This window comes from Caenorhabditis remanei, chromosome III (assembly GCF_010183535.1).
Source record: "Caenorhabditis remanei strain PX506 chromosome III, whole genome shotgun sequence".
NCBI classification, from domain to species: domain Eukaryota; kingdom Metazoa; phylum Nematoda; class Chromadorea; order Rhabditida; family Rhabditidae; genus Caenorhabditis; species Caenorhabditis remanei.
Window position 1 is genome coordinate 468,586 of NC_071330.1, and position 282,131 is coordinate 750,716.

Sequence of the window (282,131 nt, forward strand, 5' to 3'; positions counted from 1 at the left end):
GAAGGAGTCAATTCAGAGAGTCGGAAAAGTTTTAGAAGTATTTCTGTGTGTTTATTTGAAGGAATCGTGAGCATCTTTAGTTTTCAAGGTTCATCTTTCTAGATTTCTACCTGATTCTGAATAACTGAGTGATAGTTTTCCATACATTTCTTTGACTAACAAGGGAGCTACTTTCAGAAAATGTTTGAGAATTTGCTTGACATTGGTTCATAGGTAGTTTGACCGTTTTGAATACGATAATCACAGAATCTTGTGCCCATTCCTGCTCCGGAGCTCAAAAAATAAGTTTGAAACTTGCTGCGCGCAATTTCGCATTTCAAGTTCTAAGAATTTCCTGTGTATTTCCGAAATTACTAGATGAGAGCTTCTTAGTCTGACTATGCGTCTTGTCAGTTCAAAAGTTCAATTGTGATTTACTGTAAATACTGTAATTGAAGCATAGATGTTTATATTTTTTGATGGGGGTTACTTGAGTGCACCTTGATTACAGGTGTGGTTCTTAAACTCTCAAAAACTAAGACTTTCTGAGACAAAACTGCAATTCTTTAATCATATTTCCGGACAACCGTTTATCCATATGCCTCAATGCTCAAAATTCATCCAGCGCTTTTATTTTCCGGAAAACTTTGTCCCTTCTTCACATCTTCCAACCCTTCTCTTATTCAGTATGTTTTTAAACTTTGTTCTCCTACTCTCCCTTTCCCTTCTTGAGAAAACGAGACTATGAGACCACCTGTCATGAACAAAAAAGAGTGCAACGCAATAGTTGCGATCTTCTTTTTTCTGTATAATATGATGGAATCTGAGAAAACGGATAAGAATAACGGAGGGAGGAGGGATACTGTAGCATACGGTGAAATATGTAATGTTAGGAAAATTTCTCGTAACTAACAAATCTGTTCGGATATCTGTCTGTCCGAATGTCTCTGGAAGCTCCGACTCTCCAAAAACCATTTGAAACCTTTAAAAATGCCATTTATGATATTGTGTGTACATATGTATTCTGTAGTTTTGAAGATGGTCAGAAACTTAGACTAAGAAGTATAATAGCTATTTCGACTGTTTGTCTGTGTGTCGGTTTGTCCGATTGTCCAAGATTTGTTTGTCCAAAATTTGAAAAATGAGGGTTAGTTAGGTGAGGGGCTGTAGTTTTAACGGAAGTTTTCTCATAAATAACAAATCTGTTCAGATGTCTGTCTGTCCGAATGTCTATGGAAGCTTGAGCTATCCAAAAACCATTTGAAATCCTTAAAAATGTCATTTATGCATACCATTTAAATGCATACTGTAGTTTTAATGATGCTAAGAAATTTAAAGCGTATACTCGCTTTTTTTGACTGTCTGTTGGTGTGTCTGAGTATCCTAATACCCAAAAATTTTTGGTGGGTCGTCAATCTGTGTGTCGGTGTGCCCAGTGAGTCCAAAATTCCAGTTCGTCATAAAAACAGCAAGGATCGGTACCTGAGCGCTTTTTCTGGTTGCCCGGATGTCTAGATGTCTGTCTGTGTGTCCAGGTGTCCGAATGTCCAAATGCCCAAAATTCGAGTTTTCTGACAGATTGAATTAGATTTTCTCGAGTTCGAATCATTTATTGGAAGCCGGATGTCTGTCTGTCTGTCTGTCGACGCGTCCGGATGCCCAAGGCAATATTTCTTCGGTCTATGTATCGGCATGTCCAGAATTCCCAAATTCCAATTTCTCTGTCTGTGTGTCTGTCTGTCCGGATGTCTATAGTTCCCCAATCCCTCTTTTCTTAAGAAACAACTTTTCCCTCACATTAGCCCACTATGGCAACTACTACTACAAAAGTGCAATTATTTATATTAGGTAACCATCTCCCCCTCTCTTTCCTTTTCTTGCCTCTCCTCCAGACGGTCATCCAGTTCGTTTTAATTCGTTTCGTCACGCACAACCGATTAAATTGCTGCATACTCCTTCTTTCGCTTTTTTTTCCCCATCGTCCTTTAGTCAATCAAATTATTATTATACCATTGCATAATATGCAACTTTTTCGAGTACTGACCGGCTTTTGTTCAGTTTGAAAACCCAAAATGAGATTTCAGACGTTTTTAGACATAACTTTTCTGAGATTTACATTTTTTCAAGTGTTTATCAGTTTCTAAGTCTAGAACCGTTCATCTCCTGATCCTATCATCACATGTTCCTCACGCCACCTTGTTATTCACTATTCTCATTTCCAATTACCCTCTAGTTGTTGCTCTTCTCAATTCGTCCTTGATCTTCACTCCCTTCATAAAATGTTCAGAGGGGGTGTTTATGAACTATATCTCGTTGAGATGCCGAAATAATGTGCTTGAGAACTATCATGGGATCTACAGTATCCCCTGGCTAGAGTAGTCTCAGGCAAAACAACAGCTACAGTAATTTGAAGCATAAAGAAATCCTGATTTCCGTTATCTGTTATCTTACAGTTGATCTTACAGTACTTCTATCCTCCACTTTACTATATGAGGCCTACAGTAATCTCGAATCAAGTACTTTTTGCAGTTCTTTTGATTTACAGTACCCCTACCGAGACTCTTATAGTACTGATAGGCTACAATGAACCGACAACGTCTTTAACTTACTGTATTTTCCTAACAATAAGTATTCCATCTAAAGTTACAGTGTTTCTAACATATATAACTGACAATCTACAGTACCCCTAACATAACGTATCCTTAACTCACAGTAACAATCCAACACATCTACCTTATCACTCAGTATTCTAAATAATGTCTACCAAAAAATGCGCTACAGTCATCTAACCCGCTACAGTACCCTAACCTGTATCCACAGTACCCACCAACCTACAGGAACCTCAAGCATTCCCAGCCTTGGCTCATATTACAGTAACTTCGAGCATGCTAATCAACAAGGTTAGGCGCAAGGTACACTACCGATTTCTCAAACCTACAGTACCCCCCTAACATAGCTACTGTACTCGTTCCGGAATTCTAGTAATCCTGACCTAAAGTGGCTGTTACTTACAGTATACCTGCTAAACCCTCAAAAATCATGATTTAAGCATAAGCATTTTTGACATACCGTTTTACATAACTACACACCCCCACGGCTCTCCCTTCAGCCATACTTAACCTCTTAGCCGATAGCTACTCACTCTCTTTTTATTCAAAACCATGTCATCCCTCTAATCCCCCGGACCCCCCGCATCCAACTTCAAAAGTATCCCCCCTTTTTTTGCCTCCCGATATCTTCTACCATATACCTACTTGTAACAAAAGGAATGCTCCTTCAAAAAAGCGAGATAATTATGCATTCCGCACAGTATTGTTGCCTCCTTTTTGGTATATAATTACGATTTGTAAGAAGAAGGAGAAGAAGACACAGGTTAGCATCTATGAGATGAGTAACACGCGGGACGGTCAACCGGAAGTTGATTCTTATTGTTTCTTAGCACGGGGAGAGATTTGAAAAGAGAAAAGGAGCCGACATGTGTTGGGACATCCGGACACACAGACAGACAGAAGATACAGTATGAAATCCCTGTTATGAAATATTTGGGCTGTGTGAGAAATGTTTTGGTCCAAACTTTTTGGAAAAACTTTGAAAATTTCAGTAGAAAATAACTAATTGTGAGAAAAATAGTGATTTTTCGATTTTTTTGACAATTTTTTACATAAAACACCCGAACTGACAGACACACAGACAGAACTTTGCTACATGTCATGAAACATTCTTACCAGGGATGTGCTAAAAGTTTTGGGATAGTTTTCGAAAAGAAACCGTTCAGAAATTTAAAAATTTCTGTTGAAACTTTCAAAAATTAAGTAACAAAAATAGTGATTTTTCAATTTTTCCTGGTATTTTTTTCGATTTTTTTTGGTTTTTTTGGTAAAAATTTTCAAAACTTTTTTTCGCTCAGCCCTGATTCCGACTAACAGATACAAAGGTAGGTTGGCGAACTTTCGATTTTTACAGGACATAAGACATCCAGACTGACAGACACACAGACAGAACTTTGGCGCAGTAATCCTGTCATATGGGCATCCGGACTAACTACAGTACCCCATATCCCGAAAAAACCGAAATATTTGAAAAAAATTCAAGAAAACTGTCTGAAAAATGAGTTTTTCGGAGACAAAATTTTGAATTTTGTATGAAAAATGTAGGTATTTTGAGAATAGACGCGCAGAACTTTTAAAGTACAAAATTAGACATTAAATAGATTAATGAACTTTCGATTTCCCTACATAACAGAAATATTTCTTTTATTTTTCGATTGGTCCCCCACTTATAGAATAAGAAAGTGTCAAATGCAGGAGTTCATCATCTTCCTCAAATTCTCCTTCTCAGAAGGCATTCTTAAGATAAATAAGGAGAAGGGGGTAGGGAGCCTTCAAAATCAGAGGAAACCAATTCATTTTCTTTTCACTCTTAGGGAAGAAAGATTTTCGAGTTTACTGGAAGATTTTGAGCCCTCGGACAATTTTTTTAATATTTAAACACAGACACTTTCATTCAAAGCGAAATTCCAAAATACCTTTCTGTCGTTCTGTCGGTTAGTCCGTATGCCCTAGGCAGCCTAACTTTTCCAGTTTCGGTTTTCTAGGCCAACGATGTTTCGTCCTATGGAGGGAAGCTTTAAAAGCACGGGTTAGACAAGATTCCTTCGACATGTGACGATCTGTCTGTCCAGATGTCCACAATTTTTTCAGATAGTATAGTTGCTGAAATCTGTCTTAGCGGCTTAACTTTGTCATACTTTCTCTTTTATTCTAATAGTCTATAGTCCTGTAGGTTAAACCAGTGAGGGCGTCTACAGAAAAGTGGTCAACTACAAAAAATGAAGCTCTTGGTTTGTACCACAACATATTTATATTTCATAACATTTGGGCTATTGATGACTTAGTTACAAAACTTCAAAGTTAGATTTTTCAACAAAAATTAGTCCATTTGCGATAAAATAATTTTCCCGCGAAGTCTAATGAAGCGCGTTTGCACACCACTTGACAGGTTGAGTCGTTTTATTTTTATTTTTTAAAATTTCGTGGTATTTTTCTGGAGCGCACATGCTTCTCATATATTTTTCTGTGCAGCAATTGTTCCAATCGTCCATAACTTCTCAGGAAAATAAAATAAGTAAAATTTGTCAACTAGAAAAATGAAGCTCTATGTTCCGATTTAGTTTTCATTCTCAACAATTTTAGGACTATCTTTCTGAATTTTTCCCCATAACCCCATCATCCATCTTGATCCCCCGTTTTCCTTCCTATCTTCTCCATCTCCTAAAATCAAATAAATGGTTTTGAAAGAGAGAGAGAGTCTTCCTACTATCCATATTTGTCTAATTGTTCCCCTTTCCTTCAGTTAGCACATCTGCTCTTCTCTCTTCTCCCCAAATAAGTCAATACGTGGGAGGAGAAGGACTCTCTTACTTCCATAATGCTCTTCTCCTCAAATTTTTGCTAATCATGAGAAAAAGGAGAAAAAGGAAGTGGTGGGATACTGTAGCTCCCCCTCTTTCCCCATTTCTGAGATAAAAGATGAAAAGGATATGTAGTAAGGATGGATAGAGGGGATAATTACTGAGATGATGGATAACTTATTGAATAAGTTATCAACCTGTTTTTGAGTACGGCTTCCGCCCTTTGGGGGACCCCCTTCTTAGTATTCATATCCCCCCCCCCCCTCAGCTGCTCAGCTATGAGGGTAATATGGTAGAGCACTATCCAGTGTCACTACAGAAATAAATTCACTGGTCCGGGGATTCATTCCATATTTTGAGTATACAGTATTATCACGGCACACGTCTTACATCCACGCTCTACCGAAACAAAGAAAATAGTGTGCGAAACTAAGAGGCTCAGGGGAAAAAATATATTTTTCAAGGGGATTTCCGTGGAGCGCAGTTGTAAGAACGCAAATTTATCGAATTTCGGCCCTCTAGAAAACGTTCCTGCTTTCTCAAGAACTATTATCGAAATAAAAAAGTTCCGACATTTTTTACCGACGCGTGTTTGCGGCCTCAGTGCAAAATTTCATAATTTACCACTAAGTCCGCAAACACGCGTCGGTAAAAAATGTCGGAACTTTTTTGTCGCGACAATATTTTGAACTTTTTTGAAATTTTTAATTAAAATACCAATTTCCTAATGAATCTTTTGATTTAATTCTGAACTATAGTAAAAAATTCGACATTTTCGGAAAATAATTTGAAAAAAATTAAAAAATGTTGTTCAAAAATATTTTGAATTTAAACACCGGGCCGACGGGCGGGGCCTGGCTGAGGCGGGCCGGCTTTTTTGAAATATTATGGTACAGACCAAAAACTTCAGTTTTGTAGTCTACCACTGTTTTGTACTAACCAAATCTGAAAAGTTATTCGGTTTGAAAAATTGCAACTAAACATTTTTCCAGGAATTTATATCCTTGAAACCAGACTTGTCACGGGCCGGGCCAAACTCAGGAAAAATCTCGGCCCGGCCCGGCTCTTTTGAAACATTTTGAGTTTTTGATTTTTTTTTTGGAAATTTTAGGAAAAATGTGAATATGTATGATAATTTAAGCATTTTTACTCTTATTTTCCGAAAAATTTTAAATAAAATTTGGTAAAAACGGGTTCCCATTTTTTGAAATCAAGAAAAATCTCGGCCCGGCCCGGCCCGGCCCGATTTTTGACAAGTCTGCTTGAAACTGATTAGGTTTAACATTTCGTCCTGGTAATGTTATAGTACAACTCTAGATCTTGTATTTTTTCATTACTTTTTAGCTCCTCGTATGCTATTATCAGTCCGAAATGTGCCAAATTGATTTTTTTTTGTTGAAAGTGTGAAAACCAGTTTGCTTTTGAATTTCGTACCGATGTTATAAACCCAAACGTTTTTAATTTTTTATACTTTTGTAGCTTTAACCTAAATCTTCACTTTTGTAGTTGACAACTTTTTAGTACGAATCCTCCTCGCAGAGTTATGAGCGGCCGAAGTGATGACACCCTCAATCACTATCAGTTTTTAGCCTCCTTCACTTATTCGGTCGGACCTTTTTAGCATGACTTCATACCAGAAAGTTGTCAACTACAAAAATAAAATTCTGAGTTTGGACATAGTAATCCAATCAAAAATTCAAAGATTCGATTTACTCTAACACCGTAACCAGGGCTATTATCTCGACAGTCTTTTTCCCCTTACACGGATTTTCGAGGTTTCTACTCTTGTACTGAACATTTTTGTTTCACTAGTTTTGATTCATTTGAAGTCAGTATGTAAATCCAAGTGTCCCGATGTCTGTATAGTACCCCTTATAAGGCACTATCTGTAAGAGTGAGAATGTTTGTGTTGGACCTTGGCACAGTTGCAAAAAGTTGTTTCAATCCGAACTCTTTTTACAGCATATGTACCCCTATGGTAGTGATTTATAAAAAATATGTCACCAGTACCCTATGACGTCATCATAGGAAAATATGCCCAATAATCGACTTTTCACCCAAAAATTCACAAAAATTTCAATGTTCCAGATAACATCGGGAAACTTTTGCAACATGCTAAAAATGATTTTGGCTACCCCTACCCAATTTTACTGCCCTCCAGACACCCCAGAAACCGTTCAGATAAATTTCATTTCCATGTTTTTTCAACTTTTCTCAAAAAATCCCTCTAGAAATCCTCAAATTTTAATTCGTATTCGTATTCCCCGCAAAAAGTTCTACTAGATCCAATAAAAATTATCAAAAAACAGGAGAACCTTTTTGAGATATTTTGATTTTTTCAAAAATCACATAAGGGTCCCCTTAAGAAAGAAAATTTATATCGAAAAAATATTAAAACTCTTTTTTGATGCAAAAACGTTGAAAATATTTAAAAAAGAGTTTTTGGTATTTTATCAATGTTTTCAACGTTTTTGCATCAAAAAAGAATTGAAATATTTTTTCGATAAAAATTTTCTTTCTTAAGGGGGGACCCTTATGTGATTTTCGAAATAAATGGAAAAATCTCAATAAGGTTCTCCTGTTTTTCAATAATTTCAATCGAATCATATGTTAAATTGTGCGCATAATTAGAATATGCTTTGAAATTTGAGGACTCCTGTACAAATTATTGATGAAAACGAAAGAAAACTGGAAAAAATTGGATGAACAAAAAAAACGAAATCCGTTCAGACACATTTCTGAGATCTAATATTTTGTGAGTGACTTATTTCACGGGTTTTATCAATATTCCAATCATTTTCGGAGCTAATTTTTTTTGAGATTTTTTTGTCAAAAAAAAAATTTCATAAGGGGGGACCCTTATGTGATTTTTGAAAAAATCAAAATATCTCAAAAAGGTTCTCCTGTTTTTTGATAATTTTTATTGGATCTAGTAGAACTTTTTGCGGGGAATACGAATACGAATTAAAATTTGAGGATTTCTAGAGGGATTTTTTGAGAAAAGTTGAAAAAACATGGAAATGAAATTTATCTGAACGGTTTCTGGGGTGTCTGGAGCGCAGTAAAATTGGGTAGGGGTAGCCAAAATCATTTTTAACATGTTGCAAAAGTTTCCCGATGTTATCTGGGACATTGAAATTTTTATGAAATTTTGGGTGAAAAGTCAATTATTGGGCATTTTTTCCTATGATGACGTCATAGGGTACTGGTGACATATTTTTTATAAATCACTACCATAGGGGTACATATGCTGTAAAAAGAGTTCGGATTGAAACAACTTTTTGCAACTGTGCCAAGAGGAATCCTCATCTTACAGACAACGCCTCTTATACAGTACTCCTTACCATGCCCCCCTCACCCTACCCCTCCCCTCTCTTACGATTTCCCTCTTTTTTCCACCCCAAAATTGTCCGTTTCCGCTCCATTAAAATACCTTCTTAAGCGGCAAAAAGCGAACATCAATTTGTTTTTGGCGGGAAAAACGCGGCGAACGCATTCTTCTAGAAATAATGCTCTCGACATATGCTTCACACCTTTTCTTGTTGTTGTTTTTGATCTACACGGCTACAGTACCCCTCAAGCTAAGACTGCCCACAAATTCTAAATTCCATCTCTAACTCATTCAGAAATCATTCATGTGTACATGGCGGCTCTCAGAAATTGGCTTCGAAAATGTCGAGGGGACCCATTCAATCTACTAAAGTAACTCGTCTTCTTCTCCTCCCAATTTTTCTTGTCTCTTCTAATCAATTATTTAAAGCCGGTCCCCTCCTCTATCCTTTTAAGTTTTCGAAAAGAAAAACCGAAACTCCCGGTTGAAAACTCAAAAACTCAAAAATGAGTGCATTTTCTCGTAAGGTCTGGTGTTTGGTACGCAATCAGCTAGGTGATAAAGTGCCGCCTTTATATACGCCTCGTGGTGGCGACTTTAAATGCGGTCGCGTGGCGCAGTTGGGTGTGAGGTAGACTATGGGGCAGAGAGACGAGGGTTCGATTTTTAAATATTTTTTTCAAGTGCCAACTTTTTTTTCTTTTCTTTATATTGGTCCCCAATAACTTTAGATATCAGCAGCCTAGCCGGAAACAAAATAAACCGTTAGATTTTACCAAAAACTTATTATAAATCATTCTTATAAATCAACCCACTCGAACAATACCCCAATTTCCTCGCCTAGCGGCGCACCGTACCGCTAATTCCTGCCCGACCCTCTGATTACACCTCTCAATTAACACTGAATAAAAGGGGGAGGAGAGCCTTTCAAGGTGACAGACCGCTGTAGCTAACACATTGAAAAGAAAGAACACACAGAGAGAGGTACTGTTGTTTGTGTTTGGAAAATGGGTAATTAAAGGGCTGGTGAGGGGAGGGGGCGACATTCCGATAATTATGCTGTGGTGCTGCGCGAGATTTGAACATGTTAGCATTAGCGGGTTTATACGGTTACAATTATACGGAAATGAGAAAGAGAGAGAGAGAGAAACAAAAAAGAGATTGATGGAGGTGGTGACTAGTTTATACAGTAACCAATACCCGATTCTGCTGGAAAAACTAGGTAAACAGTCCGAAGACGAAAAAAGTTTTTTTCATGAATTTGAATTTCAAATTTCAAAATTTTTGATTTCCCGCGCTTTCAAATTACCGCTTGCCGCGCGCACCTATACCGCCTCTCCTCCCAAGTTTTCATGTGCGCCTTTGGCGCAGGCGGTAGCGCTTCCATTTTTCGTCCCAGCGAGGGTTATGGGTTCGACCCCCACCTTCTACTCAAACTTTTTTTCTTTTTGAATAAGTACGGTGCCCCATACATACTTCATCCCCCGCTTGTAATCCTTCCCCACCTACTCAATTTTAATATACAACACCCCTCCATATAATAATCCGTCAATGAATAACACTTGAACTCTCAGTTGGAAGTTCGTCTTTCCTGTGGTGAACTCTAAAGGAAAAGGATGGTGTGAATAATATTGAGATTTGTATGAAAAAAGAAGATCGGGAAGTTTTCAATTTCCTTTTCTTCTTTCTCACCCTGATAAAGGACAACAATCTCGACAGGAAATTGGATGAAAGTCTTGTGTCTCCTCGGGCGTGGAGAAAGGTATGACGAAGAAACTTGTGCAAAGTTAATTTTCTTGTTCTGCTTCCTTTATTTGAATATAATATGACCGTGGTTTGACCTATGCATAGCATGTTACTAATTGACCAGATATTATCCTCTTGATCCACCCTTGTGTCCCGGCAAAAAAGGGGTAGCGGACCAACCGGGCCATATGTTGTTAATTAGGGGTGCGTAATACTCAAAATAAGATATTTCAAATGTTAGAGAAAGTTTTATCGATAGAAATGTCTTAAAACGAATATCGACTATATCTTCACAGTGGAAAATTGACAACTTCGAAAGTACGCCAGGGTGTCGAAAATTGTTTCCCACGTCCAATTTTTCTACAAAACGCAGATCAAGTTCAGTACTTTATTTTTGTAGTTGACAACTTTTTTGTGGAAACTTTTCCTGGGGAGATATACTTCATTGAAGTGTAACGCAAAAGAATTTTCGCACCAAACTTCAATTAGCTATAACTTTTTTGGACAGCTATATACAAAAATGTTGTCAACTACAAAAATGAAGCTCAAGGTTTAATTTACTTATTGTATGAAAATTAAGCATATTGAGCCATTTTTCACGTCGTGGTACAGGCTCAAAGTTGTTCATTTTCAAGTGGACATTGCAAATGTCAAAAATGCTCGAAAATGCGATTTTTCAAAATATTTTCCTCAAATTCCGTAGTTTTCAAGTTTCCCAGTAGAAGTACAAAATGCGAAAAAAACTGCTCGTATGCGGACTCGAACTCTGGTCGTTAGATTGGTAGCTCGTCGCCGTCTACTCGGCCAAACTCTGGAAATTTTCAAAATCGAGATTTTTTCGAATTTTTTTCTACTTTTTCCGAAAACCCCCGCATCTTTTTTAATAAAAATTTTCCGAGTAACGGAAAGGGAAGCGGGGATTACCGATTACCTAGATCCTCTAAACCGCCTTTGTTTCCCCCACATCTTTTCCAATAAATCTTTCCCTTTTCTCTTATATCGAGTTAAAAAGAGAGAGAAAGGGGGATAAGTACCCCAGATTTCCCCCCACATGTCTTTTTACCAGTTCGGTAAGTTTTATATATAGAGACGTCGCTCCAAATTGTCATAATAATCGTATTTCCTTTCTCTTTTTACCTATTCGGATGGGGGGAGTACGGTAATCATGATAGAAATTCCGCCGGCGAGACGAAATCCGATTGCTTAGAGAACGAAAACTGGTCTATCCGTGAACTTGGACTTTGAATGGTCTTTTGATGGTGGTGGTGGCCGATCTTGAGCCGTTTATGGTAGATTTGTCAATAGAGCGCATTTGCTCTAGGAAGGAAAAGAAAGTGATAGGAAAATGATGAAAACGATAAGAAAAACTTGAAAAAATCGGAAAATTTGGGATTTTGAGATTTCAGAATTTTGGCCGAGTACCCAGTGGTTAAGGTAGACAGCTACCAATCTGATGACCAGGGTTCGAGTCCGCATGCGAGCAAACTTTTTTTGCATTCTTTGCTTTTATTTGGGAACTTAAGAAAAAAGGCTTCAAAAGTTGTTTTGTGGAAAAATCTTGGTTTTGAGCAGTTTATACCAGTTTTTAGCGCTTTGCAGGGGTATCTTGTAGTTAACCAATCTGGCAACGAGAGTTCGAGTCCGCAAACTTTTTTTGCACACTCTAATCTTACTTAAAAACCCACATTCTTAAACATTTTGTTAAAAAAAGCGAATTCCGAAAAATAACCAATTTTACATAGCAACGGGGGAGCATTTTTCCAATCTGGAAAAACATCATTTCGAAATATCATAAGCTAGAGATACTAGAGATAACAAAACCTATTATGACAGGGTTTCCGGCAGGCTTGCTCTCTGAAATTTTGGATTTGTGCGGTGAGGTTTGTGGCAGGGCAAAGAGATGTCCAGGCTGTGAGTCTTGCTCTGGAAAAAATGAACAAAAAGGAAAACCACTATGAGGACTACACGGAACGATTGCGGGTAAACGGTGCACAGAGCTACGAAGATGGAAGCCAAAAAAATTCTGAACCCCCTGAAGTCAGTCATTTCCAAGTTATTCCAAGTTATCGAGGAAATTTCTCGAAAATACCAAGAAAAAGCTATTAATGAAAGTCACACACACACAAAGTAGACTCATCATCTCAGCTCCTTTTCTTCCTCTTATAATAATTCCCCTCCCCTTGGGTAATTATTATCGTCTTCTTCTTCTTCCATTTTCTTCATCACGTCTTCTTTTATTCTTGACAACTTTCGATTAAAAGTATTTTTAGAACTCTTAATGGGATAAATATGTTTTTCAATAGAAAACGAATAGAAATTTGAATTCCCGCAAAACCCTAATCTCTGTGGAGCGCGTTTACTGATATCATATCTCCAATTTTCCCATCTTGGCTCGATTTCTTATACGCCCTACCACCTATCTTGATAAATGTCTCCTGTGGCTCAGTAGGTTAAGGCGGCGACTCTCACACGGAAGGTTTTTGGGTTTTCGGTTCAATTCCCAACGCCTCCAAATCTTTTTTATTGTCTTTTGTTATCATTGGAGCGCACTCCCCATGTTTCTAAAACGAAGAATAAGAAGAATTTCGCCTTCCCTACAACTCAATCTTTTACCTTTTCCATTCTCCTTACATTCCTCTCAAGGTGACTCTCTCTTCTGGTAACCCAACCTCATCTGATGCTCTCATATTGCCAACCCATCTTCTCGTCACTCTTCTCCTCACCCGGAAGATGATGAAAACTGGAGAGTGAGAGAGCACGTAGAATCGTTAGACGCAGAGGGGAGAGGGGGCGACACGCGCGGCGCCCTCCTCGGTGATTACTGTAGAAAATCCTAAGGGGGGGGGGGGGGGATTTGTCAATCGGATACGGTCCAATTCGACGGATAATTTACTTCTTTTTTATTCTCCCCCTCTACGAGAGGAAACGAAGTAATTTGTGTATGGAGGAGGAGAAAGTGTTTCGTGAGTGACAAGGGAACGGAGTGTTGTTGCAAAAGGGAGGAGGATTTTATGGTTTTTATGACCAGAGAGCCATAAGGGGTCCTAGATTGGATAAAGAGGGATGGGAGGAGAGTGTTTAATTTAGAGAATTCTTATTTGAGCACAACTCTTCTCGATAAAGTTTTTGACACCGATTGTCAATTGAGCGCGTTTGTCTTATTTTTTGTTGTTGAAATTCGTGATTTGATGAAACCAAAACTATTGTTCATGAGAAACTAAAAAATATAATAAAAACTTTAAATTTAAGGTTTAGCACCTTTTTAATTCTTAAAATGAGTTTTCAGGGTTAAAAAAACTGTTTACACAATAGAGCGCATTTGATAAACATTCGTTCAAAACACGAACACATCTGTGCTTTAACCCAATTTTTAATTCACAGTAAAAATTGGGTTGAACCACTGTGAAAATGTGGAAAAATCGAGCAATTTTAGTTTTTGAAAGTTTTTTAAATTTGGCCGACCATTTTTGCCCGATTTTCAGCATTTCCAGCATACCTGAAAGTCACTTTTTTTTTTCATATTCCCTCCCTCCCCTTTCCTCCGAAAACTTTAGAAACCCCCACACCGGAAACTCGATCCCCCATACGTTGTGTCTAAAATACATTTATTTATTTATTCCACAAATCTTCCGTCTCCCAGAGATGCGCAAAGCAAAGTAATTGTAATTGAATAAGGTAAACTTTTAGTTTGGGAGGAGCCCGCGAACCTCTCGATTCGTTCTTGAGCGAAATAAAAAAATCTGACGGTACCCTAAGACACCTTCCCCGAACCGCCAAAGAGCTAATCGGTGCAACATATGGTCTCTTGGCGGGAACCCGTAGATCATTTAATTAGGTTATGAGCGATTTGTAGACGGGCGGTGCAGGAGGGTCCCCAGGTTTAGCCCGACCATTCTTCCGGTTGCTTTTTTCGGTTTTTTATAAGGTTACTGTGGAATTTTTTTGAAAACCGGTCAAATTTAAGACTGAAACCTGTTACTAAGTCATGAGATCAAATTTTGAGACATTTTTACAGGACAAAAAGTCTAGATTGTTATTTTTGTAGTTGATAACTTGTTATAGAAGTTTAGTGAAAAATTGCAACAAAATTTTGGAATGCCTTACTTCAAGGAATTATAACTCCTCAGGGAAAGATTGCACAAAAAAGTGATCAACTAGAAAAATGAGCGCTTGGTTCGATTTACAAATTCATATAAAAATTGGAGCCGCCTGATCATAAAATAAGCCGTGACACTCTTTCAAAGTTCGACGGTTTTCAAATTTCACCCGTTGTTATGAGTATGGCTTAAGCTTTCGGTTAGCACATCAAACTTGATAAAACTGTGATATCTTGAAACTGGAACCTTTTAAAACCGGGATGTTTCACAACTGGTCTAAATTTCTGAAAATCTGATACCCATTCCTTAGAGAAGATGCGCAATTTTAATATTTTTATGGTCCCCCTTTTCAAAAAACCCTTCCACCTCACTACTCCTCTCAAAATTCCTTTATAGCGTCTCCTCCTTCCTTCCTTCATTTTGTTTATGCACCACACCCCCATCCGTTTAGTCTCTTCTTCGTAACTTCTCAGGTGACACCTTCCAATCAAGAGAGCGTCTTCTAGAACTCTCTTCGTTTGTTTATTTTTCCGGGGTTGCTCCCAAGGGGGGACTTGGAGCTTCTCCGACGGCGGAAAATTGAAGGAAAATAGTGGTGATAAGAAGATTTGATTTATTTATTTATTTCAAGGAGATGAGCATTTTGAATTTTTTGGAGCTAGATCGCGGAGCTGACAACCTAGACACCTTAGTTATGCTCCCGGTGCACCAGAGTTGTACGGAATGCCATTTTTCAGTTTCCGGAATCCGGAATGCGGAACCGGAATGAGATTTTACATTTTCCGGGATACGAAATCCGTAACCGGAACCGGTATGCCGAAAAAACCCGGAATTCCGAAATTTCGGAATCCGGAATCCGGATTCCGGACAACTGTGCGGCGCACTATATTCGGGCGATTTCAAGTTTGGAGGATTTGTACTGATAGCTAGAAGCTTCAAGGTTCCGAAGCCTAACGGCATTTCAAGTTTAACTCATTTTTTAGAACCCAAACCCGATAGAGCCGTTATTTTCTAAATCTCAGGTTTAGAGATGGTTTCAATTGGTTCATGCATTTCTTATTTCGATTTCGGCGATCTTCAAAATCTAAGCTATCGTACCACTGTCCCCTTCCCCCCGACCAACACCATCTAAACTGTTTTAATATTGTTTACCACTTCATGCTCATCCTTCCCCCTCTTCCATCTCAGCTTTCGCGAGAAAAAGAGGATTTATTTGAATTCGTCGTATGAACAGGTGTGTTATCAAATTACTCCCTCTTCTCCTAGAGACTCATGGAACCAGCTACCTGTCACCTTTTTCTCGAAGAGAGGAGGGGGATGAGCGATATATGTGTGTGCTTATACTAAGATTGATCGGTTTTGGAGTGAGGAGGTGTCGGGTTACGTGGACAGCACTAGGACGAAATGGAGATTTCTAGTTTATCTGAAATAGCGCTCGAAATGGGGACGTCCCACTTTTTCCGGGAATTTTGGAAAACTGTCAGTTTTTGTCGGAGAATAGTGAAACTTTCACAGAATCTGAAGACATAGCTGGGGACGCGATTCCCAAAGTTTCAAGAATATACGTTTATTTTTAACCGTTTTATGACAATCCGGGACGCGCGGGACGGGGGACGCGGGACGTCCCAACTCGTCCCATTTCTAGTTTATCTGAAAACTTTCAGGGTGCCTTCTAAAGGCACATCGGGTACATAATTGGGACGGAATGGAAATTTCAAGTTTCAAGCTTTGCGAAAGTTGAGATGGAAGAGAGAGGGAAGGATGAGCATGAGAAAAAACTAAAAAATTGATCCAAAAACACATTTTTCTTGATTGCTAAGGTTTAATAGGGCTAGGACCTGTGTTGAAAAACAGTTCTAAATCCTTAAAATCGGAAAAATTGGTCCAAAATTTTTTAAAGTTATTTCTAAGATGTAACAGAGTTAGGACCTGCGAAACCCGAAATTCCTATTCTTTCAACCAAAAAACCGCTTTAAACTAGAAAAAATCTCCTAAATAGTGCTGAAATCTAAGACTCCAGGCTCTTTAGACTCCGCCCATATTCTTAGAATATGAACCCTTAGCTGTCAACAATACAGTACCGATGCTCCGACCTCACCGCCCACCAATTCCACCTCCAATTAGTCACGCTTCTCTTCTTCTTTCCATCTCCTCATCCCATTCCAAATCGTCGAAATCTGCCCCAACAAATAGGTGGGGGACCGACACACAAGGTCACACGCTTTGTTTAGCTGCTCACACATTGAGACACCGTCCCCCCCTCCCCGGCTTCCCTTTTTTCGTCTTCCGACAATCATCCGTAGCTTCTAAAGCATGTCTCTCTTGTAGACCTGTAGATGGGCGGTGCCTTAAGGGGGTGGCTAATCTGTGTCTATTGTACCGAGAGATGGCTAAGAGGGGGTACTGTAGAATGGTGGTATTGTTAGAAGGGGGAGTTGAGGTGAGTAATGCTCCTCAAACTGTTTTCAAAAAGTTTTGCTCAATTTTTTTCGTTCATTTATCCCAAAATGCCATTCCCTTCGAATTTTTTAATGCGATTTTTATAAAATTTTTAAGTTGGCGCCAAAAAATGGAGCTGACAAGTTAGACACCTTTACTCTGTCTCACTAATAAGTCCGGTGTTCCAGATTTGTAGTTTTCAATGTTAAGAAATGGGCGGGGTTTCATCTAAATTTTCAGTTTACTGGATGAAAAAAAACGGTCGAAAATCTCTAAAAACGCTGATAGCCTAGATACCGTTTTCAGGGGCGTAAGTCTATGAATTTTGAGATGAAAAAGATTTTCGTGTTCTTCAGCTCAAGATGCGTTGATTTTGCGCACTTATAGTTCGAAATATATATATTTGCGCTCTGAAAACAGTATCTAGGCTAAAAACAGGGGTTCCATCCGATTTTGACACTTTTCAGCCGATTTTAAGTGATTTTAGAGCCTTTTTTTCACCATAATCCCATTCTGCTTATTTCTCTAGGTTGTGAGACTTTTAGTTCTAAAATGTCCGGTTTTGAAACGTCTTGAAGTTCTATTTCTGAAAAATATTGGATTTGTCTACTACCAAAGTTTCAAAATGCCTAACGTCTCAGTTCTGAAATGCCCTGTTCCCGGTTTTACTATGCTTATTATTTCCTTTTTCTTTCTTTTCATGGAGTTTCGAAACGTCCCAGTTCTAAAACGTCCAGGTTTCTAAAATTTTCTTTGTTTATGTTAAATCTTTGCAACAAAATCTGTGCGTCGTGATTCACACCGACTTCTTCCACTCACGTCACTCTTTTCAACTGTTTTTTTGTTTTTTGCACTGTCTTACAATCTGGTCAATGATCAATTTGTAGCTATGAAGGGGGAGGGGTCTCAGTTTTTGTTTCTGGAAAAGTATATAGCTTAGGGGTCATAAGAAATCTAGGGTCTTAAGAAATATAGTGTCTTAGACTTCTAAAATGGCCGCTTTTAGCCGAAAATATAGAAAAAAACGGGGCTTCAATAGGTCTTACCCTAAAAGAACCTTCGTAACCATGAAAAACCGGTCAAATTAAGAAATTTCCCCAGGAAAAGGATCTAATAATCTAGTAAAAATCAAAATTTTTGTGGAAAAACTGACAGCATTTTGATAGGAGAATTACTTGTCGGGAAGCTGTTCTGCAGTTTTTTTTGGTTAGTAATATGGTCACTGTAATTCTCCCTACGACTCACCTTACAGTAAGATAGTTAGTAATTTCAGTCAGCACACTTTTCCCATTTTTTCCTTTAAAACTCTTTCCTCCTCTCCCATCTAACTCCCAGTACTCCATGTCCAATCGTCGAAAGGTTGTGACTCCGCCCCCTCTCTCTTTCTCTCTCCACACTCTCCCCTCAGTTTAGAGATACTCGTCTAAGAAGGCCACGCCCCCGATCTTCCGCCCTCTTGAAGGAGGAGGAGGGGATAACTCTACATATGAATTGAGTAGTTATTGAGTAGCTACACACCTATATATCGTAAGTTCTCATTTATATTCTTTTCTTTTGGGTTATTGCTTCTTGGGGTCATTGGTGTCAGAGTGTCTGCGTAGAGCATGAGCTCTTAGTCAAGTCTACAGTACCCTTAGAAACCTTTTCAGGTTTTCAAGGACATAACTTTCTGAGGGACTGTAAGATAGTTTTTTGGTAATGAAGCTTTTGAGGATCATAAGTAAGTCATAAACCCCAAAAACACGGGACCGTAAGAAATTCCCTGGATTTAGTACTGGGACCTAAGATTTCTTAAGGCTTACTAGGGAAGGTCAGTGTATGGAAGTATATCATTAGAAAGCTGAAATCACGCTGATTCTAAATATATATTCAGTTTTTGCCCTCGAGGCCAGGCATTCGAGAAAAATTAGGTCAAAGTTTGGGCCGTTTTAGTTTTAAGAAATTTTTAACTATTTTCTTAAGAAGTTTAACCCTAAAAAACTTATTTCTGAACCTGAATTCTTTGATCCTATTTCTACCGTTCCTCAGAATATTTAAATGTCTTCATTTTCTTATTGATAATTTTTTTTTCTGTACGAAGTTTCCCTGAAAAGTTGTGTCATGATAAAGTAAGGAAGCTAATAGTACCCTGATTTCAAAACTTCCTACTGCTGTACTGTTTTGATTTTTACATGACTATATAGATCACAATATAATCTTCATTTTTGTAGTTGACAACTTTTTGATAGCTCCGCCCACTTTTTAGATATGCGTCTTTAAAGATAGCCTCCCGAGAAGGAAGTTCGCGCGCTCTGTTATCTTTAAAGGAGTATATCTCAAAAGTGGGCGGAGCTATCGAAAAGTTGTCAACTACAAAAATGGAGCTGTAGATTTGGGTAAGATACCCAACAAGTTTGGGGACCCCTCGGCTACTTTTGGTAATGGGGTGGGGCTCGCAAACTTCTAAGATTATCAGTTAGAAGCATTGTTTAATATTTTGAAGATTTCAGTCAGACACAATGATTGGAAAAACACAACATGATATATATATACCACCGGAAAGCTAATGTTTACCCGATTCCAAGTCTATTATCAGTTTTGGCAGTGGTCATACCAGTTTTAAGAAATTTAGCTCCAAAGTTTGAGCACTAAAAAATTTGCCAGGCGATATATATGTGTTTCTCCAACGATTGTGTGATTCATTCCCTAGTAAGACGTTTTGAAATTAGGAAATCTAAGAGCTAAGACACTTTGAAAACTAAGATCCCCTCTTCCCCAAAATTCTAAGATTTCCTTCTTCCAACTCATCAAAAATTCCCACCAAAAAGAAATCCGTCTTTGTCTCCCCCTCCCCGTGTTTCAATTCTTCTTCTTTTTTCTTCAAATGCAAATTTATATGATGAAAAATTAATGTTTCCTTCTTCTTCTCCGTTTCACACCTTTCTTATTCCTCTCTTTTTGGCTCTGGTGCTCTTTTTTGGGGCCAAAAAGTTGTTTTCCGTCGTAAAACTGAGATGTCTGGGGTGTCATGGTGACGTGGCAACTAGTAGTGAGCTCTTCACACCTTCTTTTCATTTTTTACGATTTCTCTATTCCATTCCCCCTTTTTTCCCGACGGACGCTTTCTAAGATGACGTGTCTTCAGAAATTCCCCTTACCGTAAGACGACATCGTCTCCTCCTCCTCCTCCAGTGGGACCCATTACCTAAATTGTTTCTTTTCCCGAAAATGGCGACAACCAACGACATCTGTGCCCTCCTTTTCACTGATGAAATACAAATCTCTTTTCTTTTTTCTCGAATTGAGGAAGAAAATAATTGGTTTCTGAGAGGAAGAAGGGAAAATTTCTGCGTTTTCGGAAATCGTTTAAATTTTTTGGTTTCAGAAATTTAGGGGGTGGTTTAGGAGGGCCAAGTATACTGTGGGACTCTGCAAATTTCAAGTTTAAACAAATTTAGAACAATATTACTAAATGTGAAAACGCTCTAACCGTAAGCTTGAGACATACCTAGAATTCGACCTGCCGACTAGTGAGTGAATTTTGAAACAGTGTCACGGCTTGTCTTATACTCCTACCACTCCAATATTTATATAAATTTGTAGATCAAACCAAGATCTTCATTTTTGTAGTTGACAGCTTTTTTGTACGGACACTCCCTAGAAAGTTATGGCGGGTTGAAGTTACCATGGCACACGAATCTTCGTGATTTCTATGCGGCTTTGCTTTCAACAGCTATAACTCCTTAGGAAGGGTTTGTACCAAAAAGATGTAAACTATAAACACGGAGATCTAGATGTGATCTACACATTCATATAAAATTCAGGTAGCTACCGTAAGACCGTGACACCTTCTTAGGCTCCGCGGCTTACTAGATAATGTCATGGAGTCAGTTTGGAGTTATGGGGCGTGACCTATAGCATTGGAAAGCTGAAATCTTGCTGATTCCAAATATATATTCAGTTTTTGCATTCTAGGCCTAGTATTCGAGAAAAGCAAGGTAAAGTTAGAAAAATTAGAAAATTATTACCTTTCTGACACGCGAAAGTTGGAAAAAATGTGTGCCAGACAGGGAATAATTTGTCATTTTTCAAAACTTTGAACTGATTTTTCTTGAATACCAGGCCACCAGGTCAACAACTGATTATATATTTAGAATTAGCACGATTTCAGCTTTCCAATGATATAGGTCAAGTTTCATATCTCCACACTGACTCCGTGACCTTCCTTAGTTAGTCCACTATAACTTTTTAAGGGTTTAATACAAAAATAAATGCTTACTTTTGATAATAAACCACAGATCACCCTAGAAAAACAATACCGGTAAATAACCATCTAATCTTTTTCCCGGGACGAGAAACAATCGAATCAGTATATGGAGTGTTACGAAAGATTATGCAAAACTTGCAGACAAGAAAAGACAAGTGACTTGTAAGAGGCACGCACATTACCATAATCCCGTTTCCCCCTCTTCTGTTTTCCCCTATTCCGTTAGCGTCATCTGAAGTTGTTGAGAAGTAGGAAGAGGAGGAGGAAGATGTACAGTAATCTCTCGGAAGTATGTAATACACACACCCACTTGTGTATGTTGCGACGAGTGAAAGATTTTAATAAAGGGACGGAGGCTTCCCACTGTGCTTTTCTGTGAGAGCATTCTTTAGAAATGGAGCTCAGCTCAATAGGGTGTTTCTAAGGGATCAGGAGAAGATAGATTCCATTTCCACAGGGGATCGATTTTTGCGAAATTTTATAATTTTTCAGGGCTTGCCTTGAAATTTTTTGAAAAACTTTTATTTTCACAATTTTCATAGTCAAAGAGCCAGTCTTTTTGAAAAATGATGAACACTTAGTTTTTCTTTAGATTTTCCCATTTTCCACCTACATATTTTCAGAGCCAAATTTTGAAATGGTATCTCAAAACCCAACAAGACGATGCACGGCTTGGCTTGAAAACTGTGAAAGGTCGATTCACTAGTAGTAAGACACCAATTTAACGTATTTCCCATCGATTTTCGCTTATTTTCAACACCTAAATTTCAGTTTTTGCTATTTTTGAAAAGTCGATGCACCATATGAGGGACTTGGGTTAAAATCTGAAAAGTAGGAAATGGACCATTTGTCTGAACGCATTTTTCAAATTTCTTAATCAATTTTAAAGCCAAAAATCAGTTTTTCAGTTTCTTCAAATTTCGATGCACCATACTTGTCAACCAGGCCGAAACGGACCGACACGGGCCGGCTCGAAACTCGTGTCAAAATGAATATTATGGGCTGAAAAATATACCAAAATGTAGATCTCAACGAGTTTCATGCCCGTGATTTACTACGGGCAGAATGTCTATTCGTTAATATGCCGCGGGCCGGGCTAGAATGGCTTTTTAGGCCATTTTCACGTTTTTTGGCACTTTTTCCCGGCCCGCGACGTATTAACGAATAGCCATCCGGCCCGTAGTAAATCACGGGCATAAAACTCGTCGAGATCTACATTTCGGTATATTTTTAAGCTCATAATATTGAGTTTTAAGCAAGTTACGCGCCGGCCCGGTTGACAAGTATGCGATTCACCATATATGTAATTTTTCATACTTCGGTTGTAACTCGCTTCAAGCTCCATGTTATAAGTTGTAAGGTATACCAAAATGTAGATCTCGCTGAGTTCTATCTCTCTAATCTACTTCGGGACTGGTGATGGCTTCTTAAGGTACCGTGGGTCGGGCTAGAAAGTTTTTGACGTTCTATCCCGGCCTGTGACACGCTAAGACTCCGCGATCCGACTCGGAGCATGTCAGAAACGTAGTACACGTTGAAATCTATATTTTGGTATATTTTTCAGTTTATAAGATTGAGTTTGAAGAGAGTTAGTCACATTTTCCCATCCTCAATTTTTTTAGTTGCAATTTTCGCAATGCTACATTCCGTATCTTTTCGAATGTTCTTCTCTTCCTTCCACTTCTCCACATTTCATATTTCTTCTCTTCCAGACACACCCGCGAAACCTAGGAATTTGACGTCATCACCAATCAATCAATACAGTTTGTCTCCTGTCCTATCACAGTTCGATGTCATCTGGCGTGCCTCCGGTTCTTGCGGCCGCACAACCAGCAGCCAACGGTTTCAATTTCAGTCCTGTCGGATTTCCGAGCTTTGGATATTTGTTCCCGCCGATTGTGAATTCGAACGGAGGGGGATCGTCGTCAAGTAACAGATTCAAAGTGAAAAGACATCGACAGAGAGTGGACGCCGGGGAGCCGAGGAATACTTATCAGGTAAGGAGTGTCTTGGTACCTTAGTAGTGTTAGATTTTAACAGAATCGAATTTTCAGGATTCTTAACCAGTTTTTCATCCATGTTTAGCCCTAAAGCATCTTAAAATTCGAATTTTTCAAAAAGTCGCTGCACCATATGCTAGCTCAATTGTGGTCTGCTCTAGAATTTTTTTCTAGCTCAAAATTGATTTACAGTAAGAAAATTGACATAACTGTTCCGAGTTCAAGTTTCTGGATTGTCGATGCACCATAAAGTGACCAAATTGTTTTAGCTAAAAAAATAGCTGCAAAAACGGTTTTTTTGTGTAAAATTCAAATAAAACCCATAATTTCTGTGTAAAACCGTCTAAGACACTAGTCATATCAGTTTTTAATATGTCAATGCTCAAAAAGTGATAAAATTCTTAAATCCGAAAAAACCTAAAATTGCCCTGCTTAAAATAGTTATTTGTCTTATTTTTGCTTAAAATAAACAATTCCAGCAAACTCCGTCATTGTTAACCCAGAAAATCAGGTGTTAGAAAGTCGATGCACCATGAGATGGTCAAAATGTGCAAAATGCATTACTTGTACCCTCAAAATTGGCACTTCCATCCGTATCCCATCAACAGAATACCCTGAATCATTTTTTAGCACCAATTTTTTGGAATTTTAGAAGAAAAGTTCTAAAATCACCAAACATTTTGATTAAATTTAACATTTACAGTCGAAAACTCGAATTTTGGCTGAAAATGGGCCGAAAATAGTTTTGATTTCAGCCCTGGCTTGCTAAAAACATCGAATTTCTGCAATTACCCTCTTCCCTTTTCCTAATTATCAAATCACTCCTCCACAAAAGCCACGAAACAGTGCTACCTTGTGTCATCTCTTTTCTCTTCTTTTCTTTCCCATCGGCAACTAATTCATATTCATTCGTGGCTGTTTTTCTAATCAGTACATATCTCCCTTCCCCTTCACTTATCATAAATATTTTCTGTGATCTACAGGGTACCAACACCACCGTAATCTCCTCCAACACATCCACCTCATCAGCCACCTCATCCACGTCTTCAACGTCTTCTAAGAAGTTGTCGGAATCGGAAGCCTCCACGACAACGACGACAATGACAACTTCTTTTGAAAGGGTAAGTAGTCCAGGCGGTCTCCTTCCGGCATTATAATAAGATTAACCTCTTTTTGAAGGAGAACAGTTTGAAACTAAATGAGGAGGCCGAAGAAATTGAGGCGATGAAAATGGAGAATGAGAATACGGCACAAGAGGAACAAGACGAGATTGATGCTGATTATGAGGAGATAAATGGAGGAGTTGGTGAAGAAGAAGATGTGGAAGAGGAAGAACGCGAGAGCCCAGAGAGTAATAGTAGCACTTCTTCGGCGTCGAAGAGGAAAAGTTTCCAGCCGCAGAAGATTGGAGAAGAGTTAGGAATTGATATTGGAGAAGGTAAGTTTGGTTGGGGGAAATTAAAAATATTCATAGTTGTCAAAGCCCAGCCCGGGCCTTGACAAAAAGGGTCATTTTTTGAAGCCGGGCCTTGACAACTATGAGCATATTGAACTTGTTACGGTGAAACATCGCTCTGAGCGTTTTCGATACTTCGAAGAGTTTTACAAGGAGATTTCCTGCAATATACATAGTTTTTAATGTCTTTGCGTTAAAAAAACCCGATTTTTGGAAGTCAATGCACCATATAGTGCCCGGAATTGCTTTAGTTTGTAAAAATGCTCATTTCTGCTATGCAAACGGTTTTAAAACGGGATTTCAGTTAGAATCCGATTTCTCTATGTTTTTTTGCTCTGAAAAATGAAAAATCAGGTTTTTGAGTAACTTGTTTCTGGTTTTTTGCTATGAATACGGTTAACCTATTCACTTTTTCAAGTTCAGCACTAAAAAAACTACCGAAAGATCAATTTTAGGGTTATCGATGCACCAGATAAATTGAAAAAATGTTCCAAAATTTTGCTTCTGTTCGAAAAAATCATTTTTCTGTAGTTTTTGTAAAGCAAACCTTATGACTATAGCCAACTACCTCAAAAACTGTAAAAAAGAAAACAAAAAAGATTCGCCCCAAAAAAGTTCGAACCCCAGACCCTCTGATCCAAGAGCAAAAACGTTAGCCACTATACCAGCCCACCACACACCAACACTTGGTGACGAGGTGGTGATAAATGCAGCTCTCTTTGCGTCATCCACCCCTGCTTCATCTTCCAATGAAACCTCATTATATTCCAGAAACCGAACAAATCAACGTCACCGTCGGCGGTGGGAACACCACAGAAGATTCAGATGACGTGCCAGAGGAGCCGGAGACAAAAGAGTTCTCGGCTCTACAGGCTCAGCTACAGAACGGGAATAACACATTTCACGAGCAACAGAGGAGGCTTTACACTGCGTTCATCGAGCAACAGAAGAAACAGTTGGTGGCGGCATCGGTAAGGCGGAAACCGGAAATTCAAAAAAAATCGAAATAATTTCAGATGCTGAGCACGAACAAGGTAAACTACGATCAGTTAATAAACCTGTTGAAAGGAGAAGTGATGGATAATTTATGGAAGAATGTGGAGAAGATAATAAAGGAATGGGCGGCCAATGAAATGTCGAAGCAGGAGCCAGCGACTCCGGCTCCCCAAGCCCCTCCATCATTCCACCCAATCTTCCCTCCCAACCCACTCTTCCACATGCCGCCTCCTCATCGTAAGTTGTCTCTCCCTCCACATGTCTACACCCTCCCTCCCTTTGTTTTCCAGTCGGCCGAATGGTCTAGTGGTATGATTCTCGCTTTGGGTGCGAGAGGTCCCGGGTTCAGTCCCCGGTTCGGCCCATTCTTTTTTTCTTTTTTTTTCTTTTAAGTAAATAAACTTTAAAATTGTTTTCAGACCCAATGAATGGTATGAATGGAGGAGGCATCTTCCCACCAAACTTCAACGCGTTCAACGCCTTCTCAGCTCTCCGTAGAAACTTCCAAGACGCCGATGAGCCGAAAAGGAAGCGTACAAAGCTTGATATCAAAAAAGAGGATATTGTGAGTAGCCGTGCATCCCCATTGAGCGCCTCCGCCAGTCCACCACTCGGCAGATTCTTCCCGGCACCAACTATGGTCGGACACCATTATGGAGGCATGAACTTCGGGGATCGAGAGGACTCGCCAACGAATTCTGATGAGTTGAGCGATTGTGGATATGAGGGGAACGGATCGAGCTCAATGTTGACGCCGATGCATTTGAGAAAGGCTAAATTGATGTTCTTCTACACGAGATATCCGAATTCGAATCTTCTCAAATCGTACTTCCCGGATATTCGATTCAACAAGAATAATACCGCTCAGTTGGTCAAGTGGTTCAGTAATTTTAGGTTGGTTTTGGGTGCCTTGCGTTGCGGTCGCGTCGCCGTTTTTAGGCTTAAAATTATGCCCTTGTGATAGGGGTTGTTGCGCTGATTTCAGAAATATAACGTTCCCTCAATTTAGGTAGAAATTGAGCGGGTTCTTAGTTTGGAGGCGCGCGTTCCGGTCGTATCGCGGTTTTTCTTAAAATTTAGAATATAGACATGATTACACTTTTTAGAAAGGTCTTTTTACGCTGATTCCAAAAATGTAACTATTTTTGAGATTGGATGAAAACTGAGGGAGTTATGACGCTTCCAGTTTTTCGAAGGTTTTTGAAAATTTTCGAAAATCTGTAACTCCTGTCATTTCGTTCGGATTTTAACGGTTTCTGGCTCTAAAAATAGCCTATTGCTCCGGCTAACCGGGAAATTTTTTTTCTTAAAAACCATGCGCATACCTTGTAAATAGTCTTCTTCCATGACGGCCCCGCGTTTTTCGGTCGCGTCGCGGGTTTCCACAAAATTTTGAATATAGGCATGATTATACTTTTTTGAAAGGCCTTGTTACGCTGATTTTGGAAAAATAAATTTCATATAGTGCGGATCGAATTTGAAAAACTTACGGCCTTCTGAAAGTAAATGTTTCCATAAATTTTCGAAAGTCCGTAACTTTTTTGGCTGTTTGAGATTTTTCCCTTTTTACTGAATTTTCCAAATTACCTGAAAACTTTACCATCGCTAACGTTTTTATTTGATGACCATTAGCTTTTCTTTCATAAGCTCCTCTCAATGACCTCTTCCTCTCCAAAATAATGAGATACAAACACAAACAAATCCTCTCTCCTTTTCCCTAACTCGTTTCCGTCTTCTTCTTCTCCATTTCCCAAACACTTCTTCTCCTCCAAACAATAGGTGGATGGGGTCTTAAGGTGTTGATACGCGTCGTTGACGACGAAAAGACGTCGTCGTCTTCATCATAAAAACGAAGAAGATTATTTATATATTTGAATTGGATTCCAATTTCCGAAATAGGTTCGAACGAAAGGGGTTTATTTGAATAAGGAAATATGAAAAAGAAAAAACGAAAAAAGAATTTTACCACCAAAAAGTTCGAACCCCAGACCCTTCGGGTGTCGGCCAAAAGTGTAAGCCACTACACCAAGCGAACGCACATCAGAGTTGGCCGACAGGGTGGTGATAAAAGCGGCTCGTTACTAAATTTGCGTGGCGTAGCTTGTGCAGTGGAGCGGATTTGCTAAACCAAAATTTTCCAAATGTATCATTTCCAGAGAGTTCTACTACATCCAAATGGAGAAATTCGCGCGCCAAGCGATGAGCGAGGGCATCACCGATCGCTCGGAAATCTTCGTCTCCAAGGATAGTGAGCTCTTCAAAGTGCTCAACACACACTACAATAGGAACAATCATATTAAGGTATTTTCTGGATTTTGATCTACAAAACACTCACAAATAAATTATTTTTAGGCACCCGACCGTCTTGTGCTCGTTGTCCAGGAGACACTCCGCGAGTTCTATGATGCTATCAAGTTGGGCAAGGATGCGGAGCCGTCATGGAAGAAGACTATTTACAAGGTATGCGCATGGTGGTTTTAAAGGAAAATGTATTTCTCCCGGTTAGCCTGAGCAATAGGCTATCTTTTGAGCCAAAAACCGTTAGAATCCGAAAGAAATGACAGTAGTTACAGATTTTCGAAAATTTTCGTAAACCTCTAAAAACTGGAATCGTCATAACTCACCCAATTTTCAGCCAATTTCGAAAATAGTTAGAGTTTTGGAATCAGCGTGAAACGGTCTTTCATATGAGTATAATCACGACTATATTCTAGAAAATGTGAAATTTTAGTAAAAACCGTGACGCGACCGCAACGCATTAGGGAACATAGTGAATTAATTTTTTTCTATCAGAATTGTGTAAAATTAAATTCTCTATCTTATGAGCCAGAAAACATGAAGTTTGTACAGAAATTGACTTTTTTGATACAGAAAAACCAATTTTCAGAAAAATGAGTATAAATTTTTTGGCCCCCAAAAAATTTTAAAAAAAAAACCGCTAAATTTAGCTAAGATTTAGCAAAGTTACAGATTTTCGAAAATTTTCGAAAATCTGGAATTGTTGTAACTCCATAAATTTTAAACCAAATTCAGAAATTTTCATAATTTTGAAATCAGTGGGAGTAGACTGTATTCTGAAGTTTTCGAAAAAATTTTGATTTCATCTAAGGCTGGCGCACCTTCTCCGCTTTTCCCCTCCATTCAACATACAAAATTCCAGAAATTTCAGGTCATCAACCGACTCGACGACCAGATCCCCGAATTCTTCAAGGAGCCAAACTTCTTGGAGAGACTCGAATCGTAGATCACAACTTTTTTTCAAAAAAAAATCTGAAATTTACCTTTTCTAGCTTTATCATCCCAGTCCCCCCTCTTCCCCCATTGACATTTTTTTTCTAAATTTTCCAAAAAAAAACTCTTTCTGTGTTAATTCTAAGTCACAATTTTTCAAAAAATGTGCAATTTCTTTTTCCATTATTTATTGATTTTTTCTATATTTACACTTTTCTTCATTCTTTTTATCGGTTGAGTTATGTGAGTTCTTGTAAGTGTCGTGACCGACACGTTGGCATAATTTAAAAAAAAGTATTCTGTATTCCCCATTTATAGTCCCTTGCAACCACCCATTTGTGCCTCATTTTCATTTTTTTTTTTCGTTTTTTGTAATTTTTTGGTATAAAAACTGAATAAATCGGAAAAAAATTAGTTCGACCCATTTTCAGAGGTGTTGCCCTTTTCGGACCTTCAGAATGAGTTCTGTGGAGCGCGACTGCGCCAGAAGTATTTTCCTGAGTAGAACTTCAGTTTCTAAACATTTTGAACTTAAAACCAAAGAAAACTGATGAAAACTCAGAAAGTTACAGATTTTCGAAACATTTCGAAAATATCGAAACTTTTCAAATCGCTGTAACTCAACAAGTTTTAGTCCAAATTCAACAAAAATTATATATTTGGAATCAGTGTGACAAGAGCTTTCATTTGAGTATAATCACGACTAGGTTCTAAAATTTTTTAAAGATCTCGACTTTCTCACCTCCGAGTGTTTCAGATCAAAAAAGTCGGAACCGAGGGAATCGCCCGGATTTTTTATTGCAAATTTCTATACTTCAGAAAATTCTAAAACACTTTTACTATTGACGCATATGCTAAACATCGGTCTAAACGGCACAATTGCCGTTCTTCTGACTCGAAAGGAGCCGTAGGTGGATGAGTTTTCCCGGAGAGGTCGTGTAGTCCTCTCGGACAAGATTTTTGCTCAATCCTTCATTTCCTTACTTTTCCCAACATTTATATTGCAAAAAAGATTATAGATCAAACGTGAAAGTTAATTTTTGTAGTTGATCACGTACGCCATGTCTCTAGAAAGCTAAAAGTTAATAAGTGTAAAATAGTTTGCCACAACTTTTCAAAGAGCGTATTTACTTTTTGTAAAAAAAAATCAAGGCTGATCTACATATTATAAATTCACAACACTGTGCCGCATGGCTTTAAAGGCGCATCAAATTTATCAGAAATTTCGCGGAGTGGTCTCGTAGTTGAAAAAGATCAAATACCGTATTTTCGAGCTTTGCAGGTCTAAAAATAAATGCAAATAATGTTTTTTTGCTTCAAGACCATTTCGAACAAATTAGATGCGACTTTAAAGCCATGCGGCGCAGTGTCGTGAATTTATAATAACTGAAAAGAATTGAATTTATGGGGGTTGATCATAGACACCGTCCGTAACACACTCTTGAAGTTTGTCGTTTTCAACAACACGAAAAGTCAGACGAAAGTTAGTTTATTTTCTATATTATGAATAATCTTTTATTGGTTTTTACTTGTTATCATTGTTTCCTCATTCCTTATTTCATAATTAAAGAGTAACCAACCAACACTACTTTACCATGATTTCGCAACAATGCATAACACTTTGTAACTTCATTTCTTATGTTCAATGCAGTATGTATACATTTATTTTTCAGTTTTCTTATTCTACTAACTGAGTTGACACCAACATCAGTTTCCATTATGCACGTTTCAATTTCTGATTTATCTTTAAACAAGAAAGATGACGAGTGCGGCGTTAATTTATTACTTCTGTTAGAGTCACCAAGATTATTCAGGTTGTAACTGTATTACATATATGCAAGGTGAGTTATTAATCAAAGATACCTTACTTTTCTGGTTGGAACTGTCATTTTTTGTTGGAAACTTAAATTTTTGCGAACTGTGTGTCATTGTAGCACATGCCTTTTCAAAACTCCATGTTTTTGTAGTTGGTCACTATAAAAAAAGCCTTGTATAGCGAAATAAAGTGGTTAATAGAAATAATGGCTATAAAACTAGACGGTTTGATAATTTTATAAAAAATTAGGTTTGTACAGTACGGGAGCAAGTTGATATTATGAAGTTTTGTCGTACTTTTTTTTCCATTTTCAGATAACATAATCTACTCTGGAGCATAATTGGATATGCACCAGAAGAAGATCTCGAATTCTGCCACCACAGTATTTACAATCATGAATCTCCACTGGTGCCATGACATTAACAAAATCCAGGATGAAATTATCCTGGATTTCTCTTCAAACATGCAACTATGTCGCTGTACGGGAAGAATCCGGAGACCATTGGGTCTTCGGAAATTACAGGTTTAAAAGAAAGTGTGAAAGGGATCAGCGTAGATCAATTGATAGAAAAAGAAGCTGGGAGGTGCTGGAGGAGTTTCATGGAAGATGGTGAGTTCTTACTGGACCTAGTGACCGTCGAATTATAACGCGTGTCATAAATTATTAGAAAGTAAAAATTTTAATGGAGGACTTAAGTCTTTTTTTCAGATTTCGATATTTCAGAAAATTCTAAGAAACTTTTATTATCGACACATATGATAAAATCGCTCTAAACGCCACAATTAGCTTTGTTGTCCCGTGTAGTCCTCCCGGACAAAATTTATGTTCAATTCCTCATTTTCTTATTTTTTCCAACAAATTTTCATAGTTTTTCTTTTGTTTTGCAATATAAATTGAGAAAACACAAACGTCTGTGGAAAAAAACCGAAAAACTCTTCCACGAAGATTCCTTTGGCGATTAGAGCGATTTTTAGCATATGCGCCAATAATAAAAGTTTTTTAGAATTTTCTGAATTATTGGAATCTGAAATAAACAAATATGCTCTCCTTTTACCCATTTTTTAAAATACCAAGCTTTAAAAGCAAAAGATAAACGTTTTTCTGAAATCAAGGTTTTTTACCTTTTCAACTGAAATCAAGGTTTTTTACCTTTTCAATGTATATCACACGTCCCATGACTTCATATCTACTCGTAAATCTTTTCTTATCAGTTAACACAACCTTTAAGCGATTTCAATTTCAGACAAAAAGAAACATTTGTTGCAAGCCGACCTAATTCCATTCAAACATGAACAATTTTCTTGGAATGTAGGTTCCGATCGACTTAAATTATAACAGCGTCAAATTTCCAGCCCCGCTTCAAATCTTCTTGCTTCAATTCCAACAAAGGACTGCTCCATGCCATTATCAAACATGGTGCATCTTTTGATTTTCTGAGTTTTGACAAGATATCAGTATGGCTGGAACATCTCAACAAGAATTGTGTGGAGTTGAAAAAGAATAGCTCTGATCAATTAAAAAGAAAGATTGTCACAGCGATAAGGGAGAACTTTGGTATGTTATCAACTGACCTAAATAAGTTCTAATATGGCTCTGAATTTCAGAACAAATTCTCAATCTAGCCAAACAGCTCGGTGAGCACACCAAACAACTTCTGGAGAACCCCACAACTCCAGTGTTTTTGACTTGCAACAATGATGCTCTTCTGGTATTCAGCAAGATCCCAGCCAAGAAACCTTGCGATGTGAGATATTACATGTTCGTGTTGGCAGATGGAAATGGACTCCATGAGAAGTTTACATTGATTACTGCAGTCAAGTTAAGGCCCAATAATTTTACGAGGAGGATTCTGATGAATGGAGCGATTCCGAGTTGTTGGATGAAGTATGACACGGGGCAGATTTATTTCAGCTCAACGGACTTTTTGTGTGAGCCTGGATTGTATGTTTGTGTCGCGGAGGAGATAATTGATAATTCATGTTTTGATGAATTCTTTTGATAATTTAATTCACTGTGTATAAATGTATTGTTTAATAAAGTTCGAATTGGAGAAAAAGAAACGAGCTATTTATTGTCCTGACGTTAGTAATCTGCAGATAAAATGGGGAAATTCGACAGACTGGAAGAGTTAGTCATTAGCTCTTTCATATGTTCACTTCGATTATTGTTTCGTACAGTACCGCTCAAAATGTTATCAGGTTTGGCAGTTTTCAGTGGAAAATGATCAACTTTGACAGTGTATTTCGGTGTCACCTGATTATCCGATAAGCTAGATTTTGTATGGGTTGGAGAAAGCAAAAACACAACATTTTTTATTTGACTATTTTTTTGTAAAGACACTATCTTCTTGAAAGTTACAGGCTGTCAAATTGAAAAGCTCCAAAATTTTGATGATTTGCACTTAAATTGGTCGATTTCAGAGATAAATTACTTTGATTTCCTGTACTTCTCATGGTAGTGTCTGTACAGTAAAGACGTCAACTGCAAAAATGAAGCTCTACTTGTGTATAGTCCACACACAATTCATATAGTGAGACTATCAGGGAGGCAGTGTCACACCCACAAAGTTGCACGTGTCGCATTCTGTATTGTCAGTACTGTATATCAAGCATGTATTTATGGGTAACACTCCTTCAAAATGTTTTAATTTTGAAACGTCTTAGATCCTACTCTTTAAAAAACAGCAAATACTTCCTGTCACAATACATACCATTCTTACTCATCATAGTCTCACTTCCTCCTGTAAATAAAAACACCTTCTCAATGTATGTTTCTCTTGTCTCTTGTCTCAATTTCAATCAAACATGATATCATTACACCTCTCTCCCGTCCAAAATAAACTGTTCGACGCAAAAGATGATATCAGAAAAGCAGCGGGCGGAAGAAAGAGAAAAAAAGGAAAACAGATTTGAACTCTGGATGCTGGAGTAGTCTCTGGACGTCATTTGGATGGGAGAGAGGGCGGAATAATTATTGGAATGATATCGGGAAGGTACTGTATATAAATATTGAAATGGTATAAAAGTACCATCCAGATGTCTGTCCGTGTGTCGTTATGTCTTTTTCCTTCTTATAAAAAACCCCCTTTTCCTCCTAGCCTTCTAAAAATTCAACCTTGAAAGAAAGAAAAAATCGTTTCTTCGTGTTCCGTATCCTTTCATTACATGTGATTACCACCGACGAAGTGTAACCATAGTTCACATTTTCATTTTCGAGAAGACACTAAAGGTACATGGGATAATTAGAGGTCAAATTAAAGGTGGTGTTTTTTTCTCTTGAAAATCATAAAAAGTCAGTTAAAATCATAATTTTCGAAAAATCCGTCGATGATACGTCAGGCACATGCTATAGCAGAAAAAGGTTAAAAAAACCCTGAGCCGAAAAACTACGAAATTTGGTAATAATTTAGAAACTTTCGACATTTCTTAAAAATCGCGTTCCAGGCGCGCCAGACTCCATTTGGAAATCTGATAAAGTCAACAATTTTTGGGCAATAAGCTGATTATTTATGAAAATGCGTCCAAGGCACGCCAGAAAACCCAAAGAAATGAAGCATTTTTTGATCAGAAAGCTTCAAATACGTCGCTTTTTCATTTTTAAAAACACGACAAAGGAGCGCCAGAAGCCGCTCAAACCCACATCCCTCAAGGTGTCTCTTACTTGTAACTTAACATAATTTGTGTCTATGTTTCTTTTTTCCCAAAAAACCATTTCTTACCTTATTAGTACACTTCCTTCCGTTTACTTTACCAAAAAAGTGCGCTGCGCAGTTTTGAAAAGTAAATATGTGTTCTTCCCCGTTTTTTTCTCTCTTTCCCACTGGTCAAGACACACAAAAGAAAAAAAAAGAAGAAGATAAACATTTGACCACTCGAAACGAGAAGATAGTTGAACTTTGACAATTTCGTGTTTTTGCAAATCTCTCCTTCGTTTTTATGGTTCTCCTGTCTTCTTATCAGAGACTCTTATCAGAAATTCTTATCAGAAGACGTTGAGATCAAAATGAAATGAAATCAAACGAAGAAAATCGTTTGAAAGTGAGTGACGCCTTGTGGTAATGACGATGTGTGTTCCGCAGAGATCAGCAGGTCGGTAGTGGACAGGGTCAGGGCTTCCTGTCCGGGTAGAGGATAGGGTGTTAGCTTGAATGATAAGAACTGGCTGCAAGGAATCTAGTTATGTTACATATTTTCGGAACTGTAGGAGTATATTGAAGACTACGGTAAGTATCCGAATGTCCGAAAGTGCGATTTCGAAAACGCGTCACGGGGGGGGGGGGGTTACTTATTGACCCATAATTTTAATTTTTGCTAGAATTCTTTATCAAATATAGGCTTTCACTTTTATATTAGCTTGGCACAGTTCTTATAACTGCGCTCCACCAAAATGCCCTTGAAAAATGTTTCTTATTCTCAGAGTCTCTCAATTTTGCACGCTATTTTGTTCGGTTTCGGTAGAGCGTGGTTGTAAGAAGCGTGCCAGAATGCCTGAAAAGTTACAAATTATCAAAGTAATTTGATAATTACAAATCGGAAGATTTTAATTTTAAAAATATGAAATTCTGGAGAATAATTAATTACTGAACTGCAATTTTTTGGAAGGGACTTCTATAGAAAAGTTGTCAACTACAAAAGTGAAGTTTTGGGTTTTTCATGCACTTCCTACAAAATTAGTATTTTTGAACAATAAGTGACACCAATACACACTCTCAAACGTAGTCACTGATTGAAGTCGGCAACCTTTTGACTGATACTGTAGCTATGAACATTCTGTGATTTGGATACTGTAAGAGTACGGTAGTTATTGTGAGGTTCAAACAATTATTATGAAAATCCAATAATGTGATAAAATTAAAAACTTGATTTGAAATGTTTTAGTTATTATTAGCACGGGACGCCTTACAACTGCGCTCTACCGAAACCGAATAAAATTGTGCGCGAAATTGAGAAACCCAGAGAAAAAGGGACATTTTCAAGAAATTTCGGCGGAGCGCAGTTGTAAGAACTGTATCGAGCTAATTTATATTTTTCGAAAGCTGACGTCATTAGGATACTGAATAGGTTTTTGATATTGTTTTCGAGTGTCAAAATGAACCGAGCTTGAACATTTTTGGGCACAGTTCCAAAAATTTGTGATAATCGATAAAATTTGATAACGAATGAGAAATTTTCACGTATTTAGCTTTCTTACCGTATACCCATCCCAGTTTTATAATCCCCTTTCCCGAATTCACTCTCCACTCCTTAATTATTACTCACGGTCATAAATATTGTACTTTGAAATGTTCCTCCAAGTGGTGTGAGACTAACACTTCTAGAACTTTTGAAATTTCAGCTACGAGACATACTCCAATTCAAAAAAGTCATTCGGTTGTACTCTGACGTTGTTCATTCAAGGTCATTTTCGATTTAGGATCAGCTGTTTCGAGAAACGATAGATAAGAAGTAATTTGATAAGGAAGTGTGGAGGGGGTTAACTGGTTATGGCGGTTTCCATTGGTGGTCTGACATTTAAAGAGAGAGAGAGACTAAACTTTAAGGATTCTCAATACAATTAATCAAATTAAACGCAATAGTTTTTGTTCTTGTTACACAAGGTCAATTGTCTTAAAAAGGGGGGGGGGGTTCCTTGAAACGTTGAACGTGAAAAAAAGAGAAAAACGAAAAAGATAGAGAATTTGATAAGATAAGAGTAATTGAATTAACAGGGAGGGAGACAAAATGAAACGAGTTTTTTATTAAATGCAAGATGTCCAAAGATTATATATTTACAAGGGGGATAAGCTGACTAGAGTGTACAAAAAGCTGAAGACGTGAGGATTCTGAATTTCTTTTCTGTTTTTCTAAAAAATCATAATGAACCGAGTTGCAACGTCTTTAAAACCACTTTCTTACAGAGAGTCAGCTGAGAGTTTAGAGCTGTCTAGAATATGGACAACGCTGGACAAATTTAAAAACGTTTTTCATATATTTGGAAAGCTAACGTCGTGAGAATTCTGAATCTAGTCTCAAATTTTTGGTTGGATGGAAAGGAGCCGAGTTATACCACTTTTTAACCGTACAACTTTATACTCTGAGTCAACATTCGATACCTGCACCGTTACCACAAGCAGTACTAAAATATAGTGAAAAACGCGTCAACGGCGCCCCAGTTGAAAAATACTTTATGGCCGGGATACACAGTTACACTAGCTGAACCTTGTCTCCTAATTTTGTTCAAACGCGTCAAAGGCACGCCAGAAAAGCAGACACTGAGCCTTTGATACCAAATTTCTCTTCTAAGTCGACCTCTACACAGTTACACTTTCTGAACCTTTGATACCAGATTCCCATACGCGTCAACGACGCGCCAGTCAGCGTAATACCGAATCTCCAAAAGCGGTACAAAAAAGGGGGTGGTCTCGTGATTGATTGCAATTCATAATAATAATTTCGGAATTCCTCCCCACCTCCCGAAATGTAAATATTTATTTACAACTGACCCCCATTCCTCCTCCAATAATACACCCAATTATAGTATAGCAATACTACTAAATTCTCGGAATTTTTTGAAATTTTAAAAACCTTTCAAGGTGACTTTTAAAGATTAGAGCTCAATAATCAAATAATACGTATTTCTGGGAAAAAACATTCACGCGTGTTCAAATATTTACAAAAGCTTCAAGATTCGAGAAAATAATAATAAATAGATGACATGAATTGCTCAGGTGAGAATTGGGATTTCTTATTTTTAATTTGTTTTTAATTCAAAGACAGTATCAACCTGTCAAAAAACGCGTCAAAGGCACCCCAGCGTTACTTCAGAATTTAAAGAAGTTTTGTGTTGTGTATAAAGTATTCTAAAATAGGTTGATTTTAAAAAAAACGCGTCGAAGGTGCCCCAGACTTTCAGCATCGAACTGAAACCGTATTAAAGATCTCAAATTTGTAATTAAACGTCTGGTAGGACCGAAGAACGCGTCAATGGCACGACAGTCAGTGTGAAACGAACCTTCGATACTTTTCCACAAACTGTTCAAAATCATAGTGAAAAACGCGTCAACGGCGCGCCAGCTACACTAGCTGCACCTTCGATACCGAAGTCTCTACTCTTTATTGAAGCGCGCCAGAGGCACGCCAGTCTGATATAGATAACGAACATGCGCAAAGCAATATTGCGCCTTTGATACCAATTTTTAATTTAGCAGACCCGCGCCAAAGGCACGACAGATCTACACAGTTACACTTTTTGAACTTTTGATACCAACAGTCAGTGTAATACCGATACAACCGAAACATTGATAAGCGCCTCAAGCGCGCCAGACTGCTATAGATAACAAAAAAACGCTAAGCAGATACAGAAGCCCCGCCAGCTAATTCAAATCCATTTTTTGACGACCACCATCTCGGAAATGCATTTTCTCAAGTAGTGCAAAAGTGACCACACACAAACAGTACAAAATGATAGTGTACACACACACATATAGAAAAAGGGTGAAAAGCCTTCGCTCGTTCAAAAGTGTCGCGTGTTTATTGTGCGTGCTCCTCTCCTCTCCCCGCCTTTTCGGGTGCTCCGTGAGCACATAAACTCATTCATTTGGGGTCTTCGTGTCGAGTCACTTCTCAGTAGTTTCCGGTTGAATGACCCATTCGAGACTCGACCTATCATTGATATTTTTTGATCATCGTTCCTCCATTTTCCTATCTCTCTTGTCACTGTCATCCCCCTCCTTCGACGTCTTCTCCTCCTCCTCCCGTCACGTCTTCTTCAATAAAAAAACGGAAGGTCGTCAAATGTCGGGCTCCGCCCACTCGGCACCGTTTTGGGGTTTCCTATAAAACTAACAGGTGGTAACCGTTATTTTAGACACACTTTTTGTGGGTGTTGGGGTATTGCGGGCGGGGCTTAGGTATAACTTGTCGTTAGGTAGAAATAGTGGGTTTTGGCTTAGTTTTTAAACATTTTTCTGTTTTTTGGAAGAATTTTGTTGCCCCGGTGCACCAAAACATTAAAACCGTGTAACTTGGCTAATTTATGACCAATTTAAGCGGGTTTTGGCTAGAATTATAGGACTTTTTGTATACTTTTAGTTGCTATAATGTGAAATTGGAAAATTTCTTATACGAGCCTGGTGCACCTTGTCTGAAACTTCCAAACCCCACAACTCTCTCTTAAATCTGACCGTTTTACGTGTTTTTAGTTTGAATTTCGAAATTTTTAAATCTATTTTTAAGTATTAATATTCAAATATTAAGACATTATTATTTTTTGAATTTTGTGAAAATTGTGTGAATTTCAAATGGTCAAACATGCCTATTTTTTTTGTTTTTTGGGTTTTTCGGCTTAAACTTCAGAATTTCGTAATTTTAGCATTTTTATCTCTATAAAAGTGCGATACACTGTTTTTTTCAAAATTAAAGACAAAGTTTTTCTTACATAGTCATTTCTTAGTGATTCAATTTTTTAAATCTAAGATAACTTCTATTTATTTCTGGTCTAGGCAATTTTCACACTTTGATTTCCATCTGATTTATCAAATGTCTCACATCACCCATCCACTTCCGTTCAAATTTAGCAAAAACGGATAGTTTCTCCCTACTTTTTTTCTCTGAAGGTCACTATTCCCCTTCTACGTCTTGAATCTCTTTCTGTGCCTCTCTAATTCTCCTCTCATTTTCCAGCTGACATGCTCTCTCTCACTCTTATCATCACACATGTCTTCATTGTGACCACAACCTTCGCAGTCGACATCATTCCCAGAGAGATTCTATTCCAAGACCCCAAATATTCGTCAGTATCGTTGAGTCCTGACGGCAAACAAGTTGGATACGTGGCACCGGATGAGAATGGTGTCAGAAATGTGTACACTCGATGTTCGTCGTGTTCCTACTCGAGACAAGTCACTTTTGAGACAGAACACCCGATTTTGGGTGAGTGGTTTTGAAATTAAATATGCATGGCTGAAAAGCTTGGATTTTAAGGATTCAGAATCTGTACTTGATTTTTTTTAAATCTTCAAATTGAGTTGAGATAACTTGATTTGAAAAAAAAATTGTGAAAAATTTTTTAAAAATTCAAGCTTCTATATCTCTGCAATTTCTAAAGCTAAAAAATATCAAGTTACAGATTCTAGAAACTCTTGTTTTTAGCTTCTAACCAATATGTTTCCCACAAACCAATAAAAAATTTCAGACTACATTTGGACCGCCATCCCAGATGTCATCATCTTCCTTCAGGACAACCATGGAGATGAGAACACCAAGATTTACAAGAAGAACATTTCGGCGGTGAGTTATTGTGAATGTTTTCTAATAATCCTAAAAACTTGACAAATTTCGAATTAAAAACCAAGAAAAACGGTTGAAAACTCACAAAGTTAAAAAAATTGAAATTTTTAATTGTTTTTAAAATTTCAAACTTTTGTAACTTTTTTGATCTTCCTTTAAGTTGGATAAAAATTATTTTTTTGAAATTATCGTGATCTCAGCTTTCAGAAAAGTATAATCATGACTGACTTGTCTAAAATACAGAAAAACCGCGACGCGACCGCAACGCACCTAAACTAAAACCTCTGTATCTCGGCGGGGTGTTTACCAAAATTAATGAAAATTAATTTTCTGGAATCAGCGTAATCTCAGCTTTTAGAAAAGTATAATCACGCCTAGGATACCTAGAAAACAGAAAACCGACACATTTTCAGATATACCAACTATCTCTAAACCATCTCAAACTGTTCCAGACCGCCATCGCCGCCGACAAAACCGCCCGTGTCGTCATCAGCGACAAGCCAATGGTGAAAGGAGTAATCATGGTGAACAACCTTCTCTCGGACACAATTCTCGTCGGAATGAACGATGAGAACCCGGCACTTCACAACATTTACGCCTTCAATTGCCGTACCGATGAGTTGACTCTGGTGCTTAGAAACCGAAGATTCCCCCAGTTCTTCTTCGATAATGATATGAATATCCGGTTGGCCAGTGAGGAGGGTCCAGATGGAGAGATGATCTACTACCGTACCAAGAACAGTGGCCCAGTGAAGACCACCGATCCATCGGATTGGGTAGAGTACCTGAGAATCCAGCATGACGATAAGGCCATCACCTTGCCTCTAACATTCGACAAATCCGATAATTTTATGTATTGGATTATGGGAGAGAACAGTGACTTGGGAAATCTTGTCGTCTTCCCATTCGACGATCCCGCACAGAAGGAAATCCTCTATACCGCCCAGAAAGCACAAATCGGAAATGTGTTGATCCATCCTGTTGATAAGACTCTTTTGGCTGTGACAGAGGTCTACCATAAGCCAGAAATCTTTGTGGCTAATGACACGTTTATGGATGACTTGCAGTATTTGGTCAACTTGAAACCAACTGGATCAATCCGAATTATTAGTATGAGTGTTGGTGAGTTACAGTACCCGGTCTCCCAGTACTTAACTTAAAAATAAATTCCAGACATGTCCACATGGCTAGTGACCTACCAATCTGCTGATGAGCCCAATGACATTTACCTGTACAGAAGATGGAATAAGAAGGCGGAACTCTTCATGAGCACAAGGCCGGAACTCAAGAAGTACACGTTGAACAAGCAAATTGGATTCGACTTCCCAGCTAGAGATGATATGACCATTCAAGCGTACTTGTCTCTTCCACCACAGGTTAGTACCGCCTGAAATTATTATTATTGAGTAGAACTGAACATTTCTAGTATTTTGCGTTGAAAATCGGTAGAAAATGACAAAAACTAAGCGAGTTAGGGATTTTCGAAAACTTTCGAAAATCTTGGAAATTTTTCAAAGAAACATAACTCATCTGGCTTTGACCAGAATTCTACAGAAATTATATTTTTGGAATCAGCGTGAAAACAGCTTTCAAATTGTATAATCATGACTATATTCTAGAAAATTTGAAATTTTAGTAAAAACCGTGACGCAACCGCAACGCATTACGGAACATAGTGAATTAATTTTTTTTAACCGCTATATTTTGCTCGCTGCATCAGAATTGTTTTTCTGGAGTAGACCTTCAGTCATTGAAAATTTTGAACTAAAAACCAAAAAAAAATGTGGAAAACTCAGAAAATTACAGATTTTCGAAACATTTCGAAAATTTCCAAAAAATTCAAATTGCTGTGATTCGGCAAGTTTTAGTCCACATTTTCCAAAAATGATATATTTGAAACTACTAGGTTTTGATAAAAATGAACAACCGCGACGCGACCGCAACGCCTTATACTCGTTTTTTTTCCAGGCTCCACTGCTCAAATCCACCCAAGTCCCAGATGGCGATCGTGTTTACGCAAACCTCGGCATGATCCCAGCAGTCCCTCAGAAAATGGTCGTCCTTGTGCACGGAGGTCCAAAAGCGCGTGACCACTACGGTTTCTCTCCAATGAATGCGTGGTTGACGAACAGAGGATACGCCGTGCTTCAAGTCAACTTCCGTGGCTCCACTGGATTCGGAAAACGTCTTACAAACGCTGGAAACGGAGAATGGGGAAGAAAGATGCACTTTGACATTTTGGACGCCGTCGAGTTCGCCGTCTCCAAGGGAATTGCCAATAGATCGGAGGTCGCAGTGATGGGAGGAAGCTATGGTGGATATGAGACACTTGTCGCGTTGACTTTCACACCACAGACATTCGCTTGTGGAGTTGATATCGTTGGACCGTCGAATTTGATCTCCCTGGTTCAAGCTATCCCACCGTACTGGTTGGGATTCTATAAGGATTTGATCAAGATGGTTGGAGCTGATATTGTGACGTGAGTACTTATTTATCAGGAGTTGAGGAGAAAATTTGGAAAAAAGCCAAAAAGTTAGAGAAAACGGATAAAAACTGACAGAGTTTTAGATTTTCGAAAAATTTCGAAAAATTCTCGAAAGTTGAAAAGACCGCCACTCAACCAGTTGGGCTAAAAACAAAATATGACTCATGATTAGGTTTTAACCAAATTGGAAAACCGCGACGCGACCGCAACGCACGATTGAAAACTTATTGAATCCTTTGTATCTGGGTCAATTCTCAACCAAACTAAGAGATAGTTATATACTTGGAATCAGCGTGACAAGAGCTTTTATATGAGTATAATGATGCCTTTATTCCTCAAATCCTATGAAAGTTACATTTTTGAAATAAGTGACACATGAATTTCAACTTTTCAATTATTTCAGTGAGGAAGGCCGCCAATCCCTTCAATCCCGTTCCCCGCTGTTCTTCGCCGACCGTGTTGTCAAGCCTATCATGATCATCCAAGGTGCCAACGATCCACGTGTCAAACAGTCAGAATCCGATCAATTCGTGTCGGCACTGGAGAAGAAGAACATTCCGGTCACCTACCTACTGTACCCAGATGAGGGACACGGAGTCAGAAAACCACAGAACTCGATGGAACAACACGGACACATTGAGACATTCCTCCAACAGTGTTTGGGAGGAGAATCTCAACCATTCCAACCGGGACAGTATAACTCTACGGCTATTGTGAGTTTGGGTTTGGATATCTAGGGGAAGGGGCTCTCAGTGGAGCGCGACTGCACCAGAAGTGTTTTTCAAAAGTAGAACTTCAGTTTCTGAACATTTCGAACTTAAAACCAAAGAAAACTGATGAAAACTCAGAAAGTTACAGATTTTCGAAACATTTCGAAAATATCGAAACTTTTCAAATCGCTGTAACTCAGCACGTTTTAATCCAAATTCCACAAAACTTATATTTTTAAAATCAGCATAACAAGAGCTTTCATATGAGCATAATTATGCCTTGGTTTTGATAAAAATGAAAACCGCGACGCGACCGCAACGCACCACTCCAACTACTCATTTCTCATCTCTTCGTATTTCAGATCAAAAAAGTCGGAATCGAGGGACCCGCCATTGCCCGGTTGAGTGCTCAACATCCATCCCCACGTGGTCCAGTGGCTCCATCCATTTTCTATAGACCGCCCATCCGTGCCCAACGTGTCATGTACCCACCGAATCAAAACGTGATGAACAGAATCTTCCCAGTTCAAGGCTAAGAAGTTGTATCGAGTGTTGATTTCATCGGTTCCAATTAACCCAGTTGTTTATACATACGTGTCCCACCTAATTTATACATATTTTTGAGATTTTTTTTTGTTTTCTGACTCATATACATATCATTCTCTCTCAAATCCCAATGATTTATTTGTCAGCTTTAGTCATGTTTATTTTTAATTGTTATACATATATTTTCTAATTTGCCAACAGCTTTAAATACAAAATCACACCCCGTAAAAGGACTTTAATAAATATTTCGAAATTTTCAATTTTATGAACTCACTCTTTTGATAGATAGAATGGAGAACTTGGTGTTTTCTGAAATTAGGAAAAAAATGTCGGAAATTTACAAAATTTTGAAAATTAAAAGAAAACAAATTTTCGTAGCATTTTCCAAATACATACCATTTGCTTAGATCACAGCACGGTCCCCCAATCTGCGAAAAAGAACTGGAAGAAAATTTTTGAGAGAAATTGCAGGTCTACTTTCATGTTCTCCCAAAACTTCCCGGTTTTCTTTTTAAAAAACTTTTCTATTGTTAAATTTTCAGAAAAAAGTTCAAAAAGTTCAAAAGTTCAACTCCGGGTCGGAAATTTGCAAGTGTGTTTTTTGAGGACCACAGTGAGATATAAAAATCAAATTTATTGCATCAGACCAATCAAAAAATTATTCGATTTCAGACATTCACCCTCAATTCATCAGCAACTTCCAATCTTCACAATTTTTTTGCATCTACTTTCTTATCACTTTTCTTTCCGGATTTCCCATCTTTTGTCGCATTTTCATTCTTTCCTTGTGGCTGGTCTTTCACATTTTTCTTCTCTGACTTGTTATTCTTTGTACTTTTTTTAGATTTCAATGAAGTGGGCAAAGGGCTAGAGAGCCCCTTTTTCTCTTGGTTTTCAGCAGGCTTCTTTACTTCACTAGCCGTGCTCGGTGTTCTCCCATCAGTTGGCACTGATCCCTTCTCTTCGTATTCCGACAATGATTTCGCTGTGTCGAGAGATTTTTCCAATTCGTTGAGCTTGCAAAACTCCTCTCGTTTCTTCTTTATTGTCTTTTTCATTTCAGCGTGTTCGTTTTGGTATTCTTGGCAAGTCAACTTATTGAAACGACTATCACGACCATCATACGATCCATCGATGACATTTTGACAGTAATACTTCAGTGATTCGAAATCGTTCCAGAACTCTACGCCAATCTTTCGCATTACTCCAGCTGCTATCGAATACATCAGGTAAGCATACTCTTTTTCGTTGGTTATTGCACCACATCGTACTTTTCGGAGAGCTGTCATAACTGAAAATTGGGAATTTCAATTTTCCAAGAGCATCGAAAAACCTACTTTCATCAAAGTTTTCGACTTCTCCTTGCATACACTTTTCTATTCCAAGCTTAACCCCAAATATGGTTGCAGCTGGACCGAGACCTGTGCGACAATGCAATAGGACGTTTCCCTGAAATTCAAAAGCTTAAAACATACTTGCAAACGAGGCCGGCGCAGAAAAGCACACAGTTATGAGCAGAAAAGTATACCAAAATGTAGATCACGGCGAGTTCTATGTCCGTGACTTACTACGAGCTAGATGGCTGTTCGTTAAAGGGGGACTGCGCTATTCGAATTGAAAATATTTTTTTACATGAATCGACGCAGAATTTAGGCTGGACAAAAAATTCTCTTGAAGGTAGGTCCGGAAATTTGATTCAAGAAAGTTATGAGCTGTCAAAGTTGTCAAATTGTGCCTTTATGGTACACTTTTTCGTTGAATTTTTCATTGAATTTTCCCATGGTGCACGTGAAAGTATAATACATTTCTAATAAAAACGTCATTCTTTATTATAAAAATTATTTTATAATAAAGAATGACGTCAAAAAATCTCAATTTATAGTGATAAATCTGGATATGATATGCGATCCGAAATGGCAGTTATACATTGGAATGCTCTTTAATTTGAAGAAGCCGCTGGAGAAAGAAAAGTGATTTCAAGTCTCCTTTCTTTTGTAAAACAAAAAAATTGATTATGAAATCTAGAAAATCGCCATCTAAAAACTTGTGGATAGACCAGGTATTGAATATGACAAAGGAATTGTTTTTGAATCGGAGTGTCCAGGAGGTAATAAGACATTTTGAAAAAAAGTGCTATACTTCCTATGGATATGGATGAGGAAGAGATTGTGACTAGAACAAAAACTGAAAAGGAAATGTACAGGCAACCAGGAACATCTCTGGAGTCTTACAGTAAATCAAACTGGTAACCGTTTTCAGAAGGTGACATTCAGGTCAAATATCGAGTAAACATATTTAGATTTTTCAGTTCCGCCAATAAAATAATTTTTATAATAAAGAATGACGTTTTTATTAGAAATGTATTATACTTTCACGTGCACCATGGGAAAATTCAATGAAAAATTCAACGAAAAAGTGTACCATAAAGGCACAATTTGACAACTTTGACAGCTCATAACTTTCTTGAATCAAATTTCCGGACCTACCTTCAAGAGAATTTTTTTGTCCAGCCTAAATTCTGCGTCGATTCATGTAAAAAAATATTTTCAATTCGAATAGCGCAGTCCCCCTTTAATATAGCGCGGGCCGGGAAAAAGTATCAAAAAACGCAAAAATGGCCAAAATACTAGCTCGGCACAGTTCTTACAACTGCGCTCCCACGAAATCCTTTTGAGGAATGTCTCTTTTTCTCTGCGTCTCTCAATTCCGCATACAATTTTCTTCGGTTTCGGAAGAGCGCGGTTGTAATACATGTGTCTCATATGAGACATAGAACTCGGTGAGATCTACATTTCCGTATATTTTTCAGCTCATAACATTGCAATTTAAGCAAATTACGTGCCGGCGCGTGTCAGCCCGTTTCAGCCCGGTTGTGCGGTTTAAAATTTCGGCCCCAGGGCGTTTCGTTTGATAACTATATCACTTGCTATCTATGTCATTTCGACACTTTTGGTTTTGAAAAGTAAGATTGCGAAACGTTCCGGAGCCGCCGGAATTTAAACTGCAGTGAAACATTCTACCTCGTGAATTGCAAAGTAATCAAGCATTTCCAACGCAGCTGTTTCGTCTGATGGAGCACTACCCGTTGGCCAATTGAACATGAGCACATCGCAGTTTGTGACTTTTTTGGTTGATCTAGAATTGCGATTTTATAAGAAAAGGTTTGTTAAGCTTTATCTAACAACTTACTCATTTGTAATTATCAAAGAATACACAATATGATTATTAGGATTCGAAAACGCTCCTAACGTAGTAGTTCCATCGTTTTTCACTTCGTAAGGACTGAATTTCATTGTCTCACCGACAGTTTCCGAGAAATATCGAGCACATCCTATTCCAGTTTTTTCTAAAAAATCTGCCAGTTAGATAAGAAAAAGACGCAAAATAACAACCTTCCGCATTGATAAACGGGGAAAATTGTCCAATGACTCCAACACCTCGCTGCTCAACGACTGCAAAGAACTTCACCATCGTCGAATTTTTGGATTCTCTGCCTTCCTTTTCGGAACCATCCATTGGATGCTGAAAGAGAAACGTTAATAAAAGAACTTCTTGGTTAAAACACATACACTACTAAGAATATAGGCCTTTTCGAATGTTGCCACGTTTCCATTGAAATAGGGATCTGGAAATCCGTTCGGCTTCGCCATGTTTTCATAATGACAATAAAGTTGATCAACACTGAAAGAAGGACGTCGAACCGTACAAGGAGGACAAAAGTCACTTTTTTTTCTTGCAGATAATTATATTTCAGAAAACTCCAAGAAACATTTGCAATTGGCGGAAATGCTTGAAATTGCCCTAATCGCCACAATTCCCGTTCTCGAGACTCAAAAGGAGCTTTGGTAGAAGAGTTTTTCCGCGCGGCCGTGTAGTCCTCTCGGACAAAAACAATCCCTCGTTTTTTTCACATTTCCAACACATTTTCGTAGTTTTTTTCTATTATTTTAAATATAGATGTTGGAAAAAGTGAGGAAACGAGGAATTGAGCAACAATCTTGTCCGAGAGGACTACACGGCCGCGCGGAAAAACTCTTCCACCAAAACTCCTTTTGAGTCATGGGAATTGTGACGTTTAGAGCGATATGCGTGAATAATAAAAGTTTCTTTGAAGCGTCTGAAGTATCATAATCTGCATTAAACAAAATATGACTTCAGTCATCCTTTAATTGAATCAAAGCTCACATTCTGTCCATTTTATTAGCACCGAGGCGTATCACATCAAAATCTGTTTTCCATATCTTATTCAGAATCTCCAACTTTTCTTTTATGTATTGCTTTGGGAAACAACGCCGTTTATTGGCAAACAACCTTCCGTTAATGTAATCGACCGTTTTACTAACCCAACCCAACACCAGTGGCACTGAAAAATTGAATTATGTTTTGTATGCTATTAGTTTATTCTTACTTTTCTTCTTTTGATCGACCAGATTCAAATCAACTCCACTCGGTTTTTTCATCAGGACCTGATCAATCTGGACAATTTTATTGTTACGAGGCGTTTTCTTTGTTTCCTTCTTAGACACTTTACTATCAGCTGATGCACTCGAGGTAGCAGTCTTGTTCTTCTTTGCAACATCGTCTTTAGCCTTCTCAGTCTCCTGTTTTGACAAGCCCTTCTTTTTCGGCAGTGCTTCATTTTTCTGGTCGCCACCAGATTCATCGGAAGAATTCGAGTCAGCTTTAGACAATTGATTTGGTGGAGGCAGAGGTTTACCCTTTTCTTCTGGAAGACCTTCAGAAACACCTGTCGACGTAGAAGTGAGATTGGTTGAAGAGCTGGATGGAGTTGGTAGGTCTTTATTCTTATTCCGACAATAATAGAAGATGATGCCGCAGACAACAACAAAGAGGAAACCTCCAACAGCACAACAACCAATGAACAACTTCCTGAAAAAGGTGAATTAGGGGGCTAAACTTTGGGGCTGTGAAAAACTAGGCCAACTGAATTTTGGGAAAGTTAGGCCACGCAAAGTATCCTAGGTTATATTTGTTTATAGAAAGCTATGCCATCCTGGAAAAAGCTAGACCGCCCAAGAGAAAGTTAGGCCAGGCTAAGAAAGGCAGACCCTCAAGAGAAAAATTACGTTACATAGGATTAGGGAAAGTTAGGCCGAGTCTTGGAAAGTTAGGCCATGTATATTCTGTAACGCGTTGACGCGCAGGTTACAGGGCACGCTGAAGAAGCTAGTTCTTTTAGATGGAAGTTACATGACATGGAATCACGGCAAGCTAGGCCGCGTCTTAGAAACTTAGGCCACGTGGGTCTGAAACCATTACTCACTGCTTATAATATGGAGTACTTTCCGTTGTAACCATTTCCGATGTTGTCAATTTTACTTGCGGAGCCGGATCCGATACAACTGACGGTTCCGGTGAAGTGGCAGAAAGTGCCGGTGCCAAAGTAACCACGAGTTTCCCTTTGAAATCGACAAAAAATGTGTCAAGAGCCTCCAAAGATAAAGATGCTGACTGGAATCCAAACTTCGAGAACTTCAACTCCATCGACTGCAGAGCTTCCAGAATCTTCTCTTCATTATTGAACTTCTTTTGTTTCAGAATCTGATTCAACTCTCCCATCGCTTCCTTCATACTCTTCACGTCATCTGAGACATCCGGAATCTGTGCAGCCGCCTCCAGAATCTTCTCATTTTCTTTAAAAGTTCGAGTGTTTCGTTTCTTACGAAATCCTTCAAATGCGCTCAACGTCTTCAAAAATGTATCGATCCCGGAAAACGTTGCAGATATAGATTCTTTCAGATTTTTCAGTTTCAGAATGTTTTGAAGATGTTCTTGATTTAATCCACTAGCCTTCGCATCGTTTTCTATCACCGGAATGTTTGTGAATAGTGGATTCAGAGTCTCTCGGAAATCTTGAAGAGCCTTGATCGCCGAAAGTCCTTGAGCAGCCATACCCAACTGACTCGAAACTTGTTGAGAATCAGCCATCGACTCTTTCAACGCCAAAACCTCCAGACTATCCAACTTCTTGAAGTCTTCCGCTAAATTGAGAACATTTTTGAGTTCACTCTGGGACTCTTGAATGACACCGACCACCGATTTGACCTCTTTCAGCTCTTTACTTTCACCAATTTTACGAATCACCGCCAAATTCTCAATCTCTCGTTTCACACCAGCTCCACCAACCTCTTCAACTTTCTTGACACAATCATAGAACGATGTGAAAAAAGTACCATTTACTTGACCTAGATAAACATCCACTTTCTTGAAATTCTGAATAACTGTAGTGACAAGTTGTGGAATGTCAACAGCCAACGTTTCCAAAACAGAAATATCCGTTTGAAATTTATTCAGAGCCTTCTTGACCTCCTGGAACTTCTGGTTTGCTACCATTGCTTTTGAAATCCTCTCAACAAACTGAACATCAGTCTCTCCTTGGTTAGCAGCGGTATTCACAATTGCTTTCAGATTCGACAGATCCTTCAGGTGATCCGTATAATCTAAGCTTCCGAGCTTCTCAATTTTCTCATTGATCTCATCTACCAAATGACTCAATCCTCCTAACTCTTGAGCTATATCTGCGCCAGATTTCTGTCTTGTCGATTCACACTTTTTGAATGATTCAATTGCAGATTCAATCTTTTTCGAATCAAGAACTGAATTGACAATGACAGATTGCTCTTTCAGGATAAATCTGACAGAAGTTTGGGTTGGTTGATCTTTCAACGGTTCCCAAATCTTTTCCACGGTGGTCAATCCATTAATCAATCCGTCGAATAAAGTAAATGCAACTTTCAGACTTTCCAGAACATTCGATTCATCGGAGACACGTTTCAAAATCCAATCGTTTTTAGTATCATCTTTAAGACTTTTCAAATCATTGTTTCCTGCGGGAAAACCAGTTGTGTAGCTTAACAATTGCGTGATTTGAGTGTCCCGGCTATCGATTAGCTTCTGAATAGTCAGAAAAGCATCTTTGGCATCATTTAACTTTGACCGGAAGCTTTCTTCGTAGTTGATATTGGTGGTAAGTCCCTTTTCATCATAACTTACAGAAACAGTGAGATTGCCACGGAACTCGGCCTCAGTGTGAAGAACCTGGAAGAGATAGTTTTGAAATGTCTCCGAAGATCGCGGTAGAGCGAGATTTTAAGAGTAAATTTTGCTGCCACGTTACTAAAAATCAAGATTGTCAAAGCCTCACCTTAAGGAATCTTGAATGATTCCGAAGACTTGTCGCATTATTCCAAATTTGTCTGATTGCATCAAAATTTGTAGACATGTCTTCCGCTTCTTTCATATCATCAGAAATCACACCAAGACGTCTACGAGCAGCGTCGGCCTTTTCCGCGGGACCCGATCTTGACCATAATTCCAGATCAGCAAAATAATCCTTCAAACGACTAACAAGCGGTTTGTTTTTCGTGATGTCATCCTTCTTGCTCTCCAACTTGAGCACCTCATCCAACAGTGCTCTATACTCTATTTTTCCAGGAAGACTCGGAAAATCATTCATCTCCTCCGACTTTCTGATATTCTCCAACAGCACAAGTCGATTCTCAATATCCAATACTTCTTTAGTAGACACTAGACTTGTCGATGACTTTTCAAATTCCGCCAGCACATTGGTAACTCCGGTGAAATCCATGTTAGCCAAGGTATTGCTGCTCAGTGAATTGCATCGGAGTAGTTCAGAGATCACAGAATCAGAAGGGGCGGAGCCATCGAGAAGGCCAGATTCGAGTGAGATACCATTTGAGATACGAGCCAGACGTTTCATATTATCAATGTAGTCGGTGAGACGATCGCCTGCAAGAAAAATGTGAATTTTAGGTTGCGTATCGGTCGCGGCGCGTGTTTTATCTCAATGGAGCACGATCACACATGAGATCGATATGCTTACGTTTGAAGCGTTTTCAGTTTAGATGTTCTAGAGCATCTTACCTGACGAATCACGACGGAGCCTCAAGGTGAAGTTTGACAATTCAGCCGGTTCTCCCGGGAACCCGTCACATAACACTTGCTTGTTGAAAAACCAGATGAATACTATCAGAAGCTTGACGACAGCTTTATACTTCATTATTGAAGTCACTCTGAAAACAGAAAGGAATGTTGGTTAAAAATGGTCGAAAAAAAACTTACATGAATGCCGTTTGTGGTTTTATAATTGTTCTTGCCAGCTACGCAGGGAGTATTCAGACAGGGAAGTAATGATTGAATTTAGTATTGAAAGGAGAGGCGGAAAAATAAAAAAATATAGGAAAGTAGAGTAGGGCAAGGTCAAGATGTCAAACTTTTTGAATTTTATTGTTATCAACTCAAAAATAAGTAAATGCAAACGTGAACTCCAGATTTATGGAGGTTTCGGGTTTCAGCGTGATGCTGGTTTAACAATGGAATGAGAAAGTCTGAAGTACAATATTGACCACTGTTCAGAATTACTCAAAAATCTCGGAGTACTAATCAGAACTGACTAACAAGGGAAGTCTTTGGAGACGCGACTTTCAAACGATCTATGAATTTGGTCATATGTTCTTTTGACTACGGAGTCCGTTTCTGCCATCCAAACCGACTGAACGTCTCGGTCCGTGAGCCGAGTTTTATGAGCTCTCCAACTTTACATACGGTTAAGCTTTTTCACATGGAACTCCAAATCGGCAAATAGTATACGCAAAGATGTTTTCTTTTATTTAACGTACGAGCAGAGATGAGCCATGCCTATTTGTCTTCATCTATTAGATTTTCCAGGAAGATAAGTGACAGGTGTGAGTGTTTGTGGCTGAGAAAAACAATAAGAACGCAGGCGGACTTCTTCACACATGTTCATGATTGACGACACTGTCTGTATGAGAATTCTTTTTTGGTCGATCGATAAAGGGATCTTATTGATTCTAGTTTTTAGTTTTTTACAGCTTTTAGTGTTTTTAGTGTTTTTAGTGTTTCTAGTGTTTCTAGTTTGTTAGTGTGCATGTTTTTAGAAAAAAGAATCTAGAAAGAATTACACTACATACAAATTTTTGATTTGAATTCTCGCTACTCGCGAGACGACATTCTAGTCAGGACTTCCTGGTAAGAAAACAGTTTGACAATTTATTCAATAAACGAAAATTTATGAAATCAAACCGAAAACTTTGAAAATTAATATATGAAAGAATAAGAATTAACATTTACTGATAACACAGGTTTATCAAAAGTATCCTGGATAAAAAAAGCTCATTCAGAATTTCCAACACAATGCGGATACCAGACATACATTGTCAGCAAGCACGAGTCTTCATCTCCATAAATATCAATCGTTGCCTTAGTTCTGTCATTTCTATAAAAATCATAACCTCCTTTGATTGGTAATGTTTCTCCACTGCTGCTTTTGAAATATCTCACTTGGTTGATAGGTACCTCCATATGATTGATTCCTTTAAAAACAACAGCTTTATTTATAATTGGAAAGACCACTTCTTCGTCAGCGGAGAGAACTTGAATTTTCAAACTTTCTATTCGAGGATTGGATCCTCTCAGCCAATGCTTGATGAACCTGTTGATATTTTTCTCTGTCAGATTTATCAGACCGATTTTTATTTCCTTGCTATTCAACAGCAACATCTCATCGATTGTCAAGGAAACCGGTTTCTCCGGACCCGAAAGGAGTTCGAGGCTATCATAGTTTTGAATCAAAACTCGATGAGGATGAAGGAGAATATCGGAAGTTCCCCTTAAACGAAGTGACTTCGTTGGGAAATGCTTCAGTATCAACTCAACATGATCCCTTTCATCGGTGTGAATTGAAATTTGAAGTTCTTTAATCCACCCGATCGAAGTTCCTATTTCATTGATATCTTGTACATGGGAGCCTTCACGAAACTCAATCCAATGAAATCCAGAACAGTCAAAAGTAGTTTTGAAGTAATCCATCCATTCTTTAAAATTATAACCTATTATAGTCCATCCCCTTTTAGGGCGTTCTTCGAAAATTTTCAGTTTCATTTTATCCGGTTTTGATTGGTTTCCCTTCGTGAACTCCCATTCCAAGATATTTTCTCCAACCAACATACAGACAAATATCGAATCGGTTACTTCAACTTTTATACCGACTGTCTCTAGATTCAAAGAGTTCACTAGAACTTGCGCTCTTTTGGAGAGAAGTGTGAAGCCTATGCTGAAAATAAGGTTGTTTGAGTTTCTGGTATCAAAACTAATTATTAAAATTAAAACTCACAATGCAAAGGGGTCCATAGTTTTAATCACTTGAAGAATTGCTTCAAGAGGTAGATTGAAGAGAGGAAAAGAGGATGACATCGCTGCTGCAGGAGACAGAGATGAATGAGTGAGACGGGGGTCTGTTGGGCGTCCTGGAGATGCGCATAGGTTGAGCAAATAACCAAAGCGCGCCTATCAATGGGAAGATAGATGGATTTGGGAAGTATGACAGATGGTGTGTTATTCGCAAAACAGAACAATGGGAGGCAGACCTCTGTTCACTAGTCAGCACCTTTTTGGTGTTAGCAAGTGCGCTCCAATAGACTTGGCGGGAAGCTTGAAATCAATAATGTTCAAAATGAGCTTTCTCGTTCAATTTCAAAAGCAGCGAGCTGTTGTCAAATGGGACGGCGCGGTGACCCTTGGAGCGCTAAGTTTAATTTGCTGCTTTGCCGTGGGCAGTCGATACGTAGCGTAGTCACTCATCATTTTAGTTTCAAAAAATGTCCGGTTTCACAACAATATCAGTGCACTCTACATCTACTAAAGGACATGTTCTCACATACCTCGCAAATAGTGTAGCATTCCTAGGATAGTCCTTGGCTAGACAAACAGGACTTCTCAGGCCTCATCATCATATCTATGATCTATGTACTTGAATACGTAATTCGAATCTCCTTAAACGCGGGAAACTAAGCAGATGGTGTAGTTCGTCAAGCACCTCCGAAAAAGTCGTTGGCTCTGTACGTATCAAGTCAACACGACAACGCAGCGAATTGACCTTGATCAAATTCGAACTTCCCGCCAAATCTAGTGGAGCGCGTACTTAATACTCACCCCAAGAATATGCTGCAGCTGACTAGTCTAACAGAGATGCGGGACGCAAAGTCGCATAAACGCGCTTTGTTGCACAGCGGTTGGCACAGTGCAAAAAAAGGACTTGGCTGAGTGTTAAATTCAATTAGCGTGTGTTTGTCGTATCTTTCAATAAAAAATGCGCGGTAAATTCAAAACTTCTCGCTGCGGACCTTACGTCTCGCACCCCTGTGTAGTCTCTGTCCAACCTCCCACTGTGTGTTGGGAATAACACACCATCTGTCATACTTCCCAAATCCGTCTAATTTCCGATTGCTTGATGCGCTTAAGTTATTTGTTCAACCTACACCAATCTCCACCCAACAGTTCCCCTCAATCTCATTCACCCCCTGTCTCCTACAGCAACGATGTCCTCCTCTTTCCCTCTCTTCAACCTGCCTTCTGAAGTAATTCTCCATGTGATCAAATCTATGGACTGTTTTGAATAGTGAGTTTCTATCTGAATATCAAAAACTGTATCAAACTACCGTTTTCAGCATAACCTTCTCATTCCTCTCCGAGCGAGCGAAGAGTGTTGTGAAGTCGATGAATTTAAAGGTACTTGGCTCGACTGCTACAGTAGCCAAGTCTATAACTTTGAAAATGTCAGTTGGGCACACATACGTGGTCTTGGAGTTCACAAAAGGGAACCAACAATTTCCTGATAAATTTACTATATCTCCTAGAGGATCCATTTACTGAATATATCGTAGAAGAGCACAGCTTTAAGGAATGGATGGAGCACTGCAAATCTATTTTCAACTATGCTGGGTTTCTTGACATTACACTTGCTAAAGGTTTTCAACTATTCGATCTTAATGAGATCAGTACCATTATCGGCTCGATCAGAAACGTTACGATTTCCCCAGGAGTTGGTGATACTGAGGTTGAGGTGATACTGAAGCATTTCCCAACAAAACCACTTTGGTTCAAATTTGGAATTTTCGAAATGGGAGCTTTCGAAGCTCTCCTACACCCACATCGGATTTTGATTCAAAATATTGATAGTCTCTGCATTGAGGAGGTTGATCCACAGATTTCATTGGATGATTGATTGATGGCGAATAGTAAGGAAATAACAACTACAGTAAATATGACAACGAAGGAGGTCAACCGATTTATTAAACATTGGCTGAGAGGATCCAACCCTAGAATGGAATGTTTGAAAATTGGACTGCTCAATAATGAAGTTATTAACAAAGAAAATATTCTAAAAGGAATTAATTATGCAGAGGCGCCTATCAACCAAGTGAGACATTTCAAATCAAACCGTTGGGGACCGATGAAAGTCAATCGAGGTGTTGACTTCTATCGAAAAGATGGAATCATGGCGACAATACAAATTGATGTCTATGGAGATGATACCTGGCTGACAATGTATGTTTGGTATCCCCATTGTGTTGCAGACCTTGAATAATGATTTACAAACTCATTTAACTAACAATTTTACTGTATTCCTTATCCGTCATTTTTTGTATTTGATTTCGTTGTTGAATGAATTTTTGAGCATCTAAGTAGTTTTACATTCAAGTAAGTCAAAAAACAGGTTTTGACACCAAACGTGAAAAAAATGAATTTTAAAATGAGGTATTCTCTGTTCTTGTTACCCGAATTGCCAAACCGACTTATATTTCAAAATACGTATTCTTAAGTTCAGTTACGAATCGTCTGGTTCCGAAATTTCTCGTTTTATAACGTCCCAAAATCGTATTGTGAAAAACAACCAACTATTAAATTTCCGATTCGAAGTATGACAATGACAAGGGCACTTTGCAGCTGGTACGTTTTGTACCTATTAGCTCGGCACAGTTCTTACAACTGCGCTAAACTGAAATAATTTTTTTGGCTCTAGTAGAGCGCGGTTGTAAGACATATGCCGTGCTAATAGCAAATCTAACATCAAATTCTTTTAATTATCCTTCTTCACTAATTGTAATGGTGATTTCAAAACTTCCTTTGGTGCGAAACGTTGCAGAAAGAACAATTCTTACAAAAATCAAAAGTCCAAACAGCATTTCCCCTTTTCAAATTTCCATATTTCTCCTTCCCTCATAAAACTTTTATCACCTTCCCCTTTCCCAATACCAAACCACCATTTCACCATGAGTGGGAGGAGCCTCACTCCCCTATAAATATCCGACTCGCTCCGTAGATTTTCATCATTCGACGGCGGATCGCCATGACTTGTCTCATGGCAATCTTCTTGATCGTCTCGTGCTTCCTTCTGGTTCCAGATGTCTCCTGCTTGACCAAATTCCAATTTTCTGGTCGTTTCTGGTGTTCCCTTCCGTTCTTCCGCCATAATATAACCATCTATGAGGATGATTGGGTGTAAGTATTGATTATGCGTCTGTCGCAGAGTTGCGCGGAATTCCGATTTCTAGAAAATCACTTCCGCGGCTCTGATCGGCTATTACGGTATCAAAACTATGCTCTAGCGAAGAAAATTTCAGCTACGATACCGCGATATCCCATATGGGCGCCAAAAATTCGACTAAGCATATGGTGAGGAGGAAAGCGATTACGGTGTAAGTACGCAGTTTCTAGCTATCCAGCACAAATGAAATTTCCAGAAAAACTTCGAGCTCTACATGGATATTAGACATAGTTGCAACAGTAAAGGGGAACGCGTGCTACCTTATAAGATGTTGAGAGTTCATCTTGGAAACTTTCCGCAAAACAACGCGTGAGTCAAAGACAGAGCTAAGGTCAAACATATATAAAAGGTTTTCAGAGGATACTACAAATTACTTTACATCAACCTGACTGACGCTGGTCTGGCAGTTCCCAGTCTGATCGGAGGTTATTGATCGAACTTCTTCAATGCAAGCATTGAATTGAACTGATAAGTAATACGTTGTGGATTGAATAAACTTTCATTCTCAAATTTTCAGTTATACGCTTGTTCGAGAAGCTCTAAAAGAAGTCAAAAACTATACAGCGCGATTATAAAGGCTTAGAATGAATAAAAACTAATCGAAACTAATTAGAATTGCTCAAAATCCTCATACTTGCAAATTTACGGCCCGGGCCGGGCCGGTAGAGAATTTTCAAGGCCCGGCCCGGCCCGAAGACCCGGCTTCAAAAAAAGGTATCTATTTTTAACCAAATTTTTTGAATTTTTTTGATATTTTACATTAAAAATTTCAATTTTTTGATGCATAACTATCTTTTGATTGAATTCTGAAGTATAGTCAAAAATTTGACATTTTTGGGAAAAAATTCAAAAAAATTCAAATTTTCGTTCAAATTTTTCAGCCGGGCCGTGGAAATTCTTGTCACGGGCCGGCCCGGCCCGTTGTAAGTATGAAAATCCTCAAAAGTTAGTTCTGACTACAGTTGTCTTTAATCTGAAAGTACGTTTCCCTTTTCGGAAGGCTGCGCTCTACTTAGAATCCTGATCTATAAAAGCCAACCTTTCCGGTCATACATGAATGTGGCGCCTATCTCAGTACGGTTGCAGTTCCCAAGGAGTTAGATGTCATTTCAACAGTCATTTTTGATTTATGACAGACCTTAGTGCAGTACTTACTAAATGTGTAACCAGCTACAGTCCTCCATTTTCCCATCCAATTAACAGCCCTATTTTATCGTATTTACCAGACCTTTGTTGTGTTAGAACAGATGGTCGAGATCTCTATCTAAGGTCTTTTTTCCTCCGCAATTACTCCTGTCCTCTTCATTCATCCCTCATCGCCTGTTGCAGGGATGACCCTTCCTCTGTTCAACCTACCAAGCGCTGCTATTCGTCTCGTTACCCAAATGATGACCAGCAGTGAATTGTAAGTTTTAATATTGTCGCGAACTTAAAGGAAATGTAATCTTGATTTCAGATACAACCTTTGGTCTCTCTCTAAAAAGACGAAAGAAACCGTGAAACCATTGTATCCTAGGAACACACATGTTCAGCGCATTTTGAACGAGGAATTAGTTTCGATAAAATGGATATGTCAAATGAGATATGTTATTGAACATCTCCGGATACTCTTAGATCCTGACCTAATCACATTCACAAATTCTCTTGCAATGGTGACGTCGCCGTTCTCTCTTTTCAACCTACCCGATAAGGCTATAAGTCAAGTGATTCAATTCATGAACTATGATGAGCTGTAAGTTCATTTCTTGGTTTTTTTTTTTTTCAAATACTAATAGTAAGAATTTCAGAATTTTCTTGTCTCTTCTTTCTAAAAGAGCAAAACACATTGTGGAGTCGTTGAATGTGAAAAGTACTCTTGTGTCTGTTGTTGTAAACGAAGGGATTGATGTTCATTTATCAATTGGCACAAAAGAATATTTAAAATTCGAGTATTTTAATGATGACAAAACTCATCATGCACCACCGAATGGAATGTGGTTAAAAGTTAACAATGATTGTGAGCTAACAGAGTCCTGGAGAATCAAAGGACTTTGTATCAAGAAGTGGTTGGATCATATCAAGACCATCTTCCATTTTTCGGAAATCGATTATTTCAACTTTGGCGAGGACTCAATCACATTTGATATCGATGTGATCCGTGATATATTCGACAATTACTCAGGATTCCGGAATCCGTTCTTCCCAGATTGGAACAGTACTCCTTATTCAATCATCTCATCTGCACCAGGGATGACAACCCCATTTCCTCTGATCAACCTACCAAGAAATGCTATTCGTCTTGTTACTCAAATGATGACCAGCAATGAGTTGTAAGTTTGAATATTGTCGCGAACTCACTAAGGTCATGGAGTCAGTGTGGAGATATGGCTCGTGACTTATATCATTGGAAAGCTGAAATTACGCTGATTTCAAATATATATATATTCAGGGTTTATCTCTCGATCCCTGGTATTGAGACGGTGTGGCGTATGTGTCATTTTTTTGTTGCATTTTTTGAATGAACTTCCAAGCAGCTCCAATTGATTCCGACTTGTGTTTTTTAAATTAAGTAATAAGGAAATAAATGAATGGTAAGAAAAACGCCAAAAGAAGATTTTAATGACTTTTGGATTATCAAATGATGAACACAACTTTGAGAATAAGTTTTCATTGAATTTTAGTTTTGTCACATAATTAAAAGTCAACTCTTTTTAGAAAATGTTTTTCTCGAAAAGAAGTTATTTCAAAAAAAAACAAAAAAACTGGCTTGCCACTCTTACCCACGCCACACCACCTCACTACCACTTACACAATGCTGCAGGTATTTTTCACGGTCAAAGCATCGAGGATAAAAACTGAATATATATTTGGAATCAGCGTCTTCTCAGCTTTCCAATGGTATTAGTCAGGTCCCACGACTCCATGACCTTTCTTATTCAGTTAACATACAATGGTAATTACAGATTTTTCCTTTGGTCTCTCTCCGAAAAGACAAAGAAAGAAGTGAAGCCATTGTATCTGAAGAACACATATGTTCAGCGTATTTCGAGTAATGATTTAGTTTTGTTCAAAATGCTATTAAAGGGCGAGAAATTTAAAGATGAGTTAGACGAAGAGAAACTCACATTCACGTCTCCTCCTGCGATGGTGACATCTCGGTTCTCTCTTTTCAACCTACCCAATAAGGCTATACGTCAAGTGATTAAATTCATGGACTTTGATGAAATGTGAGTTTTTTGATTTGTCATTTTTATGCATCTCCGTCAAAAATTTCAGAATTCTTCTTTCTTTTCTTTCAAAGAGAGCAAAAGATATCGCAGCGTCGTTGGAAATAAAATGTGATATTGTGATAATCGATATAGGCAGTAGTATTAAAATCGATATCTCAATTGACACAAAATTCACTCTAAACTTGGAGATTTCTAACAGCCAAACTTCCGATTCGCCGAAAGCAGCGTTATTAATCAGTGAAACTAGAGAAGAAGAAGATAAAGTAATCAACTCGTGGATCATCAATGGATTTAGTGTCAAAAAGTGGTTGAATCATATCAAATCTATCTTCCATTTTTCGGGTGAAAATTATCTCATCTTTTGCGAGGGCTCAGTCGCATTTGATATGAACGACTTCCGTGATGTAATCAACAGTCACTCAAAACTCGAACTCGAAGACGATTGCGGTCCTGAGAGTTATGTAATGGATATACTAAAAACCTTCCCAACTACAAAACTTGGGCTGAGCAGCAGCTTATTTGAGAGTGGAAAGCCTCCATACGAGGTGTTGATTCAAAACTATGACCAGCTTTACATTTGTTCCAGACATCAATCCACAATCACATTGGATGATTTATTAACTTTGAATAGTTTATATATTTTTGTATCTGGATTGACTATCACGGAAAAAAATGTCAATAGACTCATCAAACATTGGATGAGAGGGTCGAATCCTCGAATGGAACAAATGTATATCAGTTTCAACGGTGATAGAATCATTGATAAAGATCTAGTTCTAAAGAAACTGAATTACGTGGAATTCTCCGCGGATCAGAAGAGATATTTCAAAGAAAAAGATGAACCGACGTTCACCATTTTGACAATTAAAGGAGGCTTTAACATTTCAAGATCCGATGGAACTAAGGCTACTATTCAATTTGAAGAGTCTTTCAAGTCCTTACATATTTATGTTTGGCATCCTCACTGTATTGCAGAGTTTGATTATTCAGATGAACCACAACCACATCGTGCACCATTCTTTAATTGAAACTGTTTATTACTGGTTTATTACTGAATACAGTTTTGCTTCAAATAAAATTTTTGCAAAACAGGTTTCTCACAGATATACGATATTATCTAATTGTTATTTTGTTGACCGGTTTATACATGTCTGCTCTACAATCTGACTAGGAGTTTCCAACAATACTTTATTTTTGAGAAATGCCCAGTTTGACATTTTAGGGGAGACATTTTTCAAGGGCACTTCGGTGGAGCGCATTTGTAAGAACTGTGGCGAGCTATGATTGTATAACCGTATTTTTACACATCGAAAGCGCTAACAATAAGTTTTATATTTGCCCAATAAATACCTCAAGATTATTCGATAATGTTGCCTCTTTACTTAGTCGTTTTTCTTGGAGGTGACTATGTTGGTTATAATTTGAACCGCACTCTCTACCATGGAACCATTGGTCGCTAACATTTATGTAATTGAATAATTGTATTAAATTCAGTGTTTTGCAAACTTGCAAAATTTTGGGTCGGCTCGGCCCGACTGTTGTGGAATTATTCATTCCACAAGTCGTACTTTTGCATAATAAAAACTAAATACAATAATATAAAAACATCTGATCCAAATCAGTAAAAGGAGCATAGCTCCACCCTTCTAACACCCCTTTTCAGCTTCCCCGTCGTCCTTTTCCCTGGAATCGCCTCCTTCTGTTTTCCTCTTCACTGTCCCGCTGCATCCGCGCTCTGCTGGACACTTCTCTGCGTCGCGACTCACTGGCCATGAGATGGGCTGCCGTCGACGGAGGCAAGTTCGAATCGGTTGGAAGGACGACGGACCGCTGTCACGTCTCTCCCTTTTTTCCCTAATTTAATATGTTTTCTAATATGAAAATAACATTCACAACGCGAATCACCAAGCGTTCTCTCTTTAACCATAATAATAAATCTTTATAATTACCACCAATTCTTCGTTCTCTCTCTCTTTTCAGGTTTCTCACATCTTCATACACTTAGGCCTAAAATCACTATAAACTTAGTCCTTTCTCTATTTTTCTTCTAATCACACACTCTCTTAGTCCTCTCGTCACCGTCTCTCCTTACTATCTCCGTCTTCGTTTCCTTCACTTCCTCTCCGTTATCTATCACTCTTCCTGTCTACCCTGCCTGGCTTGTGCTCCTAAAGGGACTAACCCTTCCTTTATGGGCACAACACCGACGAACTACTTTCTCTTACACACCTGCTTTTTCAAATTCTTGCAAAGAGACAATTAGATAATCTAGATAACAATTAGAATACCGGTGAGAAGATTTTTTTTCAAAAACTTTATTCGAAACAAAACAGCATTCAGTAGTAAACCATGCAAAAGAACAATAAACGCTTCAACGCTTTAATGGTGCACGACGTGGTTAAGATTCATCTGATTAATCAGAATCTGCAATACAGTGTGGATGCCAAACATAAATAAGTAAGGACTTGAAAGACTCTTCAAATTTTAAAGTAGCCTTAGTTCCATCGGATCTCGGAATGTCAAAGCCACCTTCAACTGTCAAAATGGTGAACGTCTGTTCATCATTATTTTTGAAATATCTCTTCTGATTTGCGGGGAATTCTACGTAATTCAATTTCTTTAGAACTAGATCTTTGTCAATGATTCCATCACCGTTGAAACTGATATACATTTGTTCCATTCGAGAATTCGACCCCTTCATCCAATGTTTGATGAGTCTATTGACATCTTTTTCCGTGATAGTCAATCCAGATACAAAAATGTGTAAACTATTCAAAGTTAATAAATCATCCAATGTGATTGTGGATTGAGGTCTGGACCAAATGTAAAGCTGGTCATAATTTTGAATCAAAACCTCGTATGGAGGCTTTCCACTCTCAAATAAGCTGCTTTCCAGCGATAGTTTTGCAGTTGGGAAGGTTTTCAGTATTTCCATTACATATGCCTCCGGGCCGCAATTGTTTCCAAGTTCGAGTCTCGAATGGCTGTTAAATACATCACGAAAGTCGTTCATATCAAAAGTTACAGAGCCTTCACCGAAGTCTAGCCGATTTACTTCCGAAAAATGAAAGATAGATTTGAGATGATCCAACCATTTTTTTACACTAAGTCCATTGATTAGCCACGAGTTGACTACTTTTTCAGGTCTCAATATTACTTCTTCTTCTTCTCCTTCATCATCTACATCGTCTTCTGCTGCATGTTCTTCTCTTTTTTCATATTCGGTGATCAATAACCACATTCCTTTCGGCGAAAGAAAAGTACTACTCTTAGAAAATTCCAGTTTCACATCGAATTTCGTGCCAATTGAAATTTTGATAGTAACCGTACTGGTGATATTAATTGACACAAAAGTGCTTTTTATTTCCAACGATTCCGCGATACTCTTCGATCTTTTAGAAAGAAAAGAAAAAATAATTCTGAAAATTTTGATAGATATGCATAAAAATGACAAATATCAAAACTCACATTTCATCATAGTTCATGGATTGAATCACGTGGCGTATAGCCTTATTGGGTAGTTTGAAAAGAGAGAACCGAGATGTCACCATCGCAGGAGGAGACGTGAATGTGAGTGGCTCGGGTTGTCCGTATATGAAGTGCTCGTCGAAAAACTGTTTCTTTGGTAGCATTTTAAATAAAACTAAATCATTATTCAAAATCCGTTGTACATAGGTGTTCTTTGGATACAATGGTTTCACGGCTTTCTTTGTCTTTTTGGAAAGACACCATAAGAAAAATCTGGAATTTACATTGTATGTTAACAGAGTTGGCAACAATATTAAAACTTACAATTCATTGCTGGTCATCATTTGGGTAACGAGACAAATAACATTGCTTGGTAGGTTGATCAGAGGAAATGGGGTTGTTATCCCTGCTGCAGAAGAGATGATTGAATAAGGAGCACGGTAGCTATCTGGAAAGAACGGATGCCGGAGTTTAGAGTAACTGTTGAATATATCACGGATCACATTGATATCAAATGAGATTGAGTCTTCGCCAAAGTTGAAATAATCAATTTCCGAAAAATGGAAGATGATCTTGATATGATCCAACCACTTCTTGATACAAAGTCCTACAATTCTCCAGGACACTGTTAGCTCATTATAATGATTAACCCTTATCCACATTCCATTCGGCAAATGCCGACTTTTGTCATCATTAAAAAACTCCAATTTCACATAGTCTTTTGTGCCAAGTGAAATATTGACAGTAATCCCACTGGTTATAACAACAGATACGAGAGTACTTTTCACATTCAACGACTCCACAATGTCCGTTGCTCTTTTAGAAAGAAGAGACAAGAAAATTCTGAAATGCTTACTTTTTGTAACTGAAACGGGCCAAAACGGGCCGGTGCGTAATTGAAACGCAATGTTATGTGGTGAAAAATGCACCAAAATATAGATGTCGGCGAGTTCTAAAATGGCTTTTTTGACCGGACTTGTCGAGATCAACATTTTGATATATTTTCACTCATACTATTGCGTTTCAAGCGAGTTACGCTCCTTCCCGTGTCTGCCCGGTCTGCAAGACTGAAATCCACTTACAGCTCTTCATAGTTCATAAATTGAATCACATGGCGTATAGCCTTATCGGGTAGGTTGAAAAGAGAGAACGGCGACGTCACCATTGCAAGAGAATTTGTGAATGTGATTAGGTCAGGTTTTAAGAGTACCCGGAGCTGCTCAAAATCATATCTCAATTGAGATATCCATTTCATCGAAACTAAATCATCGTTCAGAATGCGCTGAACATGTGTGTTCTTCGAATACAATGGTTTCACGACTTCTTTCGTTTTTTTGGAGAGAGACCAAATGTTGTATCTGGAATCAAGGTTAAACATCACATTATTTGAGTTTGCAACAATATTAAAACTTACAATTCATTGCTGGTCATCATTTGAGTAACAAGACAAATAACATTGCTTGGTAGGTTGATCAGAGGAAGGGTCATCCTTGCAATAGGCAATAGGGGATGAATGAAGAGGATAGGAGTAGTGGGGGAAGAGAAGAGAGATTAGATAGAGATCTCGACCATCTGTCCTAACACAACAAAGGTCTGGTAAATACGATAAAATAGGGCTGTTAATTGGATGGGAAAATGGGGGACTGTAGCTGGTTACACAGCGTTTTAATAAGTAATGCACTCTAACATCTATTATAAACTCAAATATGACTGTGAGAAGATAAGCATAAGATCGCATTTAACTCCTTGGGACAACAAAAAGTATGGAGTTCTAAAAAAGCATTCAAAATTTCCAATGTAAAATGACAATTCCAAAACCATAAAAGTAAGGTATTAATTGTTAATTAATTTGTTAATTGTTTATTACGACTTTGCGAGTCGTGAGAATAGATCAGAAACAGTACATACATAACACATAATTAACACGTAGGCAATGAGGATGACATAATATTGTGAGAGAGGGCTAAAAATATTGGAGAATATACAGTTAAAAGAGGTTTCGTTGGGATGCGCTGTTTAGTTGTGTCAAATAAGTTAGAGTACGGTTGACAAAGAATTTCCTTCGCAGTTTGTTTTTTGGACGCTTCCAAACGAATCTAGTCTTTGCGCGCGTGCGATTGTTTGGTGATAATATTTTTGTGATAATTATTGTGAATAAATCGGCTGTATTGAGGTCTATATTGCCACTCATTATTTTGTCAATGAGTCTTTTATCTATCTGCAGGCGCCTGTCTTTCAAAGAAGAGAGCCCGTAGAGTTGGTTGCGCTCATTTGAGGTTTTGTATATTTAATTAATACATGAACAGAACTCACCTTGCATATATGGAATGCAATTACAAGCTGAATAAGCTTGGTAATTCTAACAGTAGTAATAAATTAACAGGATTTTTCTTGAAAAAATCAGAAATTGAGACGTGCATAATGGAAAAAGATGTTGTTGTATGCATACTGCAGGTGGGGGTTTTTTCATTTATGAAATAGAAAAAGAATGTATAGGCCGGTGCCAGTCAACAACACAATTAGATAATGATGTATTTTATTGGAAATTATATTGGAAACAAAACATTATTCAGTAGTAAACCATGCAAATTAACAATAACAGTCTTAATTAGAAAATGGTGCACGATGTGCTCGGAATCGATCTGTGTCTTTATCTGCAATACAGTGTGGATGCCAAACAATAATATGTAAGGACTCAAAAGACTCTTCAAACAGAATAGTAGCCTTAGTTCCATCGAATCTTGAAATGTCAGAACCACCTTTAACAGTCAAAACGATAAACGTCTGTTCATCGTTTTCTTTAAAATATCTCTTCTGATCCGCGGGGAGTTCGACGTAATTCAATTTTTTTAGAACTAGATCTTTGTCAACCCTTCTATCATTCTTGAAACTGATATACATTTGTTCTATTCGAGGATTCGATCCCCTCATCCAATGTTTGATGAATCCGTTGACATCTTTCTCGGTTATACTCAATTCTGATACTTCAATATACACACTATTCAACGTTAATAAATCATCCAATGTGATTGTGGATTGATGTCTGGACCAAATGCTCAGATAGTCATAATTTTGAATCAACACCTCGTATGGAGGCTTTCCAATTTCAAACAAGTTGCTTGCCAGCGATAATTTTGCAGTAGGGAAGGTTTTCAGTATTTCCATTACATATGCCTCCGGGCCGCAGTTGTTTCCAAGTCCGAGTCTTGATTGACAGTTGAATACACCACGGAAATCGTTCATATCAAAAGTGGATGAGCCCTCACCGAAGTCGAGCCAATTGACTTCCGAAAAATGAAAGATGGTTTTAGTAAGATCCAACCATTTTTTGATACTAAATCCATTGAGTATCCAGGAGTTGACTACTTTTTTAGGACTCAATATTACTTCTTCTCCTTCTCCTTCATCTTCTTCATCGTCATCTTCATCTGCTGCATCTTCTTCTCCTTTTTCATATTCGGTGACCAATAACCACGTTCCTTTCGGCGAAAGAAAAGTACTGCTGTTCGAAAATTCCAGCTTCACATCGAATTTTTCGTCAATTGAAATACTGATAGTAACCTTACTCCGTATATCAATTGACACAAATGTGCTTTTTATTTCCAACGATTCGGCGATACTCTTCGATCTCTCAGAAAGAAAAGAGAGAAGAATTCTGAAATTTTTGATAAGTATGCAATGAAATGACAAATGACAAAACTCACATTTCATCACAATTCATGAATTGAATCACATGACGGATAGCCTGATCGGGTAATTTGAAAAGAGAGAAATGAGATGTCACCATTGGAGGAGGAGACGTGAATGTGAGTGTCTCAGGTAGTCCGTTTAAGTCCTCTTCAATGTACACTTGCCTTGGTAGCATTTTGAATAAAACTAAATCATTATTCAAAATCCGTTGCACATAGGTGTTCCTCGAATACAATGGTTTCACGACTTTCTTTGTCTTTTTAGAGAGAGACCAGAGTGAAAATCTGGAATTAACTTTGTATTTTAACTGACTACTAGGTAAAATCATGGAGTCAGTGTAGAGATATGGGCGTGGTGTATGTCATTGGAAAGCTTACTATAGTTTTTGCCCTCGAGGCTTGGTATTTGAGAAAAATGAGGGTAAAGTTTGGACCGCTGGCAGCAAGTCATCCTGAAAAATACCGACAGCGTAGTGTAAGTGGTAGTGAGGCGGTGTGGTGTGGATTCGACTTGAATTTTAATTGCACTCATCAGAGTTGCGCGGAAGTGATTTTTTCTAAAACGGAAGTCGGACGTCGGAAGTCGGAAGTGGAAAAAATCCCGGAAGTCGAAAGTGGGAAGTAGATTTTTTCGCAACGATTCAAAAACTCCAAGAGAAAAGGTTATAAATTTCGCGAAAATCAGTTGAAAATTAGTTTTTGACTGAAGAAAAGCCTATTTTCTGACCTTTTAGACCAGTTTTCCTTGTATTTCTGCAAAATTTACTGTTCCTAATTTCCACAGTTATGGAATGACGGAAGTCGGAAGTAAAACTCCTTATCCGGAAGTCGGAAGTCGGGAGTCGAAAGTGAAAATCCGAAAACGGAAGTCGGAAGCCGGAAGTCGGAAGTGAAAAAAAGCCCGGAAGTTGGGAAGTCGGAAGTCGGAATTCCGCGCAACTCTTGCACTCATATGACAACACAGTTCTTAAAGTTGTGTATCACCTAGTAATTAAAAAGTCATTACCCAAATTAAAAAAAACAAGTCAAAACAAATTAGAAATTAATTAAAGCTGCTTGGAAGTTCATTCAAAAAATGCAGCGAAAAAATGGCTTGGTCAGAAGTCGAACCGACACACTTTCCCGCGCACCACCACCTCAAAACTAGACCTTGAGGGCAAAAACTGAATATGTATTCGAAATCAGCGTGTTCTCAGCTTTCCAATAATATAGGTCACATCCCAGAACTTCATGACCTTAGAGAGTTTGCAACAATATAAAAACTTACAATTCATTGCTGGTCATCATTTGAGTAACAAGACGAATAGCATTGCTTGGTAGGTTGATCAGAGGAAACGGGGTAGAGATCTCTGCTGCAGACGAGATAATTGAATACGGAACACTGTAGCAATCGGGGTGGAAAGGAGGCCGGAATCCTGAGTAATTAATGAATATATCACGGATCACATTGATATCAAATGTGATTGAGTCTTCGCCAAAGTTGAAATAATCAATTTCCGAAAAATGGAAGATGGTCTTGATATGATCCAACCACTTTTTGATACAAAGTCCTTTTATTCTCCAGGATTCTACTGCATCACTATAACTGTTAACCATTAACCACATTCCGTTCGGTACATGAGTTTTGTCATTAAAAAACTCCAATTTCATATAGTCTTCTGTGCCAAGTGATATATAACCTATTCTCCGTAAGACTCGAGCATCACCTCTGTATGTAGGGGCGTAGAGCCCACAGGTATGATAGTGTTTACCCAGTTTGTGTGCATATACTATGGGTCTTTGGTAACCCATATGCAAAATTTTGGTGCCCACCTACCGGTCCCTGGGTTACTGTAGGTGCTCAAAGGTGCAAAACTTAAATTTTTTCTTTTAAGTCGTAGAAGCCCAATTTTTTTAGTGTAGTTCATAGACGTTTATAATAATTTTTTCACAAAGTTTCAAAACATTTCAAAAAAATTTTGTCGAGTTATTCGCAAAAAACCAATTTTTTGGAGCATTTTTTCTGTATTTTTAAAAATTTCGGTTCTTAAAACAAAAATCCCCCTCGGCAAACTCTATTTAAAACAAAAGTCATTCGATGAGTTTACAAATAAAATATATTTGAATAAATTTTAAGTCTTCGCAGAAGTCGAAAAGAGCCCATGTAAAGTACTGAAATTTTCAAAACAAAATATAAGTTAATTTTCTTTATGAAAATGAATAGAGCACAATTATCTGAACATTTTTTGTGTTGCACTTCTTTCAATAACTCTATTACATCCTGCTAAAATTTTGAGTTTTTGTCAAAAAAATTTTTTTTTTTCAAATTTTTTAAATGTCAAGCTTCAATGATGATGATAGTTTTATTGAGTCAAAATCTAGGAAATTGCTTTAAATATGTGTTTTTGTTCACTCTGAGACTAATGTGTTAGCTGGGAGTCGTTTTTCCTTTTTTGTTAAGAAGAGGGACCTCCTTTTTTGTATCAAGGTAATGACCCAGAGTGAAACGCAAGATCGTCGACGATATTTTATCATAAGATAAATCCTAAAAAGACTAAAACTTAACAACATGTTTTAGGAGTAACAACACTGTTTCCAGAAAGTTGCATACACTTTTCACGTTTGGAGCGATTTTTTGGTGAAGTCACTTTGAGACATTGTAACTTTGTTTATTTTATAGGATTTCATTAAATTTTGATTGTGGTGAAATAGTGATAAAGTTGGCTACAAAAAAGCTAATTGGACCAATCTATCAAAACTGAAACCGGGAGAGATACGGCTCATAACATGAAAATTGACAGTACTCGTGAAATCAGAAAATGGCAACTTTCGAAAAAAGGTATCTCGTTGAATGAAATGCACTTATATCTTTCAAAACGTCCCATTATGCATTTTAGGGACTTATGGGTCTATTCACAAGATAGCAGTAAAGCAAAAAACTGCTTTTCAAAAAATGTTGAAAATTATCATTTTTTTGACAAAGACTCAAAATTTTAGCAGGATGTAATAGAGTTATTGAAAGAAGTGCAACACAAAAAATGTTCAGATAATTGTGCTCTATTCATTTTCATAACGAAAATTAACTTATATTTTGTTTTGAAAATTTCAGTACTTTACATGGGCTCTTTTCGACTTCTGCGAAGACTTAAAATTTATTCAAATATGTTTTATTTGTAAACTCATCGGATGACTTTTGTTTTAAATAGAGTTTGCCGAGGGGGATTTTTGTTTTAAGAACCGAAATTTTTAAAAATACAGAAAAAATGCTCCAGAAAATTGGTTTTTTGCGAATAACTCGACAAAATTTTTTTGAAATGTTTTGAAACTTTGTGAAAAAATTATTATAAACGTCTATGAACTACACTAAAAAAATTGGGCTTCTACGACTTAAAAGAAAAAATTTAAGTTTTGCACCTTTGAGCACCTACAGTAACCCAGGGACCGGTAGGTGGGCACCAAAATTTTGCATATGGGTTACCAAAGACCCATAGCACATCATTATATGAGAACCTGTACCTATGGCACGCGTTGCTCGAGTCTTACAGAGAACACGTTATATAAACAGAAATCCCACTGGTTATGACAACAGATACGAGAGTACTTTTCACATTCAACGACTCTACAATGTCCGTTGCTCTCTTAGAAAGAAGAGAAAGAAAAATTCTGAAATCTTTACTATTTGAAAACAATGACTAAGAAATGCACTTACAGCTCATCATAGTCCATGAGTTGAATCACATGACGTAGAGCCTTATCGGGTAGCTTGAAAAGAAAGAAACGAGATGTCACTATTGCAGGAGGGGTCGTGAATGTGATTCGTTCTGGATCTAAGCGTATCCAGAGCGTCTCAAGGGTGTATCCCATTTGAGATATCATTTGCATCAAAACTAGTTCATCATTCAAAATGCGCTGAACATGTGTGTCCTTCGGATACAATGGCTTCACGACTTCTTTCGTTTTTTTGGAGAGAGACGAGAGGGTATATCTAAAATCAGGATTAAAAATTAAGTTCATTAATTGATCTGAAAATATGATTTAAACTTACAATTCATTGCTGGTCATCATTTTGGTAACAAGACGAATAACATTGCTTGGTAGGTTGATCAGAGGAAGGGTCATCCCTGCCACAAGAGATGGGGATGAATGAAGAGGACAGGAGTAATTGGGAAGAACGGGAGGCCGTAGATAGAAATCTCAACCATCTGTCCTACATCAATAAAGGTCAAGCAAATAAGATAGGCATGGGAAAATTGGATGGGAAAATGGACTGTCGCTGGTTACACAGCGGTTTAGTAAGTACTAAGCACTAACAAGGGAAGCCCTCGAAGTGTCAGAAGTGTCACTCAAGAATTTGGCCCCTGATAATTTTCAGCGAATCTGAAATAACATTTTGCTAAACTCTTCTGTGAACCTAGTTAGAGCTGTCAAACATTCTCTAGGATTCAGCTTTTTCACAACCTCCTGACCAGTGTGTGCTTTCGAAATTTTTTTTCGAAAAACGTTGTAATCGAAAGATTTTTCGAAAGATTTTTCGAAAAAATTTTCGAAGATTTTTCGAAAACTCTTCGAAAAATATTTGGATCTTTCGAAGATTTTTCGAAAATTTTTCGAAAATTTTCGAGATTTTTCGAAAATTTTTCGAAGAATTTTTCGAAAATTTTTCGAAGAATTTTCGAAAAATCTTTGGAAATTTCTGGAAGTTTCTAGAAGATTCTGAAAATTTCGGAAAACATCTGGAAACAAGAATTTCGCTCATGGATAGGCATTTTAGAGTTCCGGAGTACATTTGTGTCCGCCCTCGCATAAGTTCCTTGCCAGTTGACTTGTTTATTCACTAAAAATGACTCAAATTAAAATTTTATTGGTGCAAAACGTGTCCGATAATACAAATGTGCTCCGGAACTGAAAACTGTTCATCCATAACCGAAATCCCTGTTTCCAGATTTTTCCCAAAATTTCCGATCACCCCTCAATTTTTCGAAAATTCTTCGAAAATTTTTCGAAAAATTTTCGAAAAATCTTCGAAAAATTTCTTTCGAAAATTCTTCGAAAAATTTTTCGAAAAATTTTTCGAAAGATTTTTCGAAGGGTTTTTCGAAAATTTTTCGAAATAAATTTTTCGAAGAATTTTCGAAGATTCTTCGAAAAATTTTCCGAAAAATCTTACGGAAAATTTTTCGAAAATCTTTCGAAGACACACACTGCTCCTGACTACCATGCCGGACTACTATGCCGATGGTTGGAAAACTGGGGGATATGTGTGAGTAGACATTTCAGCAGACCGCGTGTCACTCAAAAAAGTTTAACCATAGGAAAAGCTTGACGGCTCATCGGCTCACAGAAGGAACTAGCAGAATTTTATTTCAGATTCGGAATCTACAGACTCGAAAGTGTCAGGTGCCATATTCTTAAGTCGTTTAAAAGAGGACACTTCGAGAACTTCCCTTGTAAGATCTATTATAAACTCTAATACGATGAGAAGATGAAAATGAGATGGCATCTAACTCCTTGGGAACTACATATGACCAGGAATATTCGTTTTCATTTATCAGGATTCCAAAAATAGTGATTCTGCAGCCTTCAGAGCTATATTTATGATTCATCTTAAGATGAGACATTCTATGTCAGCGAAGAGTCTGTTCAAAAATAATAGCTTACAAAAAGTGCAAAATTTATTAAAATTTATTGAAATGCCAAGCATTATAACAAACAATAAAAGTTTTGATGAAAAAGCTCGGTTAAAAGTTATCTTAATTCCGATCAGTCACACAATGTGGATGCCATACAAACATACTGAACACATCTGAAACCTCTCCAAATGTGATAGTAGCTAAGGTCCCATCACGTCTCCAAATGTCGACTCCTCCATAAACGGTTTCAACTCTATACCAGCATTTGTTATGTTTGAAATATCTCTTCTGGTCAGCGGGGAATTTCACGTAACTCAAGTCCCTTAGAACGAGATCTTTATCAGTGGGTCTATAATCCTTGAAACTGATGCAAATTCGTTCCATTCTAGGATTCGATCCTTTTGTCCAATGCTTAATGAATCGGTTGACATCTTTTTCGGTTATAACCAATTCTGATACTTCGATATATCGACTATTCATCATTAGCAAGTCGTCCAATGTGATTGTAGACGGAAGGCTTGGCTCAATTGCCAGTTCGTCGTAGTTCTGAATCAATACCTCGTTTGGGGGCTTCCCGCTTTCAAATAAATCATTACTCAGCGACAGAATTTCGGTTGAAAAGTTTTTCAGTATAGACATCACATGAGCCTCTGAACTACTATCGTCACTAATCCAAATTTCATAGCAATTGTTGAATGTATCACGGATCTCATTAATATCAAATGTTGTTGAGTCCTCGCCAAACCGTATATCAATTTTCGAGAAATGAAATACTGTCTTAGTGTGATCTAACCATTTTTTGATACTCAGTCCTTTACTTATCCAGTAGTTGGCTAATTCGCTAAATTCTTTTCCAAACAATAACCACAATTCTTTCCGTGAAGAGAGACTTCTACTGCTAGAAAATTGCAAATCCGCCGAAAATTGTCTGCCAATTGAGATAAAAATTCTAACTCTTCGCGTTATAGAAACTGACACTTGAGTGCTCTCTATATTCAGCGACGTCACAGTTTCCTTTAATCTCTTTGAGAGAAATGAGAGGAACAATCTGAAATTTTCGATTGGAGAATTCAGAAAAAAGACAAATTAGAAAACTCACATTTCATCATAGTTCATTGATTTAATCACATGACGTATAACCTTATCGGGTAGGTTGAAAAGAGGGAACCGAGATATCATCATTGCAGGAGGATACGTGAATGTGAGTGTCTCAGTTCGTCTGTTCAAATTCCTTTTGAAGTACGCTTCCTTTGATGACATTTTGAATAAAACTAGTTCATTATTCAAAATGCGCTGAACATGTGTGTGCCTCGGATACAATGGTTTCACCGTTTTCTTTGTCTTTTTGGAAAGGGACCACAGGTTGTATCTGAAATAAGGTTACATTTTATTTGAGTTCGCTACAATATAAAAACTTACAATTCATTGCTGGTCATCATTTGGGTAACAAGACGAATAACATTTCTTGGTAGGTTGATCAGAGGAAGGGTCATCACTGCAACAGACGATGAGGGATGAATGAAGAGGACAAGAGCAATTGGGGAGGTATGGAGGCCTTAGACAGAGATCTCGACCATCTGTCATTCCACAATAAAGGCCAAGCAAATAAGATAGACGTGTTAATTGGATTCGAAAATGGATTGTAGCTGGTTACACAGTGTATTAGTATGTACTGCACTAAGATCTACTATAAACTCAAATATGACTCCTGAAAAACTGCAACCGTGAGGTGAAAGGCTATACAGTCAGGAATGTTCATTGATCAGGATCCCTAGCAAAGCTGTGCGGAATTCCTTCCTTCAACATTCGACTTCCGTGTAAAATGTTCAGGAAATGTATGAATTCTTCAGAGCTATATTTACGATTCTTCTCAAGATGAGATGACATCTAACTCCTTGGGAAGTGCAACCCTGCTGCGATTTACGTGACATTCATGTATGACCAGAAAGTGGATTAATGGTATGTTATAATCAGGGTTGACGTACTTATTGTGTAAATATAAAACCATCACAAAAAAAGTGTTAACAATAGAGAAATGGGCTCTGGGGTATTCGAAGAGGCAACCTTACCGTTATACAATGTTAATTCAAAACTACAAGCACAAAATACGCATAATTGTTAAACAGAACAGAAGCAGTCGTCCCATCAGCCCTACGCACATCGTATCCACCATTAATGTACGCATAATCGGGATTGTTGATAAACGGAGGGTTCTCCAAATATCTTCGATGAGTAGAAGGCATCTTTTGATAGTTGATTCCTTTTAGAACGGCCTCCTCGCTGATTCTTCGGTCATCATCCGAAGAAAGTTCCAAGTATTCCAATCTAGGATTCGACCCAGCCATCCAGTGTTTGATGAAGCGATTCAAAACTTTTTCACTGAGTTTCTCACTGCTTATCGTTATAACCTTACTATTCATTATCAATAGATTATCGATAGCTAATGGAGTCCTCCAGTTTAAGTCAAGATGATTGAAATTTTGAATGAAAACTTCCTGCAGAAGCTTGTTATTTTCATCTTTGTTTGTAAACGGATTACAGTCCAAGTATAGTTTTTTCACTGGTATGAAAAGTTTCAGAAGATCACGAGCTTCCTCATCAGTGTATTCTCGCATTATTTTTAATATTGTGAACGATTCGAATGTTTTCCGGAAAGATTTGAAATGGGGGATCAGTCGTTCAAAAAAGACAGTTGTCACTTTCGATTGATGGAAGACTTCAAGGCAGTGACTCAACCAATCCTCGAATCGATAACCTTTTCGGCTCCGTGTGAAACTATGTCGTCCCCTGGTCGAGGTGACCGTTGGTTTGACCATTTCAGACGGCAAGTTATTAATGGCAACTTGATCGTCTGCAAACGAGCAACGGATGTTTTCGGTGATGCGTTTGTGAATTCTAATTGAGACTTCCTCTTCGTCAACTTTGATAGTGATTCGAGAAGAGAGGCCAATCGATTTCACCACTTCCTTGCTTTGTTTCGAGACCAATGATAGAGCGAATCTGAAAAAAAAAACCAGTTTGGAAATTCGTCTACCGCCTTAGACGCGCTCGAATCTTATTTGCTCACTTTTAGGATTGGCGCTCTTTTTACGTGTTTCAATGAGTTTCATGCTCTAAAAAGCCGTCAATGAGTCGGAGCATCTAGAGTACCTTTGGCGGACCTTAAAAATGTGAAAGTTAAGCGAAAACGTCGAACTGAAGCTAAATCAGGCGCATCTTTGACGATTAGGTATAACGCTAACCACGGTTTAGTTGGTTCTAATTATTCGTAAGGCGGAAGGTCCGCTTCGCCGAGTCACGATGCGTGCGCTTCCCGGTTTATATTGCGAACCGGGCCGACCCGGGCCGGCTCGTAACTCGCTTCAAACGCAATATAATGAGCTCAAAAGTATACCAAAATGTAGATTTCGACGAGTTCTATGTCACTGATCTCATACGGGCTGGATGGCTATTCGTTAATGTGCCGCGGGACGGGAAAAAGTGCCAAAAAACGCCAAAATGGCCAAAAAAGCCATTCTAGCCCGGTCCGCGGCACATTAACGAATAGACATCCGCCCCAAATAAAGTCAGTGACATAGAACTCGTCGAGATCTACATTTTGGTATATTTTGGAGCTCATAATGTTGCGTTTGAAGCGAGTTACGAGCCGGCCCGGGTCGGCCCGGTTTGCAAGTATGGTAAAAATCCTTGCCACTGTGTCAGTATTCGGGCGGTTCTATTTCAGATAGTTTTTAATAAGGGCTACAATACAATTAGAAAAAAACTCACTGATCAAATCTTCTCATTAGTAGGACAACAAGTTGGAGAGGGTCGTCGGGGAGACGAAGGAGAGGGAAGGGGGGACGGTCACCGTCCTCCATGACTGCAGAAGACGTGAATTACGGGTAGTCGGGGGAGAGTAGGTCCAACAATTAGTAGAGCAAATAGAGACAAATCTTGCAGATGTATTGCTAGCCGAATCGATGACGTTTGGATAAGGCAAGAACGACGTTCCGATACGCCGCCACATTTGAACGTGTTCTGTTTCTTCCTCACTCCTTATTCACGTCTTCTGCCATCATGACCAATAGAATCCCTCTTCTCCGTCTCCCCGACAATGCTATCGAACGTGTTCTTCGACATATAGGAGAACTCGAAACGTGAGTTGGTTTTTGCAGAATTCCGGGATGATTTACATCGTTTTTCTCAAGTACATTGTCGATAATTCTTCGAAAATTGCCAGGAATTGGTTTTCTATGTCGCTCAGCGGTTGGCACGGTGCCAAAAACAGACTTGGCTGAGTGCCAAGTTCAAGTTTAGCGTGTGTTTGTCGTATCTTTCAATGAAAAACGCGACGCACACGCAACGCGACTGGCGCGGTAAATTCAAAACTTTTCGTTGCGGACCTTACGTCTCGCACCCCTGTGTCTGTTGTAAGACGAGTTTCTTTCGTGAAAAATTGAAGTTCCGCCAACGGTTTCAGAAAAACAAATTTTGCGGGCTGAAGCGCGTCAGGGAGTTGTGGGCGGAGCTCAAACTGCATGCGGCACAGATGAAATACCACCTAATTCTTTAAAGCAACATTGAATTTAAATTTTAATAGATTTTTCAGCGTTTTTTGCTGTATATTTGCATATTTTTTAAAGTTTAATCAATTAAAACATGAATTTATCTCGAAATTCAATGTTTTTCGTAGTGAGCGGTATCCGCGCCGCTTGCAGTTTAAGCTCCGCCCACAGCTCCCTGCAATACTTGTCGGAACTTGATTTTTTCACCACAGTATGCGTAACTGTGACCAAATTTTAAAATGTTTATTTACAACCACGCTCTTCCAAAACTAAATAGTTTTGTGGAAACGTGAAAAACACTGAGAAAAAAAAAAGATTTCGATACAGCGCAATTGTGAAAACTGTTTATATCAAACAAAAACAAAATCGATCCATTTTTCAGAGTGGCCTTTTCCTTACTCTCCAATCGAACCAAACAGCTGGTCAAGTCTATGAACCTGGAATGTTCGATCATCGCAATCGACGCACAGGATGATTTTAAAGTGCGGGTTGTCCCTACCGTTCGTGGGATAACCTTCAAATTCAAAGGTTATCAAGTGTCAATCGATAATCCATCCCCTGAAAACATCGAAACAGAGGTGAGTATGGATGGTTATGAATTCACCTATCGCAGACCTGGCTATCGATTCGAGGAGTGGATGAGCCATATCATGGAAATATTCCAGTCCAGGAGTATACTTCATTTTAAGAAAAAGCTACCAGATCTGAAGTCTTTCCGGAAATGTCTCGATTCCTATCGGGTAATGTCAATATCTGAGGACCTGAATACTATCGACATTCGAGAGATTCTGAAATTGTTCAGTGTCCAAAAGGAACTAGTCCTCGGATCGAACCCATTCTCCAATAAAATCGAAAGTAATCCTTTTCTTCACGAAGTTTACATTCAAAATTACGATATGCTCTATCTGGTGGAATGGACTAAGATTGAATTGGACGATTTATTGGCGATGAATGCGAAATATCTCCAAATCGAATGTCCAATAATCTCGGAGAGAGACCTGAACCGCTTTATCAAACACTGGATGGCAGGGAGTAATCCGAGACTCGAACACCTCGACATATCTTTCGACGGAAGGGTGTGGGACAAGAGTGCTCTATTGAGAGGAATTGAACATCAAGTAATACCTGATGGTTATGTAAGACGACTTCCGGATTATATCACGGCTTCAGGTGAATACGAATATATTCGTGGTGGATACGATTTTCATAGAAAGGATGGAACAAGAGCTACAGTTCTGCCTAGAATCTACGGAGATTATGATTTCCATATTTTTGTCTGGTATTAAGAATCTGGAAACTGGCGTTGTTATACAATGAATTGGTTCTGAATCCTCACACCGTCAGCTTTCCATCATTTATTAACTCTGGCATTTCTAACTTTACTTCTCTCTCGTTAATCACTATAATATATTCCTGCTATCCAATAAATTTTTAAAATTTTGAACGTTTTAGATGTTTGAAAGCGCATTCTATCAATCAGGCTAATTATCGCCAACAACGAAACGCGCTCCACTAGAATTGGAGGCAATTTGAAAATTTAATTTTTTCAATTCGGCCTTTTACTCTGGAATTTTGATACGCAGCTTAATCTACCACTTTTTCAGCCAATTTATGCCCGTTTTCCAGCATTTTTAGTAACTTTTCCGACTGTTTTGTGTCTTATCAAGATCAATCCTACTGAAAACTGTTTAAAATTTTAAAATTATACAATTATTTTGAATTTCGCGCTACAATTTTGCTGTTTTCAGTGGAGCGCAGTTGATTTCAGTACTCACGTACAGACCCCGTGTTAAAGATACTGCGGATTTGAAAAGTCTCAATTTCAGACATTTTTTGATAAAATTAACCAAAAAACCACGGGTTTTTCAGACTTTTTACATTAAAAATGAATAATTTTACTGATTTTCTGCTTTTAATACTCGAATTCCTTGAATTTCTACCCGAAAATCTGGAAAAATCTTGAAAATTGAGCCGGAACCCTGTGGAAAACATTAAATTTGCCGAGTCCCGCCGATAGTTTTGCAAGCGTGCTCCATTGAACACATGTCTGCGTCTCCTCGGTCCTCAGACTCTCTTCTTTTTTCAAAGGGAATTCTGCATATTTTCTCTGGAAAATTGAATAGAAAACTGCATGTAATAAAGAATAAAATTTATTTTGAAACAATTTTTATTCAAAAAATAATTAAAATTCACACAGAAATCAATTTTTAATATTTATACTACAGTAAAAAGATTGTTCGTGTCGAAACCCACCCACCCATCTAGTTGCATGCGCCTTTAAATTCTCACCGTACCCCTCAATTGTCATTCAAAAAATCCATAATTTCCGTCCGTCTTCCCCTCGTCTCGCACCGAATAAATCGAATAAATCGCCGTTGAAAAATGTCGCTTTTTGACAGAATGACGACCACAAAAGAGGCCGCATTGAAATATAGGTATAGTTTCAGTCGACAAGATGGCTGAAAATTCGAAATTTTTCGATTTTCAGAACATTTTGCGTGGCGAAAAAGAAAGAAGTGTGGGAGGCGTTGATTCATCACGCGAATTATGCGAAACACATTGAGAAAGTGTACGATATGACGACGGTTTTGCAGAGAGTACAACAAGAGTGTCTTGTGGTGGGTTTTGAGTGAAAAATAATAAAAAATCGATTAGAAAAAGTTGAAAATCGCTAATATAAGCAGATTTTTCATTAAAAATACTTGGAAAATTCTGAAAAAAACGTTAAAATTAGTTTTTAACTGTGAAAAACTGCAGATTCGCAAAAAAAATTCATAGAAATCCGATAATAATTCAATTTTACAGATTTTAAGTCAAAAGCAATAAAAATCTATCCGAGAGGCATTATAAATAGCTCAAGAACGATTAAAACACACGATTTTTGCTAAAAACTTGTAAAAAATTATGATTTTTGCATGAAATTCGCGAAATTTATTGAATATCTCTGAAAAAAGCTTGAAATTACCGATTTTCGTTTTAAAAAATGCTGAAAATTTCAGCAAAACCATTTTTAACATTCAAAACTTCAAGTTTTTACTCAAAAATCATCAAATTCGATTTTTTCAACATTCGAATAAAAATCTATACAGATCAGTCCAATAACAGCTATAAATAGCTTGAAAATGACAGATTTTTGCTATAAATGCGGTAAAATTGATTAAAAATCATCCGAACGCATAAAAATGCGGTAAAATCCTTTAATATCGCATTTTTTCAAAAAATTCAGAGATTTCTACCAAAAACCCGTAAAATCAGGACAAAAAACCTCAAAAACACTGAAAAAATCGATTTTTACCCTCAATTCCCCCATAATTTTTAAATTTCAGTTCGCTCTGGAGAATGGAATCGGGAATCCGGATGTCCATGACGCCGCCGAGCTCATCTTCCCGTTGGCAATGCAAAAAGTGGTCATTAAAGTGTTGAAACCGTATTTTCTCTCGCATTGGGCTAATTTCAGATGTTAGTTGTGGTGAAAAACTGGTTTTCGGCTTGAAAATTGATTTTTTCAGTCATTTCTCATATTTTAAAGCCGAAAAACTGGGAAAAGTTTGAATTTTTAACTTAAAAACTTGATTTTAGGCGAAAGTTAGTCAAAAAATGCAAATCTTTGAGCTAAAAACCGATTTTTTCAGATAAAAATTGAGTTTCAGCTCAAAAAATTTCATTTTCCCCCTAAAGTCCAGTTTTTAGGTTAGAAATTTGAATTTTTGACTGATTTCTCATTTAAAATCGATTTTTTCTGCTGAAAATTTCAATTTAGACTCGAAATTAGCTTACACTTGAGTTTTTAGACAAGAAATTATCTAATATTCAATTTTTTGTCTAAAAGAATCAGTTTTAGCTAATTTTCGGTCTAAATAAAAATTTTAACATAAAAACTTGGCTTGTTATTCAAAAAAATGCAACTTTTCGAGCTAAAAACCGTTTTTTTCAGACAAAAATTAAGTTTTAGCTCAAAAAATTGCATTTTTGAACAACAAGTCAAGTTTTGAGGTTAAAAATTTGACTTTTTGACTCATTTTCCAGTTTTTCCTCATTAAAACTTGATTTCGACCCGAAATTTTAATTTTTCCAGTAGCCGGCTTCAATCCGATCCGAAAAATCGACCATGGCATCGATTTGAACGAATCTCTGTACACGGATGAGAAGAAATTGCAGAATCAGCAATATGTGGCAGATTTCAACGCGTTTGTCAATGAATTGTACGATTTTCGGGCTGTTTTTAGTCGATTTTGGTCATTTTCAGTAATTTTCAGTCAATTTTGGACATTTTTAATAGATTTTAGGCTATTTTCGGTCGATTTCGGGCTATTTTTGGCCCATTTTTGGCTATTTTTAGTTTATTTTAGTCATTTTTAGGCCATTTTAGTCATTTTTAGTCGATTTTAGGCTGTTTCGATCCATTTTTGGCTACTTTTAGTTGATTTTGGGCTATTTTTGGTCGATTTTGCTAATTTTACGCTATTTTTAGTCAATTTTGGGCTATCTTCAGTCGATTTTGGGCTATTTTTAGTCGATTTTGGTTATTTTTGGTCTATTTTGGTCATTACTGGTCCATTTTAGTCATTTTTGGGCTGTTTTCAGTCGATTTTGGGCTATTTTTAGTTGATTTAAGGCTATTTTTGGTTGACTTTAGGCTATTTTTGCTCGATTTTGGTAATTTTTGGTCCAATTTGGGCTAATTTTAGTCGATTTCGGGCTATTTTTAGTCGATTTTCAGCTATTTTTAGTCCATTTTCGGCTATTTTAGTCGATTTAGGGCTATTTTTGATCGATTTTTGTCATTTTTGGTCGATTTTGGTCATTTTTGTTCGATTTTTACCCAAAATCTCCCAATTTTTCCAGAAAAACAGGAATTCTCAATGCAAATCGTCACCTAAACGCCACCGTCTCTCTCATCATCCGAGAATTGGCCGCCTCGATGGTCGTTCACGAGAAACGGGCGTTTGACGATGAGTTGAGATGCTCAATGCTCCAAGAATATATGGAAAGTCTCCGGATTTGGGCGGAGTCAATGACGATGGAGGAGGCGTATCATTTGGTGGCAGACACTATTTATAAAGACGTTTTTCAGTTGTTGTCGAGAAATGTAAGAGCGATTGGAGGTCTTTACTGCTGAAAATTTCAGATTTTTTGATATAAATAACCTCAAAATGTTAGAAATATGAAGAAAATACCCAAACAGACACAATTTCTCATACTAAACATAGCAATTTCAGTCTTTTCATAATGTTTATGCTGAGAACTTCTTGTAATCTTCAAATTTTTTTCATGACTTTATTGCCAAAAATGATAATTTTTTGATATTTGCCCGCAATTTTGAGGTTATAATTATAGATTGCGGTAAAATGCCAAAAATGATTATTTTTGGCACTAGTATCATGCAAATCGGGTTTTTGCATTGATTTTAAAGCTCAAACTCGTATATTTGAAGATTACAGAGAGTTCTCAGCATAAACATTATGAAGAGACTGAAATTGCTATGTTTAGTATGAGAAATTGTTTCTGTTTGGGTATTTTCTTCATATTTCTAACATTTTGAGGTTATTTATACTGAAAAATTCGACATTTTCAGCTCAAAATTGAGTAAAAATGTAGACATTTTTAAAAATTTGGCACTAAAATCGTGAAAATCGTCGAGCTCTTCGGATAAGGAAATTTCGACATTTTCGCACTGATTTTAAAGACTGAAAATGGGTTTTTGTCATAGTTTTTTGTCATAGCAATTTTTTTTTCGAAATTTTTTCTATTTTTCACTATTTTTCAGAAATTCTTCTAATTCTGAATGATAGGCGAAAATTTGACTTTTTCGCGAAAAAATTCAAAAAATTTTTGAAATTTTGAGTTTCGCGCCAATTTGCCCGAGCCGGGCCTTGACAACTATGATTTTTTTTAAAGTTTCCTGAAATTCCAGACCTTCCTATATTTAATTATGTACCTAATTATTATTCCAGGCCTACGAAATGGTCGCTGTCAACTTCCCCGAGAAATTCCGTGAGATCATAACAATGAAATATTGCCTCCTGAAAACCAACAATTACGGGCGGGACGATTTGACGCAACGACTGATTCGAAATGTCGAGACGAATTTGATTATAGCTTGTCAGTTTTCTTCTTTTTCAGTCGTTTTTCTCTGAAAATGTGGGCGGAGTCTGATACCAAAATCTATAAATCTCTTCCAGCCGTCGACACAAAAACCATTCTCCAAGCGTACGCGTCGTGTGTCGAAGCACTCCGTGAAATGGATAATAGTTGTGTTGTGATGCACAAAGTTTGTGGAGTCATCAGAGAGTATTTAAAGTGAGTTATGACGTAAAAACGCGTCAAAGACACCCCAGATTGCAAAAATGCCCAATTCTCACGGTTTACACCTGAAAACGCGTCAAAGGCGCGCCAGTTCCCCAGTGTTCGTTGAAAAGCCGCTTCAAAAGAGTCCCAATTAGTTAAATTTCGGCATTTTTTAAATGTCTCTTGCACAAAAAACGCGTCAAAGGTGCCCCAGACAGTAAAAACGAGCGTTTCAGCGTTTTTTTTAGCTGGAAAACGCGTCAAAGGTGCCCCAAATAGTAAAAACTAAAATTTCAGCATTGTTTGAGCTTAAAAAAACGCGTCAAAAGTACCCCAGTTAGCGAAATATCTGCATTTTTTCTTTTTTTTTTGTACAAAAACGTGTAAAGGTGTCCCAGATAGAAAAAAAACAAGCATTTCGGAGTTTTTTAAACTGAAAAACGCATCAAAGGTGCGCCAGACCGTAAATATAGGGGTTTTCACAGCACCAAAGCTGAAAACGCAGTGGTTTTCAATGATTTATCTTAGAAGAACGCGTCAGAGGTACCCCAGTTAGCAACGTTTCCGCATTTTTTCGATTTTTCATGCACAAAAGCGTCACAGGTGTCCCAGATAGCAAAAACGAGCATTTCGGCGTTTTGAGCTGAAAACCGCGTCAAAGATGCCCCAGCCTGTGAAAATAGGTATTTTCACTGCACCAATTCGGTGATTTTTCATGTTTTATAGGTCAAAAACGCGCTAGAAGTGCCCCAGTCATACATTTTTAATTTCTGTAACTAAAAATGACCAAAAATCCCCCATTGCCACTCCCTACTTCTAAATTTCAGACGACGTCCCGACACAGTTCAACAAATCATCAGTTATATCACGTCGAACAAGAAAAACGAGTTGGAAAGAGATATGGTAACTATTAGTACGTCATGCTTCTTACAACCGCGCTCTACTGCTAAACCGAAGAAAATTGTGTGCGAAATTGAGAGACGCAGAGAAAATAAGACATTTTTAAAGGGAGTTTCAGTGGAGCGCAGTTGTAAGAACTGTGACGAGATAATATCAAAAACTGCCTCTTTTCTCATTCCGCCCCTAAATAAGTTACAGTCAAAAACAGTCCGATCGGCAATGATGGACGAGGACGAATTGAGAGGTGTCAACGACGATTTCCTACCGGAGAACATGGAAACGATGGGATGGGAGAGATGGCTGCCGAATCCGTGTGATGCCACTGTTGGTGCGTGTGGAGAAATGCAAAGTTTAAGCGTAGAACTCTAAAAATCGATAGAAAATGCTCGAAATTTAATGTGAAAATCTCAATTTCCTAGTCGAAAAGCGAAAATTTGAGATTTTTTCAGTCAGAGATCTGGAAAAGTGCACAATTTTTGGTAAAAAACTGAAAATTCATGTCTTTCCATAGAAAAATTGTAATTTTTACCCAAATCATCAATTTTTTCGATTTCAGACTTTAAAAGTGCCAATTTTTTGAAAATCTAAAAGATTCTCAATTTCTCAGCAATAAAACAATTCCTGCAGTCTGGCGCGCCTTAGACGCGATTTTTAGATTGAGATCAGCGAAAACGATGCCACTGTTGGTGCGTGTGGAGAAATGCGAAGTTTAAGTTTAGAACTCTAAACATCGATAGAAAATGCTCGAAATTTAATGTGAAAATCTCAATTTTAAGTCGAAAAAGCGAAAATTTGAGATTTTTTCAGTCAGAGATCTGGAAAGATGCGCAATGGGTTAAAAACTTTGAAAATTTGAGTCTAAAATTGTAGTTTTACATCCAAATTATCGAATTTTTGATATTTTCCAGCAATAAAACAATTCCCGCAGTCTGGCGTGCCTTAGACGCGATTATAGAATCTAGAGCAGCGAAAACGATTTTAGTACAAAAAAAGAGAAAAAAACCATCTGGCGCGCCTTTGACGCGTTTTTAAGGGTTCAATGTTCAGAAATGCTCGCGTTTTTAGAATACTGGCGTACCTTTGTCGCGTTTGAAATGAAAATTTCTCGATTTCAATGAATATCCGAATTATTTTTGACTGGCGCGCCTTTGACGCGTCTTAGATCGAATTTAACAAGTTTTGATACTTAAAACCTGAGGAACTCCAATTTTCTGAAACAAAAACTAGAAAACTCGCAACTGGCGCGCCTTCGACGTGTTTCATAAGTGCAATTTGCCGAAATTCAGTCAAAAATCGCAAATTCAGTATTTGAAAAACCATTATTTGCGATTTATTTCTGACTGGGGCGCCTCTGACGCGTCTCAGGATCAATTTTAGATACGAAACCCCTGAAAAACTCAAAATTTCCAAAATAAAAACTAAAAAATTTGCCACTGGCGCGCCTTCGACGCGTTCCAGTCTCAAAATGAGCCAATTTTCTAGGCGACGGAGCCCCGGGACGTCAAGGAGTCGACGTCTTCAACATGCTTGTTTCGGTCTACGGATCGAAGGAATTGTTCGTCAAAGAGTACCGTAATCTTCTAGCTGAACGATTGTCGAGTTCGGTGGATAAGGATGTAAGTGGGGATTTTGAAGGAAAATTATCGTTTTTAGTTGGAAAATATTTTTTAAAAAAGTGGCAAAAATTACGAAAAATGCCGTTTTTTTCAGCCGAAACTTGTCAAAAATGACGGTTTTCACACGAAAATCTAAAAAATTCCATCCAGAATCATGATTTTTGCAGCCAAAAGTATCGTTTTTAGTTGGAAAATGTGGCAAAAATAGGGAAAAATACCATTTTTTGATTTTTAAAAAGTTCCAAAAATGACGTTTTTTTCATGATTTTTGCAGCCATTCTTCGAGAAACGCTATCTGGATCTGCTGAAACTCCGATTCCAATACAGTGAACTGCAACACTGTGAAGTGATGCTTCGAGATGTGATGCATAGTCAAGAAGTTGATGAATTAGTAGAGGAGAGACGGGCGAATCATATTGTTCCAATCTCTGCGTGTGTCACTTCTTCACATTATTGGCCAAAATTGGAGACCGAGCCGACGGAGAGACTTTTGAATGAGGTTGGCGGCTAAAATTCGATATTAGAACCTTTTTTACTTGAAAATTTCACTTTTTCACATAGAAATCAGAGTTGCATGGAAGTAAACACGGAAGTTAGACGGAAGTGAGTTTTATTTCGACAATATGAAACGAACTGCAAAAATATGAAGTTAATACGTTGTATTGATGGTATTACTACCTTTCGAGCATAGAAAATTCCAACATTTTACTTATCCCCGACCAATAGACTTGAAAAAGTCTTCACTTCCGACTTCCGACTTCCGGGATATTCCGGGTTTCAAAATCAGCTCTTTTTTCAAGTCTATTGGTAGGGAATAGGTAAAATGTTGGAATTTTCTATGCTCGAAAGGTAGTGATACCATCAATACAACGTATTCACTTCATATTTTTGCAGTTCGCTTTATATTGTCAAAATAAAACTCACTTCCGTCTGACTTCCGAGTTTACTTCCATGCAATTCTGATAGAAATGTATGAAAAATATGAAAATCGGGCACGAAAAGTCTGAAAATGAAGAAAATTTAGACGGGGCCGAGGAAGAGACTCTTGGCTTGAATTTTGAGATTTTCGCACCGAAAATCATAATCTGAGGCTAAAAATTGCTATCAGAACGTTTTTAAGTGAAAATTTCACATTTTTCACATAGAAATAGTTTGAAAATGGAGATGAGGCTGAAAACTCTAAAATTTCAGCACAAAAATCATAATCTTATGCTATTTCAACTTTGTTTAACTAAAAATTTTACATTTTCACATGAAAAAGCTAACAATTGTGAAAATCAGGCACCAATAGTCTGAAAATTAAGATAATTCAGGATTTCAGCTCAAAAATCATTATCTTATGTTGTTTCAACCATTTTTGTTCGAAAATTTCACATTTTTACATAGAAATAGTTGAAAAATGTGAAAATCAATCGGCAAAAGTCTGATAATGAAGAAATTTCAGAATTTCAGAACAAAAATCATAATTTTATTCACGAAAACTCTGAAAATCGATTCTAAACTGGCGTGCCTTAGACGCGCAAATCGCACATTCAGTATCTGAAAATCCAGTACTACTCCCGATTTGCTTCTGGCTGGCGCTCCTCTGACGCATTTTTTTGTTTTTTAAGTTCAAAATCTCTCCATTTTCCTCAAAAAAACATCTGAAACGCCGAAATTTTGCAGCTGATGCCCGAATCGTTGACCGAAGCAATGGAAAACTACGAACGAATGTATTTGGAGGCGAAACGCAACCGGAAATTGGTGTTTTATAAGAGTGTTGGGTGAGTCTATGTCTGAAAATTGCTTTTTTTTGTACATAATCGGAATTATGATAATTTTTGGCATCCACACACCCGCAGACACACAGACAGACTCGAAAATTTCATGAAATTTCACTAAATTTGCCATTTTCACCTATTTTATCACAGAATTTTGAGGATTTTTCGTTATAATCGCAATTGTTAGACATCCGGACACCTCAGAAACCTTACAGACACGCAGACAGACAAATGTTAGAAATTAGACTCGGAAAATGAGAAAATTGCCATTTTTCGATATTTTCTGGCATCGGGTCATCCGGAAATTCCACAAGCGCACAGACAGTCTCGAAAATTTCAAGAAATTTGACAAAGATTTTCTTTTTTTTCGCATATTTTACCCAGAATTTTTCCGATTTCTGGTTAAAATCTCAATTTTGGACATCTGGACATCAGGGTACCCCACCCACACACTGACAAACACAAAAATTTCACGAAATTTCACTAAAAATTGCCATTTTTCGCGTATTTTACCCAGAATTTTCCCGATTTTTCGTTAAAATCGCAATTTTGGACACTTGGACACTACGGATACCCTACAGACACACAGACAGACCTTTCGAATAACTTTTCCATTTTTCAGATGCATGGAAGTGTCGATTGAGTTGGACGGTGTCCAAGTGGACCGAACGATTCCCATCGTCTACGCTCAAACTCTGTTTCTTTTCCTTCAAAAAGAGGTTTGGACGACGGCCGAAGTGATGGCTCATCTCAAAGTGTCCGTTGTTCTCACGAAGAAACGATTGGAGTGGCTTGTCAAACAGGGATTCATTAGCATGGTATGCACAGCTGGCGCGCCTTTGACGCGTTTTCGGAAAATTGGGATTTCCAGTGGTTTTAGATTTAAAAACTTAACGTTTTCTGATAGAAATCGTCAATTTGACTATTAAATTCATTTTCAGCATTAAAATTATAAAGAAGAGGGCCTGTCTGGGGCGCCTCTGACGCCTTTCCGAAAATCACTAATTTTCAATCGAAAACTGTTCAAAAATTACTGTTTCCACTCATTTTAGCTAATATATTTGCATTTCTCCATTGTAAATGTTGATTTCTTCCCGAATTTCATGTATTCATCGTTAAAAAATGTGTCAAACATCCATCTGGAGCGCCTTTGACGCGTTATTGAAATTTTTCCGAAAATGTAGGTTATGGTGGTTTTCGCTGAAAATTTTGACAATTTTCTGATTGAAATGGTCAATTTGACCATAAAATTCATCTTTTTTTTCTTCAGAATCCTCTCGTGAGTAGTGACACTTGGTCCCTGACTCGAACTCCGAATGCAATCCTTCCAAATCGTCCGGGAACACCAGAAATCGCAGACGATGAAGACGTGGAGCCAGAAGACAATTCGGATATGGTCGATGCGTTGGAACAGTATTGGGGATACACTCGCAATTATATTGTAAGTTGAATTTAAAAAAAATTATATTTTTCTAGAAGCTCCGCCCATTTTTTAGCAGTTTAGGGGCGGAGACAGCTATAACTTCCGCCAATTTTTTGGAAAATATGGCTGGAAAATAGGATAATACATTTTGATGATAATCCTCAAAAAAAACCTTGAAAAACTATTTTCCAGCCCGAAAATGCTCAAAATTCCAAAATGGGTAGTGCTGGCTGAACGTTTGTTTTTGGGTTTGTAGGCCATGGTATGTTCTTCCACGTCCATTTTAGCTAAACGGAGTGGAAGAACTTGCCGTGGCCTAGAAGCCCAAAAACAAAAAGTTCGGCCAGCACTACCCATTTCGGAACGTAGAGCATTTTGGGGCTGAAAAATCGTTTTGTTTTTTTTTTGGAGATTTTTAAAACATTTTTGCCATTTTGAGCAGTTTTTTTTCGGAATTATTCGGGGTTTGTGAGTATTATGATGGAAATTTTCCCATTTTTCTAAACATTTTAACTCCAAATATATTTACAGATAACCCTAATGATTTTCCAGTCAATAAGTGTCTGAAAATGATTATTTTTCACGATTTTCAGTCATGGAGTGGAAAATCGAGTTTTTTGATTGAAAATGCCTGAAAAACGAGGATTTTTCAAGATTTTTCACCTATAAATTCACATTCCTATTCTTTTTTTTTCGTTGAAAAATCAAATTTTTGGTTAAAATTGACAGAAAAAAGATGATTTTTCACTATTCAGATCTACTCCATGTCCGAAATAAAAGCGTGAAATCCGTATTTTTTGAAGTCCCCTTTAAATATGTTTCAGATTGCTTCCTTTTTCTGTTTTTCCACATTCATTTTTCCAGGCGAACCACGCGCCGAACGGAGAAGTAAAAGCGGAGAGAATGCATCGTGTCTACCGAATGTTCGGTTCGCCAACATCAGCTGGACCCAATTTGGATCATGTCACCGCATTCCTTCAGAGAAAAGTGGCTCTCGGACTGCTGACGTGTGTCAATGGATCGTATCGAGTGGTGGAGGATAAGAAGAAGAAACCGACTGAAACCGGGGGAACTGCCTAGACGATTTCCTTCATTTTTGAATAATTTTTCATTGATTTTCTCATTTTTCTGATCTTAATCATTGTGATTGCAGGTTTTGTTTTATATTCTTATTCCATTTTTTCTAAATCTTCTGAAATTTTGTATTTATTATTTTATTTGAAATCTATATAACAACTGCGCCCACCGCAAACTGTCGGCATCGATTTTCGCGATTTTTATCGATTTTTGCAATTTTTCAAAGATTTTTTCTTGCAAAACTTAGAATTTGATTGTTTTCATTGAGAAATGATTATAGTTGTTCGCCAAAATCTTCCGAATCGTGTTTTTCGAGTTTTTTTAGGTGAATTCTTCAATGAAAACAATCAAATTTTAAGTTTTACCAGAAAAACTCTTTGAAAAATTGCAAAAATTGACGAAAAACGGGGAAAATCTCGCCGCCACTCTCTCGTTTTCGGTGGGGCGCATAAAAAAACAAAACAAATTCATAACTCGTAAAAACTAGAAAAGCGCCTATTCCTTGAGATCAAAAATGTGTGCAAAAATGAGGCATCGCTTCTTCGACTCCACTCCAGAATTCTCGATTTTGCGTCGAACGACATGACCGTGATGGAGATGAAGCGATTTCGAGTGGACAGTGTTCTGAAACTCAATTCTCTATAGATTATCAATAGAGCACACTTACCTTAACAAACTGCTTGCACTTGTCAAACCACTCTTTGTACTCCCCAATCGTCCGCCTCTCCGCCATCATTTTTCGATACAAATCGAACATTTTTCGACATTTCGTTTTGGAGAAATCCACCGATTTCTCCAAAAGTTCCAACGATTCCAATCCGGATTGTTCGAGAAGTTTCTCGGCGAGAAATGACACGTGGATTTGTGTGTTTTCGAATGATGGAATCGGAATTTCAGACAAATCGAGAGGAATTGTGAGACGAGCGGTGGTGGTGAGATTGGAACTGCCGCAATTGGTGCATGTCTGGAACACAGAAATGGTGGAAACGCGCTCTATTGAGAAAGTCTGGCGCGCGTTTGACGCTTTTTTTCAACTCGGAAAATCGTCGAAAAATAGTTGAGACATCCGGACATCCGGACAGACAGATAGATAGACATACACCGTCTGGCGCACCGTTAGCGCGTTCTATTGGCCGAGCATTTATATTGCAACTGCGCCCCACCGCAAACGAGAGAGTATCGGCGGCGAGAGACGCAGAGTTTTTTGATCTATTTTGGCTATTTTTCAAAAGTTTTTTGTAAATTGTGATGAAAAATACCGAAAATAGGTCAAAATCTGTGTCGGCGTGAGAAAAAACTCTGCGTCTCTCGCCTATACTCTCTCGTTTGCGGTAGAGCGCAGTTGCAATATAAATACTTGGCTAATAGAACGCGCCAGACGGTGTATGTCTATCTGTCTGTCCGGATTTCCAGATGTCTCAACTATTTTTCAGGTTGGGAAAAAGCGTCAAACGCGCGCCAGACACAGAAAATTTGAGAAAAACTGCATTTTCCGGTTCAAAGTTAGGAATTTTTCACTTTCACGAGACTAAAATTTTTAAAAAATGTCGGAATTTCCGGTTTCCGTTGAACGGTGGAAATGCGCTCTATTGAGAGGAATTTAAATATCTTCAAATATAGCAAGACTTCTGTTGAAAATGCGCTCCATTGCAAATTTTCCAATTACTGATGGAAATCGCAGAAATGCGACATTGAAATGTCAGTGATGCCAATAGAGCGAATTTGCATTTTTTTTTCTAAATTTGTTCGAAATAATTGCATTTAGAGCGTTCCAAGCTCTAAAACAACCACAATTTGGAAAATAATCCAGTGAAAACGCGCTCTATTGAGAAAATAGACTTTCCGTTGATGTTAATACGCTCTATTAACAAGTTTTCCGAAATTTTTTAATTTTTGGAAAAATTGGGTTTTCAAGCGCGCTCTACTGAACTTTCATTTCGAAATTTCGTATTTTTTTGTGTCGATAGAGCGAGTTTGGATTTCAAACTTTTTAAAAGGATTTTGAATCTGAAAATCTTTATTTTTAATGAAATTTTCGAATTCTTCTCAATAGAGCGTACTTTCCCCAACCTACCCTATCCTCCTTCTTCATTTCCACAAACAATCCATCCGAGTGATTTTGACAGATTTTTGTGAAAACCACGTATTGAAAAGCGTCTTGCGAATAGAGCGCCCAGTCGAATTTGTATGTGCTGAAAATGAGAGAGGGACTAGCTTTTTCTAGGCCACCGAGACGACTTACTGCTCGAATTCCATAGAATTGTAAATATTCGGGTTGTTGGCGGCGAATAGTGATTCCACCTCGTCGTATTTGGATTTTGGTGCTGAAAAAACGGAAATTTTTTAATTAAAATCTCAAAATTTTGAAAATCTGAGGGATGCAAGCGCGCTCTGTTGAGAAAAACTTTAAAACTATGAATTTTACGGCATTTCCAGTCAATTTACACGTAAAAGTCACAATTTTTCATCATTTTCTCAATAGAGCGCACTTGTATCTCCCTGAAATTCAAATTCGAAAATTTACCACTACTTTCCACCGATTCCAGCTCATTTTTCGCCTCCAAATACGACTTTTCCACCCAAATTCCGTGAATTTTCACCCAATTTGAGGGGTTTTCGCGGCGAGACAGTTTTTGGGATTCCAAGATTTCGAAGAATGATGGATCGCTGTCTTTTTCGGGGGATTCTGAAAAAAAATTGAATTTTTTTTCAAAAAAAAATTGAAAAATCATTTTTAGGCCACAACTTTCAGTGTTTTGCATAATTCCGTGTTCCGTACCAGTTCTTCTCCGCTTTTTCTCTTTCTCCTTCCCAGAATCCTTCGATTTTTCAGATTTTTCCGGTTTTTTCGTTGATTTTATGGATTTTTTGAAGTTTTCGGATTTTTTTCGATTTGTCTACAGTTTCCACTCTGAAAATATTGATTTTTCTATCATTTTTCAATTTAAAAAGTTCAAAATGTTACTCTTGTATCACAAAACTCCGATCGTTAACCCAACTGCTACCAGAATTTGATTTTTGAGGTTCTGGTTGTGGGATTTCGGGCGGTTTCTCCGTATCATCGAAGAAATTATTGATCGCTTCAATGTGGCCTAAAAATTTGACATTTTTCATGACTTTTTCTCGTGAAAAAACCCACTTTCCGCAGTAGAAACTGACATTTCGCTCCAAAAATCCGATTTAAAAATTATTTTGTTTTGGGGTACGGTTGACAATTGTCTGCAAACACTCCGCTGTCTCAAGTGCACACAATGCATCACATCTTACGACTTTTAAGAAAACGGGAAAGGAATAAAATCAATGAGTGATTTTTATTGGTTTTCAGCGGTTTTTCTTACTTTTTTCACTAAAATCGTTCTAAAAATCGATGAAAATTGATATTTCAGCATCAAAAAGACGTGGGAAGCAGTAGAAGTGTCGATAAATGTCGTCACGGTATTCAGGTTTGAGAAATTTTTGGTTCTAGGCTGATTAATGATGGTTTTGAGTAGTTTCAGAACGGAATGGACTGTCGGAAACCGAGAAAATGACACTGCCAAAAGTACGGAAGAGGAAGGCACAATTGGTTGATGAAATTGAGGCTTTGAAGAATGAGGTAGGGAAAAAATATATGGAAAAAACGAATAAAAAATGGAAAAATAGTGATTTTCAAGTAGAAAAATAGAAAAATCAATAAAAAATGGTTCTGAAAATGGGAAAAATTGACGAAATTGATTTTAAAAAAAAATCGGTAAAACCACAATTTTTCATTAAATTCCAACTTTTGAGTGTCTGTCTGTGTGTCTGTAGGACAGGATGTCCAAATTTTTTAACTCCCAAAAAGAAACATTGAAAAATGTTGAATTCCTTATTAAAAAAGTGTGAAAATCTCAATTTTTCCAATGAAAAATGTCGAAAAATCGATCAAAATATCCATCTGTGTGTCCTAAAATCCGGATTTCCTCATTTTCCGAATCAAAATGACGAATTTTCTATTAAAAAAGACCAAAAAATCTCATTTTTTGTTGTGAAAACGTCACTTTTGGCCAAAAACCACAATTTATTCTTTAAAAAATCGAAAAATTTAATTTTCAACTTGAAACCATCTGTATGCGTGTCCGAAATTTCGAATTTCCGCTTTTTCCATCATTAAATTTATCAAAATCTTATTGAAAAGGTCTGAAAACCGTCACTCACCCACGAAGACCATGATATATCCATCTGTGTGTCCATATATCCGGATTTCCTCGTTTTTTCCCGAAAGATGACGAATTTTCTATTAAAAAAGTCCAAAAATCACACTTTTCCCTCAAAAAACGCTCAAAAACTCTCAAAAGCCATGTTTTGCATAAATTAGACACATTTTGCTCCAAAAAACACCTTTTTTTCACTGAAAAAATCGAAAAATTTAATTTTAAACTTGAAACCATCTGTATGTGTGTCCGAAAATCCGAATTTCCGCACTTTCCAGTATTAAATTTCTCGAAAACGGTTCAAAAATCATCAAAAATACCATGAAATGTCCATCTGTGTGTCCCAATATCCGGATTTCCTCTTTTACCTATCAAAATTCACTAAAAATGTCGAATTTCCTATTCAAAACGTCCAAAAATCATTATAAAAACGTCACTTTTCCTCCCAATGATTGCGAAATCAAGCACAACATTGTAGGTACGAGAAGTGGACGAAGAACTTGATCAAGTGTATTACACGCATCCGAAATCGAAAGATTATCAGAAAATAGTTGTGAATGGACGAAAGAAATTCAATCAGGATCCATGGAAGGCGTTGGATTGGTTAGCTTCACGGAATATCGTTGCAAAGGATCCCAATGCATTGGCACTTTGGATGAAGGCGGTGAGTTTTTCTGAGAGATTTGAAGCTGTGCGAAAAAAACTTTTTTGAAAATTTTTGACCGAAAAAATCGAAAAATTCGAAAAAAAAATTGTCTGAAAAAATGAGTTTTTGGGAGACAAGAATCTTGAATTTGTATGAAAACTGCTGTGATTTTTTTGGTTTAAAAAACCAATTTTCTCATTAAAAATGAGTTTTTCATCATTTTTTTACCGAAAAAAGGGCGTTTCTATGTTGAAAATTATCAGAAATATGGATTTTTTAGAGTTTTTGAATGGAAAATGAGATTTTTATACTAGAAATGTTGCTTTATTTGCACTTTTTTTAAAAAGAAAAGCAATATTTGGTCAAAAACTGGACGGTTAACTGAAATTCCGATTTTCGAATCAATTTTTGGCTCGCTGTAGGATTAGAAAATCGCTAGTTTTGAAAAAAATCAGATTTCAAGCGTTTTTGATGGAAAAAACAACAAGAAATGGTGATTTTAGCGTTTAAAGATCAATTTTCTCATTAAAAAATAGTTTTGAGAGAAAAAATCAGTTTTTCATCATTTTTATACTGAAAAAAAGGTGTTTCTTTGTTGAAAATTGTCATAAATCTGGATTTTGATGAGTTTTTGGACGGGAAATAACATTTTTTTGTCAATTTTTAAAAAGAAAAGCAATATTTGATCAAAAACTGGACGGTTAACTAAAATTCCGATTTTTGAATTATTTTTCGGCTCACCGAAGGATTTCCATTAGAAAAACGTTCTTTTTTAGAAAAAATCGGTTTTAAGAGTTTTTTGAATGGAAAAATGATAAAAATGGTGATTTTAGCGTTTTAAAGATCAATTTTCTCATCAAAAAATCAGTTTTGACAGGAAAAATAGGTTTTTCATCTTTCTTTTCCTGAAAAAGCGAGTTTCTATGTTGAAAATTATCGAAAATGTGGATTTTTACGAGTTTTTGGACGGGAAATAAGATTTTTAAACTAGAAATATCGCTTTGTTTGCATTTTTTAAAAGGAGAAACAATATTTGGTCAAAAACTGTCTCACTGAAGGATTTTCATTAGAAAAACGGTAGTTTTTTGAGAAAATAATAAATTTAAGACGTTTATGGTTAGAAAATCGGGTTTTAAGCGCTTTTTGATAGAAAAATTACAAAAAGTGATGGTTTTAGCTTTTAAAAACCGTTTTCCTCAACTAAAAATGAGTTTTGGCTAATCTAAATCTTAAAAAAATCAGTTATTTGCGATTTTGAAAAACAATTTGATAACAAAGAGTATTTTGAGAGAAAAGTATGGTTTTTCGTAGAAAAAAAATATAATTTTTATAACTTTTAACAGTGAAAAGTGAAGTTTCACAAGTTTCATCGCAGAAAGTCGGTATTTCCATCCAAAAAGGTACTTTTTTGAGCCAAAATGCTCGAAATCGTCCACTTTTTAATAAATACAATATAATCGAAAAAAAATTCAGTTTAGACTGATTTTTAGATGAGAAAGATGGGTTTTTGAAGCAAAAATACTATTTTTCGTCATTTTTTTCATTTAAAAAACACCTGCAACACGATTTTATCACAAAACTACCGTTTTTCTAATGGAAATCCTTCAGTGAGATAAAAAATTGTTCAAAAATCGGAATTTCGATTTAAATTCCAGTTTTAACCAAAAATTGCTGATTTTATAGCTTCAAAATCTCATTTTCTGTCCAAAAACTCATGAAAATCTATATTTTTGACGCATTTCAACATAGAAACACTTTTTGTTGAAAAATGATGAAAAACTCATGTTTCCTAGCGTTCCTAGCTAAATTCCACTATTTTCCAATGAAAACCCCGATTTCAGACTCGAAATTTCTTGTTTTCCCATCAAAATCTTATCATTTCTGGGTGAAGATCCATCAAAACTACCATTTTCCCATGAAAAATTCAAATTTTTACTTTAAATTCCCGTTTTTCCTCTCAAAAACCTCAAAATTCCCTTAAATCTTTCTTATTTCTTATCGTTTCAGGGTGAAGGTCTATCAAAAAGTGCAATCGGTGAGATTCTTGGAGACAATCGTCCATTTGCTCTCGAGACTCTCGATAAATTCACTCGAGAACATCGTCTACACGAAGTTCCGATTGTTCCCGCCCTCCGACAGTATCTTTTTTCATTCCGACTACCCGGAGAATCTCAAAAAATCAATCGAATTCTCGAGAAATTCGCTGAAATCTATACGGAACAGAATCCATCTTATGGGACAGCGGATCAAGCACATACAGTAGCCTATTCGTGTATTATGGTCAATACGTTGTTGCATAATCCGAATGTTAAGGATAAACCATCGTTGGAGAAGTATATCACTATGAATGAGGTTCGTTTAGAGAGTTTTGGAGCAAAAATGAGAAAAATTGGTTTAAAAAACTGTCTAAATCATGAAAAATTGCTCAAAAATAAGTAAAAATTGACAAAAAAACTGTCTAAATAATGGAAAAAGCTCAATAATGGCAAAAACCTGCCTAAATCATGAAAAATAGCCTAAAAATAGGCAAAAATTAGCAAAAAATTGTCCAAAACACGCGCGAATTGCTGTAGGGTGGACATCGGGACGCGCGGACACACAGACAGACACAGACATCAAATAATCGTCTAAAGTTGCGCAATTGTGGACATCCGAACACACAGAGAGACGGATTCGGGCTGAAAAACTGTCAAAAACCATTTAAAAGACGACATCCGGATTCACAGACATACAGATTTGTCTGTCAGTATTTCCAAATGTCCCGATTTCTTTATTTTCTATCAAAGTGTGAAAAAAAAGGAAAAATCCGAGTTTTTGATAGAAATTGATAGAAAAGAATCCTACTGGCGCGCCTAAGACGCGTTTTTGGAAAAAACACTCATTTTCAGTCGAAAACTGCTCAAAATTTCCGTTTTCTGTAATTCTGGCGTGCCTCTGACGCGTTTTCGAAGGAACACGATTTTCGAGTCGAAAGATTGTTTCTTGCGAAGAAGAAAGGGGAGCTTTCTGGTGCGCCTTTGACGCGTTTTTAACTGATTTCAATGTGGTTTTTGACCAAAACCCTCAAAAAATCCCTTATTTTCAAATTCCAGCAACTCCTGTCAAGCGGTGCTATAACTGTCGAACAACTGACAGAAGTATACGAATCAGTGAGTCTGACACAATTCAAGATACCCGATGAGGTGACACCGACTGGAAAAGGATCAGTGAATGATATACTGTTACATGCTGAAAGAGAGGGATGGCTATTCAAACAGAGCAGTAATCCACTATTCTCTGGTGCTCTTTCATGGAAAAAGAGATGGTAAGACATCGGAAAAATTTGACCTAGAAATCATTAATTTTCTGCAATTTTTCGTTTAATCCCAGTGAAAATCGATCAATTTTAAGCTGAAAATCAATTATTTTTGCAATTTTTCGTCTGGAAAATGTCTAGTGGCTTCAAAACCTATGTGATAGTATAGCTAATCACGTCATGCAACAAAATTGCAATTGTGGGCGTGGCTTAAATTTGGATTACGGTAGTTTGGAAATATGATTCAAAATGTGAAGATGAATATAGATGATGATGATACTCAAAATTCCCCCAAAAAACCCGAATTTTCAGTTCAAAAAAGTGCTTTTTGCGAGTGGTGGCCGAACTTTTTCTATTGTTGGATTTCTAGGCCAGTGTCTGTTTTTTCGAGTGGAACTTGTTTTCTGTCAGTGGCCTAGAAATCCAACAATAGAAAAAGTTCGGCCACCACTCGCAAAAAGCACTTTTTTGAACTGAAAATTCGGGTTTTTGGAGGAATTTTTAGTATCATCATCTATATTCATCTTCACATTTTGAATCATATTTCCAAACTACCGTAATCCAAATTTAAGCCACGCCCACAATTGCAACTTTGATGTAATTAGCTATACTATCAGAAGCCACTAGACATTTTCCAGACAAAAAATTGCAAAAATAATTGATTTTCAGCATAAAAATTGCTCGATTTTCACAAGGATTACCGTAATCCCCGTTTCGACTATAAAGATACATTTTTCAGATAAAAAATTGCAGAAAATCAATGATTTCTAGCTCAAATTTTCCAAATTTTCACATTTTCTCTAATAGAACTCCCCGAATTACCGTAATCCCCAATATCAATGTTTTCCAGGTTCGTACTATCCGAGAACTGTCTGTATTATTTCGATCAGATGACAGATAAGGAACCGAAAGGGATCATCACATTGGCAAATGTGGGAATACGCAAAGTGGAGACACCCGCAAGACCCTATATGTTTGAGGTGAGCGGGATGGAGGACATCTGGACAGACAGACAGATACTCAAAAAATGGAATTTTCAGCTCAAAAACTGCTGAAAAGGTGTATGTGGCCGAATTTTCTTAGTTTGAGTTTCTAGGCCATGGAAAGTTAGTCCCCGATTTCAGAGTGAATTGCGGTTTGAAAACGCGTCGCAGTCACGCCAGCGACAGTTTTTTTGGGATTTTTCCGGGGTTTTCCGAGATTTTTTAAAGGATTTTCTGTTGAAAAGTGGTCACTGTTGGTGGTGGCCGAACTTTTCTAGCTTGGATTTTTAGGCCATGGAAAGTTAGTCCCCGACTTCCGAAGAGTCCAAATTCATACATTTTGAGATTAAATTGCGATTTGAAAACGCGTTGCAGGCACGCCAGATGGAGAAATTGCTAATCTCAGAACAGTCTGGCGTGCCTGCGACGCTATAGCGAAAGAAGAACTTTCCATGGCCTAGAAACCCGAACAGCAAAATTTAGGCCACGCCCACTTTTCAGCAGTTTTTGGGCTTAAAATTCGTTTTCAGGCGTTTTTTTAAAGGTTTTTTTTTTCGCACTTTTGAGCAGTTTTTTTCGGAATTTTTGGAGATTTTAAATGATTTTTTGAACTATTAAGCGGTTTTAAGTATCCTGGGAGTTTCTTTTTCTAAACATTTCATGTCCGAACATATTTTCAGATCCTCTTTTCTTTAAATTTGGGAATTTCTAAGTTTTTGAGAGGAAAAACGGAAATTTAAAGTAAAAATTTGGACTTTTCATAGGAAAATGGCAGTTTTGAACGACCTTCGCCCTGAAAATTTGGGATTTTGATGGGAAAACGGAAAGTTTTGAGTCAGAAATTGGGGTTTTTCATGGGAAAATAGTGGAAATTTAGCTTCAGCCTAATCGATGAATTTTCAGATCTACTCCCTATCGGATGGTCAAATAAAAGCGTGTAAAACGGAACAAGACGGTCGACTCGTCGAGGGAAGACACTCAATTTATAGAATTTGTGCAGTGAATGATGAAGATATGAGATCATGGATCAATGCGATATCGAGAATGATGGCACCTCAACAACATTTGTTGACACGTCCCAAAAGTACTCATTAGACTGATTGAATGCCATTTTATGTGTGTGTGTGTAATTAACTGAAAGTTATCATTTAGAAGTTTGAGAGCGGGAAATTTGAATTTTTGAGATTCAAGGATGAAAAATTGCGATTTTTCAAGTTAAAATTGGGTTTTTATACTCGAAAAATGGGGTTTTCAGATGAAAATTTGCTTGAAAGTGCCAATTTTTGAACTTCGATAACAGATTTTAGCATGAAAATGCGATTTTTTGAGGTTTTTAAGTCGGAAATTGGCGATTTTGGATTCCGTAATGCGATTTTTCGCAGTTCAAAAATGGTTCTTTTGAGTATGCAATTGTGATTTTCAGCGATTTTAAGTAAGAAAATAGCTGGAAATTGATATTTTTGCATTAATAATCGGAATTTTCGAGTTTTCTTCATCAGAAATCGGCAATTTTCATTTTAAAAAAATTTGCATAAAAATGCCAATTTTTGAACTTTAAAAACAGATTTTAGGACAAAAATTCGATTTTAGTTTAAAATTCAGACTTTTAGCTACAAACGGCTGATTTCTTTTCGAAAACTCGATTTTAAGAGGTTTTTACAGTATGAATCTGCAGTTTTTTTTAGAGAAAAAGAAAAATGGACAATTCTAAACAATTTTTGAGCTGAAAATGCAATTTCTAGACCAAAAATGACGGTGTTCCAGACAAAAAGCTGAAAATCTGAGATTCCAGGGTGAAAATTGACATTTTAGGATCGATTTTTAACTGAAAAAGTGTTAAAAATCAAATTTTTATATATTTTATGCGTTAAAAACCTTTTAAAATTGAGTTTGGAATGGAAATCAGCTGTTTGAAGCTAAAAATCTGACTTTTAAACTAATTTTTTGACTAAAAACAGTATTTTCCTGCTAAAATCTGTGTTTAACATTCAAAAATTGTCATTTTTAAGCAAATTTTGATATGAAAATTGCTGAAAAATCCTATTTTTGTTGCTAAAATTCCAATTTTTTGTTATTTTCTTATTAAAAATCACAGTTTTTGGAAATAAATGCAAAAAAATCGCTTTTCGGAACTCAAAATCGCTAATTTCCAGTGTAAAAACTCCAATTTTAACCTAAAAAATCGAATTTTCAAGCAATTTTTCATCAAAAAATCCCATAATGTTTGTATTTTTCCCCTCTCAAATTCCCTTTTTTCCTCTTTATTTTTCTCTGAAAATCTCATTTTATTCCCCCATTTATTACCCCTCTGAAACGAGTCATTTTAGGCCTTTCTGCACTTATTTCCATCTGGTTTCTATTCGTTTTTTCGCTTCTTTTTCGGATCTTTTCGATTGTTTTCTTCTCTCTTTTATACATAATAATTTCATAATTTTCGCATATTAATTTAATAATTTTTCTGGAATTTTCGTTTTTTCTGTACAATTTACCCTCTTGAAAATGCAATTTTAGCCATTTTTGTTCCCAAATTTTTGTTTTTTTATTGGTTTTTACCATTTTTTGTCTATTTTACCATCTTTTTCTTGAAATTTTCAATCATAATATCGATTCCAGATGGTGTATACACTGAAAAGTCTAGAATTTATGCAAGGAGTCGAACCGTTTCGAGTCGAGGAGCAGGGGGCGGAGCTTAAAGAAGAGGAGGAGACGCAGATGATCTCAGCGGAGACAGATGCGGGAATGTCGTTGATGTTAGGTATGGAGAGTTTTTAAGTGGAAAATCGTGTATTTTTACTTAAAAATCACAAAAATTTAGTAATTTTTATATAAAAATGGTAGAAAATGAGAGATTTTGGCTTAAAAACTTGATTTTTTGAGAAAAAAAGCCGAAAAAAGCAACATTTTTTGACAAAATTTTTTAAAAAACTCCCCAAACATTGTTTTTCAGAATGGAAAATGCGACTATCGGAAGATTCAGACATGTGTACCACGTGTAATTGTCCGGTGGATTTCGGTGATCGAGCTGTGATTCTGGAGCACTATCAATCACTTTTTCATCGGTTCGTCTTTTATAATTATACCAAAAAGAGACCCGAATCGGGTTCAGAAATTTTCAAATTGAAAGTGTATTAGCACGACACGCTTCATACAACCGCGCTCTACCGAAACCAAAGAAAATAGTGTGCGAAACTGTGAGAAACAGAGAAAAGGAGACATTTTTCAAGGGCATTTCGGTGGAGCGCAGTTGTAAGAACTGTGCAGAGCTGATAATAATTCCCTCTAATTTTCAGAACAAACACGCTTCGGAAAGCGAAAAATCAGCCAGTCTACACGGAAGAGGACTTCGAAGGAACGGAGAAAGATGAGCATGGTAAGGACATATTCGGACGGACATATCAACGTCTGGGTCACCTTTGGCGCGTTTTCAGAATCAAAAAACACTCATTACCGCCAGAAAATGAACTACTGGGGCGCCTTAGGCGCGTTTCTGGAAGCACTCGGAAACGTTTGGCGTGCCTTTGACGTGACATCGGACTTTCACTTTCACTTATTTTTCATAATTTTAAATGAAAATTCATGTCTGGGGCGCCTTTGGCGCGTTATTAGGACATCTGGAGACAGAGACTGTCCAATTCAATTTGAATTGTGGTGCTGGGGCGCCTTTGACGCGTTTTTAAGCGTCTGTAAGCGAGGAAACACTGATTTTTTCCAAAATTTTACAATTCTAAATGAAAATTCATGTCTGGGGCGCCTTCAGCGCGTTTTTAGCAGTCTGCAGCGAATTTTAAACTTGTGGACATTTGGAAACACAGAAAATTCTAGATTTTTGCAGAATTTCAGATCTGGGGCGCCTTTGACGCGTTTTTTAACATCTGAAACCGAGAAAACACTCATTTCTTCTATATTTTCACGGTTTTTAATGAAAATTCATATCTGGGGTGCCTTCAGCGCGTTTTTAGCATTTATCAGCGGATTTCAGACATGCGGACAATTGGACACAGAAAATTCTCAATTTTTTTTTCCAAAATTTATGACATTTTTGAATTTCAGATCTATCCACAACGCATGCAATCATCGGTTTGGAATCAGATGACGAGGAGTTCGACGCCCTCCTCCTCCCAGCAAATCGATCGTTTTTTGTGAAGGATGAACACGTTTTTTCGGTTCCCAGGTAGCGAAAAGTCCAAATTTTTAGATTTTTTAAATCAAAAAAATTCCAGAAATATTCTGCATATCGATGAGTCGGAAGTCTCGTCGACCACATTTCTCCGCCCATTCGACTGCGCGATTTTCCTTTGGAACGGTGGCCATTTCGCTGCTGCCATGTTTGAAAAGTAAGTGGACATCTGGACATCCGGACACACAGACAGACAACTTTCAGTGACCGAATGACTGTCCAAAAATCGTTTCATCGATACGTGGCACGTGCAAAACAAGGAGGAGTTCAGTCTCAACACGATTCCGGTGGAAAAGGGGCGGCGAAAAGTGCGGGAGCACAATTGAGAAGGTATGGGGACATCTGGACATATGGAGAGATAGACAGACGGATTTTTGGCGAAAATCCGGTTCAAAACGGCCACTTTTTCGATAGAAATCTTCAAATTTTGTATTTTTCGAAATTTCAACAAAAAGCGCCAACGGCGCGCCAGACCTAGCTGAAACTGGCTCTTTTTGACCGGAAAAACACTTTCCAATCATCAAAAAGTTTTGAGAAACGCGTCAAAGGTGCGCCAGACTTCCTTTACAGTTGAAATTTGAAGATATGGACATCCGGACGTACAGAAAAACACTTAAATTGAAAACTCGTCGAAGGCGCGCCAGACAAACTTTCTACTTACCTCAAAATCCAGTCAAAGCGATCATTTTTTGACTAGATATGTTCAATTTTTTCAAAATTTCAACAAAAAAGGCGCCGACGACGCGCCAGACGGAATTTTTAGCTCTTTTTTGACACTCCAAACATCAAGAAGTTTTTAGAAACGCGTCAAAAGTGCGCCAGCTCGATAAAATTGCAAATTTAATCGGTTTTTAGTGCGATTTTAGTCAATTTTTCAAAGTTTTCGAACATTCGGGCATCTGGACACACAAACAGACACCCAGACGTCTGCAAAATAATCGGACTGACAGATAAACAGATTTTTTCGGAAATTCAGACATCCGGACACCCGCAGACACAAACAGACTCGAAAATTTCACTGAATTTGACTGAAAATTGTGATTTTTTGCCTTTTTTCTCAGAAAATCCGGAAAATTTTTTGTGAGTTTTTCTGATGCAAAAATGTTTAAATTGTTTAAAATTTGTATGAAAAGTGTCAGTATTTTAAGGACAGACCCCCAGAAACCTGTTTTTGAGTACAAAATTAGCAAAAAGTCAGGAAAAATCAAAAAACCACTATAATTGTTTCTTAATTGTTGAAAATTTCAGCAAAAATTTCCAAATGTTTCAATTTTCCAGATACAACGAACAAAAAATGAAGGAAGAAATCCAACAAATCATGTCGAGTTGGAAGCCCCGCCTCCAAAAAACGCCGCTTCTCTTCATCCGCTGCGCCGCCTATCATCGTAACGTCTTCTTCGACGCAGACGCCGGAATTGAGTCACGCGATACGCGAATTCGAACGATTCCATTCGAAACGAAACGACCGAATATCGAAGAGATCGAGGAGACGTGGCGACGTCTTCAACACGTTTCAGAGCATGGAACGTCATCTGAATTCAAGGAAGAAATGAGAGAAGTTAGAGAGAAAAGGAAGAGATTGGCGAGAAAAGTGGCTGGAAAGAAGAGAAAAGACGGGGGAATGCAGATGATTTGTGAGTGGAGTGAAGACGAGGATGGAGAGAATCAGGGAAAGAGAGAGAAACGTATGCATCACATCAAAGTGAGAACGATCCGAAAGTCAGAGGACATCCCCGTTCAGTGGCCACAGCTGGATGATGAGTGGAGGCAGAAGGTGAGCAAAAAAATTTGACATTTACAGCACCTTCAAGGCACGCCAGCTTCCACAGAAAACGTCAGAAAGTTCCCAAATTTCGAAACGCGTCAAAGGCGCGCCAGACTCGACATTTTGAAATGCATGCGGATATCGAGACTTACTGACACACTGACAGACACTGAAATCCAGAAATCCTATAAGAAACGCGTCAAAGGTGCACCAGACACGAAAATTTTTTGAAAATTCTGAAACGCGTCCAAGGTGCGCCAGACTGAAGAAATTTCAAGTTAAGATTATGACAGAAAATGCGTCAGAGGCGCGCCAGATCATGTGTTAGCAGGATAGTAGACATCCGGATAGACAGACAGACCATCAAAAAGCGGTAAAAACGCGTCCAAGACACGCCAGACTCCGCAAAAATTAGGAGAAATTGGCAGAAAGAGTAGCTTTACAAAAGTCTGAGAACGCGTCAAAGGCGCGCCAGATGTCAAAGCGGACATTCAGACATCCGGAATCACAGACACACAGGAGGATATGAAAAATCCAGAAAAAACGTCAATGGCGCGCCAGATATCAGAAAATACTAAGATTCTGGCAACGACCTTCGACTCGAATTCACCTTTTTCCCGCTTTTGAAACGCGTCAAAAGTGCCCCAGATATTTTTCGAGACTTACAGGACACAGACAGACATAGAAATACAGAAATCCATGAAATTACGCGTCAAAGGCACGGCAGACTTCACATTGGGAACTTTTGAAGATCAACAGAGAATTCTGACAGTTTTGATTTTGAAACGCGTCCAAGGTGCGCCTGACTGTAGAAATGACGGAAGGAAAGTCCAAATCTTGGGGAAAATGCGTCAAAGGCGCGCCAGCGCTCGCTTGTTAGCAAGATAGTAGACATCCGGATATATAGACAGACAGACAGACAAAAGATCCAAAAAAAAACATAATTCCTCATGAAACTTTTTTGAAAATCACTAAAAACCTTCAAATTTTCCATTTTCAGACGCCCCAAATCTGAAATTCTGGAAAAATATAGTATTTTCAACTGATAAGAACGCGCTGAAAGCGCCCCAGCCACGAATTTTCATTAAAAATTGTGAATATATTTAAAAAAGGAGTAACAGATAATTTTTTTTAAATTCCGTCCTGACCTCTGTCTGTCTGTCTATCTGCACTTCCAGATATCCACTTCTTTTTGAAATTTTCATTCTAAACGCGCCAAAGTTGCCCCAGACTCATATTTTCCATTTTCCCACTGAAAAACCTACAAAAATCACGAATATTTCCCATTTTCAGACGTACAATCTGGTGCGCCAAGACGATGTGGACTCTCTGAAACAACACATTCAGAATCTCAATGAAGACGTCATTCCCGACGCCATCGACTATCTGAAAACAGCGAAAATCCCACCGAATCGATCGACTTTTTTGCATGTTTCAGCGGCGAGTGGGTCGAAGAAGTGTTTGAAGGTGATTTTTCGAGTTTTTGAGCTCAAATAGATAATTTTTTCATTAAAAAATGCATATTTTGACTGAAAAGCAGCATTTTTTGTCAAAAAATCCGATTTTTGATGATTTTTTCATTGAAAAATGCATAATTTGACTTAAAAATTCCAATTTTTGTTTAAAAAAATTAGATTTTTGGTGATTTTTACATTAAAAAATCCATATTTTGACTGAAAATCATTATTTTTGTGAAAAAAATCCGATTTTTTATGATTTTTCCATCAGAAAATGCTTATTTTGACTGAAAAACAGCGATTTTTGCCTAAAAATTCCGATTTTTGTTGATTTTTCCCATTTCCAGTACCTCCTCGACGACATCCGATGCGATTCTGGAGCCAAAGACGGCGCTGGTCTCCCACCGTACTCCTCTTGTTCAAACTCTGAGATTAAATCGATTTTTATCGATTATCGTGTCGAGAATGAGTCCGTCGGCAACTGGGGACGAACTCATATTCCGGAGCCGAAGAAGAAAGTGGAATTGACGGAAGAACAGGAAAAAGAGCAGGCGGAGAGGAAGAAGGAGAAGAAAATGAGACAGAAGGTGAGAAGAAGCGTCAAAGGTGCGCCAGTCAGTGAAAAAACCGAACATTTTCTGATGATTCTGGAGTCAATCCCGTCGTTTCGATGATTAGAGCACGTCCAAGGCACGCCAGACTCTGCAGAAATTGACAAAACATGTAGCTTTACAAAAGTCTGAAAAGGCGTCAAAAGTGCGCCAGCCATCTGAAAATACTAGGATTCTGACAAGGACTTTTGACTCAAAATCATATTTTCCCGAATTTCAAAACGCGCCAAAAGTACGCCAGTCATTTAGAAATTAAATCTATCTATATGACATTTAAAGCGCGTCCAAGGCGCTCCAGACTACACAGAATGCGTCAAAAGTGCGCCAGAAGACAATCAGACATCCGGAATTACAGACAAACGGGCGGACATGAAAATCCAGAAATAAGCGCCAAACGCGCGCCAGACTTCGGAAAATACTACGATTCTGATTCACCTTTTCACAAATTTCGAAACGCGTCAAAGGCGCGCCAGAAACGATAGCTTTTTAAAAGTTCTGAAACGCGGCGAAGGCACGCCAGACTTCATATTGGGAACTGATCAACAGAGAATTCGGAAAATTCAAGACACAAATGCACAGTACAGATAGACATTTCCTGACTTCGAAACGCGTCAAAGGTGCGCCAGACTGAAGAAATTTCAAGTTAAGATTATGGCAGAAAATGCGTCAAAGGCGCGCCAGTTCTTGTGTTAGCAAGATAGTAGACACCCGGATATACAGACAGGCATGCAGAAGATCCAACAACAAAAAAGCGCGTCCAAGGCACGCCAGACTCTGCAGAAATTGGCAGAAAATGTAGCTTTACAAAACGCTGGGAACGCGTCAAAGGCGCGCCAGATATCCAAGAGGACATTCAGACATCCGCAATCACAGACACACAGATGTACATGAAAATCCAGAAAAAACGTCAAAGGCGCGCCAGATATCTGAAAATACTAGTATTCTGACAACGACCTTCGACACGAATTCACCTTTTTCTGAATTTCAAAACGCGCCAAAGGCGCGCCCGACATATTATAGGTATTCAGAAATTCAAGAAAAACGCGTCTAAGGCACGCCAGGTCGTGTGTTTAGATAGTAGACATCCGGATATACAGACAGACAGAATATCAAAAAAAAAAACAAATGTTGAGTAAAAATCGACGGTTAAAGCGCGTCCAAGGCACGCCAACCTCCTCAGAAAGTGGCAGAAATCGTGGCTTTACTAAAGTCTGAGAACGCGTTAAAGGCGCGCCAGATATCTGAAAATACACTAGTATTCTGACAACGACCTTCGACTCGAATTAGCCTTTTACAAATTTCGAAACGCGTCAAAGGCGCGCCAGACTCGGAGCATTTCTCCGCTCCTAAATCATCAAAATACTGAAAAATACCAATAAATAAGTGATGATCTCCATGTCGACCCCCTCTCCTTATCAAATATCCCCATTTTTTTTTAGGAAAAAGAGAAAACGAAGAAAGAGGAGGTCCGAAAAGAGGCAGAAGAAGCGGCGGAACGAGAGAAATATGTGAAAATGAGTGAAAGAGAGAAACGGGCGATGGCAGTGGACAGACGGCTTGCTGGACTTCCGCCAGTCATGAGATGTCATCAGGTATCTATTGGGATTTTTATGGATTTCGAGTCGAAAAATTGCAGTTTTAGTGCAGAAAAAACCGATTTCTGATGATTTTTTCATAGCAAGTTTCATATTTTGACGGAAAAACAGCGATTTTTCTTTATAAAATTCCGATTTTTGATGATTTTTCCATTAGAAAATTCAAATTTCGGCTGAAAATCGTCGATTTTTGTTTTTGAAATTCTGATTTTTAGTACTTTTTCCATCAGAAAATGCATATTTTCGCTGAAAAACAGCGATTTTTGTTTGAAAAATACCGATTTTTGATAAGTTTTCATTAAAAAAATGCATATTTTGACTGAAAAACAGTTTTTCTTGTTTAAAAAATGCTGATTTTTGATGATTTTTCCATTAAAAATCACTGGTCCCTACACCTCCACAATCCCGGGGAGCTTTGTGACGTCGATCTGTCAACAAGGCGTACTATGCGTGCATTGGCGCTTTAGCGGTGTCTCTGTGTCTCTCGTTTTACTCAGTGTTTCTCGTATTTCACCATTTGATTTTTTTGAATTTTTGCCTTTATAATGAAATTTATTGCGTTTTTTCTATTTTATTAACTTAAAATTTAAAAAAAAGCTCTTCAATAGTTTTAAAAATATTTAATTTTTCAGATATTTCCCGTCAGAGATATCGAAAAAAGCGGTTAGTCGGAAAATTTCAGAAAATACTTCGCCGCCGAATACTTTTTCAGGTTATTTCCACTACGAACGGCATGCAGGAAGTAACAACGACGTTAATTTTTAACAATTGGAAAAAAGAAGACGGGATTCACTCGGATTGATCTCTTTCTGTTTATTTATTGTACTTTCTCCCGAAATTCAGTGTTTTCACATTTCCCTTGAACGTCTATTTCGATAAATTTATCAATTTTTCCGAATATAATCATTTTTACCGAAATTTTAGACGAAAATATGATTTTCGAATAATGAAAATGTCAAATTTACGGTATGCACGCCTCGCGCGCCAACGGCTTTTCTGACGCACGAAAAGCAGCTACTCTCTGGCGCATTGGAGGCGTAGGGTGCTGTGAAAATTCATATTTTGACCGAAAACAGCGATTTTTGATGATTTTTTCATTAGAAAATCGAAATTTCGGCTGAAAATCGTCGATTTTTGTTTTTGAAATTCTGATTTTTAGTACTTTTTCCATCAGAAAATGCATATTTTGACTGAAAATCATCGTTTTTTGTGCTAAAAATTCCGATTTTTATTATTTTTTCATTAGAAAATTCATATTTTCGCTGAAAAACAGCGATTTTTGATAATTTTCACATTAAAAAATACATTTTTTGACTGGAAAACAGCGATTTTTGTTTAAAAATACCTATTTCTGATTATTTTTTCATTAGAAATGCATTTCTTGACTGTAAATCATCGTTTTTGTGCTAAAAATTCAGATTTTTTCATTAAAAATTTATATTTTGTCTTGAAAACATCAATTTTTCTGCTAAAATTCCGATTTTTATTTTATTTTTCAGTGCGGAACGCTCCTCCCACCCACTCCATTCCAGTATTCCCATTTCAACTTCTGTACGACTTCGTGTGTCGCCGAACATCGAAAAGCCAACCCATAAATTATAATCATGTTTTTTTTTGCAATTTTTTTGTTGTTTTCGTTTTCGTGATATCAATTTTCTACGGTTTTTCTGTTTTTTTTTTGTGAAAAATATAAGATTTATTGCTTTTTATCTATTTCTGTTTGATTTTATCGTTATTTTGACGATTTTTATATCTGAAAACCCTTTTTTAAGCTGAAAAATTGCTTTTTTTTAAGAAAAAAAATTGATTTTTTGAAAATAGTGCAAACGCGCCCCAGTAGACTGGTTCGTGTAATTCTCTCGGACAAGCACGAAATTGAAATTTTTGCGATTTTTACTCATTTTCAGCTGAAATTTTCGGTTTTCGATCAGTTTTTTAGCTTAAAACAAGTTTTTTTTTGCAGAAAATCCTCTTTCCACTCCCGATGAAACCCTCATTACGAGCGCTCTCCCAACTGGCACCGCGCCGCGTCGAACTCGCCAACTACGACGCGCAACAAGTCGAATATATGCGAGAAAAATGTATAAGTGTCGACGAGAATGATCGAATTATTGGGGCGATAAGCAAACGGGCGGCTCATTGCTCAGAGCAGTGTGAGTTTTTTTTTTTAGGTTTTCGGCGGTTTTTTGGGTGTTTTGATGGGAAAATTGACGATTTCCAACCGAAAATTCACGAAAAACCGGTTTTTTTCGCTGAAAATCGAGTTTTGGACATCCGGACACCACGGAAACCCATACAGACATCTTTTTCGGGAAAACGCGTCAACGGCGCGCCAGACATAGAAACAATTTTCAATTTTTCAGTAATACTTCATCGCGCCTTCTCCGTCTTCTCGTTCACCGCCGACAACAAGTTATTGATGCAGAAACGAAGTGCTGAAAAGGTATAGGCTCCGCCCACTTCCAGGCCACGCCCACTTTTGCAAAATTGCCGCAGAAATCTAGTTTTTCCATGTTTTTTTTTTGTGTAAAAATAGCTGCGGCGCAGTTTCTAACCCACTCATGCACTCTATGTGCGATAGTGAATTTGCCAGGCTCCGCCTTTCTTTAGGCCGCGCCCACTTTTGCAAAATTGCCGCACGATTCGAGTTTGGAGTCATTTTTTTGCTTTAAAAAAGCTGCCGCGCAGTTTCTAATTTACAAATCTAGCATAAACGACTCCGCCTACTTTTAGGCCACGCCCACTTTTGCAAAATTGCCACACAAAGCGGTTTTTGAGTTTTGCTTTGCGATTCTCTGCCAAAATAAGCTGCGGCACAGTTTTTAATCTAAAAATTTAACATCAATAGCTCCGCCCATTTTTAGGCCACGCCCACTTTTGCAATTTTGCCGCAAGAATCAAGTTTGAGTAAATTTTCCAACAAAAAAAGCTGCGTTGCGGTTTCTAGACCACTTATGCACAATAGCTCCGACCACTTCTAGGCCACGCCCACTTTTGCAATATTGCCGCACGATTAAATTTTTTAGTCAAAAATGTTAGTGAAGCACGAATTTTCCAGAAAATTCTGCCAGTTTTTTGCAGATAACGTTCCCAAACCTGTGGACGAACACATGCTGCAGTCATCCCCTCCACACACGACAAGAAATGGACGGTGTCATCGGAGCGAAGAGAGCGGCGATCCGAAAATTGGAGCACGAATTGGGAATCACCGGAATCGCGACGTCACAATTCCAGATGTCCGGACGATACATCTATCAGGCGGAGATGGAAAATGCTCCGTGGGGAGAGCACGAACTGGATTATGCTCTGATTTTGAGAGGTGTTGGAAGAGATCGGTGTCAGATAAATGAGAATGAGGTGGCAGAGGTACGAGAGATCGGATTGGATGAGCTGAAATTGTGGATGAAAAGAGGTGGGTGGAAGAGGAAAATCCTAGTCCAAAGGTCATGCAAATTTTCTTTCGAATTTCAGAACCCGAATCGTTCACCCCTTGGCTCAAACTGTTCTCCCTGACGAAGACGTTCGAGAAGTGGTGGTCAAAGAATGCGGATAAGACGACAGAAGATAATAATATCTATAAATTACACTAATTGCTTATCTAGGGTGCTAACCAGTGTCTATTCTTGTGTGTCTTCTAGGTACGGATAGGAAAGAAATTTGAGAGAAATTCATGTACTTACACTCATTAAATCCTGTGAGCTCAATTGTAAAACAATATTGTAAAGGGAAAAATTTCAGATATTAATCAATTAGTGGTAGTAAATGAGACTTTGAAAGTTGAAAATAAGATCGTTGGACGAGAATGGAAGATAGAAGAATATTAAGGAGTTATTAAAGTATTAAGAATGAAGAGAATTCAAGAAGCTTCGGGACGCGACGTGGATCATCAGATGACGAACATCTCGAAGCGAGTTCCCTCTTCAATGGCCGTGAAGATGATGATCGCCTGTTCTCTGTCTCTTATGTCACTTTTTTTGATGATGCATCCTCCATTAATCACAATTTCCTCAGCAAATGCCGAATGGGGGAATCTGGTGATCGACTCCATTGGCATCATCTGATGTGGAAGCTTCCAAAGCACGGCGTCGGCATCGTGCTGAACTCCATTCCCAATCGTGATTGATAGATGATGGAGGTTGAGAATGTTTCCTGCTCTCCATTGCTTCAAGTATCGATTGATGGCCTTGCTATCAAAATTGACGCACCGAGCATCAAGAGATCCAACTTGCGATTCGGCGATTAGATCTCGTCTGATCGTCATTCCAGGCATCGAAGGACCTCCAACGATGATTGACGTGAAATTGTTCATCATTATCATCGCCATGGTGTCACTTTCCATGACGAGAGCTGAGTCGACGTTGATGTGTGGTGTGACGATCTTTGGGATGACCTCTTTTGCGTGTTTTCCGGTGCAAGTTGCGGTGAGAGTCATGGTTTTGATGGCGAGATCTTTGACCGATTTGCGTAGTCTCTCCACACCAAAGTCCTCTGATTCCCCTGTTAACTTCAATTCGTCGATTCCACCATGATTCAAAATGAAGGTCATGTGCTGGATCCAGTCTCTAATTGACATTTTGAAATTGGCGACCGTCGCCGTGGCTGCTTCGCCCCAATCCGCCGATCCCATCGTGACTCGTGAGACTTCATCTTCTTCGGTGTGGTGGAGCCCGATGACGATGGGCTCTTGATTCGATTCTTCTGGTGCGACCAACTCGAACTGGAAGGCCCGCTCAAGGAGAACATTGAGGGAACTTGTCGTCATCCCCACCGAACGAACGGCACTTCTCGCTCTTGTCGACAGCAGCGATAGCCATACTCTGCAATTTTTTGATCGTTTTGATGGTTTTTAGAGCATTTTTTGTTAGCTCTCAGCCAGTGTGTGTTCTCGAGAAAAAGTTTCTCGAGAATTTCTCGAGAAATTCTGCTAAACAAACTTTTGAAAACATTTTGAGTTTTTGAATTTTTTTTGGAAATTTTTGGAAATTTTTTGAAATTTTTTGAAAAAAGTATAGTTTTCGAATAAACATTTAAAATTGAATCGAAATGTGAATATGTATGAAAATTTAAGCATTTTTACTCTATTTTTTCGAAAAATTTCAAAAAAAATGGTGAAAATGGGTACCCGTTTTTGAATCCGGGGCGGGCCGGTCGGCCCGGACCCGGCCCGATTTTTGACAAGTATGAAAAATTGAAATCACACTCTAATTGGAACCTTCAAACAAATTATTTATATTTTTATGCTATAAACACTCAATTTCTCGAGAAATTCTCGAGAATTTCTCGAAAGTTTCTCGAGAATTTCTCGAGAACTTCTCGAGAAATTCCTCGAGAAATTTCTCGTTAATTTCTCGAGGATTTCTCGAGAAATTTCTCGAGAAATTTCTCGATTAATTTCTCGAAAAATTTCTCGAGGAATTTCTCGAGAAATTTCTCGATTAATTTCTCGAAAAATTTCTCGAGAATTTCTCGAGAAATTCCTCGAGAAATTTTTCGAGAAATTAATCGAGAAATTTCTCGAGAAATTTCTCGAGAAATCCTCGAGAAATTAACGAGAAATTTCTCGAGGAATTTCTCGAGAAGTTGAAGTATTTTTTCAGCGAAAAATGCATATTTCGACTAAAAAACAGCGATTTTTGTCTAAAAATTCCGATTTTTGATGATTTTTCCCATTTCCAGTACCTCCTCGACGACATCCGATGCGATTCTGGAGCCAAAGACGGCGCTGGTCTCCCACCGTACTCCTCTTGTCCAAACTCTGAGATCAAATCGATTTTTATCGATTATCGTGTCGAGAATGAGTCCGCCGGCAACTGGGGACGAACTCATATTCCGGAGCCGAAGAAGAAAGTGGAATTGACGGAAGAACAGGAGAAAGAGCAGGCGGAGAGGAAGAAGGAGAAGAAAATGAGACAGAAGGTGAGAAGACGCGTCAAAGGTGCGCCAGTCATAGAAAAAACGAACATTTTCTGATGATTCTGGAGTCAATCTCGTCGTTTCGATGATTAGAGGGCGTCCACGGCACGCCAGACTCCACAGAAATAGGCAAAAAGTGTCGATTAGAAAAGTCTGAGAAAGCGTCAAAGGCGCGCCAGGTATTCAAGCGTCACATTCAGACATACGGAATTACAAATAGAAAAATCCAGAAATAAGCGCCAAACGCGCGCCAGACTTCTGAAAATACTAGGATTCTGATTCACCTTTTCCAAAATTCCGAAACGCGTCAAAGGCGCGCCAGACTCGACATTTTGAAATGCATGCGGATATGGAGACTTACTAACACACAGACAGACATTGAAATCCAGAAAGCCTAGAAGAAACGCGTCAAAGGCGCACCAGACACGAAATTTTTTGAAAATTCTGAAACGCGTCAAAGGTGCGCCAGACTGAAGACATTTCAAGTTAAGATCATTGGCGAAAATGCGTCAAAGGCGCGCCAGTTCTTGTGTTAGCAAGATAGTAGACACCCGGATATACAGACAGGCATGCAGAAGATCCAACAACAAAAAAGCGCGTCCAAGGCACGCCAGACTCCGTAGAAATAGGCAGAAAGTGTAACTTTACAACAGTCTGAGAAAGCGTCAAAGGTGCGCCAGATATCCAAGCGGACATTTCAGACATCCAATCACAGACACAAACGGAAATGAAAATCCAGAAAAAAGCGTTAGAGGCGCGCCAGACAACTGAAAATACTAGTAATCTGACAACGACCTTCGACTCGAATTAACCTTTTTCATAATTTCGAAACGCGTCAAAGGCGCGCCAGACTCGGAGCAGTTCTGCCCTCCTAAATCATCAAAATACTGAAAAATACCAATAAATAAGTGATGATCTCCATGGTGATCCCCCTCTCCTTATCAAATATACCCATTTTTTCCAGGAAAAAGAGAAAACGAAAAAGGAAGAGGCCCGAAAAGAGGCAGAAGAAGCGGCGGAACGAGAGAAATATGTGAAAATAAGTGAAAGAGAGAAACGGGCGATGGCAGTCGACAGACGGCTTGCTGGACTTCCGCCAGTCATGAGGTGTCATCAGGTATCTATTGGGATTTTTATGGATTTCGAGTCGAAAAATTGCAGTTTTAGTGTAGAAAAGCTGATTTTTCCATTAAAAATGCATATTTTGGCTGAAAATCGTCGATTTTTGTTTTTGAAATTCAGATTTTTAGTAATTTTTCCATTAGAAAATGCATATTTTCGCTGAAAAACAGCGATTTTTGTTTGAGAAATACCGATTTTTGATAAGTTTTTATTTAAAAAATGCATATTTTGACGGAAAAACGGCGATTTTTCTTTAAAAAATTCCGATTTTTGATGATTTTTCCATTAGAAAATCCAAATTTCGGCTGAAAATCGTCGATTTTTGTTTTTTAAATTCTGATTTTAAGTAATTTTTCCGTTAAAAATGCATGTTTTGACTGAAAAACAGCGATTTTTGATGATTTTTTCATTAGAAATCGCATATTTTCACTGAAAAACAGCGATTTTTTTGTAAAATTTTTAAAAGAGATTTTTAATATTTTTTCAGTGCGGAACGCTCCTCCCACCCACTCCATTCCAATACTCCCATTTCAACTTCTGTACGACTTCGTGTGTCGCTGAACATCGAAAAGCCAATCCATAATTTATAATCATGTTTTTTTTTGCAATTTTTTGTTGTTTTCGTTTTCGTGATATCAATTTTATACGGTTTTTCTGTTTTTTTTGTGAAAAATATAAGATTTATCGTTTTTTATTACTTTTTTGTTTGATTTTATCGTTATTTTGACGATTTTTATATCTGAAAACCCATTTTTCAGCAGAAAAATTGCTTTTTTTAAGAAAAAAAATAGATTTTTGGAAAATAGTGCAAACGCGCCCCAGTAGACTGCTCTGTGTAGTCCACTCGGACAAGCAGGAAATTGAATTTTTTGCGATTTTTCAATCGTTTTCAGCTGAAATTTTCGGTTTTCCATCAGTTTTTAGCTTAAAACAACGTTTTAAAAGGTTTTTTTTTGCAGAAAATCCTCTTTCCACTCCCGATGAAACCCTCATTACGAGCGCTCTCCCAATTGGCACCGCGCCGCGTCGAACTCGCCAACTACGACGCGCAACAAGTCGAATATATGCGAGAAAAATGTATAAGTGTCGACGAGAATGATCGAATCATTGGGGCGATAAGCAAACGGGCGGCTCATTGCTCAGAGCAGTGTGAGTGTTTTTTTTAGGTTTTCGGCGGTTTTTTGGGTGTTCTGATGGGAAAATTGACAAATTCCGACCGGAAATTTACGGAAAACCGGTCACAATGTATTTTTTTCGCTGAAAATCGAATTTTTGGACATCCGGACACCACGGACACCCATACAGACATCTTTTTCGGGAAAACGCGTCAACGGCGCGCCAGACATAGAAACAATTTTCAATTTTTCAGTAATACTTCATCGCGCCTTCTCCGTCTTCTCGTTCACCGCCGACAACAAGTTATTGATGCAGAAACGAAGTGCTGAAAAGGTATAGGCTCCGCCCACTTCCAGGCCACGCCCACTTTTGCAAAATTGCCGCAGAAATCTAGTTTTTCCATGTTTTTTTTTTGTGTAAAAATAGCTGCGGCGCAGTTTCTAACCCACTCATGCACTCTATGTGCGATAGTGAATTTGCCAGGCTCCGCCTTTCTTTAGGCCGCGCCCACTTTTGCAAAATTGCCGCACGATTCGAGTTTGGAGTCATTTTTTTGCTTTAAAAAAGCTGCCGCGCAGTTTCTAATTTACAAATCTAGCATAAACGACTCCGCCTACTTTTAGGCCACGCCCACTTTTGCAAAATTGCCACACAAAGCGGTTTTTGAGTTTTGCTTTGCGATTCTCTGCCAAAATAAGCTGCGGCACAGTTTTTAATCTAAAAATTTAACATCAATAGCTCCGCCCATTTTTAGGCCACGCCCACTTTTGCAATTTTGCCGCAAGAATCAAGTTTGAGTAAATTTTCCAACAAAAAAAGCTGCGTTGCGGTTTCTAGACCACTTATGCACAATAGCTCCGACCACTTCTAGGCCACGCCCACTTTTGCAATATTGCCGCACGATTAAATTTTTTAGTCAAAAATGTTAGTGAAGCACGAATTTTCCAGAAAATTCTGCCAGTTTTTTGCAGATAACGTTCCCAAACCTGTGGACGAACACATGCTGCAGTCATCCCCTCCACACACGACAAGAAATGGACGGTGTCATCGGAGCGAAGAGAGCGGCGATCCGAAAATTGGAGCACGAATTGGGAATCACCGGAATCGCGACGTCACAATTCCAGATGTCCGGACGATACATCTATCAGGCGGAGATGGAAAATGCTCCGTGGGGAGAGCACGAACTGGATTATGCTCTGATTTTGAGAGGTGTTGGAAGAGATCGGTGTCAGATAAATGAGAATGAGGTGGCAGAGGTACGAGAGATCGGATTGGATGAGCTGAAATTGTGGATGAAAAGAGGTGGGTGGAAGAGGAAAATCCTAGTCCAAAGGTCATGCAAATTTTCTTTCGAATTTCAGAACCCGAATCGTTCACCCCTTGGCTCAAACTGTTCTCCCTGACGAAGACGTTCGAGAAGTGGTGGTCAAAGAATGCGGATAAGACGACAGAAGATAATAATATCTATAAATTACACTAATTGCTTATCTAGGGTGCTAACCAGTGTCTATTCTTGTGTGTCTTCTAGGTACGGATAGGAAAGAAATTTGAGAGAAATTCATGTACTTACACTCATTAAATCCTGTGAGCTCAATTGTAAAACAATATTGTAAAGGGAAAAATTTCAGATATTAATCAATTAGTGGTAGTAAATGAGACTTTGAAAGTTGAAAATAAGATCGTTGGACGAGAATGGAAGATAGAAGAATATTAAGGAGTTATTAAAGTATTAAGAATGAAGAGAATTCAAGAAGCTTCGGGACGCGACGTGGATCATCAGATGACGAACATCTCGAAGCGAGTTCCCTCTTCAATGGCCGTGAAGATGATGATCGCCTGTTCTCTGTCTCTTATGTCACTTTTTTTGATGATGCATCCTCCATTAATCACAATTTCCTCAGCAAATGCCGAATGGGGGAATCTGGTGATCGACTCCATTGGCATCATCTGATGTGGAAGCTTCCAAAGCACGGCGTCGGCATCGTGCTGAACTCCATTCCCAATCGTGATTGATAGATGATGGAGGTTGAGAATGTTTCCTGCTCTCCATTGCTTCAAGTATCGATTGATGGCCTTGCTATCAAAATTGACGCACCGAGCATCAAGAGATCCAACTTGCGATTCGGCGATTAGATCTCGTCTGATCGTCATTCCAGGCATCGAAGGACCTCCAACGATGATTGACGTGAAATTGTTCATCATTATCATCGCCATGGTGTCACTTTCCATGACGAGAGCTGAGTCGACGTTGATGTGTGGTGTGACGATCTTTGGGATGACCTCTTTTGCGTGTTTTCCGGTGCAAGTTGCGGTGAGAGTCATGGTTTTGATGGCGAGATCTTTGACCGATTTGCGTAGTCTCTCCACACCAAAGTCCTCTGATTCCCCTGTTAACTTCAATTCGTCGATTCCACCATGATTCAAAATGAAGGTCATGTGCTGGATCCAGTCTCTAATTGACATTTTGAAATTGGCGACCGTCGCCGTGGCTGCTTCGCCCCAATCCGCCAATTCCATCGTGACTCGAGAGACTTCATCTTCTTCGGTGTGGTGGAGCCCGATGACGATGGGCTCTTGATTCGATTCTTCTGGTGCGACCAACTCGAACTGGAAGGCCCGCTCAAGGAGAACATTGAGGGAACTTGTCGTCATCCCCACCGAACGAACGGCACTTCTCGCTCTTGTCGACAGCAGCGATAGCCATACTCTGCAATTTTTTGATCGTTTTGATGGTTTTTAGAGCATTTTTTGTTAGCTCTCAGCCAGTGTGTGTTCTCGAGAAAAAGTTTCTCGAGAATTTCTCGAGAAATTCTGCTAAACAAACTTTTTGAAAACATTTTGAGTTTTTGAATTTTTTTTGGAAATTTTTGGAAATTTTTTGAAATTTTTTGAAAAAAGTATAGTTTTCGAATAAACATTTAAAATTGAATCGAAATGTGAATATGTATGAAAATTTAAGCATTTTTACTCTATTTTTTCGAAAAATTTCAAAAAAAATGGTGAAAATGGGTACCCGTTTTTGAATCCGGGGCGGGCCGGTCGGCCCGGACCCGGCCCGATTTTTGACAAGTATGAAAAATTGAAATCACACTCTAATTGGAACCTTCAAACAAATTATTTATATTTTTATGCTATAAACACTCAATTTCTCGAGAAATTCTCGAGAATTTCTCGAAAGTTTCTCGAGAATTTCTCGAGAACTTCTCGAGAAATTCCTCGAGAAATTTCTCGTTAATTTCTCGAGGATTTCTCGAGAAATTTCTCGAGAAATTTCTCGATTAATTTCTCGAAAAATTTCTCGAGGAATTTCTCGAGAAATTCTCGAGAAATTTTTCGAGAAATTAATCGAGAAATTTCTCGAGATCGCCTCGAGAAAACACACTGCTCTCAGCACAGTTCTTCCAACTGCGCTCCACCGAAATCCCCTCGAAAAATGTCTCTTTTTCTCTGCGTCTCTCAATTTCGCACACAATTTTCTTCGGTTTCGTTAGAGCGCGGTTGTAAGGATTGTGTCGTGATAATAAACTAATAGTTATCCGAGTGGCCTAGTGAAGTCTAGTGTATAGAGAGTTGGGCGAGTACCCGGATATCGAAGCTTCCCTTTCTGTGCATTGTTTTTGGTGTTATTCTGGACCGAAATGTTATCTCTATTCGCATTCAAATATTATTTTCAAGGAGGTGCGCCGCGCTCATGAGAGGGGGAGCGACACTATTGTGACTGTCATGCGGCCTCTCCCTTTCCATCTGTCTCCATGGCTAAGTGGTTAGTGGGGAGGACTAGCGATCTATAGACGAAAGTTCGATTCCATGCAAAGCACACCTTTTTTTTCATAACTTTTATTTGATTTCAAATCGATTTTTTTCAAACTGAATCAGAAAACTCACTGAGAAGCCGGTTCCATTTGTCCGATGATTGAGGTGATGACGGTATCCGGGAGGGAGAGAAGAGGGAGAGCTGCGTTTCCTAGCTCCATTATTTTAGTAGAGTTTAGTAGAAATTAGTGAGGAATATGGAGAAGGAGTGAGAATTTTTGAGCGAACTCTAATCAAACTATTGATTTTCAATATCCCGCGCCGCTCCCATTGGGATCCCGCTTCTTGAAAAAAAGACATTTAAGATGTTACTGTAAAAGAATCTAGCACATTTTTCGAACTTTATTTTTTTGGAAAAAATCTGTCAGAATAATTTTGATAGTGTCCTCGAGGGTTTATTGGAGTACTGTATAGCTGAAGTGTTGTATTGAAAATGCGAGGGCACGGTAGCGGTATATTTATTAAAACAACAAGATTGAAAAAAATGCAGAAAAATGATAAATTAAATCCAAACAAAAAAATCAAAGTTCTCCTGATCATAGCTCCAAACGGTGGCAACTGTTCCGTCTTTCCTGCGAATGTCATATCCACCATCCACGTGTATAGTACAATCGAGACCCTTGAAAGACCTTCGATAAGTTTCTGGTATCTCCTGATGTCGTATCCCCTTCAATACCACACTCAAATTTATTTCGCTGAGAGACTTTGGACACCATAGTTCCAGGTGTTTCAGTCTTGGATTGGATCCATTAATCCAATGTTTAATGAATCGATTCAACACTTTCTCATTAATTTTTGGGGTAATGATTTTAATAAATTCACTGTTTGTGATCAGAAGGCAATCCAATGGTATATTGTTCCATCTCAATTCAATTGCTTCCAAACTTTGAATCAGAAACTCATGAAACATTCCCTTGTCGTTTCCAAACGGGATATGATCAAGAAAGAGTCCCTTCTCTGGTTTAAACGTTTTCAGAATGTTCCATGTCTCAATATCAGTCAAGTCACGAGAAATGTATAAACCCGAAAAACTCTTGATGCATCTTCGGAATCCTTCCATATCTGGTAGTAGCCTTCTGATAGAAACTGTCACAATGTTCGGTTGATGATATATTTCAAAGATATGACTCAAGGAATCTTCTAATCGATATTCTGGTTTGTGAAATGTAAAACCTTCCCTAGTGTCCCTCAAACGATGAACTTTTGATTCACCATTTTCTGGACAGTCTTCAAAAGTACAAATCAAATTATCATATGACGGAAAATCGATACGTACGAATATCGTTTCTTCTATTTGAATCATAACTTCAGTACATTTCAGATCAATCGATATCACCAGGCTTTTAGTGCGATTCGAGACATAGGATAGAGCAAGTCTGAAAATAAAAGTTAAAATCAGCTTACTGACTTTTAGAAACTTACCTATCGATGTTTTCCATATATCGAGCGACATGTCGAAAAAGGAGGCTGGGTAGACGGAGGAGAGGAAACGGAGAGTCACCAACCGTCATTACGGCTGAAGGGGTGAATGAAGAGGAGGTCTCGTAGAAAGGGGGACGGATACCCGATGTTTCCCAGAAGCCACTGCAGAGCTGCGTCAAATGCGCTCTGTCGCACTACGGTCGTTGATCACCTAGCCAGCAGAGTTGTTCGGAATGCGATTTTTCAGTTTCCGGAATCCGGAACCGGAATGAGATTTTAGATTTTCCGGAATACGGAATCCGGAACCGGAATGACGAAAAAACCCGGAATTCCGGAATCCGGAATGATTTGATAAATTTGCAAGGCCAAGTCATTTTTCCGAGAGTTTTTAATGATATATAAAGTTTAAAACTACTTTTGAGGTTCAAAACCGAAAAAGAAGTAATGCAGTTGTTTTTAAAACTCAAAAGTTTTTTAAAATTTCAACTTCAGGATTCCGGAATTTTTTTTTTACCGGAATCCGGAACTGGAATGAAAGTGTTAATTTTCCGGAACCGGAATGTCAAAAAACCCGGGATTCCGGAATCCGGAGTTTCCGGAATCCGGATTCCGGACAACTCTGCTAGCCAGGAATGCCATTGATTTGAATTTGGACTTCGCGGGGGTTTGACGGCGCGCTGCGGTCGCGTCGCGTGTAATCTGCATTCTTTCGAAACCTGTGCATTTGCACATTATATTCAAGAAAGATACACTTGATCTGCATTATATTTGCACTGCACCTAATACCTACTGTAACCCTTTCAGTGGAGCGCGTTATTTACCGCTATCTTTTTAGTCAGAGTTGTACGGAATGCCATTTTTCAGTTTCCGGAATCCGGAACCGGAATGAGATTTTACATTTTCCGGAATACGGAATCCGGAATGACATTTTTCGATTTCTGGAATCCGGAATCCGGAACCGGAATGAGATTTTACATTTTCTGGAATTCGGAATCCGTAACCGGAATCAAATTTTTGAAATCCGGAATCCGGAACCGGAATGTCAAAAAAACCCGGAATTCCGGAATCCGGATTCCGGACAACTCTGCTGTTTAACCAGAGCGGAACTTTGGAGCGTCGTACTGACCTTATCCAAACCTCATCGATTCGGCTAACAATACATCTGCAAGATTTGTTCTACTAATTGTTGGACCTACTCTCCGCCGACTACCCGTCATTCACGTCTTTTGCAGTCATGGAGGACGGTGACCGTCCCCCCTTCCCTCTTCTTCGTCTCCCGACGACCCTCTCCAACTTGTTGTCATACTAATGAGAAGATTTGATCAGTGAGTTTTTCCCTATCTGCCCTTCAGTTACAAGTTGAGATCGAACGGCTGTTGACTTTCGTTCTTGGCGTTATAACGGAGCATCGTTGCGAAACGCTTATATACTTAAAACAGCAGAGACTTTGCTCCGTTTTCCCGGCAAGAACAGTTAACCGCCGCTCGATCTCAACTTGAAACTGAGTATCCCTACGCACCCAAATGACCCAAGGGATTGCTGACGCTTTAGCTGTGCAAATTCTTACTGTAGCTGTAAAAGCGCTTAGCAAAAACGTTTTCATACAGTATACAAAAATTACTAAATCAGCCGTTTTTTTTTCGGAAGACGAAAAAAAAAACCGAAAATTTTCTTTGACATGGTACCAATTGTTGGAGAAGAACGGATTGAAATTGATCATCAGAGCAACTGCAATTACTCCAGGGGTGAACATATTTATTCAGGGATACAAGAAAAACCATGATGGACATGTTTTGACACACAAGTAAAATTGACGGAGATACCGAACTGCATCAAAAAAAAAATAGTAGAAATGGCAAAAAAAGTATTGAAGAACAATGAAATCAACGACAACCAATTTCGATTTCAGATAACAACTTCAAAGCGCTACATAAAATTGCAGCAGATGCAACACAAAGCCATGTGGAATAATTCAACTGAAAATATATTTGAAATGAACTGAAAGCAATATTCAATACTTACTGTATATGTTTGTATAATGTTATTGAATGTGGATGCATTGACACCAATTAAAATAACAGCAGTAATTGTATTACCAATTATAAATACTGCAGTCAATGCAAGACTGTAAATGTATTTTCGAATTCTACGTGAATAGCCTGATTGATGAACTCTATAGCTGAAAATGTATTTGTAAAGGAGACATGCAAAACGGAGGATCACTTACCAAACCATTGAAAAATTGAGAGCCATGAGAATGTAAAGAGCAAATGAAGTGAACATTAGGATACTTGCTGCATTGAACCATCCTGGGTTTTCCTGAAATTTCAAAAAACATAAAGAAGATATGTTGACTCTCTAATAAAACTTCAAACTTTATTTGATTAATGAAAAAAAAAACCTACAGTGTAATAGGGAACAATCCCTATGGAAACCCTATACGTATCATTTCCATAGGAGGCTGAAGCGACAATCCAAGCCGGTGTAAATACACCGGCACCATTTAAAACCAAACCGAAAACAATAACAATGCCAGTTGGTAGAAGTGAAATTTTTGAATCAACCATTTCACCTGAATTGAAGGAGAGTGGTCTTTTAAATGATCTTTTATTAAATTGACTTATCAGTTCAAGTATTCTACTGACTCCGGGTAAATTTTAAGTGACAACGATAATTTTGCATGAAACGATGTTATCTGAAAACAATAAAATAATTAGTCATTTGATACACTTCCACATATGATGACGTACGCAATTTAGATTATTAATTTTGGAAGATGATTACAAATATTAAAGGATATCTTTACTGTTGTGTGTTTACCAGGCTTTTTTTTCAAATTAAAATTCAAGCCAATTTGAAACCTGAATTGGCCCAAATTAGGACCTGATTTGATGTCTTTTAGATTTCATTTTCACTCCGAATGTTCATCCGATCTTATACCAAATTTGATGCTGAGCAGTTTGCATGTGCAAATGACGATGTGAAGACTCCAATTGCATTGAATACGGAAGCAGAAACTATCAGGATTCTAAGAACTTCTGATGAGTCATAACACTTTTTGTGCATTTTCTTATCAGAAACAAGTTTCTCGTCTTTAGTTTGTCGTCTTTAACGTCATTTCTGTTAATAATAATCCAAATGTGTGTCAGCTAGAATCAACTGATAAGAATTAGTATCAAAAGTTCAGTTAGGAGATTCAACAGTTTACATTTTCGATTCTTAAGTAAGACATTCGAATACTGTAGCCACACGAAACCGACAGTAATCTAGTGGCTGAGAAGTAAGCACTTGTTTTTAACGTTTCTTTATCAAAAATAACAATAGAAATGACAAATAAAGAACATTGGAGATCAATGACAATCCTTGGTTGCACTGTGAAATGATAATTCCAACGTGGCAACGAAAATTGCAGCAGATGCAACACAAAACCATGCGGAGTAACCCAACTGAAAATATATTTGAACTGAAAGCAATTTACAATACTTACTGTAAATTGTATGTGGTTTCATTGACACCAATTAGAATAACAGCAGTAATTGTAAGACCAATTATAAATACTGCAGTCAATAAAAGATTGTAAAAGTGTTTAGTCACATTCACAGTGAAATGAAATTACCTACAATTACTTTGAACATTTATTTCGAAATGTGTTTGTTCGAAGGTTAGAACATTCAGTGCTATCATGTTATCAGTGTTTCAGGCTCAGAAGACAGAGAGAGATTAGGGAATTTTGAAAAAAGAAAAAGACGGGCAACATGAATAGAACAATTTCTGATCTTTTGGTTCAACTTTAAACTAAATCGGTTCAGTAGGGAGGGCGGTAGGATTGACGAAATACAAACAAACACACAAAACCTGGCGTTTGTTAATAGTAAAGATACCCTTCACCATTGATAATCATCTTCCAAAATAAAAAATTACAATTGTGTACGTCATGATATGTAGAAATGCATAAATGACTAATAATATTGCAAAATTATTGGTTTCAGATTAAAATTAACACGAGAAGTGACATCACATTCGAAAAACGCGATACTCAGTTGAACTGATAAGTCAAATGAATAAAAGCCCATATTCCACTCGTATTCTCACTCACTTCAGGTGAAATGGCTGATCAAAAGATTTCAATTCTTGGTGTTACCATTGCGATCAGTTTTATTTTAAATGGAGTTGGAGTATTTACACCGGCTTGGATTGTCGATACAGCCTCCGTTAGAGGTTATTCGATAAGTGCTTCCATAGGAATTGTTCCCTATTACACTGTAGGTTTTTTTTTCATTAATTAAAAATAGTGTCTTAATTTTTGAAATTTCAGGAAAACCCAGGGTGGTTCCAAGCAGCAAGTATCCTAATGTTCACTTCATTTGCTCTTTTCATTATCATGGCTCTCAATTTTTTAATTATTTTGTAAGTAGTATTTCCGTTTAGCATGTCTCCTTTACAAATGCATTTTCAGCCATAGAGTTCATCAATCAGGCTATTCATGTGGAATGCGAAAACGGTTTCACAGTCTTGCATTGGCTGCAGTATTTATAATTGGTAATACAATTACTGCTGTTATTCTAATTGGTGTCAATGAAACCACATTCAATGATGGTCTACAGAAATTTACAGTAAGTATTAAATATTGATTTGAGTTAATTTCAAATATATTTCTAGTTGGGTTATTCCGCATGGCTTTGTGTTGCATCTGCTGCAATTTCAGTTGGCACTTTGGGATTATCACTTCACATTGCAACCAAGGATTGTCACTGATTTCCATTGTTCTTTACTTGCCATTTCTGTCATTTTTACTGTTATTGTTGATATGAAACACTTATTTCATGAACAAGTTCTTACTTCTCAACCACTAGATTACTGTAGGTTTACTGTGGCATCAGTATCTAAACATTGAGTGAAGTCTTCTTTTTCTTCCTGGCCACAAAACTACGAGCGAGTTGGGTGTGAATACACCCAACTCAAAAATACTCAAAAATAGTGACAAATTAAATTAAAGCTGTAATCGTGGCGAAACCCACTGACAAAATTGAGCCATGCGCCTTTAATGTAGATTTACGAGAGGGGTACTGTAATTAATTCTTGAGTTATCGGTGTTTTCCACTGAAAACTCATTTTTCGGTCTCAATTTTACATCTTATCCAGTGTGTGCTTTCGAAATTTATTTTCGAAAAATTCAGAGTTCGAAAATCTTTCAAAAGGAACCGAAAGGTGCCTAAAAACCTCTTTTTATAAAAAAAAACAATTTTAAAATTCTTCTGTCTCCCGCCAATTTGAAGAGACGCTGACAGATGTCCAATAGAGCGCGCTTGCATTACCGAGGGCGGGACTCGAAAATTGCTCACTTTAACTTGTATTTGGCTCGAGTTTTCAGTTTCTTGGCTGAATTTTTTGGTTTTTCAGGGTTTCTGGACATGAAAATATAAAATTCCTTATTTTTTAGCCCTAAAAGTCGTGGAAAATTGTGATTTTGGGGGTTGAAAATATATGTTTTTAATTATTTTTATTTTTTAAATAAAATGAATTTTTTTAGTTTAATCTGTTTTTGTTAATAAAAAATAGGATTTAGAGCTCAAAATATATGGTTTCATTAGGAAATTATGAATTTTCTTTTTAAAAAAGTTTGTTTGAAAAAAATTCTTTTTTCGGCATTTTTTCTTATTGAAATGTTTTTTTCCTATATTTCTTATTAAAATCATTGATTTCCAACAGCTTTGCAGGTTGTCACACTCTTTTTTTGGTCATTTTTTGGGCATTTTTCACGAATTTTCCCCATATTTCTCCAATTTCAGACCAAAAAATGGTCCGGATGCGGCCGGATCTGCAATGTTTCAATCCGAGAGACTATCAGGTCGAACTATTGGATAAAGCGTCGAAAAAGAATACGATTGTCCAGTTGGGAACCGGTTCCGGAAAGACTTTCATCGCAGTTCTTCTCCTCAAAGAGTATGGTGTTCAAATGTTCGCTCCGTATGGTCAAGGAGGCAAACGAGCCTTTTTTATTGTTGAAAAAGGTAGAAATTATGAAAATCAGTTTAAAAATCTGGAAATTTGAGTCAAAATTACAAAAAACTGAGTTTTTCTGTCAAAAGATAAGGAAAATCGAAGAAAAAACACCAAAAAAAATGAAAGAATTGGCTAAAATTTTAAGAAAAGTGAATCAGAATCTGGAATTCTTGTTCAAAATAGTGAAAAATGGAGAGTTTTTCATTAAAAAGATTTAAAACTTAAAATATCAGTTTCTAAACCCGAAAATGCGTTTTTCAGCTCAAAAATGTTGTGAAAATGTGAAAAATCGCATTTCTGGACCAAAAATCTATAAAATTTCAGTTTTTCCCTGTAGAAATGCTGATAAATTACCGATTTTGAGTCAAAACTGACAAAAGTCTCATTGTTTTGACCATTCTGCGTCTTTTTTGAAACTTTTTCGTCAATATTAACATATTTTCTTCAAAAATCCAGTTTTCCCACTTTTGAGACTCAAAAAACCTCATTTTTTGAACACAAAATCATAAAATTAGATTTTCCTTTTGAAAATGATTGGAAATCGTTCTGAAATTATTGGAGAAAAGCGAAAACGTTGAAAAAGGCAGAAAAATTGAGGTTGAGGACGAAAAATCACTTTTTCAAGTTGAAAATGACCGATTTTTCTGACGAAAAGTGTCTAAATTTGCTCCAAAAGTGCCAAAAATAGATTTCCTAAATAGTTATCTCTACAGTTTTTGTCGATTTTCACGATTTTTTCCAACTAAAAACTTCAGATGGGTTTTGCAGACGAAAATGTGTTAACTTTGAGTAAAAAAACTCCGGTTTTGAACCAATTTTAATGATTTTTTCGGCCTAAAATCCAATTTTTCCAGTAAATCTCGTGGAACAACAAGCGAAACACATCGAAGTGCACACAAGTTTCAAAGTTGGTCAAGTTCACGGAATGACGAGTACAGAGTTATGGAAGAGTCCAGAGAGTTGTGATGAGTTCATGCGACAGAATCATGTGCGTTTGGGGGAAAAATAGAGATTTTCAGGCATTTTTTTATCGATTTTGTTGCAAAAATCCGGCTGAAAATGATGAAAAATGACGTTTTTAAGCCATCTGAGAGCCATTTGACTTTTCAAAACTTAATTTTTTCCAGGTTGTCGTAATCACAGCTCAATGTCTTTTGGATCTGATAAATCACGCGTATGTGAAACTACAGGATACTTGTGTTCTCATTTTCGACGAATGTCATCATGCACTCGGATCGAAACATCCATATCGATTGATTATGATAAAATATAAAGAATTGAAGAAGGCAGGCCATCCAGTTCCACGAGTTCTTGGTCTCACTGCGAGTCTTATCAAAGAGAAAGTGGCACCGGAAAAGTTGACAGAACAGTTGAATAAGTTGGAATCAGTTCTGGATAGTGTCATTGAGACAGCCAGTGATTTGGTCACGGTAAGTACGAGAAATTGACTGAAATTGGGCTGAAATTCTGGCTTGAGAATTGAGAATCCTGAATTCAGAATCCCTGAATCCTAAAATTTGGACTCCGGATTCAGAAGCTTCCGTCTTCAATTCTTACTTTCAGAATTCAGAATCACTATTCCTGAATCCGATTTGGCGATGTCTGAAGCCTGAAGATGAGATTCTAAGCGTCAAATCCAGAATCCTGAAATTCACAATCTCGATTTCTGAATCTTGACGTCAGGATTCTGAATCCCTGATTCTTGAATCCAGAATCTCGATTTCTGAATCTTGACGTCAGGATTCTGAATTCCAACATTACAATCCTGAAAGCGGAACTCTTTGAAATCTGGATACGTTGTCCTGAATCTTTAACTCTAAATTCTGAATCCGTGATCTTGGAATCTGAATTTTGAGCTACGTATCCAGAACGTTTAGTTCCTGAATTCAGAATCCTTCATTCTCCAATTCTGAATTCCGAATCTTGAATTCTGAATCTTGAAATCTGAACTTTGAGTTACATATCCAGAAGTTCGATTCTTGAATTCAGGATTCTGAATCTCTGATTCTCCAATTCTAAATTTCTAAATCCAGAATCTCATTTTTCTTCATTTCCAGCTCTCCAAATACGGCGCAAAACCATTCGAAGCGCTCGTCCTCTGCCGTGATTTCGAAACCGAGAACCTCCCTCTCCCCCACTATGAAACCATCATGGCGCTGCTGCTCGACACGGAGAAATTCGTCAATCACACTACCGTATTCCATCCGGATCTCGATTTGGATCCACGTCGATCGATCCGTGATTCACTGAAAACGACGAAAGCCGTGTTGAGACAACTCGGTCCGTGGGCCGCCTGGAAAATCGCTGCAATGTGGGAAAAGGAATTGTCGAAACTGACGAAATCACAGATTCTACCCGATAAAGCACTACTTTTTCTCAATTTGGCGAAGACCTCGATGACGACGGTCAAGAGATTATTGGAGCCGGAGGTAAGGGCGAAATTTTCTAGAATTTCAGCCGAGAATATTGATTTTTACACTGAAAAATTGAGAATTTCACTCAATTTTCGCACAACATTTGAAGAATAAGGAGTTCGGATTGGCAAATTGGCTTAAAATCGTGGATTTTTCAGTGAAAAATGGGAGTTTTTAGCCATTTCTTCCTTAAAAAAACAGTTTTTCCCCATTTTCAGTGAAAATAGTGGAAATCGTGAAATTTTGTAGCTTTTCGACGGAAAATGGCTGAAATTCCACTGTTTTCAGTGGGAAATTGCAGAAAATGACAGATTTAACGATTTTAAGTATGGAGTACATGAAAATTACTGTTTTAAACGTGAAAAATGACTGAAAATCCTGAAAATTAGCAGAATTCTAGCCAAATTATGAAAAATGTAGAAAAATTTCACTTTATTTAAAAGAGAAAATGGGGAAGAACTGTTTTTAAGCAAAAAATCGCTGAAAAATTCTCGATTTTCAGTCGATTTGCCATTCCGAACCGCTAATTTTTGGGAAAGTGAGAAAATTCCTGGGTTTTTGGGGCAGAAATGAGTGAAATTCTCATTTTTCAGTGCTGAAAATCCAGTAAAATCTAAGCATTTCCCCTCCAAAACTCTAAATTTCTCTATTTTCCATTCAGACTTCGTTTTTGATCAATTTTCCGATAAAAACAAGATTTTTGCTGGCACCTAGACATTTGGACACACAGACAGACATTCAGACCTCTAAAGGTCTTAAAATCTGGAATTCGAATTCACAGAAAGATAATCGGACATCCTAACAGACATATTAGTTTGGCACAGTTCTTACAACTGCGCTCCACCGAAATCGCCTTGAAAATTGTCTCTTTTTCTCTGAGTCTCTCAATTTCGCACACTCTTTTCTTCGGTTTTGGTAGAGCGCGGTTGTAAGAAGCGTGCCGTGCTGATATCACTGTCAAATATCTATCATTTTGATATTCTGGCCGTTAGATGCTGAAAATCATCTGAAAATGTGATTTTGTAAAAATCAAATCGGACATCCGGATTCCGGATGTACAGACAGACATTTGAACGTTTTCACTTGTGAAAACATGAGCAAAGTTAAAGGAGGACTGAAGTCATATTTTTTTATTTCAGATTCTGATACTTCAAAAAATTCTGAACAACTTTCACCATTGGAGCATATGCTAAAAATCGCTCTAAACACCCTAAATTCACGTTTTCCCGGCTCAAAAGGAGCCTAGATGGAAGAGTTTTCCCATGCGAATTTTTGCCCCTGTGTAGTCCTCTCGGACAAAATTATTTCTTTTTATTTCTCGATTTTTTGTTTTCTTGATTTTTTCAACAAAATTTCGTGTTTTATTCAATTTATATCGTAAAAAAATAAGAAAAAACACGAAAATTTGTTTAAAAAAGCAAGAAAATGAGAAATCGAGAGATAAAGAGAAATAGTTTTGTCCGAGAGGACTACACGGGGGCGAAAATTCGCGTGGGAAAACTCTTCCACGTAGGCTCCTTTTGAGCCGGGAAAACGTGAATTTAGGGTGTTTAGAACGATTTTTAGCACATGCTCCAATGATGAAAGTTGCTCAGAATTTTTTGAAGTATCAGAATCTGAAATAAAAAATATGACTTCAGTCCTCCTTTAAGTTTGTACTGATATTTGAGAAACAAACAGATATCCAGGCACACAGAGACACAGATAGACAATCGGACATCTGGATTTACAGATCTTCACAGATATCAGTGTAAAAATCAGTTTTTTAAGCAAATCCAGTTTTCTAGCTGTGAAATAGCTCTAAATCCGGAAAATGCTCAAAAAGAGCTGAATATTTATATTTTTGAGTCATGTCAAATATAATTTGTTATACTATCAGAAAACAGATTATTTCAGAATGAAACTTGCAATTTTCGGTTAGAAATCACTCAACTAGTCTCAAGTTGCTCTGAAAAACCAGATGTAGTCAGATTTTCCATCCCAAAATCCATTTATAAGAAAATAGGAAAAATCTGAGTTTCTCAAGCGGACAAATACTGAAACACCCGCTTTTTCCTTAGAAAAATAACTTTTTTCAGTCAGAAATCACAGAATTTCCACTCCAAACCCTTGCATTCTTCAATTTTTGAGCTCTGAAAATGAGAAATTTCCTATTTTAAGTGTAAAAATCAATTTTCTCGACTGAAAACCCAGTAAAATCATAGAATTTACACTTCAAAACTGCAATTTTCCTCTCTTTTTTTAGATGAGAAAAGTGAAATCACTCGCAGACCTCGAGAAATTTGTCCCACAACGTTTCGTTCGTCTCTTCGAATCGCTGGAAATGTTTGAACCAGAATTCCAAATGAAAAGAATGAATCGAGAAGTTCCCGAGAAGCTTTCGGCCATTGTGTTCGTTGATCAGAGATATATTGCCTACGCTCTCTACGTAATGATACGAAATGTCAGACAGTGGGAGACAAAATTCAAATTTGTCCAATCGGATTATGTCGTCGGAGCGAGTGGACAAAATCTCGCCAATTCTGATAATCAGGGATTGCATAAGAGACAGACGGAGGTATATAAGAAAATGGGAGAGGAAATTGAAAATCATTTAAAAAATTCTTGAATTTCAGAAATTCTGCAATAATTACTAGCTGAAATTCCTGATTTAAGAATCATAAAATTTCGATTTTTCTCCAATTTTCGAGGAATTTCGTCAAAAAGTTACGCTTTTCATACGTATTTCAATGAATTTCAACTCAAAAACACTCATTTTCAATTTAGAATCTCAATTTCAGATCCTATATCATAGAATTCCAGACTTTTGACCAGCGGCTGAAAAACTATAAATTCTATCTGAACTTGTTCATTTAATTATCAAGAAAGCTCGATTTTTGCAATTTTTCGAAAAACTTTATGGAAAATCTTGTTTTTAACCCTTTTTATAAAGATTTCAACCGAAAAAATGCAAATTTTTGTCAAAATTAATCGAGAAATAGTCAAAATTGAACATTTTTCGATAGGAAAACGAGGAAGTTCTGATAAAAATCCTAATTTTTCAGCGTCAGATCAAAAATCTGAACATTTCGCCAGTTTTTTACCCTTTTCAATCAGTTTTTCAACCAAAAATCACGATTTCTAAAATTTTATTGGTGAAAAACTGGATTTTTGGCAAATCTCAGAATTTGGAGACACATTTTCAGCCTATTTTCTCGAAAAATAGTTTGAAAAAAGTCAAAAAACAAAAAAATCACGTTTTTCTAGCATTTTTTGGTGAAAAATTGAAATAACCAGAATTTGAAGAGATCTCAAACTCATTTTCTGCCTTTTTTTCTCTAAAAATAGTCAAAAATCTCATTTTTTTAGGCGCTCCGCCGTTTCCACAAAAACGAGATCAACGTGCTGATTGCGACGTCTGTTCTGGAGGAAGGTGTCGACGTGAAACAGTGTAATCTCGTCATTAAATTCGATCGTCCACTCGACATGCGTTCATATGTTCAATCAAAGGGAAGAGCTCGGAAAATGGGATCGAGATATGTGGTTATGGTGGATCATAAGGATGTACCCTCGTGTGATAGTGATTTGAAGGATTTTCAGCAGATTGAGAAGGTGTGGGAAGAGATTCTGGAGATTCTGGAGATTCTCTGACTTCTGAATCCCTAAATTTTGACCAGAATTCTGGATTCTCAGTTCTAAAGTCGGATTTCTCCGTTTCAAAAATTCCAGATACAGTATGCTGGATTCCTAATACTGAAATTGAAGAGATTCTGGAGATTTTATGAATTCCGAATCCCTAAATTTTGATAAAAATTCTGGAATTCTGATTCTCCGTTTCAGAATTCCAGATAAAGTATCCTGAATTCCTAATACTGGAATTGAATTCTGGAGTCGGAATTCCGATTTCTGAATCATAAAAACCAGAATCCTATATTCTGAATATTTGGCGTCTAAACCAGAAATCCAGAATTTTACGTCACAGTGATTTGAAGGATTTTCAGCAGATTGAGAAGGTGTTTTTTAAAAGATTTTATGAATTCTGAATCCTAAATTTTGACCAGAATTCTGACTCTTCGTTTCAGAATTCCAGATACAGAATTCTGGATTCTTAATATTGTATTCAGGAGCGTTGAGCGCGGGAATTCCGAATCATAAAAACCAGAATCCTATATTCTGATTCCTGAATCTTGAATTACTAAACTGAATTCTAGAATCTTAGTCCAGACTTTTGGATTCTGGAGTTCTGAACTCTGACTTCTGAATCCCTAAATTTTGACCAGAATTCCGGATTCTCAGTACTGTATTCAGATTCTCCGTTTTAGAATTCCAGATACAGTATCCTGGATTCCTAATACTGGATTCTGGAGCGTTGGTCGCGGAATTCTGATTTCTGAATCATAAAAACCAGAAACCTGTATTCTGATTCTTTCGCTTCTGGATTCTGGAATTCTGAATTCTATATCTGGTTTTTCAGTTCTGACACTCAACGACTGGATTCTGGAGCCGGAATTCTGAATCATAAAAACCAGAATTTCTATACTGAATTCTAGAATTTCAGTCCTAGAATACAGAATCCCGTCCCTTTTCCAGATTGAGAAGGTGTGTGATTCTGGAGATTCTGTGACTTCTGAATCCTAAATTTTGGCCGGAAATCTGGATTCTCAATTCTGTATTCTCGATTTGCCGTTTCAGAGTTCCAGATTCTGGTTTTTCAGTTTTGAAACTCAAGGAATGGATTCTGGAGCCGGAACTTTGTTTTCTGAATCATAAAAACCTGGATTCCATTTTGTGATCCCTAAATCTTGAATTACTATACTCAGTTCTAGAATCTTGAATCTGGGATACAGAATTTTCAATCGTGATTCTGACTTCTGAATCCCCTCTCTTTTCCAGATTCTCCTTAGCCGCCACCGTACCGTCAACAATCCAACCGAAGACGACTCCATCGACTTCAATCTGGACGATGTCGACCATCTGATGCCACCATATGTCGTCGAGTCGACTGGAGCCGAGTTGAAATTGTCAAATGCTATTGCGTTGGTTAATCGGTAAGGGATTTTCAGTTGAAGGATCCGGAATTAAATCAAATACTAAAAACCCTGAAAAAGCCGTCGAAAATCAAGATATTCTAGTTTTTAGCCGTTTTTTTAAAGAGAATTTGCCGGCACCGAGACATCTGGACAAACAGACAGACATTTAGATTTCTAAAGATCAGAAATTCTGGATTTCGGACATTTTTTTTCTAAAAAGGAGTTTTTGGGGTCAAAAACCTTGAATTTGAATGAAAACTGTAAGTATTTCGAGTAAAGACCCACAAAAACCTGTTTTTAACCGCAAAATCAGAAAAATTTTAGGAAAAATCACAGAAATTTTTTGAATTCCGCCTAGAGCACTTTTACCAACAAAAAAAACCCAAATTTAAAAAAAAAACCAAAAATTTTTTTTAGTAGTTTTTACAACAAGATAAGGCCAAAACTACACTATTTCAAAACCGTATTCCACTCAACTCTGAGATGGATAAAATTGCTCCAAAAAACCTTTCGAGACCCAAAATCTTTTCATTTCCAGGTACTGCTCAAAACTCCCATCCGACATTTTCACCCGCCTCGTCCCCCACTCGAGAATTATTCCAGTCGAAGATCGAGGTGTGACGAAATACTGTGCTGAGCTCCTACTCCCTATCAACTCTCCCATCAAACACGCCATCATTCTGAAGGATCCAATGCCGAATAAGAAGGCCGCTCAGATGGCCGTCGCTCTTGAAGCGTGTCGTCAGTTGCATTTGAAAGGAGAACTCGATGATAATCTACTTCCAAAGGGACGTGAATCGATCGCGAAACTTCTGGAGCATATCGACGATGAGCCGGATGAATACGCGCCTGGAATGGCGCTGAAAGTTGGATCATCGAAGCGAAAGCAGTTGTATGATAAGAAAATCGCCAGAGCACTCAACGAATCACGTGTGGAACCGGAGAAGGAGTGTTATATCTATGCACTTGAGTTGGAACGATTCAGAGAACCCGATTCGATTCTGAATCCAAAGGGACGCGTTTTCCAGGATCCGGTTGAATACGATTATTGTTTTGGTTTCTTGAGTACCAAGGATATTCCCAAGGTGATCAGAACTGAAAATGAGAGGAAAAATTGCATTAAATCGTGAAATCGGATACCAAAAGTTTGGTCCAAAACACTGAAAAAACCGTCGAAAATTAATGGTTGAGCGATTTTGGAGAGATTTTCCTTGCAAAAACCAGGTTTTTTGCTTTCATCCGGACATCTGGACAGATAGACATTTTTGAATATCAAATCCCTGAAATTTCGGAAGAATCCGGACATCGGGGCATCTGGATAGCACATCGAGACTCTTTCGCCTTCAAAAACGCTGAAAATCCTATAAACCTCGGATTCCTGGACGGACTGACACACATTTAGACATCTAGATCTCAAATCTGAGTCCCAGCGGTTAGAACGTTCGAAAAACATACATTTAACCAGAGACCCGCCAAACTACTAGAGACATCTGGACACACAGACGGAGCGGAACGGAAATCGGAACTTTTTTCCGTCGCAAATGTTCCGAAAACCTTTTCGAAATACGTTTTTTCGGAAATTTTTGAAAAGTTCCGAATTCCGAACTTTCCGAATTCTTGTTGTGAGATGATGGAGATTTTGGAGCTCTCTGACTTCTGAATCCCTAACTTTAGACCAAAACGGGCTTCTAAATCCTCGATTCTCAGTTCTGGCTTCTGATTATCCGTCTCTGAATCCACGATGGTGGTTTCTGAGTTCTGATGCCCAAAGACTGGATTCTGGAACCGGAAACTTGATTTACTGGATTCTGGAGCGTTGGGCGCAGAAATCTGATTTCTGAATCAGAAAAACCAGAATCCTGTATTCTGATTCTTTCGCTTCTGGATTCTGGAGTCCTCAATTCTATATTCTGAATCCGGAATCTTGAATCTTGGATACAGAATCACAGATTTAGTATTTGTATTTTGTATTCTGAATCCCATATTCGGCGTCGAAACCTGAAATTCAGAATTTCCAATTTCGATTCTGTATTCTGAATCCCCCCTTCACAGTGATTTGAAGGATTTTCAGCAGATTGAGAAGTTGTGGAGATTCTAGAGATTCTGGAGACTCTGACTTCTGAATCCTTAAATTTTTGTCAGAATCCTTGATTCTCAGTTCTGAATCTATGAAGCTAGTTTCTGAGTTCTGATACTCAAAGACTGGATTCTGAAGCTGGAATTCTGATATCTGAATCAAAAAAACCAGAATCCTGAATTCTGATTCTTAAATCTTGAATGACTATACTGAACTCAATAAAGTTCCAAAAAATCTAGCATCCAGACACTCCATCTTTCAGATCCCTCCATTCCCAATCTTCCTCCGACAAGGCAACATGACAGTCCGCCTAACGACTGCACCCAAAAAGACGAGTGTAACCGAGCGTCAACTGGAAGACATTCAACACTTCCACAACTACATCTTCACTCAAGTCCTCCAAATGTGTAAAAACGGTCTGGAATTCGATGTGAGCGCCACGGCACCCCTCAACACTCTAATCGTCCCTCTGAATAAGTGTAAAGACGACGAGGGAACCTATTCGATCAATATGAAATATGTGACTGAAGTCGTCGCGAATATGGAGAATATGCCACGTGTGCCGACGGATGACGTCAGAAGGAAATATAAATTCGATGCGGAGAACTATAAGGATGCTATCGTCATGCCGTGGTATCGAAACGTCGAGCAACCCGCATTCTATTATGTCGCTGAAGTTCTCACTCAATTCAATCCGTCCTCCCAGTTTCCTGATACGAATTTTGAGACTTTTAATGAATATTTCATTAAAAAGTATAATTTGGAGATTTATGATCAGAATCAAGCACTGTTGGATGTGGATTTCACATCGAAGTAGGTTTTGGAGATGGAAATTTGATGAAAATTGGGTTTTTTCGTTAAAAAAAATGAAAAAAACCTGGTTTTCCTGTCAAAAATATAGAGTTTTAATCAATTTAATTTTCATGCTAGAAACCTTGATTTCTGTCAAAAATTCATCAAAAAATGGTAATTTTCGTCCAAAAATGTTGTTTTCTGAACTTTTTCGCTGCTGAAAATTGGGTTTTAGAAAAAAAAAACGATAGAAAACGCAGTATTTTTGAACGAAACTTGCGGAAAACTTTTGGTCGAAAAATGGATTTCAAACGATTTTTTAACGAAAAACCATCATTTTCTAGAACAAAATTGAGGAAATTATGATTTGCTGAAAATTTGGGTTTTTCTTTTGAAAAAAAATCTCTAAAAATGGTGTTTTCGTCAAAATCTTGATCTTTTTCTTCACTTTTTTTTTACCAAACACCAGATTTTTGTCAAAAATTCGTGAAATATGGTAATTTTCGTCCGATAATGTTGTTTTCTGACTTTTCCTTGGAGATTAAAGTCAATTTTTGACTAATTTTTAATCTAAAATCTTGAAATTTCAGCCAATTTTCACAAAAAGTAGTTATCAATGTCTGAAATTGTGATTTAGCTTGAAAATTCTAAAAATCTTTTAAAAAGCTACAAATATTGACGATTTCCAGTCAAAAATTGCTTTAGTTTTGAAAAAATCCATTTTTCAACTGTTTTGAATGCGAAAAAGCCCATTTTCTACAAAATTCACAGAGTTTTGACATGAAGATTCGACAAGTTTCGAAAAAAAAATCAGATTCAGCGGTTTTCAAAACAAAATTCTGATTTTTGACACATTTTTCGGTAATAAAATTGAAAATATCCAAAAAAAATTGATTTTTGACTTAGAAAATCGAAAATTTTTCAATTTTCCACAAAAAAGTTGCTAATCTCCCCCAGTTCCAGTCGTCTGAATCTTCTCCTGCCACGTCTTCAACCCCATCAACGTCGTCAACGACGTGACTCCACCTCCTCGGTCACCTCCGTCACAGACAGAGCATCAGAATCCAAGTCATCAGAATCCGTGACGTCATCATCAGGAGCTCACTCGACTCAACGACAGATTCTTGTTCCAGAACTGATGGATATCCATCCGATATCTGCCACATTGTGGAACGTGATCGCCGCGTTGCCATCGATTTTCTATCGTCTGAATCAATTGTTGTTGAGTGACGAGCTCCGTGAGATTATCCTTCAGAAGGCGTTCTCCCGAGAGGATACGAAATTGAAGGCGTCACTCGAATGGAGTCCATTGACATATCCGAATGCATATGAGGAGAAACAATCGATAATTGTGAAGAAGATTCAACAGCTGAGAGAGCTCAATCAGAAAGCGCTCGAAGCGACGCAGGAGAAGGAGAAAAAAGAGCAAATTCTTGATGAAGGGAAGGACACTTTTGCTATTGGAGTGTGGGATCCACAAGACGCCGCTGCTATCGGGGTGGATATATCGGCTAGGGATGTGATGGGAACCGATGGAGAGGATATGGATACCGTTGGACTGACTCAGGGTTGGTTTTTGATGGGTTTTGGCGTGAAAAACCGCAAAAAAACCTCAGAAAAGTGGAGAAAAAGTGGAGAAAAACACACAAATTTTGATATCCAGGACATCCGGATGAACAGATTTATTGAGAGACAGACCGAGATATTTGTGATCTGGCGCACCTTTGACGCTTGGTTTTTGATGGGTTTTGAGGTGAAAACTGCAAAAAAAACCTCAAAAAACAGATTCATCGACAGACTTATGAAAGAGACACTGAAATTGAGATCTGGTGCACTTTTGACGCGCGTCCCTCACCCTCGTTCGAACTGTAGAAACAAATTTGCAGAGCTAAGAAACTGGCGAGACGTTGGCGCGTTTTCTATCAAAAACTACTTACTTTTTGATGAATTGTGAAGGAAATTACTAGCTGGCGTGCCTTTGACGCGGTTTCTAGCAAAAGCTCATAAAAATTACTCTATTTAATGAATGGTGCTGTAAAAAATGCGTTACTGGCGCACCTTTGACGCGTTTCTCAACATTAAATTGTAGAAAAACTTCGCGGAAATGGGATTTTTAGGCGCTGAATTGTTTGGACATCCGGACGCACCTACAGACAGACTGTCTGGCGTGCCTTTGACGCGGAAAAGATTGGGTTTTTCTCTTCAGGTCTCCACGACGGCAACATTTCCGATGAGGAGGACGATCTTCCGATCGTAATGCACGACTACACGGCTCGTCTCACCGCTGCCAACCCGATATTCGGCATTCCACCTCAACAACCGTGGGAACAAGAGATTGAAATTGTACCGAGTGGTTGGGGAGATCTGGAGGGTGTGAATCCGAGTCCGATGCCATTCGTAAGTGGAAATTTGGGATTTTGTGGCATTTTTCAATCTAAAAATCTCAAAAAACACAAATTTTTCGAGATTCCTGGCTCAAAAACGTTGAATTTTTGTCATTTTTCAACCTATAAATTTCGAAAGTAGTGAATTTATGGCATTTTCAGCCTGAAAATCCTGAAAAAATCATTATTTGATATGATTTTTCATTTAAAAAAATGTCGAAAAATAACCATTTTACGGCATTTTTCAAACTGAAAAACTCGAAAAATCATGATTTTTGACATCTTTAACCACCAAAAATCTCGAAAAATCAAGATTTTATAACATCTTTCATCCAAAAAATCACGAAAAATTACGATTTTATGGCCTTTTTCAATCTGAAAATATCAAAAAATCATGATTTTTACCAATTTTTCGCTCAAAAATTTCGAAAAATCACGATTTTATTGCATTGCTCAACTTAAAAATCTTGACAAATCATAATTTTCTTGCATTTTTTAACCTGAAAATCTCAAAATTCACGATTTTCATCAATGTTTGGCCCAAAAATCATGATTTTCAACAATTTTCAGCTCAAAAACTCAAAATTTTCAGCAAATCTTTGGTGGGACGAATGAAGTGAACATCCAAGGTCTGATGGCTGACGTCAGTCGAGTTTTCGATCCGATGGCTCCGATTCCTGGAGCACCAAGACCACCGCCACCAACGTCGATTTCCACGTCTTCTGGAGCTCCGCCCACTTCCACAACGTCTTCTAACTCTGCAACTTCTCAAACTGACGTCCCCAAAAAATTGACGAAAGAAGAGGAGAAATTGAAGAAAATCCAAGAGGAACTACTTGCGAAGACGAAGGAACGATTAGAAGCGTTGGAGACGTCAGATGAGAGAGAAATGCCACGACGAGTTGAGGAGACGATCGATTTGGAGGAATATGGAGATGATTTGATTGAAGACGAGGAGGAGGAGGTGATTTTATAGGAGAAAAATGGAAAAAATCTGGAAAAATAACGCTTTTTAGTCGAAATTTTACGATTTTAAAGCGAATTTTCACACAATTTAGGTCTTTTAGAACTTTTGAGGGCGTTTTTAGTGAATTTGGCGGTAGTTTTTTGATTATTTTCAAAGGTTTTTCCATGAATTTCTTCTGTTTCGACCGCTTTTTCGTACGTTCTCATAGATTTAGAAACAAAATCCGTCCCAAAAAAAAACAATTTGATTGAAGACGAGGAGGAGGTGATTTTAAGAGAGAAAATGGAAGAAAATGTGAAAAATAGCACTTAGAAAAGTGAGATTTAGTCGAAATTTAGGTTAAAACGAGCAAAAATTTAAAATTTTCAACGATTTTAAGTCTGAAAATTGCTTTTTTCTGAGAAAATCTGAATAAATAGCACTAGAAACGCGGGATTTAGTCGAAATTTAACGATTTTGAAGCGAATTTTCAGACAATTTAGGCGTTTCCAGAAGCCGTTTTTAGTGAATTTCGCTGTAGTTTTTGATTATTTTCGGTTATTTTCAAAAGTTTTTGAGCATTTTTAGTGCTGTTTTCCCTTATTTTTTCAATGTTTCGGCGGATTTTCCGTCAATTTCCGATTTAGAAGCAAAAATCATCCAAAGGCATTTTTAGTAAATTTGACTGTAGTTTTCCATCATTTTTCGCTCATTTCAAACCGGGCCGAAACGGGCCGGCGCGTAACTCGCTTCAAACTCACTATTATGAGCTGAAAAATATACCAAAATGTAGATCTCAGCGAGTTCTATGTCCATGACCCACTAAGGGCCGGAAGGCTATTCGTTATTGTGCCGCGGGCCGGGAAAAGGGCCAAAAAACGCGGAACTGGCCAAAAAATCCATTCTAGCCCGGCCCGCGGCACATTAACGAATAGCCATCCGGCCCTTAGTAGGTCAAAAACATAGAACTCGCCGAGATCTACATTTTCGTATATTTTTCAGCTCATAATAGTGAGTTTGAAGCGAGTTACGCGCCGGTCCGTTTCGGCCCGGTTTGCAAGTATGATTTTCAACACTAAAACTCATCATTCCAGTACCCCCAACATCGTCTGAAAACAATGGACGAAGAGATCGAAGAGCTCAATTCGGGAGCTCAAAAGAAACAGAACATTGACGATATAACAGTCAAAACGGACGTCACCGATCGCCAAACATGTCAAGTTCTGGAAGTGGCCGCCCGTGATCTACCGTCCCGCCCATTCTCATTCGAGAAGGAGAGTCAGACGATGCACGGACGTCTTCTCAAGGAACGAGTGAACGAGACGGTGTCTCATATCGATGAAGACGTCGGAATGGGCGTCTCGCCGTGTCTTCTGTTGACTGCGTTGACGACGTCGAATGCTGCCGATGGTAAGAGGCGAGAAACCGCAGAAATTTGAAGGCTGGGGCACCTTTGGCGCGTTTTTAAGCATAAAATTGTGGAAATTTGTGGATCTCCAGGCATACAGACTGAAATCATCATACATCAGGCGCACCTTTGGCGCGATTTTGAATCTGAAATTGCTAAAATTGGAAATTTATGACATCTGGCGCACGTTTGACGCGTTTTTAGTTTTAAAAATTTTTCGAAAAGGAGTAGAATAACTCTAGAATTAGTTATAATTTAGTCAGCGGACATCTGGATTTCCAGACACAAAAAATTGAAACTGGGTCCTCTTTTGACGCGTTTTTAGAGGGAAAAACTGATGGAATGATGTCTGGCGCGCCTTCAACGCTTTTTTTTTGTGAAAATTTCGCATTTTCGGGCATCTGGGAGCAAAAACAGACATTACCAAGTACAGCTGGCGCACCTTTGACGCTTTTTCTGCACCTTGAGGACAACTGGATTCACGGATACACATCCAGAGGGAATATGGCGCGCCTTCGACGCGTTTTTTTCTTTTTGAAACATCTTCACATCTAGAATCGACCACAAATAAACTAGTAGACAGACTTCATCTGGCGCGCCTTTGACGCGTTCTCCAATCTATTTTCGATCAATTTTTCCCATTCCAGGAATGTCGTTGGAACGTTTCGAAACAATTGGAGACTCATTTCTGAAATTCGCCACCACCGACTACCTCTACCATACACTTCAAGATCAACACGAGGGAAAACTGTCGTTTGCACGAAGCAAAGAGGTGTCAAACTGTAATTTGTATCGACTCGGAAAAAAGTTGGGAATTCCACAACTGATTGTGGCCAACAAGTTTGATGCGCATGATTCGTGGCTTCCGCCTTGGTGAGGACGATTTTTGAGCGAATTTTCAGACAATTTAGGTCATTTAAAGCCGTTTTTAGCGAATTTGGCTGTAATTTTTGATCATTTAGGCTATTTTCAGAGGTTTTTTGAGCATTTTTAGTGCTGTTTTTCCATAATTTCTAATTTTTCGGCGGAGTTTCCGGCAAAAAATTGTTCAAAGGGGCTCCAAAGGCTTTAAATAGAGGTTTTTAAGGAGTTTTCACCATTTTTTCTCCGATTTTCTCAGATTTATAAACAAAATCCGTCGCGAAAATCAATTTTTAGTACGTTTCCGATGATTTTATTCAATTTTTTCGATTGATCTCGAGTTTATTTTACTAAATTTAGCAGGTCTTGCCTCTGTCGTAATTTAAAATGAAACTCTGTAATATCCAGCGATTCCACACAAATTATTTTTTTTAGTATCACCAAGATATCTGAAATTCCGGAAATTTCGAAAAAGTTCGGTATTTTCAAAGATTTTTTGAGAATTTCAGGCATATTTTTCGTAAAGTTTCAATTTTTTGAGAGATTTTACAGATGGTTCCACTGTTTTTCATCGATTTCTGTGGTTTTAGAAGGAAAATCCGTCTGACTTTCAGAAAATGAAAAAAAAGAAGATATTTTTAGCACTTTTCCAGTCAATTTCAGCTAGATTCACGAGATTTTCCTCAAATCTTGATTATAAGCCTTTTTTGAAGGAAAGAGACACTGAAATGGAGTGACTGGCGCACCTTTGACGCGCGTCCCTCAACCGGAGACTGGTGTGACGTTGACGCGCAGAAGTCACGCCAGACAGTTGGGTAATTTTGATACATTTCTTGAGGAACGCGCGTCAACGTCACACCAGTTTCAGGTTGAGGAACGCGCGTCAAAGGTGCGCCAGTCACTCAATTTCAGAGAATTTTTAGAGGGTTTTCCATGAATTTGCCTATTCGTCGATCATTTTTTTCGATCTGCATTTCATATTGTAACGAATTCCTTCCAATTTTCAGCTACGTGCCCACTTGCGATTTCAAAGCGCCCAATAACAGTGATGCCGAGGAGAAAGACAAAGAAATTGAGAGAATTCTGAATGGACAAACTATTGAAGAGAAGCCAGAGGATAAAACCGGATGGGATATTGGTGGAGACACGGCGAAGAGTACCGCCGATGGAATTGAGACAATCAATTTCCCGAAGGTAACGCAGCAGCGCGTCAGAGGCGCGCCAGAGACAGAAAATTCGAAAATTCCGTGTAGAAAATGCGAAAATTGAGCATTTTTGAACAAAAACAAAAACGCGTCCGAGGTGCGCCAGACAGAAAATATTGAAATTTGAACCTCTCTGAAAATGAAAAACGGCCCTTAAATCGGAAAACGCGTCTAAGGTACCCCAGACTCCATTTTTAAATTCCTGAAGTTGAAACCGAGGAAAACGCGTCGGAGGTGCGCCAGCCAGAAAATATCGAAATTTGAGCATTTTTGGACATGAAAAACCCATTTTGAATCAGAAAACGCGGCTAAGGCACACCAGACTCCATTTCCAAATTCCCAACAAAAACGCGTCAGAGGCGCGCCAGACAGAAAATGCGAACAATGAGCATTTTTGAACAAAAACGCGTCACAGGCGCGCCAGACGATCATTTTTGCTGTCCGGAGGAAAAAAAAATGATCTGAACAAAAAAATGCGCCCACAGTACGCCAGCCCTATTTCTATTTTTTGATCCTTAAATTATTTTTAAAACGCGTCAGAGTTGCGCCAGACATGTAACATTCGAGAAAATTTCGTATAGAAAATATCGAAATTTGAGAATATTTGAACATAAAAACGAAATTTATAATCGGAAAACGCGTCCCAGGCGCGCCAGACTCCATTTCCAACTTCCCTTAGCTGAAACCAACAAAAAACGCGTCTGGAGTGCGCCAGACAGAAAGTTTGAAAATTTCGTATAAAAAATATCGCGAAATTTGAACATAGAAACAAAATTTTAACCAGAGAACGCGTCTACGGTACGCCAGACTCAATTTCCAATTTTAATTCCCAACAAAACCGCGTCGCAGGCGCACCAGACGATTATTTTTGCTTTCCGGAAGAATAAATGAAAGATTGATGTGAAATACGCGCCCACAGAACGCCAGCCTCTTCCATTTTTTGATTTTGCTTAAAAACGCGTCAAAGGTGCGCCAGACCCACCCTCATTACCCTCAATATCACTTGGATAAGGCGGTTATTTAGCTGTAAAATTTTAATTATTGACTAAAAAAACGCGTCCGCGTCACCCCAGCGCCATACCAACTCGTTCCCAGCTTCAGCAATCACGCCTTCTCAACGAAGACATCTCTCCACTACCGTACAATCTGCTCACTCAACAAAATATCTCTGATAAATCGATTGCCGACGCGATGGAAGCGCTCATTGGAGTGCATTTGCTCACATTGGGACCGAATCCCACGTTGAAGGTGAGAAAATCAAAAATTGGGTGAAAATCGGAGGTTTCAGACTTATTTTTTTCGAAATTTTCAGCCCAAAAATAGTTTTTTCTGCAAATTTTTGAGTTTTTCAAGCCAATTTTCAGTCATTTTCTTCCATATTCTAGCCGGACCTCCTACTCAAAAAATGACTGAGAATCGGAGTTTCAGACATATTTTTCAAGATTTCCAGTCCAAAATTCGGTTTTTCTGCAATTTTTGAGTTTTCCAAGCCAATTTTCTATAATTTTCTCCCATTTTTCACTCGAAATTTGTCTTCCAGATACAGAAAATCTGAGTTTTTGGTGGGAAAATACTCAAAAAATGACTGAAAATCGGTTCAAAATAAGGATTTTTTCAAATTTTTTGAGATTTTTATGCCAAATTTCAGTCATTTTCTTCCATATTTCACCACAAATCTCCCCTGAAAATCTGTGATTTTGGTAGAAAAACACGAAAAATGGCTGAAAATCGAAGTTTCAGTTCAAAAATTGAGATTTCTGCAATTTTTGAGTTTTTCAAGCCAATTTTCAGTCATTTTCTTTCATATTTCACCCCTAATCTCCCCTGAAAATCAAGGTTTTTGATAGGAAAACACCAAAAAATGGCTGAAAATCGGATTTTCAGTTTAAAAATTCAAAAATTTTGTTTTTTCAAGCAAATTTCCGGTCATTTTCTCCCAATTTTCACCCTAAATCTCGCCTATTTCCAGGTAATGAGCTGGATGGGACTGAAAGTGATCCAAAAAGACGCGAAAACTGAAGTCGCCCACCCTCTGCTCCGTTTCATCGACACACCCGCCAATCCGGACGCTTCGATGAAGGCGTTGAACAACTTGTGGCAACAATATCAATTCGCTAATTTGGAGGAGAGAATTGGGTTGGTTTCAGTTGTCAAAATTGAATTTCTGGCAGTTTTTAAGCCAAAAATCATAAAATTCAATGCCAAAAACATCGGGAAATGTGGAAAAGCAGATTGAAAGTGATTAAAACCCCGGAAAATCGATTTTTGACAGGTTTTTGAACCCAAAATCGATAAATTTGACGCTACAGACATCGCGTCAAAAGCGCGCCAGATGGGTGTGTTCGATAGCTGATCCGACGCGCCAAAAGCGCACCAGATACCGTTTTTGGGTCAAAAGTGGGTTTTCGAACCAAAAATCTAGAAATTCGAAAATTAGGAATCGCTGTAAAACAGACGGAAGGCGGACAAGGCGCGCCAGACGAGAAAACGCGTGTAAGGCGCGCCAGATCAATCTAACTCTGGACATCCGGACACACAGACAGAACGTTTGAGTTGAAGTCTGAGAAGAAAGATATACAAAACGCGTACAAGGTGCGCCGGATTATCAGAAAAGTCGAAAATCTAGAAATAAGAGGTTCGCTTTATCTGGAAAAGCAGGAAAACGCGTCAAAGGAACGCCAGATTTTAGTACAGACATCCGGACATCTCGGCACACAGTCAGACCATTTCTATTTTCAAAAAGCACCTCAAAACGCGCCTAAGGCACGCCAGGCCCTACGGACAGAAAGACAGACAGACACATAAACAGATCGATAGCTGAAAACGAATTTATTCAGTTTACCAAAATCAATGAAATTAATGAGAAAATGTTCTCAAAAGTGCGTCAAAGGCGCGCCAGAAAGAAAAACGTAGAAATTTTCGTTAAAAGTTTCATATTTTGAACAATTATTCGGACATCTGGACCCACAAACAGAAGTTTCGGGATCTTTAAGAAACAGTACAGTAATAAATTATTGCGTGGACATCCGGAAATACAGACGTACAGACAGAAGTTGGACAGAAGTTGAAAAGTTTGGACATCGGGGCATTCGGATTTTTGAGTACAGTAACCCAAGATTGTGTGGACATCTGGACATACAGACATGCAGACATGCAGACGGAAAAAAATGTAGGGAATTGTGCTCAAAAGTGCGTCAAAAGCGCGCCAGATTGAAAAATCTTGCATCTGAAAATCCGGACATCAGACAACATTGTCTATCCGGCCACTTCCATATTTTGAATAATTGTTTGGACATCCCGACACACAGACAGACATTTTCCCAATCCCCAAATAACCATACTTGTCAACCGGGCCGAAACGGGCCGGCGCGTAACTCGCGTCAAAATGAATACTACGAGCTGAAAAATATACCAAAATGTAGATCTCGACGAGTTCTATGGCCGTGACACACTACGGGCCGGATGGCTATTTGTTCATGTGCCGCGGGTCGGCAAAAAGTGACAAAAAACGCGAAAATGGCCAAAAAAACCCATTCTAGTCCTGCCCGCGGCATATTAACAAATAGACATTTGGCCTGTAGTAGATCACGGACATAGAACTCGTCGAGATCTACATTTCGGTATATTTTTCAGCTCATAATATTCATTTTGACGCGAGTTACGCGCCGGCCCGTGTCGGCCCAGTTGACAAGTATGCAAATAACTCATTTTTTAGATATCGCTTCAAAGAACGCGCGTATCTCGTCCAAGCGTTCACCCACGCCTCCTACATCAACAATCGTGTCACCGGATGCTATCAACGATTGGAATTCCTTGGAGACGCCGTTCTCGACTACATGATTACTCGATATCTATTCGAAGACGTCCGTCAGTACAGTCCCGGAGTCCTAACCGACCTCCGATCCGCTCTCGTCAATAACACCATTTTTGCGTCGTTAGCCGTGAAATTTGAGTTCCAAAAGGTATGATTTTGCGGGGTTTCCCGCTGAAAATCACCTTTTCCAGAAGATTTTTGTATGAAATTCGAATTTTTTGCTCAAAAACCCTGAAAATTCCCATTTTTCTGCGGTTTTTAGCCAAAAATTGCCATTTTTATCAGTTTTTTGTAGAAAAAAATCTTTAAAAGTTCCAAAAACCTTGAAAATTGCAGCACTTCATCGCCATGTGTCCGGGACTTCATCATATGATTGAGAAGTTTGTCAAATTGTGCGCCGACCGTAATTTCGACACGAATTTCAATGCGGAGGTGAGTTTTCAGTCTGAAAATTCAAATTTTCGTCTGAAAAATAGGCGAAAATACTCGAAAATTCACGATTTTTTTCAAATCTGAAGCGATTAGTAAGGCTGGCGCACCTTTGCCGCGTTTTTAAGAACAAACACTATGTTATCGTTAAACGCTGAGTATCTGGGGTGCCTTTTGACGCCTTTTCTGTGAATATTTTGCTCTGAAAATTGAGAAAAATACTCAAATTTCATATCTGGCGTACCTTTGACGCGTTTTGTACGTTTTTATGTGGAAAACGCGGCAAAGGTGCCCCCAGACATGTCAAAACTTGGAGTTTTGTTAAAAACAGAGAATCTGGCGCACCTTACTGTAGAGAAATTAGAATTTTTAGCATCTGGCGCGCCTCAGACGCGTTTTCTTGACACATATCTAGTGCGCCTGCGACGCGTTTTTGTCGGGCTTCTGGATAATGGAAAACGCGTCGGTGGCACGCCAGAAGTAAAGACAGTAGACATCTGAACATCCGGACAGACATTATTCCCTGATGGAAAACGCGCCAAAGGTGGGCCAGACGAAAATTTTGGACAGATGGAGATCCGGACAGACATACAGGCGGCGGAGGCGCGCCAGACATGATAAAAAAGCATTTTCTCTGCCTATTTCCGGCCAAAGTATAGATTTTAAACGAGCTTCTGGACATCTGGACATCAGGACACACAGATATATCTTGAATTCACACATTTCCAGATGTACATGGTGACGACGGAAGAAGAAATAGACGAAGGACACGAAGAAGACGTCGAAGTGCCGAAAGCACTGGGCGACGTGTTCGAATCGGTTGCCGGAGCGATTTATCTCGATTCGGGCCGAAATTTAGACACGACGTGGCAAGTGTTATTCCACATGATGCGCAGTACAATCGACTCGTGTTGTGCGAATCCGCCACGCTCTCCGATCCGTGAGCTCATGGAGTTGGAGGCAAGCAAAGCGCGTTTCAGTAAGATGGAGCGCATTTTGGAGAGTGGAAAAGTGAGGGTTACGGTAGATGTTGGGAATAATATGCGATTCACTGGAATGGGAAGAAATTATCGAATTGCGAAGGCGACGGCGGCGAAGAGAGCATTGAAGTGAGTTGGATTTTTGGGGGGATTTCCAGAAAAATTGGAAAGTTGTGATTTTCAAAATTTTCAGCCAATATTTTCAAGCATTTTACAACCAAAATCCCTCGAAATTTCAGATATCTCCACCAAATGGAAGAGCAACGACGTGCCGCACTCGCCGCCACATCTGTCTAATAACTTTTTGTATTTTTCTTTTATTTTTCCTTATTATTCGTCCATATCATTCTAGATTTTTCCAATTATGTGCCTTTATCATCTCTCCTCATTTTTGATTTATTATCGATCTATTTGATATTTCTCAGTCTAAGTATTTCTCTTCGTTTCCCCGTCCGTTTTACGTGTCTCTTCTCTTTTATAACCGATTTTATGTGATTTGGCTGAAAATTTGGCTGCGGCACGGTTTCTTGAAGCTCCGCCCCTCAAGAAGTGGGCGGAGCTGAGAGGAGCTGTTATATATGAAATGAATTTAAATTGACGTGACCCCACTTTCTAGAAAAATTAAATTTACCAACGAGAAAAAACCGAAAATTTCCAACTTCCATTTATTTCTCAAAACTCTTTATTATTATAACGAAAAAAAGAGTCTCCGAATCTTCTTTCTTCCGATTGAACTTTTATCGCGAACGGGAAGGAAATAATATAAAATGAGTTTAACAATATCAGAAGGCGACGACACAATTGAGTGTGTTAGACACGATGTGAGTTGAGAATTTCGGGCGGGAAATTTGAATTTTTCAAAAAAAAATTTGGGAGAAAACGCGCTCCATTGAAAAACAAGATTTGGCGCGAAATTTGAAATACTGAGCGCGCTTAGTAAGTGCGCTCTATTGAGAAAATTGAAAAATATTCGATTTGGCGGGAAATTGGAAATTTTGAGATTGCTGAGAAAGTGCGCTCTGTTGATAACAATGTAAAAATCAAAAATATAGCAGAATTTCACAATAGAGCGCACATGCCCCTCAACTTGAAATTCTGTGTGAAAGTGCGCTCCATTGAGAATTTAGGCGGGAAATTTGAATTTTTCAACAAAAAAATTGGGAGAAAACGCGCTCTAATGAGAAAATCCAAAAAATCATAAGATTTGGCGCGAAATACTGACTCAGTAAGTGCGCTCTATTGAGAAAATGGAAAATTTGAGATTGTTGAGAAAGTGCGCTGTATTGATAACAATGCAAAACTCATGAAAATAGCAGAGTTTCACAATAGAGCGCACATGTCTCAAATTGAAATGCTGTATGAAAGTGCGCTCCATTGAGAATTTAGACGGGTAATTTGAAAATTTGAGATTGTTATCAATAGAGCGCATTTTCAATTATCATATTTAGTTATTTAAATTCCTTGAGATTTGGCGCCAAATATGAAAACCCCGAATTTTTTATCGATAGAGCGCGTTTGCATTGCACAAGTCCGCTCTATAGGACAAAATGAGATTTTTGGCGAGAAATTTAAAAGTTTGAGATTGCGTGAGTCTGTAAATGCGCTCTACTGAGAATTGGCGCGAAATTTGAAAAAATATGTAGAAAACGCAAAAATTGAATATTTTAGTAAATTTTCGTAGGTAGATCAAAAAAAAAAAGTTTGCAGCCAGGCGACGAATCGATCGACGGAACGAATGGTGGTGATGGTGGTTGTGGTGATAGTGAGCACGGTGGACAGAGCACTCAATTATCAGAAGGAGGAGGGAATAGTAGTGGATCAACGAACAGTGTCACCAGCAGTGGAAAAGAGAATCCCGAGGAGGTACGTTTCGAAAACCGGACGTTTTGAAACCACGAGACATTTCGAAACTGAGACTTTTGAGGCAATTTTGACGTTTTAAAACCGGACGTTTTGAAATCATTGAGGCAATTTTGACATTTCAGAGCCATAACATGGTTACAAAATGTCACGGTTGCGAAACGTCCTTGTTTTTCGAAAAATGAAGCTTGAGACCTCAGGGACGTTTTAAAACCAGTGGCAACCGAGACATTTGGCAACCATGACATTTCGAAACGTCCTGGAATCAAATTCTGTGGATTTCGAGTAATTTTCAAAATTTAAAAAAATTCCGAAAATTTTAAGCTTTTCTGGAAAGTCGATAGCCCCCGACTCCTATTTTGAGGGCGGAGCCAAAAATGGGCGTGGTCTGAAAGGGGGCGGAGTGTAAGAAAAGAGTTTGTTAAGCTTTTCCGAGCACGCCAAGTATTATTAATGATTACCACTGTGAAAAAATTACAATTTTTTTTCCAAAATTTCAAAAAAAAAAATTTCTCAGGAGTACATCCGTAACCACCTGAAACACTACACATGGTATCACGGAATGATGTTTGGCAACATTGCGGCCTCATTGCTGAGATACGATAATTCGTATCTGGTGAGGCGAGCGTGCACCCGGGACGAGAAGTTTCTGTGCATTTCGCTGAGGACGGGCGGCAAGAAGGCTCCGAAAATTTATCATTACACATTGAGTTGGACGACAGACGACGGATGGACGTGTCCGAAGGTACGGTAGCTGGAGAGGGGGGGGGGGGACATCTGGATAATGGAAAACGCGTCTCGGAGGCACGCCAGCAGTGAAGACAGTAGACATCTGAACATCCGGACAGACAGACAGCATTCCCTGATGGAATACGCGCCAAAGGTGCTCCAGACGAAGGACAGACATACAGGCATCAAAAAAGAAGCGCCGGAGGCGCGCCAGACATGACAAAAAAAAAGCATTTTCTCACCCAATTTTCGACCAAAGTATAGATTTTAAACGAGCTTCTGGACATGTGGACATCGGGATACACAGACAGACAGACAGAAAAACTTATACAGGAACCCTAGACGTCAAGTCTGGACATCCTGGCACCTAGACATCTAGAAATTAAGGGAATTTCCGACAGGAATTTCCAAAAACAGGAACTTCCTAGTTCTGAAATTTTCGAAATACCCGGAATTCCAAAATGTCTAGTTCCGCACATCACGGCACCTCGCCGCCGCCGCCGCCTTCAAAACCAAAATATACAGTACCGAACAAAAAGGTATCAACTTTGGCTGTTTTCAGTGGAAAATGACCAACTTTGACAGTGTATTTCGGTATCACCTGATTGTCCAATAAACTCAATTTTGTATGGGTTGGACAGAGCAAAAATAGTGCATCATTTTTGTAGTTGATCATTTTTTGTATGGACATTACCATGAAAGTTATAGGTCGTCAAAGTGAAAAACTCCAAAATTTCGCTAATTTGCATTGAAATTAGTCGATTTCAGGGAGTAATGGGTTTCTTTATCTGTAACTTGCTAGGGAGTGTCCCTACCAAAAAATGGTGGTCAACTACAAAAATGATGTACTATTTTTGCTCTGTCCAACCCATATAAACTTGAGTTTATCGGACAATCAGGTGACACCGAAATACACTGTCAAAGTTGGTCATCAGTTTCCACTGAAAACAGCCAAAGTTGATACCTTTTTGAGCGGTACTGTATATGTCCACATTTGCAGCTGTTCGATAAGTTCCCCCAAATTCCGCGTCAACGATATGAGCACATCGTCGAAATCATCAACAACTGGTCCCATCGATTTCCCAACATCGTGCCGATCGCCCGTCGTTCGATGGTCGTCCTCCACGAGTCGATCAATCTCGAGAGGTTTTTGGGTCGTGGAGCATTTGGCGAGGTGTTTAAAGCGAAATTCACTGCGGCGGGAGCCACACAACCAATCGAGGTGGCCGTCAAACGGACTGCCGGAGACGCGAAACGTTCGGCGATTCAGGAATTCTGTCATGAGGCGAGCATTCAGGCGGTGCTGCAACACGAGAATGTGGTGGCGTTTCATGGAATCGCATCGTTGGAGGAACCGATTATGGTTGTGATGGAGTTGGTGACTGGCGGCGATTTGGAGGTGAGGAGAGTCTGTTTGTGTGTCGGTGCGTTCAGATGTCCAGAATCTTCCCGAGATTAGTTTTGGTCTGAGATGGGCGGGGTCTGTCTGCGCGTAGGGACATCCGGATGTCCAGAATCCTCCCGAGGTTACTGTATTTCTGAGGGTCCAGTATATGTCTGGGGGTTACTGCCACAGTTCTTAAGCTCTCTAGTAGATAAGAAGGTCTGTCTGTGTGTCGGGGGATGTCCGGATGTCCACACAATCCTGGGTTACTGTAGTACTGTTCTTAATCGTGATGTCCCGATGTCCCGTTTCAACTTCTGCGCAGCGTCTGTCTGTGTGTTGAGGATGTCCGGAAGTCCACACAATCCTGGGTTACTGTACTGTTCTTAAGCTCCCATAATGTCCGGATGTCTAAACGTCCGAGCAATAATTAAAAATATCGAAACTTTTACAAAAAATTTAGAGATTTGTCAATCTGGCGCGCTTTTGACGCACTTTTAATCACATTTCCCTGCATGCTGGCTCACTGCATGAGTTCATTTTTGACTATCTGTCTGTCCGGATGTCCAAATGTCGAGACACTATATAAACTTTTTTGTGACTGAAAAACTCTTTAAAACCGCTTTAAAGGTTTCATGAGTCTGGGGTTTCTTGCCGCGTTTTTTCGAGTGTGTCCAGTGCAATTTTCTGCTGAAAACTTTATAAAAGGATGTTTGTCTGTCTCTCTCCTCCCAACTTTATCCATTTTTTTCAGAAATACCTCCAAAAGACACCGAATGTCTCAAAAGAGCAACTTATCTACTTTGCTCTGAATATCGCGTGTGGAATGCGCCATTTGGCAAGGAAAAACGTGATTCATCGAGATCTGGCGGCAAGAAATTGTCTGATAACGAAGGATTTAAAAGTGAAAATCTCGGATTTCGGAATGTCGAGAAGGCTGAGTAAGGTGAGTACTATAAGCGTTGTCTGTCAGTGTGTCTGGGATGTCCGGATGTCCAAAACCCCCCGGGGGATTACTGTACTGCTGCTAACATCTGTCATGTGTGTTGGAGATGTACGGATTTTCTTAATCTTCGTTCTGATTCCAGGGGGTCCCAGACTTTATCGAGAAGAAAATAAAACAAGCTCCAATCCGATGGATGGCTCCAGAATCCCTACTGAAAGGCGTCTTCAACGAGAAGACCGACGTTTGGTCGTATGGAGTTGTAGTCGCCGAGATGATGACTCGTTGTGCTCACAAACCATTGTATGGATTCAATAAGAAAGAAGCACAAGACCATATCAAGAACAACCCGTTCCCGCATCGAGTGACCGCCGAGAAGGGCGATCCGAAAGAGTTGGCGCCGATTGTGGATGCGTGTTGTTGTCAGGTGAGCTATGGAACCTCTGTTGGCATTTCTAGAATTGTCAAGATCGCAAAAGGAGAACTGAAGTGTCATATTGGAAATTCCGAAGTATTTCTCCGGAGTAGAACTTTAGATTCTGAACATTTTAAGACTAAAACCAACAAAAACCGATGAAAATTCAGGAAGTTACAGATTTTCGAAACATTTCGAGATATCCAAAAATTTCAAATTAACTGGAACACAGCAAGTTTTTGTCCAAACTCAACAAGAATTACATATTTGGAATCAGCATGAGAAGAGCTTTCATATGAGTACAATCATGCCAGCATTCTTTCGAAAATTTTGAAGCATCGCGACGCGACCGCAACGAACCCCTAAATTTTTTGGAATTGAGGAACCCGTACTCGCCCGGATTCTGTTCAAACTGCTGATTCTGATACCTCATGAAATTCTAAGCAACTTTTGTTATTGTCTTTATTCTATGACAAAACCGTCTTCTGACTCAAAATGAGCTTTGGATGGAAGGGTTTTCCCACGCGGCCGTGTAGTTCTCTCGGACAATATTTTTGCTCAATTCCTAGTTTCCTCACCAATTTTTCAAGCTGATATCCTCTAGGCAAAAGGCAGAAAAACTTACACTCGCGGAAGACGGAGTTTCCCTCAACCCACAAGAAAAGAAATCCACACTGTAATTTTCCAGAACATTGAAGAGCGCCTCGACTTCCAAAAAGTCAAACAACGTGTTCACGCAATTTATATGCAATGTTTGAATCCAGGGACAACAATCACAACTACGACGACACTTCCCACGATGTCACCGGGTCCGGCGCCGTTGGAAATGGTAAGTAATGGGGGAGTATCACACGGTGATTTCAATAACTGAAATTACCGATCAAATGGAACATCTAAAAACGCTAAAAGTCACTGAGACCGCAGAACTATAAATAAACTTTGCTGTTATACCCGTTACAATCATTGTGATTGTTGGCAACGCTAATAGGTTAGATCAGCTACAGTACTGGCCATAAAAAAAGCGAACCTTGCAGTTTTTAGTTGAAAATGGTAAACTTTGTAAATGTAACGCGGCGGTGTCACTGATAGTCTCACAATATCGATTGTTAATGAAGTGTATAGATCACAAGTAGATCTTCATTTTTTTAGTTGACGATTTTTTTGTACGGACACTCCCTAAAGAGTTATGGTCATTTTAAGACCACAGCTCAAAAATCGCACTATTTCACACTGAAAATGGGACGATTTGAGGGAGAAATTACTTTGACAATAAGTAACTTCTTAGGATGTGCTCTTACAAAAAAGTAGTCAACTACAAAAATGAAGCTCTATTTGTGATCTATACACTTTATTAACAATCGATATTGTGATACTATCAGGGAGGCCGTTTCACACTCCCAATGTTGACCATTCTTTATGGTCAGTACTGTAGCTCAGCTAATATAGTCTAGATCTCAAATTGCTCACAGAATCACTGTCAAATCGATAGGCTATAAATCTCAAATATCGCCTAGCTATAAACTCGGCCTACTTAAAATTGATTATCGTGTCGGAAAAGTCGGAAATTCAAGCTACAAACTCCTCCTATAAGCTATAGAGCGCTCTTATACAATCTCAGCTTTCTAGAATCGTTTTCATTGCTGTAAGCTCAATCAACACAGTTCTTACAACTGCGCGTCACCGAAATGCCCTTGAAAAATGTCTCTTTTTCTCTGAGTCTCTCGATTTCGCACACAGTTTTCTTGGTATTACGGTAGAGCGCGGTTGTAAGAATTGTGCCGTGTTAATAGCTTTACTAGAATCCATCCTAATAATTTCATTCCAGAAAAAATCCGAGGACCGTCAACGAAACACCACCTTAGGGCGAAAAAAATCGCGGGATGGTCGCTCGAAAACTCGTTCGTCGAAACGGAAATTCCTCTCGTTCCGTCGCCGTCAGAAAGAGCTTCAACTGCCGACAGGAATGACGGCAACAACACCAGGCAAACCATCACCATCACCACAAGAATCACCTGCTGCTGCACCTACAGTACTCCCCACCACCACGGGGTCATCTGCCCTCCCCACGACGACAACGACTACAACCGATATCCCGATGCCACCCCCGGAGACTCCGCCCACTCCATCCGTTACAGTGCCATCGACTCAATTACAGTCTCCAACGTCAAAGTAGATAGAAAAGTATCGACGATTTTTTGAATAGTAAATAAAGTACTGAGTCTGTCTGTGTGTCTATTGGTCCGGATGTCCATATTTCATCAAGTCTGGGGCGTCTTGGACGCGTTTTTCAGAGGCAGTGATGTTTTGGAAGCTTTCAGGAATATTTGATGTTCTCAAATTGGGTTTTTCCTGGTTAAATTGTCTGGCGCGCTTTCGACGCGTTTCTGAAAAAAAACTACTGGTGTGTCTTGAGCGCGCCTTCAGAAATTTCTGACTCATTCGTATACCGCACCTTCTAGAACCTAAATATTGACTGGCGCTCCTTAGGCGCGTTTTCTGAATAATTTAAAAAATTAAAAGTCAATTTTTTCAGAATATCTGGGCCGCCATTGGTGCATCTTACGTGTTAACTAGAATATGATAAAGCAGAGATGTTTTGAGCTGGCGTGCCTTTGACGTGTTTTCAGATAAGCTGAAAATATTTTAAACGCTATTTGAAGTCATAGATCACTGGGGAGAAACAAGGGTTTGAGTTTAAGGTTTTTGAAGTTTCAGTAAAGATTTAAAAAAAAAATTCCCGCGTTTATAGTAAAAATATGATATCTCAGTTAATTCGTTATCAATTTTTCTGAAATTTGGCAAAAAATACTTCAAATATGCTGAATTTGATACACTTTACCGTTTGTCGATATCTCTTCTAGAAAAAAATATTGACCCTTTTGGCTCCACTATCTTTAAACAGTTCAAACTGAAGTTTTTCAGTTAATTTACTTTCATTTTTTCTGAAATTTGTCACAAAGGTACTATTAATTATGCTGAATCTTATGCACTTTATTGTTTACTGTTTGTCAATATCTTCTCCAACTTATATAATTTTTCCTAAGGTAACTATTAGTGTTTGTTCCATCTCCTCTCTCCAAGCTTCTTGCATGCCTTCATGCCTTGTTGACCGTCCTCCCCCCTTTCCTTCATCTTACCTCAACTTCGTCCAACTCTCCTCTCTGATAACAGTGTCTAGTCGTGACTCAGCTTACACTTGTCCTTGGCCACTGTTTCCCAGCCTCCTTCTTTTATTTATCTAGGCTTCAGCAACATTTCCATCAATTTTTTGCTGCAAAAAAAGCAAAAATGATACATTTTTTCACATGACACTTTTTCATATCCAGTGTCTTGGTTTTCTGAAATTGTTGTTTGAATCTATTGTAATGTCATTCTTCATGGATTTTTATTTGTTCTCTAGGAATTTTAAAACTCAGTCATTCGAGTAGTCTTTAAGCGCTTTTTTTGACACAACAACCTTCTCATTAAAAAGGGACTGCGGTATTTCAAAAATGAGATTTTTTTATATGGATCGACTCAGAATTTTGTGGAAAAAAGTAAGTCTCTTGGAGCCAGGTCCGGAAATTCGTCTGAAACGAGTTATGAGGCCTCAAAGTGTCAAAAAAAGGCCTTTTGCCGAGAAGATTTGCCTTATTTTCAAGGTAAAATTGTCTGGCCGTGCACTTGAAAAATTGTTGAAAATAAGGCAAATCTTTACGTCGTCGAGAGGCCCTTTTTTCACACGTTGAGGCCTCATAACTCGTTTTAGACGAATTTTCGGACCTGGCTCCAAGAGACTTTTCTCTTTTCCACAAAATTCTGAGTCGATTCATAAAAAATCTCGATTTTTGGAAAACCGCAGTCCCCCTATAATTCCGTTTCCCTCAGTTTTATTTTAATTTAACCAAATCTCTAATTTTTTAAACCGTCTTCATCAAAATTTCCGTCTTATTCATATTTCCAGATCAAAACCATCTTACAACATCTACTACCATCGAAACCATGAGTCTTACCGACCCTTCACCTGACAAGCCTCCAACCGATGGTTCTGTTTCACCACTATCGTCTTGTAGCGGCTCGATTGACGCCACCTCTGGAGATACAACAGGTAACTTTATCGAAATAAATTTAAAACAAGTTAAAATAATTATTTTCAGAACCTCGATCCAAAGTTAATGTTCCATACAAACCTGACCGTATTTTGCCAGCCGTGCCGAGACCTGTCTGGAGACATCGCGAGGAAGCAGGAGGTATGGATGACTGTAGACCTATCATAGTTCTTGGAGTTTATAGTAGAAATTGAAAAACTTTGAGAGCATAGATACTTTTCTAGTGTATGTAGATCACCGTAGGCCCTGACTAGTGTTGATAGAAACTTTTTGTACAGTAGTCACTCGATGTGGTACTGAAAGTGTTCTTGTGTGAAAATACCGATATTTTATCAGCATAAATCGTAGAAAATGGTGAAACAATCAGAACCTCCAACAAAAACTATGAAGATCGTATTTTTTAAACTGAGCAACTAAACATCTGTAATTTCTGGGCGGTGTCATGTTGGAGACATTGTAATACTACTTAAAAACAGTTTTGGGCAGGTTTTAGGATTTTGTTTTCATTTTTTATCTGAAAATAAGACAAAACTAAATTTTTGAAACAAGAATATGTCTTGAAACCAGTTCTCCAAGTTTAAACCTTTTTTCACAGTTTCGAAGGAGTTACATATAAGCTCAGCACAGTTCTTACAACTGCGCTCCACCGAAATCCCCTTGAAAAATGTCTCTTTTTCTCTGAGTCTTTGAATTTCGCACACAATTCTCTTCGGATTCGGAAGAGCGCGGTTGTAAGAAGCGAGCCGTGCTACTATGAGTGTTTAAAATTCCATCATATTGAAAGTAAAAGTTATTCGAATAAATTTTGTGACTTTTAAATCTATTAAGTCTCATTAGATAGTTTTAGGGAATAAAACATTTTGAATGATTTAAAATTTTTGAAATGTTTAATTGTAGTCAGGAATTTAAAAGTTTCACTTTCAAAAAGTACACTTTTTCTCATTTTTATGTTATTTTTTTCTGAAAACCTTTTGAAATTTACTACGCTTATGTAACAGTATCTTTTTCTTAATGGGACAGCTGGATAATTCAAAATTAGGTAAATAAACTTCAATAAAAGTACATAACATGTCAGTGTTGTCGGGAATTCCGACTTCCGACTTCCGGACTTTTTTCACTTCCGACTTCCGGCTTCCGGATAAGGAAAGTTACTTCGGACTTACGTCATTTCATAACTATAGAATTTACGAAGAGTACATGTCGCAGAAATACTTGGAAAAATGGTCTAAAAGGACTGAAAATAGGCTTTTCTTTCGCCAAAAACGAATTTTTCACCGATTTTCCCGAATTTTATGATCTTTTCTTTTGGAGTTTTTGAACTTTTGCGAAAAAATCTACTTCCGACTTCCGACTTCCGACTTCCTGATAAGAAAAATCACTTCCGACTTCCGACTTCCGGATAAGGAATTTTTTACTTCCCGACATCTCTGGAGACATTATGTATGCATATGTATGCTAGCTGGAATATACCAAAACCAGTAAATATGAATCATACTATTTAATTTCCAGACCGACACTACGAACCACACCCAAACTATGAACTGTACCCCAGGAGGAGCGATGACAACAATCGATACGTGGATCCCATTTCTTTGGAACCTAGTTTCCCTTTGGATCCTTGTACTAATGGTAAGTCTATAATAAGATGTATAAGTTTTCAATTTCTCAATTTTCAGACCCCCAAGAACTTTCTCGCGACGTTGTTCTCTCGGGCATGCAAGATTTCCGAAGATTGTCCCTCCTGGAATGGAAAAATGTTGTTCCTTCCTTTTTTACCACATCTCCGCCCACCACCGGAGTTTTTGGTGCCCACCAAGAAAACATGAAAGCCATCCCGAGCCTTCCATCATCCGGACCATTTGCTATCTACATCGTATGGGACCTATGGAATGACCACCTGACCCTAATCCCTCATCACCGGAAGCTCGTCGCTTCTAATCGCCAGGATCTCTTTATGGTTACTCTTACATCGCATTCCAAGGATCTTCTCAATCCAGGACCTGTTCAAATGAAGAATTACTTAAAAGGAGACGCGATTTGTGTCAGAACTCTCAACCGGAGACGTTATGCGTGGGATCACGACTTTCTGGTTTCCACTGATGAGATCTTGAACCCAGAAAGCCATAAATTTTGGGCAGTCGGTGAATTTTATCTGATCCAGCGGAAGTTAAAAGAGAACTGTCTTGTGACAAGTGTCGGACGTGAAGGATTCATCGCGGATGGCTTCAATACTCTATGTGATGCCCCTGATGACTTTTCGGACCTACCTGGACAAGTTTACCACGCGAAAATCTTTGTGCCATACCTACAACCGGAGAGTTTTCTGCCTGGCACGGACGAAAAAGAACAGAAAATTCAAATCTCAGAAACCAAACATTACTGCCCTGGCTATCATGTCTACCCGTCGATCGTAGCGTTAAGCGGGATTGGGGCGGAGCTTGAGCAAGAACTACAGTATGCGAAGAACCCATTCCAGCTCATGGACCGAGTCCCACCACGTATCTTTTTCACTTCTGGACATTTCGGGCTATCTGGAAAGCTTGCCATGGAGAACAGTGATAAGGATCTCGGATTTTACCCCACAAAGATTACAAATGTGACAAAAAAACGAGGCGCCAAGGTGGTAGAATTCACTCTGAAAAATGGTTACGGTGCACCGCGCGACTCGCAATGGGTGAAGCTCACCAAGTTCCTGATGAACTTCAAGGGGACCGTATTTGAGATGGAGGTGGAGTCTTGTACCAATAAAAATAACAAGTTATACCTGACTGGTCGCTCTGTATCCAAGAATCGGAAGGACTTGGATGTAATCAAGGAAATACGCGGCAAAATTGTGGTGATCTACCAGGAGATTCAGAATAACTTGCATCATTTGAAAAACTTTCCGACGCTGGAGGAGTTTGAGGAGTTTCAATGGGATACCAACTTCGGGAAGTGTCTGAAAGCGTTGTTAGGTGGGGAGAGGATTCTGGGTGCCTCTAGGAATTTGGATTCAAAAGTCTCAGAGTCCCCGCTAAGAAAGATGCTGACCGATGAGCAAGGAGAGTATGCTGACGCAATGACTCACGGGGACTTGCCGGGAGGTGCTGTGGATTCCTGCTTTCGAGGTGGCAAGACTTTCGCGGTTGCGGTGACTGCTAACCTGTTGGCTATGGAGTCAAGAATCAAGTCCGCTGACGATCACCTGATTCACCTAGCTTGCAGCAACACTAACATTGCAGTGAAAGCTCTCACCGAAACTCACCTAACACTCCCTTATCCCGCTCGAGCAGTCCGTCTGATCAATTTCAATCGATTTCGACAAGCTGACAAAAATAACCATACTCCTATCGATTACCCCTTGTTATGGCCCAATGTTCTTAGGCGTCATGTGATGGCGATGGATGCCAAGGTTTACAGTGAGGAAGAAGAGGATGAGTATGACATTGACGACGTTACTCAAAGTGCTTTTCACTATCTGAAGAAGAAAGATCTGAAAAGGGGTGATTTTAAGAGTTCGACGTTCTTAGATAGACTGGAACAAAAAGGAGAGCCCCAGATGAGTCGACTCGACACATTTGTAGCTATCTACAAGCCTCAAATTATCTTCGCCACCCACTCCGCTGTCACTGCATCCCTACATACTGGAAAATTCGAGAAGTTCAAGGCCAAAATTGCCACTATCCAATTCGACGAAGCCCACCGCCTGCCAATGTTCTCCTTGATCTCCCTTGGCCTACGGATCCCCGATGCTTGCTTCGGTTTCATAGGGGATTCTAGATCGTTGCCAGCGTTTTCCGAGCCATTACTCCCATCGGATCTTTGGAACTACACCATTCGGAAAGTGCTGGAAGATTCATGGAAAAAACTTCCGAGCTTCAAATTCACCAAGTGCTTTGATACACAAATGGATCTTGTTAAGAACTGCAATGATCACTTTTATGGCAATACGTTGTGCTCTATGGGGAGAGTTGATTTGAAGGGTTTGAGGGATTTTGTTGGGAATATCTTCCCTATTCAAATTCTGAATAATCCGGAGCTTTTGGAGAGAGAGCAACATTCTGGGAACTCACTGTATTGTAGTCAAGAAGCACATCTTGCTGTGCAGCTTGTCAAGAAGATCCAGAAGCAATTCCCACAGTTGGAAATTGGAATCCTCACATTCTACAGAGCACAATGCTCCCAAGTCTCCAGAATCCATGGAATCGAAAATGTCTTTATTGGAACAGTGGATTGTAGTCAAGACTACAATTTCGACGTCACTATCATCCTCACCACGCGGCCGGATTCCTTCCACGAATCCAAGTTCCTCGAGGACCCCAAAAGACTTAATGTAGCGTTCTCAAGAGCCAAGGATGCTTGTTTTGTGATTGTTAATGAAGAGGCAGCAAGGAGTTCGGAGATTTGGAAGGGGATTTTGGAGGGGGTGCCGAAGGAAGCTCGTCGCGATGCAAGAACATTTATTGGTATTGGAGAAGGAGGTGAAGAAGAAGAAGATGATGGAGTTAGGCAGAGGAAGAGACGCTACACAGGACCACGTCCTGAATTTCGTTGAAGTGAGTTGAAGTTGAGGCACAAACCTATTCAGATAGAGAGAGCATTACAAAATGGAATAGGTTCATTTTTACCGTTTTATAACTATTCGGGACGCGCGTGACGCATCAAATTGTCCCATTTCGAGCGCTAGATTTAGTAGAACGTGTAGATAAAACACAAAACTTCAATTTGACAGTTGACGGGGTTCCTTGGGGCTACGTTCACTAAATACCGTAAAAACTGTTGGGCACCCAGAGATGCCAGTTCTAGACGGTATATCTCGCTTTCCAAAAAATATATCAAAAAGTTGTCAACTAACAAATAATTATTCAATATCCATTGAATATTTCAATAGTTGGTAAAATTTTCATAGCTGTGAAACCCGCCGAGCTATAATGCTCTAAACTTCTCCAAGTGGGTGCTCTTATATTACAGGTTTTACGGTAGTTATAGGTCAACAACCAGGACCTGAATCTGCTACATATGTACCTTTTTTTCAGATTTATACTTCAACGGATACACCCAAATTCACGAAAGTTGGTGGTGCACACCCAAATCTTCATGAATCATACATCATTATTATCACTTGTCAAAAAAAACGTAAGTTATCTTTGTCTGTAATAGAACTGTTACTGATCAGAACCGACAAGAATTGCATGGAAGGGGAAATTTCTTATCCGAAAGTTGGAAAACTGGAAAATTAGACTTTGGTCAAAACATTTTCAGTCATTTTATACCATTTTTCCATGTATTTCTGCGATATTTACTATTCCTAAATTCCACAGTTATGGAATGACAAAAGTCGGATGTAACTTTCTTTATCCGGAGGTTGGAATTCCAAGCAACTCTAGAACGGACCAAAATATTGCTAAACGGTATAGGAAAACCTAACTAGGGAATGGTCAGGACTGACTTTGGAGTTCAGCAACGAGACCTAGCCCAATCGAAAGACAATCGAATTTTGATGGGAAATCAGTTTTCAAAAATTGCTGACGACCCTCCAGAATCCAGATATTCTGGTCTGAAAATCCAAATTTAATACATGTGATTTACTCGATTTTTCACCCAAATTTCGCTGTATTTCCCCCCAAATATGACGCCACCTGAACATGCATCTCGGCCAGCGATCGGTGGTCGAGGGGTGAGCGCGTCTGTCTTTGAAGCACGCTATGCAGGTTCGACCCCCGCTTGACCAATTTTGTTTTTGTTTTATTTTATTTCGGCGTTTTTTTCTATTTGAGCCGTTTTTCAATTAAATCGACCAGAAACTGTGAACGATTTTGAATAAAACTAATTACTTTGATAGTTAAGCTAACTAGAAGTGACGGCTGGGGAGATCAACTTTCAGAATGCTCTCTATGGAAAGGAGGCTATAAAACATGGGCGATATGTAGTTTCTGGTCGATTTAATTGAAAAACGGCTCAAATAGAAAAAAACGCCGAAATAAAAAAAAACAAAAACAAAATTGGTCAAGCGGGGGTCGAACCTGCATAGCGTGCTTCAAAGACAGACGCGCTCACCCCTCGACCACCGATCGCTGGCCGAGATGCATGTTCAGGTGGCGTCATATTTGGGGGGAAATACAGCGAAATTTGGGTGAAAAATCGAGTAAATCACATGTATTAAATGTGGATTTTCAGACCAGAATATCTGGATTCTGGAGGGTCGTCAGCAATTTTTGAAAACTGATTTCCCATCAAAATTCGATTGTCTTTCGATTGGGCTAGGTCTCGTTGCTGAACTCCAAAGTCAGTCCTGACCATTCCCTAGTAAGTAACAAGATGAATGGACGGTTTCTAACTTGTAACAGTTCTAGACCGGATGATTCTGCAGAATTGTACAGTTCTAATCAGATAAATTTTCAGATAACATCAAAAACACCACCACCCATCCAATCGACACCATTCATACAATTTCTTGACTACTTCCAGTGCGGCCATTGTTGGCTCATTTCAATGTATAAATGGTGAATATTGGTAAGAGCTCCAAGAATCTGATGAGTACATTCAAACTGTTTTCAGGATTTCTTGATATGAAATGAACAACTACATAGCCATGACATTCTGATAAAGCCACCAGTCCTGTTTTTATCAGGGAGGTTGGTGCGGTACTCCGGAGGAAGATCCACAACATTGATATTTCCAGTATCTCCGAAGGTTAGTGAGATTCATCTAGGTACTTCCAGGAGGCTCAACATCATCAATTCCAGATTCTTCAAAAAACAATTTCTCCAGCAACCACATGGCTAGACTTCACTAGGCTTAACAACAAAATTTGGAAGCTTCTATGGTCTAAAAAGAGGTAGTTTTGAATAAATTTTAGTTAAATCTTCTAATTTTCTCAATTTCAGATAACGGCCCCCTTCCTGTGCTCCTGACTCTGTATCTTTGCTTACACACCCATTGCAGACAAACTGACAGGTAACTGGAGAGTTCCAAACCTACTGAAACTTATTCCATTATTTCAGGATGACGGAGAATATGGGATCATCGGGACAAGAACACACTCTCTACTGATCACTGCTGCACAGATTTATCATCCACCAGATCTAAGAATGTTATCAGTGAAATATTAGTGATAAAATTGCGCTCCAACGCTGATTTTTAGAAAAGAAATCTGAGAGAACAGATTCAAAGGTACAGTACTGGCCATAAAGAATGCGACACTTGCAGTTTTCAGTTGGAAATGACAAACTTTATGAGTGTGAGACGGCTTCCCTGCTAGTCTGACAATATTGATTGTTTATGGACTATACAGATCACAAGTAGAGCTCCATTTTTGTAGTTGACAACTTTTTTGTACGGGCACATCCTAAAAAGTTACAGGCAATCTATGTAAAAAGCTCAAAAATTTCGCCTTTTAGCACGGAAAAACGACAAAAATTGCGAGAAATTACTTTCACGATTGATAACTTCTCAGGATGTGCCCGTACAAAAAAGTTGACAACTATAAAAATGGAGCTCTACTTGTGATCTGTATAGTCCATAAACAATCTATATTGTGAGACTATCAGGGAGGCCGTGTCACACTCACAAAGTTTGTCATTTAAACTGAAAACTGTTAGTGTCGCATTCTTTATGGCCAATAATGTAGATACATTAACCCAAAAAGGTTCCAAACCAAATGTACTCGATGTACTTTGTAAATCTCATAATTTCTTTCCCTCCGCTCCCATCGGTTATGATTTATAGGCGTTTAGTCTTTAATCATTCTTTCTATCTGTTTTAATTGAATTCTTTCACCCACACATTTTCTGTCTGACTCCGCCTCTGCTCAGTATTAAAACAAAGGCGAGAGCTTATCTTTTATCATTTAATAAAGTTTTAATTATCCAAGTTTGAGGCTTTTCTTTTTTTTTCTTTTTTTTTGGTTTCCCGACAAACGCGACTCTCCAGAGTGCGAGCAGAACCCCCTCTGTTTATGGCGCATCGACCGGGAAGTCTCTCTCCTGTCTCTAATTAATTTTAAAAGAATTTTGAGAAATTTCAATAATTTTATGGAGAAGGCATGCGTGGAGGACCGCGAGTGCAGTCCGTCCCATGTTCCTCCAAACTAGTTTCTAATTAGCAATTTAATTTTGTGAATTCACGATGATAGCCATTTAACATCGGGTTATTGTAGGTCCCGAAAGACCCGACCCACCGCCTTTAGCGAAATTGACTATCATCAGAAAAGTTTATTAGAAAACTAGTTTCTCGCTTTCCGCCTTCCTCCAAACAATTTTCGCTTCCGCCTTCCGCTCTCCGCTTTCCGCCGATATTTTTTCAATTCCGCCTTCCGCTTTCTGCCCAAAAAATGTTCATTCCGCTTTCCGCCTTCCGCCTTCCGCCTTCCGCCATTTCAAAAGCCGCATTCCGCTCAACTCTGACTCTGACGCGAATGCATCTATCGATGTTTGGTTGCTTCATCTATTTTTCTCTGTTACTGTGATTCATAAATATTTTTTATAGTGTTGAAGCACAACTCATAAAATCCCTCTTTATGTGTGCAAGAGGAGTTATTTAAACAGAGGAAAGGTACTGCAGATAATAAAATATTATACCATTCACCCTTCCTGCCATGAAAAAATTGGTGAGTTTCAATTCTTGCATCCGCGCTCTACCGAAATTGTGGCACGAGGATTTCAGTGGAGCGTAGTTGTAAACACTGTGCTAATAAGAAACCTTCCAGATTTTTCTCAACTTTCTTATTCTCGTCTCCTCCTTGCCTTCTGTTTCAGCTGGCTCAACCTGCAGAGACAAATGCCACCTGGATGAAATCTGCTGGAACAACGCATGTGTCCGTAAAGATCCATATGCAGATGAGAGACACCGTCAGAATTCTCTCAGACATTTTTACCGGAGAAAAGTTGGTCCGACATGTAGAAATGATAACGATTGTCGTGTGTTTGGAGAGCATTTGGTGTGCTTTCGTAATTTTTGTAAGCCTGAATGAGTTCTGAATAAAAATAAATTGTTGGAATTGTTATTGTAAAAATAGAAATGTTAAGATGCGCTGCTCAGGTCTAAAATCAGACAGTTCACAACTAGGTCGCTTAAACGCGCTCCGTCGCTCAGCGGCTGGCACGGTGCCAAAAACAGACTTGGCTGAGTGCCAAGTTCGAGTTTAGCGTGTGTTTGTCGTATCTTTCAATGAAAAACGCGACGCACACGCAACGCGACTGGCGCGGTAAATTCAAAACTTTTCGTCGCACCCCTGTGAACTCACTTAAAACGCAATACTATGAGCTCTAAAGTATACCAAAATGTAATTCTCAAAGTTTTCTATCTCTCTGACGGGCCGGATGACTACGCGTTAATGTACCGGGTAAAAAAGTGCCAAAAATCGCGATAATGACCAAAAGCTCTTTTAGCCCGGCCCGCCGTCAATTCGGCCATCGCGATATTTCCGCACGAAAATGACGTCACTCGGACTCAGGTGAAACGAGTGCTACAGTAGTTTTTTGCGGCAAATTAAAAAATTAATCTTTTTTCTCTAATTTTTATGCAATTTTTATCGAATTTCAACTTTTTTAAATTGTTTTTTCGAATTTATTCGAAGCAGAAGTGCCAAGAGATCATTGTTAAGAAAATTTCCATCAAATAATTGAGATCAGATTAGAATTATTACAGTTTCCCTTACTATTAGATTATTATTATTAATATATTATTATTGATTGATTTCCTCGGCCACTTGACTCCGGGATCCTCGGAAGTATCGAGTTGTTCTCTGGCATCCGGCGCATCGTGTCAGCCGCATGTTCTCCCAAGACTCCACGAATTGTTTGTCGTTTTTCAGAGTGTGCCATGCCAAGATTTCAAATTTCTCACGGTCGGAGGTCTGGAATTAAGATTTCTGTGCGCCTGTATATCCAGATGTCCTATCCCTACCGCCTCATCCACCATATACAAATAGGGCAGCGATTTCTTCTCGACACCAACATCACCAGCCAGGAGACCACTGATGAACACGTCTTCCACCTGAAAATCAATTGAATCTCAATGGAGCGCATATGCCAACTTGTCAACTTACAGATATAAACTTCCGATGCTTAGTGGATACCGTAATTCTTTCGGCGGCTTTCCGGGTGACAAGATAGAACGGCCCGGAGAGGTATGATGGGAACACACGGCATTTGTATGAGGTTTTTGGGATGTACCTAAATGCGCTCTACTGATAAAAGTTCGGTAGGGCGCACTTGCCGCCATTTATGACCTACCATTTACTTCGCTCGTCCTTGTGATGTACCGGCACGCCGGCCTCCCATTTTTCGCCGTAAATCGAGGAGCTCGTCATATTTATAGTTCCATCTTTGATAAAGTTGCTCAGCTGATCCGGGTAGAAAATCACGTCCTCATCGATTTTTCCGATCAGTTTCACTGATGGAGGCGTCTTAGTGTGACCGTAGAGAAGGAGGGATATCGACTGAAAATTTTTGTGTTTTTTGAAAAGAACATCTTGACAGACAAAGATTCAAACAGAACTGCGGAAATCTGGACACCAAGATGCACCGACAGACAGATAAAGTAGTCACTGTATTTAGGTGTCAACAGATGTGGACATCCGGACATTCGGACAGAACAATAGACAGGCATATATGCGAACAGAATGAAAAGTGATAGATATCCGGATACTAAACCGCACAAATGGATTAACCTAGCTTACGGACAGACCGATAGACTGACAGACATCAAACTATTGGAAAATCAAAAGAAAGAAAATTTGGACATCCGGGCATGTGTGACAGACAGAAAAATCACCACCATTACAAGACAAGCGGTAACTACAGCTATGATTTTAACCTTGAGACATCTGGACATCCGGATACTAAGACACACAGATAGACATTTTTCAGTTTCCGGAATCCGGAACCGGAATGAGATTTTACATTTTCCGGAACACGGAATTCGGAAACGGAATCAAATTTTTGAAATCTGGAATCCGGAACCGGAATGCCGAAAAAACCCGAAATCCGGATTCCGGACAACAGTGCTGGACACACTAACAGACATCCGAACAAACGATAATATCAAAAATGAACTTTTTTCCTTATTCGGAAGTCGGAATTCCATGCAAAGCTCTTTGCACATCAGGACATCAGGACATACAGACTAACAGAACGGACATCTGGACATCCGGACCACCACAGACAGACACCCCGACCTACCTTCCATGTCAAATTGACATAAGTGTCCTCCAAATCGACGACAATCATATCTCCAAAAACCTCTGCCTCTCTCAGAATTACCGAGTTCTTCGCCTCGTTCTTCGCATCCACTCCAACCAAAAACATCACTTTCATCTGTTGTTTCTCCCCAATAATCTTATTCTTCTCCGAGTTCATCCACGTCTTTCTTATCACATTTCGTCTCGCGAAGTTGTCAGAATTCGAGGAGACAATTATCAGAATTTCCGGGTTTCCATAGTCTTGTGGCACCTGAATCCAGTGGAATGTTTTCTGAATGTCAGAGAAAACGATACGGTAGGTGTCATCACTGAACGCATTGGTCCCGTTGAGAGATTGTTCTGGAATAATTTGGGAGATGCAAATGCGCTCTATTGACAACTCACTCTCCTGCCACTCGTCTTGAATACATGCCCGATCGACTTGCGTGAATTGTTGACTGTTTTTGTAGTCTGGAATAGATAGGGGGTTGAATAATGTTAATAGCAACAGCGCTCTGTTGTATTCAATCAAAATTTTGGCGGGAAATTTAAAAAACACGATTTCGTTATCGGCATTCTTACAAATAGGGCGGCGCGTAACTCGCTTGGAACGCAATATTATGAACTGAAAAATATACCAAAATATAGATCTTGGCGAGTTTAATGTCCGTGGCATACTACTGTTATGATTAAACTGAAAACTTTTCCAATACGCAAGTTTGAGTATCTATAAAAAGCTGAAATATAAAAACAAGATTTTAAGACAAATTTATATTACTGCTGTAGGCATTTTCCTGGAAAAATGCAATTTTCAATTTTTTTTTTGAGTGTTTTGGACAAATTCAAGAATTTTCTACTTTATGATAATAGTTTCAATCAATTTCTAGGGTCAACATTTTTTAACGGTTTTCATGTACTGAAGGTTAAACGTTATTTCGATTCTAATTTCATAATATCCAAGTTTGTAACGTTTTTATGTTTATATTTTCTAAAACTGCAGGTAATTAGCTATCTTTCGTTTTTTAGATCTCCCATTTTGAGTTACTTGGGAAGGCCTCCGAGTGACCATGGAGTTATGGAACGTGGCCTACATCATTGGAAAGCTGAAATCACGCTGATTCCAAATATATATTCTGTTTTTGCCTTCAAGGCCTGGTATAAATAAATTTATTTGTGATTTTCGCGTGTTAAAAAGGCAATAATTTGCCATTTTTTCTAACTTTGACCTTGTTTTTCTTGAATACCAGGCCTTGAAGGCAAAAACAGAATATATATTTGGAATCAGCGTGATTTCAGCTTTCAAATGATATAGGACATGTCCCATATATCCATGGTCACTTGGAAGGCTTCCCCAGTTAGATTGAAGCGACTTATGAAGGTTTAAAGTTCAAGAAGCTTAATTTTTTTTTCAAATATTCAGTTTCCTAAACTATCAAAAACTATCATAGTACAGAACATGATATTTTCAGGAATATTTTATTTTCGTAAAGGTGTTAATTTAAAGGAGGACTGAAGTCATATTTTTTTATTTCAGATTCTGATACTTCAGAAAATTCTGAGCAACTTTCATCATTGGAGCATAGGCTAAAAATCGCTCTAAACACCCAAAATTCACGTTTTCCCGGCTCAAATTGAGCTTTCGTGGAAGAGTTTTCCCAAGCGAATTTTCGCCCCCGTGTAGTCCTCTCGGATAAAATTATTTCTTTTAATTTCTCGATTTCTCGTTTTCTTGCTTTTTTCAACGAAATTTCGTGTTTTTTCTTCTTTTTTACGATATAAATTTTAAAAAACACGAAAATTTGTTGAAAAAAGCAAGAAAACGAGAAATCGAGAAATTAAAAGAAATAATTTTATCCGAGAGGACTACACGGGAGCAAAAATTCGCGTGGAAAAACTCTTCCACGAAAGCTCAATTTGAGCCGGGAAAACGTGAATTTTGGGTGTTTAGAGCGATTTTTAGCACATGCTCCAATGATGAAAGTTGCTCAGAATTTTCTGAAGTATCAGAATCTGAAATAAAAAAATATGACTTCAGTCCTCCTTTAAAACTAAAATTAGCCAAATTACCGTAAAACCTGTAATAGAGGCGCACCCGCTAGCAAGAGTTTGGAGCCTCCTATCTCGGCTGTCTCTGAAGATATGAAAATGTTTTAAACTGAAGAAATATTTTATGATTATTAAGCTATATTTTATCATTTACTTGCTTTTTGATATTTCCATTGAGAACCGAGATATACCGCTGCGAATAGGTACCGCTAGGTGCGCCTCCTTTAGAGCTTTTACGGTAGCCGATGAATTCGCGAGCATTCCATGTTAGAAACAAAGCCAACTCACACAACAAGAATCCGGAAGCGACAATTATCAAAATGACGAGTACCCGGTTGACAATGGAAGACGTGCGACGGTTTTGTCGCATTGGGGGTCTGAAAGTCTGTCTGTCTCAGTGTCGAGAAGTCCGGATGTCTTTGGAGGAAAAGAAAAAAACTCCTTTTTTTGTTTCAGAAAAAAGTTCCAACACGACTCGTTTTTTTCTTTTTTCGAAAAAAGTTCAACTCACGTGGCAACAAAATGTTCGTAATAGGCGAAGCGCAGAGGTTGTTCTGCAATTTGATATACATATAATTTGGAGTCGGAGACATACAGAAAAGAAAAAGATAGTGGAGAAGAAGAAGTATAGTTTATGGCTTGTTTGCTTTTGGTTGGTCAGTTGGAGAGAGAGAGCATCTTCATGATTCACTTTTTTGTCCGTTTTCATATGTACCTTGTTTCTTTTTGTAGAAAATTGTTTATATTCTAATGTATGTTTATTTATATTTGTTTATGAGATGGTCTGAGAACAGTTTATGAAAGAAAAACTGGAATTTGGAGGAAATCGCGACTAACTATATTGGTTAACTGTTGTTTATAGCTTATTAGGACTATATTATTCAAAACAATGGGCGAGAATGACTAGAAACAGAATCAGAACGCCCTACGTGTGGTACTGGACTACAACATCCTTCTGATAGCCATAGTTGTCAAAGCTCGGGCCTTGCAAAAACGAACCAACAGTTTTTTTTCAGTATTTGTTGAACGAAAAACTCTGAAAATTGGTATAAAGTCATAGTTTTCGAGTAAATATACAGTACCGCTCAAAAGTATATTAAGTTTTTCCTTTTCAGTTGAAAACGCCAAACTTTGAGATTGTGTCATGGTAATATTGATTGTCCCATCAAGTTGGTTTTTAATCGTTCATACATATCAAAAGCAGAGCTCCATTTTTGTAGTTGACAACTTTTTTGTACGGATACTCCCTAACAAGTTACATATCGTCGAAGTAATTTCTGCCTCAAATCGACTCTTTTCAGTGCAAAATAGTGCGATTTTTGAGATGTCCACTTAAAATTACCATAACTCTCTAGGGAGTGTCCGTACAAAAAAGTTATCAACTACAATAACGGAGTTCTATTTTTGTTCTGTTTGATCCATTAAAAATCTAACTGATGGGACAATAAGTATTACCATGACAAACTCTCAAAGTTGGACCTTTACAACTGAAAAAACCAAAACTTAATGTACTGTACATTGACTTTATTTGAAGGTTTGGTCAGTGCAACCAATAAAAGGCAACTTTTTCCAACAAATTTTCGTGTTTTTTTTCTTTCTATGTCCTCGATATAAATGTCGCCAAAACTGAGGAAACAAGGAATTGAGCAGATATCTCGTCCGAGAGGACTACACGGTCACTATGAAATACTCTTCCACCAAAGCTTCTTTTGAGTCAGGAGAACTGGAATTGTGGCATTTACTAGGAAAGGCCTCCAGGTGACCGTGGAGTTATGGAACGTGGCCTATATCATTGGAAAGCTGAGAAAAAGCTGATTCCAAATATATATTCAGTTTTTGCCCTCGAGGCCTGGTATTCGAGAAAAACAAGGTCAAAATTTGGAAAAATGACAAAATATTGCCTTTTTAACACGCAAAAGTTGCAAAAAAAACCAACACTATATTTCGCGTGTCAGAAAGGCAATAATTTGTCATTTTTCCGAACTTTGACCTCGTTTTTCTCGAATACCAGGCCTCGAGGGCAAAAACTGAATATATATTTGGAATCAGCTTTTTCTCAGCTTTCCAATTATATAGGCCACGTTCCATAACTCCACGGTCACTCGGAGGCCTTCCCTAGTTAGAGCGATTTTTAGCGTATGCCTCAATGCAAGGCTGTCGTACGGCCGGTCGCGGAAAATTTTCTTGAAAATTTCAAATAGCCGCGGCCGGTCAAAAAAGCACCATTGAAAGCACCATTTTTGGCACCATTGATGGTCGAACCCTGGTGGTCAGATTGGTACCAAAAAGTCAAAAGTATATCAAGTCATGTTTTCAATTGAAACTCTAGAAAACCGCGGTTGTTTGAGATTTTCAAGAAAAAGTCACGGCTGGCCGCGATTTCTGACAGTCTTGCTTCAATGGAGAAAGTTTATTAGAATTTTCTGAAGCATCGGAATATGCAATCAACAAAATAAGACTCCAGTCTTCTCATTTTAGGAAATTGAGTTCAAGAAACCAAAAAAAGGAGCCAATTTGTATGTGTGTGCATCATCCAGTAACCACCTCCTTTAATTTGTCATGTCCTCTCTCTAATTTTCTTTTTATTTTCTTATTTCAATCAATCTCCCAATCCCTTTTCTCACTTCTTTTCAAATGAGTCATCTTCCCAACCCCCTTTATTTGAAAAATTGCCCTTTTCTCACTCTTTTTTGTATTCGTATAGTGAGAGAGAGGGGGTACAAAAGATTTGGAGGAAGAGAGCAAAAAATGTTATTAAGGACAGGAGGAATACAACAAAAAATTGTGGTTTGTTTGTAAGAGCACAAGAGATTCTTGGACTAAAGAGCTTCAAAAAATGCTCCATTGATAAGGAGAATTTTCAGAAGTATATGGCACTTCAGCCCTCCTTTAGGGAATGTATAAAAGCCAATTTAAATTGAGAAAAAGAAGAAACGCAAGAATTAAGAAACAAAAGACAAAGTGAGGGTATGCATACATGAAAACTGATAAGAAGAAAGTGCACCGGTCCTCCTTCTTCCCTTTTATTACCCTATTCCATCATTTTCTTTATTCCACTATTAGCACGAAACGCATCTTACAACCTCGCTCTACCGAAAACCCTTTGAAAAATGTCTCTTTTTCTCTGAGTCTCTCAATTTCTCACGCAATTTTCTTTGGTTTCGGTAGAGCGCGGTTGTGACACGTGTCGTGCTAATACATATAGGGCGGTGAATAAGTATAGGATGCTCTTTTTTCGAGCTCCAGATAATTCTAGTACTGAAAACCCAGTAAAATTTTCGTCCTGACCTGTTCTTCGGGTAAATAGGATTACATTCTCAAATTTTCTATCATGAAAATGAATAACTCCGCCCACGTTCATTGCAGTTCCTATTGATAATCACTAAATTTTTTAAGACTATTGTTTTATTTAAATAATTATCCCTCTATTTTCGAAAATTTTTCAAAAATTATTACCCAATCTCCGGTGGCTGACCACTCGCTCAAAGTTCGGCCCGGGGATGCGGTGTGGGTCTCGTTGCGCAATTTTGATTTACGGCGGCTCTCTATCGTACTTTACCCATAAACAAGTATTAATACTACGGTAATCGCGTCGAGGAAGAAGGAAGAAGGAAGTGAGAAAAGACCCGGAAGAAGGAAGAAGGAAGTTGGGTTCCGAACCGGTCAATCGGAAGTTAATTTTGAAAATGACAAATTTGAGGAAACTATTTTCTAGTCATCTTTGAAAACGAATTTTGATGTTGTTTCATACAAAATTCCGTCATAAACCACAAAAATTCCGTCGAAAATTACAAAATTTTAGTAAACTTTTCAACGGAAGAAGGAAGAAGGAAGTGAAAAAAGGCCCGGAAGAAGGAAGAAGGAAGTCGAGCCTTACTCACCGGTATACTTGCTAACCAAGTCGTGAGACGTCCTCTCCACCGAGGAGTTGATCGACGCGTTTCGACCGGTAGCGCCCATCGGCGGTGGCATTGGGACAAGGGAGTACTGTAGTTGGTGGGAGTACTGTAATACTGAAGAGGTTACTGTATAGAAGAAAACTGGAAAAAAAGAGGAGAAAACCGGGGGGACTTTGGAGAAGCTCGCTCTTTCTGCGAGCTGCCACTACCGGCAAAAAGGGGGCGGAGCCTAGGGGATCCAATTTTTGAGAACTTTGTTCTGAGAACAGTTTGCTCTGTTTTAAGGACCAAATGTAGATCAAAAACTCAAATAATTTGTCCAATAGTGCTTCTAGACTAGAATTCTATCCGGAAATGGACTTTTTCAGCCAAAAATTGTATTTTCCCCTATTTTTTTGGTCAGAATAGTGAAAAGTGCACTTGCACTATTCGATGTATGTCTGTCTGTGTGTCCGGATGTCCACCAGCTGGAGCCCATGACGAAAAGGGGGCGGAGCTAAGTTCAATGGAGCAAATTTGCATTTCCAAAGACTTTGTTTTCCAAAAACAAAATGGCAACAAAAAATGAATGATTTATATTATTCAACGTTTCAAACGAATGGTGTAGATCATAAACAAACCGGTTTTGATTTATCCTTTTGGTTGTCAAAAGAAATCCAAAAAATAATAAAATAAAACTAAAAAACGAAAAAAAAAACTGAAAAAGAACAAAACATCGAAATGAAAAGTCATGCGACGGAGCCTCGAGCCGCCGGTTGCTCAGAGCGATCACCCCTAGCAACATGGTCCCCAGGGGGGCTCCGGGAGACGCGCGATGCCAAAAAGCATAGCAAAAAAGGTATTATTATATGTATTAAAAGAAAGGAGAGAGATCAAGACATTAGAAAAAAGTGGGATATTCAAATTTTTGTGTGTTTCCTGAAAATTTCGGTGCGAAGGGGGGCGTGTCATGAGATTCTTATACAAAGTGTGGGCGGGGCGTGGTGCGGAATGGTTGGGATATATCAAAAATGTCTAAAAAGTGTAAAAATATGTGTAAAATTCGATGGAAAAAAGGTTAACTGTAATTATGGGTTACTGTAGTCATCGTCGTCGGAGTCATTTGACACGTGGCAAGACGTCAAATATCTTGAATAGATGACTGAGTTCGTGTTGTTCCGGATCGGTGAATCGAGGAAGGAATTCCTTTGCCTCCTGGAGTGATTTGATGCTGTACCAGTCGACACGGCCACGGAGATCCATTATGCAACATTTGCACTGCAAAAAACATTTTTTTTTCTGTTTTTTTCGGTTTTTGTAAAAATCAAATCTCAAAATTTCAAAATTTCTCGAATTTTTCCGTTCAAAATCACATAAAAATGTCAATTTCTAGTTTCTGAATCGAAATTTCCCAGAAATGAGAGGACTGAAGTCAAATTCTTCATTTCAGATTCCGATACTTCTAAAAATCGGTTTTTCCCCGTTCTCCTGACTCAAAAGAAGGTTTGGTGGAAGAGTTTTTCCACACGGCCGTGTAGTCCTCTCGGACAAGATTTTTTTTTCAATTACCCATTTTCTCACTTTTTCTAACAAATTTTCGTAGTTTTTTCTATTTTTTTGTGATATAAATCGAAAAAAACGACGAACATTTGTAGGGAAATTAAGAAAACGACGAGGAATTGAACAGAAATCTTGTCCGAGAGGAGTACACGGCCACGATGAAAAACTCTTCCACCAAAGCTTCTTTTGAGTAAGGAGAACGGGAATTGTGTTCTGAAATATTGAAATCTCCAATTTTTGGGAAGCTTTGATTCAGAAATTCGGGAAAATTTGACTTTTTGATGAGTTTTTGAACGGGAAAATTCGAAAATTTTGAATTTTTGATAGAATTTTTCAAAAAAAAAAAGAGGGAATCTGTCTGTCCGGATGTCCACGGTATCGGTATATTCAGTTGTCCTAATAACTGTATTTTCCGTGGTCTGTGTGTCTGTTCGTCCGGATATCCGGAAATGAAAAATTTGGATATCAGACCAGATATCTGTCTGTATGTATGTCCGGATGTCCAAAAACTTTCATTCCTGGCTCAAAAATGATTACTTATATCAAAAATCTGTAATATTTTCCAATAAAATTTGTTAGAAGTCTGTTCGTCTGTCAGTCCAGATGTCCTTCTAGCTCAAAAAGTTCCATTTTTGTTGAATTTTCACAGATTTGAATCAATTTTTTCGAGGTTTTCTTTAATTATTTCCCCCTCAAACTCACATCAATGACACGTCCCTTCCATCCATCATAATCCTCTGAGATTCTCACTTTATCCAAATACTTCATAATGAAAACGGGAACTCTATCATTCAACAATTCGAATTCCGACAATCTCTCCAACATATCAGCAAAGAGTTGTCCAATTTCTCCGCGTAAATCCGGTTCGGTGACCTCGTCGAGAATCGAAAACGCCGTATCGATCATCACGGGTCCGAAGTTCTTTCTCACTTTCTCCTCGGCAATTGTGAGCTCTTCGTGGCAGAAAAGGAAGATGGCAAAGTGGAATATTGAAATTGAGAGTTGGACGGGGAGAGCAATCTTCTGGAGATACGTCTCCACCCAGAATGTCATTATGTACCGTGTCGAGTCACCAACCTGTATATTATAGATGAAAATAGCTGGAAAATTACTCTGAAAATCGCTAAAACATGATTTTCATCGATTCCTGTGTTGATTTTTAAGTGAAAATTTTGGTTTTTTAGTGGAAAAATGGGTATTTTTAGACGAAAAAGGCGGGTTTTCGGTGAAAATTCGAAATTTTTTGGTGAAAAATGTGTTTCTTTTGGGAAACAATGAGCATTTTCAAGTTAAAAATAGGCACTTTTTGGTGAAAATTCTAGGTTTTTTAGCGAAAAATGGGTATTTTCGGTGAAAAATGAACATTTTCAAGTGAAAAATTGAGCTTTTTGGTGAAAAATGGGTTTTTTTTGGCAAAAAATGAGCATTTTCAGGCGAAAAATAGGCTTTTTTTTGTGAAAATTCGTTGTTTTTAAGCGAAAATGGGTACTTTCAGAGAAAAATGAGTATTTTCAGTGGAAAAGAGTGTTTTTTAAAGAAAAATAGGGTAATTTCAGACGAAAAATGGGTATTTTTATAGGAAAAATGCGGATTTTCGGTGAAAAATTGAGATTTTTTAGTGAAAATTTTGGTTTTTTAGAGGAAAAAAGGTGAACACGATTTTGATGTAAAAAACGAGAAAATCCGAAAAAATCCGTCAAAAATCCACGCCATTGACAGCTATTAGCAGCCCGCCATTCTTACAAATGTGCCCTACTGCAAACGAGAGAGGCGAGAGACGCAGAGTTTTTTCTCGCGCTGACACAGATTTTCACCGGTTTTGACCTATTTTCGCTATTTTTTTAAACAATTTTTTTTTAAAAACCCATTTTTAGCACATTTTTGGCTAATTTTCATGAAAATCGCGCCAGAAATTGAAATTTTTCAGCTCAAAATGTCCAATTTAAGCTCAAAAATCTGAAAACCTACCGTATGCGGGATTATCTCCATTCCCTCCTCTCCGAACATCTCGCTATCGCAGATCGCGTTGGTGTATAGCTGGAAATAGTGAATTTCAGCTTTTCAAGGCATTTTCAGCCGTTTTTTTGTCTAAAAATCGAAATTTTATCAAAAATTGCCGTTTTTGGGCTAAAAATGATTCATTTTCCTTAATTTAGACCAATTTTTGTCAATTTAAAAAAAAAACGTTTTTAATCGAAATTTCAGCTTTTAAAGCTATTTTTAGCCGATTTTCGTTGAAAAAATTTAAAATTTTCAGCAAAATTGCAATTTTTGGACCAAAAATGCCTCATTTTCCTCAATTTTACTAAAAATTTCAGCTTTTAAAAGCATTTTCAGCCGTTTTTTGTCTAAAAATCAAAATTTTTCAGCTGAAATTGCAGTTTTTGGGCTAAAAATGATTCATTTTCCTTAATTTAGACCAATTTTTGTTGATTTTTAAAAAAACGTTTTTAATGGAAATTTCAGCTTTTAAAGGTAATTTTAGCCGTTTTTTGCCTAAAAATCAAAATTTTTCAGCTGAAATTACAGTTTTTGGACTAAAAATGCTTCATTTTCCTTAATTTAGACCAATTTTTGTCAATTTTCAAAAAAACGTTTTTAATCGAAATTTCTGCTTTTAAAGGTATTTTCAGCCGGTTTTTTGTCTAAAAATCAAAATTTTTCAGCTGAAATTACAGTTTTTGGACTAAAAAATGTCTCATTTTCCTCAATTTTTTACCTCCAAAACCCTCAAATGCCGTATAAACCCAACAACATCGAGACTGTCGACATCGTGAAGTGACATTTGCAATTCGACGTGATTCATCTGAATCACCAATTTGGCGAACGTTTTATCATAGTTAAACCAGGTGATTCCACCGATTCTCGTCATCGAACTGATCACTTCCCACATTAAATGACGGAGTTCTTTCGTGAATTTCTCCACTTTCTCCTGAAGAAGACGACGGACGATTGAGAGAATTCCGATGGGCCAGCAGCGGTTGTCGAATGAGTCTGCTGCAAAGGATTTACACATTTTAAGATGGAAATTTTTAATTTTTCTGTTTTTTTCATCGAATAATTGAGCTCCGAACTGAAAACTTGACATTTGACCATAGTTGTCAAGGCCCGAAGACCCGGGCAAATTGGCGCGAAAGTCAAATTTTTTTCAAATTTTTGGAATTTTTTTGCGAAAAAGTCAAATTTTAGACTATCATTCAGAATTAGAAGAAATTTTGGTGAAAAATTGAAAAAATTTCGAAAAAAATTGAAAAAAAGGTCATTTTTTGAAGCCGGGCCTTCGGGCCTTGAAATTTTTCTATCGGGCCTCGCCGGGGCGGCCCGGGCCTCAAAAACTATGGATTTACACATTTTAAGATGGAAATTTTTAATTTTTCTGTTTTTTTCATCAAAAAATTGAGCTCCGAACTGAAAACATGACATTTGACCATAGTTGTCAAGGCCCGAAGACTCGGGCAAATTAGCGCGAAAGTCAAATTTTTTCAAATTTTTTGAATTTTTTCGCGAAAAAGTCAAATTTTCGACTATCATTCAGATTATTAGAAGAAATTCTGAAAAATAGTCAAAAATGGTCACATTTTCGATGAAAAATTGAAAAAATTTCGAAAAAAAATTGGAAAAAAGGGTCATTTTTTGAAGGCGGGCCTTGACAACTATGGATTAACAGATTTTAGGAGGGAAATTTATGAACCAAAAAATAAAGTTTCGACAAGGATTTTCAAAAAAAATTTCGCGCGCTGAAACGCGCAAGCGCATAAAGTTCTGGGCGGAGCTTAAACTGCAAGCGGCGCGGTTCTTAATTTGGAAAAAAAACAACTGGAATTAGAACCGCGCCGCTTAATTAAGCTTGCAGTTTAAGCTCCGCCCACAACTTCATGCGCTTTTTTTTTGTTGCTTTTTTCATCGAAAAATTGAGCTCCGAACTGAAAACTTGACATTTGACAAGTCAAAACAGTGATTTTAATCTCAAAAAATGAGTTTTTTCTCGAATTTTTTGAATAAAAATGACTTTAAAACAACGAAATAGGGATCTTCAAGGAGGATTTTCCAACTCACGATTCTCCAAGGGTGCAAGGAAGAAGACTCTGAGAATCAGAATATTAGTAGCCATCAAGAATTGTCCGACGTCGAGCATCTGTTTCTGACCATTGAAATGGGCGGTCGTGTGGCGGAGCAAGTCGTAAACTGCCTTTCCGTCGCCTCTCTGCAAGGAATCGAGGACTTTTTAGGAGGTTTATTTTCAATGAAATTTGGGATTTTTAGATGAAAAATACGGTTTTTAGGTAAAAAACGAGGATTTTTTGGGGAAAATTTGGGTTTTATAGAGGAAAAAAGGGATTTTTAGTCAAGAAATGTGGGTTTTTAGGTGAAAATGGGGATTTTCGGTGAAAAATGGATATTTCTAGGCGAAAAATGGGGATTTTTAGGTGAAAATTTGGGATTTTTAGGTGAAAAAAGTGTGATTTTAGGTAAAAATTTTGGTTTTTAGATGAAAAATGAGCATTTTTAGGTGGAAAAAGGGTATTTTCAGGCGAAAAATGAGTATTTTTAGGTGAAATATGGAGATTTTTAGGAAAAAAAAGTGGATTTTTAGGCGAAACATGGGGATTTTTAAGGGAAAATAGAGATTTTTCGGTGTAAAATGGAGAATTTCGGTGAAAAATGGATATTTCTAGGCGAAAATAGGGATTTTTATGTGAAATATGAGGACTTTTCGGTGAAAAAAGGGTAATTTTAGGTGAAAATTTTGGGTTTTCAGGCGAAAAATGAGTATTTCTTAGGTGAAATATGGAGATTTTTAGCTGTACAATAGAGATTTTTAGGTAAAAAATGTTTTTTTAGGCGAAACAAGGGGATTTTTAGGGGAAAAATAGGCATTTTTCGGTATAAAATGGGCATTTTTAGGTGAAAAATAGAGATTTTTAGGTGAAATATGAGGAGTTTTCGGTGGAAAATGAGTATTTTTAGGTATAAAATGGACATTTTTAGGTGAAAAATAGAGATTTGTGGTGAAAAATGAGGTTTTATGGAGCAAAGTGGGCAATTTTAGGTGAAAATGTTGGTTTTTTAGATGAAAAAATAGGATTTTTAGGTGTAAAATGGATATTTTTAGGCAAAAAAGGTGATTTTTAGGTGAAATATGGGGAATTTTCGGTGGAAAAAGGGTATTTTTAGGTCAAAATTTTGGTTTTTTGATAAAAAATGAGCATTTTTAGGTGGAAAAAAAGGTATTTTCAGGCGAAAAATGAGTATTTTTAGGTGAAATATGGAGATTTTTAGCTGTACAATAGAGATTTTTAGGTAAAAAATGTTTTTTTAGGTGGAAAAATGAACAAAATTTGATGATTTTCAGTTGATAATCCTGAATTTCTTTCAAAAACCCTCCGTAATTTGCGTACCGAATCAGCCCAAGTGCACACAACAGTCGCCGCATCCGTATGCATGAGAGACGTCTGCTGAATTTTACAGATACGTGGAGAGAGTGAGTCGACGAGCGACTGCATGACTGGTTTGAATTTTCGATGCACTTCTGGAGACGTGCATTGGACGACGTAGGCGAGAATGTGGATGACAATGGGACGGGCACTGGAAATTAATTGGGTAATTAAATGGGTAATTAATTGGGTAATTAGTGGGCATACATGTGTGAAAAGTCTGCAATTTCAGGGAAACACTTTTTTCGACCTAGAATACCATTGAAATATCAATTTTATGACTTAAATTCCTTGAAAATTGACGTAAATTACTTTAAAATGAGGTAAATTCCCTAAAAATGGCCAAAATGCTTTTAAAAACAACCTATATTCTTTTAAAAATGACCTAATTATTTTTATTTTTGACCTAAAAAGTCTTTTCAGCTAGAAACCCAATTTTTTCCACCAGTTTCGGTGTGTCTGTCTGTCCGGATGTCCGCATTTTTGTCTGTCGCATTATCTGTGTGTCTGGATGTCTGAATCTCCGGAAAAATGGCTTTTTTGAGTTTTTTTTAAAGTTCCAGAGCGTCTGTGGGTCCAGATGTCGCTGTGTATAGAAATTCCTAAATGTCTGTCTGTCTGTCTGTCCGGATGTCTTCGAAAATTACGAAAAATCGTCCAAAATGCAGCTAGGAACCCGATTTTTCTGAGCTACAGTCTGTCTGTGTGTCCGAATGTCCGTATTTCTGTCTGTCACGTTGTCTGGGTGTCCGAATGTTCGTTGGCTGTCCATCTGTGTATCCAGATGTCCGGATGAGCAACTTTTCAGGGTTTTAGTCAACAAAAAGCTGATTTTTCCAATTTTTGCGTTATAAAACTTCGTTTGTTGAGCAATTTTTGTGAAAAATCCGAATTTAGTTTTCCATCTGTGTGTCCAGATGTCCATGTGATTACGGTCAGTTTTAATAGATTTGGAGCGGATAAACGAGATTTTTGAGTTCGAAATTAGTTTTTATTGATTTTTCACGGTTTTTAGACAATTTTAAGCTCAAATTTCAGGTTTTTAGCAGTTTTTAGACCTAAAAACGGCAATTTTTCGGCATTTTTTCCCATTTTTTTCTAATTTTTCACCATTTCACTGTGCTTACTACTCATATTCGACATGTTTCTGATCGAAAACCCGCATATACATCTCCGGTGGAATACACCCGAATAGACGATCGGCTCGCTCCTTGTTGAGTAGATTATGCTGAAACTTTTTCAAAAAATTAATTCGAAAAATCCTAAATTTGGCCTAAAAATACCTGAATTTCCTTCGGAATCCCCACCAAAAATCGCATTTTTTCCTCGAACGTCGCCGCTGGATCCTCGAATATTTTGATGTGTTCATCGATCTGTTCGTTAACTTTTCGAATCTTTTCCGCCTCATTTTCTTCCGTTTTTTCGGTTTTTTCACTAAAATTTAACTTTTTTTTTTCGATTTTTAACCAGATTTTCCAATTTCTTACCTCATTTTTCAAATTTTTCAATATCAAAAGTGTGAAAAAGTAATAAAAATCGAATAAAAACGGAGCAGGTGTTCGAGATGACCAATGGAGCACGAGACGACGAGAGAGTGTGTTAAACGAGGAGACGCAGACAGGAAAGTGTGCAAACGCGCTCCGTTGGACTTCTCTTTTTTTCCCGCCACTTGGAGTTTTTCGCCTATTTTTGGAGTTTTCTTGGTGATTTTTGATGGTTTTTTATATTTTTTCGATGAAAATCAATAGAAAAATGTGTTTTGAATCGAAAAATTAAGTCCTGGACGTTTTTCTCCGTCGAAAAATGTTCTTTTTTGACTCAGAAATCTTCAAAATAAGTTTTAACTCGAATTCTTTAGGGTATCTCTGTTTTTTAGTAAAATTATGATAGAAAAGTTGGTTTTGTTTCGAACATTTGAGCTCAGGCGGCCTTTTTCCTCTGAAAAATACTTATTTTTGGCCCAGAGCTCTCAGAATTTATTTTCTCAATATTTTTCAGGTTTTTGTGTGTTTTTTGTTCAATTGGCAATCATTGACACGTGTGATTCGATAGGATAATCAAAATAAAGCTTGAGAAGAGAGAAAAACCGAAAAAAAACCGAAAAAGTCTGTATTTTTTGTTGAAAAACTCAAAAATCTCAGAAAAAACTTGAAAAATTGCTGATTTTTGTTCCATTTTCTGTGGAATTCAGGGAAAAGGCTCTCCAGATGTCTTCCTCAGCGAAAACCCGAACTCAGACTTCACTTTGAACAAAAAATTTGTCATTTTTTCATTTTACTTGGTAAAAAATAAGCTTCTCCCTTTCCTTTCATCAAAATATGCGTAAAAAGCTTCAATTTTCTACCCAAAACTCAATTTTCTAGCTTTTTCCATACAAAAATTCGAATTTCCCGCCTAAATTTCCATTTATTGCACAACATTGTGTCATTTTTCATTCTAAAACCCCCTCTTTTATACTCAATTTCTACCTCAATCCGATCATTTTTATCTCCAATTTTCTCCCATTTTCAGGTAAAACCACTACCGAAAAAATGAGTCGGAAAGGTCCATTAGTGAAGAACAACGAGACGGATCAGCCGTTGCGTATCGCCATCGTCGAGAAGGATCGCTGTAAACCAAAGAATTGCGGTTTGGCTTGCAAGAAGGCGTGTCCAGTTAATCGACAAGGTAGGAGTGGTGAAATTGATGGAAAATCTGGATTTGTGGTGAAAATTTGAAGGATTTGTCGCTTTTTTTAATAAAAAATAGTGCTAAAATGAGATTTCTTGGCTCAAAATAGTATTTTTTGCCCATTTAAACGATTTTTTAGGGAAAAAATTCCGTCAAAACTGAAATATCGTCTAAAAATCCCTATTTTTCAGATTTTTATCGGAAAAATTACACCTGAAATTGTCTAAAAACCATAATCTGGCTCCTAATAGTTGTTTCCATTCATTTTTTTTTTGGAATTTCCGCCCTGATTTATCGAATTTTCCCTGCGATTTCTCGAAAAAATCTATTTTTCAAGCGGAAATTCTTGTTAAAAGTCGAGGAAATCCTTCTTTTTAGCGTTTGAGCCCCAAAAACCGCTTCAAAACTCCCAATTTTACTTTTTTCTTTGAAAAACTGTGATTTTTCGACCTAATTAGTCCAAATTTTTCGAAAAACTCATTTTCTTACTAAAACTAAACTTTTTTGCTCTCTTTGCTTCTAAAGAGTTGATAAATCCCGCTTTTGTTCTTAAAAATTGCACATTTCGGTTCAAAACAACTGAAAACCGCTTCAAAACTCGCAATTTCGCTCATTTTGTAGGCTTTTGTCGGTTTTTTCATGAAAAATCGCGCTAAATCGCTAGATTTCCCGCCCCAAAGAAGTATTTTTTGCATATTCAACCGATTTCCTCTGGTTTTCAGAGAAAAAACTTCGGCACAACGAAAAATTCATTTTTCAAGCGGAAATTCCCATTAAAAGTCCAGAAAATCCGTTTAAAATAGCTTTTGAGCTCCCAAAAACCGCTTCAAAACTCTCAATTTCCCTAATTTTCTGGGAAGAATCTGGTTGAACCCGAACTCTCGACCGAATAATTACTATTTTCCTATCCTCCTTCTGTTTTTTTCCAGAAGAAAATGCGAAAATGCATTAATTGGCTCCAAATAGCCGTTTTCACTTATTTCGTTCGAAAAATTTTGACGAAAGATCCATTTTCTTGCTGAAATTCGCTAATTTTTCTCTTTAAAAGTCGAAAAAATCCAGGTTTTCATGTTAAAATAGCTTTTGAGCTCCCAAAAACCGCTTCAGAACTCCCAATTTCGCTCCTTTTCACTGAAAATTTTTCCAGGAAAGCTGTGCATCGTCGTCGAGGCCACCTCTACCATCTCGTCAATCTCCGAAATTCTGTGTATTGGATGTGGTATTTGCGTGAAAAAGTGTCCATACGACGCCATCAAAATCATCAATCTCCCCGCCAATTTGGCCAATGAGACGACTCATCGTTACTCGCAAAACTCGTTCAAACTCCATCGTCTGCCGACGCCACGTTGCGGTGAGGTGCTCGGACTCGTCGGCACGAATGGAATCGGAAAATCGACGGCGTTGAAGATTCTCGCCGGAAAACAGAAGCCAAATCTCGGAAATTTCCAGAAGGAGCAGGAGTGGACGACGATCATCAATCACTTCAGAGGATCCGAACTTCAGAATTATTTCACGCGGATTCTGGAGGACACGTTGAAGTGTGTCATCAAGCCACAGTATGTCGATCAGATTCCGAGAGCCGCCAAGGGAACGGTTGAGATGAATTTGAAGAGACGACATGATAATGAGAATTTGGATCAGGTCATCGATCAAATGGGTACGGGTTTTGAAGGAAAAAAAATGGAGTTTTTAAAGGAATTTTAACGCTTGAAACCGTTTTCAGACTGAAAATTGTAGTTTCAAGCCATCAGACATGCTGAAAATGGCATAATTTCGCCATTTTTCTGCTGAAAACTTTGATTTTTATTGCTTTTGCGAAATTCTGTGACTCTAGACTGATTTTGAGCTGGAAATGTTGATTTTCAATACTTTTTGGCAGTTTCGAATAGTTTTTCAATCCAAAAATCAGGTTTTCTAGCTTTTCCTCCTGAAAATCTCGTTTTTCAACTAGATAAACTCTGAAAACTCCTAAAACACAATTTTTTTTCTATGAAAACTTCTTGAAAATGGATTTCAATTTGAAAAAAGTGAAAATGTTCATTGTTGCACCGAAAGCACCAATTTCATACTGAAAATCAGAGTTTTTGAGCAATTTTCATCAGATTTCAACTTCTTTTGAGCTGAAAACTTTGATTTTTATCATCAATGAGGCTTCAGACTGATTTTGATCGGGAAATGTTGATTTCCAACACTTTTTGACAGTTTCGAATAGTTTTTCTATCCAAAAATCAGGTTTTCTAGCTTTTCCTCTAGAAAATCTTGTTTTTTCAGGATTTTTTCGATGAAAAACCCACGAAAAATGGATGAAAATAGGATTTTTAGCCCACTTTCTCGTTATGAATTCAAAATTTCCATACTTCCAACGGGCCGGGCCGGGCCTTGTCATGTGAAATTAAGGCCCGGAAAATTGGCGCCAAAGTTCAAAATTCAGTTTTTTTTCGAATATTTAATTTTTTCGCGAAAAAGTCAAATTTTTGCCTATTTTTCAGATTTTCTTCTATTTCTGAATGATAGTCGAAAATTTGAGTTTTTCGCAAAAAAAATCAAAAATTTTGAAATTTTGACTTTCGCGCCAATTTGCCCGAGCCATCGAAAATTTCAATTTTGCACCCGAATCAGCAATTTCCTTTTTTCAGAACTCCGTGGTCTTCTCGCGCGTAACATCGACCAACTTTCTGGAGGAGAGCTCCAACGTTTCGCCATCGCAATGTGTTGTGTTCAGAAGGCCGACGTCTACATGTTCGACGAACCGTCATCGTATCTCGACGTGAAACAACGTCTCAAAGCGGCGGCCATCGTCCGCGAACGCATCAGTGACACGAATTACGTCGTCGTCGTCGAACACGACTTGGCCGTCTTGGATTATCTGTCCGATTTCATTTGTTGCCTGTACGGTGTGCCCGGAGTGTATGGAGTCGTCACACTGCCTTCTGGAGTTCGTGAAGGAATCAACATGTTCTTGGATGGTTTCATTCGTACTGAGAATATGAGATTCAGAGAGTCCAAATTGTCATTCAAAACGTCCGAACAGCAAGAGGATATCAAGAGAACTGGAAATATTAAAGTATAGGGAGAGGAAATTTGAATTTTGAAGAGAAAATCTGGAAAATTCAAGATATTTGACCCTAGAAATCAGTTTTTAGACAATTTAGAATCATTACAGTAATTTCCAGCTACTTAATCTCAATTTTCAGCTGTAAAATCTGAATTTTGAGCCTTGGGACACTTGAAAAATAGCAAAAACTCTCGAAAAACGTCAGAAATCTAGGAAGAATACGATTTTCTAGATGAGTTTTTGGTAAAATTAATGGAAAAAATCACTTTTCACTCGCATGTTCTTAACCTTTTTTATTCTGTTTTTTTAGCATGAAATTCAAGTTTTTTTGAAGTTTGAAGACTAAAGAGAGGAAATAGGTTGAAAAAGCTAGAAAATCTGCAAAAATTCGAGAGATTTGACGCAACTCACTTTTCAGACACCTCAAATCTCAATTTTCAGCTGTAAAACCTGAATTTTGAGCATAATTCAGAATGAGTCTGGAAATCTGAAATTACAGGTTTTTTTTCCTGAAAACTCACTTATTTTCATTTTTTTCGGTCAGAAAAGCTTCAGTTTTTAGCAGACTTGTCAAAATTCGGGTCGGCCCGGCCCGGATTCAAAAATGGGTAGCCTTTTCACCAAATTTTTTTTGAAATTTTTCGAAAAATAGAGTAAAAATGCTTCGAAAACTACATTTTTCAAAAAATTTCCAAAAAAAATTCAAAAACACAAAATGTTTCAAAACGGGCGGAGATTTTTCTTGATTTCGGCCCGGCCCGGCCGGTGACAAGTCTGGTTTTTAGTATTTTCAGCGATTTCTAACGATCTGATTGAAAATCCATTTTTCAGTATCCAGCAATGTCAAAAACGCTCGGTGACTTCCATCTGAACGTCGAAGCGGGAGACTTCTCGGATTCTGAGATCATCGTGATGCTCGGAGAGAACGGAACCGGCAAAACGACAATGATCCGAATGATGGCCGGATCGTTGAAACCGGAGGATGAGGGCACCGAATTGCCACATGTCACCATCTCGTACAAACCGCAAAAAATCTCGCCGAAAACTGAGACAACCGTCAGATATATGCTTCACGACAAGATTCAGAATATGTACGAGCATCCACAATTCAAGACGGACGTTATGAATCCGTTGATGATGGATCAGTTGTTGGATCGAAATGTAAGGGGGGAGAAAGTCGAGAAACGAGAGAAAAAAGCTGAAATTGCTTTTTAAAACTAGAAAATGGACATTATTAACATTAAATTTGTCTGAAAACATTGGATTTTTGAGGTTCGTTGCCCAGAAGCCGTTGATACCATTCCAGTCAATTTAGAAACGGAAAATCAATAATTTTCGATGACAATGTCGAAGAAAATTACCATTTTGGAGTCATTTATCAAATTTTCCATTGGAAAAACTGAAAAAAACGTAAATTTCGACTAGAATGGACTTATCTTCAGCTAAAATTCTAGATTTTCAATCGATTTCAAGTTGTCTACATCACTGATATCGTACCATACATAACTGAATAGTCTGCAATTTCAGAGCATTTTTTTAACCTAAATTCCTCAAAAAATAATTTTTCGACCTCAAAAAGTCGTAATTTTAGACAAAGAAACACGTATGTATACTACAGATTTTAAATCACAGAAAACTTCAGGACTTCATGGTTTTTGGCTAGCCGAACAGATTTATTGCTGAAAATTCGAAAAAATCGGTCAGAAAATCCAGATCTTGCCGATTTTTTCAATTTTCGAATTTATTCTATTCAGTATTCACCATAATTGTCAGGACCCGGGCCGGCCCGGGAAGGCCCGATAGAACATTTTCAAAGCCCGGCCCGGCTTCAAAAGATGACCCTTTTTTTCGAAATGTTTTCAATTTTTCATCGAAAATGTGACAATTTTTGACTATTTTTCTGAATGATAATCGAAAATTTGACTTTTTCGCGAAAAAATTCAAAAAATTTAGAAAATTTTGAAATTTGAACTTTCGCGCCAATTTACCGGGCCTTGATTTCGCTGACAAGGTCCGAGTTTGTTGGGAAATCCAGATCTTGCCGATTTTTTTTTCAATTTTCGAACTTATTCTATTCAGTATTCACGAAAAATAGAAATTTGCTCACAATTTTCACTAAAAAATCGCCCAAAATCTAATTATTTCATTTCCAGGTAAGCGAGCTGTCCGGAGGAGAATTGCAACGTACCGCCCTTGCACTCTGCCTCGGAAAAACCGCCAGTCTCTATTTGATCGATGAGCCATCTGCATATCTGGATTCGGAGCAACGTCTTCACGCCGCCAAAGTCATCAAACGTTTCATTATGCACGCGAAGAAGACGGCGTTCGTCGTCGAGCACGACTTCATTATGGCCACTTATCTCGCTGATAGAGTCATCGTTTTTGAAGGACAACCGTCTGTTGATACTACTGCTTGCAAGTGAGTTTTGGGAGATTTTCACAGGAAAATTACGGGAAAATAGCGAACATGCTCGAAAACATCAGTCGAAATACGATTTTTCTACATGAATTTTTCACAAAATCAATGGGAAAATCACTTTCCAGTTGCATTTTGACGATTTTTTTAAAACCTAATTTTTCGCTAGAAATTCAATTTATTTCGTAAAAATAGATCTAAGACCTCAAATTAGAGCCAAAATCCTGCTTAACAACATGAAAAATGTCGAAAATTGTAGCTTTTTGGTCTTAAACGGCTCAAATTATGCGGAAAACTTGGAAATTTGTCGTTTTTACAGTCGAAAAACCCTGATTATTTAATTTTTCCGTTTAGAGTTATTCACATTTTGATAAAACTCCAGTTTACAAGTAGAAGAATCTAAAAAAACCACTCAAAAACCTAAAAATTTCGTTATTTCTAATCAAAAATATGTAAAATCCATCTAAAATTATGGTGGCCTATCTGTTCATGGCCTAGAAATTTACCATCTAAAACTAGTCCCCCATTCCCTTCCCCTATTCTGATTCTGTTGATTTTGCTGGAAAATTTTGAAAATTCTATCAAAAAATGGCGTTAAAACCTCGTGGCCTAGAAATCCTTATCTCTAAAAACTAGTCCCCGCATCACAATTGATTCCAGACCCCAATCCCTACTGGAAGGAATGAATCGTTTCCTGAAAATGCTCGACATCACATTCCGTCGTGATCAGGAGACGTATCGTCCACGTATCAACAAATTCGAGTCGGTGAAGGATGTGGAGCAGAAGAAGAGTGGACAATTCTTCTTCCTCGATGATAATTAAAATATTGATATTCCCCACTCGTTTTCAGTCCAATTTCCCCTTTTTTTTTGGTTTTTTTCTAGAATTTTCGCTTTCTGATGTTGTTTCCCCTTTAAATATATCTGTCTCTTTTTTCCTGTTGCTCTCGGTTAATTAATTATATTATTTAATTAATTCCATATTTCCCCCTTTCCTATCATGGTTTTTTTTCGCTAATTTTTCTGTTGGTTCTGTCTTTTTTTGAATTCTTTTTTCCTAATGGTCTATTGGTGTTATCGTAAATCTATTATTGTTCCTATTTATTTATTGTTTACTCGAGGGGTATAGAGGTGTGAGGACCATGGAACAGCTGACTAGGATGAGCCATTGGGTGGTAGGAATTGTACTATTTTTGTGATTTTTGCTCCGATTTTCCCTTTTTTTCAAGTTTAATTCTGTAATTGATGAAAAAAAAACTATCAGATTTTCTCAGTTTTTTATCTACTCTCGCTATTTTTCGTTTTTTTTTTGTTGTAAATTATTACGAAAAATAGCGGGGGTAGATCAAAAACTGTGAACATCTGTGAGGGCGCGAGAAAAAATTCTGCGTCTCTCGTCGATACTCTCTCGCTTACGATGGGGCGCAGTTGTAAGATGAGGTGGCTACGTCTTCAAGGAACGAAAGTGTGAACGAGACCACAGGGTTTCGGGATGAGTAGTGAAAATAAACGAAAAACAAAACATTCTATTTGAAGCCAATTTATTTTTTGTTACTTTTGATAAACAGCTGGCAGACAGTAAAGCGAAATGAATAAAAACGTTTCGTAGAAAGGCGGGGCACAACAAAATAAGAGATAAAAGATACTTTATACTTGTTCACGCTCCTATGAAATTTCCAGCAACAATATCTCCTACGAATCCTCCGCCAACTCCACCGAATACACCTCCAATCACTCCACCAAGCAATGTTCCAACACCCGGAAAGATCATCGATCCGTATGCAGCTCCTGGAATGGTTTAATTAAGGCATAACTTCTTGTTGAGACGTGGTTCAAGAAAAATATGATCTAAAGTTTAATTCTTACCAGCGGCTGCTCCTTGGGCTCCTCCAACATATGATGATGTTTTAGATATGACCTTCCTTTGTGCTTCCTTAGTTCTTCCCTTATTAAAATCGTCCATTATGTCGGCAGCATCATAAATAACAGACGCAGCCAGTGCAATTGGCGCAACTTTGTTAACGACATTTAATGCTCTTCCAGCAACACCAGCAGCATGTGCAGTCGTTCCAGAAATTCGAATATGGGGATCCTTGAGTCCAGTGATGGCTTTGTTCACATTAATATGATGGTATGGCACGTTGGCGTGTGGCATATCAACTCTAGCGTACCACTTTGGATTTCCAAGAGAGCTCACGGCTGTCTTGTCGAATACATTGACAATATTTGAAGCTCTTCCACCGTTTTCAATCGCATAGCGTGCAGCGTTCATGCTTCCACCGACGAATGCTCCAGATGCCATATTACGATGAGGAGAGGAAAACTGGATGTTTTGATGTTTTGTTGTCCCGCTGTTGTCTGAATTTTAAAAGTTTAAACAAACACTGAGCTCTCGATTTTCAAGAACATCAAGATGTCTTCCATTGATTATTAAAAACTTGAATAAACGAGAAGAAATTTACCTTTCTCCTGATCAGCAGCCGCACTGTGATAACCGATCACCAGGACAAGAACCAGGAAGGCCAGTATGTTCCGCACAGTCTGAAATTTATAAATATGAGATCCTAAAAAAAAAAATATGAGATCCTAAAAAAAAAAATGCATACATGTCTTCGCGAAAAAAATTTCAAAAATTCGAAAAAAAATTTGAAATTTGAACGTTGGCGACAATTTTCCGGGCCTTGACAAGTATGTAAAAGTAAAGGCTAATCGGGTGTGGAAAATAGAAAAACTGATTGAGAGAAGGGAATTTTTTTTGTAAGAGTTGACTCCTGCATGAAAAGAAAGACGAGCTCAAACTATTATTTGAATCCTGGCTTAAGAATAACTTTGAAAACAAAGAAATCGAAGAAATCAAGGTTCACGAATCAAGAAATAAATCAAAGAGCTTTGTTGTCTCTGTGTCTCACGTTGAACTAGGAAAAACCAGACTTGCAAATTTCCGGGCCGGGCCGAGAAAGCTCCGGCCCGACCCGGCCCGGTCGGCCCGGATTTGAATTTTTGAACTTTTTTCACTACAATTTTTTTCCAAACATTTCATTTTCTGAAAAAATTTCCAAATTTTTCCTCAAGTGTATTTCTCAAAAACCTTCGAAACCTACAAAAAATCGTTTTTTAAATATTTTTAAATATTTTTTGGAAAAAAATATTTTCATAAGGGGGGACCCTTATGTGATTTTTGAAAAAATCAAAAAATCTCAAAAAAGTTCTACTGTTTTTTTTGATGTTTTCAGTTGGTCCTAACTGGAATATTTCGCGGGGAATACGAAAACTATTTGAAATTTTATGGCTTCTAGGCGGATTTTTTGAGAAAAGTGAAAAAACACTAAAACACTCCTAACATGTACCAAAAGTTTCACAATGTTATCTGGGAAATTTGAATTTTTGTGAACTTTTGAGTGAAAAGGCACAACACAAACATTTTCACTCTTACAGATAGTGCTTCTTAAGAAATATTTTTCAAAAAAAAATCGGGAAATTTTCGAAAAAAAATTTTGAATTTTTTTCAGTACTGAACTTCCGGGCCGACCAGGCCGGAGAAATTTTTATTTCGGCCCGGCCCGGCCCGTTGCAAGTCTGGGAAAAACAGAAAGAGAGAGAGAGAGGTGGCCTTCAAAAGAGTCACTGGTGAAGAGACTTAGAGTGGACGAGATATTTTCTGTTGTTAGAGTAAGAAGGACGGGGGAAATGTATCAAAGATATATATGTGCGGTTTCACTATGATCCTATTTTGGACAAATGTTTTAGTCTTCTAGAATGATTGAAACCATCTTTACAAAATGAAGATAAAACGAATTTTGATGATCGCTATCCCTTTCCACAAGATAGGTTATGCGACGTGTTCAACACTTATGGATACGAGACAAAAATAAGGAGTCAAGAGGTACATACAGTACCGTCCAAAATGATCATACTTGTCAACGGGCCGGCGCGTAACTCGCGTCAAAATGAATATTATGAGCTGAAAAATATACCAAAATGTAGATCTCAACGAGTTCTATCTCTGTGACCCACTACGGGCCGGATGGCTATTTGTTATTGTGCCACGGGCCGGGCTAGAATAGCTTTTTTGGCCATTTTCGCGTTTTTTGGCACTTTTTCCCGGCCCGCGGCACATTAACGAATAGCCATCCGGCCCGTAGTAGGTCACGGACATAGAACTCTTCGAGATCTACATTTTGGTATATTTTTCAGTTCATAATATTCGATTTGACGCGAGTTACGAGCCGGCCCGTGTCAGCCCGTTTCGGCCCGTTGACAAGTATGTCAAGGACAGCCTTTTTCAGTTGAAAAAGTCAAACTTTGAGTGTGTGTCATCATAGTAAAACAATTTTCCCCACGAAGTATTTTTTATGGATGATACTGATCACAAATAGATCTCGTTGTTGAAATCTTTGGGTTGCGTAGCAAAAAAACCAATTCTCAACAAATATGGAAAATTAAAATTACGGTTTTGTTCTCAAAACTAATAGTAATAATTTTCAATCAGGTTTTGGTCATTATGCAGGAAAAATCAAGAATAGCAAAAGGTTTTGTTCTGATTCAATGAGCAGTCCTCAAAAAAGTGTAGAAAAGAATGACAACCTTCGGAGACGAATACACTCTCCAATGCAACGTTGCCTAATGAGACTGTGCGAGAGCAGATGCGCATTCTTACATCATCTACCTGTTTGCTTCCCTGCACTCTCTCTTTTCGTCACGGTCTTTCTCTGACTGCTGCTCGTCTGCCAACGGCTATAAGGTCAGATGGTCCATTATTTGGATTAGATAGGAGGCGGAGATAGGGAAAGGAAAAAAAAAGAAAAAAGAGACATAGAAGACATGATACATTTTTTCGTTAGCGTAAGAAGGACGGGGGAAATGTACCAAAGATATGTTTCAGTGTGCGGTTTCACTAAAAATTGAAAATTCTATCAAAAAATGTGTCTAGGCATGACCTAGAAACCCACATATCTGCAAAAACTAGTCCCCTCCCCATCTAACACCATCACAATTGTTTCAGACCACAATCCCTACTGGAAGGAATGAATCGTTTCCTGAAAATGCTCGACATCACATTCCGTCGTGATCAGGAGACATATCGTCCACGTATCAACAAATTCGAGTCGGTGAAGGATGTGGAGCAGAAGAAGAGTGGACAATTCTTCTTCCTCGATGATAATTAAACTATTTATATTCCCTTCTCATTTTCAGTCCAATTTCCCCCATTTTTTTGGTTTTTTTTCTAGAATTTTCGCTCTCTCTGATGTTGTTTCCCCTTTAAATATATCTGTCTCCTTTTTTTCCTGTTGCTCTCCGTTTATTAATTATATTATTTAATTAATTTCAAATTTCCCCCTTTCCTATCATGGTTTTTTCGCTAATTTTTCTGTTGGTTCTGTCTTTTTTTGAATTCTTTTTTTCCTAATGGTCTATTGGTGTTATCGTAAATCTATTATTGTTCCTATTTATTTATTGTTTACTCGAGGGGTGTGAGGACCACTGAACAGCTGACTAGGAGGAGCCATTGGGTGGTAGGAATTGTACTATTTTTTTTGTGATTTTTTGCCCCTTTTTTTCTTGTTTTTCCCTTTCTAAAATTGTAATTGTATAATTCATTGAGAAAACTATCAAAATTCAAGTATTAGATCAATTTCAATACTTGAACTTTGACAGTTTAATAATCTGAGGTCTGAGTTGGACTTCCCTATCACTCAACTTCTATATCCTCGGTTCCGTGATAACAAGGAGTCGCTACTCAGCGAAATATAGGTAATTCCGTTAGATGAACCTCTCCAAAAGTAGATTTCTGTAGATTTTCAGTTTTTCCAGCGTACCGTAACCCGCGCAAGCCTGCACATCTTAAATTGTGACTTTGATGAAAAAGCAAAGTTCAAACTAAGATGTGCAGGTTAGCGGTGGTTACGATACGCTGCAGGAGCTGCGAACAACCGCGCCCCACCGCAAACGAGAGAGTATCGAGGAGAGAGACGCAGAGTTTTTTCTTTTTTTCTCGCGCCGACACCGATTTTCACAGTTTTTGATCTACCTTCGCTATTTTTCGTAATAATTTACAAAACAATAGTGAGGGTAGATCAAAATCGGTGAAAATATCTGTCGACGCGAAATATTTTTGCGCCTAAATTCGATTTCATACTATAAGCCCCGCCCCCCAAAAATCTTTTCGTTTTTTTTCGGGAGCCATGTTTTGGGGGGCGGAGCCTAATATTTTGATAAGAATTTTTGAAATAGGGCCGCGAACACCGGGTATCACTTTTTCAGTTTTGACGAAACTTTTTTTAATTGAAAAAAAAAATTTTAAAAAAAAAAAATTAAAATTTTCAAAAAAAAAACGTTCCACTATTTATTTATTCAAAACTCGATTTGTTCCCCCCTTTAAATCTCTTCTCTTTTTTCGCCTAATTTGACCTTCACGCCCATGTGTCTTCTCTATTCCCTTCTCCTACCACCACCATCATTTTATTTCCTTATTTTCTCGATTTTTTTGCAATTTCTCAAGTTTTTTCACTCAAATCCGAAATTTCAAAGAGTTATTCTTTTAGCCAATTCGTTTAGTCTCATTTTGATATCTCATACGAGATAAGAGCGGCCGCGTCGGTTTTGACAGAAAAAGCGTTGAATCAAGATAAAACACTATTTTTCCCTTCAAAGGGGTTAATGAGGTACCAGTTGTCTCTCTCTCTCTCTCTCTCTTAGTCATTTCCCCTCCCACCGGATTTTTTGAGGTCATTCACACGCACACCGTAACGAAATACTGTTTTTAGCAATTGTTCGCTGTTTTTTGAGGTTTTCTGGGTGAAAATGAGGTTTTCAGAATTCAAAAACATGAGAAATGAGTTTAGCATCCCCGGAAACCCCTAAAATCTTTCAAAATCGCAGTTTTTGACCACTCTTGAAAATTCAGTGGTGGCCGAGTGGTTAAGGTAGACACCACCAATCTGACAACCAGGGTTCGGACCCCGCCGTGGTCAATTTTTGACCTTTTACGTTTTTTATTTTTTGTAAGTGTTATCGATCATACCAAATAAGTTTCTGGGTTGTTTTATGTTTTTTCTTAACAATTTGGTATTTTATGCTTTTTATGATTTAGAAAAAAACTGTTTCTTCTGTGAAAATGAGATTTTTTTGGTTTCAAAAACATGAAAAATGAGCTTAGCACCTACGGAAACCCCTAAAAACATTTAATATTCCGGTTTTGAGCATTTTTGAAAATTCAGTGGTGGCCGAGTAGTAAAGGTAGACACCGTCAATCTGACAACCAGGGTTCGAACCCTGTCTACCCCAAATAGTTGTTTTCTTTTTTGTAAGTGTGATCCATAATGTTGAATCCGTTTTTGGATAGTTTTTGATGTTTTCGTTCAAAATTTAGAAGTTTGATTTTTTAGGTTTTTGAGAATGTATGTTTTTATGTGAAAATGAGATTTTTTTGGTTTCAAAAACATGAAAAATGAGCTTAGCACATACGGAAACCTCTAAAAACTTTTTGAATTCTAGTTTTTAGCGTTCTTGGAAAATCAGTGGTGGCCGAGTGATTAAGGTAGAAATTACCAATCTACCAACCAGGGTTCGAATCCCACCGGCTACGCCAATTATCTATTTTTTGTATTTTTTCTTTTTTTTAAAGTGTTATTCACAATGTTGAATCCGTTTTTGAATGGTTTCTTTAAAAACGTTTTCGTTCATAATTTAGAAGTTTGATTTTCCGTGTTTCGGAGAAAGTCTGTTTTTCTATGTGAAAATGAGGATTTTAGGCTTCCAAAACATGAAAAATGAACTTAGCGCCTCTGGAAACCCATAAAAACTCTTCGAAAAACCTGTTTTGAGCGTTTTTGAAAATTCCGTGGTGGCCGAGTAGTAAAGGTAGACACCGTCAATCTGACAACCAGGGTTCGAACCCCGCCGTGGTCGATTTTTGGCCTTTTACGTTTTTATTTTTTGTATTTATTAACAGTGCTACTGATAGGGTTTCTGGCATTTGTTTTTAAAGTTTTCTCAGGAAATTGAAGATTTTGATTTTTCGGAATTGAAAAATATTCAAATTTCAACAGTAATACATCCATTTTTGTCAGAATGCTATCCTTTTGTGTTATTTTTATTCCAGATTGACGCAAAAAAAAAACAAGAATATATAATTCAATGGGCCATGTGCGTGTATCCCTCCACCCACTCACTGCAAAAATAGAAAAAGGATAGAAAAAAATAGAAAAAAATAGAAAAAAAAAGAAAAGAATAGGCTTCTTTTATAAACAAGACTCGACGATTCTGTTCATTTTCGATATTATGTCTATTCTTTTTATGTCCCTGTCTATTGAGATCCTCACACTATTTCGCACGTGATTTTTAGTTCCTTGTTTAGGTTAGGTGGCATTAAGAAGAGTATCAGGTTCTGGAAGGAAGATTTTTGCAGAAATCGTTAAGAATAGAGCCAGTGGGGGTCAAGAATAGAGGATTAAAAGAAACAAAAAAAAGTTTGGAGCCCGTGGGGGTCGAACCCTGGTTGTTAGATTGGTGGTGTCTACCGTAACCACTCGGCCATCACTGAATTCTCGAAAATGCTCGAAAACTGGGATTTTAAAATGTTAGTAGGGGTTCCTCAGCTTGTTTTTCATGTTCTGAAACTCTAAAAACCTCATTTTCACATAAAACACATACTTTCTCGAAAACTTGACAATTAAACTTCTAAATTTTGAACGATAACATAAAAACCATCCAAAAACGGATTCCACATTATGGATAACACTTACAAAAAAGTGAAAACTCAAAAAAAAACTAATTGGAGTAGGCGGGGTTCGAACCCTGGTTGTCAGATTGGTGGTGTCTACCTTAACCACTCGGCCACCACTGAATTTTCAAAAATGCTCAAAACTGGGATTTTGAAATATTAATAGGGGTTCCTCAGCTAGTTTTTCATGTTTTGGAACCCTAAAAACCTCATTTTCACACCAAATTAACCACATTTTTCTAAATTTCAAAAAGTCTAAAATTTCAAATTATTAATAAAAAACTTGAAAACCACCCAGAAACTTATTTGGTATGATGGATAACACTTACAAAAAATAAAAAAACGTAAAATGCAAAAAAAATGACCTCGGTGGGGTTCGAACCCTGGTTGTCAGATTGGTGGTGTCTACCTAAATCACTCGGCCACCACTTTTCCTAAAAAATTTCAGAACACAATTTTTAAGGGTTTCCGAGCATTTTGAGTTCATTTTTTACGGTTTTAAGTTCTAAAAACATAGTCTTCCCCCTATGCTACATAAATTTTCCGTGACAACTCGCACTACCCCTCCCCGTATATTCCACGCGACGTGCCCGTTTCCATTTGTTTATAATTTGGTGTGTCCATCCATTCTTTCTCCTTTCTCCTCCTTCTTTTCTCTCTGCTTTGACTCTCATTTCACATTTCCGGGGCCAGTTTCCGTGGAAATCGAGATTGAAAACGAGAAAAGAGCAGTTTTATTAGTTTCTATGTTGTCAGTCAGGGCGGTCACGTCATTTTACTTTTTGGGAATATTTATGGGTTCTGGGAAGGGAAAAAATGAACTTAGAACACTCAAAAACCCAGAAAACTCGGGTAAAATGGATTTGTGGTGAATTCTTTCCTAAATATCAATTTTCCACAGCGAATTTTTGATTTTTCTAACTTTAAATCATTAAAAATAGATTTGGAATCATTCAAAACCTCTAATAACATTCTAAAATCGCGGTTTTGAGCATTTTTGAAAATTGAGTGGTGGCCAGTGGTTAAGGTAGACACCACCAATCTACCAACCAGGGTTCGGCCCCCACCGAGGTCTATTTTTTGCATTTTACGTTTTTTTATTTTTTGTAAGAGTTATTTATCATGCCAAACTAGTTTATGAGTAGTTTTCAAGTTTTCAAGTTTTTTATTAATAATTTGAAATTTTAAACTTTTTGAAATTTAGAAAAATGTGGTTTCCTTGGTGAAAATGAGGTTTTTAAGGTTCCAAAACATGAAAAATGAGCTAATCGTTCTTTGAAACCCCTATTAACATTTTAAAATTCAGTTTTTGAACATTTTTGAAAATTCAGTGGTGGCCGAGTGGATAAGGTAGACACCACCAATCAGACGACCAGGGTTCGAACCCCACCGGCTCCAAACTTTTTTTGTTTTTTGTTTTTGGGATTCTGAAGACTTTCTTAACGTTCTGAGCTCTCAATCTCCGGTTTTATTCTATTTTGAATTTTTCCCATTTCCCAAAAACAAAAAAAACGCGGAAGACAACAATATAAGGGGAATAGGTCAGTCTAGTTGACTAAAAGAAAAGAACTTGACAAATATTTGATCTACTGACTTGCAGTTTGTTTTTTCAACGGAAAGGGCGACTCACACCTTTTCCCTCTTTTCTTTCTTAACTACCGAGTGACCGTTTTGTCATTTTTCTTCTTTTATTTTTTAAAAGGACTGGCTTTTTAGTAGTTCTGACACTTTTTAATAGATTTAAAACGTGGAACATCGAAATCAGAATGTCTAAAAACCTATAAGTTCGGTGAAAAACTATTTTTTAGTAGATCTAAGTCAACTTTTGTGATTTTCTTGATGAAAATGAGATTTTCTTTCTTTAAATCTATGAGGAATGAGTTGAGCGCCCTTGAAAACCCCTTAAAACTCTTCGAAAATCCCGGTTTTGAGCATTTTGGAAAATTCAGTGGTGGCCGAGTGGTTGAGGTAGACACCATCAGTATGACAACCAGGGTTCGAATCCCGCCTAGACCAATTTTTCTGCATTTTACGTTTTTTATTTTTTGTAAGTGTTATCCATCATACAAAATGAGCTTTTGAGTTGTTTTCAAGTTTTTTCTTAATAATTTGAAATTTTAGACTTTTTGAAATTTCGAAAAATGTGGTTTCCTCGGTGAAAATAAGGTTTTTAGGGTTCCAAAACATGAAAAACAAGCTGAGAAACACCTTTTAACATTTCAAAATCCCAGTTTTGAACATTTTCGAAAATTGAGTTGTGACCGAGTGGTTAAAGTAGACACCATCAGTATGACAACCAGGGTTCGAACCCCAGCTAGGTCAAATTTTGTATTTGTCACGTTTTTTATATTTTTTGATTAATGTGGTAGTTCTGCTGAACATCAATCAAATCAATTTTCTAATTTCCGAGCTGAGACATCCGCCCTCTATTGAATCCGTTAAAAATTTTAACAATAGAGCGCAATTGCATTTTTCTCTAGCTAAATTTTTTATTTCAGTTTTGTCGATCACATAGTTTCATAAAACACCAAAACAGTATGAAAAATAAAGTGAAAGGGATTAACGACGGGAGGTGGAGGGATGGAAAATCGAAAAAAAAATCGGTTCACTTTTTGTCGTAGTTTTTTTAGCTGACGGCATCCCTCTGGTGTTTCGGCGTCTTTCTCTCTGAAGACGTGATTTTCCGACATTATTTGGGCTCAAAACGTTGAAAAATGGAGTTCAGCACCCTTGAAACCTATTTTCACTTGGTCTTATTCTCGAGATATACTTTTTTTTCTTATGATAACAATGTTTTCAAAGCTTCAAACTGTTAAAATCTGACTCAGCACCCCTGAAAACCCTAAAACACTTGAAAATCCCGATTTTGAAAAAATTCAGTGGTGGCCGAGTGGTCAAGGTAGACACCACCAGTCTAACGACCAGGGTTCGAACCCCGGCTACGCCAATTAGCTTTTTTTGTATTTTTTATTTTTTTGTAAGTGTTATCCATAATGTTGAATCCGTTTTTGGATAGTTTTCAATGTTTTCGTTCAGAATTTAGAAGTTTTATTTTTTCAGGGTTTAAAGAATGCGTGGTTTTCTATGTGAAAAAGAGGTTTTTAGGGTCCCAAACCATGAAAAATGAGCTCAGCACCCTTGAAAACCGCTAAAAACTCTTCGAAACACTGATTTTAAGCATTTTCGAAAAATTCAGTGGTGGCCGAGTGGTTAAGGTAGACACCATCAATCAGACGACCACGGTTCGAACCCGACTGCCTCCAAACTTTTTTTGTTTTTTGTTTTTGTGGTTCTGAAGGCTTTCTTAACACTCTGAAAACTTTTCTGCTGAGTTTGATACATTTTCTTGCAAGTCAGAAAGTTATACGTCACCTCGCTCCCCCTTACCTCATTATTCAAACGTCAAACACCTACAACTACAACATTCCTCCCTTTTCGTCTCATTTTGTACTTCTCTCCACTAGATCCTCATCAAAATTGTCCTCCTATTCGGAACCTGTCACTTTTCAAATGAGTCGTCGAGACTAGCCTCGGGAGAGAGGGGGGGGGGGGGGGGCGACTAGCTTATTCCCTTTCTTGAAGAATTAATTGTTTCTTTTTTGGAATATATGAGGATCATAGTTTGAAACTAGAATTATTATCCTCTCTGTGTCTCTTTCTCTCTATTTGTGTACACAAATCTTGTGTCTTCAAATTTACGTAGCTTAAGGCCCACTACTGCGGAAAATCGACCTTCTTAACAGTTTTAAATAAGAATTTGAACTCCAGGACCCTTCCAAACTCCTAAAACCGTTTTGAATTTTCGAAAAATCATGTTTTTGACGTTTTTCGAAAAAAAAACAAAAAAGTGGTGGCCGAGTAGATAAGGTAGACACCACCAATCTGACGACCAGGGTTCGAAACCCGGCTAGGGTCAAATTTTTTTGTTTTGTCATTTACAATCTGTTTTAGTGCAAAACTTCTCAAAATGCATCAAAAAATTGGAAAACAGCAGATTATTTGTAGTCTGTCAACTATGCATTGAAGTTCTTGTTTTGAGAGTCTAAAAATAGTAGAAGAGATGTAAAATGTATTAAATAGAGTCTTAAAATGCTTGAATTACACGAAAAATGTTTAAAAAACTTGAAAACCTGTGACTTTTAGAAATTTCGAAAAAAAAAGTGGTTGCCGAATGGTGTCAGAACTTTATAATATGTTTTCTATGAGAAAATAAGGTTTTTAGGGTTTCAAAACATGAAAAATGAGTTCAACACCTCTGAAAACCCCTAAAAACTTTAAAAAATTCAGTTTTGAACATTTTCGAAAATTCAGTGGTGGCCGAGTGGTTAAGGTAGACACCACCAATCTACCAACCAGGGTTCGAACCCCACTGGTGCCAAACGTTTTTTGCTTTTTAAAAATTTGATTTATGTCACGTTAAACATTTATAAAACTTTTGAAAATTACAGAAAATTGAAAATTTTGACATCAATTTTGAAAATTTTCCCCCCGTTAAGGATTCGACCGTAAATTACCGTAATTTAAAAAAATACCAATTTGTTGTTGTTTTTAACAAAACCCTTCCATTTTTCCATTCCTTTCACTCTAGTTTCAAACCGTTTTTCATGTCTTCTGTTTGTTAGCTACCCCAACTAATTTTCCGTCATTTTCTTTTTTCCCTCTTTTTTCGGAAACCATAATTACGGTAGAGGAGAGAATGGCACGTCTTCTCCAACACCTGTTTTGACCGCTTCAATGATTTTGTAAGGGCTAATTGGTTTTAGTTTAGTCAGGGTTTGTTTAGGCTAATTGTGTTTGAAAATTTTGTTTTGAAAATTTTTTTTCGACTTACTTATCTACATGAAACCGTAGTATCCAACTTTTGAAAATGCAAAAAATGAACTCGCCACCCCGAATAACCACGAAGAAGTTTAAGAAACTTGCAAAAATAAGGTGTTTCGTGGTTTGCAGTGGTGGCCGATTGGTTAAGGTAGACACCACCAATCAGACGACCAGGGTTCGACCCCCACCGGCTCTAAACCGTTTTTTTTTGTTATTAAGCTCTCAGACATTTTCAAGCGAACGGAGTGCTTCTGCCAGCTCAAAAACTATTGATTTTTGGTAAAAATTGCGGGATCAAAAGTTTCTGACACACACCTGGTGGTCAGTTATTATATCACTTATTCAAATTTATGCTTAGTGTCTAGCCCCTCATACCCCACTCATATTTTGTGATTTTCTGACTAATTTTCGAATTCTGAAATCATTGACGTCAGGTGTTCCATAGTTCAGTGATGCTTTAAAAATGACTTGAACCCTGTTTGAAACATTTTATGTGCAAAAGGGAGGTTTTTAGGTTTTTTAAACATGAAAAACGAGCTAAGCGTCCTTAGAAACCCCTATTAAACTTTTAAAATCCAGTTTTTGAGCATTTTTGAAAATTCAGTGGTGGCCGAGTGATTTAGGTAGACACCACCAATCTGACAACCAGGGTTCGAACCCCGCCTAGACCAATTGTTTTGCATTTTACGTTTTTTATTTTTTGTAATGGTTATCCTACATACCAAATAAGTTTCTGGGTTGTTTTCAAGTTTTTTATTAATAATTTGAAATTTTAGACTTTTTGAAATTTAGAAAAATGTGGTTTCCTCGGTGAAAATGAGGTTTTTAGTGTTCCAAAACATGAAAAATGAGCTTAGCATCCTTTGAAACACCTATTAACATTTCAAAATCCAGGTTTTGAAAATGTTTGAAAATTCAGTGGTGGCCGAGTGGTGAAGGTAGACACCACCAATCTAACAATCAGGGTTCGACCCCCACCGGCTCCAAACTTTTTTGTTTTTGTTTTTTAGATTCTGAAGATTTTCTCAACATTCTGAGCTGACCATCACCGGTGTTTTTTCCATTTTGAATATTATCGGAATAAAAAAGTTCCGACATTTTTTACCGACGCGCAAGGTTCGCGCCACTGATCTCCGGGAACGCCCACTCATCATAAACATTTCTTCTGCAAGATCAGGGCACAATTTCATTGATTTCGCGGGTTAAGTTTTGTTTAAAAATACAACCTTTAAAATAAAATTTGACCTATTTCCTTTAAAATTGCATTTCCACCATGAAGTTTGAAGAAAAAAGATCAAATTTTAAAGGAAATAGGTCAAATTTTATTTTAAAGGTTGTATTTTTAAACAAAACTTAACCCGCGAAATCAATGAAATTGTGCCCTGATCTTGCAGAAGAAATGTTTATGATGAGTGGGCGTTCCCGGAGATCAGTGGCTCGAACCTTGCGCGTCGGTAAAAAATGTCGGAACTTTTTTATTCCGATAATAGGTCTAGAGATAGGTCCCAGGTTCTCTTATTTTAAATTATCACCAGCAAAAATCTTGGTAGATCAACATTTTTCATTTGTGTGTTATGACGCAAATTCCACCTGCCTTCCATATCCCCCCTTGTTTTCATTTTGACCAGTTTTATTGCATATTTTTATTAACATTTCCTTATTTATATAATTTTAATCCAATTTATGACGACGTGCTCAAGAATTGTATAATTAAATCAGCACACCTATTTCCGGTGTTTAAAAATAAGGGGAAAGAGATAAGAGCACGTTTTTGAGATTAGTGAAATGTTAATTTTGTTTATGGTTACAAAAGATCAAGAGAGAGAGAAACCTTGTGATTTTTTATTCTGGAAGAGTGGATTCATGATTTTATGAAAATTTCTGGACTTTTTGGAAAAATTTATAACCATTGTCAAGGGGGTATAAAAGTTGAAGCCCGAGATTTAATAATTTTCGGAACTTTTTAGAGTGTCACACGTTTTTACCATCACATTGGTAACTGATGAGGATTTCAAAAAACGTCAAAAATGTTTTTGTGAAAAAGTTGTGCACATTTTTTGAGTTCGGGCCGGCTTTTTCGTAATTTTCGCGTTTTTGGCACTGTTTCCTTGTGAATTTGTAAATTTACTAGACTGGTAGTTTAAGATGTCTCGAAAACTCCTTTTCCAAGAATTACTGTAAAAAAAAGTATGTTGTTACTGTCGAAAAAATAAAGTTTCGACAAGGATTTTCAAAAAAAAATTCGCGCGCTGAAACGCGCAAGCGCATAAAGTTCTGGGCGGAGCTTAAACTGCAAGCTTAAATAAGCGGCGCGGTTCTAATTCCAGTTGTTTTTTTCCAAATTAAGAACCGCGCCACTTGCAGTTTAAGCTCCGCCCAGAACTTTATGCGCTTGCGCGATTCAGCGCGCGAATTTTTTTTTGAAAATCCTTGTCGAAACTTTATTTTTTCGACAGTATATACAGTACCGGACAGAACGGTATCAATTTTGGCTATTTTCAGTGGACCAACTTTGAGAGTTTGTCATGGTAATTCTGATTGTCACATCAAGTAGATTTTTAATGGATCGTACAGATCAAAAGTTGAGCTTCATTTTTGTAGTTGACAACTTTTTTTTGTACGGACACTCCCTAGAGAGTTATGGTCACTTTAAGAAGACAGCTCAAAAATCACTATTTTGCACTGAAATGGGTTGATTTGAGAGAGAAATTACTTTATCGATATGTAACCTGCCGGGGAGTGTCCCTACAAAAAAATGGTCAACTACAAAAATTATGTGCTATTTTTGCTCTGTTCAGCACGTGCAAAATTGAGTTTATCGGACAATCAGGTAACACCGAATTACACTGTCAAAGTTGGTCATTTTCCACAGAAAACAGCCAAAATTGATACTTTTTTGTCCGGTACTGTAATTGTACGGCATACAATTTTGTGTCACTTTACGGTGTGTTGTAAGTTCAGATTCTGAAAAAAACTTTCTCACACTCATATTCACTTACTTAATTTCTTTTGCCTTCATCCCTCCCTCCCCCCATTCCACTAAAACAAGTGAAAACAGAAAAAGCGAACGGTTTTGATCCAATCGTCAAATAGTTTTCATTTCACTTTTTTCCCCTCTAAAACGAAAATGTGGTGGCGTGAGAAAGAATGGATTTGACCGCAATCGAGTGCCGAGAATCTTTGAATTGGAATCATGGAAAACGAGGGGGATGTCTCCAAGGAATTCCGATGGATTTAATTTTGTTTTGTTCTTTTAAAATCTTGCTCTTTGCTCTTTTATTGTTCACGTGGTTTAAAAGAGTGTAGGAGGGAATTTGATAGATTTTTCTTAGATTTTCATTATGTGAAACACGTTGAGCAGCGTTTTTTCTCGTTTTTACCTTTACTGAAATATACGCCAAACAAACGCAATATATAAATTTGGCACTCAGCCAAGTCTTTTTTGGCACCATGCCAACCGTTGTGCAAGGACCCAGCGAATCACTTTGGTGATCTGTAACTTTCCAGGGAGCTCTCGTTCCAAAAAGTTTTCAACTACAAAAATAAAGATCTACGTTTAATTTACACTTTCTACAAAAAAAAGGGGAAAATAAGATTAGTTTTTCGCCAAAATCAGCTGGTTTAAAAATCCGCTTATGCCTGTTTTCCGGGGTCTACCAGTTTTAGAAGCTCGAGCTAACTGAAACTTTACCTATTGAAGGTTCAAATGTTTGATCATTGTCTGAATAAGAGACATGAGGTTCTCCCTGCAAAAACTATACTCAATACCCTTTTTTCAGCATCCAAAATTTCTCAAAAACTCGAAAACTCGTATTTTCTGAAAATCCCAGCACGATTTTTGTTCCATTCCCTCCTAACTTCTAAATCAGCTTATTTCATAAGAATCATTTCTCTTCTCTCGGGTGTCCCCCCGTTCCGCGGTTCTCTCGTTGTCTGCGTCTCTCTCTCTCTCTCTCGATGAGACTGTCGAGGGAAAAGCTTTGCGGCTATCCGATTTAGTTGGTGGTGTGCGGGAGAAAATATATAGATAGAGAAGAGAGAGACTGTTCCTCTCTCTATTCCGATACAACAATATACACATAGAAATAGAGAAAAAAGGGAGAGGGCTGATTGACCAGACGAATCGAGGAAACGAATCGAGAAGAAGAAGAAGAAGCATTGAATTTCAATCCGATTTATGTCTTTTCCACCATTTATTGACTGGTCAGGTGGGCGCATCTTTTTGGTTTTGAAGGGCGTTCTTTTTTCGGGAATTTTTGGAATTTAAAGAATTTCCTTATCACTGTTTTTCTACTTTTTCTGTTTTTTGGTTTTTAGCAGAAAACTGAAACAATCTCATTGAAAACTAGGTTTCAGATAACATTAAATGTGAAAATTACTCTCAACATTCCTAGAAACCCCTATAAGTTTGGTGGCGAACGTATTTTTTGTAGATCTGAATCAATTTTTGTGATTTTCTAAGTAAAAATGAAGTCCTCCTAATTTAAAACTATTAGAAATGAGTTCAGCCCCCTTGAAAACCTCTAAAAACTCTTTTTGAGCATTTTTGAAAATTCAGTGGTGGCCGAGTGGTTAAGGTAGACACCACCAATCTGGCAACCAGGGTTCGAACCCCACCTAAGCTAAATAGCATCTGTTTTCCAGTTTTAATTTTTTGTAAGTGTTATCCTACATACCAAATAAGTTTCTGGGTTGTTTTCATGTTTTTTCTTAACGATTTGAAATTCTAGACTTTTTGAGATTTAGAAAAATGTTGATTTCTCTGTGAAAATAAGGTTTTTGGTGCTTAAAAATGTGAAAAATAATTTGAAACTATGAAATGAGTTCAGCACCCTCGAAACCCCCTAAAAATCTTCTGAAATTTAGTTTTTGAGCGTTTTTCGGAAAAAAAAGTGGTGGCCGAGTGGTTAAGGTAGACACCACCAATCTGACAACCAGGGTTCGACCCCCGACTAAGCTAAATATCATCTGTTTTTCTGTTTTAATTTTTTTGCGACTTTTCTGATGATTAAAAATGCGTTTCAGTCTGGTTTTAAGGAGTTCAAACCTATTTTGAAAATTTGGAACTTTTTTCTCTGAAAGAATTTTCTCTCATTGAAAGTTTGCACCTGTAAAGAACTAACCAAAAATCCTACAGTGACTAATTATTTCATATTTTTCAATGTGATTAAAGAATTGTGTGCTTAGCTGCCCACCATCAACCGCTGTCCTGTCCCATCACCTCCCTGACTCATAACATTTCAACTGTCCATTCAATTTTCAATTTCACTGACGTACGATACGCAGCATAATGAAAAATTAGCTGAGTATCGACTTTCAGTTTTTCACCGACGTGACATCCACGCTAGTCATATTTCGTTTATTTCAGATTCCAATACTTCTGAAAATTTTAAGAGACATTTATCGTTGAAGCATATGCTAAAAATTGCTCTAAACGCCACAATTCCCGTTCTCCTGACCCAAAATGAGAGCCTTCGTGGAAGAGTTTTTCTGCGCAGCCGTGTAGTCCTCTCGGACAAGATCCCATGAATCTTTCTCTCACAAATGAAATCCCCAACATGTGGTTCTAAGTATTTTCCTGAGGAGTCCCTGTTCTTGTCATCATGTTTCTCTTTATCTCTTTTTCTTCCCAATTCTCCCATACATTTGTATTCCAATAATATGTACAATATGTATGTGTGTCGTGGAATATTTGTATGTATATACATACATGATGTGGAAGGCATCATCAATATCCCTATCCGAAAAGTACTGTTGGTTTTTGGCTCCGGTAATCTTTATATTTTCACGTTTTTTGAAAAATAATAGTCCGGTGGCTCAGTAGGATTTAAGACCAGCACAATATGTACATCTGGAGACGCGAATCCGAACGGGTTTTTTGATAGTTTTCTTTCATTTCTCAATCTAATTTTCTCATCTTTTACCCCGGTACAGTCCTATTTTTCTTCTAATAATGAAAATCACAGTACCATTGTAAAGGTCTGTGACAGTGACACATTCATTCAATTCATACCGCCCATTCAACTTTTTCTTCCCCACACAATTCTCATTTTTACCACCGCCTCAGGTTCTTTTGATATCGTGTTTTTCTTCGAAAGTTTTCTTCATCGTTCAAACTTTTCTTCTTATTTTCATACTTCCCGGTACATAACTCACTTCAAACTGACTTTTATGAGCTGAAAATATACCAAAATGTAGATCTCGGCGAGTTCTATATTTATGACTTACTACGGGTCGGATGGTTAGTTATTACAGTACCGCAGGTCGGAATAAAATGTCAAAAAACGTGAAATCACCATAAAAACCATTTGGCTCATTTTCTAACCGATTCCTATCCATTTCTTTTCTTAGATATTAGAATTTTACAGTTTTTCAAAGTTTTGACATACCATACTTTTACAATGTTTTCCTCAGTTTTAGTGTCAGTTCACCCTAATTTCGGCCAGACCCCTGAAGTGATATCATTTTTTTAAATCCATCTTATAGAACTCGCCGAGATCTACATTTTGGTGTAAATTTCATCTCATAATATTGAGTTTCAAGCTAGTTACGGGCCAGCCCGGTTGTCATAACTCCAATTATTGCAAAAAATGAAAAGTACAGTATTCCATCTTCTCCGACGTCCGACGTACATACCCCGTGTTTTGTTGAATAATTTTCCAAATACTTATACCTACTCTAGTCACTGAAACCCTGCCACCGTCTCATCCGTCCCCCCTGCTAAACCTAACCTCCGACTATAACTGTACAACTGTTTCTTCTGATGTGGCGGTGTCTTCTCCGCTCATAAATTGCAATGTTTGCAACAAAAAAGGGTGATCGTCGGGGGGTAACCCGGTAAGAGAGAGATCAGTAGAGAAACAAAAAGAGTGACACGTTTTATTTATTTTTTTCTGCATAAGCGGACGGAGAAGCAGAGATAGGTAAAGAGATGGGGTGTTCTGTTCTTTCCCTATTGTATTGTGTGAATGTTATGGACGCGTGGCAATATGTGGAGTCGGTTGGTAGGAAAAATAAAAATCTTGTTATGATAGAATGTTTTGATGCTTCCGAACACCTATATTTTGACGCGACTTACCAGCGTCTATTCTCCTAGCTCAAAGATCTACCGTAATACTTTGTCGAAATTGTCTTAAATTTCGCCCGAACCCCTCAAAAACCCTGGGAACCTTCCAAACACCAAAAACTAGCCTAGTGAAGTTTTTGCCTAACTTGCAATTAACAATCTTGGTCTTTCATTCTCCTTACAGTAACTAGAGGACCGAACGGGCCTTACGTCCTAAGCACGACCACCAAATCAAGTACCTAGCTTGAAACCTCATCAAAACTGTCTGAAGTTGCGTTTAGTCATTTTGAAACCCTCGAAATCCTATATTTACTCTAAAAAACCTTCTTAGAGGAGGACAGAAGTCATATTTTTATTTCAGACTTTTCTCATAGAAACTTTTATAATAGACTTCTATTATGCTAAAAATTGCTCTAAACGCCACTATTCCCGTTCTCCTGACTCAAAATGAGCTTTGGTGGAAGAGTTTTTACACGCGGTCGTGTAGTCCACTCGGACAAGATTATTTCTCAATTCTTCGCTTCCTCACTTTTCCATATCGGAAAAAATGGAAAAAGTACAAAAATTTGTTTGGAAAAAGATGCCTTAATTGGTTACACTGACCAAGCCTTAAAATATAGTCAGAGTACCTTGGTCATTGTATAATTTTTGTCAGTGTAACATTAGAACGGAACTGTATTTGCTCAAAAACTATGATTTCAGATTTGGAATTTCTATTTTTTCGAGATATAAATGGAAATGAAACCTATGAGAGTTTATTGAAAAAAAAGGAGGAAACGAAGAATTGAGCAAAAATCTTGTCCAAGAGGACTACACGGCCGCGCGGAAAAAAACTCTTCCACCTAGGCGTCAGCAGAACGGGAATGGTGGCGTTTTGGAGCGATTTCAAGCATACGCGTCAATAATATTTTCGGAAATGTAATATTGGGATATTCGACATATGAATCCAGCCAAATAATTTTTTTCCCGTTTTCTTGTTAAAGTCATTTCCAGAAGTTACATGTGTACACCACCACCTCGTGTCTAGTCTCCTTCTCTTTTCGTTACCTATTAGTCACGCTCAATTGAGCACATCGGTGTGCTCAATTCTCTTTTCTCTCCTTTTTTTTCGAGCCTTTCGAAAAAAAAGGTCAGGTTTTTCCTTTTTTGTATTATCATTCATTTATAAAATTAAATGAATAGATAGAAAAGATTGTATTATATAATACATTTGACGAGTTTTGTTTGAGTAGAAGGTGTGTTATTTGCAGAAGAAGGAAGAAGCGATAAGAAGAGTAGAAACACCCCCAAATACTATCAGAATAGGCGACGCGTAGTTTTTGATCTACGTTATTGATTTTTTTCGATTTAGTAAAAATGGGAAAACCCCAGTGGGCTAAGTCTTGGTTTTCTAGGCTGCTAATCGGAAAATGTGGAATTTTGAAAATTTTCGGAAAATGGCAGTGACCGAGTTTTCAGTTCATTTGGGTTTCTAGGCCACCAGTTTTCCTTAAAACTTTTTTTGTCAATTTTTTGAAATTTCAGTGGTACCCTAAAAATTTTGGAATTTTTTCAATTGAAAGTAGTTTTTCTCGAATTTTTTCGAGTTTTTTAGGTTTATAGGACCGTGGCCTAGGTCATAAGGATTTCTAGGCCATGATTTTTAAATTTTTAAGATTTTGAGGTTTTCCTATGCCACCCAAGCTTTTAACCTTGAAAACTCGCTTTACCGCAATTTTCTCGAAAATTTCAACATTTTTCCAGTTTTGTACTTCAAGGCCTAACTTTCGATTTTTTCGGGTTTCTAGGCCACACGCGTTTATTTTGTGGTATACAGATGTCTGGTTACACTATTTTTACCTAAATTTTTAAAGTTTTTAAAAATTTCGAGGCTAAGGGTATCGGTGGCCTAGAGAAACCTCAAAACATTAAAAATTAAAAAAATTGATAGCCTAGAAACCCCCAGTCTCGAAAGTAAGACCACCACTTAAAATTCCAAAAATTGAATTTTTAAAAATTGGAAAACATTGGTGGCCTAGACACTTCAAAGTGTCAAAAGTTAGGCCACGGCTGAAATTTCGAAAAATAGAAAAAAAGGTGGCCTAGAAAACCCTAAAATTAGGCCACCACCTAAACGCCGAAATTTTGAATTCCCGCCTCCCCCATTTCCAATAGAGCGCACTTGCTCATTTGATCCCAACCCCTCCTCCGGTGCTCTTGAAAGTGCGAAACTTGAAACATTACAGTTCTCGAGCACAATTTATTCGAAACCTCGTCACCGTCTCCCGAAAGAGAGAGTGAGAGAGCAAATAATGAAGAGACGCAGAGAGAATTTATGTGGTTCTGTTCTCTGTGCTCCTTTTCCCTTTCTTTTCCAAATTATTCCAACTGTTCAAATATTATCGTTAACGTATACTCCGCCACCCCCCGGAGAGCATATCGTCAATTATGGATTAGAATTTTGATGTTTCTGGGAGGGGTGAACCCAGAAAAAGTTTGCATTATAAATGTATTCTTCCCGCTTTTCTCGAAATTTTCATTCTACGCTATACTCTATTTTTCTATTCTATTATTATGGCCTAGAATATCTTAATGCATACTTGCGGAATCTCGGCCAGGACTTTTTTGTTGCAAAAATTCGAAAAATTTCAAAAAATTCAAAATTTTCCGTCGCAATTATCTCAAAATGTGATTTTAACATGTTTTTTTCCGTGTCAAACCGCATTTTCCCCCTCCCAGACTCCCTAAACCCCATTTTAATTTTCAGACGCCAAACTTAAAATCACACAGAATACTACTGGACGGCGGCGACGGATAAACGGAACACTGGCGGTGAGTTTTTTTTTCTAAAACGTTTGGATTTTCAGACGTACAATGTGAAAATGGTTATTAGAAAGGAATTTCCGGAATTTGAAACTATATTTCAAAATGTATAGGAAAATATGGGACATTCCTATGATAATAATAAAAAAACCTCCTCAAGCCGCGAATTTTCAGCCAGAAAATGGTCGAAATTGGTCACTTCTGGCCTAACTTTTTTGATTTTGTGTTTCTAGGCCGGGGATTTACTTTCCGTGGCCTAGAAACACAAAAACAAAAAAGTTAGGCCAGAAGTGACCAATTTCGACCATTTTCCGGCTGAAAATTGGCTTTTCAAGAGGTTTTTTGAGTATTATCATTAGAATGTCTATATTTTTCTACACATTTTGAATTTTCCGAAATCCCCCTTTAAATAGTATTTTAAACATTTCTCGCTGCAGAAACAACCACCTGTTTCTATTAAATTTTTGGAATTTCTGACTCAAAATTTCTCGTATTTCGGAAAGTTTGCGAATAAAACTCTGGAAATCTGTATTTTCGGCTTGAAAAACTAGATTTTACAAATCTTAAAACAAAAGACGCAATTTCAAGAAAAATTAATAAATTACCCAGTGACACGTGCCGATTTCGTTTTTTACGTGGAATTTTCGGCCGCTTAACTTAAATTTTCTCGCTTTTCAGTAAATTTTTGTGGTTTTTCTCGAAGAATACTGAGTTTTTCGCTGTTAAAATTGTTGAAAATTCACTTTAACTAGAACATTTTGATTTTTCAGTCCGAAAAATATTTGAATTTTTACTTTTTGCGGGTTTCTTTTCAGAAAACTGAATTTTTTGATGAAACTATGAGAAAATCAGTACATTTTCGGCATTTTTTTAACTCTTGAAATCACTATTTTCATCCCAAAATCACCTATTTGTCAATCTAAAACTTACAAAAAATTTCTCAAGCACAGAAAGCTCAATTTTCTTTTAAAATTGGTGCGTTTTTCGTGTTAAATTTGCTAAAAATCGATATAAATCCCAATTTTTAAATCAATTTTAACCAGAAAACCTCTTTTTTCAACCGAAAATTCATATTCCGCTGCAAAAATCGCATTCCACGTGTCACCCCCTACTTGTCCTCGGGGACTACACGGCTCTTGGTCTCCTAGGCCACACGGCCGTGTACTCCACGTGGACAACGTGTCCATATTTGGCAATTTATTGTTTTTCCAAAAAACCATGCTAATTCTTCATATTTTTCAAAATTTCTTTCGGAATATTAAATGAAAAAATATTTGTTTTCAGATACGGGTCAATTTTGCCGCACAAAAATGCTAATATTCAAGAAAAAGGCGATATTAAAAGTGCTCCTCTTGGTGCCAGTCATTTGGATTTGTTCGCTGATATTCTTTGCGGCAACGAGTACTAATAGTAATCAGGTAACGAGAAACTCGATTTTGCCAATAATTTTTAGCGAAAAAGTCCCTAAAACCGAATTTCCAGATCGGATCCAATAATGAGCTGGCGGATCGGATAAATCAAGCGAATTTCCATCCGAAAGAGGTTCCAAAACATCAAAAACCGGATGTAATTCAAGGATTCGGTCCTCCGATCGAACCGGAACCCGTTGTCGCCGAGAATAAGATTGAAGACGAGCCGGCGGGTGGGAATTTGAAGAAACCCGTGTTCATGGTCGATCCGAATGATCCGATTTATAAAAAAGGGGATGCGAATCAGGCGGGAGAGTTGGGAAAAGCTGTGGTTGTAGATAAGACGGTGAGTTTTTGAAAATAAATGGGAAAAATCGAGAAATTTTTGGGAAAACTGAATAATTGGACATCCGGAAACCCGTTTGTTCGGACATCTGGACATCTTGACACACAGACATACTCAAAATCTCAAAATACACAAGAAATAGACGAAAATCACGAAGATTTTCGCTTTTTTTTGCGAAAAACTCGAACCTGGACATCCGGACATCTGGAAACACAGACAGATAAACCAAAAAATTTATTCAAATTCGTTTTTCCGGACATCTGGACATCTGGACACACAGACATACTCTAAATCTCGAAATACACAAAAATTAGGCGAAAGTTACGAAAATTTTCGCTTTTTTTTGCGAAAAACTCGAACCTGGACATCTGGACATCTGGAAACACAGACAGATAGACCAAAACTTTTATTCAAATCCGTTTTTCCGGACATTTGGACATCTGGACACACAGACATACTCAAGTTCTCGAAAACAATGAAAATTAGCCGAAAATCATGAAGATTTTCGTTTTTTTTTGCCGGAAAAACTGAAATCTGGACATCTGGATGCACAGATAAACAGACAGAATAAAATTTTTCTGAAAATTGGAATTAGGCAGAAATCTAACTGAAAAATACGATTTTTTCGAAAATTCCAGTAAAAATTATCCGTTTTTCCAGATTTCCATATGAATACAGACATCCGGACATCCGGACATCTGGATACACAGATAGACACAGAAATTGTTTTTAACACTGAAAAATTGAAAAATGACTATTTTTCATCAAAATTTCGTATTGAAAGTTGCTATTTTCAGTTTTCCCGGACATCTGGACACACAGATAGACAGACTGACGGAATGAAGCTAAAAATTCCAATTTTTAACTTAAAATTCACAATTTTACGAGTTTTTGTCAATTTTTACCAAAAAAATTGAATTTTTCGCTCAAAAATCTTCAAAAATGCTCATGTTTTCTCATTTTCCAGAAGCTCACCTCCGAACAAAAGGCGATCTACGACAAAGGAATGTTGAATAACGCATTCAATCAATACGCGTCGGATATGATCTCAGTACATCGCACACTTCCAACCAATATCGATGCTGAGTGAGTTTTCATGAATTTTTAGAGAAAAAGAAACTTTTTTTGAACTAAAAACTCATTTTTTGAGCTAAAATTCTCATTTTTTAGGCTAAAAACCTATTTTTTTTATCTAAAAATCTCATTTTTGAGCTAAAAATCTCTTTTTTTTTTGGGCTAAAACACCTTTTTTGAGCAAAAATTCTCATTTTTTTTAGGCTAAAATACCCATTTTTGGGCTAAAAATCTCATTTTTTGAGATAAAAATCTCATTTTTGAGCTGAAAATCCCATTTTTTGATCTAAAAATCTCATTTTTTGAGCTAAAAATCTCATTTTTGAGCTGAAAATCCCATTTTTTGGGCTAAAAACCCCCATTTTGTGGGCTAAAAACTCATTTTTGAGGTAAAAATCTTATTTTTGAGCTAAAAACCTATTTTTTGAGTTAAAAGTCTCATTTTTGAGCTAAGATCTCATTTTTTGAGCTGAAAATCTCATTTTTGAGTTGGAAATCTTATTTCTTGAGCTAAATATCTTATTTTTGAGCTAAAAATCTAACTTTTTGAGCTAAAAATCACCATTTTTTCGGTTAAAAATTTCAGTTTTTTGAGTTAAAAATCTCATTTTAAGGTGATTTTTGCAGATGCAAAGTGGAGAAATACAACGAGAATCTTCCCCGAACCTCTGTGATCGTCTGTTTCCACAACGAAGCGTGGTCCGTTCTCCTCCGTACCGTCCACTCGGTTCTCGAACGGACTCCCGAGCATTTGCTCGAAGAAATTGTGCTCGTCGACGACTTTTCGGATATGGATCACACGAAACGGCCACTCGAGGAGTATATGTCACAATTTGGTGGAAAAGTGAAAATATTGAGAATGGAGAAGAGAGAGGGATTGATTCGGGCGAGGTTACGAGGTGCCGCCATCGCTACCGGCGAGGTTCTCACGTATTTAGATTCACATTGTGAATGTATGGAAGGTAAGGAGGCTGAAAATCGAGTCAGAATTAGAAATAAAAAAATGCAAAAAAAAGTTTGGCGTAGCTGGGGTTCGAACCCTGGTCGTCAGATTGATGGTGTCTACCTTAACCACTCGGCCACCACTGAATTTTCAAAAATGTTTCAAATCGGTTTTTCAGAGAGTTTTAGAGGTTTCCAAGGGTGCTGAACTCATTTATTCGCACTTTCAAACATCAAAAACCTCATTTTCATTGAGGAAATCACATTTTTCGAGATTTCAAAAAGTCTAAATTTTCAAATTTTTAAGAAAAAAGTTGAAAACAACTCAGAAACATATTTGATATGATGGATAACACTTGCAAAAAATAAAAAACGTAAAATGCAAAAATTGACCTCGGTGGGGGTCGAACCCCGGTCTTCAGATTGACGGTGTCTACCTTAACCACTCGGCTATCACTGATTTTTCAAAAATGTTTCAAACCGGTTTTTCAGAGAGTTTTTAGGGGTTTCCGTATGTGCTAACTAGGGAAGGGCCTCGACTCGGTCTGGAGTTATGGGACGTGACCTATATCATTGGAAAGCTGAGAGAACGCTGATTCCAAATGTATATTCAGTTTTTGCCCTCGAAATCTGGTATTCGAGAAAAACAAGGTCAAAGTTAGAAAAAATGACAAATCATTGCCTTTTTAACACGCGAAAATCGCAAAATAAATTTCAAAGCAATTTTAGCGTGTTGAAAAGGCAATAGTTTGCCTTTTTTCTCACTTTGACCCCATTTTTCTCGAATACCAGGCTTCGAGGGCAAAAACTGAATATATATCTGAAATCAGCGTTCTCTCAGCTTTCTAATGATATAGGTCACGTCCCATAACTCCAGACCGAGTCCATGACCTTCCCTAGTAAGCTCCTTTTTTGCGTTTTGGAACCCTAAAAAACTGGGGTCACCCCGAATTTTCGATTTTTGGGTTTTCCGGACATTCACGTACATTTTAAGTCAGTTTCAAAGGTTTATGAACCTTTTTTAAAACATTATATTTTACAATATATAAACTTTAAAATAAAATTTGACAACGTTTTTGAAAATTTTCGCTAGTTTTAAAGATTTAAGGGCTCATTCAGCATTTTTGAAGCTTTGAAAAGGCAGAAAATTTGAAAATCGAGTATAAATAGTCTTCAGAATGAGAAATAAAGAATGCAAAAAAAGTTAAGCCTAGCCGAGGATCGAACCATGGTCGTTAGATTGGTGGTGTCTACCTTAACCACTGGGTCCCAAGAATTTTCAAATTTTGCAATTTATTGGGCATTTTTACTTATTTTTAAGAGCTCTAATAAGATTTTCCAAATTTTTAGTGCAAATTAACAAGATTTTTGTTTTGAAAGTTTTCGCCTTTTTTTTGTTGAAATTTTGAGTTCACTCTCCACAACTTTTAACGATTTCGAATCGATTTTTCGATTAAATTCATAATAAAAATTTCATTACAGGATGGATCGAGCCACTTCTCGACCGTATCAAACGTGACCCAACTACAGTAGTCTGCCCAGTCATTGACGTCATCGATGACAACACGTTCGAATATCACCACTCGAAAGCCTACTTCACAAGTGTCGGTGGATTCGATTGGGGTCTTCAATTCAACTGGCACTCGATCCCCGAAAGAGACCGAAAGAATCGAACACGAGCTATCGATCCGGTGAGATCACCGACGATGGCCGGTGGTCTGTTCTCGATTGATAAGAAGTATTTCGAGAAATTGGGAACCTATGATCCAGGATTCGATATTTGGGGTGGAGAGAACTTGGAATTGTCGTTTAAGGTGAGAAAATGCGTTAAAAATGATGCAAAAAAAAAAAAAGATTCTGCTCGATTTTACCACGGCGGGGATCAAACCCTGGTTGTTAGATTGATGAAGTCTACCTTAACCACTCGGTCACCACTGAATTTTTCAAAATGCTCAAAAACATGGTTTCAAGAGGTTTTTAGAGGTTTCCGGAGGGTTTAAACTCATTTTTCGTGTTTTAGAACCCTAAAAACCTCATTTACACATAGAAAAGATACATTCTCAAAAAGCTGAAAAATCAAACATCTAAATTTTGAACGAAATAATCAAATACTATTAAAAAACGAATTCAACATTATGGATAACACTTATAAAAAGAGAAAAATACAAAAAATAGCTAATTGGCGTAGCTGGGGATCGAACCCTGGTTGTCAGATTGGTGGTGTCTACCTTAGCCACTCGGCCACCACTGAATTTTCGAAAATGCTCAAAAACGTGGTTTCAAAAGGGTTTAGAGGTTTCCGGAGGGGTGAAATTCATTTTTCATGTTTTAGAACTCTTAAAACCTAATTTTCACATAGAAAACCGTCGAAAATGGTATTTTTGAAATTCATTTTCCTCATTTTTCCAGATCTGGATGTGCGGTGGCACGCTTGAAATCGTACCGTGCTCTCACGTCGGTCACGTCTTCCGCAAACGATCACCGTACAAATGGAGGACCGGAGTCAATGTTCTCAAGAGAAATTCGATTCGATTGGCAGAAGTTTGGCTGGATGACTATAAGACATATTATTATGAGAGGATTAACAATCAGTTGGTGCGTTTTTTCGACGGAAATGCTGAAATTTTAGAGAAAATCGAGGAAAAAAATGGGCGTGGTCGTCAGCTCTAGCCACGCCCACTTTTGCAGTTTTGCCGCATAGCTTGAAATTCGTTGTCTCTCTGGTGGTAAAGCTCATGCGGCAAACTTGCAAAAAGGGGCGTGGCGTAAAATTTTTGGTTTTTTTATTGCGAAAAATCGCACTTTTTCACCTTTTTCCAAAAATATTAATCGAGATATCGAAACCACGCCCACTTTTGCTGTCTCAATTTTCAAACACGTTTTTTCACACAATCCCGTAAATTTTTCTGTAATTTTTGACCAGAAATGCAGTTTTGACGCTAGATTTTCGCATAAACCGTGCGCCAAACCTGCAATAAAATGAGCTCATCTATTTGCAGGGTGACTTCGGAGACGTGTCGGCCCGTAAAAAACTGCGTTCTGACCTTGGCTGTAAATCATTCAAATGGTACTTGGACAACATCTATCCGGAACTCTTTGTTCCTGGAGAGTCGGTGGCTAAAGGAGAGGTACGTCTAGTTGTTTTTTTTTTGTTTAAAAAATATCTAGAGAAATCCTTATCTTATTTTACTTAAAAACGTTTCTGAGAATCTAATTAGTTTAATTAATTAATACAAAGGCTTATCTAATTACCCTAATTACTATGCTTTCAAATTGACAATTATACTTCTGGGAATAATTTACCCCCTTTTCCGTCCACCCCACCGCCTCCTAATTTCAATGTCAACTGGTTTTGTTGGTTAACTTGGGATATCCCTCTTGGTTTTTTTTTTACTTTAAGTTCTTATTAATTCCTTGTCTACGTCATGCAACAATAGTTTAAAGGCGCATAGTGATTGGCTCCTACAGTAACCCAGGAGTTACTGTAAGAAAAAGAGATAAACTATGCGCCTTTAAACGAACCTATAAAATTTCAAAAATTTTTCCAAAAAAAAATCTGATTACCGTACCCTTCTCCTGACCGTGAAATGGTACCTCATCTGATATCGTGCCGGGGATTACTGTACCGCTTTCGTTTTTGTGTGTCTCTGTCGTCTGTGTCTTGAAGTATTGTATTGCACACTGTCCTACTGCTTGCATGAGTACACAATCACCACCCCCCCCCCCAATTTTTGCATGTTTTTCCCTTTAAAATATTAATTTTGATAATTAGGAGTGAAATGAAAAGAAGGAATGCGTTTAGGGAAGCTCTGCTCAATGATTTGAGGCTCTTGCAAGCGCGCTCTAACGAAAACTACTAGGGAAGGTCATCTAGTGACCGTGGAGTTATGGAACCTATATCGATGGAAAGCTGAGAAAACGCTGATCCCAAATATATATTTAATTTTTGCCCTCGAAACTTGGTGTTTGAGGAAAACGAGGCCGAACTTCGAAAAAGTGACAAATTATCACGCTTTTTTCTTTTTACATGTTGTAAAGGTGTCAATTTGTCATTTTTTTCCGAACTTTAACCTCGTTTTTCTTGGTTACCAGGTCTCGACAGCAAAAACTAAATATATATTTGGAATCAGCGTTTTCTCAGCTTTTCAATGATATAGGTCACGTCCCGTAACTCCACGGTAATTTGGTGGCCTTCCCTAGTGAGAAGTATTTCGATGGAGCGTAGTTGTAAGAACCGCGTCTACACAATACACTGTGAAGAAAATAGCGATTTTCAGTTCAAAATGAAAAAAGTGTCACAATTTTCAATTTAAAGGCGGAGCTCCCTTACACATCCCTTCTTCTGCTCATAAATTAGTCCCCGCCTACTTCTTTTCCGCTCTAACTCCAATCTAGTCATATAAGAGTACTGTAACGCCACGTGTGCTGTAGAGAGGTACTGTAGTAACCTGCTTACTAGGGAATGTTCCAGACGTATTTCGTATTGCTTCCTATTCTATTAAGTACTTCTCAACACGCTGATTTCGAATATGTAATCAAATTTTGCAGAACGGTTCACGGAACCGAGATACATGAATTTTAAGTCATTTTCAGCGCGAAAATTGCATTTAGATTCAATTTTTCCGGTTTTTTCTGTGTAATACGTGTAAATATGGATTGAAAATGCGTATTGACATTACGCCTTTTCAGTCATTATTTACACGTTTTATTCAGAAAAAAGGAATACATTCTCTTGAAAAATGCAATGTTTGCCCTGAAAATGACTTTGAATGTATATATTTCGGTTCAGTGAAGCGTTCTGCAGGATTGGATCACATATTCGGAATCAGCGCGTTTAGAAGTACTTGATAGAATATGAGGCAATTTGAAAGCTCTGGAACATTCCCTAGTTAGAAAAATTGCACCGCCTAACTGTTTCTAGTCAAGTAGCCACGACGTCTGAAAATTGTTCTTTTCGCATTTTCTTTTATATCTATCTACACAGGTAGTTGGCGTGCGGACCGCATGCGGATTCAGTCCCATTTTCCGTCCACATAGAGTCCGCAGCGGAAATGTGGTCCGCTGCGGACTGTATATGGACGCAGCGTGGACTTCGGGAAAAGAGGTGGAAGTGGGCGGCAGGCGTCCGCGCGCGGACCGTATATGGGCGCGCTGGCCGCGGCCGCGGCATGCAGCAGCTCTTCCGAACCTCTCGGACTTCTCTCGGATAAAGATAATTTTTTAATCATTAATGGAGCGTTTACGTTTCTTTCCCTATTTTTTCGGAAGTTTCGCTTTACTTTATGTTTTTCTCTATTGAAATTTCTCTTAATTAAATTGTTCGTGAAAAATTCTCTCATTTTACTGTGAATGATCAGAAAATAATGTGTTTTCAGTCAGTCCGATGGTCCCAAAAAGAGAAGCAGCAGCGACAGCTAATATGGAATCAATTCATCGCTTTTCTCAAAGGTTTGTAATAGTATTCAGCATTTTCTATTAAAAATAAACTTCTTTCAGTGAGGTAATTCGATAAAATCGGCCACTTCCCAAGCACAACACTGTATTTTTCCGGAGGGAGGAACCCATTTTCGAAAGTAAGTTAACTGAACAATTATATTTTATTCCGCAATTAATTGATTTTCTTTTCAGAAATACGAAGGGAAAACAGAAGTCAACGACTGAAAACTGCTTCTACGACAATTGATTTTCGATGGATTTCAAGGGCAAGACTGCCAGACAAACTTCGGTTTTCTAAGTCTAATTTGCTGTGTTTTCTTCTTATTTTTATCATTTTTAATGTTCCTTCTATCTTTCTTTTAATAAAATAGTAATTTTATCTCAATTCTTCTTTGTTAAATGACAATCTCAACCGGAAAAAAGTAGGGAGAGGGCTGGCAGTGCGAGCGACTACGTCCGCGCGCGGACTCAAAACGGACCGTATACGGACCACATACAATCCTCTGCGAATTCGTGCTGAGTCCACGCGCGGCCCATATATCGCCCATATTGCGTCCGTGGCGGACTACCTGTGTATCTATCTTTCTTTGTCTTGATGTGGTTGTTTGGTGTTTGAAGGTGCGCAACAGTGCGGTGCAACCCGCACGATGTCTCGATTGCATGGTGGGCCGACACGAAAAGAATCGGCCCGTCGGTACGTATCAGTGTCACGGTCAGGGCGGCAATCAGGTTAGTTGATGACCCCCCATGGAGCCCCCCGTCGATTTCAGCTGCGAAACGCGCAAACCTCACAATGTTTGGATAGTGCCGTCGGCGATGAAGTGGAGAACAAGGCGATCACACCGTATCCGTGTCATGAGCAAGGAGGCAATCAGGTTGGGCTTAAAGTTTCGAGCGGATTCTCCTGGAGCTGATTGGAGGAATATTGGAGGAGGAGGATTCTGAAGGAGAACGAAGAAGATGAAGAGGCGGAGCATCGGAGCTAGAAATTTTGAAAATTTTAAAAATTTTAAAGGGTTCGATGGTACACACACCTTTGTAGCTTTTTACGGGCATTTTTCGACTCGATTACTTGCTTTTTTCGGGTTTTTCTGGAGAATTTGGACATCTGGATTTGATGACAGACAGACAGAAGGAGAGACTAGCAGACAGACATTTGGAAATCCAGACATCCGAACAGACTAACAGATTAACTAGAGAAAAGGAGATCTGAGTTTTAGCTGAAATGTATCGGAAATTGTATTTTTGACGCTGTTTTTTTTTGGCTGAAAATCAAAATTTTTGTAAAATTTGCAGGAGGAAGCTCAAATTTTGACGGAAAATTGATGTTTTGAGTCAAAAATTAGCCTTTTTTGATAGTAAACGGGGTTTTAAAGGCAAAATTCTCCGCTATTTTCCAATTTCCGCATTATTAGTAAATTTTTAGATTTTAGTAGACATCTAGACACACAGACACACAAATAGATAACCGATAGATAGCGGAGAGAGATTAACAGGCGCCTGGACATCCGGACAAACCGACAGACAGACAAAAATTTTCTGCAATTTTGACTTTTTTTACTCCCGGACGCTTTGAAAATGAGGTTTCAAAACGTTCCGAAGTCAAAAGTTAAGATATTGAGACATCCGGACATTAAGACACACAGACAGGCAAAAATATAAAAAATTCCAAAAAAAAATTCAAAAACTTACTACATTTATGTCTCGGGAAAACGTGTTTGGTGACATGACCACTATTTTTTGTCTCTAATTTCCTTCTTACTGCAATGTCCGATTTATTTCTGTTTTCAGTTTTTTCAATGTCTCAATATATCTAAAACCTCACTTTTTTACACCAAGAGCAGCAGACTGTTGTCATGTTCACCAAATCACCTCTCTCCCAACTTTTCATAGTTTCTCAGCCAATTTTCTGAATACTAGGATTACTGTAGTTGTTTTTTAGCTGAAATTTCTAGCAAAATTAGTTACAAAAACCAACAAAAAATGCAGATTCGAAGCGCCGGTGGCGGCAATCGTCAATGCATCGACTACAATACGAGCAACAAAAAGTCGTTTGGCATGTATCAATGTCATAGTCAGGGTGGAAATCAGGTTTGGAAAAAAAAGTAGTCAAAAATGGGAGAAAAAAGCGAAAAATTGGCTGAAAATTGAACAAAATTCACTAAGCCATACCCCTAAATAGGTCACGCCCAGTTTTTAAGCAATAAAAACACAAAAATTGCATAAAGGGAGCGGAGTCTCGAAGCTCCGCCCACATTTAGGCCACTCCCACTTTTGCAAAATTGCCGCATGATCCTGCTGGGATAAACCGTGCGACAATATTGCAAAAAGAAGTGTGACCTATATGTGGGCGGAGTCTCGACATTCGAAAATCTGTAAGATTTTTGAATATAGATTTGGCCACGCCCCCTTTTGCAAAAATGTCGCATAGTTTCGCCGTTTAACAGCAGAAAGTATTGTTTTCGAGTATTTCGAAAAGGGCGTGACACTAAACTGTGGATTTTTTTTTTTCGAAAAAAAAGTGAAAATCTTGCTCCGATGCTCGCCGTCTTCTTCTTGCTCGGTAAGTTTTAATCCGCACGATTTCAGAGTTTCAAGAATCGACGCGACAAATCAATCAAGTCCCAGCGCGATTTCAGATCCCCTCTCCTGGGCGTCACACCCACCTAATCCGTCCCTCTTTTCAGTACTGGATGTTATCGAAAGACGGCGAAATTCGACGAGACGAATCGTGTGTCGACTATGCTGGAACTGATGTGATGGTATTCCCGTGTCACGGAATGAAGGGAAATCAAGAGTGGAGATATAATCATGATGTGAGTTGAGCTACAAAGCGCTGCGTTGTGAGGAGGCTCTCGCTGTGAGCATACTTCCGGGTTTCAGTACAAAAATGGGATTTTTTGCAAAAAAGTCGAATTTGCGACAACGTTTTCGAATTTCCATTAAAAGTTGAATGTGTTTTTGATGAAAATGTCAAAAAATGCACATTTTTTAAATCGAGATTTCGCAAGTATGAATGTGAGGACTATGAATCTCACATTCAGATATGAATGCCGCTAAAAATTGAAACTATGGAATTGCTGGAATATACTTCGCCAGAACCGCTAACTCTTCAGGAATTCGGGGATTTGGGAAAATGTTCCAAATTTTTAGAATGCGAAATATGTAGAAAAATGAGGATACTCCAATGAGAATACTCAAAAAACCCCCTAAAGGTGAATTTTCAAAAATGCTCAAAATTCCAAAGTATTCAGTGCAGGCCGAACTTTTTCATGTGTTTTTATTCCATTAGAAGTTCTTCCCCGTCCGGAACGGAAGGGGAACTTTCCGTGGCCTAGAAACCATACTTGCAATCCGGGCCGATCCGGGCCGACAGTTTTTATTAAATAACTTTCTTTAAACAAATCGTATCGGGTTGAATAATAGCCCAAATGATAGATATTTGGACCTGTCATCAGACGAAATCAAAACAAACTTCGCAAAAAACCCACAGAGGCCCCGGGCCGGCTAAAACTACTGTCGGCCCGGCCCGGACACTTTTGCCCGGCCCGGGGCTCATGTGGGTTTTCTGCAAAGTTTGTTTTGATTTCGTCTGATGACAGGTCTAAATATCTATCATTTGAGCTATTATTCAACCCGATACGATTTGTTTAAAGAAAGTTATTTAATAAAAACTGTCGGCCCGGATCGGCCCGGATTGCAAGTATGCTAGAAACCCAAAAACAAAAAATTCGGCCAGCACTGAATACTTTGGAATTTTGAGCATTTTCGGGCTGAATCCCATATTTATCTACACATTTTGAAACATTTTCTCGAAATCCCTCTTTAAACTATAACTCTCTTTCTCCCTATTCCAGACGGGTCGCCTCCAACACGCCGTCTCGCAAAAGTGTCTCGGAATGACAAAAGACGGAGCGAAGCTGGAAATGGTGGCATGTCAATACGATGATCCTTATCAACACTGGAAATTCAAAGAGTTCAATGAAGCGAAGGCGATCGAGCATGGCGTGAAGCCGCCTAGTTAATTAATTAATTAATTAAAACATTTTTTCTTTCTGTTCGCATTCTTCCCCATCCATTGCTCCTCTAGTATTGTGTTCTCAATATGGGTATTTTATTTTCCATTTTTTTTTTGCAGATTTCTATTTATTTATTTGCCCTCGCCCCCACTCCCGTTTAAAATCAATCAATTCAGTTTCCCACCCCTCAAAAGAAGTCAATGGCTTTAACTTTTTTCCGTTTTCCTTATCAAAAAATGACCGATTTGCTCCTTCACCCCCAACTCTCTCTCTTAATATGTGATACTTGACAATTCCTATGCATTTCTCTTCTTTGAAATTTCACTTGTTTCTTTCTTTTTTGCTGTAACTCCTTCTTGTTTCATTTCACTGGGTATCTTTTTTTCGTCCCCCCTTTCCAACACAGACACACACACACCGACTCAACTCCAAACACCTTGTGATATTTATGAATGATTTCTGGTTTTTTTCAATTGTAGAATGTAGCAAATTTTCAGTCTTGGTGGTATTTGAGATATCCGGATACATAGCTGAACAGGCAGGTATAACACAATAAACCGCTTTCAGGAACGCGAAGGAGGCGCGCCAGTCTAGAAATGACGGACATCCGGCTGCTGGAACTTGAGGATACAGTAATCCTGGATTCTGGACAACCGGAAATACGAACAGACAGACAGACAATAATCTATAGTTTTTCTGACTAGGGAAGGATCCTGAGTCGAGATGGAGTTACGGGTCGAGACCTATATGGTTGGAAAGCTTAAGTCAGTGTTCCTTCTTTGATCAGTGGTGTCGGATCAGTGATGTTGTCTTTTTCTAACAGGGATCTTTGTACACCATCCATTTTTTGTTAAGTGGGTACATACTAGAAGGGGATAGTAATGTTTGTAGCTATAGCCTTGTAGGAGTTAAAGGAATTTTTTAAAAGCAGCGAAATGCTGTTCCACGTGTCTACCCGTTTTGAGATTTTGGCGGGAGGATTATTATCGAAATAAAAAAGTTCCGACATTTTTTCCTCGTTGGTGTTTGCGGACTCAAGCCAAAATTATCAAATTTTGGCTTGAGTCCGCAAACACCGAGGGGGAAAAAATGTCGGAACTTTTTTGTTGCGACAATATCTGGATTCTTTTTTTTAATTTAGAAATAATATTTCCCTGGATTCCGCTAGGTGCTGCCCCTCATTCTGATTTGCAAACTTGCAATTGGGCCGAAACGGACCAAGGCCTGATAAGAAAGTTTTATGAGCTATAAAATATACTAAAATGTATATCTCGTCGAGTTCTATGCATGTGATCTAATACGGAACAGGTGGCCAATTGTTAATGTGTCGCGGACCGGGAAAAAAGACGAAAAACGCGTAAAAGGCTTTTTTTTTAGCTATTTTTTCGTTTTAAGGACATACATCGAGATATACATTTTGGTGTATTTTTCAGCTCATAACATTGCATTTTAAGTGAGAAGTCCGTTTTGGCCCTATTGACTAGTATGGTTTAATCTGAATAATAAAGTTTATCTGGAAAATCACTGTTTTTTATTCTTCGAAAGTATTCATAGACAGTACACAAAATATGACCACAAAATACGAGTTCAATTAGCATCATCAGTCGGTTTCAGGATCTGCTTGCAGATTTTTGTGCAGCTAGAATTTAAGGAAACCTGTAAGACATTCATTGGTCTCACGCAGCAATAAACCGTCTTCCGAGCGTAGGTCACAATTATAGAACTCACCGAGATCTACATTTTGGTATATTTTTCAGCTCATAACTTCGAGTTGAAAGAAGTTTTCAGAGCTATGTCAGTTTCACTACAAGATCTTTTACTCTCCCTATCTCTTTATTTTATGTCTGCAGAAACAAATAGATAAAAATGAATCAAGTTTGATCTTCTGACCAGAAACACGAAAATAATTATGAGATTTATTTCTGATTTCTCCATACACGTGTGTGTGTATGAACAATGATAACAATAATAGTCCTTTGATTTTTAGAAGACCATTCATTCATTCGATAGTCTAGTAGAAAAGAATAGGTCAAGTGACCTTTGAAATACTATTTTTTGAAAAGTAAGATTACAAAATCAAAGAGTCACATGGTTATGTCTTGTAATATCAAGAAATCAAAGATTATCAATTAGAGAATAGTAATCTAGATTTTGGGTTCTGTCTAGTTTGCTGGTCTTTTTTCAAATCTTAGATGATTGAAGGACAGCTTGTCGCTGACGGTACAAATATTACGACTACAAAATACCTGTGAACATTGACTTTCTGTATCTTTATAAGTTTAAATATCTTTTTTTCTCAGAATAGACTACAAAATATGAGTACAAAATACGGGTGCCCTTATCAAAATGCAAAAAATTGAATAAGCTGTCATCTCCAAACCATTAAAACTGCAGCAACGACGACTGTCCATTTTCCGATTCAAATAAGCAATCTATCCTGTGATAATACTTTCTAAACCGTTTTTCAGTATTACAGTTATGAACTATTTCGAAATCAATTTCCATATATCCGTCGCCAAAAGCAGACACGTTGAATTGGTGAGACGCCGTTGAATGAACTATTCCAGTCGTCTCAATTATGTCATCGAAAATGTTAGTTGGTGCTGAATGCATATCAGCTTGCCTTCGAACAAAAACAAGCTCTATTGACTGGAAATAGATTGAGAGCAACAAGAAGAATGATGAACATCATTTTTTGGGAGCGCAGATTCACGTTTGTGTGGTAACTGGAAAGAGAGAGCCCTGCTTGGGTCACAGTCTTTATATATATGTTGAAACATACCTCTATCAACATGCAAGAATTCAATAAAAATCAAAATTACAGAGACCAGCCGTTTCCGTGAGGCGGTCAAATGATGATAGGAAAAAAAAGAAATATTAGCATTTTATAAAAATATTACATATGTATATACATAGAGATATAGATAGAAAAGTCAAGTAGAATAGATATACCAATAGACGATAGAGAACATGATAACTAAACTAGAACAAGTAAAGAATAACTGTTACATCGATGGCATAGTAGTCCGGAATCAGGATTCCGAAATTCCGGGTTTTTTCGGCATGTCGGTTCCGGATTTGGAAAATTTGATTCCGGTTCCAGATTCCGTATTCCCAAAAATGTAAAATCTTATTCCGGTTCCGGATTCCGGATTCCGGAAATCGAAATATGTCATTCCGTACAACTATGATCGCTGGTTTAAATATTAATTAATTAACATATAAACCAACGAAGCATTAAATATATTATCATTAATTACCATCATATAGAATTTATAATATTACCATACACACTACAAAATTTAGTTCTACACTAAGAAATTTAGTTCGTTTCATGATCGAGAAGCTTCTTTTCGGCATTGTTCCTGGTCTTTTCCCTACTTTTTATTACCGGCAGTTGAATGGAAGTGTTAAGATTTTTAATATCAATCTAGCCAACTTTAAAATTAGATTATGGTATCAAAATTAATTGTGACAGGTCGGATATCACGGATTTTGTAGCTATACTTTATAGTTCATTCCAGAACTGTGCGGAAGTAAAGGCGGAAGTAAGACAGAAGGGAAATTTGTTTTGACAGTATGAAACTGACGACAATAATATACAGTTAATTAGTTGTATGGAAGGTATAATTAGGCTCCGAGACATTTCGCCACTAGACGTTTCGCCACCGGACGTTTCGCCACCAAAAAATGGAGAATTTCCAAAGCTTTATAGGGAAAAAACATACCACAAGTACGCTTTGATGATGTTAATTAAAGTGGTGTACTTTTTTCCTTATAAAGCCTTGGAAATTCTTCATTTTTTGGTGGCGAAACGCCCGGTGGCGAAACGTCTAGTGGCGAAATGTCCCGGAGCCCTTAATCCCAACATTTTACTTATCTGGTACAAGTGGACCTGAAAAAGTCTCCACTTCCGACTTCTGACTTCTGTGTCTCAAATTCAGCTGCATTTTCAGATCCACTGGTACAAGAAAAGCAAAATGTTGGAAAATCTCAAAGTGGGTCAGTTTTAGAAGTTTTCAAAAAAATCGTCATTTCAGTTCAATCTGCTCATTACTGTACTAATGACGAAAAATACTATATTCTTGACACTAGATCTTTCATCCGGGGGACAATTTACCCCTCATTATTGAAGGGCGCCTCCCTGGCTGGCAGCGGGTCCCCGAATTTCACTCGGCCTGGTTTGAAAGCCCTACTTGACACATCTCGCTGTGTTTTGCCCTCCACTTCCTCTAAAAATCATAATAAATCTTCCACCCCCTCTCCCGTTCACATGCTTCTCTCATGTCGGATCACAGAACAAATCGAGAAGCTATGTGTACGCATTATGTACGTGTCGGAAGTCACTTTCTGACCGACCCGGTCTCTGAGAAGACAACAATGAACATTTCTCACCAAATTATATATTGGTAGCTGCAGAAGATCCCTAGGAAGATGATGAAATCTGTGAATGTGAAAAGTCGCGTTTCCCCCCGTTGATTTGTCAGCAATTGTCAGCAAATGTCATCATCATCATCGTTTGATATTTTGTTCATAAGTTCAATACGTCTTCTTTTTCTTCTTGTCGATTCATTTCCTACAAGATACGCGGCTAGAGGGGACAATGTTCAGAATACACTATCTTAGGCGCGTACATCAGTGATATTTCATGGGCTGTCTGTGTGTCTGGATGTCTGGATGTCCGGATACTTATCAGTTTAAAAGAGCGCACCTCAGACGTCGTTAGCAGCCTTGTTATAAGCTTTGACGAACAACTAAAACGCAAAAAAGGCACGCCAGATTCCTGAGTCAGGGTGCATAACAGAGTTGCATGGAAGTGAAAATTTCTTATCCGGAAATCGCAAGTCGGAAGTCGCAAGTGATTTTCCTTATCCGGAAGTCGGAAGTCGGAAGTCGGAATGGAAAAATGCCCAGAAGTCGGAAGTCAGAATTCCATGCAACTCTGGTTTATAAGCTTTTGAAATGCTGTAGTGTCAAACTTGACTCTCACTGAAAACGTGTGTGAGTCTGCAACCGCGCTCTAGCGCACTACCGTCCCTACATTGAGTTTCCGAATGAAACCGTCCCCATATTATCTCTTGAGGTTATCCCTTGAGTCGCTACTCAGTCAAACATAAACTTAAATTCCTACAGTACCATCTATCGTAACGTCACAATTTTGCATTAGTTCCTACTATACTCTAACATCAATCCATCCCCTAATAGATCACAGACCACCCCCGTCTTCTCATGAATTCCAAACTTATCAATATGTGTCTTTTTGAACCGTTTCATAGACATCGCCTTCACTTTCTTATCTCTGTTGGTAAGGACAAAAAAATGGTGTTGATCTATCTACATTGAAAAAAGCAAGAAACTATAAAAACTGGACATCTGGGGCACCTCCGGCGCGTTTTCCAACAGCTGTCTTATCGGAAATTTTATCCCTACAAAGTATGAAGAACTCGGATCAATAGAAACACAAACAGAACAAGGTTAGCAGACAAAATATAGCAAAAACCACTTCTTTTCAGTTTTTTAGAGTTGTTTCGTCTCTCCGGACAGCCGGACTCACAGACAGGCAGTCATGATCAGAAAAAATGTTTTTGTCCAGGTATCCCGGACATCCCGACGCACAGACACACATGCATGACCATGAGAATCACTGATCTATGCGCCTTAGACAATGTATTCTGAACATTGTCCCCTCTAGGAAGGACGAGAAGAAGAAGATATCAAAGTTGTGAACAGAATATCAAACGATGATGAAGACGAGAAACAGAACGGAAATGGAAAAGAGGAGAGCAAACATCACTTCTTGAGAATCTGGCGTGTCTTTGGAGCGTTTTAGTGTATTTTATACAGTTGTTCAAAGTCAAAGCTTATAACAAGGTCCTCTACTATTTGGACATCCGGACTCACAGACACACAGACATGCCCAGAAATAAGAAGGATGCGTTCCACGGACGGCTTTTTCAGCAAGGCCTCAATAAAGGCTTCCATTTGGTCTAATTTTTGCCCAACCTATGCAATTTTTTACTGTCTGCATGCGTCATATTCGACGACAATTTTTGACCTCGGTCAGCTTGGACGGTCCGGTTGGCGGATCCCGATCGGACCGAGTGGAAGATTCAGCCAGATAATCTGTTATGCCTTAAGATTGCTTCGAAACCCTCCGAATCTGTAAAAGTCGTCCCTCCAAACCTTTTTCAGCCCAGTTGCCTCTTTCCCTCTCCCCCATTTATTAAATGATGACAATTCCCTTCATCATCTCACCCATATCCATTCCCCACTTACATCAGCACTAATTCATAGATCTTCAATTTTCGACCTTTACACTACTTTTCCGCTTAGAGGTGACAAAAAAAGCGCCGAATCATCTTTCTATCTCTCAACACGTTTTCTTATTTTTCTTTCAAAAAAAATCGTAGAAAGCGGAAGAGACGAAGAACATAGACTAACAACAGGAAGGGACAGACTGTTTGTGTTCTACAAAACTTTCAGATTTTCGACCATTGGTACCCCCTTATAGTTAAGAAAATTGATGATCTCAAAATAATGTGACGTGTTGTTATGATTACAGCCGGCGTAGGTCAAGTAGTAGTAATCGGTTTTTTTACCCAGATTAAAACTATCCGTTTTAGAAATGGTACCGAAAGAGCTAGCTGGTAAACTGACTCCGGTACAAAGAATATCGTTCTAAACACCACATTCTGTATGTAAGATTCAGATGACGTTGATAGTCTGATCTAGATCATTATTTGATTGTGAACACCGAGAAGAAAGACGGAGATCACGCCCGGGTAAACTAATATTTTGATAGGTACAGGTTAGAGTTGCATGGTAGTGAAAATCTCTTGTCCGGAAGTCGTAAATGGGAATTCCATGCAAATCTGGTACATTTCACGGTTAAGCGGAATTCCGCCTTCCGCCTTTCTCTTTCTGCCGAAAATTCCTTTATTCCGCCTTCCGCGTTCCCTTTATCCCTGGTACAAAAATTGCCAATAGTTATACGAACACGTTTAGATTTTTATGAAACTACTGTAATTCCTCTGTTTTTAACCTGTTTGTCTTGGGGGTTCAGTTTTTGTCCTTACCAACGGAGATAAGAAAGTGAAAACGATGTCTGTATGCAATGAAACAGTTCAAAAAGAGATATATTGATAAACATGGAATTTTTGAGAAGACGGGGGTGGTCTGTGATCTATTGGGATGATACATACATAGGTGCTAGAGTATAGTAAGAACTACTGAAATCGGGGATGGAGATTGACTGAGTAGCGACTCAAGAGGCAATCTAAAGATATGGTACAGGTTTCTAACGGAAGCTCGACAATGTAAGAACGGAAGTGCGATAGAGCGCGGTTGCAACTTGTAAATCCGTTATTTTGTAAGCCGATTTTGGTACAAAGGTGATGCTTTAGAAATCTAGGATTGAGGTTGACTGAGTAGCGACTCAAAAGACAACCTGTGAATATGGTGTAGGTTTCAGGTTGCTATGGTTTCTGGGCTTTTAAGAAAACCGTTTGGTCAAGATAATTCTAATAAGGGAAGTCTTTGGAGACGTCACTCTCAAACGACCTACAAATTTCGGTATAGGTGCTTTCGACGACGGGGAGTCCATTTCTGCAGTTAAAACCTGCTAAATGTCTCTGCGAACCGAGTTATGAGCTCTCAAACTTTTTCATATGGTTAAGCGGTTCCATTTGTGTTCCCCAGCGATTTACCCGTGATTGTACGTCTCAAAAATGAGAATATCTTGCGTATGCTACTTTTCGATTTGGAATTCCACGTGAAAAAGCTTATCCATATGAAAAGTTTCAGAGCTCATAACTCGGCTCTCATACACATTTAGCAGATTTTGACTGCAGAAATGGGACTCCTCGTGGTCGAAAATACCTATAACCAAGTCTATAGGTCGTTTGAAAGTCGCGCCTCCAAAGACTTCCCTTGTAAGGATTCTCAGTTCCCCAGAATGTTTAGAAATTGTTTGAAAAATCTAAAATATCAAAATTTCGCGTTCCCTTCACTTCCCCCTTTCATCCTAGTTCCTGATCACCTACATATGTTTACATCTATTTTTAAAGATGACGATATAATTATCATGATGACAAAGACAAAGTATACTAGATTCACATCATTTTACACCTACATAGTATTTCAGAAACAACAACATCCTTCTTTTCTATAATTACCCCTACCCTACTGACCAACCACCTCCCCGACGACGATTTCTGATTTTGCGTCTATCACTATATGTTGATGGATGATTCTTTCTCTCCTATCATTTTATTCTTTTCATTTTTTCTTTTCTCTATCCGATGTCTTATCAATATATGATAAGTTCGAAAGTTCCGCCGCCGATCGACCACGTGTTGTGGGAAAGGAGATGTATACATTGCATAGTGAGATCAAACATCGAAATGATATATTTTTCGAGGGGAAAGAAAAGAAAACGCAGGAAATTGGATAGATGTGATAATAATTTTAATAGAAATATGACTGGAGAAGAATGTGAAACAGAGGCAGACATGCGATTCAAAAATGGCGCGTAACTCTCTCTAAATTCTATGTGATGAGCTGAAAAATATACTAAAATGTAGATATCGGCGAGTTTTATTTCACTAAACTACTTGTTAATAAATTGCAAACTGACCACACTGGGTCATAGAAAGTGCATATGAAGCATCTGCGCTAAAGTAAAATTAAAATTTGTATTGTTCCCTTTTTTGATGAATTCGATATATTGTAAGAAGTTTGATCGAAAATAGCAAGATGAATGGAAGAAAAGAGAGCTTTATTCGTAAACTCCCTATTGTATGTCCACGCGATTTGGCTGAGCGGCGACTCAATTGACAACCAGCCAGTTAGTGTGCAAACGCGCTTCACTAGATTTCTGGTTTTGCGGGGAAATAATTTGAATCCGTATGGACTAACTACATATTGTTGCATTTTTTCAAAATAGTCGAAATTTCAATGTTTACAAATGATAAAAAGTTGATTGCACAGGATTTTTGACGACTTTTGATAAAAATTTCAACGTTTTTTGGCAAAAAATGATGCACTTATTTTTGAACACCTAAAAATTTACGGTGTCTCGAAATGTTGTTTACAAAAAACAAACAAATGACAGCGTAAGTAAAAGTGTTAAAGACTATTCAAGAAAAACGTTGCTACCAGGCCCATAACCATAACAAATCTTACTAAATATCTTACCCTCAATGCCCATACCATCTAATTCTGTGCCCCCCGGTAGTGATGGAGCTATTCACAGGGTAGCTGAAATTGCAGACCACTATTTTTATGTTCACAAAGTAGTTTTTTGCTTTCTTTTCCGCTACCTGGTCAATAGGCCCATAACTATAACTATCTTACTATATATCTTACTCTCAATATCTTACTAAATATCTTACTCCCATACCATCTAATTCTGTGACCCGGTCGAATTAAAATCTCACTTAACTTCTCTTCTGAATGTAACGTGTCAGTGACTTGTTTCTTCGTTTCAAATAAATGAAATACCATAACCCTCATCTTTTTCTTCACCATTCCCTCTTGTGACGATCAACTATCAATCTTCCCTGTCTTCGTGTATTTTGTGTTCTAGTCTAGTCCAGTGTGAAACCCCCTTTTCATTGAAAACCCACTCCTACTAAACGTTTTCAATTGAAGATTCATAAATATCAACCTACAAGATACGTGTACTGACCATTGTGTAGAGTATTCATATTGTTTATCACGTTTTCTTCTGAAACAATGGGTAAATGTTGCTGTAAATACTATTTTAGAGAAAGTGCGTGCTATTTTTGTATAATAGTTATATTAAGTTTAGGACAGATTACAGAGGCGCAAGTGAAAAACAATTTGCGGAAGTTGAAAGTCCTGAAATTTGAAACCATGAGAAGCCTAACACCCGAGAAACCCAAATATGAAGGAAATGAAAAGAAAGATAATCAAAAAATGAGAAAAACTTGAAAAACTTCCAAAGAAGTGATAGAGAAACATTCTGGAAGCACAAAACTAGGGAAGACAGATTCGAAATTAGTTTCAGTTTAGGAGAACATGGTTGTCTGAATCCAAAAAGCTGAACAATGTGTGCAGGGAAAATCAAGTGCAGATTAATTCTGTGGAAGATAAGAGTTTGCAAACTATTCAGACTAGGTCAAGAACTCGAAAACTCACAATGACAGAAACTATATTATTCTGGGGAAACGGATAATTCCAGAAAACTGGGTTTTCATGAAAATATAAATAATGCAATTTCTAAAATTGAATATAAATTTCCGGTTGAAAACTAATACCTATATAGATCAGAGATGTCGGGAAGTGAAAATTTTCTTATCCGGAACTCGGAAGTCGGAAGTCGGAAGCAGTTCAAAAACTCCAAGAGAAAAGTTCAAAAAATCGCAAAAATCGGTGAAAAATTAGTTTTTGGCAGAAGAAAATTCTATTTTATGTCCTTTTAGATCATTTTTCCAAGTATTTCTGTGTCATGTACTCTTCGTAAATTCCACAGTTATGAAATGACGTTAGTTCGAAGTAACTTTCCTTAACCGGAAGTCGGAAGTCTGAAATTAGAAGTGAAAAAAGCCCGGAAGTCGGAAGTCGGAATTCCCGACAACTCTGATATGGATGAAGAAACATGCTGAAATACATCAATTACATAGAGCTGAAACCCAAAGACGACAGAAGTTTAAAGGAAAAGTTACGGTACGTCAAATCATAAGGTATCCGATTCAGAAAGGTCTAAATTTGAAAAAAAGACAGTTTATTGATTCAAAGTATCATTTCAATATACATACAAGCATCGGAGATCATCACAAGAAAATTCAAGTATTCGAAGTACACGTCCACCCTCTGCACAACGCGAAGAACCCCTCCGAATCCTTGACTCCATAACCATTCGAATATTGGTACCCAGTGGCTGATACAGGCCGTTGATAAGCTCGTCCCATAGCGAATGGAAAGAAGAATTGAGCATAGGAAAATGAGAAGAAAATAGTGAGAAGTAAGAGGATAGTGGTGAAGATGGTAGACATAACTGAATAATGACATTTTCAGAAATTCAGTCTCCCTTTTATAGGGGGATTTTGATAGGGGGTACTGTAGGCCTTCTTCATGCATGACTCGTAGTAAACATAACAAGAAAAGGGGCGGAGCCTCCAATCTAAGTGTTTGATATTTTGATCATCCGATTCTCCCCTGCTAGAGTAGAGTACAGTACCTCTTAGACAATGAAAGAAATGTTCAGTGATGCCAAGCAAAAAAGCAAGTTGGGTGTCCTCTGATGTCATGAGTATTGCATGTGAAGATTTGAAGGATCGGAAGAGGAGGAGTGCTACAAAATATGGGTCAATATAACTGGCGGATAGTTTGAGATGGCACAGTGAACCTCCGGGTGGGTCTATAGGTCTGAAACTTTGTCAGGCGTATAAAATTGACCTTGAGCTCTATTTTTGTAGTTGATCACTTTTTTGTGCAAGCTCATTCTAAGGAGATATAAGCTAATATCTTTCAACCGGCAACAACTGTTCAGGGAACGCTCGCACAAGAAAGTTGTCGACTACAAAAATGAAGCTACAGGTAACCTACTTATATGCAAAATTTGGGTGTCATAGCGCATTATTAAGTCCCCCTTATTCCAAACCTACCAGCTGCATCTGCAAATTCTGACCGTGTGGTCTGTGATGTTAGAAGTAGACACACACACACACAGATACACAGCCAAAAAGGGTATCAGAGTACAAATTTTGCTACATGAGACAAATGAAACAACCTCAGTCTCAGGTTTCGGAAAGAATGGAAGAGTACTTTGGAGTTACCAGAGGATTACTGTACCTTGGAAATGTTGAGAGTGGAGTATATTTCAGAGTCGACACGGGCCGTCTCGTAACTCGCTATAAACTCAATATTATGAGCTGAAAAATATACTAAAATGTAGATATCGGCGAGTTCTATGTCTTTGACCTACTACGGGCCGGATGGCTAGTCACGGGGTCTCTGTGTAAGCACAAAAATGAAACGCGCTCCACTAGACTTTGAAGCAAATTCAAATTTCAATGTTTTCAATTCGCTGTTTCGTTGTGGCATTTTGATACGCAGCTTAATCGACCACTTTTTCAGCCGTTTTATGTCAGTTTTCCCGCATTTTTAGTCAGTTTTTCGACAGTTTTTTTGTTCACTGGTCAGTTTACACATAAATAAGTGGCTAGCATAGTTAACCCCTCGAAGGAAAGTCGCTTAAATCGCAGAGCTGAAAAATATACCAAAATGTAGATCTGGGTGAGTTCTATGTCTTTGAGCTGGTACGGGCCGGGAAAAATGCCAAAAAACGCAAAAATGCTAGGTTTTGCTATTACGGTATATTCTAGAACCTGCAACTCTCCATAATATTTCATATTTGAACTTTGAAACCTCAATCTCATCCTCAATTATCTGAACAAACCCATATGATGCTTACACTGGTCAGTTTACACATAAATAGCCTCTAGCATAGTTAACCTCCCCCAACAAGGAAGGTCAAACCAGCGCCACTGTTTCAAGGGCTTCAAATCATAAAGAAATATTGAAAGTGAAACGGGTATAGTGGAAACTCGGAGGTCAAGAAAAGATTTGCCCATTACTATAGAGTTATGATGGATAAAATCTTCAAAGAAAATATTCAAATCTCAAAAATGAACACTGATTAAAGTTCTAATTTCACTTATTTAAAATCAGACTGTACCGGACCAAAGATATCAGCAAAGTTTATAAACAGAGTTTGAAGAATTTTTTGAGAATTCCGGTTAGTAGTGGACATCCGGACACACCAACACACAGCAAATCAAGTAGACATCCTGGAAAAACGGACGCTTCAGACATCCGGACACACAGCTTGAAACCTATATCAACAACCATCAGCAATCTCGTAATCCGTTTTTTGGACATCTGGAAACCCGGAAAAACCGGACACATGTTTGAAAGTTCCCAATCTGGACATCCGGACTTTTGGAAATCCGGACAGACTCCTTTCCTTCACTTTCTCCTTTTCCCCTCTTCCCCTATTTCTTTCTTATCTTCCCACGCCGTCATATTGTCTCGTCGATATCAACATCATCTTATCAAGACTCCGCCCACTAAGCCCCGCCCCCAAAGCGTCATCAAACCAACAAAGACCGCCCCAGACGATGTGTATAAAAGAGTGATAGTTAAATGGAGGAGTCAACAGCATCTGAATCTTCTCAGCTTCTCAGCTTCTGAATTCTCCTAAAAAAAGATGAGTTTCCTCTCTCTATTCTCCCTTCTCTTTCTTACCATAACCCTGACAAGTGCCCAATTCTTCTTCCCATTCGGAATGGGCGCCAACAGTAACGGCTACAATTACAACAACTACAATGGAGGCGGAGCCACGTATGGTAACGGATACGGTGTCAAGGATTCGGAGGGTTACTTCGCAATGTGCAAAGGATGGACGTGTCAGAATTAGAGAGAATTTGTGATCTACTCTTCAATACGATTTGACCTACTTATCGGGTATCTGCCATTACCATTACATTCTTCTTGTTATAACCTTTGATTTAAAAAATTATATATTTCTTCTTTTGGATCTCAAATCGAATAAATCCATTTTATGGTTTTTTTAAATCGAAAAAAGCAAAAGCGTACATACGGACAAAACAAGCAGACAGACAGACAGAAAATTCGAAGAACTCATTTCAACTTGTCCACGAGGAGTACACGGAGCTTTTTCGATTTTTGGACAGTTTTGATTAAAATTGCGTACTCCTTCAGTTTCAAAATACGAAAAACTCAAAAAATTGGCAAATATCGACTTAAATTGAGTAAGATTCGAGAAATTCGTCCGAATTCATCTTGTCCACAAGGAGTACACGGTGTTTTTTGGCAAATTTCTCGAATTTTCGGATATTTTTGATGAAAAATCGTCTAAATTCAAACGCTTTTTTTCCTTTTGAGATTTTCGTTCACCATGGTTCCAGGGCAGTGCTAAATTTTGCTAGTGGACATCCGGACAGACAGAGTGACAGAAAAAAAAACAGAGTATATTTATGGAAGAAGCTGTTGAGGGTTTTGTAGCATCAGGTTCTCTTGCTTTGGAGACGCCTTGGGGACATCTGGATACATAGACTGACAGACAGATAATATATTTTTTGTGGAGATGTTCAAGCATGGTTTTAGAACAAAAATTGTGCTATTTTTCTAATAAAATCATTAAAAATAAGAAAAAAACATAGTTTTCAAGCTAAAATTTAGAAAAAAAAGTCCCGGAAATCTGAATAAAACGGAACGCATTTAGGAACACGGACATCCGGACACACCAACAACACATACAGACAGACAGACAGACAGACGGGTAGCTGAATTCACAAGGTTATAGTATTTGCTTACCTTTGGCATATTTGAGGAACACGTCTTTAAAACTGGGACGTTTCAAAACCAGGACAACTCGGAACTGAGACGTTTCGAAACCAGATTATAAGACATCCGGACACACCAACATACAGACAGACAGGCAGACTATCTCCACTACCGTCACAAACCTGGAATTTCGGTCTCTCCTGACTCTTCGCTGTTGCAAAAATCTGTATTGTTTCTCACTGGCAACAAATGTTTCGTCTTTAATTTCCCAACGTCTACAATAACACACGGGAGGTCTCAATTATCAACAAACGAGTGAACAGAAATATGAAAGAAAAAAGTGAAAACAAGGAAGGTGTCATAAGGTTATGGATTCAGAAACAGGTCAACATGATAATAGAAGGGCGAAATATAGTGGGGATTCTGAAAAAATAGGGAATCACTATTAATGGTTTAATGGCCTAGAAAATGAGGAGATGCCTATTATGAAGTGAAAATTTGCATACAATCAAAAATCCGGTTTACAATAAATGTGTCATATCGCAATATTCAAAACATAAATATATTCAATGGCCATCAAGGCTTGTGTTAGGCAAAACCGGGTTATAGATCACAACGATCAATTTTTGATATTTAGAATTCAGTTTCCAAACGCTTGTTTTAAAAAGTCAGAAAAAATTTTGGGGCGGAAAGCACCGTAACGAGATACTGTTTTTATCAAATGCTCGTTGTTTTTCAGAGAATTTTTGCAGTGAAAATGAGGTTATGAGAAGTAGAAAGAATTAAACATGAGCCTAGCATCCCTGAAAACCCCTAAAAACTTTTCAAAATTTCGGTTTTGAGCATTTTTGTAAGTATTATCCATAATACCGAATAGTTTTCTGAGTTGTTCTCAAGTTTTTTCCTAACAATTTGACATAAAATCCCAGTTGGATTTAACGGATTACATCTTGTAATATTTTTTCCATTTTACTAAAGAGAATTATGATAAAAATGTATGACATCTCTAACCTATCAAAATTAATCATATTTCGAGAAACAAATACTACTAGATAAAGTGTACGGGACGGTTTTTCATAGTCTGTATCTTGTGAGGGTGTCCAGAGCCATTTGAAAAAAATCCTACTTTATCTGGGCTCTTACTGTATCAACCCTACTTTAATGGAACCACAGTACTAACAACTCCACGTCATCTTTTTCCCATCGAGAACACCACACCGAACATCAATGTACCCACACCACGAGAGTCTGCCCCCCTCGTCATTCTCACCTTTGAAGAGAACTGCGTCATCGAATCACAAATCGTCCCCTTCTGTCTTTATCAATGATACTACACATTTTGATCATTTCCTTCTTCTTTGAATTCGTTCAATGATGTCTTTTCATTTTCATTCAGTAGACGCATTCGGTGTTCTCTGATGGGTACTAGAAGAGGAAGGGATATCATGTGAAGGGGAGAATGATTTCTCTTATATACTGAAGGAGTTAGGGGCATATTATGGAGACAAGGCCTGAGGGGTTCTGAAACATTACAGAATGATAATAGAAAGAGAAAGTCGCTTAAAATGAAAACCGTCTTCAATCGATATGATCTACCAAAGTCCGTCTATCTGAACGGGTCAAACCGCGATGCTCACCAGGCTGAGATCTAGAATACCGCTGACATGGAGAAAGCTTTCTAATAGAATTTCTTTTATAAAGATGATCGTGATGTCATCAGGAGGAAGTATACTATAGTGGAACGACGCCAAATCTTATGGGGAGATGAAAATAATCATTCCATACTGCCTTAAGTTCACCCGAGTTGAGAGCCGATGATATCAAGAAGATCCCAGAAAAGAGATAACGTTGCACCTACCGCTGAGCTCTCCCTAGAGTTTTTTTAACCGTTTTCTTTAATTCTTTCTTTCCTAATATAGCCACTTCGTCCATCTAAGTTGAGGTGCCTGTCCAAACATTTTTAAACCTAGAATCATTGTTGCATCTAGTTTGTTGCCCATGCCATTGAGTTCAATCCTCGATTTGATGATCCGTCGTTTGATGATACTCGTTGATTTTTATGAAAACAAGCAAGAAAATGGTGCGGGAAGTCATAAAGAAAAGAAATTATACTGTTTTTTGATACTTTTTATAAAATTTCTGATATATTCTAACCCGGGAGGATTCAATCCCGCGTCTACCGTGAGTAAACACAGCCCATAGGTAAGACTACTCGCAGCGTAACTGACCGAGTCTTACAGGATCCGACACAAGAAAGAACGGTGGGGGAAGTCATAAAGAAAAGAAATTATACTGTTTTTTGATACTTTTTATGAAATTTCTATTGTATTCTAACCCGGGAGAATTCAATCCCGCGTCTACCGTGAGTAAACACAGCCCATAGGTAAGACTACTCGCAGCGTAACTGACCGAGTCTTACAGGATCCGACACAAGAAAGAACGGTGCGGGAAGTCATAAAGAAAAGAAATTATACTGTTTTTTGATACTTTTTATGAAATTTCTATTGTATTCTAACCCGGGAGAATTCAATCCCGCGTCTACCGTGAGTAAACACAGCCCATAGGTAAGACTACTCGCAGCGTAACTGACCGAGTCTTACAGGATCCGACACAAGAAAGAACGGTGCGGGAAGTCATAAAGAAAAGAAATTATACTGTTTTTTGATACTTTTTATGAAATTTCTATTGTATTCTAACCCGGGAGAATTCAATCCCGCGTCTACCGTGAGTAAACACAGCCCATAGGTAAGACTACTCGCAGCGTAACTGACCGAGTCTTACAGGATCCGACACAAGAAAGAACGGTGGGGGAAGTCATAAAGAAAAGAAATTATACTGTTTTTTGATATTTTAATGAAATTTCTGATATATTCTAACCCGGGAGGATTCAATCCCGCGTCTACCGTGAGTAAACACAGCCCATAGGTAAGACTACTCGCAGCGTAACTGACCGAGTCTTACAGGATCCGACACAAGAAAGAACGGTGGGGGAAGTCATAAAGAAAAGAAATTATACTGTTTTTTGATACTTTTTATGAAATTTCTATTGTATTCTAACCCGGGAGAATTCAATCCCGCGTCTACCGTGAGTAAACACAGCCCATAGGTAAGACTACTCGCAGCGTAACTGACCGAGTCTTACAGGATCCGACACAAGAAAGAACGGTGCGGGAAGTCATAAAGAAAAGAAATTATACTGTTTTTTGATATTTTAATGAAATTTCTGATATATTCTAACCCGGGAGGATTCAATCCCGCGTCTACCGTGAGTAAACACAGCCCATAGGTAAGACTACTCGCAGCGTAACTGACCGAGTCTTACAGGATCCGACACAAGAAAGAACGGTGGGGGAAGTCATAAAGAAAAGAAATTATACTGTTTTTTGATACTTTTTATGAAATTTCTATTGTATTCTAACCCGGGAGAATTCAATCCCGCGTCTACCGTGAGTAAACACAGCCCATAGGTAAGACTACTCGCAGCGTAACTGACCGAGTCTTACAGGATCCGACACAAGAAAGAACGGTGCGGGAAGTCATAAAGAAAAGAAATTATACTGTTTTTTGATACTTTTTATAAAATTTCTGATATATTCTAACCCGGGAGGATTCAATCCCGCGTCTACTGTGAGTAAACACAGCCCATAGGTAAGACTACTCGCAGCGTAACTGACCGAGTCTTACAGGATCCGACACAAGAAAGAACGGTGGGGGAAGTCATAAAGAAAAGAAATTATACTGTTTTTTGATATTTTAATGAAATTTCTGATATATTCTAACCCGGGAGGATTCAATCCCGCGTCTACTGTGAGTAAACACAGCCCATAGGTAAGACTACTCGCAGCGTAACTGACCGAGTCTTACAGGATCCGACACAAGAAAGAACGGTGGGGGAAGTCATAAAGAAAAGAAATTATACTGTTTTTTGATATTTTAATGAAATTTCTGATATATTCTAACCCGGGAGGATTCAATCCCGCGTCTACTGTGAGTAAACACAGCCCATAGGTAAGACTACTCGCAGCGTAACTGACCGAGTCTTACAGGATCCGACACAAGAAAGAACGGTGGGGGAAGTCATAAAGAAAAGAAATTATACTGTTTTTTGATATTTTAATGAAATTTCTGATATATTCTAACCCGGGAGGATTCAATCCCGCGTCTACCGTGAGTAAACATAGCCCATAGGTAAGACTACTCGCAGCGTAACTGACCGAGTCTTACAGGATCCGACACAAGAAAGAACGGTGGGGGAAGTCATAAAGAAAAGAAATTATACTGTTTTTTGATATTTTAATGAAATTTCTGATATATTCTAACCCGGGAGGATTCAATCCCGCGTCTACTGTGAGTAAACACAGCCCATAGGTAAGACTACTCGCAGCGTAACTGACCGAGTCTTACAGGATCCGACACAAGAAAGAACGGTGCGGGAAGTCATAAAGAAAAGAAATTATACTGTTTTTTGATATTTTAATGAAATTTCTGATATATTCTAACCCGGGAGGATTCAATCCCGCGTCTACCGTGAGTAAACATAGCCCATAGGTAAGACTACTCGCAGCGTAACTGACCGAGTCTTACAGGATCCGACACAAGAAAGAACGGTGGGGGAAGTCATAAAGAAAAGAAATTATACTGTTTTTTGATACTTTTTATGAAATTTCTATTGTATTCTAACCCGGGAGAATTCAATCCCGCGTCTACCGTGAGTAAACACAGCCCATAGGTAAGACTACTCGCAGCGTAACTGACCGAGTCTTACAGGATCCGACACAAGAAAGAACGGTGCGGGAAGTCATAAAGAAAAGAAATTATACTGTTTTTTGATACTTTTTATAAAATTTCTGATATATTCTAACCCGGGAGGATTCAATCCCGCGTCTACTGTGAGTAAACACAGCCCATAGGTAAGACTACTCGCAGCGTAACTGACCGAGTCTTACAGGATCCGACACAAGAAAGAACGGTGGGGGAAGTCATAAAGAAAAGAAATTATACTGTTTTTTGATATTTTAATGAAATTTCTGATATATTCTAACCCGGGAGGATTCAATCCCGCGTCTACTGTGAGTAAACACAGCCCATAGGTAAGACTACTCGCAGCGTAACTGACCGAGTCTTACAGGATCCGACACAAGAAAGAACGGTGGGGGAAGTCATAAAGAAAAGAAATTATACTGTTTTTTGATATTTTAATGAAATTTCTGATATATTCTAACCCGGGAGGATTCAATCCCGCGTCTACTGTGAGTAAACACAGCCCATAGGTAAGACTACTCGCAGCGTAACTGACCGAGTCTTACAGGATCCGACACAAGAAAGAACGGTGGGGGAAGTCATAAAGAAAAGAAATTATACTGTTTTTTGATATTTTAATGAAATTTCTGATATATTCTAACCCGGGAGGATTCAATCCCGCGTCTACCGTGAGTAAACATAGCCCATAGGTAAGACTACTCGCAGCGTAACTGACCGAGTCTTACAGGATCCGACACAAGAAAGAACGGTGGGGGAAGTCATAAAGAAAAGAAATTATACTGTTTTTTGATATTTTAATGAAATTTCTGATATATTCTAACCCGGGAGGATTCAATCCCGCGTCTACTGTGAGTAAACACAGCCCATAGGTAAGACTACTCGCAGCGTAACTGACCGAGTCTTACAGGATCCGACACAAGAAAGAACGGTGCGGGAAGTCATAAAGAAAAGAAATTATACTGTTTTTTGATATTTTAATGAAATTTCTGATATATTCTAACCCGGGAGGATTCAATCCCGCGTCTACCGTGAGTAAACATAGCCCATAGGTAAGACTACTCGCAGCGTAACTGACCGAGTCTTACAGGATCCGACACAAGAAAGAACGGTGGGGGAAGTCATAAAGAAAAGAAATTATACTGTTTTTTGATACTTTTTATAAAATTTCTGATATATTCTAACCCGGGAGGATTCAATCCCGCGTCTACTGTGAGTAAACACAGCCCATAGGTAAGACTACTCGCAGCGTAACTGACCGAGTCTTACAGGATCCGACACAAGAAAGAACGGTGGGGGAAGTCATAAAGAAAAGAAATTATACTGTTTTTTGATATTTTAATGAAATTTCTGATATATTCTAACCCGGGAGGATTCAATCCCGCGTCTACTGTGAGTAAACACAGCCCATAGGTAAGACTACTCGCAGCGTAACTGACCGAGTCTTACAGGATCCGACACAAGAAAGAACGGTGGGGGAAGTCATAAAGAAAAGAAATTATACTGTTTTTTGATATTTTAATGAAATTTCTGATATATTCTAACCCGGGAGGATTCAATCCCGCGTCTACTGTGAGTAAACACAGCCCATAGGTAAGACTACTCGCAGCGTAACTGACCGAGTCTTACAGGATCCGACACAAGAAAGAACGGTGGGGGAAGTCATAAAGAAAAGAAATTATACTGTTTTTTGATACTTTTTATAAAATTTCTGATATATTCTAACCCGGGAGGATTCAATCCCGCGTCTACTGTGAGTAAACACAGCCCATAGGTAAGACTACTCGCAGCGTAACTGACCGAGTCTTACAGGATCCGACACAAGAAAGAACGGTGGGGGAAGTCATAAAGAAAAGAAATTATACTGTTTTTTGATATTTTAATGAAATTTCTGATATGTTCTAACCCGGGAGGATTCAATCCCGCGTCTACCGTGAGTAAACACAGCCCATAGGTAAGACTACTCGCAGCGTAACTGACCGAGTCTTACAGGATCCGACACAAGAAAGAACGGTGGGGGAAGTCATAAAGAAAAGAAATTATACTGTTTTTTGATATTTTAATGAAATTTCTGATATATTCTAACCCGGGAGGATTCAATCCCGCGTCTACTGTGAGTAAACACAGCCCATAGGTAAGACTACTCGCAGCGTAACTGACCGAGTCTTACAGGATCCGACACAAGAAAGAACGGTGGGGGAAGTCATAAAGAAAAGAAATTATACTGTTTTTTGATACTTTTTATAAAATTTCTGATATATTCTAACCCGGGAGGATTCAATCCCGCGTCTACTGTGAGTAAACACAGCCCATAGGTAAGACTACTCGCAGCGTAACTGACCGAGTCTTACAGGATCCGACACAAGAAAGAACGGTGGGGGAAGTCATAAAGAAAAGAAATTATACTGTTTTTTGATATTTTAATGAAATTTCTGATATATTCTAACCCGGGAGGATTCAATCCCGCGTCTACTGTGAGTAAACACAGCCCATAGGTAAGACTACTCGCAGCGTAACTGACCGAGTCTTACAGGATCCGACACAAGAAAGAACGGTGGGGGAAGTCATAAAGAAAAGAAATTATACTGTTTTTTGATATTTTAATGAAATTTCTGATATATTCTAACCCGGGAGGATTCAATCCCGCGTCTACTGTGAGTAAACACAGCCCATAGGTAAGACTACTCGCAGCGTAACTGACCGAGTCTTACAGGATCCGACACAAGAAAGAACGGTGGGGGAAGTCATAAAGAAAAGAAATTATACTGTTTTTTGATATTTTAATGAAATTTCTGATATATTCTAACCCGGGAGGATTCAATCCCGCGTCTACCGTGAGTAAACACAGCCCATAGGTAAGACTACTCGCAGCGTAACTGACCGAGTCTTACAGGATCCGACACAAGAAAGAACGGTGGGGGAAGTCATAAAGAAAAGAAATTATACTGTTTTTTGATATTTTAATGAAATTTCTGATATATTCTAACCCGGGAGGATTCAATCCCGCGTCTACCGTGAGTAAACACAGCCCATAGGTAAGACTACTCGCAGCGTAACTGACCGAGTCTTACAGGATCCGACACAAGAAAGAACGGTGGGGGAAGTCATAAAGAAAAGAAATTATACTGTTTTTTGATATTTTAATGAAATTTCTGATATATTCTAACCCGGGAGGATTCAATCCCGCGTCTACTGTGAGTAAACACAGCCCATAGGTAAGACTACTCGCAGCGTAACTGACCGAGTCTTACAGGATCCGACACAAGAAAGAACGGTGGGGGAAGTCATAAAGAAAAGAAATTATACTGTTTTTTGATATTTTAATGAAATTTCTGATATATTCTAACCCGGGAGGATTCAATCCCGCGTCTACCGTGAGTAAACACAGCCCATAGGTAAGACTACTCGCAGCGTAACTGACCGAGTCTTACAGGATCCGACACAAGAAAGAACGGTGGGGGAAGTCATAAAGAAAAGAAATTATACTGTTTTTTGATACTTTTTATAAAATTTCTGATATATTCTAACCCGGGAGGATTCAATCCCGCGTCTACCGTGAGTAAACACAGCCCATAGGTAAGACTACTCGCAGCGTAACTGACCGAGTCTTACAGGATCCGACACAAGAAAGAACGGTGCGGGAAGTCATAAAGAAAAGAAATTATACTGTTTTTTGATACTTTTTATAAAATTTCTGATATATTCTAACCCGGGAGGATTCAATCCCGCGTCTACTGTGAGTAAACACAGCCCATAGGTAAGACTACTCGCAGCGTAACTGACCGAGTCTTACAGGATCCGACACAAGAAAGAACGGTGGGGGAAGTCATAAAGAAAAGAAATTATACTGTTTTTTGATATTTTAATGAAATTTCTGATATATTCTAACCCGGGAGGATTCAATCCCGCGTCTACCGTGAGTAAACACAGCCCATAGGTAAGACTACTCGCAGCGTAACTGACCGAGTCTTACAGGATCCGACACAAGAAAGAACGGTGCGGGAAGTCATAAAGAAAAGAAATTATACTGTTTTTTGATACTTTTTATGAAATTTCTATTGTATTCTAACCCGGGAGAATTCAATCCCGCGTCTACCGTGAGTAAACACAGCCCATAGGTAAGACTACTCGCAGCGTAACTGACCGAGTCTTACAGGATCCGACACAAGAAAGAACGGTGGGGGAAGTCATAAAGAAAAGAAATTATACTGTTTTTTGATATTTTAATGAAATTTCTGATATATTCTAACCCGGGAGGATTCAATCCCGCGTCTACCGTGAGTAAACATAGCCCATAGGTAAGACTACTCGCAGCGTAACTGACCGAGTCTTACAGGATCCGACACAAGAAAGAACGGTGGGGGAAGTCATAAAGAAAAGAAATTATACTGTTTTTTGATATTTTAATGAAATTTCTGATATATTCTAACCCGGGAGGATTCAATCCCGCGTCTACCGTGAGTAAACACAGCCCATAGGTAAGACTACTCGCAGCGTAACTGACCGAGTCTTACAGGATCCGACACAAGAAAGAACGGTGGGGGAAGTCATAAAGAAAAGAAATTATACTGTTTTTTGATATTTTAATGAAATTTCTGATATGTTCTAACCCGGGAGGATTCAATCCCGCGTCTACCGTGAGTAAACACAGCCCATAGGTAAGACTACTCGCAGCGTAACTGACCGAGTCTTACAGGATCCGACACAAGAAAGAACGGTGGGGGAAGTCATAAAGAAAAGAAATTATACTGTTTTTTGATATTTTAATGAAATTTCTGATATATTCTAACCCGGGAGGATTCAATCCCGCGTCTACTGTGAGTAAACACAGCCCATAGGTAAGACTACTCGCAGCGTAACTGACCGAGTCTTACAGGATCCGACACAAGAAAGAACGGTGGGGGAAGTCATAAAGAAAAGAAATTATACTGTTTTTTGATATTTTAATGAAATTTCTGATATGTTCTAACCCGGGAGGATTCAATCCCGCGTCTACCGTGAGTAAACACAGCCCATAGGTAAGACTACTCGCAGCGTAACTGACCGAGTCTTACAGGATCCGACACAAGAAAGAACGGTGGGGGAAGTCATAAAGAAAAGAAATTATACTGTTTTTTGATATTTTAATGAAATTTCTGATATATTCTAACCCGGGAGGATTCAATCCCGCGTCTACTGTGAGTAAACACAGCCCATAGGTAAGACTACTCGCAGCGTAACTGACCGAGTCTTACAGGATCCGACACAAGAAAGAACGGTGGGGGAAGTCATAAAGAAAAGAAATTATACTGTTTTTTGATATTTTAATGAAATTTCTGATATATTCTAACCCGGGAGGATTCAATCCCGCGTCTACCGTGAGTAAACACAGCCCATAGGTAAGACTACTCGCAGCGTAACTGACCGAGTCTTACAGGATCCGACACAAGAAAGAACGGTGGGGGAAGTCATAAAGAAAAGAAATTATACTGTTTTTTGATATTTTAATGAAATTTCTGATATATTCTAACCCGGGAGGATTCAATCCCGCGTCTACTGTGAGTAAACACAGCCCATAGGTAAGACTACTCGCAGCGTAACTGACCGAGTCTTACAGGATCCGACACAAGAAAGAACGGTGGGGGAAGTCATAAAGAAAAGAAATTATACTGTTTTTTGATACTTTTTATAAAATTTCTGATATATTCTAACCCGGGAGGATTCAATCCCGCGTCTACCGTGAGTAAACACAGCCCATAGGTAAGACTACTCGCAGCGTAACTGACCGAGTCTTACAGGATCCGACACAAGAAAGAACGGTGCGGGAAGTCATAAAGAAAAGAAATTATACTGTTTTTTGATACTTTTTATAAAATTTCTGATATATTCTAACCCGGGAGGATTCAATCCCGCGTCTACCGTGAGTAAACACAGCCCATAGGTAAGACTACTCGCAGCGTAACTGACCGAGTCTTACAGGATCCGACACAAGAAAGAACGGTGGGGGAAGTCATAAAGAAAAGAAATTATACTGTTTTTTGATATTTTAATGAAATTTCTGATATATTCTAACCCGGGAGGATTCAATCCCGCGTCTACCGTGAGTAAACACAGCCCATAGGTAAGACTACTCGCAGCGTAACTGACCGAGTCTTACAGGATCCGACACAAGAAAGAACGGTGGGGGAAGTCATAAAGAAAAGAAATTATACTGTTTTTTGATATTTTAATGAAATTTCTGATATATTCTAACCCGGGAGGATTCAATCCCGCGTCTACTGTGAGTAAACACAGCCCATAGGTAAGACTACTCGCAGCGTAACTGACCGAGTCTTACAGGATCCGACACAAGAAAGAACGGTGGGGGAAGTCATAAAGAAAAGAAATTATACTGTTTTTTGATACTTTTATAAAATTTCTGATATATTCTAACCCGGGAGGATTCAATCCCGCGTCTACCGTGAGTAAACACAGCCCATAGGTAAGACTACTCGCAGCGTAACTGACCGAGTCTTACAGGATCCGACACAAGAAAGAACGGTGCGGGAAGTCATAAAGAAAAGAAATTATACTGTTTTTTGATACTTTTATAAAATTTCTGATATATTCTAACCCGGGAGGATTCAATCCCGCGTCTACTGTGAGTAAACACAGCCCATAGGTAAGACTACTCGCAGCGTAACTGACCGAGTCTTACAGGATCCGACACAAGAAAGAACGGTGGGGGAAGTCATAAAGAAAAGAAATTATACTGTTTTTTGATATTTTAATGAAATTTCTGATATATTCTAACCCGGGAGGATTCAATCCCGCGTCTACCGTGAGTAAACACAGCCCATAGGTAAGACTACTCGCAGCGTAACTGACCGAGTCTTACAGGATCCGACACAAGAAAGAACGGTGCGGGAAGTCATAAAGAAAAGAAATTATACTGTTTTTTGATACTTTTTATGAAATTTCTATTGTATTCTAACCCGGGAGATTCAATCCCGCGTCTACCGTGAGTAAACACAGCCCATAGGTAAGACTACTCGCAGCGTAACTGACCGAGTCTTACAGGATCCGACACAAGAAAGAACGGTGGGGGAAGTCATAAAGAAAAGAAATTATACTGTTTTTTGATATTTTAATGAAATTTCTGATATATTCTAACCCGGGAGGATTCAATCCCGCGTCTACCGTGAGTAAACATAGCCCATAGGTAAGACTACTCGCAGCGTAACTGACCGAGTCTTACAGGATCCGACACAAGAAAGAACGGTGGGGGAAGTCATAAAGAAAAGAAATTATACTGTTTTTTGATATTTTAATGAAATTTCTGATATATTCTAACCCGGGAGGATTCAATCCCGCGTCTACCGTGAGTAAACACAGCCCATAGGTAAGACTACTCGCAGCGTAACTGACCGAGTCTTACAGGATCCGACACAAGAAAGAACGGTGGGGGAAGTCATAAAGAAAAGAAATTATACTGTTTTTTGATATTTTAATGAAATTTCTGATATGTTCTAACCCGGGAGGATTCAATCCCGCGTCTACCGTGAGTAAACACAGCCCATAGGTAAGACTACTCGCAGCGTAACTGACCGAGTCTTACAGGATCCGACACAAGAAAGAACGGTGGGGGAAGTCATAAAGAAAAGAAATTATACTGTTTTTTGATATTTTAATGAAATTTCTGATATATTCTAACCCGGGAGGATTCAATCCCGCGTCTACTGTGAGTAAACACAGCCCATAGGTAAGACTACTCGCAGCGTAACTGACCGAGTCTTACAGGATCCGACACAAGAAAGAACGGTGGGGGAAGTCATAAAGAAAAGAAATTATACTGTTTTTTGATATTTTAATGAAATTTCTGATATGTTCTAACCCGGGAGGATTCAATCCCGCGTCTACCGTGAGTAAACACAGCCCATAGGTAAGACTACTCGCAGCGTAACTGACCGAGTCTTACAGGATCCGACACAAGAAAGAACGGTGGGGGAAGTCATAAAGAAAAGAAATTATACTGTTTTTTGATATTTTAATGAAATTTCTGATATATTCTAACCCGGGAGGATTCAATCCCGCGTCTACTGTGAGTAAACACAGCCCATAGGTAAGACTACTCGCAGCGTAACTGACCGAGTCTTACAGGATCCGACACAAGAAAGAACGGTGGGGGAAGTCATAAAGAAAAGAAATTATACTGTTTTTTGATATTTTAATGAAATTTCTGATATATTCTAACCCGGGAGGATTCAATCCCGCGTCTACCGTGAGTAAACACAGCCCATAGGTAAGACTACTCGCAGCGTAACTGACCGAGTCTTACAGGATCCGACACAAGAAAGAACGGTGGGGGAAGTCATAAAGAAAAGAAATTATACTGTTTTTTGATATTTTAATGAAATTTCTGATATATTCTAACCCGGGAGGATTCAATCCCGCGTCTACTGTGAGTAAACACAGCCCATAGGTAAGACTACTCGCAGCGTAACTGACCGAGTCTTACAGGATCCGACACAAGAAAGAACGGTGGGGGAAGTCATAAAGAAAAGAAATTATACTGTTTTTTGATATTTTAATGAAATTTCTGATATATTCTAACCCGGGAGGATTCAATCCCGCGTCTACTGTGAGTAAACACAGCCCATAGGTAAGACTACTCGCAGCGTAACTGACCGAGTCTTACAGGATCCGACACAAGAAAGAACGGTGGGGGAAGTCATAAAGAAAAGAAATTATACTGTTTTTTGATATTTTAATGAAATTTCTGATATATTCTAACCCGGGAGGATTCAATCCCGCGTCTACCGTGAGTAAACACAGCCCATAGGTAAGACTACTCGCAGCGTAACTGACCGAGTCTTACAGGATCCGACACAAGAAAGAACGGTGGGGGAAGTCATAAAGAAAAGAAATTATACTGTTTTTTGATATTTTAATGAAATTTCTGATATATTCTAACCCGGGAGGATTCAATCCCGCGTCTACCGTGAGTAAACACAGCCCATAGGTAAGACTACTCGCAGCGTAACTGACCGAGTCTTACAGGATCCGACACAAGAAAGAACGGTGGGGGAAGTCATAAAGAAAAGAAATTATACTGTTTTTTGATATTTTAATGAAATTTCTGATATATTCTAACCCGGGAGGATTCAATCCCGCGTCTACTGTGAGTAAACACAGCCCATAGGTAAGACTACTCGCAGCGTAACTGACCGAGTCTTACAGGATCCGACACAAGAAAGAACGGTGGGGGAAGTCATAAAGAAAAGAAATTATACTGTTTTTTGATATTTTAATGAAATTTCTGATATATTCTAACCCGGGAGGATTCAATCCCGCGTCTACCGTGAGTAAACACAGCCCATAGGTAAGACTACTCGCAGCGTAACTGACCGAGTCTTACAGGATCCGACACAAGAAAGAACGGTGGGGGAAGTCATAAAGAAAAGAAATTATACTGTTTTTTGATACTTTTTATAAAATTTCTGATATATTCTAACCCGGGAGGATTCAATCCCGCGTCTACCGTGAGTAAACACAGCCCATAGGTAAGACTACTCGCAGCGTAACTGACCGAGTCTTACAGGATCCGACACAAGAAAGAACGGTGCGGGAAGTCATAAAGAAAAGAAATTATACTGTTTTTTGATACTTTTTATAAAATTTCTGATATATTCTAACCCGGGAGGATTCAATCCCGCGTCTACTGTGAGTAAACACAGCCCATAGGTAAGACTACTCGCAGCGTAACTGACCGAGTCTTACAGGATCCGACACAAGAAAGAACGGTGGGGGAAGTCATAAAGAAAAGAAATTATACTGTTTTTTGATATTTTAATGAAATTTCTGATATATTCTAACCCGGGAGGATTCAATCCCGCGTCTACCGTGAGTAAACACAGCCCATAGGTAAGACTACTCGCAGCGTAACTGACCGAGTCTTACAGGATCCGACACAAGAAAGAACGGTGCGGGAAGTCATAAAGAAAAGAAATTATACTGTTTTTTGATACTTTTTATGAAATTTCTATTGTATTCTAACCCGGGAGAATTCAATCCCGCGTCTACCGTGAGTAAACACAGCCCATAGGTAAGACTACTCGCAGCGTAACTGACCGAGTCTTACAGGATCCGACACAAGAAAGAACGGTGGGGGAAGTCATAAAGAAAAGAAATTATACTGTTTTTTGATACTTTTTATAAAATTTCTGATATATTCTAACCCGGGAGGATTCAATCCCGCGTCTACCGTGAGTAAACACAGCCCATAGGTAAGACTACTCGCAGCGTAACTGACCGAGTCTTACAGGATCCGACACAAGAAAGAACGGTGCGGGAAGTCATAAAGAAAAGAAATTATACTGTTTTTTGATACTTTTTATAAAATTTCTGATATATTCTAACCCGGGAGGATTCAATCCCGCGTCTACTGTGAGTAAACACAGCCCATAGGTAAGACTACTCGCAGCGTAACTGACCGAGTCTTACAGGATCCGACACAAGAAAGAACGGTGGGGGAAGTCATAAAGAAAAGAAATTATACTGTTTTTTGATATTTTAATGAAATTTCTGATATATTCTAACCCGGGAGGATTCAATCCCGCGTCTACCGTGAGTAAACACAGCCCATAGGTAAGACTACTCGCAGCGTAACTGACCGAGTCTTACAGGATCCGACACAAGAAAGAACGGTGGGGGAAGTCATAAAGAAAAGAAATTATACTGTTTTTTGATACTTTTTATGAAATTTCTATTGTATTCTAACCCGGGAGAATTCAATCCCGCGTCTACCGTGAGTAAACACAGCCCATAGGTAAGACTACTCGCAGCGTAACTGACCGAGTCTTACAGGATCCGACACAAGAAAGAACGGTGCGGGAAGTCATAAAGAAAAGAAATTATACTGTTTTTTGATACTTTTTATAAAATTTCTGATATATTCTAACCCGGGAGGATTCAATCCCGCGTCTACTGTGAGTAAACACAGCCCATAGGTAAGACTACTCGCAGCGTAACTGACCGAGTCTTACAGGATCCGACACAAGAAAGAACGGTGGGGGAAGTCATAAAGAAAAGAAATTATACTGTTTTTTGATACTTTTTATAAAATTTCTATTGTATTCTAACCCGGGAGAATTCAATCCCGCGTCTACCGTGAGTAAACACAGCCCATAGGTAAGACTACTCGCAGCGTAACTGACCGAGTCTTACAGGATCCGACACAAGAAAGAACGGTGGGGGAAGTCATAAAGAAAAGAAATTATACTGTTTTTTGATACTTTTTATGAAATTTCTATTGTATTCTAACCCGGGAGAATTCAATCCCGCGTCTACCGTGAGTAAACACAGCCCATAGGTAAGACTACTCGCAGCGTAACTGACCGAGTCTTACAGGATCCGACACAAGAAAGAACGGTGGGGGAAGTCATAAAGAAAAGAAATTATACTGTTTTTTGATACTTTTTATAAAATTTCTGATATATTCTAACCCGGGAGGATTCAATCCCGCGTCTACCGTGAGTAAACACAGCCCATAGGTAAGACTACTCGCAGCGTAACTGACCGAGTCTTACAGGATCCGACACAAGAAAGAACGGTGGGGGAAGTCATAAAGAAAAGAAATTATACTGTTTTTTGATACTTTTTATGAAATTTCTATTGTATTCTAACCCGGGAGGATTCAATCCCGCGTCTACTGTGAGTAAACACAGCCCATAGGTAAGACTACTCGCAGCGTAACTGACCGAGTCTTACAGGATCCGACACAAGAAAGAACGGTGGGGGAAGTCATAAAGAAAAGAAATTATACTGTTTTTTGATACTTTTTATAAAATTTCTGATATATTCTAACCCGGGAGGATTCAATCCCGCGTCTACCGTGAGTAAACACAGCCCATAGGTAAGACTACTCGCAGCGTAACTGACCGAGTCTTACAGGATCCGACACAAGAAAGAACGGTGCGGGAAGTCATAAAGAAAAGTAAGAATTATGTTTTTTGATACTTTTATGAAATTTCTGATGTAATCTAGCCCGGGAGGAAGGACCCATCGTTACTCACGTTATTTTTCTGCTCATTCCTTTTGTTGAACCATCGTTGTTCTGCAGTCGTGTACTGTTGTGGATCGTTGTGGGCTCCGGGACACTGTTCTGGGGGCGTTGTAGTGCTTCTCGACTGGAAAGTAAAATATATGTTTGTGAATTTGAAAAGCTCGCATGAAGATGTAACTTGAGAGAGAAATTCAGGAAGATATAAAAGAGATAGAGAACACAGGTAAATCGAATGAAATGAGAAAAGGAAAGAGCTCAAAAAGAAAGGACTGCTCAGTGTGGGAGTGAAAGGGACAACTGACTGTATTCCATCAGTATCACCTCATAAGGACTAGGGGGCGTGGTCTATTTGACATCATCTGTTTGATTTCCCATGGAGATAAGAGAAGAACAAAGAGAACACGGACCTCGTTCACACCTGTCTGCATGAGATTTGTTTTTTTCTCGATCGATATGTCATCCTTTAGATTTCTCAGGAAGATAAATGACAGGTGTGAGTGTTTTTGGCTGAGAATAACAAAAGAAACACGGCGGGACTACTTCTTCACATTCATAATTATGATCCAAGTTCACACCCCCCATTCAAACATCTACCAACTATTCTTATTTCGTTTCTATTTATCGAGCAGTTTGTTTGGCTATTCAGCCATCTCTAAATTTTCCAAACACTCACACCTGTCACTTATCTTTCTGGGAAATCTAATAGGTGATGGCAAATAAGACACGTCCCGTAGTCCTTATGAGGTCCGACTAATGGAATACAGTCAGTTGTCCTTTTCACTCCCGTACTGAGCAGTCCTCTCCTTTTGAGCTCCTTCCTTTTCTCATTTCATTCGATCTACCTGTGTTCCCTATATCACTTTTTACTTTTTATTCTCTCAAGTTACCTCATCATGCGAGCTTTTCAAATTCACAAACATATAATTTAGTTTCCAGTCGAAAAGCACAGCAACGCCACCAGAACAGTGTCCCGGAGCCCACAACGATCAACAACAGTACTCGGCAGCAGAACAACGATGGTTCAACAAAAGGAATGGACAAAGGAATAACGTGAGTAACGATGGGTCCTTCCTCCCGATCTAGATTATATCAAAAATTTCAAAAAAAGGTTAAAAAACATAATTATTTCTTTTTTATTGACTTCCCCCACCATTCTTTCTTGTGTCGGGTCCCGTAAGACTCGGTCAGTTACGCTGCGAGTAGTCTTACCTATGGGCTGTGGGTTTACTCACAGAGACGCTTGATTGAATCCTCCCGATCTAGAAAATATCAAAAATTTCAAAAAAAGGTTAAAAAACAGTATAATTTCTTTTCTTTATGACTTCCCCCACCATTCTTTCTTGTGTCGGGTCCCGTAAGACTCGGTCAGTTACGCTGCGAGTAGTCTTACCTATGGGCTGTGGGTTTACTCACAGAGACGCGGGATTGAATCCTCCCGATCTAGAGTATATCAGAAATTTCAAAAAAAGTATAAAAAAACAGTATAATTTATTTTTCAAAACTTGCCATCTCGAAACTCCTTCTTCTCGGGCTATCATAAAAAGTGCTGATTCGTCTCTCCCAGGGGTATTTCTTGATAGACTCACTAAGTTTTTTAAAGAACATTATCGATTCTTATCAAATTCAAACTTCTCCTTCTCGTACCAGAAGTAAGTTCCGTCCTAAGTTATCAGCGATGAGCGAGAATTGAGGAAAGAGGGCAGTACCGGGTAAAAGATGCAGATGAGACTATGAATAGAGAGTACAAGATATGTGATTTGGAAGTATCGGTGTTGAATAGGCATAGTTTTTGAATAGTTGAATGAAATAAGATGACTACCGTTTCCTCCCCTCACATACAGTCTGCCAGATGGAATTGTTCGAATGAGCGCGGAGCTCTGGGAAACTTGGTATCGATCGAGCAGCGACTCATTTGGTTATGTGAGACAAGAGGGAATCAGAGTTGCACGGTACTCCGACTTCTAATTTCCAGCTTTTTGGGTCTTTTTCAGTTCCGACTTTCGGATAAGGAATTTTCACTTCCACGTTTATCAAAAATACAAACAACAGGTTCAAAATTGAAAACAATTTATTGAGTCAATAATTTCGCATATTGTCACAGAGCCATTTAAATATTCCGTAATCGAAGCAGAGAAGAAAGTCCTCGCATCCCATGTGTTGTGCCACATCCATAATCTCTGAGTATTCTGCGAAAGTTTTGTTACGTGCTTCTTCAAAATCAATACTCTTCTTATTCAGCGTCTGATATTTCAACATGTTGTCCAACACGAATTTTCCGCCTCTCTTGGCAAACGGAATGACCAGTGGAGTCTTTACAATAGTGTCGGTGGTCTCCCAGTCAGGATTCTGTAAATGAAAAGTGATATCAGGATTAGAAAACTTAGAGATAGAAATTTTTACTTACATAAGCATTAATAGCTCTCTCGACCAGTGGAATCTTCTTGATCAACTCCGGATCGCTCAGAACCATTGGCTCCTTGGAATCGATGAATTGGACTGGGATCTTACAGACGGTCATGACGACAGTACAGGGGGTAAGGGGGAAGAGAGAATAGAGCAGTCAACTCAATAAGTTGAGATGAATGAGACTTTCCTCATTTCCACTCGGTTTATACCTATCGGACAGATGGTGTACGCAGCTATTATGTGCCTGCTCCTGGGAAAGTTTTGGCGCGTTTCTCAGTGGAGCGCGTTTGTGTCTCATGACGTCAATCTGATGGTACAAATAACCGTAATTTCTCTAATAGGCCGGCACCCCCCACCAAGGAGTCTATCCAGGTACCAAATTTTCCCACGGTGATACCTAAAGTATGGAGATGGTAGTAAATTTGAAGAGTTTCTCTGTTATTTTGTTTGTAGATATTTCTGACGACGAAAGGATTTCATTAATAAAAACCAACTAATTAAACAAGAGTTATAACCCCGACAGATGCATTGTGCACCGGAATCTGGAAAACCTCATTCTGTCAAAATGAACGAAAAATTTAGGCCCCCACGAAAAAATGTGAATCGCTCATTTTTGTGTCGTTTTTAGGGGGCGGAGTCTGCATCACATTTTATTTGATTATAAAACTTGTTCAACTCATCGGAGGCATGGTTTCGATGAATACCATGCGGTGACGTTGCACAAATGGGCGCGGTCTAAATTGCAACTAAGAGCTAGGGTCCGCCAATTTCTGAAGTTTTGTGTTTAGTCATTCTATAGTCATTCCATACCTTAAGAAGAGTACATATCGCAGAAATACATGGAAAAATGATCTAAAAGGATAAAAAATAGGCTTTTCTTCAGTCACAAACTAATTTTCCGATCATTTTTGAGAAAATTTCGACTTTCGGATAATAAACTTTCACTTCCATGCAACTCTAGATCCCATCATAGTTGATAGAGATACTAAAAGCTTCAAATCTGAAATTGTGACTCGGATAACACTTCATTCCTTCCATATCCAACAACCTATCAAAGCACATAACAAAAATTATGGCTCCAAAACATTCACCCATCCGCCTGCTTCATCCAAATAGCGACCCGGTCCCACCATTGGCGTCCCGAGATACCGTGTAATGTTCTCGAAGCTCTCCTTCTCCAGCTTCTTGACCACCACGAATCCGATGGCATGCCGGAAAACGGTGCAGTTGAAGAAGACGGCTAACTCCATGATCGGTTTGAGCTCCTGTAGGCTCAACTGGTCAGCTTCTGGGTAGTCGTTGACTGTAGTTTCCTTATCTGGCATCTCGTATTTACGGATATTGTCGAGCAAGAACTCTCCGGCTTCCCTCGAGAATGGAATATCGATTGGATCCGCTATGATTGTATCGGTGGTCTCCCAATTGACATTCTGAAACCATATGGTGTATTAGCTCAGCACCGAAATTCCACTGAAAAATGTCTATTTTTCTCTGAGTCTCTCAACTTCGCACACCATTTTCTTTGGTTTTGGTAGAGCGCGGTTGTAAGCCTTACCTCAACTTCAATAGCTGCAGCGATAACCGGAATCTTCTTAATCAGGTCTTTATCCCTCAGGGCGATTGGCTGCTCAGCGTTTTGAAATTGCAGTCTGACCTCGCAGATGGTCATGGTTACCTGTGAGAATTTGAATTATTGGTAATTAGAGCGTTAATTAGGACAGCAAATTAGACGAATTATACAATTAGCAACAACTTAAAGATAATCTGCTTTAAAAATCCGTGTAAAAACCAGAAAAATGAGGAATTTTGTGGAAAAGAGCAACAAAAAAAAAGAGTGAACGTTTTGAAACCAGAAAAGCCAGGTTATAACATATATCAGTTATCAGTTGTAAAGTGTCACGGTTTCAAAACGTCCTTTAGCCTAAAAATCATACTTTTATTACTAAAAATAGCAAAATAACGCGAGAAATACGAACCTTTTGACGGAAAACATATTCTAATTATAAATAGGAGAAGCAAGAGGTACAACCGATAGCAGAAAATTTCAATTTCATGAAAATATCACTAGAAATAAAGAGACGCAGGGAACGGCTTATTTTCGGAAGGAAGTATTTGCGGAATCCAAATTCTTTTGAGCGAATTTTAAATCCCGCCTTCTAAACAGTACGAGGGCTGTGCGAAACAACTTTTTCAAAAAAACCCAAAAACTTTTTTTTTCGAAAAAATTTTCGACCTAAAAACTTGAAAAAAGTGTCTCAAAAATGAGTTTTTAGAGGCAAAAATCTAGAATTTGTATGAAAACTGTAAGAATTTCAACTACGAGAGCCATCGGAACAAATTTCATGCGCTTTCAACACCCTCCGGCAAGGGTTCGTCAACGTTAATAAAAAGTCCACAAATATCGAGTATCCAATTCAATGATTTTCCATTGCTCAGCCTACCAAATCAATTACCAAGATATTATTGCAGATCTGGAATCTCTGCTGTTACTAGCTTTTCTAACCTCCGCGCCTCTTTTAAATTTACGTGCAAAACCAGATCACCCCAAAAAGAAACACATGCTCGTGCAAAAATGAGGGAAAGAATGAACATTTTGGTGTTTAGAAGAAGCTTCGATAGAGGAGAGACGCAGATGAAGGGAGATTCGTCAAGGACAGAGAGACGGAGATGGAAAGAGAGAGGGTGGTGGCGGAGGTGTGGGTGTGAGGGAGGAAGCATAAAACAAATTGGAATGGGGTCGGAAAATCATAATAAGAATTGGGAGTTCTCACGGTCTACGATGTGGCGGGTGGGAAGAATGAGGAGGTACGGTGGCGGAGAGCATCTACAGTACTCCTTGAATTCCACCATACCCGAGAGCTTTACACGGTATCTCGGGACGCCAATGGTGGGACCGGGTCGCTATTTGGATGAAGCAGACGGATGGGTGAATGTGTCGGAGTCTATGCCATAACTTTTGTAATGTGATTTGATTGGTTGTTGGATATGGAAATAATGAAGTGTTATCCGAGTCACTTTTTTTCAGATTTGAAGCTTTTAGTATCTCTATCAACTATGGTAGAAACTAGAGTTGGATGGAAGTGAAAATTTATTATCCGGAAGCCTGAAGTTTCTCAAAAATGAGAGAAAAAATTAGTTTTTGGCTGAAGAAATGACTATTTTCTGTCCTTTTAGATTTTTTTCCATTTATTTCTGCGATATGTACTCTTCTTAAGGTATGGAATGACTATAGAATGACTAAACACAAAACTTCCGAAGTTCGCGGATCCTAGCTCTTAGTTGCAATTTAGACCACGCCCATTTTTGCAACGTCACCGCATGGTATCCATTGAAACCATGCCTCCGATGAGTTGAACAAGTTTTATAATCAAATAAAATGTGATGCAGACTCCGCCCCCTAAAAACGACACAAAAATGAGCGATTCACATTTTTTCGTGGGGGCCTAAATTTTTCGTTCGTTTTGACAGAATGAGGTTTTCCAGATTCCGGTGAGCAATGGATCTGTCGTGGTTATAACTCTAACGACAAGATTTTTTATTAGGTGGTTTTTATTGCAGAAATGAAATCCTTCCGTCGTCAGAAATATCTACAAACAAAATAACAGAGAAACTCTTCAAATTTACTACCATCTCCATACTTTAGGTATCACCGTGGGAAAATTTAGTACTCGGATAGACGGGGTTCCGGTCTATTCGAGAAGCTACGGCTATTTGCACCATCCGATGTGACACAAACGTGCTCCATTGAGAAGCGCGCCAAAACTTTCCCAGGAGCAGACACATTATAACTGCGTACACCATCTGTCCGATAGGTATAAACCGAGTGGAGGACAGAAAAGTCTCATTCATCTCGACTCATTGAGTTACTGTCGTCATGACCGTCTGTGAGATTCCGCTCCAATTCATCGACTCCAAGGAGTCAATGGTTCTGAGCGATCAAGCGTGTCGTGCTAACACATGGGCGGTTTTAAATCGGAAAGCGTATTACTTTAACTACTTTTTTCGGAAATTGTGAATTCCTAGACATCCCCTTGGCTGTATTATCTGAAATTTGATGTTAGGTCCTTTCCGTCTCGTCTCGGGGAATTAGCCTTCAAAAGTTATGTCTAGGTTGTATGATGGCAAGGCCATAATTTGAAGGATTTGCTATTTCGAAATTTCGTAGTACCGTCTCGTTTTTTTCCAATTTTCGAGTATTTTGCGTATTGGGAAAAATTTCATTTTCAGACTTGTCACGGGCCGGCCCATTTTAAAAAACAGATATTCCTTTTCCAAAATTTTCAGCCAATTTCTTCGTTTTTCAGAAAATTGCTCTGAAATTTCTCATTTTTCATGGTCTTGATCAGGGCTGTGCGAAAAGTTTTTCGGACGAAAAATTTTCGGATAATTTTCGGAAAAACCGTTCGAAAAATTTTGGAAATTTTGCCTGAAATTTCAAAATTTAAGTAACAAAAATAGAGATTTTTTCGATTTTTCCTGAAATTCTGTACTCAAAAACAGTCAGGTTTTCTTCGAAATACTTACAGTTTTCACACAAATTGAAGATTTTTGCCCTCGAAAAACACATTTTTCAGATAGTTTTCTGGAAACTTTTTTTTCGAATTTTTCGGTTTTTTCGGTCAAAATTTTTCGAAAAAAAATGTTTTTCGATTTTTTTCGGTCCGAAGTTTTCGAAAAAAATAAGTTTTTCGGTTTTTTCGGTACCAAGATTTCGAAAAAAAAAGTTTTTCGAAAACTTTTTATCGCACAGCCCTGGTCTTGATTACGGTAAGCAACACCTCAACTCCGCAAACACCGCCACGCAATATTACGTACTTTCAGAACGGGCACACGGTGATTTTTTCGGAACCAGCTAGTAGGTAGCGCTAAAAAAGTTCGGCCGCAGTAGAAAATAAAATGGGCGGAGTCTGGATGCAAGCTTGGCACGCTGTTTTTGCAACTGCGGCACTTGTTTTGCTCTGCGTCTCTGTTCTCTCGTGCATGCAGAAAGAGCGCGTTTGAAACATGGAATAATTTTTTACACTGTACTGAATGTCAAAAAAAGTAACTGGCGGATTAAACTATGAAACTGACGGCCATATGGTATGAAACTTATTGTCAAAAATTCTCCATAATTTTTTTAAGAGGCATTACAAATAACCTGATGGTTGTTTTAATCAAATTTTTAGAAAACTCAAGCCAAAGTTGAGGGTCTAGAAATTTCAACGGTGCAGTAGAGCGGGTTTGCTCGCGGCCGCCAATGTGAGGGTCTAGAAATCACATACTTGTCACGGGCCGGGCCGGGCCGGGCCGGGCCGGGCCCGCTAAAAAAATCTTCCGGCCCGGCCCGGCCCGGCCCGGCCCGTTCGGCCCGTCAAAATATTGAAAAAAAAAATTTTCGTCGTTTTCCCATTGTTTTTTCGTTTACTACTTCATGGCAAACATATTATTGATTAGAAATTATAAAAAGACAACAAGTGAAAACGGAAATTGTCAGAATAAGTTATTTTGTCACTATAAACTTTGAGCCTCTCAAAGTCTCTGTGATAATCAGCCGATGATCAGAATCAGGATCAAGAACTTGCTGGAGGCTTCTGAAAGTAGTCTTATCGAATCCCCCGACCTCGATTTAGTATAAACCGAAGAAAAAATTTAATTTCCAACACTTTCGATTCTATTTTTCAAAATAATTTTTTGCTGCGGGCCCCCGTGATTTGACAAGTATGAGAAATCAAACCAAGTGGTTCCGAGAAAATCACCGTGCGGGCACTCCGAATATTTTATTTTATTTTTTTCACAATTTTAAGTGATTTTTACAAATTTTTTGCGAATTTCCAACAATTTATTGTTCAAAAATAATTCTAGATTGTTCCTCGTGGTTTAAATCATAGTTTTCTCTACTTTATTTGCAGAAAATAATTAAAAATCGGCGATTTTCATATTTTTACATTTTTCGTCTAAATTTTGCTGTAAAAATATGTTTTTCAGATTTCTCAAAAATCGGGCCGTGCCGGGCCGGAGTTTCTCGAGACCCGGATTCAAAAATAGGCACTTATTCTTTTAACCATTTTTAAAAATTGTTTTTTTTTTTCGAAAATTCAGAGTAAAAGTGTCTATCATTCCTATTTTTCATCCGATTTCCGAGAAAATTACCTGAGATTTCTATTAATTTTGCAGAAAATCTAAAATTCTACTCCATCTCAACATTTGACACTTTCTATACATTCCTTCCGTGCTTACAACAAAAACTTGACATTTTCAATGCAAATAATATCAAAAGGAGCCTATGAATCATATCAGTTTTGTATATTACAGCGTCTTCTGATATTTTTGCGACTAGGACGAAAAAAGAACCTTTTTTGTGTAAAAATAGTCGATTTCTGGTGAAAAAAATCAGTTCTAAATCGATAATCTCACAGATTTTTGCTCAAAAAGTGACAAATATTGCATTTTTAGACCTGAAAATGAGAATTTCCCCCAAAAAACATATCAGATTTTGACCTATTAATTGTTTCAATTAGCGGTATCGATTTCTAATTTGTTGCGTAAATATCTCTAATGTCATTGTTTTCGTTTTTTTTTTCTAATTATAGAAGTTCAGAGTTCTTTCACATGGTTTTTCTCTTCAAAGGCATATTTTCAGATTTAGAATAATCCAGAAAACTCCAAATATGGAAAAAATATTTTCTAGAGTCATCATAGTTTCCAGAGAACGCCCATTATCGAAGTTTGAAACTTTATTGTGATTGTTTTGGTTGTCGGCAGCGATATTTAAAAGCGAAAAACACGATTTTCCATAATTGTAATGAGATTTTCATTATTTTTGTAGTTTTATGCCGAAATTCCGTAACAATTGTGTTAAAGCTCTCGTTAGTGCTTTAATTTCGAATTTTCACGATTTTTACCAGTGAAAACTTTTAATTTTTACTATTTTAGGTTAAAAAACAAAATTTTGCCAGAGAGTCTTATTCGAAGCGTAAATTTCAGTTTCCAACCGTTTCTTTCAAGCGAAAATAACGTTATTTGGAGTCGGTGGGTCAAAAAGTTGGGATATTCGGCTTTAGGAGAATCAGTTCCCAGAAATCCGTCGAAAATTGGAAAGCAGCTCAAAAATTTATTTTTTCAAGATTTTTGATCTGAATTCGAGCTGGTTTCCAATTTCGACGGATTTCTGAGAACAGATTCTCCGAAAGTCGAATATCTTAACTTTCTGACCCACCGACTCCACAAATCGTTATTTTTACTTGAAAGAAACGTCTGGAAATTGAAATTTACGTTTCGAAAATGGCAAAGTTTCGATTTTTCAACGTAAATTAGCAGAAATTAGATTCAAATTTATAGTTATCTCCATACTTGCAACGGGCCGGGCCGGGCCGGGCTGGGCCGATTTGAGAATTTTCACCGGCCCGGCCCGGTCGGCCCGGGTCACAGTACAAAAATTTGAAATTTTGAATTTTTTTTGAAATTTTTTTGATTTTTTTCGCAAAAAAGTCGAATTTTCGACTATTTTTTTACATATCGATAAAACTCAAGTGTACATAGGATTTTTGACGATTTTTGATGAAAATTTTAAATAATTTCGAAAAATTTTGTGAAAAAATTGTGCTCATTTTTTGACTCCGGGCCGACCGGGCCGGGCCGGGCCGATATTTTGCAAGTATGGTTATCTCCCCCCTGACCATCGTTCATTTCCAACAATTCTCATCATTTTTCGGGGGCCAGAAATTTCAATTTCTCATCATTTTTTGGAGAGGATTCCCCTCCCCTTCATTCACGTGCTTTTCTATGCTTTTTGTTATTCCCTTTTTTCCATTTGTCACCCCACATGTTTCGTTGAAGTGTGTGCAGTTCTCTCTACCCATAGACTCCGCCCATTTTCTCCCTTCTCCTACCTATCTGTCACTTAACCAACATACACACACCCCCGGGACGCTTAGCGTTCTCTTATCTATTTCGACCTCGTGTTGACGGGGTGTGTGTGTGTGTGTCCAGTTACTTTCTGCCGTCGTCGGCAAAATTTATGATATAATCTTTGGTTTTTTTTGTTGGGAAAAGGTTTTTTGGCCAATTTAGAGGAAATGCGCTCTTTTTAACATTTTCTGCAGTTGTTTTTTGTCAAAAATTCGAAAATTTACGGGATTGAGGACACCTCTAACGTAGCCATGTGATTCAAAAGTCTGAAAATATGTTATTCAAAAGTGTGATTCAAAAGTCTGAAAATTCGTTTTGAAAAATTTCGGCTCAAAAATTTCTGAATTTCCAGACTAGTCCCTCTGACTATCGCCATTTTCTGGGAACCCTGAAAAAATTGAGATGTTTTATTATATTTTTTCACCTGAAAACTACTTTTTCCGAACTTAAACTAGAATTTCGCACTCAAAAGTATATAAACGCTGCAAAAATCGAGCAACCGCGCTCCACTGGAATCTGAAGCCCTTTTGTAATTTGTGTCCAAATTGTGATATTCCGTTAAAAATGTAGATTTTGCCATACTGTCGAAAAAATAAAGTTTCGACAAGGATTTTCAAAACAATTTTCGCGGGCTGGAACACGCAAGCGCATAAAGTTGTGGGCGGAGCTTAAACTGCAAGCTTAAATAAGCGGCGCGGTTCTAATTCCAGTTGTTTTTTTCCAAATTAAGAACCGCGCCGCTTGCAGTTTAAGCTCCGCCCACAACTTTATGCGCTTGCGCGTTTCAGCGCGCGATTTTTTTTTTGAAAATCCTTGTCGAAACTTTATTTTTTCGACAGTAGTTGTCAAGGTTCGGGCAAATTGGCGCGAAAGTCAAATTTTGAAATTTTTTGAATTTTTTCGCGAAAAAGTCAAATTTTCGACTATCATTCAGAATTAGGAGAAATTCTGAAAAATAGTCAAAATGGTCACATTTTCGATAAAAAATTGAAAAAAAGGGTCATTTTTTGAAGCGGGACCTTGATAACTATGGATTTTCCTTTTTTTCTGTTCTGTGGAGCGCTATTTGTCACGATTTTCCCCCCAAATCTGTTTTTGAGACGTGAAACTCGGATTTTTTCATTTTGAACTCTTTTTTTTTTTTAAGTTTTCGCTGCTCCAAATCCTATTTCCTCTTTTTTCAGAATGCTTCGCTCAGCCTTGCAGAAAGCGGCTGCCGCACAGGCACGCAACGCCTCATCGGGTGGTGTCCCACCAGGACTTGCCAACATGAAACCACAGTATACTGGTGTAAGTTAATAGAAAAAAAGATGACAATCTTAGTATGAAACGGGATAACCTTGAAAATGCAAAAATAGAAAAAGGAGAAAAAGTCGGTGGAAAGATGAATGGGATGGGAGGGGAAAAAGGGGGAATTTTTGGCTTTTTGACTAAATCTAGTGAGATTTTCAAGTTTTCGGGCAGTTTAATCGGAAGATTGTCGAAAATAGGAAATTTCAACTTGTTTTGTCAATTTTTGATGAGTTTAAATGGATAAACTGCATTTTTTTGACTGCAAAACTGGCAAAATAGAGTTTCTAGTAATTCAAAAACCCAAAAAACCAAGATTTATCGAATTTGGGTCCGAAACTTTCAACTTCTGTAACATTGTCAAAAACCAAGAAAGGTAAACACCAAAAAATAACAAAAAGTGAAAATTTTCGACAGAATTTCAGCCAAAATCCCCGTTTGTGGTGCTAAAATGTGTCAGAAACTCCTAACAATGGCGTAAGTTTCGGACCCAAATTCGATGAAAATTTTGGTTTACTGGGTTATTTTTTTTACTAGAAACTCTATTTTGTCAGTTTTCGTGCAAAAATTCAACTTACCCGCTTAAAATCGTCAAAAAGTTGAAATTCTCTATTTTCCACAAAAACCGTTTGTTTCGGGACGTTCCTCTTGATTTTCTCATAATTTTGAATATTTTTCATCCCTTAAAAAGGTATTTTGAGTGGATTGGTGTGCAGGTTGACTCAGAGAACCTACAGTATTACTACGGCATGCTTCTTACAACCGCGCTCTACCGAAACCGAAGAAAATAGTGAAAAATAGACATTTCTCAAGGGTATTTCTGTGGAGCGCAGTTGCAAGAGCTAATAGCTGAAAACCTCTCCGAGATCTAGAATTTGGTCCATTTTTCAGCTCATTACTATGAGTTTATTGCGAATTGTGTGTCAAACCCGTTACTCCATACAACTACACTTGTAGTCAATATGGTGAACGTGTGTTTCATTGAAACGAGATTGCAAATTTCTGCTTCAGAAGAAAAAGAAGAAGAAACTGATCGCACTGATCTGTTTTTCATTTTGTTTTTGCAATTCTCCACCACCACCACCACGTGCCTCCAACATTTTCTGACATAAAACGTTTTCTGTTTATGTGTGCACTCGCACCAGTACTCTCGAAGCCCCCAGTGTGCACAAAGTACGTTCAAAAGGGAAATGATGATAAAAACCCCTATCCGACTGATAGGAGAGATGATCAGTAAGCGGTGGGGGGGAAACGTGGTCGAAGGAGAAGTAGAAGAAATGAACAATGAACTCGGTCAATAAAGCAGAAAAGAGAAGAAGATAGGAGAAAATGAAACTGAACGATGGTCTGGGAGAGTCAGGACTCACTGACGGATGTTAATAAGATGGGGGGAAGGAAACTTGAGATGACTAGAAATTTTGGACTTGTGATAAAGTGCATGAGGGGTGTTCTATGTTCCATGGAGTCGAGATCACTGGAATCGAGGAAAAGACAGATTTCGAAGGTTCAAAGGGAGTGGAAATGAGAAAGACGGACATCTAGAAGCACGAGCATAGCGACAGATTGTTTCTGGCACAAAATGTGTGCTGGTGTGCCGCTGACGCGCTTCAACAGGAGTCTATGAGGACATCCGGATGTATAACCAACATGAAGGGTTTACTATTCCGGGACTTACAGACAGACGAGTATTCAATTTTGAAAAAAAAAACTCTAATCGGGTCTGTGCCACTAAATGTTCGGATTTTCATTTCAAAAATTAGAAAAAGCTACTTGTTTCATCTGAATTTACGATTTTTGGCGGAAAATCCGTATCAGATTGTTCGAAAATGCATAAAACGCGTCAGCGGCGCGCCAGATAATACAATTTTTTGTTTTCGCACGAAATAGCTTTAAAACTGTAAATTGAAGAATATCGTCGTTTTCTGTACACAAAAATGTTACTTTTCCCCTTGAAAACGCGTCGAACGCACGCCAGACAGTCGACATTTTGAAGAAAAACTGAAATCGGGTCTGTGCCTCTAAGTGTTCGGATTTTTTCATTAAAAAAAAATAGAAAAATCCGATTGTTTCGTCTGAATTTTCAATTTTTGAGGATAAACCGTATCAGATTATTCGATAATGCAGATTAATCGATTTCTGAAGACTCGGAGCAGTTTTGACTGAAAATCGGAGAGATTTTGCACCAAGTTGTCAAATTGCTGATCTGATGTTAAAAATGCGGACATCCGGATATCTGGACTACAGACAGACGGGTTTTCCATCTGAAAATTCGCAAAAAACTTGAAAATCCTGTTGCAAAGTGCGAAATTTAGCTCGAAAATATTATTTGAGCAAAAAATTCGTTATTTTCCACCCAAAACTGGATTTTTTAGCAACAATTCGAGATATTCGGACATCTGGACACACAGACAGACTTATTCTTACTCAAAAAAAAACTGAAAAAAACAAAAAGCCAACATTTAATTCATTTTTTTAAATTTTAATCTTAAAATTTCACCTGAAAGTCACAAAATTACCAAATTTTTTGCAGATCTTCATCAACAACGAGTTCGTGTCCGCGAAATCCGGCAAAACCTTTGAGACCATCAATCCAGCCAACGGAAAAGTGTTGGCGAACGTAGCCGAAGGAGATAAGGCTGATGTCGATATTGCCGTCAAAGTAGGTGCCGGGAAATTTGAATTTTTGCGTTTTTCGTGGAAAAAAATCTTATTTTCAGAACGAATTTCACCAATTTTTTGATGTTTTTCCCCCCTAAAACGCAATTTTTTTGGAAAAAATCCACATTTCAGACCGATTTCCCTCAAATTTCCCCCCTAAAACTCAATTTTCCCAATTGCAGGCCGCCACAAAAGCGTTCCAAATCGGAAGCGAATGGAGACGAATGGACGCGTCGCAACGTGGTGTCCTTCTCAATCGACTCGCCGACTTAATGGAGAGAGATCGTGTCATTTTGGCATCCCTGGAGTCATTGGATAACGGAAAACCATATTCTGTCGCTTATGGAGCTGATTTGGCCCTCTCTATTAAGACCCTTCGGTTAGTGGAGATATTCGTACGAAAATACTAGAAAATTTGAGGTTTCCTAGTGAAATTTAGTCAAAAACTCGGGAAAAATCGGCTAAATGGCGATTTTTCACTATGAAAAATCATGAAAATCGGTGAAAAATACTAATTTTTGTTCGAAAACGTGTTAAAATGTTGTTTTTAAAGTTCAGAATCTGCTGAAACTTGAAATCTGGCGCGCCTAGGACGCTTTTTTGAAGTTTTTAGTTGAAATCTTGAAATAGATGCCAAAAAACTTCAAAATCAGTCCAAATTGTTGGAATATTCTCCTAAAAACAGTATTTCTCACAAAGACTTAGTTAAAATCGGTTATTTTCCTATCAAAAATAGCCATAATTCGGTTAAACACTGTCTGGCGCGCCTTGGACGCTTTTTGAAAGTTTTGAGTCGAAATCTTGAAAGGAGATGTCAAAAAACTGGCGCGCCTTGGACGCGATTCGAATTTTTTCCTGGAAATTCCTGATTGTTAGGTGAAAAAGTGTATTTTTTATTTTAATTTCTACTGGATAACGAAAAAAACCTCAAAAATCTGGTCAAAATCTCAATTTTCTCGAATGAATAACCCTCAAAACATACTTCCGACGGGTCGAGCCGATTTTCAATACAAAAATTGTTAACATTTCTTCGAATTTTCGACTATTTTCTCAAATTTCGATTAAAATAAAACGATTTCACATAGGATTTCTGACTATTTTTTAAATGAAAATTTCAAAAAAATTGTGCACATTTCTTAAATCCGGGCGAAGATTTCGAAAATAAGCCTTCAATTCTTCCATTTTCAGTTACTACGCCGGCTGGGCTGACAAGAATCACGGAAAGACGATTCCAATCGAGGGAGACTACTTCACGTATACCCGTCACGAGCCAGTCGGAGTGTGCGGACAGATTATTCCATGGAATTTCCCACTTCTGATGCAGGCGTGGAAACTTGGACCCGCGTTGGCAATGGGAAATACAGTTGTGATGAAGGTGGCCGAGCAGACGCCTCTCTCTGCACTTCATGTCGCCGCGTTGACGAAAGAAGCCGGATTCCCTGATGGTGTTGTCAATATTATTCCAGGTTCGTTTGCTGGAAGAGAAAAACGCGCCAAAAGCGCGCCAGACTGGGCATCTGGATACTCTGACACGAGAATTTGGTCTGTTTTGAAGTGTTAAGCACGAAAATGAAAAGATTTGTCCTTGTTTAAAGTTATTTTTGAGGTTTTAAGCGCGAAAACCCTATGGTATAGATGAAACGCGTCAACGGCGCGCCAGGTAATACAAATTTCAAATTTTCACACAAAAAATAGTTTCCAAAACTGTAAATTAAAGAATTTTTGCGTTTTCTGGATACACAAATATCAGGGTTTTTCTATGAAAACGCGTCTAACGCACGCCAGACAGTCAAAATTTAAAAAATTCAAATTGGGCTTCCAGATGATTTACAGGTTCGTTTGCTGGAAGGAAAAACGCGTCGAAAGCGCGCCAGACTAGAATCAGAGCTATTCTGACAGAAAATTTGAGCAATTTTGAAGTTTCAATCATAAAAATCGGCTCTAATAGAGGAAAACGCGTTAACGGCGCACAATTTATAGAAAATGAACGATTTTGATACGGATTTTCAGCACTTTTGAGTAATTTTTGAGATTTTAATCACAAAAATTCGTTGTAACGAGGAAAAACGCGTCAACGGCGCGCCAGAAAATACGATTTTCGAGTTTTTGTGCAGAAAATAGCTTAAAAACAATATTATTCCAGGTTTGTGTAGAAAAACGCGTCAAAAGCGCGCCAGACTGGAAACAGTGCTTTTGACAGAGATTCTGAGCTATTTTGAAGTTTTAAGCACAAACATTTGTGGTAATGAGGAAAAACGCGTCAAAGGCGCGCTATTATCAGAAAATGAACGGTTTGACCCGAATTTTCCGCGTTTTTGAGCTATTTTTGAAGTTTTGAGCACAAAAATCCGTTGTAATGAGGAAAAACTCACCAGATAATGCAATTATTGAGTTTTTTTTGTTCAAAAACTGTAAATTTAACAATTTTGTCGTTTTCTGGACATAAAAATGTCAGTTTTTCCTATGAAAACGCGTCTAACGCACGCCAGATAGTCAGAATTTCGAAATAGAACATTCAAATCGGGTCTGTTCGGATTTCCTGCGTTTTTATCTGGAAACACCGTTTGAAACGCGCCAAAAACGCGCCAGACGTTCACCATTTAATTAAATCGTCTAAAATATCGATATCTGGACACAAGATTTTCCCAAAACATTTCTATTTCCAGGATACGGTCACACCGCGGGACAAGCAATCTCAAGTCACATGGACGTTGATAAAGTCGCATTCACCGGATCGACAGAAGTCGGACGGCTCGTAATGAAAGCGGCCGCCGAGTCGAATGTCAAAAAAGTGACACTCGAATTGGGAGGAAAGTCTCCGAATATCATTTTCGCCGACGCGAATCTCGACGAGGCTGTCCAGCAGGCGAATCATGGACTATTCTTCAATCAGGGACAATGCTGTTGTGCTGGATCGAGAACTTTTGTGGAGGGAAAAGTTTATGACGAATTTGTCGCCAGATCGAAGGCGTTGGCGGAGAAGGCTGTGATTGGAGATCCATTCGATTTGAAGACGACACAAGGACCACAAGTTGATGGAAAACAGGTTGGTTTTTGCGAAGTTTTTGGGAAAAAAACCGTCAATAATGACTGAAAATCACGGAATTTCACTAAAAACTCCAAAAAAAAAGAAGAGTTTTTAAACGAAAATGTGCTGTTAGTGACGGAAATGGGTTCTTGTGGACATCTGGATTAATCGAGGCACAGACAGATATCAGAATACGCCGAAACTTGAATATTCGGACATCCGGATGTACAGAAAGACAGACAGACATACAGACCACAAGTTGATGGAAAACAGGTTGGTTGTACGAGGTTTTGGTGAAAATTGCGATATTTTTGGTTAAATTTTATCAAAAAACCATAAAAATGACTGAAAATCACTAGAAAATTGAGTTTTTTAACGAAAGGGAGGAAAATAGGTTCTCGTGGACATCTGGATTAATCGAGGCACAGGCAGACACCGGAATAATCTGAAACTTGCATATTAAGACATCCGGACGTACAGACAGACAGATCACTGATTTTAATTACAAATTTTCATTCTGTTTGCGAAAACTAGGCCAAAAACAGATTAGAATCATGAAATTAGCTTTGGAGCACAGTTGCATAGTCTTGAAGAAAATGCGCTCCATAGATGAGCGAAAGAGTGTTCGATAGAGCTTACTTTCTCAGATTTGGAGAAAGTGCGCTCTATTGAGAATCCGATAGGTGCCATATTCGCGAAAAGTAGGCCAAAACTACTTATAATCAAGAAATTCGCATTGGAGCGCGTTTGCTCAGTCTCGGATTTCAAAGTGTGCTCTATTGATGACATCTGAATTCTCAATAGAGCGTGCTTTCTAGACGACAGTGTGCGCTAGAGCGAACTTTCATATTCTCAGGAGAAAGCGCGCTCCATTGAGAATCCATCGCCATACAATTTAGGACATCCGGACTTTCAGACAGACATACCGAATTCAGAAAAATCATTTGAAAAATGACTTTTTTCATCAATTGTAATTGTCAAAAACGTCCAATTTTCCAGGTTGAAACCATCCTGAAGTACATCGCCGCCGGAAAGAAAGACGGTGCCCAACTGGTGACTGGAGGTGTGAAACACGGCGACCAAGGACACTTTGTGAAGCCGACGATCTTCGCCAACGTCAAAGATCAGATGACGATCGCCCAGGAGGAGATCTTCGGTCCCGTCATGAGTATCATTCGATTCGATTCGATGGAGGAGTTGGTTGAGAAGGCGAACAACACGATCTATGGATTGGCTGCTGGTGTCATGACGAAGGATATCGATAAGGCTCTTCATATTGCGAATACGACACGCGCCGGATCGGTTTGGGTCAATTGTTATGATGTGTTTGATGCCGCCGCACCGTTCGGTGGATTCAAGCAGTCTGGTTAGTGGGGAATAGCGAGAAAACTAGGCCAAAAACTGATTAGAAACGAGAAATTTGCATTGAAGCGCATTTGCATAGTCTTGGAGAAAATGCGCTCCATTGAGAATCCGAGAATGTGTGAATGGGTCCAAATTGCGAAATTTGCATTGGAGCGCGTTTGAATGGTCTTGGCGAAAATGCGCTCTATAGATAATTGAAAAATTGTTCGATAGAGCTCATTTTCTCAGGTTTGGAGAAAGTGCGCTCTATTGAGAATCCGATAGGTGCCAAAAGCGCGAAAAGTAGGCCAAAACTACTTATAATCAAGAAATTCGTATTGGAACGCGTTTACATAGTCTTGGAGGAAATGCGCTTCATAGATGATTGGAAGACTATTCGATAGAATTTATCTTCTCATGTTTAGAGAAAGTGTTCTCCATTGAGAATCCGATAGGTGCTAAAATCGCGAAAACTAGGCCAAAAACTGATTAGAATTGAGAAATTCGCATTGGAGCGCATTTGCATAGTCTTGGAGAAAATGCGCTCCATTGAGAATCCGAGAATATGTGAATGGGTCCAAATTGCGAAATTAGCATTGGAGCGCGTTTGAATGGTCTTGGCGAAAATGCGCTCTATAGATAATTGAAAAATTGTTTGATAGAGCTCATTTTCTCAGGTTTGGAGAAAGTGCGCTCTATTGAGAATCCGAAATCGCTAGAAGTATGCAAAAACTACCTAAGTCGATAAATTTGTATTGCAGCGCGTTTGCTCAGTCTCGGATTTGAAAGTGTGCTCTATTGATAACTTCTGAATTCTCAATAGAGCGTGATTTCTAGACGAGTGTGTCCCCTATGGAGAATATTACTTCTTTTGAAAGTTCGTTTTTATCAGTAGAGCGCACTTTCCCAATCAAGGCGTAAGGAGTCCAATAGAGCTCATTTCCTGACCTCTCTAATCCAAATTTTATTCTCTCAATTTCCAGGAATCGGTCGTGAACTCGGAGAATACGGACTCGAGGCGTACACCGAAGTGAAGACGGTCACCATCAAGGTTCCACAGAAGAACTCTTAATTTCTTCCGCTTTTCCGCCTCTTTGAATGTACCTATTTCCCCACTCCCCCCGTATTTTTGTAGTTTTTCCCCCCATCGCTAAAATTAATTATTTTATTTTATTTTCCCCCGTTATTATTGCCCCCGAAATCTACAGAGTTTATATTTCATTTTTTGAAAATAAATGAGAGACGTGTCTCATTTTTAAATTCATTTCGAAATAATTTTTTATTTTTTAACAAAATGAAGTCCGGTGATCGTCAGAAAACGACAGAACGAGAGGGAACGAAAGGGATGCAGACGGCGCGGACGGGATCGAAAAAACAGCAGGCAGTGAAGAAAAAGTTTGTGGAAAATGCGCTCTATTGAGAAATTTGTGAAAAATTATCAGTAGAGCGCACTTGCATAGTTTTCGAGAAAGTGCGCTCTATTGCTAATTTTTTTTTGAAAACCTGGGAATTCTTCAATAGGGCGCAGTTACACTTTCATCAAGGAAAGTGCGCTCTATTGAGAACTTTCGAAAATTTAGTGATAGAGCGCATTTGCATCATTAAAAACCTTAACATGGAAAGTGCGCTCTATCGAGAATCTTAGGAAAACCTGAAAATTTGGGAGTAGAGCGCACTTTCGAAAATCGAAAGTGCGCTCTACCGCATTTTTTTTCCAAATTCTCACTGGAGCGCGATTGCAGACCAGTAAAGAAGTTGTTGACGAGTTTGAATAAAGTGGACAGTCGAAATAAACACTTATGGGCGGTCCAAGTGCATATTGGTTCCGGCGGATTCGGTGACGTCTATCGGGTTATCGACGAGAAGGATCCGGAGAGGGTAAGTACGCTCTACGGGACAATTCGAAAATTTCACAAAAATTTGAATTTCGCGCCAAAAAAATTACAAAAATTTGAATTTCGCGCCAAAAAACTACATAAATTTGAATTTCGCGCCAAAAAAATAACAAAAATTTGAATTTCGCGCCAAAAATTACAAGAATTTGAATTTCCCGTCAAAAATTTCCAAAAATTTCAGAAAAATTTTGGAATTTCCCGCCAAAAAATTCCAAAAATTTCAGAAAAATTTTGAGTTTCCCGCCAAAAATTTCAAAAAAAAATTGAATTTCCCGCCACAAATTTCAAACAATTTCAAAAAAATTTTGAATTTCCCGCCAAAAAATTCAGAAAAATTGAATTTCCCGAAAAAAAATTTTCAGAACAAATTTGAATTTCCCGCCAAAAAAATTATCGATTTTTCAGCCGGAATACGCGATGAAAACGGAAATCCGTGGAGCCCATCAAAGACGACTGAATATTGAGAAATGTATACTGCACGAAGTGGGCGTGTACACTGCATCGAACAAGAAGACACGTCACTTTTGTGAGCTCGTCGATTCTGGACTCACCGCTGAATATTCGGTGAGTGAGAAAGGGCGCTCTAGTGGACAAGGCGGGCGAATTTGAATTTTTCGTGAGAGAAATGTGCTAAAATTGAGAAATACGACCTTTGAGGAATACACAATGACGCAAAAATGCACAGATTTTTGATATTTGGCGGGAATTTGAATTTTTCCGTCTAACTGAAGAAAAAAAACAGAAAAATCGAGAACTTCAAGTTTATGAAACACCGCGACGCAAAAATGCACATATTTTTAATTTCAAAATTTCAAAATTTGAAAACTGCGAGTTTCAAATTTTCTGCTAACACCAGTACGAAAGAACGCACAGTTTTTCAAAATTTTGAGAAAATTTGACAAAATCAGCGAATTTGACGATTTTTCGCTTAAAAATTTCAACGAAAATTGAAACTTTAACACCGCGACGCAAAAATGCACAAATTTCTCATATTTGGCGGGAATTTGAATTTTTTCTGAATAGAACAGAAAAGTCTATTAAAATTTTTAAATGCAAGTTTCTGGAACACCGCGACGAAAAAATGCACGGAT

General features: G+C 38.2%; 45 protein-coding genes across 45 annotated transcripts in view; 24 read left to right on the top strand and 21 right to left on the bottom strand.

The window, feature by feature from the left end:
* Positions 1-23,038: 23,038 nt before the first annotated feature.
* Positions 23,039-28,944, top strand: GCK72_008262 (uncharacterized protein; the record flags this gene model as incomplete). Its single annotated transcript, XM_053726733.1, has 9 exons — positions 23,039-23,245; positions 24,232-24,369; positions 24,428-24,686; positions 25,476-25,675; positions 25,721-25,937; positions 26,120-26,594; positions 27,857-28,001; positions 28,053-28,160; positions 28,870-28,944. 9 exons carry the CDS (start codon positions 23,039-23,041, stop codon positions 28,942-28,944), a joined length of 1,824 nt encoding a protein of 607 aa, XP_053586310.1.
* A 2,403-nt stretch (positions 28,945-31,347) lies between these two features.
* GCK72_008263 (uncharacterized protein) lies at positions 31,348-32,747 on the top strand (the record flags this gene model as incomplete). The annotated part of the gene is made up of 4 exons (XM_053726734.1): positions 31,348-31,357; positions 31,992-32,056; positions 32,101-32,302; positions 32,353-32,747. 4 exons carry the CDS (start codon positions 31,348-31,350, stop codon positions 32,745-32,747), a joined length of 672 nt encoding a protein of 223 aa, XP_053586311.1.
* Positions 32,748-39,413: 6,666 nt separating this feature from the next.
* GCK72_008264 (uncharacterized protein) lies at positions 39,414-43,746 on the top strand (the record flags this gene model as incomplete). The annotated part of the gene is made up of 7 exons (XM_003104894.2): positions 39,414-39,657; positions 39,920-40,014; positions 40,467-41,136; positions 41,188-41,390; positions 41,983-42,494; positions 42,904-43,213; positions 43,573-43,746. 7 exons carry the CDS (start codon positions 39,414-39,416, stop codon positions 43,744-43,746), a joined length of 2,208 nt encoding a protein of 735 aa, XP_003104942.2.
* GCK72_008265 (uncharacterized protein) lies at positions 40,443-40,814 on the bottom strand (the record flags this gene model as incomplete). The annotated part of the gene is made up of 1 exon (XM_053726735.1): positions 40,443-40,814. The coding sequence occupies one exon, from the start codon at positions 40,812-40,814 to the stop codon at positions 40,443-40,445; it is 372 nt and encodes a 123-aa protein (XP_053586312.1).
* Positions 43,747-44,463: 717 nt separating the features above from the next.
* GCK72_008266 (uncharacterized protein) lies at positions 44,464-45,124 on the bottom strand (the record flags this gene model as incomplete). The annotated part of the gene is made up of 2 exons (XM_053726736.1): positions 44,464-45,047; positions 45,094-45,124. The coding sequence occupies 2 exons, from the start codon at positions 45,122-45,124 to the stop codon at positions 44,464-44,466; spliced, it is 615 nt and encodes a 204-aa protein (XP_053586313.1).
* Positions 45,125-46,752: 1,628 nt separating this feature from the next.
* GCK72_008267 (uncharacterized protein) lies at positions 46,753-47,406 on the bottom strand (the record flags this gene model as incomplete). Its single annotated transcript, XM_003104871.2, has 4 exons — positions 46,753-46,891; positions 46,946-47,102; positions 47,149-47,278; positions 47,326-47,406. 4 exons carry the CDS (start codon positions 47,404-47,406, stop codon positions 46,753-46,755), a joined length of 507 nt encoding a protein of 168 aa, XP_003104919.2.
* A 531-nt stretch (positions 47,407-47,937) lies between these two features.
* Positions 47,938-51,797, bottom strand: GCK72_008268 (uncharacterized protein; the record flags this gene model as incomplete). The annotated part of the gene is made up of 5 exons (XM_053726737.1): positions 47,938-48,119; positions 48,165-48,646; positions 49,041-50,815; positions 50,922-51,526; positions 51,662-51,797. 5 exons carry the CDS (start codon positions 51,795-51,797, stop codon positions 47,938-47,940), a joined length of 3,180 nt encoding a protein of 1,059 aa, XP_053586314.1.
* A 1,133-nt stretch (positions 51,798-52,930) lies between these two features.
* Positions 52,931-57,068, bottom strand: GCK72_008269 (uncharacterized protein; the record flags this gene model as incomplete). The annotated part of the gene is made up of 4 exons (XM_003104879.2): positions 52,931-53,870; positions 53,931-54,103; positions 55,255-55,427; positions 56,834-57,068. The coding sequence occupies 4 exons, from the start codon at positions 57,066-57,068 to the stop codon at positions 52,931-52,933; spliced, it is 1,521 nt and encodes a 506-aa protein (XP_003104927.2).
* On the top strand, positions 55,135-55,820 carry GCK72_008270 (uncharacterized protein; the record flags this gene model as incomplete). Its single annotated transcript, XM_053726738.1, has 3 exons — positions 55,135-55,214; positions 55,264-55,324; positions 55,377-55,820. 3 exons carry the CDS (start codon positions 55,135-55,137, stop codon positions 55,818-55,820), a joined length of 585 nt encoding a protein of 194 aa, XP_053586315.1.
* GCK72_008271 (uncharacterized protein) lies at positions 55,860-56,183 on the top strand (the record flags this gene model as incomplete). The annotated part of the gene is made up of 1 exon (XM_053726739.1): positions 55,860-56,183. One exon carries the CDS (start codon positions 55,860-55,862, stop codon positions 56,181-56,183), a length of 324 nt encoding a protein of 107 aa, XP_053586316.1.
* Positions 56,958-57,576, top strand: GCK72_008272 (uncharacterized protein; the record flags this gene model as incomplete). The annotated part of the gene is made up of 4 exons (XM_053726740.1): positions 56,958-57,097; positions 57,220-57,271; positions 57,340-57,452; positions 57,501-57,576. The coding sequence occupies 4 exons, from the start codon at positions 56,958-56,960 to the stop codon at positions 57,574-57,576; spliced, it is 381 nt and encodes a 126-aa protein (XP_053586317.1).
* Positions 57,577-58,474: 898 nt separating this feature from the next.
* Positions 58,475-61,380, top strand: GCK72_008273 (uncharacterized protein; the record flags this gene model as incomplete). Its single annotated transcript, XM_053726741.1, has 5 exons — positions 58,475-58,548; positions 58,600-58,875; positions 58,931-59,452; positions 60,086-60,349; positions 60,399-61,380. 5 exons carry the CDS (start codon positions 58,475-58,477, stop codon positions 61,378-61,380), a joined length of 2,118 nt encoding a protein of 705 aa, XP_053586318.1.
* Positions 61,381-62,765: 1,385 nt separating this feature from the next.
* GCK72_008274 (uncharacterized protein) lies at positions 62,766-63,593 on the bottom strand (the record flags this gene model as incomplete). Its single annotated transcript, XM_053726742.1, has 1 exon — positions 62,766-63,593. One exon carries the CDS (start codon positions 63,591-63,593, stop codon positions 62,766-62,768), a length of 828 nt encoding a protein of 275 aa, XP_053586319.1.
* A 223-nt stretch (positions 63,594-63,816) lies between these two features.
* Positions 63,817-65,308, bottom strand: GCK72_008275 (uncharacterized protein; the record flags this gene model as incomplete). Its single annotated transcript, XM_053726743.1, has 4 exons — positions 63,817-64,093; positions 64,145-64,663; positions 64,903-65,178; positions 65,235-65,308. 4 exons carry the CDS (start codon positions 65,306-65,308, stop codon positions 63,817-63,819), a joined length of 1,146 nt encoding a protein of 381 aa, XP_053586320.1.
* A 7,930-nt stretch (positions 65,309-73,238) lies between these two features.
* Positions 73,239-74,611, bottom strand: GCK72_008276 (uncharacterized protein; the record flags this gene model as incomplete). Its single annotated transcript, XM_053726744.1, has 3 exons — positions 73,239-73,959; positions 74,218-74,487; positions 74,538-74,611. 3 exons carry the CDS (start codon positions 74,609-74,611, stop codon positions 73,239-73,241), a joined length of 1,065 nt encoding a protein of 354 aa, XP_053586321.1.
* A 588-nt stretch (positions 74,612-75,199) lies between these two features.
* GCK72_008277 (uncharacterized protein) lies at positions 75,200-76,978 on the bottom strand (the record flags this gene model as incomplete). The annotated part of the gene is made up of 2 exons (XM_003104935.2): positions 75,200-76,118; positions 76,887-76,978. 2 exons carry the CDS (start codon positions 76,976-76,978, stop codon positions 75,200-75,202), a joined length of 1,011 nt encoding a protein of 336 aa, XP_003104983.2.
* Positions 76,979-78,096: 1,118 nt separating this feature from the next.
* On the top strand, positions 78,097-78,951 carry GCK72_008278 (uncharacterized protein; the record flags this gene model as incomplete). Its single annotated transcript, XM_003104964.2, has 1 exon — positions 78,097-78,951. The coding sequence occupies one exon, from the start codon at positions 78,097-78,099 to the stop codon at positions 78,949-78,951; it is 855 nt and encodes a 284-aa protein (XP_003105012.2).
* A 1,114-nt stretch (positions 78,952-80,065) lies between these two features.
* On the top strand, positions 80,066-90,732 carry GCK72_008279 (uncharacterized protein; the record flags this gene model as incomplete). Its single annotated transcript, XM_003104934.2, has 15 exons — positions 80,066-80,100; positions 80,154-80,283; positions 80,992-81,124; positions 81,741-81,867; positions 82,511-82,754; positions 83,620-83,767; positions 83,848-83,965; positions 84,781-84,856; positions 85,052-85,181; positions 86,336-86,469; positions 86,744-86,968; positions 88,135-88,232; positions 88,852-89,047; positions 89,500-89,670; positions 90,517-90,732. The coding sequence occupies 15 exons, from the start codon at positions 80,066-80,068 to the stop codon at positions 90,730-90,732; spliced, it is 2,181 nt and encodes a 726-aa protein (XP_003104982.2).
* A 492-nt stretch (positions 90,733-91,224) lies between these two features.
* Positions 91,225-93,890, bottom strand: GCK72_008280 (uncharacterized protein; the record flags this gene model as incomplete). Its single annotated transcript, XM_053726745.1, has 7 exons — positions 91,225-91,353; positions 91,397-91,693; positions 92,804-92,921; positions 92,972-93,053; positions 93,254-93,415; positions 93,735-93,821; positions 93,869-93,890. The coding sequence occupies 7 exons, from the start codon at positions 93,888-93,890 to the stop codon at positions 91,225-91,227; spliced, it is 897 nt and encodes a 298-aa protein (XP_053586322.1).
* Positions 93,891-94,255: 365 nt separating this feature from the next.
* On the top strand, positions 94,256-100,920 carry GCK72_008281 (uncharacterized protein; the record flags this gene model as incomplete). Its single annotated transcript, XM_003104907.2, has 6 exons — positions 94,256-94,324; positions 95,380-95,565; positions 97,555-97,899; positions 98,640-98,851; positions 99,693-99,822; positions 100,729-100,920. The coding sequence occupies 6 exons, from the start codon at positions 94,256-94,258 to the stop codon at positions 100,918-100,920; spliced, it is 1,134 nt and encodes a 377-aa protein (XP_003104955.2).
* A 1,518-nt stretch (positions 100,921-102,438) lies between these two features.
* On the top strand, positions 102,439-111,025 carry GCK72_008282 (uncharacterized protein; the record flags this gene model as incomplete). Its single annotated transcript, XM_053726746.1, has 11 exons — positions 102,439-102,580; positions 102,773-102,884; positions 103,116-103,195; positions 103,876-103,996; positions 104,046-104,159; positions 104,207-104,332; positions 105,281-105,776; positions 107,061-107,234; positions 107,572-107,811; positions 109,275-109,427; positions 110,930-111,025. The coding sequence occupies 11 exons, from the start codon at positions 102,439-102,441 to the stop codon at positions 111,023-111,025; spliced, it is 1,854 nt and encodes a 617-aa protein (XP_053586323.1).
* Positions 111,026-111,414: 389 nt separating this feature from the next.
* On the top strand, positions 111,415-113,020 carry GCK72_008283 (uncharacterized protein; the record flags this gene model as incomplete). The annotated part of the gene is made up of 4 exons (XM_003104945.2): positions 111,415-111,583; positions 111,794-111,873; positions 112,512-112,842; positions 112,902-113,020. 4 exons carry the CDS (start codon positions 111,415-111,417, stop codon positions 113,018-113,020), a joined length of 699 nt encoding a protein of 232 aa, XP_003104993.2.
* A 296-nt stretch (positions 113,021-113,316) lies between these two features.
* Positions 113,317-114,192, bottom strand: GCK72_008284 (uncharacterized protein; the record flags this gene model as incomplete). The annotated part of the gene is made up of 1 exon (XM_053726747.1): positions 113,317-114,192. The coding sequence occupies one exon, from the start codon at positions 114,190-114,192 to the stop codon at positions 113,317-113,319; it is 876 nt and encodes a 291-aa protein (XP_053586324.1).
* GCK72_008285 (uncharacterized protein) lies at positions 113,975-117,048 on the top strand (the record flags this gene model as incomplete). Its single annotated transcript, XM_053726748.1, has 4 exons — positions 113,975-114,085; positions 115,107-115,346; positions 116,308-116,460; positions 116,953-117,048. 4 exons carry the CDS (start codon positions 113,975-113,977, stop codon positions 117,046-117,048), a joined length of 600 nt encoding a protein of 199 aa, XP_053586325.1.
* A 397-nt stretch (positions 117,049-117,445) lies between these two features.
* GCK72_008286 (uncharacterized protein) lies at positions 117,446-119,061 on the top strand (the record flags this gene model as incomplete). Its single annotated transcript, XM_053726749.1, has 4 exons — positions 117,446-117,614; positions 117,835-117,914; positions 118,553-118,883; positions 118,943-119,061. The coding sequence occupies 4 exons, from the start codon at positions 117,446-117,448 to the stop codon at positions 119,059-119,061; spliced, it is 699 nt and encodes a 232-aa protein (XP_053586326.1).
* Positions 119,062-119,357: 296 nt separating this feature from the next.
* Positions 119,358-121,555, bottom strand: GCK72_008287 (uncharacterized protein; the record flags this gene model as incomplete). The annotated part of the gene is made up of 2 exons (XM_003104947.2): positions 119,358-120,288; positions 121,467-121,555. The coding sequence occupies 2 exons, from the start codon at positions 121,553-121,555 to the stop codon at positions 119,358-119,360; spliced, it is 1,020 nt and encodes a 339-aa protein (XP_003104995.2).
* Positions 121,556-121,896: 341 nt separating this feature from the next.
* Positions 121,897-122,905, bottom strand: GCK72_008288 (uncharacterized protein; the record flags this gene model as incomplete). Its single annotated transcript, XM_003104884.2, has 2 exons — positions 121,897-122,770; positions 122,817-122,905. The coding sequence occupies 2 exons, from the start codon at positions 122,903-122,905 to the stop codon at positions 121,897-121,899; spliced, it is 963 nt and encodes a 320-aa protein (XP_003104932.2).
* A 1,794-nt stretch (positions 122,906-124,699) lies between these two features.
* Positions 124,700-125,383, bottom strand: GCK72_008289 (uncharacterized protein; the record flags this gene model as incomplete). Its single annotated transcript, XM_003104950.1, has 4 exons — positions 124,700-124,792; positions 124,839-124,995; positions 125,044-125,135; positions 125,222-125,383. The coding sequence occupies 4 exons, from the start codon at positions 125,381-125,383 to the stop codon at positions 124,700-124,702; spliced, it is 504 nt and encodes a 167-aa protein (XP_003104998.1).
* A 1,539-nt stretch (positions 125,384-126,922) lies between these two features.
* GCK72_008290 (uncharacterized protein) lies at positions 126,923-127,571 on the top strand (the record flags this gene model as incomplete). The annotated part of the gene is made up of 4 exons (XM_003104874.2): positions 126,923-127,078; positions 127,132-127,223; positions 127,273-127,429; positions 127,476-127,571. 4 exons carry the CDS (start codon positions 126,923-126,925, stop codon positions 127,569-127,571), a joined length of 501 nt encoding a protein of 166 aa, XP_003104922.2.
* A 1,042-nt stretch (positions 127,572-128,613) lies between these two features.
* GCK72_008291 (uncharacterized protein) lies at positions 128,614-151,435 on the top strand (the record flags this gene model as incomplete). The annotated part of the gene is made up of 21 exons (XM_053726750.1): positions 128,614-128,827; positions 129,674-129,807; positions 129,947-130,249; positions 130,877-131,248; positions 133,479-133,790; positions 134,582-134,824; positions 136,106-136,260; positions 136,781-137,327; positions 138,582-139,132; positions 140,075-140,679; positions 141,318-141,508; positions 142,088-142,459; positions 143,536-143,851; positions 144,497-144,722; positions 145,718-145,904; positions 147,017-147,163; positions 147,885-148,051; positions 149,631-149,877; positions 150,066-150,161; positions 150,888-151,267; positions 151,378-151,435. 21 exons carry the CDS (start codon positions 128,614-128,616, stop codon positions 151,433-151,435), a joined length of 5,823 nt encoding a protein of 1,940 aa, XP_053586327.1.
* Positions 151,436-151,905: 470 nt separating this feature from the next.
* GCK72_008292 (uncharacterized protein) lies at positions 151,906-158,642 on the top strand (the record flags this gene model as incomplete). The annotated part of the gene is made up of 8 exons (XM_053726751.1): positions 151,906-151,959; positions 152,846-153,001; positions 153,516-153,743; positions 154,728-155,126; positions 155,866-156,057; positions 156,200-156,481; positions 157,158-157,298; positions 158,295-158,642. The coding sequence occupies 8 exons, from the start codon at positions 151,906-151,908 to the stop codon at positions 158,640-158,642; spliced, it is 1,800 nt and encodes a 599-aa protein (XP_053586328.1).
* Positions 158,643-160,450: 1,808 nt separating this feature from the next.
* On the top strand, positions 160,451-165,091 carry GCK72_008293 (uncharacterized protein; the record flags this gene model as incomplete). The annotated part of the gene is made up of 4 exons (XM_053726752.1): positions 160,451-160,556; positions 160,606-160,698; positions 162,067-162,186; positions 162,234-165,091. The coding sequence occupies 4 exons, from the start codon at positions 160,451-160,453 to the stop codon at positions 165,089-165,091; spliced, it is 3,177 nt and encodes a 1,058-aa protein (XP_053586329.1).
* Positions 165,092-170,221: 5,130 nt separating this feature from the next.
* Positions 170,222-174,357, bottom strand: GCK72_008294 (uncharacterized protein; the record flags this gene model as incomplete). Its single annotated transcript, XM_053726753.1, has 7 exons — positions 170,222-170,392; positions 170,443-170,532; positions 170,585-170,711; positions 170,772-170,977; positions 171,720-172,078; positions 172,124-172,189; positions 174,276-174,357. The coding sequence occupies 7 exons, from the start codon at positions 174,355-174,357 to the stop codon at positions 170,222-170,224; spliced, it is 1,101 nt and encodes a 366-aa protein (XP_053586330.1).
* Positions 174,358-178,761: 4,404 nt separating this feature from the next.
* On the bottom strand, positions 178,762-186,129 carry GCK72_008295 (uncharacterized protein; the record flags this gene model as incomplete). The annotated part of the gene is made up of 9 exons (XM_053726754.1): positions 178,762-178,920; positions 179,905-180,279; positions 181,171-181,239; positions 181,922-182,199; positions 183,259-183,406; positions 184,602-184,788; positions 185,765-185,865; positions 185,921-186,071; positions 186,125-186,129. The coding sequence occupies 9 exons, from the start codon at positions 186,127-186,129 to the stop codon at positions 178,762-178,764; spliced, it is 1,473 nt and encodes a 490-aa protein (XP_053586331.1).
* Positions 186,130-187,168: 1,039 nt separating this feature from the next.
* GCK72_008296 (uncharacterized protein) lies at positions 187,169-193,601 on the top strand (the record flags this gene model as incomplete). The annotated part of the gene is made up of 6 exons (XM_003104984.2): positions 187,169-187,304; positions 188,455-188,964; positions 189,944-190,371; positions 191,194-191,523; positions 192,516-192,781; positions 193,439-193,601. The coding sequence occupies 6 exons, from the start codon at positions 187,169-187,171 to the stop codon at positions 193,599-193,601; spliced, it is 1,833 nt and encodes a 610-aa protein (XP_003105032.2).
* Positions 193,602-194,435: 834 nt separating this feature from the next.
* On the bottom strand, positions 194,436-195,080 carry GCK72_008297 (uncharacterized protein; the record flags this gene model as incomplete). The annotated part of the gene is made up of 2 exons (XM_003104914.2): positions 194,436-194,566; positions 194,645-195,080. The coding sequence occupies 2 exons, from the start codon at positions 195,078-195,080 to the stop codon at positions 194,436-194,438; spliced, it is 567 nt and encodes a 188-aa protein (XP_003104962.2).
* Positions 195,081-197,421: 2,341 nt separating this feature from the next.
* On the top strand, positions 197,422-197,943 carry GCK72_008298 (uncharacterized protein; the record flags this gene model as incomplete). Its single annotated transcript, XM_053726755.1, has 2 exons — positions 197,422-197,519; positions 197,781-197,943. The coding sequence occupies 2 exons, from the start codon at positions 197,422-197,424 to the stop codon at positions 197,941-197,943; spliced, it is 261 nt and encodes an 86-aa protein (XP_053586332.1).
* Positions 197,944-213,252: 15,309 nt separating this feature from the next.
* On the top strand, positions 213,253-229,421 carry GCK72_008299 (uncharacterized protein; the record flags this gene model as incomplete). The annotated part of the gene is made up of 13 exons (XM_053726756.1): positions 213,253-213,325; positions 216,157-216,198; positions 217,474-217,607; positions 217,672-217,944; positions 218,912-219,030; positions 219,646-219,980; positions 221,443-221,774; positions 222,370-222,555; positions 222,960-223,088; positions 226,167-226,271; positions 227,386-227,487; positions 228,084-228,212; positions 229,254-229,421. The coding sequence occupies 13 exons, from the start codon at positions 213,253-213,255 to the stop codon at positions 229,419-229,421; spliced, it is 2,127 nt and encodes a 708-aa protein (XP_053586333.1).
* A 10,802-nt stretch (positions 229,422-240,223) lies between these two features.
* GCK72_008300 (uncharacterized protein) lies at positions 240,224-240,433 on the bottom strand (the record flags this gene model as incomplete). The annotated part of the gene is made up of 1 exon (XM_053726757.1): positions 240,224-240,433. One exon carries the CDS (start codon positions 240,431-240,433, stop codon positions 240,224-240,226), a length of 210 nt encoding a protein of 69 aa, XP_053586334.1.
* Positions 240,434-242,649: 2,216 nt separating this feature from the next.
* On the top strand, positions 242,650-242,859 carry GCK72_008301 (uncharacterized protein; the record flags this gene model as incomplete). Its single annotated transcript, XM_003104943.2, has 1 exon — positions 242,650-242,859. One exon carries the CDS (start codon positions 242,650-242,652, stop codon positions 242,857-242,859), a length of 210 nt encoding a protein of 69 aa, XP_003104991.2.
* A 19,746-nt stretch (positions 242,860-262,605) lies between these two features.
* On the bottom strand, positions 262,606-263,047 carry GCK72_008302 (uncharacterized protein; the record flags this gene model as incomplete). The annotated part of the gene is made up of 2 exons (XM_003104965.2): positions 262,606-262,875; positions 262,934-263,047. 2 exons carry the CDS (start codon positions 263,045-263,047, stop codon positions 262,606-262,608), a joined length of 384 nt encoding a protein of 127 aa, XP_003105013.2.
* A 958-nt stretch (positions 263,048-264,005) lies between these two features.
* On the bottom strand, positions 264,006-264,604 carry GCK72_008303 (uncharacterized protein; the record flags this gene model as incomplete). The annotated part of the gene is made up of 2 exons (XM_003104887.2): positions 264,006-264,365; positions 264,491-264,604. 2 exons carry the CDS (start codon positions 264,602-264,604, stop codon positions 264,006-264,008), a joined length of 474 nt encoding a protein of 157 aa, XP_003104935.2.
* Positions 264,605-272,010: 7,406 nt separating this feature from the next.
* GCK72_008304 (uncharacterized protein) lies at positions 272,011-280,217 on the top strand (the record flags this gene model as incomplete). The annotated part of the gene is made up of 7 exons (XM_053726758.1): positions 272,011-272,115; positions 274,646-274,774; positions 274,956-275,152; positions 275,962-276,239; positions 277,440-277,819; positions 278,801-279,167; positions 280,129-280,217. The coding sequence occupies 7 exons, from the start codon at positions 272,011-272,013 to the stop codon at positions 280,215-280,217; spliced, it is 1,545 nt and encodes a 514-aa protein (XP_053586335.1).
* On the bottom strand, positions 278,714-279,076 carry GCK72_008305 (uncharacterized protein; the record flags this gene model as incomplete). The annotated part of the gene is made up of 1 exon (XM_053726759.1): positions 278,714-279,076. One exon carries the CDS (start codon positions 279,074-279,076, stop codon positions 278,714-278,716), a length of 363 nt encoding a protein of 120 aa, XP_053586336.1.
* A 222-nt stretch (positions 280,218-280,439) lies between the features above and the next one.
* The window catches only part of GCK72_008306 (uncharacterized protein), a gene marked incomplete at both ends in the record, with an annotated part of 3,573 nt that continues 1,881 nt past the window's right edge, over positions 280,440-282,131 (top strand). Inside the window, 3 exons of the mRNA XM_003104895.2 lie at positions 280,440-280,540; positions 280,888-281,023; positions 281,446-281,604. Of these exons, the coding sequence (XP_003104943.2) occupies positions 280,440-280,540; positions 280,888-281,023; positions 281,446-281,604 (396 nt within the window). The remainder of the gene's footprint in view (positions 280,541-280,887; positions 281,024-281,445; positions 281,605-282,131) is intronic.